At 38.1% G+C, this 268570-nt stretch overlaps 2 protein-coding genes across 4 annotated transcripts; one reads left to right on the forward strand and one right to left on the reverse strand.

Moving 5' to 3' along the window:
• The first annotated feature begins 1080 nt into the window (after positions 1-1080).
• On the forward strand, positions 1081-95958 carry NCOA3 (nuclear receptor coactivator 3). 3 transcript variants are annotated; one of them, XM_032217920.1, is made up of 23 exons: positions 1081-1194; positions 24759-24802; positions 64250-64351; positions 65684-65856; positions 66940-67040; positions 70155-70329; positions 72026-72214; positions 72739-72840; positions 76304-76441; positions 77352-77499; positions 79263-79651; positions 79931-80787; positions 81411-81549; positions 81898-82092; positions 83349-83585; positions 83969-84095; positions 85953-86124; positions 87263-87562; positions 87804-87908; positions 89127-89352; positions 90193-90367; positions 91227-91368; positions 92290-95958. In XM_032217920.1, exons 3-23 carry the CDS (start codon positions 64260-64262, stop codon positions 92299-92301), a joined length of 4194 nt encoding a protein of 1397 aa, XP_032073811.1. In that variant the 5' UTR covers positions 1081-1194; positions 24759-24802; positions 64250-64259; the 3' UTR covers positions 92302-95958. The 3 variants fall into 3 exon arrangements, with proteins under 3 accessions (XP_032073811.1, XP_032073813.1, XP_032073814.1); XM_032217922.1 differs by lacking the exon at positions 24759-24802; XM_032217923.1 differs by lacking the exons at positions 1081-1194; positions 24759-24802 and adding an exon at positions 46542-46648.
• Positions 95959-98894: 2936 nt separating this feature from the next.
• Positions 98895-207116, reverse strand: SULF2 (sulfatase 2). Its single transcript, XM_032219086.1, is given in 23 exon segments — positions 98895-99892; positions 101331-101387; positions 101669-101699; positions 102368-102491; positions 103854-103996; positions 104086-104255; positions 105626-105685; positions 109724-109818; positions 111690-111786; positions 113886-114138; positions 126983-127190; positions 139880-140009; positions 142590-142655; positions 143960-144059; positions 144062-144087; positions 151418-151593; positions 153961-154111; positions 158230-158260; positions 158263-158398; positions 161114-161265; positions 178992-179231; positions 190878-191123; positions 206760-207116. Coding segments are annotated over 23 exon segments (2739 nt in total). The 5' UTR covers positions 206776-207116; the 3' UTR covers positions 98895-99861.
• Positions 207117-268570: the final 61454 nt, after the last annotated feature.

A 268570-nucleotide genomic window follows, 5' to 3' on the forward strand; every position in this document is an offset into this window, starting at 1 on the left:
TATTTAAAGTGGACTAACTCAGGCTTTAATGACTCATTGACAAGAGAAGGCTGAGGGAGGGGCTTGCTAGGCTTTTTATAACCTGTTCAGTCCCACCTGTCTGTTTCCTGTTCCTGTGTAAGAAATGTATTCTGATTGGTTGTCAGACTCCCATGGGGCCATGCAGGGGTAACTCTCTAGGCTGTGTTTTGAATCCAGGTATGGTTGAGTTCTCAGATGCCATGTGGTGAGTTGGGTAAAGTTCCCCCTGCAGCTGAAGTGGGAGAAAGCTTTATTATGTAAAGTGGACTAGCTTGGCCTTCTTAATGGCCCATTGACAAAGTGGGGATGGGCAGGAAGCTACAGGCAGCTATTCTGCCTTTTAAAACATATGTGTCTTTTCACATCCAGAGAAATATTCTGCCTTTTCAATATTTCCTAGGATATTTCATTTTTCTGGGAGAGGGCTGGGTGATAACTTCCTACACTTCAAAAGCCCAAAGTGATGTATAAAACATTTAATGCACATCTTTCCATACTGAAAGTGTGAACAGTCCTGAGGTAGGCTAATCCATCACCTTAACCACTAGACAATGACTCAAGAGATATCTCTGTGAAAATAATGAAGCTTCGTGAATCTTTAACTGATAATTTGAATTTAGAAATTTCTAGCTTTAAAGTTGTTAATATTTAGTTCTATTAAACTTTTGGGGGTAGGGATGTAAAGGTATTTTAATTATGCTCAATTTTTACACTTTGACACCAACACACACCTCTTTTAAAAGCCTCAGGCAGCTGACATTTTCAAAATGTAAAACCAACAAATTAATTTTGGCGCATGTCCAGGAACGCAGAGGATTTGTTTGCACGCTTTCCCCAAAGCGTTATTTACAAAGATTTAGAGAAGCCAGGACGAACATTATTGGTTAGCGACTACAAACCCCAAAGGGCATTGCGGCGTGAGAGAACTCATGCGAGGCGAGGCCAGTCGCAGAGAGGCTTTTCGCAGAGGTGTCCCTTTGGTGGGGAAACTGCTGAACTACAAGTCCCAGATGACTACGCGCTTGCCGGACTGGCTCCAGCTCTTTGAGGAGGCTGGTTCCTACTTTAAATCCAGGCAGAGATCAAAATGGCGGCCGCGAGCTGAGTGTGAGGTGGGGAAAGGCAAGAGAGACGCGGAGCAGAAGGCGCGCTCGGCGGCTTTTCCCGGGGGCGGTGAGTGCATTCTCACATGCAAGGGGCGGAGAGGAAGTAGCGGTCTCCAGCGAGGAATGCCTGCTTCTTCTTAGGAAAAGAGTTTGCAAGGGGCAGCCCTAGTTCCTTACGTGTCCCCTCTTCCACAGGGGGGCGTCCTCGGGCTTGAGGGGGGGGGGATCGGGGTTTAAAGTGGGGCTTGGGGATGAGGAGAAAGTGTGTGTGTATGGGGGGTAAGCTGCCTTGTCCCCGGGAGATTGTGCCGGCGAAGGGCTCTGCACCTTCCCGGACGGCTCCGCGGGGCGTGTAAGATGCCCGCAGAAGGGGCGAAGAAAGGAAGGGTTTCCTTGCAGTCAGAAACGGCTGGAGTAGAGAATTTGGCGCTCTCCCGTCGCGGATCCGAAGACTTCGGGGTGGGTGTTTCACCGACGTCGGGAGCGGTGAGAGAGAAACCCTCCAGCCTCTCTTTGGTGCTTGTTTCTGGAGAGACGGGGCGAACGCGGGAGATGTAGGGCGGGGAGCGGGCTCCCTCGCTACCGGGGAAGTTGCAGGGCGAGGGTGACTCCGAAGGAAACTCGAGAGTCGCTTTCCAGCCTCCTCGCCTTGTTGAGTTTGGAGCGTCTCCCAAGAAAGTCCCCCGAGGACTCCGGGCGTGAGGATGCCCGGGGTCTCGGTCGGCTGGCTTGTCTTTCAGCCGTAGCGAGCAAGCGAGCATGCAAACAAGCGCTGGACTTGGAAGAGCAGGGTGGTTGGATCGGCGGCTTCCGCTTTCCTGCTTGTAAACGGGGGTAACAAACCACTGCGAAGCCAAAGGGGACGCGAGGGCGGCGGGGGGGGGGGGGGGGGCGACAGCCTCGGGGTATGGGGAGCATTTTATACCCAGATGCATTTATTTCTAACTATTTCTGGTTACTTATTATTAAAACTTTGAAGTTTTCCCTTGCTTCTGTGCAAGGTGCTGGTTGGCTGCCTTTCAAGTGTGTCTTGGCTTTGCCAAGTTTCTCAAGGGGGAAAAAACATGTTTTCATTCTGGTTTGTAGTGTGGCTAGCCAGGTTTTTATTTTTATTTTGTTAAAAGTGATTTTTTTTTAAAAAAGATAGCTTATGGTTATAATATATGAAAATGAATGAAAAATATTTAAAACGTATACATGACATAGGTATATAGCAAAAATTAATGTTATCTTACCTTAGCTTACCAGTCTTAAACTGATATTGTCAACAACAATAAAAATAGGTATGTCTGGTCTTTGGTATATGAGATACTACCTCAGGTTCACTTTCTATGATACAGATAGTCTCTCTGGCTTGGTTAGTGAAATGAAAAAGATGTTTGTAATGGATGTAGATATTGAAAAGCATATATTCACAAATATTTGATAATAGGACATGAGGAGCAGAATACTTAATTCATTTGCCTGATCTGTCATTATAAGAACATTCTACATTGTAACATTTTATATAACCCCTAATTATATCATGTTACATTGACTGTAATATTTATACACAAATTTATTTTTATAAAATATAATCTGTTAGTAAGCCAACAAGAGTGTTGACAGATCAACACCATGGTTTCTACAGAATCACTAGAAGAAAATTTCAACAGTCACTGGAAGAAGCTTTTCATATTTGCTATTTCTAGCCTGATACAATCTGCACAATATCTTATTTCATTTAAATATTGATACATTGAGCATATTGTATCAATATTGTATACATATATTGTATGTTTCTAACTTGGAACTTATCATTGTATATTAATTTACTTATCAGTTATACACAAGATAGCTAAAGAAGAAAGCTCTGATCACAATAGAATCAAAAGGAGTGCTATTCCTTTACTGTACAAAGCTTAACAATGTAGATTGTATATATTAAAATATTCAGCAAACAAAAGCCTGACTTCTTATATACTGCATATTGGAGAAATCATAAAAATACACTTGTTAAAACACTTGAGGAAAGAATATATTATATGTAAGATAAACCCCGTTACTATGTCTCAAATGATACTGGATACTAGTCTGACATTAGAGGTTGCTTCAGGTCTTGCATATAAATGAGCAATATGAGCAGTAATCGAAGATCTTATTTTTGCATTGTCTTACAGCGCTGCTTAAGTCATGCTGTTATTCTGAATACAAGAAGAGAACATTACCTTTAGTATCTGAATTATTAGTGTGTGCAGCAATTACAATTTGAAGATAGAATATTGTAATGTGTTTTTTAGTATTTGCTTAAAATTGGCAATAATCGGAATATTTCAAGTTATGGTATTATGCTTAGAATAATTTTAGTAAAGGTAAAATGGGTTGTGCAAAGAGTATATTTTAAACATTGTGACGAACCAATGTGAAAACTGTTAATTTTAGTCAGAATTACTAGCACTACTCTCCCCAAAATTATTGTAACATAGCTATTCCATTAATATGGCATAAATAAAATTATTTAGAAAAACACATACAACATAATTAATACAAATTTGCAGATATGTCTATAAACTTAGAATATTTTTTTGGGAAAAAATGGCTAATAGTTTTTACAGTGGCTCGTTTATTAATTTTTCTTTTATATACAATCAAGATGACACTCTTATGGATATTTGATAAGAAACTAGAATTTAAGTTATTGAAATATCATGGTAGGAGCAAGCAGATTGGATAAGGACAGTTCTTGACCAGGAGCTGAGTAAAAACCTCTCATTCAAGAAACTTTATGTTGGCTAATAATGTCACCACCCCTTTTAAGTCAATGCTCAGCAGGGAAACCTGCTATGCTTCAAATCCATTTTAAAGGGAATTTTCCTCTTCACAAGAAATTCAAGATCCCTCAGTAAGCTGCCATAAATTTAACAAGCAATTGGTTTCCTTTTAGATGTAAAAAAGTATTAATATAGTTGTTCTGAAAAATAAATTGAATGATTTATTGACCATAGCAACCATTGAATGCCTTGTAGAGGTTGATAATTCTGACTCCCGTTCTCATCAGTAGTGTAAGTTGGCCATTCATAGTTGTTAGCTGTGTGTTCAACACAGTTCAAATTTGAGCTACAAATATTCTCTTCCATTGATATTTGTAGCTTTATTTAATCATACTGCTTCTGAAGACCATTCAGAAGTTTCAATAGTTTTAGCATATTAGTTTCACCAATATAGCACTACTGCTGTAGGAGTTACAGTGGCTTCCAATCGGCTTCTGGATGCCAATCAAGGTAATGGTTATCACCTCTAAAACCCATAAAAAGAATGCCTTCTCTTTCTGCCTGAGGAGATCTCATTGAGGGAATTTGGTGAAGTCCCAGATATGAGGGAATGCCATCTACAGGAACTCCATGCTTAAGTGAATTATAGACCAGTCTCCAGTGAGTGATTGGGCTTCAACTACCGAGTGCTTTGAATGAGATGGATTATCTAGGTCCTTTCAAGTTAAGTTTCAGGTCTGGGTACAAGATGAAAATCAGTTCTATGTAAAAATTAAAGCTCTATTCAATCCTACTCCCACCAGTAAAATATTTGGTTTCATGTAGGCCAGTGGTGTCAAACTCGATTTTATGGAAGTCCGGATCAGGGTTGTGTTTGACCTTGGGGGGCCGGGATGAGCATAGTCAGGGTGGGTGTGGCCAGCTCGATGTCACTCATGTCAGGTCCCTGTGGTGGCCCGAGTTCTCTGCCAGTGAAAATGGGCTCCCAAGCTCCCATTTCAGCTGCAACAGCCTCTTGCAACCCCCTGCCAGTGAAAACGGAGCTCAGGAAGGCGCATGCAGGCCAGTCCTTCACTGTTTCCAGGGCAGCTCTGTGGGCCACATCTAAGCAACGCTGCAGCATAATCTGGCCCCTGGGCCTTGAGTTTGACATCCCTGATGTAGACAATAACAGATTCATCTTAAAGTAGGAAAGCCATTGAATTTGAGGGTAAGGAATTCAGGACTCTGAATTAACAACTGGCAATCTTTCTCTGTGTAGGGGCTAGAGGCTATGCAGCCATCACCATTTTGGGCTCACATGCAAAATGGCTATATGAGGAAGTGGCAAGTAATCTTCCCTCTTGTGGGCCTGGATGAATATTGTTGTTTTGGGAAACATGGACTGGATGATTTTGGGTGGACAGTTCATGGTTGTAGAGATTGCTGTCTCCTGTTTTAAGAGATGATAGAAATGCTGATACATGTAAAGAGTTCCAATTCATTTATTAGATGTTCTTAGTTTTCATTCAGTGAAGTCTTAAAGAGAGCTTTTAAGTTAAAAATAATGTTCATACTAGATTAGTATACTTAGGCAGCATTTGCATTTTTTTCTCTTATTAACTTTTCTTCATAATGTATTTATTTTTCATCACATGTATGTATGTGTGTGTATGTATATGTGTGTATATATCTATATATCTATATATCTATATATCTATATATCTATATATCTATATATATCTCTATCTATCTATCTATCTATCTATCTATCTATCTATCTATCTATCTATCTATCTATCTATCTATCTTAGATTTTTACAACCTCTGGTAAGCCCCAATTATGGGAGGAAGCTAACTGCTTCCATCATCTGTCAATCAGCTCGTCACAAGAGTCCATCACGACAGAAACCCAATATTTTTACTGTTGCCTTTGTTATCAGCACAAATAAACACACACACACACACACACACACACACACACACACACACACATTTCTATCTGACATCTTATTTTAGTTCTCCCATGTTTATGTGGATAGTGGAGAATGTATACTATATATGACCTTCAGTCTATTTTTGCAGATGTCTCTGTTAATTAATGTAGCGATGATGCAAGACTTTGGTTCAAGGAGAAAAGCAACAAAATAAATGTTTTGAGTCTTTTGGAAGCCTATTGAACCTACTTTGCTTACTGAATCTATCTTGCAATAGCAGCAGCAACCACTCCAAAATTTTCTGGAGGAATTTGCAGGATTAGCCAGGATTGGGTATTATGATGTCTAATTGACCTCGAGACACAGTTAAAACTGAAGCCACACCTCTGTGCTCCTTGCTTCTGGTTCCCAGTTTCAACTCTCTCTGGCCGAAGAAGGACGAGTTGCTTTTGGTTCCAGTGATTCCCAAACACAATCCAGAGCCATCCTGCAAATTCCTTCTCCCTGCCTTCCCCCTTTTGCCTCCATCTGCTTCCTGGAAGCCTCCCCTTGGTGTGGCTAGCTTCCGGCCACCGGTAAGAGTTTTACAAGTTGTTTGTTGGGGCTATTAGAGGCGGGACGCCATTCCGGTGACCATTTTGGGCCCCGTGTTCCAGTGCACTGCATGGGCTGAAGCAGAGGCTGCTACGGAGTCTCGATCTCATCCCTGCCATCCTGGGGGCCATCCCTTCCACAGCTGCGGCAAGGCCCTATGGGCCTGGAGTGATGCCAGGAGGCCCGGAACGGTGCAGGACGAGGATCGTGTGCTGTGTGGTGTTGCTGGCAGCCGCACGGCTTGAAAAGGGGCCGGAAAGGTCTACCGCTAAAATCATCGCACGGAGGCTGTGAGTGACTGGGGGAAGCTGTTTTTTCCTACTGGTCGGGTAGGCTGAGCCTGGAGGAGCCTCGACCTGGTACCATGACGGATGGAGAGGAGAGACCTGATTCCCCCATTGTCTCCCGGGGAGGGATCTTCCAGTGGGGCCCCGAGAAAGGCCCACAGCCTCTGCAAGGCTGTGAAAGACCATGACTGCTGGGAAGCCTCCCAAGGCCTTACAGAGGGATGTAGAAAGGAGGCACAGGGCCCTGGAAAAGCAGGTGTCCAGGGCTGAACAGAGAGCTAGGCCTAGTTCTCCCCTGAGGTCCAGATCACCTATCAGATCGAAGTCTAGGTCCCCTTCCAGGGGGGGTTCCGCATTATATGTCAGAGAATATGCAGGGGATATTTCTCCTTCCCCCGACCTCTCCATTGTAGAACAGAGCCCCTATCTGAAGGATCCTTTTCAATGAAGGGAGGGCCGGGGGGATAGTCCCATTAGGCCATCCTTGGCTCCACAGCCCGATGACTGAACAGGTTGGGGAAGAGGAGAATTCCTTCATTAGGGACATGGAACAGCTTCCTGCAAGCATTTAGAGGTTTATTTCCTCTGCAATCTCTCATGGAATTGCTATTGGTTTAAAGAAGGGGACTGCAAGCCTTGCAACTAGGGCAAATGTTACTGGGGGAGCATTGCTCCGGTCAGTCCTAGACCCTCCCCGCCGAAGTGCACCGGCCAATTTCACCTTCTCTGGCTAGCGAAGATTCCATGGCTGGGGATCAGGTCCAGAGAGAAGTAGATATGTCTGATGATGATGATCCCTCAAAACCTGAAACCCCAGCATTCTCAGGATTGTTTCCCCCGGATTTGTTCAAATCTCTGCTACATAAGGCGAGGGCCACAGCGCAACTGGGTGAGACGGAGAGCACCAATGAAGGTGCCAAGGAAGGTGGCCCGGAAAAGAAACCAGAGGGCCGGGTTTACTCAGAACCTCCTCCAACGAAGGGGGAAATCCCTGCCCCATAGCTATTCTTGGAAGTTGTTAAGAAACAGTGGGAAAAGCCAGGGACTTTTCCTAACCCTAGTAGCGGTGATAGGAGATTCTTTAACATAGAGCCTAATTTTTTGGAGGCTTTGCAGGTGCCCACAGTTGACCCTCCAGTGGTGGCCTTGGCTTCTACGTCTACGGTGGCTGATTACTTGAAATGTGGCTGATTACTTGAAAACCGATGACAAGAAGGCGGATCTGACTGTTCGCAAAACATTCCAGTCTTCTGCATGGGCAATCAAGGCAGCTGCCTTAGCGTCATTCTTTAGCCGCACGGCTATCTTTTGGCTCCAGCAAATGCAGGAACGGATTGCGCCGGAGGAGGTGTGTATCTCCTCCTCGGGAGGAGATCTCAACAAGCTGGTTGCAGTTGCACAGTTCTCTGCTGATGCCACTCTGCACGCCATGAAGTATGTCTTCCTGGTGTTAGCCTCCTCGGTGACCTCCCAACGTCTCCTGTGGCTGTGGGGGTGGCAAGCTGAGAACAAGGCAAAGTGGCATCTGGCCTCATCACCTTATGCTGGGGGCTCCCTTTTCGATGCCCCATTGGATCCAATCCTTGAGGAGGACAAGAATAAGAAGAAGGTCATGCCCATGAAGAAGTCGGAGCAGAAGTCTGCACCTTATTTCCGGAAGCAGCCCTATTGTCAGTCAGATCAGGAAGTTCAACAAAGCAGATATTTTTCAAGATCAGATAGGCAGTCGGATAGACACTACTCGAGGGATAGGCCTAGGTTCCAACCCCAGGGGAAGAGACCCTTTTGGGGAGGGAGGTGGCTGTCCCTACCGCCAGGGCAGATAGGTCAATAGTGACCCCACCCATAAGCGGCAGACTGATCTTGTTTGCCAATGCCTGGGCTGAGCTTACCACAGATGCCTGGGTTTTGAACACGTCAGATTTGGCCTGCGTCTGGAGTTCCTCTCCATTCCCCCGAACCACTTTCGGACATTTTCAGTCACCAAGAATAGGGATAAATGCTCTCTCATGAGACAAGCGATCCAACACCCTTAGATATTAGGGCGGTGGAACTGGTTCCACCGGACCAAGTAGGGTCAGGATTCTATTCTAACCTCTTTGTCGTTCCGAAAAGTTCAGGGGGATGGAAGGCGATACTAGATGTAAAACTTCTAAATTTTCACTTGGTCCTATAGGAGATTCAAGATGGCATCCCTTAAATCCATCTTGGCAGGGATCAGGCGTAATGACTTCATGGCCTACATCGATCTGATGGAGGCTTATCTCCATATCTTCATCTTCCCTGGCCACCATAAATACCTCAGGTTTTCCTATTTAGACATTATCAATATAGGGCCCTACTGTTGGGACTGACATCCGGACATCACACCTTCACTAAGGTCCTGGCTGCAGTGGCGGCTTCCCTCCAAGAGCACTCCTTCAGGATCCAATTTATCTCGAGGACATCTTGGTCCAGGCAGTGTCATTTGAGCATGCGAGGGAGGACATTTCGTTAGTAGTGTCTACGCTCCAACAGTTAGGGTTTTCAGTGAACTTGGAGAAGAGTTCCCTGGTCCCCAGCACCAGGATTCTTCACCTAGGGTGAACCATAGATTCCAGGTTGGGGAAGGTGTTCCTGTCCCACGACCATAAAGTTAGTTTGTTAGCTTTAGTTAGACAAGTTAGATGTCAGCGTTTTGTTCCTGTAGTGGTGCTTTCCAGCTTGCTGGGGAAATTCATTTCTTGCATAGACATGGTTCCTTGCGCTCGTCTGTACTTGAGGCCGCTTCAATGGCGTCTCCTGCATCAGAGGTCCAGTTCCAGCAATTCTGAGGCAAAGGTTCCAGTGCAGCTGTCGTTGAGGTGGTGGCTCTCCCTGGCATTACACAAGGACTGCAAGTTCAGGGAGCCGGAGCACCTCATCCTGACAATGGACTCCAGCTTGTACGGGTGGGGAGCTCTCTTGGAATCCCAGGGCCGTTGGACCTGGTTGGACCGCCAACACAATATCAACTGGTTGGAGCTGCAAGCGATTCACTTGGTACTTCAAGGACCATGTTCGAGACCGGAATGTCTTGGTGCTAACCGACAACAGGGCGGCGAAGGCCCACATCAACCGGCAAAGCGGCACACACTCCAGGGCTCTTTGAACCGAGGCAATGGCACAGTGTCTGGGCGGAGAGGCATCTTCGATCGCTCAGGGCGGAGCACATCACGGGAGTAAACAATCATCAAGCCAACTGGCTCAGTTGGGCCACGGTTGACCACGGAGAGAGGAGCCTTCTCTCGGAACTGTTCCAGACCATCTGCTCCATGTTCAGTCATCCAGAGGTAGACCTGTTTGCCACACCGCAGAACGCTCAGGTGGAACGGTTCTTCTCTCGGTGCCCAACTCGGGGGACGGAAGGGGTGGACACTCTTCGGCCTCTGTGTCTGTGCCTGCTCTACACGTTTCCTCCCCTTCTCCCTGAGGTAGTTCGGAAGATGATCTTAGAGAGGGTGGAGCTCATCTTAGTGGCGCCTTACTGGCCGCGCCAGGCGTGGCTTGTGGACCTCATGTGACCTCTGAGGATGGTTGACCCTAAATTCGTGACCCTTAAGGTAGTGTTCCTCGTGGTGGTCACCTCAGCCCATCGCATCTCCGAACTGGGGGCGTTGACCTCCACGTCAGATCTTTGCACATTCCACAATAATCGGGTCGTCCTGCGACTGGATCAGACTTTTCTTCCCAAGGTAAACTCCCTTTTTCACAGATTGCAGGAGGTAGTCTTGCTGGATTTTTGCCCGGCCCCATCACATGATAGGGAACGTCTTTGGCACAGGCTGGTTGTCAGACGTGCCTTACACATTTACCTGAGGCGCACAGAGAACCTCAGGAAATCTTAGGCACTTTTCGTTTCCTTTTACTCATCTTCCTTGGGGAAGAGGGTATCCTCCTCTGCTATATGGAGATGGATCAAATTGGCCATTGCACTGACCTATGAGGTTCAGCACCTACTGGTTCCCCAGGGCATCACAGCACACTCCACCAGGAGCGCGGCTACCTCAGCGGCCTTGGTACCAGCATGTGGAAACTTGCTATGGGCCAGAAAGCACTGACTGGCTCAAGGACTTATTGGCACACCTGAAGCTGCTGCAGCCCTGGAGGCTTTTGGCCTGTTTCCTAGCCAGCTGTCCAACAATGTGCAAGAACCTTTGAATGGTTCCAGGGGTTACTGACATATGTAAAACCGTCATGGCACTGACACCTTAGGCCTTCTCACCACCCAGCAATACACGGAAGTCTTCAACCAACTCCAGGGTCTATTGGCGTGCAACTTACCTTTCAATTTTTCTGCATCTTCTGAGAGAGATGCCCAGCTGATGCAAGGTGCAGCCTTCTTACAGAAGCTGCTTTGTGCCATTTTGCAAACGGACACTATTTTTACAATTTTTTAGGAGGCTTTTTAAAAAGGGGGCTTTACGTATTGTGAGAATAGTGCCCACTTGCAAAATAGTATGAGAGGTCGTCTGTGGAAAGCATTGGCTGACATATCTGCCAGAAGCTGCAGAAAAACAGAAAGGTAAGTTGCTTGATGGTAAGTCCTGAAGCTGACTGAAGACTCCCATGCATGGCTGGATAGCTAGGAGGGGAGTCCAGTCTGTTCCCTTTGCTTATAACCTTCCCTGCCATTTTTTCTCAATGACTTTTTGAGGAAGCTGGCAGACAAGATTGCAAATGACAATCACGTGATCATGGGGCCCTTGGCAACCTTGGTCAGTTGGCAAGGCAACAGTCATAAATATAATATAGAATTAAAGTCCCTGGGGAATATCAAGGATCTAAAGGTTATTGTTGGGACCATAACCATGAGGTGCTGGTGGAGATGTGACATTTTATTATGGCAGAAGTGTTTCATGGGATGTAAAGCACACTTTCTGAATCCAAACAGTTGTTAAATGACCAGTTGTATATTGAATGTCATTAACAGTTCTGGTGTGATGAAACACCTTACTCACATGGAGAATATTGCTCACAGACATCCCTACTGGCTTAGTTCCTTCACTGGTTGAGAATGGAGAATTGGGTCTACTGTTAAGGCATTGGATTGGCACAGACTGGCTCTGTTAGTAATTTTGGGTGGCATAATATCATTGTTTACTGCTATTGGAAATGGGGTGTAGAAACCATTTTGTCTTCATTAATTTATCAGAGATTTTGTAGGATCTTACATCACATTTTCACTTTTTTATGTTCATTTTTATTTGTTACCTGATTATTCAATTATCTCCTGTTATCCCTATTAGTTTTTTGTTTCGTTTTAAATGGCTATAGTTAGGCTTTGCCACTGACAGTTACAACTTCTTCCTCAAAGAAATCAATATTTTCCTATGAGGTTGCAGTTTGCTGATCAGAAGGATGTTTATGATAAGTATGTCTGATCTCCTTAGTCTAAATTTTCGCTGGTAGCCCTTAAAATTTTGTTTAAAAGGAGTAAATGAGCGAAAGAGTGGTTTTTACTAACACACATATAGTACAGCTGGGATTTCCCTTGGCTAAGGATAATCTAAACTATTTTAATGTGTTCTTAATGCAGTATGAAAACTGCAGTGTTTTAAAATATGCTGGCTAGAATTTTAACTGGAAAACGGGTTTTTTGGAAATACATTTTGTTGATATTGGCAACTGGCTGAATGATTCCAACATATATGAAAGACATTAGTCTAGAAAAGTCTAGTTTTGGACTTTTGAAGTTATGAACTAAGAATAATTAATAGCATGTGGCTTAAATGGCATCTACTGGCCTTTTTACTTGCAATGTGCCAGTAAGAATATTGCATCATGTTTCCATCAGTTTTTGAATATTGGTAACTGGAACCATGTTATTAAGCCTGCAAAAGATTAGGAAGTGACTTTATTATTAAAAGGAGAAATAAATAGAATAAACTGACCCTATCATACTTCCTAAATCCATAACACAGTATGAATTTTTTTACAGCAAGCAATTAATTATCATTTATGATTTGTATGATTGATCCCTGGCATAAGGACCATCAAGTAGCAAACTTCTTTTTAGCATTTTGCATACTAACCAGGAACTGATGCCATCAAACCCACTGAGGTGGTCTCACCTGCTATGGAAAATTCCTTAGATGAGGATCCAAGATGTGAACAGATATTAAATAATGTCTGTAATGTTAATACCTACAAGTGAAAAATGTCTTTTATCTTCACCATCAATCATACTGTGTGTCCTAAATCAAGATCACAAATTTTAAAATTGCCCCCAGCATAAGGAGTTGCACATCTAGCAACTCCTGAACATAACCTATAAATCATTAGCTAAAGAACTATAGGAAGTAATCTATCAGAAAGTTTTAAAGCAATCTCCTTCCCTGTGTCATGAGCACTTACATTTGAATAATTTAATCCAACAGGTAGCCAAAAATGATTCCTGTTATATTATTTCAGAATCCATTTAAGACCTCTATTTGGAGCCTTCAAGAGAAGACAATCTTACAGTCTTGGATAGCACATCTAGAGTGTGTTTTAATACTTTGTCTTCGGCAATCCTTGAGGGCAGATCCAAGAATATTCCAGGGTCACTGAGATTAGGTCACATGGATCAGGTACGGGTAGGCCTTGACTTACAACCATTCATTTGGTGATTGTTCAAAGTTACAGTGGCACTGTAAAAAGTGATTTATAACTAATTTTCACACTTAGGACTGTTGCAGCATCCCCATGGTCATGTGATCAAAATTCAAATGCTTGGCAACTGGCTCGTATTTTTGATGGTTGCAATGTACTGGGGCCATGTAATCACCTTTTGTAATAGCAATAGCAGTTAGACTTATATACCGCTTCATAGGGCTTTCAGCCCTCTCTAAGCGGTTTACAGAGTCAGCATATTGCCCCCAACAACAATCCGGGTCCTCATTTTACCCACCTCAGAAGGATGGAAGGCTGAGTCAACCCTGAGCCGGTGAGATTTGAACAGCCGAACTGCAGAACTGCAGTCAGCTGAAATAGCCTGCAGTGCTGCATTTAACCACTGCGCCACCTCGGCTCTTTGTAACCTTTTGATAAGCAGTCAGTGGATAGCCAGATTTACTAAACTGTGCTATTAATGGCTGCAGTGATTCACTTAACAACGGTGGCAAGAAAGGTCGAAAAATGGGGCAAAACTCGCTTAACTATTATTTTACTTAGCAATGAAAATTTTGGACACAATTATTGTCATAAATCAAGGACTATCTGTAGTATTGACTTTGTGGAGTATTTTTAAGTTGTTGCCTTTTATTCTGATTGAAGATGACAGCTATTCCAGCTATTTAAAATAATCTTAGTTGCACTGAACAATTTTTATATGGCAGACAGAAATGACAAAGTCACTTCTGTGGCAAAATTTTACTACTTAAAGTAAGAAAAACATTGTGGAAGTGACACCATCACAGGAGAGAACACTTATCTGAAAAGGTAACCACATCATGTAATTGAAGGTAGTCCAGTTTAAATACTGGGCTTAGATCAGAACAGTATTCCCTGATTTCTGGTTTACAGTGATACTTTGGTATTTGTTAATTGGTTCAGGAAGATGTGATGAGTACTAAAACTGACAAGTGCCAAACAAACCATGTGACTTACTACATGGTCCTTTATTTCAGCTGGGAGGGACTTCCTGTCTGCCCCTTTTTCTATGTCAAGTACCTTCCCAGCATGGTTGACTTACTGTTTGCCCTCTGAGACGGTCCCCCTCTTCCTTTTGCAGCAACCTCCCCGTCATGGCCAACTTCCTGTCTGTTCTCCGTGGCTTGAGTTTTTGGACTTTCGTTTCCAGAGTTTCTTGCCATTGGGAATGCAGTCTGAAGACTAGTGAAGTGAAAGTTGGGAAAGTAGTTTATCTTTGCTTTACAGTATTTGTTTTTAAGGACTTCTATCAAATTCCCCAAACCACTTGTTCCTCAATATCAAACTTTAAAGTCTTACTAATAAAGGAAACATATGTAGGTTAGGGTTGAACTGTGGAGTTCTTGGAATCCATAGTGGAATGGAAACTTGGAATCAGACTAATCAGTCATCAACAGGTGTATAGAGATAAACTATATTTAAACACCGTTTAAAAGAGACAGTTAAAAAGCTAAAAAGGAAACAAACAATCTAACAATGCTAACAATCAATACTCAGATAAACTGGGATTAGCACTAGGATAAACACCAGACAAACAAGCAGTATACAATACCCTAATCAAGGACGGATGGACACACAGACATACACACCATTCTGTGAGGAAGATGGGTAGCTTATAAAAACATGATAAAAAAATAAAACTACCAACTAAGATTATCAAACAGCAAGCAATCAAGAAACTATCACACACATAACAACTCCTCTGATAGGACAAGATTTAAAGCGAATCTCACACTCTCTTAACACTGAAGATGTTACTTAGTTGGGTAATGAAATGTTAGCAAGAAAGCAATCAAGCTCAGAGAGTACCAAGGACATTAAAATCTCTGCTATACCACCAAATGCTTATTAGTTGTATTGTTGCATCTTGATGATAATGATAGTAAGAAAAATAATGTGTACAAAAATGAAGAGAGAAAGGTGATTTGTAGTCCTCAAAAGATGGAAAGACTAAAAATGAAGGTTATGAACAAAGCCTGGTTCATGAATCATGAATTATCAGAAAATATAATACTGTATGCTTAATGCATTTTGTGATCTTTTCTTTAAGGGCATGGATTTTTGTTATAGCTATTGTAGGGACTGATTGAATTCACATTGTGATTTGCATCACTCTTTCAGTGTTTATAATTGCACTCTAATAGCATGTAGGATCATGTCAGTAATTTTTAAAAATACTTTCCTTTATTAGAATAAAGGAAGAATAATTTATTAGAATAATGAAGGAAAGCATTAACAAAAATAAAAGTTTATTTTTGCTAATGATATGCTAGAGATTTCTACAAAATGTGGATATAGAAGGGCTTCTGTACTGCACCTTTGTAAAAATAGTAGCCTATTTTTCAGTGCAGATCTATGTGTTATTACTATATGCTGTGTATCTATTGTGTTACACTGATGCCTGCAGGAAGAAAAGTATCAATTCTTACACTTTCTTTGTTGGTTGCTTGGAAGAAATTTTCATATATTGCAAATGAACAGGTAGTAGCTAATTACAGTCTTGCTAAAAATGAAATGATTGCAGTTCTGATGAAGGATTACATACTTCTCTGACATTATTCAGTATAGATATAATCTGGGTATTATCCTCTATATTTAATAGTGTAGGTTTAATTGATCCATTGAAAGCACTTCAACAACTCATCAGATATAAACAATAATCTTGTTACAATAAGACTATTGTTTATACTTGTGGCATTGTTGAAGTGCTTAGAGTGGATAATTTATGTCTGTTGAATGCACATAAGCTTTTGTATATTGCAATACACTTTATCACTATAGTGCTTAGAAAGGAGTGTTATATATATTTTGCCCCAAAGTTATTGAATTAGCCTCAGTTACTGAGTGGAGACTGTAACTTGTAGCAAGAATATTGTTTTTCAATTGACTTTAAAAGCTATAAAATCTTTCAAAATTTCCAAAGCATATTTGAGATAAAAACTTAATTGGTGCATTGTAGAATAAAATATCAGAATGAACTACACAGTTTTAGGATATTACCTAGTAAATTTTCCAACCTTTTCCATTACACTAGAAATACTTACATCATGTTTACATTGCTGATAGTCTGGTCAGCAGTTTTCACTCTGAATGGTATGTTAAACTATTCAATCTGTCATATGCAGGCAAGTAGCAGAATTTTAGTACTGAAAACAAACTTCAGCAAAGGAATTTAATATTTCTACATTTTTATTATTTAATGTAAACATGTTTATTAGTTAGTCATTGTTCAGATTGACTGATGTAAGCTTCGGAATACTATATTGTAAATATGAAACAAATTCATACTGATCCATTATTAAGCATTTAACAAACACACTTGAAGGGCTGTCACATGGAAGACGGTCTAGATTTACTCTATAGCATCTGAGGGCAAGAGAAGAAACTGTGGGTGGAAGTTTGTCAGAGGGAGATTCAACCTTGAAATAAGGAGGAATTTCCTAACAGTGAGAATGGTTAATCAATAGAACAGCTTGCCTCCTGGTGGATACTCCATCACTGGAGGTTTTCAAGAAAGGATTGGACAACCATTTTCTGGTATAAGGACTCATGCCTTGGGGAAGGGGTTAGACTTAGAATACTTCCAAGGTACTGTCCATATGATTCTATGTTCAAAGGCACTCTGGATTTTTAAATATAACCAATTTTCTTTGTTAAATTCCATTTTAACTACCGGTATATATATATTTATTAAAATTAGGAATTTGGGGTACAATAATATTTTAATTTTACATAGAGAATGGGAAAAAATAAATATTAGATTTTGCTAAAACAAATTCCTCATTTGCAGTAGAAACAATTATTTTTCTTTCTCAACCACTTTTTTAAATGGCACCTATATTCAGGCTTTAGTAATCTGTTAGGTTTTTCTTACATTTAATTATTTGATCGCTTTACCAAACCTGGTGATTTATAAGCTGTCTGTACTGTTGACATCAATAAAAGAATACAGAGATTAGTCATTTAAATATATTTCCTACTGGTATAATTGCATTTTTATAATGCTGCATATCCTTCTAACACTGTCTTGTAATTACAAAAACTATAATTTGATAAAAAAGCAGTTATCTTTTAACATGTTAAAGGCTTAATGGTTTCAATACTTTAACATGATCATAGCTTAAAGAATATCACTCTTACAAAGAATAATTCTCCATCAAGTTGAAGTTTGTAATATAAAACGTTTTTTAGTTCAAACAAAATTTCCAAATATCAATGGTGACCAAGTCAAGAAGTAAAGAGAGGTTGGGGAAAATCCAAAACCGCTTAAAGGTTTGTTTATAAATATGAAATCATGCTTTGCTATGTCTTATTATGATATTTGTTGTACACTTTACAACAAATACAAAGCTTATACAATTGTATATTCTCTATATAAAATTTACAGTGATTTAAGACTGCCCCTTCTTGTAATTTGAATTCTGATTTATATCATAATTTGTTTTTATTATAAAATTCATATAAATTGAAAAATTCAACTATTTATATTATAGATGTAAAGTCAGTTATATTGTGTTAATACTGATGCTAAACCATTGTCTTCATTTGTAGCATTCGTCATGATCTGCAAAAATTAAAATACTAGAGTCACCACTGTTTATTATGGAAAGCCCTAGCTGCTTTTTCATAAGCTATATAGAACAAGCAGATAAAAAATTAAGAAGTTGTAGTTTATATGTTAAAAATTATATAGAGAGAAACAAATTATTTTCCGGTAGAATTGCAGGAGGGGCTACTTGTGGGTATTCTCAAAGCCTGATTGGTCCAAAGACTGAGGGAAATTTCTTTAATATTCCACCATTCCCTGTTGGCTCCCAGTTTCCTCTCAGTCTTTAGTCCAAGCACTGTTTTGGCTCCTTGCAGGAAACAGTTGGATTAGCATTATTTCTGTTTAATTTGGCAAATTGGTCTTCTACTCAAAATTACAAATTTATTTCTGCTGGTCTCAGAGACTGGGCAATCCGTCTTGCAGAGAGGAGAGCCGCTTCGGCATTTTCCCTCCTACCTTCAGGCCCTGGGTGAGCGGGGGTGATAGGCTCTCTTCAGACAGCTTCTTGGGAGCAGCAGCGAAGCCAAAGCAGCGAGAGGCAGCAAGGTCATCGGTGTGTCTCCTTTGCAGCTTGTGAAATGAGCCGTGGCTTTAAAATATTGGCGCAGCTTGTATTGCAGCCACAAATCGAGGCCCACGGGCCACCCAGGTAGCAGCAGTTGGAGCTCCCGAGGACCAGAACACCATTAGGCATACTGGGGGGCTGATTCCATCTCAATGCTACAGGTCTGCATTGTGGCCATTAATCGAGGCGAGCAGGCCCTCAGGCAACAGCCGCTGGTGCTCCAGAGAGCCTCAACTCCGGTGGGCATTTTCATGTGGCCTTCTTTATCTTTCGTCGACATGTGAGTGGTCCATGGCCGCGGCCAAGGCCAATGCACTCCCCGGAGGCACAGGGCGACCCCAGTGTGGGGGAGAAGGACAGGCCCAGGACTAGGGTGGCGGCCTCCAAGCCCTCTGCCACCCAGTGCCCCTCTTGAGCCACAGTGAGGGATAAACTTAGGCAGCAACAGGCATTAGAAAAGACAATTGCCAGGGCTGAGCAGCAGGCCCAAAAGACAAGGCCCAGCTCCTCCAGCAGATCCAGGTCGCCCATCCGGCCTAGCTCTCTGCAATCCGTCTCTCCTCCCAGGGGTTTCAGTCCGTCTTCTCCCTCTGTTTCCCCTGCTAGACCATCTTGATACTGATTTATTATTATATATAACATTTTTCTCTGCATGTTTTATTTTTTTTTAAAAATTGTCCCTTTTTCTAGTAAACTGATGTAATCATCTTTCAGATTTAGTTGTGTGACAGCATAAGAAACAAAAATGTGCTTTATGTTGCCCATCTTGCATCTTATTTCCTTACAGTCTTTTCTTTTAGCTAATACACAGCTTTTTCTCCTACCCCTTTTTTCTTTTCCTCTATGGTAATTGTTTAATAATCTCATTTCCCACATATGGGACAATTATTAAATGACAAGTTAAGCATTGCTTATTTTATTGTTCAGTTATGAATGAAATAAATGCTTGTTGGGTCTGAGTATCCCAGAGAAAATTCAGTGAAAATTATTATTGTTGCAATTAATAAATATGAAAAATTTAATTGCAATATTAATATTTTAAATCTGATCCTTCTTAGTTAAGCAGTTGACATGATTTTGAATGAAATGTTTGTTTATATACTACACCCATTAGATTTCAGGGAAAAAAACCTGAACCATAAAAATGTAATACTGCTGTGCAACAGTGAAAAATTAAAATGAAAACAAATGTTCAGGAAAGAAAAAAAACACAGAGAATATTAATATGGAGGTTTCATATAATTAAAATAACTTTTATGTATATATTATTTATAGCATAAGGCCATATTTTGTTTTTCAAATTTATATCTTGTTTTATTATCTAAATCAAACAACTCTGATATATTTCTGATAAGAGATCCTAATTTCAAACTGTGTTATAAAACAAACTTGAATTAATACCTTTTTTATAAATACAATTTAGTGAACCTAGAAAACTGGCTTTTTCTTGGTTTCATTATGTGTTTCCTCCCATCTCATCAAATCTGAAAGATCCAAAATAAGAGACTCTAGAAATATATTCATAATTCCAAAAGAGGAATTCCTTGTGCTATTTGACAGAAAAGGCCCTAATTTAGTAATGACATCTGTCCCCTATTCTCACATAACATAGTAAGAAAACTTCCAAAACAAGAGGTTTTTTTTTGTTATTGTGCATAAGATAATTGAAATATAGCCCATATTTAATCATAAATATGGGCTACATTATTCAAACAATGTTGTGCAATGTACTTTTGGAATTTGGGAGTGTTAATTACATTTTGTAGAAAGAAGAAAATGCAGGGATACAAAACAATCTAACTCTGCTCCTTCTATTTGCAATGCACATTATAGTTTCAGCAATACTACAGAATAGTTATATTATATCTAGCAACATATGATGCACCAGGTTGGTATATGTTGCAAAGGATGAGCCACTTTTGTGATAATGTTGCTATGGCAACTACCTTCTGAGAGCTGCTTCAAGGTCACTCATAGCCCAGTGTGCTTGGATTTTAAGGAAAATACAAATGCATAATATGTAAGGATGTTTGCATTTTATTCCTTTTCATGTTAAATAATGTATTGTGAAGTATGTGAATAAACGTACAATTATTTACATTAGTAAGATTTAATAACATTTTTAAATATTATGTATCATAGACACAGTAGATGGGGAAAGTAATAATTCCACAACTACCAGTATTTTCTGAATATTACTTATATTACAAAAGAACAAAAAAGGAGTTCAAATATGTGTTATCTCTGAACAGTTTATTTGTTTTTATTTATTCATCAAGTTTACATGCCATCCATATCACCAAAAGTAACACTGGGATATATAGTTTTATATTTATAGTTTTTTTTTTAAAAAAAGAACTGTTAAAATGGGTTCTGTTGTAATATTACTTACCGTATATACTCGAGTATAAGCCGACCCGAATATAAGCCGAGGCACCCAATTTTACCCCAAAAAAGCTGGAAAAGTTATTGACTCGAGTATAAGCCTAGGGTGGGAAATGCAGCAGATACCGGTAAATTTCAAAAATAAAAAATCAGTGTTATTTGAAACTCAAAGTTATGTTTATTCAAGGGACCCGCTTAATTAAAGTGTTCTATAATATCAGTATGACTTATAATACTGCAAGTCTGCAATATTAAAATACTTGTATAGGGGATCCCCGGGATCCCACGAAGAGACCACTGAACCAGATTAGGGAGTGTGCCCAAACAGGAGTCAGGGAACCTGAGAAAGATTCCGAAGTGGCATCTGTGAATAGGCCCAGGTGGGAAAAAGGTGCCCAGAACATCCAAGGAGTTTGGATTATTCTTTATAGTATATCCATCCATGTCTGTCTCTGTCTCTGTCTCTCTCTGTGTATGTATGTGTGTATGCGTGTATGTGTATATATCCTCTATCTATCTATCATCTATCTATCTATTTATCTATTTATCCATCCATCCATCCATCCATCCCTCTCTATCTATCAATCACCTATCCACCATCTATCTATCTATTCTAGCTGGCTGGGCAATTTGGGGAGTTGAAGTCCAAAAGTGTTAAAGTTGCTGAGATTGAGAAATGAGGACGAAACAAAAGGGAAGAGAATGAAACCAGGTCGTAGAGAGAGATTGCAAAATGAAAGGGCAACTTCTCTTTTTATTTCCTTCCACCCCCACCACCCCCACCGTGCCTCTCTGGCAATTGGCTGCCCAGGAGGTGGGGAGGGGAAGATGTTTCACAGACAGCTGCCACCCGCCCATCTCTCTCTCTCTCTCTCTCTCTCTCTCTCTCTCTCTCTCTCTCTCTCTCTCTCCCCCCCCCCCGCCTCCCCATCTGACCTCGGCTGCTCCACGGCGGAGACCCCAGAAGGCAAGCAAAAAAAAAAAAAAGGGCTCAGGAGTGGGGGAAGAAAACAAACCCCATCACGTTCCTATCTGTGAAAGTTCCCCGCTCTCTTCCTTGGCAGCCAATTGCCAGAGAGGCAGTGTGTGTACGTGTGTGTGTGGGGGGGGGGGTTGGCAGCCCGCGGCGCACCTAGTCCGCTGTGTAACGCGCTGCCACCCGCCCAGCGCTCGCTCTCGCTCTCTCTCCGCCTCCCCATCTGATCTTGGCTGCTCCACGGCGGAGACCCCAGAAGGCAAGCAAAAAAAAAAAAAGGGCTCAGGAGTGGGGGAAGAAAACAAACCCCATCACGTTCCTATCTGTGAAAGCTCCCCGCTCCCTTCCTGGGCAGCCAATTGCCAGAGAGGCAGTGTGTGTACGTGTGTGTGTGGGGGGGGGGTGGCAGCCCGCAGCGCGCCTAGTCCGCTGTGTAACGCGCTGCCACCTGCCCAGCGCTCGCTCTCGCTCTCTCTCCCCCCCCTCCAATCTCCCGCTTCTGCTTCGACCGGCCAGCAACTTGTCCCCGTTTGCCCGGGGACTGGCCTCTGATTGGCTGGCGGGGAGAAAGCCTCGCCAGGGAAGGAGGCGAGGACTCCGCGGTGACGTCATGGGGACAGCGCCCCCAGGTAGCGGCTAACTGAACGCGCTCCGTCTCCACGGGCTACCAAGGCGGCCGGGCGGGGTGGGAGTTGGGTTTGGACCGGAGAGGCAGCTCTCGGGTTCGAGTCCCGGGGTTGATCTCAGGCTGCGCGTGTGGGTGAAGAGGCAGCAGGGATCAGAGGTTTCTTCTCGGCGGGGCTGGCGGTGGCCAGCGATGGCAGGCTAGAATCCCCTCTCCAAGGGATCCCCGTGCAAAAAATGCGGGGAGCGGCAGCGAAGCCCCGGGGCTGTTTCTGCTCCGTCCGCTGGACTGTGGGGCTTGGAAGGGTTTGTGAAGAGCGGCGGGGTTGGCGGTGGCCAGCGATGGCAGGCTAGAATCCCCTCTCCAAGGGATCCCCGTGCAGAAAATGCGGGGAGCGGCAGCGAAGCCCCGGGGCTGTTTCTGCTCTGTCCGCTGGACTGTGGGGCTTGGAAGGGTTTGTGAAGAGCGGCGGGGTTGGCGGTGGCCAGCGATGGCAGGCTAGAATCCCCTCTCCAAGGGATCCCCGTGCAGAAAATGCGGGGAGCGGCAGCGAAGCCCCGGGGCTGTTTCTGCTCCGTCCGCTGGACTGTGGGGCTTGGAAGGGTTTGTGAAGAGCGGCGGGGTTGGCGGTGGCCAGCGATGGCAGGCTAGAATCCCCTCTCCAAGGGATCCCCGTGCAGAAAATGCGGGGAGCGGCAGCGAAGCCCCGGGGCTGTTTCTGCTCCGTCCGCTGGACTGTGGGGCTTGGAAGGGAGCGGGAAGAGCGGCGGGGCTGGCGGTGGCTGGCGATGGCAGGCTGGTTCGCCTCCTCCTCCTCCAACAGGCAACAGCACTACCGGATCCAGTTGTAGACTCGAGTATAAGCCGAGGCGGCTTTTTTCAGCCCAAAAAGTGGGCTGAAAAACTCGGCTTATACTCGAGTATATACGGTAAAACATAGGCAGCTATATATCAAAATTAAGTTTGCAATACATTGTTTTAATTGTAATCAAATATAAAAAATAGCAATTAAAATATTTCAACCATTGCAGTTAATTGTCAGCCCAACTAGGTAGACTAATCCAGGAAATTCCTCAGGAAACTAGCAATAGCAATAGCACTTAAACTTACATACCACTTCACAGTCCTTTACAGTCCTCTCTGAGAGGTTTACACTGTCAGCATATTGCCCCCAACAATCTGGGTCCCCATTTTACAGACCTTGAAAGGATAGAAAGCTGAATCAACCTTGAGTCGGTCAGAATCGAACTCCTGGCAGTGAGCAGTGAGTTAGACTGTAATAGTGTATTCTAATCACCGTGCCACCATGGCACTAGAAGTATTGAAATTGGCTATAATAACAGAATTTTGCAACTCTAGTTATGCTGAATACCCTTTCCCCTCAAATTCCAATTAATTATTGAGACAACTGGCTAAGTGTCTTTTGAATAATATCTTATTTCCCTGGGTTAAGACAATGTTTTAGTCTTCTTTGTCTTGGTAACAACAGTTCTTGCATATTTCCATCAATGTCATCTTCTTTAATCTACACAAGGGAGTAAACTGGTACAGATGATTTGATGAAGCTCATTGCTCATAATTGCAGCTTTCCTCTGGATCTCATGAAATGTGAAACATCTATAATTACTCAAATGTGTAGCAACTTCAAGGTCCTCTCATGGCCTTCTGAACAAAGCACCTGTGGAGTTTCTGATAGTCTATCTCATTCTTAGAACTGCTATTTGTTGCATAATTATATGTCTTGGAGCCTCCATTGATACAGAAGCTGATATAAATGAATGGCAATGATGTTGACAGGATTTGTTTTAGAAGTCAAGGCAAACAATTCAGTATTTCAGCCATGGTTTAGAAGGCTGAGAAACTAAATCTTACAAAGCCTAGAAAAAAAATCAGTTTCTGAGAAATCAAGCCACACGTTGATGAAACATGCTGGTTCAGAAGTTGTTTGGCTTGTGTCTGTTTTCAGACAAAAGCTGTTATTATAGAAGATCTTTGCCTCTACCAGCATGCCTCCTGTGCTGACTGGAGCTGATTGCAAAAACTGTGCTAATTAGGAATAATACTCTGTTTCTGAGCAGATAATTACTCTTTAGTAGACCAATATGCTGAAGGCATTTTTCTGAGTATTTTATTTATTTATTTAGATATAAATGACATCCACTTATTTAGAAATTTCTATAGCTGCCCATCTCAAAGGTGGCTCTGGATGGTGAATAATCAACAATTAAAAATATAGTTACAAAGTAATAAAAAAATACATTTCGGGCAGATAATAGTTTGATAACTATTTCAGTTTTAATAGCTAACTAGTGTGTTGTAATTTTCTTTTCTAGGTAAAGATGGTGTGTGAATGTTACTGACAAGAATACATTTCCAAGTAAGTGTTCAGTATAATAAAGTTAGAACATATTTGATTATGGACAGAGCATTCTTTCAGAGTTGCCTGAACCTCACTCAGAGTCAGGTAAACTACGAGATGAGTGGCAAATAAATTTGATAAATAAATAAATCCCAGTTAGTGTTGTAGAAACTTAAGTGTAGGTTGTCCAGTATTTCATGGTCCTATCAGCTAATTCAAGCCATTACTATTCTACTCTTCTATTCCACCAGAAAGGTAGCATTAACAGAAGAGAAAACACTTATATTAGGTAAGGAGTCTAGAAACAGAGGCTCTAAAATGTTCTCTGACTCAAACTTTCCTTGAATCACTTTATTTTAGGACCCACTGCCACAGAAAACATCACCAATAGATCTGTCTATGGAAACATTTGTATGTGTGCTGTAGTGGTGGGTTTTTTTTAGAACCTCTTCTGTAGGTGTGGCCTGCTTTGTGGGAGTGGCTTGCCAGCCATGTGACTGGGTAGGAGTGGCTTGCCAGCCATGTGACTGGGTGGTCGTGGCCAACTTGTAAAATGTGGTGAAACTCACTTAACGCTCTTCCTTAGCAACCAAAATGTTGGCTCAGAAACTCTGGCATTTGAAGCACGCAAGTTTTAAAGCTGTCAAGTTACAAGACCTTTGCACCTCTAACCCTTTAGAAAAAAACCCCCAGGGGGGTTCAAACTTGACAGCTTTAAGACTTGTGGACGTCAACTCCCAGAATTCCTCCTCTCACTCTTCATCTTGATGATGTGGACGAGTGGGGGGAGGGAGCTGGAACTGGTTCTAAACGGCACTGTAGATTTGTGGAACTTCTTCTATAGAAGGGGTTAGAACTGGCAGGAACCCACCCCTGGTGTGCTGGAAGTATTATGTTTGTCTAGCCTTTTCTACTATTTTTCAGTCACTGGATCTGAGATTGGGAAATTATTTATACTAAATAGTCAATGAAAGTATAGGAAATAGTCACTTTTGCACAAAGATTAAAAGTTCTATTTATGTTTCCTTTTTTTCTTACTTCACATGTTTAATCTTTTTACAGTAAGAGAAGTCTTGGTTTCCTGTTACAGTTCCATGGAACTTTAGTTTAATGTTGTATTTTTGTTTCAAGCACTACTTATGATTTGTGACTTGTCAACAGTGCATGGGAGTTACAAGTCCTCCCGCCATATTCTATGCTCTTAAATTTCTGATGTGTACATCTTGCAACGTTAGAATAATTTCCTTGATTTATACCCCAATTTGGCAAGAGTGCCAAAATGTGCTTGCTGTGATCTGAAAAGAAACCCTTTAATATTGTTTCTTGGATCCATAACAATACTTTTAATATAGAAATAAGCCAAATGGTGTCTAGAAAACGCCTTTGAAATGTGCACAAACTTTTTACTATACTATTTCTTTTTATGTTGAATTTAAAGGAAATTCAGACCAGTAATTTTATAGGCTTATAATATAATCCCATGCATACATGCTCAGTGTAAATGTGATAAGAAATAGCAGTGGTTAAAATTCAGTGGAATATTTTCCTGGCCACTGGGAATATGATTTCAACCTTAGACTCTTGTCTTAAAAAATTCATTGTCATTGCTAGTATTTCTCTGATCTGGAGAAAGAACAATCTCCCTCAACAAACAAACAACACAACCATCCCCAACAACTGTGCTGGTGTATACATTCAGAAACATACTGAATATTTTATTCCTTCCATTATCCTAGCTATCAGAAAGTGTTTTATTTAATGTTGCTGAATAGGTGTTAAGAACTGCCATCATGCACACCCTTCCCCCAGTCTTAAAGTACTATACAGAGAAGCCTGGCTTGTTTGCAGCCACAGTGCTGCATATCTTTCAGGAAGTGACCTTGACTTGTATTAATCAAATTCAGAACACACAGAAAAGCTGTTTGGTAACATGCCAATTTGATATAAAACAACATTATGTTTTCATTCAAAATGGGGTACCAAGGAGGAAAAAAAACTTGAGGTACTTTTAAAAGAGCTGTAAGGATCCTAAACAAGGGTTAAATCTAAAATTAACTCATTTCTTAAAATATAAATAATAAAGAAATAATGTAACATTTATTTGATTATAAATTCAGCATATCATTTATCTAATTAGCTGATTTGTATGTTATGTACAAGGAACTCATGCCACTAAATGATCAGCCACCTAGAAGCTTCCTAGATTGTTTATTCTAAGTCAGAATTCTGAATGCATATCAGTGGCTTTAATACATATGACAATAATTTTTATATCATGTTGACAAATTCCCATAATCTGGACTCTGCAATAAATCACAAATCTCCTGACGTTTCATGGCTTGGACAACTTTTCTGCTGGACTTGATGGAAGAGTCATAACTATAACTTAGTTAGGTCAGGATCTTTATTGTAGACAATAATGAAGAATGGAAGAATGAATAATACAATAACCCATTGCTCATTGTTATCATAGTCTTGGGGTTTTAACTTGTGGCTTTTTCTTCTTCTCAACTTTAAAGAATAATGGATCTTTGATGTAATACTCACTTGGTGGCCTTGAAGTTGAGCTGGTGTTGTATGTTTGCATAACAACTGTCTTTGGGTGGGGAATTGGTGGTTCCCATCTCAATACTACAATATGTGCTCATCAATTATTTTGCTTTTGTTGCTTTTTCATTGTTACGAGTATGAAGTGAGATAACATAATTGTGAAGATGATGTAATTTTATGATAATGTGTTTATTTTTAATACTAATGCTCAAATGATATGTGATCACACTTGTTATATTGTTGTGCTATTTTGCTTATCTCTGTACAAGTCTGTTGCCTTACAAAATGTTAGAATTAACCCTTCCAAAAATAATATTGAATAATGTCTTCAAACTATTTTAGTGATCAGTCATTTAAATACCTACATTTTGTAAAACCCTGCATCAGCATAGATTTTTAAGTAAATTGAAGTCTGGGATATTCTGGTGATAAGATATAGTTATAGCTGCCCAGATTCACTGTGAGTGAGTTGGATGGCCATGTAAATTTTCTTAATAAATAATTAAATAATTTGACTTTTATTGCATATTTAATTGGAATTAATTTGCGTGAGACAATGAAATTTACAATTGAAAAAAACAATTGTGAGGAACTTTGTACCCATAGTTTAGCTACCTTGTTTTCTGAATGTGGTGATGACTTATTTCAATCAAGCCAAAAAGAGAATCCTTGCTTTATTATCAAATACTTTCTGGATAATTTCAGAATTCTTAACCTCTTGTTTGGATCACATTGCAACCTAAGAAATAATAAAAGAAAGGAATTTTGGAGCAATATCTCCAGTAGGCTTGAGCCCCCTTCAATGTGCTGGCAGCAAAACAATTTTTGTTTATGAACATATTGTTCAAATATGTTTAAAATAAGGTTTAATAGGCAGAGAATGTATTCAAAGTTTGCAGACTTGTCTCTCTTTTTTCCTCTGTTCAGTCATATTTGATTCTTGGCTACTACCTGAACAAGCCCCTGCAGTTTCCCTCTGAAATCAAAGATTCAGATTTGGTTTGCCATTACCTGCCTCCTAGGGCTGAGAGAAAGTGATGGCCCAAGGTCACCCAACTAGCTAGCATTGTCCCAAGTGAAAATATATTACTATGGACACACTTTTCGTTTTCTTTTTCTGGAACTTTTAGAGTTGATAATTTATTTTAATCCTTCAACTTTAAAAAGCAAGGGTTTAAAATGTCAAGTGCCAAAGCAAGTTTCTTAGACATAGACTGTTCTTGTATGCAAAGTGGATTGTGGTTACTAGTGGTTCCTGGCCTATTTCAACAGACTTTTCAAATAGTCTGTTAAAATGCTTGATGTGACCCATCATAGTTGAGCTATTTGTTCCTTCATATCTGAGCTTATTTTTTAAAAAAATATAAATGAATAGAGACGGGAGTGCTGAAAAAAAAACCTGTATTATTTCTATTTGCAATAATGCAGTTGAATTTCACATAAGCATTAGTCATGCTTAGAAAATAAAAGTGATCATGGCTATAGTCCAGTGCTTTAGGGTTTAGGTATTGCCCTAGATAATAACAGTAATAAAAAAAAATCACAATATCTTTGGTGGCTAGAGTGGGTGTTAGGAAATGAACTCAACAGTTTGATTATTGTCACACAAACATGTGAATATAAAAGTTCCTGCCACACACATGGGACATGCTGTTAGTATTCAAAATTATGGCCAACTAAATTTGCTGAGTTCGATAATGTGTGTATTTGGAAGATAACACTGTTTTAACTAAATCTTTTTGCCATATTCTATAAATTAGTAAACAATGTTTCAGCCACAGAATTCCTGCTCATCATTCTAAATTATATGCATTTTAAAATTATGTTTTTCCAGATTTCATTTTATCCCAAAGCTTTGTTTATTAAAGATTGGATTCATGATTTTTTTAGCAAGAAGGGTTTTTATTTTTGGGAGGGATATTATGGATTATTCTGGAGGGCATTTATGAGTAGCAATTAAACTGTATAGTTATTTGCTGTGTCTGAGTTTCTTTCAAATTAGGCTGTATTGAACAATTTTATCAAATAATAATTGACAAAGTATTGAGCACTAGTATCATGTATAAGGGAAATGTATCCAACATTTGGATAGCAGATTTATTGTTTGTAGCATACCTCCTCAAATGGGCTTATAGTGTTAGGCAATACTTAACTGACAATGACTGATTTCAAAATGCTAAATAGATACAGACTGGGTTAATATTTGGATGACGGACCACCAGGAAGTCCCAGTATTGTAGGTAAGACAGAAGGGTAAAACAATATCCCAGAAAAAGACCATAGTAGATTATTTTCATAATGTTGCCTGAGAAATTATATGGACATGTCCATAAAGTCACCTGGAATCGAGCTTTGACATAAGGAGAGATTAAGATTTTATAAAAACCTATTTATAATTTATATATTTGGAATGCATATCCAATGAGCTCTCAGGATAATCTTTCCCCATGTTGCTATTACTGTAATGATACTGCCTTCTTGCAGGCAGTTCCATGTTAGTGTGAGCTTTTGCATGAGGAAAAGCGATTACACATTGTGGCTGTGTATATGCAGAAGATTTCCTATTGCAGACATACATTGAATTTATGAACATCTGCAGATGCTATTTTTATTAGAGCAATATTGGAGACACAAGGATAGGAGTATCTGGAATATTCACATAATGAATGCTTTGAATGGGACTAAAGCAAGGGTTGCAAGGGGGAGGGAGGAACACTTTGAGAAGGGCCCAAGTATTCAATTCAGAGCTGTATATATGATGTGATGGAAAGAGGTTTTAGAGGTGCTGGATGATTAAGGGAGAAATTTTATAAAATTTAAGAGAAATTGTCTAAAATGCTTTCAAGCTAAAATGAAGAATGCATCTATAGTATTTGGCAATGAAAGCAGCTGGGGATGCAAAATTTTGATGGCATAGGTCTTGTTAAGATTTCACTATTTTGAAAGGTACTGCATTTTTTGGAGTATAAGACGCACCAAGATTTTGAAGAGGCAAATTAAAAAAAAAAAGGTTTTGAACTCTGCAGACCTCCCAAAAATGGCCCATTTTTTGTGAAAATGGGCCTGTTTTTTTGTCAAAAAGGGCATGCCTTTGGGAGGCTTGTAGAGTGCTTCTTGGGGCTGGGGAGGCAAAAATGAGAAAAAACAGCCCGTTTTTCGCTCATTTTTGCCCTCCTTAGGAACAAAAGCTAGGAGCACTCTGGAAGCCTCCTAAAGGCTATGCATGGCCATTTTTGCAAAGGGGGCTGGGTTTCAGGAGGCCAAAAATGTTGTATTCAGTATATAAGACGCACCCAGATTTTCACCCTCTTTTTTGAGGGAAAAAGGTTCATCTTATATTCTGAAAAATACGGTATGAGGAAGAAACCTTTTTGACAGGGAAGAAAAATAAAATGGGTCATTTAATTTTTGCAAAGGAATTCAATTCTTCTATTGGTATAAGATTAATCTGAAGGGGAAATGCAGAGGAATTTTTGGGTGGATAAGAATGCATTGATAAATAATTGCATTCAGTGTTTTCCTGTGTGCTGACAGCATGCTGGCTGTGGAATTTGGAAAGTTTAAGTCCACACATCTTAAAGTTTCCAACTTTGAAAAATTCTGAGCTAACAAAATGACAAGATAGGGGTTTTTACCTTTTTAAATTTCTGGAAGAGAGAAAAAATAGATTGCGGTGGGAAGAGTGAAGGAAAAACCACACTGTCCTGTTTCATCAGTAGCCTATTACTCTGTAGAAGCTTTCAGGGGAAAAGCTTTTTCTTTTAAGCAAAAGTTTACTAAACTTATTGTTGCAGTTTGGAAAAAGGAAACAACATTTATAATTGATAGGTTGTTTTTTTTAAAAAATGAATTTCACTTCAACAAGTCAGGTTCTCAGTGAGTTAATTTTTTTCTTGGTGGCCAGAGGATCTGTCTGCAGTTGCTGTTTTCTCATTGGTTGCTAAAAGGTGAAATTGAAACCACTGTGAACTTTTGAACCCATAGCAATGCTTATGGAAGGCCTTCCCTGCCCAGAGAAAGAGTGGCTTTTTGCTCCTCTTCCTGTATTATTGTTTGATAATGCAGCACTGTGTGCAAACTTTTGGAATGGGGCGAGGAAGGAGAAACACAAGCAAGTAGCCTGCATTATCCAGTAACAGCAAAGTTGGCATTTCCTCTCTGCTTAGCAAAACCAGCAGTTTAAAAATGAATGTCAGCCCAAGAATGAAATTGTTAAACAAATGGGCTGCCAGCTTATAAGGATGACTTTCCCATTCTTTGTTTGGTGACTTAAATCTCTGTGTAGAAATTATAAATGGATGGCGATTGTGGTAGTTAGAAATCCAATAATTTATAGATTTATGGGTGGGCACTTTCATCCTGCATGTTAGTAATGCTAATCTTTTTAGAGATTTTAAGGGCTTTGAAAGTCTGATTTAAAAGTCAGACTGATATGTAGCTAATAAAGATTTTTTTTTTTTGTATATTTTCTTCTACGGAAGAATTAGTCTTGAGATAACTTGTCAAAATTATTTTCTTGGTTACCGTATTTTTCGGAGTATAAGATGCACCTTTTTCCCTCTAAAAAAAGGCTGAAAATCTGGGTGCGTCTTATACACTGAATATAGCATTTTTTGCCTCCTGGAGCCCTGCCCCCTTCACCAAAATGGTCGTGCATAGCCTTATGGAGGCCTTCAGACAGCTCCTGGGGGCTGGGGAGGGCAGAAATGAGCAAAAAATGGGCCATTTTTTGTTCCCCAGCCCCCAGCAGCACTCTATAAGCCTCCATAAAGCTATGCATGCATTTTCTTTGACAAACAAGGCCAGTTTTCGTGAAAAACGGGCCATTTTTTGCTTTTCTTTGCCCCCCCCCCCTGCTAGGAGCACTCTGAAATCCCCCCCAAGGCTATTCATGCCTTTTTAAAAAAAAAAACGGGCCCGTTTTTGCGAAAAACGGGCCGTTTGGGGGAGGTTTGCAAACCTTCCCCCCCCTTTCGGAAAGCTGTTTACTTAAGAGTGATTGATGAGTTTTAGGTGCTACAGGTTGTCAGCAATTTCCTTCTCCAGCACATGGATAAATACACCTGGAAACATCTACCTACCTACCTACCTACCTTCTCTCTCTCTCTCTCTCTCTCTCTCTCTCCCTCTCTCCCTACCTACCTACTGTATTTATCTCTCTCTCTCTATTTCTCTCTCTATCCCTTTAACTACCTACCTACCTAATTACTATCCCTCCCTCCCTCCCTCCCTCTATCTACTTATATACCTATCTACCTACTCTATCTACTGTATTTTTCTCTCTATTTCTCTCTATCCCTCTACCTACCAACCTACCTACTCTCTCTCTCTCCCCCTCCCTCCCTCTATCTACTTATATACCTATCTACCTATTCTCTCTCCCTACCTTTCTACTGTATTTCTCTCTATATATTTTTCTTTCTATCCCTCCATCTACCAACCTACCTCCTCTCCCTCCCTCCCTCCCTCCCTCCCTATCTACTGTATTTTTCTATTTCTCTCTCTCTCTATTTCTCTCCCTCTATCCCTCTACCTATCTACACTCTCTCTCTATCCATACCTACCTACTGTATTACTCTCTCTCTCTCTCTCCCTTTATCTACCTACCTACCTACCTACCTACCTACCTACCTACCTACCTACCTACCTAACTACTCTCTCTCCCTACCTACCTATTGCATTTCTCTCTCTTTCTCTCCCTCTCTATCCCTCTAACTACCTACCTACTTTTTTTAAAAAAATTGCCTCTTCAAAACCTGGGTGCCTCTTATACTCCGGTGCGTCTTATACTCTGAAAAATATGGTAGTTTAAATTATAATTTTGGGGGCAGTGGATTATCTAAACTCACTAGATTGTATTTCCTATGCTATGGACTATGAATCCATAGATTTCAGAGTGTGTGTGTGTGTGTGTGTGTGTGTGTATACATACATGCACACACACGCACACACACACACACACATACATACATACACACACACATACTGATTGTATCCAGAACACACACACACACACGAACAAAGTCAGTTTGTTGCATCCTAAATATGTTTTTATCTAACTCTATCTTAATTGATAAATTCTTCTGCTTTTTCACCAGATTCTGCTGTCATGAGTCCAGGATTGTATTTATTAAGCAATAGTAAATTGGCAACTACTGGTTTTGCTTATTATTTTGGCTCATTACGTATAACATTTGTTAACATTTTTGCAACAAAAAAAATCTCTAAAGCTAGATTCAAACATATATTATTCCGGCATAAAGTTTTTTAAAAATAAATAAATCTATAGGATTATTTTACCCTTAATATTGAGAATACTGTACATAACATCACTTGATATTCTCCTGCATCGATTAACAATTCCCCTAACCATGAATGAAGATCCTTAGCTTAGTATTCTCACTATGTCTTTGGTATGCCAAAATTTCAATTAAATTTAAATTTTGTCATCCAGTTTCTTATCTTGGCCTTAATTCAAAGAAAATATAAGGTAGAAATGTAAAAGCCAAATGTGTTAATTCTAAAATTTAGACAGAACTTGTATAAAATATAGTTGAATACTAGATAACTTTGCAATAATTAAATAATTCTAAAAAACCATAATATTTTGCAATAGCTGTTATATATATATATATTTAAAAACTGTAAAATGATAAGGGTTGTAAGTACAAACTATTAGTGCAATGTTTATCTAAAATTTGGATAGTTGAAGAGGTAGATTCCCCTTAAAACCTACTAAGCACTATTGAAAGAACAATGAAGTTAAAACGACTAATAACAAATGTCCATCTTTCTCTGTTTCTGCAATTTCCCTTGAGGCAATAAAAGCAAATAGGGTTCAAATGATACTTGGTAGCTCCTGTTTGTTCAAATCAGCTATTATGTTTTTATTATTTTCCCTTATTTTCCTCGGATTGTTTTACAATAGGCACATTGTCTGTTTTTCTTTCTCATACAAGATATCTTTGGATTTATACTGTATTTATTTTAGTACAACATATCAGATTTTAAACTGATTTACCGTGCCAGAGATTAAATTAGAAATAAGAAGTCACTGTCAAATGAATATGTGATATGATCATCATTGTAGTGAAATATTTTTATTTTTTGAAATCCAGATTAAATTGGTTTCTGTCATGAGTGGTATGCAATAGTTTTAATAAATGTTAAGATGATTTAAGAATTTCAGCTCAAAGTATATTTTAAAACACTCCTAAATATGGCTCCATTTGCTTGTGCTTGTGCTCACACATGTTCTCTTCTTTCAGAGAGCAGAACCACAAAGCCACAGTTTTGAGTTTAGCAAAAATATACAGAAATATATTTTAGATAAATATTCTCACAACAGACTCTGCCAACTTTGATTAATGTTTGCTATATTCCTGAAATGAAAAACTTCACATATGAAATTATTTCTCATCCTACTCCAATCAAAAATAGCAATTTAATATTAAGTGGAATTTTAGGATTCCTAGTTTTTTGATATCCAAAGATATCATCTTATTTACAATTTTTGAAATTTAACTTTTTCATTGCTGAAAAATTGAGATCTGCCTCTTTCTAGATTCCAGTTCTGCAACAGGAATTCTATATGTTTTTTGTGTTAATCCTGCCAAAATAATTTAACAAATAGAAAACATGTTCCTCTTTATCTGGGACTGCAATTTATTTTTAATGCAAAATCTGCTATGACTTCCTGTTATTTCTAATATTTACACTCAGATTTTTGTGCTTTGAACAGTTGTTCAGTTGGAGCCTCTTTCTCCCATTTTGTCTTTTATTCTAGGATAAAACCGATAGCTGATAGTTCCACAGAAACATTTTAGGGTTTATGAACAAAAAGAATACATTTTATTTAAAAAATGTCTAAAAACACAAGGATTGTTAACAAACAAAACTACATGAAACATTATGATATCAACAAATAGAATAATAAATTTAAATAAATAATAAATACATTGCCACAAAAGATGAGCTGCAAAAAAACTTGCACTGATGTATATTGTTATCTTTAGATACAGTTTGATATAGATGTATTCCTTTTTAAATGAATCATAATGCTTATAGGAGAAGTGTAATTAGTATTTGTATAGGGACCAGCCAGATCTGGATTCAGACTTTGCTCCCAGTTTTTCAACTCAAAATCTGTCTTTATTTTGTCTTCCTGTCATATCTGTCTTTCTCTTAAAATTGTTTTACTGCACTCCAAATGATTAATTGCATGAATAAAGTTGAGTTCAAATCTATCAGAAATAAAAATATTGTTTTAAGAGCTACTATGATCTCATTTTACCTTGAAAATTCCTCTATTTGAAAAAAATCCTTTTGGTACAGGCATTAAAATGAAGGCCTTCTTCAGGCTTTATTTGGTATTAAGTATTTCAGATAGGACCAGTGCTTCTAAGCACTGTTATTTGTTGTTGCAAAGCAACTGTTGTTACTCTCTAAGAAGATTTACTACGCTGATACATTTTCTTGCTTCACAAACAGTCCCAGTATTTGGATGAGATAATTGTGTCAACCATCAAAATGGCTCCTCTCAGTGGCAGAGAAATTAGATCCTTCTTTGTGAACAAGTATTTCAAGACACTGATTAATCTTTGAGTCACATGTTTAACTCCCTAGGCCCTATTTTCAATATCACAGAAACACATAGATAATACAATAATAATACAATAATACAATTGTACTAAAATCTAAATGATTGTCCAATCTTCACCAGAGGGATTGTAATGGGAAAACAAGCACAGAGATATCTAGTCATTATTATGGTTGAATCCTGGCATCAGTGATACTCATATGATACTCACATCAGTGATACTCCAAATTTTTGAGGCTGCTGTATATGTACCAACCTAATTTACACAGTTAGAAACATCATATTCAGGTATTCTTCTGTGACTATTTGTTGCCCTGCAGCCACACTTTGAAAAATGCTGGCTTAAGATAACATTTTTGTGTAAAGGTCCCCTTTGAAAATATTTGGTTTGTTGAATGCCACTATGATTGGCCCTCCATCATAAGGAATAGTATGGATGATCTTAGTCAAAAAATCCTTTAGAGCAACTATTTGGCATTGCATTTTCATGTGCTGTTGCTGACAGATAACAGTACCTTGCTAGTACATTAAAATAGGACATTACACTGGTCAACTTATTTCAAGTCAGTGTGTTCTACATACTAAAGCTTGGCTTACCACTATAACTGCAAACAGCTACCAGTAGTCCAAAAACAGAACAATAAAAATAGAGAAACTGTTCAGCTGCAACACAGTTAAATAATATAATAATGTTCATAATCATGAACCGAATTCTGTAATTTAATTTTGTTCTGTGGGTTTAAGTGAGTAAACTGGTTTCCCGTCCATACTTAATATCTAAGCTTTCTTACTTTTGCTTCTTTTTTTCCTTTCAAAATTACAGTATTTCTCCATAGTGAGGGGGGAGGAGTATCCAGAATGGGTTGACCTTATCCTCTCGTGATTGGTTTGAGTCAGATAAGCTCTTTGGGCTCCGCCCCCTGGAGGTGAGCCTGCCCAGTTTTCTGACTCAAAACGATCGTGAGAAGTTGCTCATTCGAGAGCTCCAGGAATTTACTAGGATCTAAAGGAAAATTCATTTGGACCCGTCGAGTTTTGCCTCCCTGCTTCACTCCTCCTGCAGGATTGGGACTGCCACTAGCCCCCCTGGGGCGGCAGGCTGCCCTGGACACTGAGGACATCCGAAGACTCTCAGTGAGGAGCTTGGCCGGGCAGCAGAGGATGGGCAAAAGCCTCTAGCAGGCAGCCCTAACCAGGAGGTCGGGCAAAAGCCTCTAGCAGGCAGCCCTAACAGCTGAGGCTTGTAAGAGCTGGAGATTTGACTCACCCCAATCAAGGGAAAGGTTGCACCTCTCCAGACCTCCAGTAATTTACAAAGGATTAAAGAAAATAAACTTGGACCCAGCGAACCCTGCCTCCCTTCATCGCACACAGCCTCCTCCTGCAATGACCGGATTGCCACAAGCCCTCTGGGGCGGCACGCTGCCCTGGCCATTGAGTGAGGTGGAGTCACTCTGTGAGGACCGTTGCCGGGCAAGCAGGAGAACCGGGCACACATGCCTCCTAGAGGCAGCCCTTGATGAGAGGCTTCTCAGGAGCAGAAGCGCTCCTCCGCTCCCCTCAGCCACGAGGGTTTTTAAAAAGGAAAACCTGTGCTGGCAGCTATCACCAGTGGACAAGGTGAGAGCCGGAAAGGCTCTAAAACAGCTGCGGGAGATGAGCGGCAGCCGCATGGCAAGCCTGCAAAGGCAAAAGCCATTTCCATGTGCTCCAGCAAAGAGGAGCCTTTTGAATTTGGAGCCGGGGGCCATCTTGAAGCCACGTGGTCCAAGATGGCGGCCCCCAGCAGCTCAGGAGGCCGGCAGGACAACAACCACCACTTGAGGAGACCTTACAAAGGTGAGAGACGATCGCAGAGGCATTAGCCAAGAGCGAGGGAGGCAGCAAAGGGCCAAAAGGAGGCCTATCAAGGAGTTAAAGAGGCAGGTGGTGGATCAACCCCCCCCAAGCCTACTTCCTTGTTGAATCACAAAGGCAGCTGCCACAAGGCTTGCAGGAAGAACCACGCCCCCTACCTTTCTGGCTGCCAAGTAACAGGAGAAGGCTTCCTCCATAAGAACATTCTCCTTTAATTAGGAGACAGAGCGGGAGGGGCGAGAGGCTGACCGGCATCCGTAGCAAGCTGTGTTTGTCATGGCTAATTCTTGATTCCCCCTTAAGAAAACTCTCCTTTAATTAGGAGACAGAGCGGGAGGGGCAAGAGACTGATGGGCATCAGTAGCAAGTTGTGTTTGCCATGACTAATTCTTGATTCCCCCTTAAGAAAGCTCTCCTTTAATTAGGAGACAGAGCGGGAGGGGCAAGAGACTGATGGGCATCAGTAGCAAGTTGTGTTTGCCATGACTAATTCTTGATTCCCCCTTAAGAAAGCTCTCCTTTAATTAGGAGACAGAGCGGGAGGGGCAAGAGACTGATGGGCATCAGTAGCAAGCTGTGTTGTCGTGGTTAATTCTTGATTCCCCCTTAAGAAAACTCTCTTTTAATTAGGAGACAGAACGGGAGAGGCGAGAGGCTTACTGGCCCCAGTAGCAAAAACTGTGTTTTGTTTTGTTAATCCCAAGCCGGCAGCCCCCTGCAGCCTGGAAAAACGCAGGGGGGGGGGGAGAATATTCAGCCCAGCTGCTAAAGTGCAGCTCCCAATGGAGCCCCCAATCAGGTTACTGAAGACCTTCCAAGGGTGGGGGTGACTAGGCAAACGGCTAATGCAATACAATACAATACTAGGCAATACAATAGCAGAATGGGAAGGAACCTGCAGGCTTTCTAGCTCAATCCCCTGCCCAGGCAGGATATCCTATACCATCTCAGACAAATGGCTTCCTATGGTTGATTAGGCTGACTCTGTAAACCACCTAGAGAGGGCTGAAAGCCCTATGAAGCGGTATATAAATCTAACTGCTATTGCTATTGTCATTGCCACCCAACAGCTTCTTAAAAACTGTTGGGGCTCTCACAATGTCTGGAGGCAGGCTGTTCCACTGATTAATTGTTCTAACTGTCATGAAATTTCTCCTCAGCTCTAAGTTGCTTCTCTCCTTGTTTAGTTTCCACCCATTGCTTCTTGTTCTGCACTCAAGTGCCTTAGAGGATAGTCAGGCAGCCTCTTCTCTGTGGCAACCCCAGAGATATTGGAACACTGCTATCACGTCTCCCCTAGTCCTTCCTTCCAGTAGACTAGACCTACCCAGTTCCTGCAACCGTTCTTCATAGGCTTTAGTCTCCAGTACCCTGATCCCCTGTTGCCTTCTCTGCACTCTCCTTAAGAGTCTCCACATCTCTTCTACATCATGGGGACCAAACTGAGTGCAGAATTCCAAGTGTGGCCTCCCAAGACCTTAAAAAGTGGGATTAACACTTCATGGGAGCTTGATTCTATTCCTCTGTTTATGATGCCAAAAACTGTGTTGCTCTTCTGGCAGCTGTTGCACACTGCTGACTCACATTAAAGGGGTTGTCCACTAGGACTCCCAAGATCCCCTTCACAGTTACTACTGTGGAGCAAGGTATCCTGTACCTGTGCACTTCACCTTCATTGCCTAAAGGTAGAACCTTACTTCCTTGAATCCCATTTTCCTAGGTAGTGCCCAATGTTCAAGGGTATCAAGATCCTTCTGTAGCTTTAGCCTGTATTCTGAAGTGTTGGCTATTCCGGCCAGCCGGGGGTCATCTGCTAACCTGATGACCCCCCCCCATCAGCCGTTAACAAACAGGGAGCTAACAGTCATTCCGGCTCCTTCTTATGACCGCTTGAGATAACAGCAGTTCTTAAAGAAACAGTACTACTATCATGGCATATATTTTGCTATCCCAAATGTTAGCTTACACACCTAACACCCTCATTCAAATCACTGATGAAGATGTTGAAGAGTACTGGGCTCAACACTGAACCTTGGGAGACTCCCTGCACTCTTCCCTCCATGAAGAGGCAGTTCCACTGAGGAGTACAGGTGGGTGCACCAGTTACCAAGGCACCTGGGGTGACTAGGTCTAACCCACATTCTTCTACTTTATCTAATAGTAGGTTATGGTCTACCTTATCAGGACTTGCTGAAGTCCAAGTTAACTATATCAATGGCATTCCTATGGTCCACTAGGGTTGTCACCGTAATCTAATATGGCCAGTCTGGTATGATGTGTTTTTGACAAACCCATGTGGGCCTTGGGCTCTCGAGACGGTTTTTCTTCCTTTCTGAAGGGGGGGAATCACATCAGCAATTCTATAGTGGTTCTCCAGTACTCCAGGATCTCTGATAGATATAGTTTCAGTTGTTTGGAGAATTTGTCCGCCAGCTCCTTCAGACCCCTGGGTGTAACCCACCCGGTCCTGGGAATTGGACCTTGCCTAAGATAGACAGGCTACCATTTCTTCCCTATCTCATCTTGGGTTCCTAATCTGAATTTGGGATGCTGTTCTTGATAGGTTGGATTGTTTATCCCTTCGGGTAAAGACAGATGCCAAGCACGAGTTAATAGTTCGGCTTACCCCTGCTGCTTGTCACCTTCGGGCCACTTCTCCCAGCAAGGGACCAATCGTTTCCTTAATCTTTCTTGGTTTTATCAGGCGGGAAGATGCCCCCTTTTGTATTTTATTCTATTTCATTATTATTATTGTGGTTGTGGTTCTTGTTGTTATTATTATTAATTTACCTTTGTGGCAGGCCTTTATTGTGAGCCTTAGCTCCCCTCACTCCATCTTTACACACACTCTAGTGGCCGCCCATTAAACTCCGTCTGTGTTTACATTCTGAATATCTCTGCGCTAATCCTAGCCATAGAATCATAGCACCCTTATGGCCGGGGGGGAAAAAAAAAGAGGGTCAGACAGGCTGGTCCCCATGCCAGAACCCACCACAAACTCAGAATGGGATGCCCGACTATGAGAGATCGCAGAAGCACCTCAGATAGCCTATGAATTTAGACAACATTCGCTGAGGGCAGAACATACAGCAGGGGTGGGTTCATCAGAGCCGGCTGGCTCAACCGGACCAAGGGGCCAACTTGGAGCGGAAGCTGCAGCCAGTTGACCGCTTGGCGGTGGAGCGGAGCATCCTGAGGAAAGACCTCTTCTCCCCCAGGGTGATAAGGACTATCCAGGCCGCCCGCAGGCCCTCCACAGAGCGCATCTATGGCTCCACGTGGCGGGCCTTTGACTCTTGGTGCAACTCCCGGGGGTTCAACCCCATCCAGGCTACGGTGCCTCAGGTTCCGGACTTCCTCCAGGCGGGCCTGGATAGAGGGGTAGCTCCTAACACAATTAGGAGACAGGTCTCAGCCATCTCATCAGTTCTCCTGTGTGGCAGAAATCAGAGCCTGACACACCACCCCATGGTCAGGCAATTCCTTAAGGGGGCCTCCAACCTCAGACCACCTACGGTACACAGGTACCCTTCCTGGGATTTACACAGGGTATTGGACGCTCTAACGGGCGCCCCATTTGAGCCATTACAAACAGTTTCCCTTAAGTTCCTGACCCTGAAGGTGGCTTTCCTGGTGGCCATCACTTCCGCCAGGCGGATATCCGAACTGCAGGCGCTGTCCACCAGGGAGGATCTCTGTGTCTTCCACCAAGATAGGGTGGTGTTACGGCGGGATCCATCCTTCATTCCCAAGGTGTGCTCCTGCTTCCATCGAGCCCAGGAACTGATTTTGCCCAACTTCTGTCCAGACCCTTCTCACCCATTGGAGAGGAAGTGGCACACTCTGGACGTTAGGAGGGCTCTGAGGATTACCTCAGGAGAACCAGGCCAAACAGGAAATCCGAAGCCCTGTTTGTCTCCTTCCAACCAGGATCCCTGGGTAATAAGGTAACTTCCACCACTATCGGCAGGTGGCTGCGAACCTGCATTGCCACTGCTTACCAATCGCAGGGGTTACAGACACCAAATCATATCACAGCCCACTCCACACGGAGTGCAGCCACATCCACGGCCTGGGCCACACAAGCATCCCTGGCCGAAATCTGCAGGGCAGCCACGTGGGCTTCCCCCTCTCCCTTTGTTAGGAACTATAAGTTGGACTCCTTTGCCTCGGCAGAGGCCTCGTTCGGCCGCAGGGTGTTGCAGGCGGTTCACAGGGCAGGACCCGTGCCTCAACAGGCCTGAGTGGGGGACATATGGCCTCAGGGATCTCCCTCCCTAGGGACGTGCAGGCTTTGGTACGTCCCATTCTGGATACTCCTCCCCCCTCACTATGGAGAAAGGGCGTTGGTACTTACCTGATACGCCTCTTCTCATAGTGGGGGGAGGAGTATCCAGTCCCTCCCTGACTATGCTTGTACAACTAAGTGTTATGTTCATTGTTTATATTGTTATTTAATTATTGATGTTGAAGACAATAAAAGCAAAAAAACTGAATCAAGAGTCTGGAGCGAATGATGCAACGAGTCGGAGAGAGCTCTTTGTCATAAAACTGGGCAGGCTCACTTCCAGGGGGCGGAGCCCAAAGAGCTTATCTGACTCAAACCAATCACGAGAGGATAAGGTCAACCCATTCTGGATACTCCTCCCCCCACTATGAGAAGAGGCGTATCAGGTAAGTACCAACGCCCTTTTTCAGAGTATAAGACGCATCAAGATTTTGAAGAGGCAATTTTTAAACAAAGTTTTTGCACTCTGCAGACCTCTCAAAAATGCCCCATTTTTCATGAAAATTGGCCTGTTTTTTTCCAAAAAAAAAAAAAAGGACATGAATAGCCTTTAGGAGGCTTTTAGACTGCTCCTGGGGGGGGGGAGTGAGCAAAAAACGGTCTATTTTTCACTCATTTCTGCCCTTCCCAGCCCCCAGGAGCACTTTATAAGCCTCCTAAAGGCTATGCATGACCATTTTGGTGAAGGAGGCGGGGTTTCAGGAGGCAAAAAATGCTGTATTCAGTGTATAAGACGCACCCAGATTTTCAGCCTCTTTTTTGAGGGAAAAATGTGCATCTTATCCGCCGAAAAATACAGTACTAAGATCATCTCTCTGAAAGTTTTCAATACGGATACTTTGAATAATCCTTTCTCAGTGCCTTATACATATTTAAAAGCTTTTAATCTTTCACATTCTTCTAAGGATACTTAATTTTATGTAGTTTATTACATAAGAATAATATGCACAAGTTTGATATATTGAGGATCATTAAATTTTTATACTTTGGCCTCTTGTATTAAAAAGACTAGTGCACTTCAAACTTGGACACAGAGCACACATGTTCAACACATGTGGTAGATATCCTAAGTTTTCAAAATTTTCTTTAAAATGTGAAAATTATAAGTCCAGCCACTCTTGATAAATATCAGCTGTCCTGTAGTTCAGTCAGTCCCTATTGCTTTTCATATACCAGAAACATAGAAAAGGTGATTTGGACTTCAGCAGCTGTATGCAATGCGGCAATATCAACCTTCAGTTAAGAGTTTAGAGGTTTTATTTCAGTGTGGTAAAAGCTACTCTTCTAAGAATAAGCCGTTAGTATCTCTTCAGTAGTAAAGTGATTTCATTGAGTACAAACTATTGAGGTAATCTATTAGACTTGACCTTATTTTACTACCATGCCCCAAAAGTTGTGCTACCCTGTAAAAGGACACACTGTTCTTTAGAGTGGATTAAACAGAAATAAATAGTGGCTCAGGGGCCAAGTTTATTTTCATCATAATCATAACTCATTTTTAAAAACAAAAGAAAGCTATTTGCCGTGGCCTATACAAAGTAAATCTTACAAACAGGAGCCACATGTTGTTTGCCAGTGTTTTTTAAAAGGATCCCAGCACTTTGATTTTTTTTAAATGTACACAAATTTCTCGAACAAAATAAAAGTGAGTCTACATACCACAACATACCATTGGCAATTTTATCAGGAAAAAGTACTAAGCGACTGCTACATGGAAATCTAATGTTTGTGATATCTTAACTCTGCAGCAAGACTATGTTCCATGTATTCCAAAGCAAGCTTGCTTAAAAGATCAAATCCCATAAAGAGTGGTCAAAGATTCAGGCTTTAAAAATGTGTTGGCATTTACTTCAGCTGACGTGTTCGCTTCAGTTTGTTATTGTGGATGTTGAAAGAATGTTGGTGATGGAAAGTAATAAATATTTGTTGTCTCTGAGTAAAAATGCAGTTTGTTGAGGTTTTTTTGTCTTCACAAAGTAGAATAGAAAATATATATATTATTTAATGTTTATTATAGAATATAAATGAAGGAAATCCAAGTCTAATTTGTATACTTTTGTGGGAAGTTGCTATTAGAACTCCTGGTTCTGATAATGATATTAATGGCTGACCCACAGAACTGTCTGCCATTTGCTGAGTGGAAAGGGAATAAAGGAAGTTGCAGATTGCAAGGAAAATTGTGTTCTCTTCTTCCCATCCTGGTATGACCCCCGAAGGTCCCGCTCTGCCAGCCTGCCAACTGCTGGCACCCCCCCCCCCAGCCAACCCTGCCTTACCAGCAGGCATCTGAGCTGCTTTCACATCTGTTCACTGTCCACTGCTATTGAGACACTTAAGATTTGAGACTCTGTTCCAAAATAACCAATCAATGCTTGCCCATCAAGCCTTGCTACAAGCCAATTTGGCACAGCAGTGGGACCAGGAGCAACTTCTGACTGTCTCCTGACTTCTCCATTAACTTTGCTTTTGAGAAGATTGCAGGGAGTGTCAGAAATCAATCCTTCTCCTTAGTTGATCTGCTGAACCACCGACCATTTTCTGGGGAGAGGGAGGGAGGGGTAGACTGCAGGGAAAACTGCACTCCCACTTCTCATCCCAGCATGTCTCCAAGAGCCCCCTTCCTCCAGGTAGCGAGGAAACATATTCATTGATTCCTGGCACACATACACACCCAGCCAGCTCTACCTCACCAGCACCACTGTTAGGAGATTTCACACTTTAGCCTTGATTTCAAAGCAGCCAATTGGCATTAACCTGTTGGGGCAAATTGGATGCAGGGGGCAGAGTGAGGCAGGAAAGTGAGTGGGGATTCAGCTGTCAAGTGCATGAAAATCAGAAGTCCAGGCAGTTCAAATGAATATAGGTTTATTGTATGCTAATCCTCTCTACAAGAATCTGAACTACTAACTGCCAAAGCAAATTTGTGGTAGATAAGAATCAATGGATTCAAGGTGGGCTGGACTTTTCAGTCACTTTTCAGCACTTTTGTAACTGAATAGACAGACCATAAATTGATATTAACAGTGGCAAACAGTGGCAAAAAATCAGAAGGAATCTCTTAGCACTTTTTCCAACTGACAAATAGTGTTGAAAATCCTTGGAAATATTAGACTGAATGTGAAAAGGTTACAGGCAATTTCAGAATTTTGGAATTGTTAATTGGTAAGCTCTGTCTCAAACGTAACCTATTTCCAAACTCTCTTTTCTCTTCTGCCTCACCGCAACCCAATTTAAATCCTAATCTAGCCATTCTATGCATCTGAGGAAAAGAGTTGCAGCTCATGAAAACGTGGGTGTTTTAATAAATTTATTATATCTGGTTTTTTCCCCTGAAAATAAGACCTACCTGCATAATAAGCCCAATTGGGCTTTTGAGCGCATGCCCTAAAATAAACCCTCCCCTGAAAATTAGCCTTCCTAAAATGTTTAAATGCATGTTCAGCTGGTCCCCGCCATTTCCTGGGGGGAAAGGGGAAAGGGGGAACATGCCCCACGTGCTTTGCATGAGCCTGCCATACACGTGGAATGACCTCTGGAGGCTGCTTCCGCAAACCCTAGCTGCCATGCCCCTTCTCTTAGTGGCAGCCGCAAAAACAGCTGCAGGCCCAGCAACGCTAGGGCTGGCGAGAGTGTGCCAGAAACAGAGATATAATTTTTGGCCCTCTCTGCATCAGCTGATCCGTGGGCCATGGGCCAAGGTTAAGGGGCCTGCACCTCAAAAATAATGACTTCCCCAGAAATAAGGCCAAGCACTTATTTCGGAGGATCAAAATAAGATCCTGTCTTATTTTCAGGGAAACACGATATGTAAAAGAAACTTCCAGACACTTTCTGATTTTATGTTTACCATTTGAACCCTGCAGGATTCTTTCTCTTCTCCAATCCTTAGCTTCTCTCTCTTTTTTTTTCCTAAGAAGCTTAACAGAGCTTAAACAAAGCACTGAACTGCAACCGTTCACTATTTTTACTTTCTAAAAACTCCTGAGGTCTATATGAGACTGACTTATTCCTACAAAAAGTGATGATAGATGCTGGTGCTTTGCTTTATGGCATAAAAAAATTCCTATCATCCCTCCCTCCCTCCCTCCCTCCCTCCCGCCCGCCTCTCTTGCTTAGATAGTGAGGCTGGATAGAGAGATTTGAAGGTTTAAAAGAGGTCTATGAAGGAACATTGATTGCTTAACACCTGGGATCATTGTGTGATAAAAGGAAAAATCTGTTTTATTTGTGTTGATTTTTAAAAATATTATTGAATGAATGGTAGTAAAGGAGGTCATGGTGCCTCTAAAGCCTAAGAAGAAAGTTTATTTGGTTTTTTTGGAACAAGCTTTATAAAGTTCATTCTGCAATTATTTTTAAAGGAAAAAATAACAAAGTTCTAGAAAATAAAACTGATGTTTGTATTCATGTTCAAGTCACAGGTCATTAAAAATGAGAGAATAATAATTGTCAACTGCTTTGAGGTTCCTGATGCTGTGTTTGGATATATTTGAATTTCCCAGATCCTTGATCTGTTCACTACTATGAGATCATGGAAGAAACTCTGATCACACACACACTTTATTTGGATGTAAGTTTTACATACTTCTTGACTTGTATTCTTGCTCCTAGTAATGCATACGTGCCCTGTCATATATGTTTCTATGATGATATTTAACCTCTGAACAAACAACAGAATATGAAAACTTTATAGATTGTTTCCTTTTACTGATACATTTTTACTGAAGGTATTTTAGCTAAAATATTGGATAGACACAGTAGTTACTCAGCAAATAAAACAGTTCCAGATATAAAACGTTAAAGAAGTGGATAAAAAGCCCTTTTGGTGGGGGAACTTGAACACATTTGATTCTTCAAGTGTTTGTTAACCCTCTGATTATATAACATAATCTTAACTACTAGGCATACATTGATGATCATGTTATTTGCCTTTAATTGAGAAACGTTTGAATTGCAAGATTTATTTCAAGAGTGTCTGAATAAGGAAGTCTGGTATTGTATCTTGAAACGAGGCTAAGTTGTAATATTTTCCAAAGCTGCTTGGAGGCTTCAGTTATTTGTTTATAACTCTTAAGTTCTTATGCCGTTAATTAAAATGGTCTGTTATTGGGAAGTGGGTCTGTTATCTTTGCCTTTTGTTTATTATATTTCTGTAACTGATATACCTCCTGCCCTTTCTTTGATCAATGCAAATCGCTCACATCACAATTCAGTGTAATTTATCAGATCTTTTAAATCCCTTAACATAAGGGATAAATAAATCATTTAAATATTTTTCTACAGATATGTCACATTATTGAGAAATCAAGGCAATCAGCTTCACAATTCCTGGTGGCATGAGTTGTACTAAAGTAGAACAAATTAATGCAGATAGGGATGAGCTCTTTATATGCAAGCTTTTAAAGCAGAGGCTAGATGGCCATCCATTCAAGATGCTGAAGTACAGGCAGTCCTTGCTTAATGTCCAGTCACTTAAGGGAAGTTTGAAATTAAGAGGGAACACACACACTCCTCAAGCCCTTTATGGCCCAGTATGGAGTTGCAACTGCTGCATAGCCCCTGTGGTCACATGACCACATTTCGGGTGCTTGGCAACCAGCTCACCTTTACCTCTGAAATTAATGGATTTATTTAATGACCATGATTCTTGCTTAATGACCATTGTGTTGGTTTAATGACTACGGTGCTCACTTAAAAACCATTTGCAACGTAAGTCATAAAATTGAGTCAGATTACTTAGATGCAGTCACTTACAATGATTGGCAGTTCCAGGTTTCATTATAGTCATAGTTCTTCCCAGCTCCCCAAATGTCATTACTTGGCTGGGATACTGAAAAGTGGGGTTTTTTTTGGGTTTTTTTGGTTTAATATTTTTCACCTAAATGGTTATTACCTTATCAGAGTAATGATTTAAGAGCTGACCAGCTGCTATGATGATGCAATGCTGGGAATGAGTCAACAAGGTTTTTGGGCTGATATCACTTTAAGAGCCTGTAATAAGAAGAGGCCCTGTTGGGGCATATCTCTTTTTCTGTGTGTGCTTCTTTGCTGTAATTGCTGAGTGTGTATATATTCTTTATAGATAAAACCACTATTTAAATACAGACCTCTGTTTACTGTATTTGCTCCTGCGTTGTCCCACATAGCCACATTGTGTGCATATTCCTAAATAGATATTAAGTCTTTATTTTGTATTTGGTGCTCTTTTTCATATCCTCAAGATTATTTCCCCTTCCTTTGACAGCATCGGTGCCTCCTCTGAAAGGTCAAAAGAGATCCACGGCTGATTCTTCAAATGTTGCCCTCCCAATCATTGCTGTAATCTATTTTCTGGTTTCTTAGGCAGGAGTTCTCCTAGCTTGGTTGCAAGGATGGAACATGGGGATCAAAAAGCTTTAATGTGACTAATGAAAAATGGGAACAAATACTTTTGATTTCTTTACAGCTGTGCTATAGACTGGTCTACAATTCTGAAATGTGACAGCTTAAGAAATCAGAGTTATATAATTGAAGCTAGGCATAGGAGGAGGAAATGATGAACAAATAGATTAATGACTCATTCTTGGATTCATTCTTGGACTGAAAGCATGCTATTTTGGGTTATGTTTGAACTTGGCATAAATATAGCAGTAGCATCGGAGTGGATTTTGTAGAATTTGAGGATGTCAAAATAGTATAAAATTCAGTATCATAGTTCAGTTATAGTTTCAAACCATCTGCTGTGTTTCACCTCAGTTTTATTCTTTGTGCTCTCTAATTATATTTAATCTCACTTTAGATCTTATACTTCAGCTGATATAAATTATTGTTTCAGTCTGAGAAGGAGCCATTTTTTGTTTGCTCTTCCACTTGCACACATATTTTCAGTATATCTGTTCTGACTTGTTAAACTCTAGTCTCCGGTGTTATCTAAACTGTTTGGTTAATTGTTGCTTATAAGTGAGGATTATTAAATCAAAATGTGATGAAACTGCTTATTGAACTTGCCTTGCTCTCTAATTAGTTTTAACTTGCTAACAAAATTATGAATTGACCTTGTTGCTTGGATGTGTAGATCAGGCATAGCCAGAAAGTAGTGTCATGCTTTAATCATATATGATGAATCCTTTCTTTAGGTGTTTGAAAGTGGAAATTGTTACCAAGAAAAAAAAATAAACTGGTGTGAAAAGGAATGGTGGCAGAATCAGAGAGTTTAATGTGTAAATAACTCACATATAAAGTAGGGGATACTATTTTACTATCTGAAGTGGGCTGTAATTTATTGTCTTATATAGGTATCATATTTGTATATACAAAAGGAGACAACTGACAACATGATTAGAATACTTATGTATTCTGTATACTTGTATGAGTGCATATAAATTTCTAGCTAAAATATATACCAATCAACAGTAGCAGATAGTCAAATATCTCTTTACTTGTGCTAGATAGGATTTTTTCCCCCTGCGTGTATTTGATCAACCGGAGAGCCAGTTTGGTAAGCGATGCAGGCCCTGTTCTAGAAACCAGGAGACTGGTTTCTAGAACAGGCACAAAAACTGGTTGGATGACTTTGACACCTCCCCCTCCCTCAGCTTACCCCACCCCAAAGGGTTGTTGTTGTGGAGAAAAGAGGACACATGAGTATTAGATGTGTTACCTCCTTGAGTTTTATATATAGAGAAGATGAAATAAAAATACAACAACAACAACAACAACAACAACAACAACAACAACAACAACAACAAAGCAGATGATTCATTTTCAGTAGTGGTTTCCTACATAACATAAGAAAATGCTGTTCTAAAACACACTTTCTACTATGTTGAGCATGCCCAGAAATCAATTATGGCTCTTTGTACAATATGATACAAAACAATACAAATACTATACAGAAATTAGGGATAGAAGATTAAGGGATTTTCTAATTTATTCAAATACTGATTCTTGTAGAATTTTGCTGTGGTTTCCAGCTGCTAATTGTATGATTAATGAAACATGTCTTGACAGGATCTTTTCTTTCATCAGTTTGCATACATGTATTTCTTAATCATAATAGAAAATAACAATTTTTGACTGGTATATATATATATATATATATTTTAAAAAGAAAGAATTATAGGTTCAAAATATTAATTTCATTATTTTTATTGAAGGATACTATATATTAAGCTGTGAATTTTTTTGGGTAAAGCCATTAACATAAGGTATGGCTCAAATTACCCGTTTAACTATTATTAAATGGAACATTTTTCTGTTGCTATGTATTTCTAAGGCTGTTTATTTTATTTCAAAAGATGATATGTTAATTACTTTTGAAGAACGTAAGAGCAAATAGTAATATGTTCAACCTGAAGGTGACATTTTGGCTGCTGTAAAGCCTGCAGTAGTTTGTGCTTTTGAAATTAAATCAATCGCTGAGTGTTAAAAATGTACAAAACACAATAGGCTACTTTTCATCAGCATTCTTGGACAGCTTCATTCATTGCCTGTTTTGGCTAACCACCTCTTTTTTAGAATGTACAAATGTTTGGGTATTGTACTATTGAGCCTATGTAATTCAGATTAAATTAGTTATTTCCTGCTGGATTATGAAACAGGAATGTATATGGTTGTGAGAAAGAAACTTCAAAAATATGAGCTGCCCTCATCAAATAGAAATCAGCCGTGACAATTGGGCTAACTGATTTCCCTATTTATTTGTACCAATACTGTAACTTCAATGCTATTAATTGCTTTATTGTCTTCATTTTGAAAACTTAATCATGGTTTGCTTTTTAAAATTATGTGCATAATTTTCACCTGGGAAGAATTAAAACCACCTGTTCCTGTTTCCTTAAAGCAAGGAGATCTTGGAAGAGTTTGAGCCTCTTGAACCTGAGGAAGTGATGTCTCAACTGCTAGCTCAACCACTTGTGTATTAAATCTGTGTCCCTCCTGACTAATTAATGCTTCATAGGAGAATATGTGTGAGTGGATCTGGATAATAGTTAACTCCTCTCCTTGAGAGAGGAAGTGCTCCTGTCAGCTCTTGAAGAGGCGGTGATGCCACCACCCCCCCCCCCCGCCTCAAAGAACCATTGCTTGACCAAGCTAGCCTGGCAAATTTTCATCTCCTCTCCAATCACTCATTTTAAGGAAAGTGGTTCAGAGAATGGTTGCATGGCAGCTTCACTCTGGGTAAAGTAGATAATCTAGCCCCTCTCAGGAGAGGTTCAGACCAGAAATTGGGACTGAGATGACATTGATCATGCTCAAAGAAGACCTCTGGCAGGAGCAGGATGGAGGTAGTGCATCTGTCCTGGCTCTTCTTGACCTTTCAATGGCATTTGATACCAAAAATCATGGTATCCTTCTGGGCTGACTCTGGGAACTGGGGATGTGCGGCATTGAATTGTGCTATTCCTCCTCCTTCCTCTGGGACTGGTTCCAGTCAGTGTTGATAGAGTGTGAGAGATTTAGCCTGTAGCCCCTACTTTGTGGGGTTTCTTGAGAACTCTGTTCTCTCTCCCCTTCTATTTATCATTTATATGAGGCTGCTGGTTGAGGTGATCTGAGGTGAGATACATTAGTATGCAGATGACACCCTGCTTTATATCTGTACCTCTTCTTGTACCCAAGAAGCCTGTCTCAGTGTCTGAAGGCTGTTCGAGACTGGATGAGGCAAAATGGCCTCTGACTCAACCCTAGTAAGATAGAGTGGCTGTGGGTAAATGGACTCGCTCCCAAACAAGGTTCTTCCATGTTTAGTTCTGATGGTGTTGCACTGCCCCAAGCAGGCCCAGTGTGCAATCTGAGAGTCCTCCTCGGCTTGTGACTCCTGCTTGAAGAACAGGTGATAGCTGTGGCTAGGAGAGCTTTTGCACACCTTTGGGTGATGCACCAATTGTGCCCATACCTAGACCAGGAGGCCCTGTCACAGTAACTCTTGTAATCTCCAGGTTAGACTACTGTAACCAACTCTACATGGAACTGCCCTTAAAGACCATTCACGAACTGCAACTTGTACAGATTGCAGCTGTACATGGTGCCAGATAAACGACACACCTAACACCATTCCTGTATAATCTGCTCCTGGTTACCGGTATGTTTCTGGATGCAATTCAAGATGCTGGTGATTATGTATGAAGCCCTACATGGCTCGAGATCTGCCTTTTTTCAAGAGTTGTTACCAATTCAACTAGGTCAAGCAAATTCAAATTACTTCATTGCAAGTCATTAACCAGCAGAAACAGAAAGGAAGACAGTTTTCAATTATCCATAACATCCGAAAACAAATAATAAGGAATGATACATAGAAAAATATGCTAAAAAGGTTCATTCTTATTATTTAAAACTAACCTAAAATCTAGAATTATAAAGCCCCTGACAAATCAGAGGAAGGTATAGGACAGTAGCTGACATTAAAAAAAAAGACTGATGGGTAATGTTGATGAAGCAAAGCCATTCTCTACTCAAATAAGTTCAATTGCTCTTCATCATTCTTCATCTAATTTTGTATGCCACCATACAGAACCTGACAATTTTATATGTTATATCAGGATTAATATAAGAAAGTAAAAGTTTCTTATATTGCTAGCCAATATATCCTATTTATTAGCTAGGAATGTGGGAATTGGAGTATTTCAGGATGCAGTGTAAAACTGACAGTACAAAAGATGATGTTCAATAATTTCTACTTGTCCTGAGACACAAGGACATACTTGTAAAGGGTATGATATTTTTTTGTATCTTCTAACCAGAACTGCTGAACGTAATACATGACATCAGGCTAAGGTCAAGGCCCTTCTCGGGTTGGGAACTAGGTCCAGCAGAATGGACATGCTGCAGATTCTATCAGCCACAAAGAATGTCAGCTGGGGGGGGGGGGAACCAGAAGGTGAGATTTTTCTGCAGTGGCCCCTCCTCTATGGAATATCCTCCCTTCAGAGATCAGAGTTGTCCCAACTCTGTTAGCTATTTTGTAAGACCTTTAAAAAAACTGGCTATATTCCCCAGCCTAGGGTGCTGAATGTGTTCAAGAGCCCTGGTTTCTGGCTATATTGCTAATGGGGCAAATACCTTTCTCTTGTGTCTTTTTAATGTTGTACTGTTTTTATTGTTTAAAAATTTTTTTTTTTTTAATTTTTCATTGCAATGTATTTTCTGAATTGTAAGCCACCCAGTTATTCAATAAGATAGGCATCTTGATTGAATGAATGAATGAAATATATATGGCTACTGAGTGATCCAGTGGTGGGACATGACCAGTATGCCCCGGTACGGGTCAACCGGTGCCTGCTGGGATCACCAGGTACCGTTCTGGTACAGTGCTCCAGAGGGCCCTCCCGCCCGTCCTCCTTACCAGTATTTGAGCCGATCGGGGCGTCCGCGCATGCACACGGAGTGTACGGTGCCTGTGCGACTCTCCGCCAAGCAGCTAGAACATCACAGAGTGTCACGGGTGGTAAGTATGCATGCGCGTGTTGCACGTGTGCTGCACACGTGCATGTGGTGGATGGCCGACCCCGTTGCACCATACCGGTTGCAACAGGATTCAGAACCCACCACTGGTGTGATCCCCAAAAAAGTTGCAACTTTGATTTTTTTCAGTGAAGCATTTGACAAAGTATTCAATGGCATGCTAATCAGCAAGCTAATTAAAAGTGGGCTAGATAGCATGACAATCAATAGATGTTTAGTTCCCGTAGTGTACTTAAAAATCTTTAGGAAAGAGGAGCTGCCTGATGTTAAGCTAGGTGCTAATCTTAGTATATGATTCCTATGCAGTAAAATGGGAAGACATTTTTAAATCCCCAATTTATATGTTTTACAATAGTATGAACAAAAATAAAGGATTTATTTTGAATACACTCGTGCCCTTGTGACCTCTAGGCTGGAGTACTGCAATGTGCTTTACATGAGGCTGCCCTTGAAGAGTATTCGGCGACTTCAGCTAGTCCAGAATGCGGCCGCGCGAGCGATTGTGGGTGCACCTCGTTTCACCCACATAACACCTATCCTCCGCGAGCTGCACTGGCTACCTGTCGATCTCCGGGTACGCTTCAAGGTGCTACTTGTCACCTACAAAGCCCTTCATGGTAGTGGATCTGGGTACTTGAGAGACCGCCTACTACCAATTACCTCCACTCGACCAATTAGATCCCATAGATTAGGCCTCCTCCGAGTTCCATCTGCCGGTCAATGTCGACTGGCAACCACGCGGAGGAGAGCCTTCTCGGTGGCAGCTCCGACCCTATGGAACGATCTCCCCGTGGAGATTCGTACCCTCACCACCCTCCAGACCTTCCGCACAGCCCTCAAAACCTGGCTATCCCGTCAGGCCTGGGGTTAAAGACCGTAACCCACCCGAATTGTATGAATGTTGTGCTTTTAATGATGTACTGTCTTATGTGTTAATCTGTTTGTTTTCCCCTCCTTTCGAACTGTAAGCCGCCCTGAGTCCCCCCAGGGAAAAGGGCGGCATATAAATAAACTACTCCAATACTCCAATACTCCAAGAAATGTTAGTGCGGTGAATTTATAACTATGTACCTAATGTAGGTGATTAATTGATTGATTAATCATAAAATTTAAAAAGCACATGTTGAGGATAACCAAAGGAAAGCAGAAGAGATTAAAGAGATGATTTAAAATCTGATATGCATTGTTTTTATTGTATGGTTCGGTCAATGATAAATGAGGGGCAGCATAAGTTTATCTTGTCTAACATGACAAAATACTTTGAACTAGCAGGGTGCACCCACAAACAGAATGCTGTATTAAATGCCATGCCTTATCTTGATCCAGAGATACAATGCTGAAAGTGCTTACAAATAAATGCAGTTGTATCATTTAAACCTCCAAAACCTTCCATAAACCCTCTTACATCCAAAGCTCCTCAGAAATTCTATAGTAATGTTTATTTTTTATTACAAGCTATAAGTAGATGAATTATTTCTTATTCTCTGTAAATGTTTGTATATAAACAGCACACAAAGAATTCTTAGATTCAGAGTATGGAGATTGTTTAATTGACTGTAGGTCTGGTTCAGTATGATTGTAACTTCTTGGTCATTCAATTTGAGGTCCTTAAATTTCTTGAACATGAAAAACTTTTAAAATAAATCTTCAGCCAAATTGTAATATCGGGTTAGAATCAAGAACTGTCTTAATGTTTAGAGTATGGAGTCAGAAAGCACTCTTAAAATCAATCTCACTTATGAAAACTAAGATGACAAAGGAGATCATGAAAATAGTGCTTTAATAATGCTAGATATATCATCCACAAAAAATTCACTAAGATATATTTTTATACAACAGAAGTAGTAGAAATGCAGAACAAAACCAGATATTCTGACAAGATAAGAGCCTGGCTTTGTTTTATGACCCAGATTGTGTATGCTTAGCTGATTATATGTCCTATTTTGAACAGAAACACAACTGCTCTCAGTTACTGAAAGTGTTAGAATGATGTGTCCTGTCTTCAACATTAAAGGGATAGTTACTGCAGTAAACACTGGCAAACTGCTCTGAATATAAGAGTTCTGTACTTTGGTAACATTACCTCATTTCTTTTAACAAAAAATATTTTTTTAACTGGTAGACTAAAAGATGAATGTTCTAATATTCACTTCAAGTAATATATGAAAATATGTTGAAAGCATTAATAACTTCTAATGTTGCCATGTCTGTTATAATAAAAATGTAAAAAAGAAAAAAAAAACTATCTTTGTTGCCGATCCTGATAGTTTAACCATTTCTTTTTTGTTGACCTATTAAACAGAGCTTATTTTTATATCACGCAGCACGGGTGTCAAACTCGCTGCATCACATTGCCGTCACGTGTCGTTTCACATCGTTTTTCTTATTCTTGTGACCTGGTAGGAGTGGCTTGCCAGCCATGTTGACTGGGTAGGAGTGGCGTGTCAGTCATGTGACTGAGTGGGAGTGGCTTGGTCATCATGTGACTGGATGGGTCTGGCCAATTTTAAAAATGTGGTGAAACTCACTTAACAACGCTCTTGCTTAGCAACCAAAATGTTGACTCAGAAACTTGGGCATTTGAAACACACAAGTCTTAAAGCTGTCAAGTTACAAGACCCTTGCACCCCTAACCCTTTAGAGAAAAAAACCCCAGGGGTGTTCAAACTTGACAGCTTTAAGACTTGTGGACTTCAACTCCCAGAATTCCACCTCTCTCTCTTCATCTTGATGATGTGCAGACGGGCGGGGAGAGGGAGCTGGAACTGATTCTAAACAGCACTGTAGATTTGTGGAACCTCTTCTATAGAAGAGGTTAGAACTGGCAGGAACCCATCCCTGCCCCTCCCCTACGTCCATGATTGAACTGATCACTGCTTCAAACTTTCAGCTTTAGCCTCAGTCTCATGTCTGCCTTGTAATGGTTTGGAATGCAATTTTGAGAGAGAAGCTTGATATAAGTTGAATAAATATTTTCTCTTTCGTTCTTCAATTAAGAAATGCTACTTGATCTAATTTGCATTCCGGCCCTCACCCCAAGTGATGCTCTTTAGTAACTTCTAACTCCTCCATATCTTGACAATAGTGTTCTTTACACAACAAAAGCTAATTCTTGAGCAGCTGTATATCAAATCACCTTAACATGAAGAAGACCACCACATAACAGGAGGCAAGAGAAAAGAAAACAGCCTTATATTCACCAGAAGCAGCTCTAGTCCTTTGTAAATTTTATTTGTAGTATAATTTTGGACTGCATCTTGAATCTCCTATTTCAGTCTAGCATATCAAGAGGCTGAGTAACAAACACACCCATACCACAAATAGGCACAATAATAACATTTACCTTGTATGGCTGTCCTCTAACTATCACTATCATGTTTCAGACACTGGCCTGCTTTTTAGTGTTTAGAAACTGACAAAACTGAGAGGAAAAATGTTTTAATTATTTCTAAAATATCTACATTAGAAATACTATGAATTTCTGCTTTTGTTCCTATTGCCCAAACTCAGCAATATAAATAATCTGATATTGAGGAAAGCAGTAACTATAGTACGTCTCAGTTGAGAGGATACAGTACATATGTCATTCTTTACAGTTCATTCGTTGGCTAAGAATGCCAATGAAAAAGCAGCACTAACTTTTAAGAGTCACTATATCATTTATTTCCTCAATCAATCTTGCCATTATTATTTTTTATTTTATAAATAATTCAAGAGGATGAACATATCTGATACACCTTTCCTCCTCCTATTTTCCCCACAAGAACAACTCTGTGAGGTGGGTTGGGTCAAGAGAAAGAGAATGGCCAAATAGCCACCAGCCAGTTATATGATTGGTATTAGATTTTAAAGCCGCGGTGGCGTAATGGTTAGAATGCAGTACTGCAGGCTACTTCTGCTGATCACTGGCTGCCAGCAATTTGGCATTTCTGGTCTCATTGGCTCAAGGTTGACTCAGCCTTCCATCCTTCCGAGATTGGTAAATGGAGGAGCCAGATTGTTGGGGGCAATGTGCTGACTCTGTAAACTGCTTAGAGAGAAAGCACTGTGAAGCAGTATATAAGTCTAAGTGCTATTGCTATTAAAAGGAAAGCCACAAATGTGCAAATTATAGCTCATTATGGGAGAAACAGAGTCCAATCTGTTTTATTGCAAGCTCTGATGGAGATCCTACAAGTCTGGATCCTGCTGGTAGCAACTGTAAATGGTAGCAGCTGCAAATGATCAAGCAGAGTATAATTTGAGTAAGACTCTAACCAATATTAATTTATAGTAAGACAAAAAATCAATGAATATTTTAAAGCATAATACAAACCTCTGTATACTGGTCTGGTTTTCTAATGTTATTTTGTAATGTAACATTCACTTTTTGAGTATTCAGAATTTTTCATATTACTCCTGGATTCCATGTGTTCATTTAGCTGCTGTGATCTTCTAAAATAATTTGGGTGATACTTCTCCTAGGAATAAAATTTACCAAGATATTAGATGACTATTGGAAATGATAAGCTGGCACAGCCCTAGTAAATTTAAAATTAAGCCTCCAACAAAAGGAGAGTCAATGGGGAACACCCAGCACACATATCCTGTGCAATTTCTTCTTCTGTTTCTTGTCTACCTAAGTTTGTTAAAATCAGCTGATGTTTACATCATGGGTGTAAATATGGGAGCCATGCCAAAGCATGTGCAGGCCAGCTGGTATGGACAAAAAATTATAGTGGCAAAAGTTGTAGAATGTTTTCCTCTGAGCCATATTAGAAAATATGGAAATTTAATAAGGGAATACCAGTAAAATACTATGGCAATGATAATACAGTAGTGATGGATAAAAAATGAAGTTTAGATTAATCTCTTTAGAAGTCATAAATATTCGTCGTGTATACTAGGGAAGAAAGAATATCTTCCCTCAGCTCCATTATGTCCCCTATGACCCTATTCATATTATCCCTATTAATGCCTTAATAGGGTGTGGGGGAGTATCTATTCTCTATTTTTAACCTGTTCTTAAGGCTTTGGTGTTTTGTTTTTCATCAACATCATCATCTCTTGGTATAGAATAGAATAGAATAACAGAGTTGGAAGGGACCCTTGGAGGACTTCTAGTCCAACCTCCTGCTTAGGCAGGAAACCCTACACCAATTCAGACAAATGGTTATCCAACATCATCTTAAAAACTTCCAGTATTGGAGCATTCACAACTTCTGGAGGCAAGCTGTTCCACTGATTATTTGTTCTGTCAGGAAATTTCTCCTTAGTTCTAAGTTGCTTCTCTCCTTGATTAGTTTCCATTGCTTCTTGTCCTACCCTCAGGTGCTTTGGAGAATAGTTTGACTCCCTCTTCTTTGTGACAACCCCAGAGATGTTGAAATACTGCTATCATGTCTCCCCTAGTCCTTCTTTTCATTAAAGAAGACATACCCAGTACCTGCAACCATTCTTCATATGTTTTAGCCTCCAGTCCCCTAATCATCTTTGTTGCTCTTCTCTAAGTCTAGAGTCTCCACATCTTTTTTACATCATGGCAACCAAAACTGAATGCCAAGTGTGGCTTTACCAAGGCATCATAAAGTGGCATTAACACTGAACACATATGTGTTGCTGTGAGTGGCAAAGAAATTGCTGTAACAAAATAAAACCTGGGAAGTTAAGTCCTAATACCTCTTTGTGTAGAAACACTTCCTTGCTCTGTTCAAGCAGCACAGTTGCTATGTGGATGATTACAGTCTCATTTTTGGATCAATGTGGGCTCCACCTCCCTGCCAGCCTTTTCTAGGCAAACTGGCTTGGTCTGTTTTTAGCCCAGCTCGTCTGAGGAGGAAGGAGAGTGCTACTGGAAGTCACAGAGTATAATCTTTATGGGTTGAAGTGTTTTGAATCCCAATTCCAACAGGGTACAGTTTAGTAACCCTTCAATATTAGAATTAGTTCTAGATTTCAGTATTAGTTCTAGATTTTGATATAGACTTCTACCTGAGGGGCGGTGAATGGTGTTAGACAATTGGGAAAGTTCATAGTAGAATTGAAATTTGAATTAGGATTTTTTCTTCTTCAAAGGGACAGTTTTTCTGGGTTTCCTATTTGTAAAATAATGCATTGCACACCTGCTATGGTGATAGATTTCCTATAGTTCCATTCCATTGAGTTTTATTTATTTATTTTTGTACTAGAAGCACGTGTTTTCTGATTATTTCATTAAACTAATACATCCAATGAAGCACATTAAAAAAAAGACACTAAAAATAAACTAGTCCATATTTGAAATGCCAGTTATTATTATATTTTGAACTGTTGAGCTTTCCATTTAGGAGAAAGAGTTTGTCAGCTGTTAAACTTTACCTTTGAGAATTAACTTTCTTTTATAGCAATGTCAACTCAACCATTTTTAGATTTTTCCATCTAGCAAAATTTGATCTCGGTACTATCTGAAAATTTCATGTTATTCCAAATGTATTACCTTTAAATAATCATAGAAATTAAGAACGACTTGCCCTGGCCTCTTTTTATTCTGCATTCTAGCTGCATTCATAAGGACTGACACCAAGCTGATTTGTGTTTGGAATATCCCCAGTGAAGACTGCTGCTAGGAAAATGCATTTTTCAAAGTACCTTTTATTGAAAGATGTCATCCACATCAGTTAATAAATAATAATAATAAATTAGATTTTCTCATAGAGGTAGTCCTCAACTTACAACAGTTTGATTAGTGACTTTTCAAAGATACAATGGCACTGAAAAAAGTGACTTATGACCATCTTTCACACTTAGGATTATTGCAGCATCTGTTGCAGGTAGTTGAGGACTTCCTGTATTAAGTATTCAACGCATATCATGTATGTATTAAAAGTACTTTCTTATTCTATTACAAACTCTAAAGAATGCTTAATCAAACGTATTGTACTCCTAGCAGAGTTTGATACATATATGTAGTTCTTGGCTTAAAACCATAACTGAGCCCAAAATTTATGTTGCTAAATGGGACAGTTAAGTGAATTTTGCCCATTTTAATGCTTTCTTGGCATAGTTGTTGAGTGAATCACTCAACAATAGTAATATGGTTGTTAAGTGAATTTGGATTAATTCTTTGCTTCTCGGTTTAGGTAAAAAAATAAGAATAACCCAACAAGGTGCAGGTTACCCAAATTTTTAAAAATAAAGTTTGCACAATTCATTTTAGTATTTCATGGAAATGTGAAAGCAAAAAAAACCTTTCCCATTCCTTGTGGAAATTTGGCAGGGAGCAGCAGAAATCTTCTCTTCCCTTCCTTCAGATAAATGGCTTCTATGTGTGTGTGTGTGGGGGGGGGGGCAGGAAGGGAATTATGGATCGCAAGCCTGGTTGGGAAACTGTCATGCAATGTTGAAAATGAAGATCAGTCCGACAGCAGCCAGTAGCACTAAAGCAGTGAAAACCTATCCAAATTTCATTCCCTTGGGAATGGTCTGTATGTTAGCCAATTTGAGATACTTGCATTAAAAAAATGCTTGTCATATGATGCACTTTTTTGCCCAGTTAAAGGTCATGACAATGAGAGTTTTAGTTAATATACCCTATATCCCCTAAGATAAGACCTATCCTGAAAACAACCCCTAGCATGTTTTTATATGTGTGCTTAATATAAGCCCTACCCCCAAAATAAGACCCACTTAAGAGCCTGTGCTGCTTCCCATCTGCCCATTTTGTCTGCTTGCTTGCAGTGCTGCAGCCACAAGTCAAGGCAGGGTGATGGAGGAGGTGCCCCATGTGCCTTGCACTGGCTTACCGCAGGGCTCCCGCAGCCAGGCCATCCACCTTCCTTGCGGTGATAGCCATGTGCAACAGGAGCCCAACCACTGGCTCACTTTTGTTTGCTTGCAGCTGCAAAGGAGCAGGAGGCCGAGCGATGTGTTGGTGCCATGACTGCAGGGCGAGGCAGGTCTCTGGGCATGGGTGGTCTGGCTACAGAGGCCCTGACGTAAGCAGGGCACGTAGGGCAGCTCTGCCTCATGGTGGCAGCACTGACGTGCCACACCTGATTTCCTGCCCCGCCATGAACAAGCAGAAGAAGTGGGCATGGGGGAAAAAAAATAAGCCCCCTGAAAATAAGCCCTAGTGCTTATTTTGGAAATAAGACACGGACTTATTTTTAGGGAAACATGGGTAGATAACTCCAAACACATGCTGAGAAAAAAATGAAGGAACCACATCCTTATTTCTGTGAGCCAACTTCATTATTGTATTTTTTAATGAATACTTTTTTGCATTAATAACGCTAATTGGCATTGTAGTGACTGTCTTGTAGCACAAAGAAGTTAATGTCATTCAATATTTTCAGCACAGGATCTTCCTAGGCAAATAGATGGCATAATGACATTGCAAAACAAAAAATAATAATGGGAAATGATATAAGATGGGGACAGCACTGTTGTTAGGGTAAGACTGACAGGTTTTTTAAATTTTATTTTAAAGTATCTCTTCTCCATTACATAGTGATCTATCAAGTTTCTTGTCAGTTGTTTTTTATTTCAGCCTGTAACAATTACTATGATGAACAGGTAGAATTAGAGTTACTAACCTTTAAATGTTCCCATCCTTTAACTATAATTGAAAGAAAGAGAAAGGAGCTTAGTATAATACAGAGGAGACGGACCAATTTTCTGTTATTAACAATTGAACTATGTAATTTTCAAAGGCAATATTCGTTGTACATTTTTCTTCTGGGAAAGTTATTCTTGTCCAAGCTGAAATATGGTAGCTTTTTTATTTAGGAGCTTAATATACTGCTAATATTGTTTATTTTTATGCTATACAAATGCTATACAAAATTTAATATCATTTAAAAAAGATATTGGGGCAGTTTATTCAGCAAATTAAAATGCTTGTGGGTTTTTGATATATTTCTTTGTCCTCATATTTCCTGAGTTTTTCTCTTTCCCTTTATCTTGGGGTTGTTGTTTTTTTGTGTACTTCCTGTCTCTCCCTGGCAGTTTGTAGTGCTATAAAAATATGTGACTCTTTAGAAAAGGAGTTGTGTGAGAAACAAATACTGCCTCCTGAACTTCTGCGTCAAGATCTGAGTTTTGTTATAAAAAGTTATGCATATGAGACATTACATGCCACATAAAAAGTGTAAGCTGATGCTCTAATGCGGCTGACATGTGTTTTTTTGCATGACCAAGATACTTAATTTTGCTTGTTCTATTGAAAAGTCTTTAGTGATTTTCTGTCCTTTTAAATGGCAGTTGTCTAGTTCTTTAATGTTGGGCTGCCATCTAGTGGCATGCATTGGACTCACATTTTGTTTTTCTTTAAAAAAAAAGTATTGATGCTTGTGTGTATTAATTATTTTAAACCTAATTTTATTAGAACAACTTTATATAACATAGCAAAGAAAAATATCAGCAAGAAATGCCACCCACAATTATTGACAATTAATCTGTGGGTGTTCCATCACTGAAGGTTTTTAAAAAGAGATTGGACAACATTTATCTGAAATGGTATTGTTCCATGATGGCAAATGTATGGCACGCCTGCCACAGGTGACACACAAAGTCATTTGTGAGAGCACACGAGGCATTGCCTCCGGAGGGCAAAAAACGGCCCAATGCGCAAACCAGAAGTTCGGGAATAGACTTCCAGTTTGCCCATTGTGCTGTTTTTCGCTCTCCAGAGGCTTTAGGGAAACCTGAAGCCTCCGGAGGGCATAAAATGGCCCAACAGGCAATCTACTTTATCCACTTAAGCGTAGATTATGTAGCAGTTGAACCTACGTGAAGCTTTGGTAACATTCACTGGCAAAAATGGAAAGGGGAACAGTTGGAGGGGTATCTGGATAATGAGGATCTTATTCTGGTAACTCATGCCTTCATCACTTTGCAAGTGCATCCCTTGAAGGCTGCAGTACATACAAAATGCTCAATTACTGTGTGTGTGTTGATGTGTGTGTGTGTGTGTGTGTATGTGTGTGTGTCGCTGCCCAAACAGAGGTGGGTTGCTCCTGGTTTGGCCTGGTTCAGTTGTTTGGCCTGGGTCACAGAACCAACAGCTACCCAGGCTGGCCACACCCCTGAACCAGTTCCGTGATTGCTGCTGCCGTTGCCGGCATGTTGTTTAGTGCACACGTTCACTGTAAATTGTTCTGCGCATATGAAGCGTGTGTGAAGCGAATCAGTAGTAAAACTTGGAGCAACCCACATCTGTGCCCAAAGTACATTGCACCCGTGTTTTGAATCTGTAGGAGAGTGTGGTGCCCTTATTGAGACAGAACATGTCTGTTAGGTAACAGAGAAGATTGTTATCTTGAATTTATGGTATATGAGGAAGAGGAGCAGAAGCAGGAAGTGGAAGCAGCTGCTACGTTTTCTCCAGCTGCTTTTTAAAAAATATATTTGGCATAGATAGTTTACATGTTTGATACATTGTGAATGCTTTATTATTGATTTTCATTGTAAATCACCGTGGGTCTATATCCTTTGATGTCTGTGGTGAATTTCTTTACATTTTTTACAGTCCTTAGGAAGTCCCTAGACTTGGGGGCATCAAGTAATATTCAAGAAAACAGAAAGTTGAACATAGGAAAAAGGATTGAAAGTTGAGTTTTAAAATAACAGTGGATGAATAAACTGAAAGCCATTAAAGTACATGATCATCAGTCCTTCACAATCCTATCATTCTTGAATGTTTTTCCGAATGTTTACCTTTTTTCTTAGGCAAAATTTTTAACTTAATTACTGTATTTCTTGATGGTTTCAGCTGCTGATACATGATCAGAATGAGTGGATTAGGAGAGAACATCTTGGACAGTATGAACAGTGACTCAAGAAAACGAAAACCATGTGATATTGCTGGACCAGGGTAAAGTATTTCCAAGTTTTTAAAATAGTGTTACTATAGAACATTTACAAATAATGTATGGTAATTTCAAAATTTAAAATTGAGTTAATATTTAGAATAGAGTTCAGTTGATAGCATACCTAAAATGTTGAAATGAAGAAAAAATTTAGGAGGAAGGGGAGATTATTAAGTATATACTTAATAAGACCTGGTATTATTTCTCCCCCCCCCCCAAAAAAAAATAAGGACTAGGCTTATTTTGGGGGAAATGGGGTGTTTAGCCATGGGCTCCCCATCCCCAGCGCATAGACAAGAGGCAGCAAATGCATGAGGACCGACTGTATCCAATAACAGCTGCAGCTTGTCAGTCCCTTGGACGGCGCACTCTGGGGCTACGCAGAGCAGAAGGCAGATAACGGAAGGCAGGTGATCCCGATGCATGGAGTGGAAGGCAGGCAATCCTAATGTGCTGGGTAGGCTGCAGGCAAGCCAAGAGACAGGAAGATAAGCCTCCTGTGACCAACCGACACCCTGGCCCACCGACGCTCAACTATCCCACAGCCTGCCCAGCATGTCCAGATCGCCTGCCTCCCCCTCCCCCCCCCCGGTGTCTTCCTCTGCCTGCTGCTTACACAGGTATTCAACTCACCTGTGCTACATGGGCTGTGGCTGCTGCCACATACTGTCGGCCCATGCACGCTCACCACCTCCTATGCTGGCCATGCCCACCCCCTTCACTAGAGCTTATATTTGGGGTAGGGCTTATATTAGGCCCACACGTAAAAACAGGGTGGGGCTAGTTGTCAGGGTAGGTTGTATTTTTGGGGAAACATGATAAATCAGGTACATGTTTAATTCAATAGAGTAGGACCAGGCAGTCATTTTTGACTTGATTCTTCAAGGATAATCTGTTGGGATTATATATTAGAGAGTTGAAGCAAACTGAGAGTTGAGAAAAGCCAGTAGTAGACCTCAACTCTCCCTCTCCCTCTCCCTCTCTCCCTTCATTTGCATTCTTGTATTGATTTTTTTATTCAACCTTGAAAACCATTGGATTAATTCCTACTCCGAAATCAGTTTTCCTCAAAAACAGTGTAACATTTAGCCTCTTGACACCCAGTTGGGAAATATCAGTGTGGCCATGGGGTCAGGGGGTGGTGTCATTTCCAAAGGGTTAGATGTGACTTGCTGAATTGAAGTTATTTAATATATTTATATATTATAAATATTTATATTTATAATAAATCAAAACCACTTTTAATTTAGCAGTTTGATTAATATATTTTATAAAGGGAAATCATACGATCAGAAGCCTTAACCGATAAAACCTCTGTATCTTTCTCTCTCTTTAAGTCTTGTATGCAGTGGAGAGAAACGGCGACGTGAGCAGGAAAGTAAATATATTGAAGAACTAGCTGAACTGATATCTGCTAATTTGAGTGACATTGATCATTTCAATGTTAAACCAGATAAATGTGCAATTTTAAAGGAAACAGTTCGACAGATACGCCAGATAAAGGAACAAGGCAAGACTGATTCTTAATTTATATAAACTATCCCTTTTATATAAAAATCATGTAGACATGAGTCTGATTTTAGCGTTAAAATATGAGATACATTTTATTTTCTGCTAAATATTTGGCCACTTAAGCTAACATTAACAACATGGATACCACAAATAAAATAAGTGAAAGATTGACTAATGTTTTACTAAAAGATTCATACATTTACATTTATTACACTGTATTAGAGTCAGTAAAATAACAGATTGGTTAGATCCAAGTCATTTTATTTATTTATTTAGCATATGGCATATTATACATGGACTAGCATGTATAATAGAAGAGCCAAGTCATACTGCTATAGAATCAAGAGTTGGAAGGAACCATTTAAATCATTTCCACAATCATTTTATTGTTGTGAAGGGAGAAAATAAAGAACATAAAAGAGGTCATAGAAGAAATAGGTAGACCTATGGCTCTCTCCTCAAGCTATCATAACACAGTTCTGGATAGTTTCTTCTCATTTGAATACTTACCCAGTCTTCATTTTCAAGGGCGGTGCGGTGGCTCAGCAGTTAGGATGCTGGGCTTGTTGGCTGGAAAGCCGGCAACCCAGATTCAAGACACGAGTGCCAAAGTATGGAGTGAGATACTCTCCTTGCCTCACTCCTGCCAACCTAGAAGTTTGAAAGCATGCAAATGCGAGTAGATAAATAGGTATCACTTCGGTGGGAAGGTAACAGTGCTCTGTGACATCATGCTGGCCACATGACTGTGGAAATGTCTTCGGACAGCGCTGGCTCAATGGCTTTGAAATGGAGATGACCACTGTCTGTTGTAGTTGACAACAACTAGCAGAATAAAATCCACAAGATCTCCTTTATCTTTTACTTCATTATCAAAAAATGTCATGGTGAAGCTGAATTTATATTTTCTATGTCACCAAGGAAGCTTTCATCCTTTAATATGGAATAAAGATTAATATTGTGTATGGTTCAGTACTGTTTTTTTCAGCTGTTTAAATTCTCATTAAAATAATTTTAAGCATTTTAATAATAAATAGTAACAGTTAAATCTGTATATATCCCATGACATTTTCAATTTCAGGAAAAACAGCATCTACTGATGATGATGTTCAGAAGGCAGATGTATCTTCAACTGGACAGGGTGTTATTGATAAAGATTCACTGGGACCACTCCTCTTACAGGCAAGTAGAAAAATGTGGGTTAGACAGCATCACCACCAGATGGATTTGTAATAGGCTGACCAACCGCACTCAATGTGTAGTCCTCAATGGAACTGTATCTACATGGAGGGAAGTATGCAGTGGAGTACCCCAAGGCTCTGTTTTAGGCCCAGTACTCTTCAACATCTTCATCAATGATTTGGATGAGGGGATAAATGAGGAACTCATCAAATTTGCAGATGACACCAAGCTGGCAGGAATGGCCAATACTCCAGAAAATAGGCTTAAGATACAGAAGGATCTTGACAAACTTGAACATCGGCACTATCTAATAAAATGAAATTCAATGGTGAAAAGAGTAAGGTTCTACATTTAGGCAACAAAAACGAAATGCACAGGTACAGTATAGGTGGTACCTTGCTCAACAGTAGTAACTGTGAAAGGGATCTTGGAGTCCTAGTGGACAACCATTTAAATATGAGCCAGCAGTGTGCAGCAGCTGCCAAAAAAGGCAACACAGTTCTAGGCTGCATAAACAGAAAGATAGAATGAAGATCACGTGAAGTGTTAATGCCACTTTATAATGTCTTAGTAAGGTCAAATCAATGGAACTGCTTCCCTAAAAGGGTACTAGGAATTACAATCTAAGTGGGAACAGAATAGTATTGATTTTGCTCTTTAAAAATTATTAATATAAGCAGTGCCCAACTCAATAGCTCATTTCCAAACCTGATGATCTATAATACATTCCAAAAAGGTGGACCAAAAGTCATGCTAACTCAGAATGGATATGTATTACAGTCCAACATATCATCTCACTAGGAAAAGGGTACATTACTCATTTTCTAGGAATGGAGAAGAAATCTCATTTTTTTACAGTTTTTGAAGTGTAAAAATATTGAGAGCTGATAGGAAACAACTATGACAATGAACAAGAACATATGTTCAAATTCCCAGCTACTAAGATTGTTGGCTGAGCAGATTAAAAATAGCCAGGGAAAAATGGCCAGGGATTGATGCCTGGGAAATGAGCCCCTTGTCAGTCAACATGAATACTGATTTACCACCAGCTTATCAGGTACTTGGGGGTTGAGGACTTGGCACCACAAGGAAACAACTAGCCAGTGACTTAATAACTGATCCTCAACACCCCAATCAAGAACTAAAAAGCCACACACAACCAGGCACAAATAAATATAGCCCAAAGAATGTATTCTGATTGAAGAGACGTTCCTGAGGATGGGCTCCAGAATGAACCCAAAAGCTCAGAATACTAAACCTCTGGTCCCAGTGACTGACCCAGATTGGATGCTGCAGGTCATATTAAGCCAAAGAAATATTTATTTATTTATTTATTGCATTTTGAGCCACTCACCTCCCTTTATTTCATTTAAATGAAAAGTATAAGTTCTCAAAAAAAGAAATAGGTAAATCTAATTTATCACAAAACAATTTATTATATAGATCAGGGGTGTCAAACTGGTGGCCCATGGGCCAGACGCATCACATGCAGCTCCGGGAAAAAGCATACGTCACATGACGGCTTGACATGGCGAGTTTAACACCCGTGATATTCAGATGAATTTAACTACTGGTTGCTTAGCTACTGTTTAAATTACAAGAGACATCCCCAAGGCTACTTCTGATCTGGATTCAAAATTCTGACAGTCCCTGCGGTTTCACATGACCAAGATTTACAACTTTTTCTTTTTGCTGAAAACCGATGTTCCAGTTTCTGGCAAACGTCCCTCCCCCCCCCCCCCACCGCTCATAGCAGACAATGGTTTGCTTAGTGACCAACACATTCACTTAACTGCGGTGATTCACTGTGGAAAAAAAGTCGTAAAATCAGGTAACAACCAGCATAACTTAGGACCACAGTTCTGGGCTCAATTACATTCATAAGTCGCAAACTACCTGTATGTCTTTATTCCTTTTTTGTTTTTATAGATATCCACATACTGCTTTATATATTGCCCTTTGTTCTTTAAATTTTTCATCTTCCTCTTCATGAAGACCTCATCAACTCCATCCATCCATGACTTTCTACATCATCCGATACCTCTCAAAGCACTTGCTGTTCCTTTATGTATGCTTTACAATTTGTTCCTTATTCATTCTCTCTGTATGACCCAATCTCCTATACCACATTCATTCAAAATGCTACACAATTTTTCCTCCTATCTCATCTTCAGTTATCCATTGTCACCATTCACTGGAGTGTAACATTCGATCTTTATCATCTATGGATTCTTGCTTACATATGCACCCATGATAACTTATTGATACTTCATGGCATATCTTTTCATTCTTTTATTCATAATTAAATCTACACATTCACTTCCCTACAGATATTCTCACACAAGATGATACCATTCAACTTAGTTACCCTCTTTCCTTTTTTTCTTAGTTTCCAAGATATAAAACATATTTTTTTTCTTTAATGCATTAATTCCCTGTCCTTTTAGGTTATTTCTTTCACATTGCATAATACAGCCTTCTATAAGGTATGGATGCCACCAGATTGGCCCAGAGATACTTTGTTGTCCATTATCTCTCTGATTAATCAAGACTTGCATGTGATGTTTTCAAATAAGAGAAAGAAGATATCGACCAGGTTTTCAGATGTAATCATTTTCATGCCAGACTGCAGCGTTCCTGATAAAAGCAAGGACAATACTGGTCTATTTTGGCACATTTTGGCCAGCATCATGCAAGGATAATGAAAGTTCAGTTTTACTTTACAGATGCTCCTACTAATCTATACAAGCTAGAATCAAGAGACTATGTTATAAGCCAATATAATTTTGCCCACATCCTATCAGCTAGGAGACATATGCTGTGTATACACACAGTGCAAGTCTAGGATTATAAGTGAATGCAATAGATACTGTGTTGCTAAGTGTAGGATTATAAAATACTGATAGCAGAGAATATTTGTAGCTCTTAGTTGAACAGTGGGGTTTTTTGGGGCTTGGTTGTTGTTTTTAGCTTGGTTGTTTTCTTGTCAATGTTTCATTACCAAAATAGGTAATATCATCAGCAACACTGATGTTTATTTCAGTGCATAATAACTGTTAATATATCTGTGTGTTTAAATGCCTCAATACTAGCTTTCCATAACTTTATTTCCAGGCATTAGATGGCTTCTTATTTGTAGTAAATAGGGACGGAAACATTGTATTTGTATCTGAAAACGTCACTCAGTATTTGCAATATAAACAAGAGGACCTGGTTAATACAAGTGTTTACAGTATCTTACATGAGGAAGATCGGAAAGATTTTCTTAAAAATTTACCCAAATCTGCAGGTAAGAAAGCTTTTCATAATTACTTGGTATGTGAAATGTGCAAAATTGACCTTTTCTAAAAAAAAAAAAAATGTTTAAATTAAACTACAGTATTAACTAAAGTATTTCTTTAAATTTTAATTCACACTGTACCTTAATATGAAGAGTTTTCAGCAAAATTCGGTATTTAACCAAATTATACTTGGATCTTTGTAACTTGAAAAATATGGTTGATGTAATTTAAATTGTTATCACACACACACACACACACACACACACACACACACACTTTCTGTGGTGGGTTGCCAATTTTTTAACTTCTGGTTCAGGCGCGTGCGTGCAATATTTTGCGCATGCGCAGAAATGTCCAGGCAGGTGGGTGGAGTTTCCTGCCGCTGCTACTACCGGTTCGCCTGGTCTGGGCCAAACCGGGAGCAACCCACCTCTGATTTCCTCAGCTGATCTCAGAAGATTGCTGTGAGATTAGGGGATTCCTTCATGTAAAATGCCTTGAGCTTTTATGGAAAAACAAAGAATATATGTAGTAAGTAAACACATGCTATTCTCTGTTAATGCAGATTGAAATATTGCTGTTCAGTTTATTTAAAATATACCATTATATGGAATCTGTTAAAATACTGACTTTCATTTTTACCAAACTTTGCTGAACATAATATCAATCAAAAATTATTTTTTGTAATAGAAGTTTATTACCCCATCTTAATGTTTTAAGGAAATTTGGTTAAATCTTGATGTTAATCATAATAAAATATTAAGTGTGAAAAGATGCAAATTCAGTTGTGACCAATATTATTAGTTCTATTAGAGTTAGGTTTTCATACAGTATATTGCTCTAATTCCCAGAAATGATTCACTTGATTGCAAAGACACCTGGACTTAAATCTCTACCATAATGATCCCAGAAAAATCGTGGAGTATATCTCTTAATATGCTTGCAAATTAACATTCTGTATGATTGCCAGTACTGATAACATTTAGGGAATCCAGAATACAAATGGGAATAGTTGGAGTGAGACTACTGCTTGATTGTCTTTCCAGCTTTCATTGTTCAAGTGCAAGAAAATTAGTTTGGTCTAGTGCAGGGGTGTCAAACTTGCGTTGTTGTGTTGTCATCATACGACGTATCACGACTTTCTCATTTTCTCTAAAATGGAGCTGGGACATTGCAAGCGCATGACGCATCCGGCCTGCAGGCCGTAAGTTTGACACTCTTGGTTTAGTGGTTAAGGCACCAGGCTAGAAAGAAGGAGACCGTGAGTTCTAGTCCCACCTTAGCCATGAAAGCCAGCAGGGTGACCTTAGGCCAATCATTTTATGTCAACCCAGCTCACCACACAGGATATGTTCACAGCCTTGAGTTGTAAAAATAATAAAGATGGGATATAAATAAATAAATAAGTTCATGTTGCAAACACCAATGGTTGATATTAGAAGAATCCTCTACCTTCTTCCACCTTTAATATATTTATAGCAGATTTTGGTTTTTGCTTGCCTGATACATGATATTCCATGCATTAAATTGGTTTTTCTTTTGTGAATAATTTTTTGCAGTCCATAAATGTTACATACAATAGCATGTCCTAACCCCAACCCTCCTTAGTTCTAACTAGCCAGTGTAGCTGGATAAATACAGAATTAAAGTCATCATTCTTTTTCCAACAACTTAATGAGAAAGTCTATTACTTTTTTTTTTTAGTGAATGGAGTTTCTTGGACCAATGAAGCACCGAGACAGAAAAGTCACACATTTAATTGTCGTATGATGGTGAAACCATTAAATGAACTTCTAGAAGATATAGGAAGTAGTCAGGAATTGCATCAAAGATTTGAAACCATGCAGTGTTTTGCTTTATCACAACCGAGAGCCATGCTAGAAGAAGGGGAAGGTAATGACAAATCATCCATTTATTTAAATGTATTCCATTCATTTATACTGTGGTATATGTCACATATCTCTATATACATATATCTCATAGGGACACAGTGGCTTGGTGGCTAAGACGTTGAGCTTGTCGATCAGAAAGGTTGGCGGTTCAAATTCCTAGCGCCGTGTAACGGAGTGAGCTCCCATTACTTGTCCCAGCTTTGCCAACCTAGCAGTCAAAAGCATGTAAAAATGCAAGTAGAAAAATAGGGACCACCTTTGGTGGGAAGGTAACAGCGTTCCGGGCGCCTTTGACGTTTAGTTATGCCAGCCACATGACCACGGAGACGTCTTCAGGCAGTGCTGGCTCTTCGGCTTTGAAACGTAGATGAGCATCCCCCCTAGAGTCGGGAATGACTAGCACATATGTGTGAGGGGAACCTTTACATTTACCTTTTGTAAGTTGACTGGGAAATGGAAGCTCTTTGATAGAGTGCTGAAAGCAGTCAGATTTTTAAATATGTCATAAAATATTTTGTATTTCAGATTTGCAGTCCTGTATGATATGTGTCGCGCGTCGTATCTCTACAATAGAGAGGGTATTTTCCCCAAACACAGAGAGCTTTGTTACTAGACATGATCTGTCAGGTAAGAATTCTACTTGAAAAACCTATCAAATACATTGTTTAATGCAAACTATAGGAATAAACATGGTTTGGAAGGAGGAGCCAATGTTGCGGCGACACAGATGTCCGGTCTCGATGCTCCGAGACCCCAGCCGATACTTTGGCCTCTGGGTGGTCCAATTGGACCTAAACCGTCCTGCAGAGACGGTGAACAGGAAGAATACGTCTTGCTGATCTCAGGGACATCGCTAAGTCCCTGATGAATGCAAGAGAAGTTCTTCAAGCTAGCAACAAAAAATCCAGGCAGAGGCTGATGAAGTCGGGGCGGCTCCAAAAGGGAAGGATACGGAAAGAGAAAGTGTTTCCAGCTGGTGAGGAATTTTTACCGTTTTAAAAGAGACTGCCTATAAATAATTTAAATCGGTGAAAAGAAGAAATAAGCGGTGGAATTAAGTTTGGAATGGTTTTGGACAGTGGGTTATCTTACTTTTTAAATGCTATGTTCATGGATGGAATTTATGCAAGCTTTTTAAAATGAATGGAAATGAATGAAAGTTTTCTTCTTCTATTTTTCTTTTTATTACTTTTTGTAACCTATGGACTAAAATTCTCCTCTTTCATTACTGTGGGTGTTTTTCTAACTCATTCAAGAATCGGATATTTTTTTAACTTGAAATACAAAAAAGATACAAAAAGAAACAAAGAAAATTGCAACAATAACACTGCTACTCAGAGGCTGAAAGTTTGTGTATTGGAAACGAAACACTCTTACTTTTCTTGCTGATTGTCCTGGCTTGGTGCTCCAAGGTTTCACTGCTTGTTTATAGAGAGTGATAAGAGGAAGGACATGCAGATGTCCCTTTGAAGTATATCTTCAACCAGAGAAAAGTGAAAATAAAAATGTATTGTGAATCTATGCTAAATCTTGTAAAAACCTTCCAAGCTAGGGCAGTAGTGTTTATTAGCTGGAGATAATGGCACAAGTTCAACAGCAGAAAGAAACTTTAAGCCTGCAAAAGATATTCTTAGACATTCAGAAATTATCAAATGCATTTGAGAGGATGGAGAAGAAGTTGGAAGACTTACAGCATCTTAACAGTAAAATATGATGAAGAAGTTGGAGATGTTCATCAAGTGGAAAAAGTGGAGGTTAGAATCCTAAAAACTGAAGAGGAAAATAACCATAAAGAAATTAAATTTGCTGATATTTATGGTGATTGGTTTGTTTCTGGAAATGGAAAGAGTGGAATACTGAAAGAGGAATTAAATGGAGGGGAACTCTTCCCCAGATGGCAAGACACAGAAGAAGAAAAAACAAAAGAATTTATGGATTTAAAGAAAGAAATCTTATTAGCAACATCATTGATAACACTACTGACAATCAAAGATAAGCTGATTAAGGAAACAGAAGGAGGGCATCAAAATTACATGAGATATTTTTATAAGCAAGGAGTTGCTAAGAGGAGTCCATACAAATTTGATTTAAGGAGATGATTAGAGGACTGACACTACAAATGGCAGAAGATATGAGACTGTTTTGCTACTGGAAAGATACAGGTTGATAGATGGAAGTTATAATTTAAAACTAGTTAAACTTAATGAAATTTAGTGATGATATAGTTAAATAATTGATAATGATAACAATGTATACAATGTGTAGTGTTATGATAAGTAATAATTGGATATGAATATTGAATGGTACCCATGAAAGGAAGATTAGAAATCCTTTTGGATTATATATAAAGGTTAATAAAAAAGAACTAAGTTAGATTCAGTTAAGTCTTGATAATTAGGGGGGAAATGTTATGACACAGGATATAGTCAAACAAAGGAGGGATAATGATAATAACATGTATGTATGTATGTATGTATGTATGTATGTATGTATGTGTGCAACATAAGGAAATTGGATACAAACTGTAAACAGTGATTTGGAAAGGAGGATTAGAAAATTTTGTTACTAAATATTATGGATGTTTAACTAGAATAGGACATAAGGATTCAGTGTTATTAGAGGATTTTAGAAATAGTAAATGAAATGCCAGTATGTGGTTATGTATTAAATCTTGGTATATTTTATGATGAAGGACGTTTAAACAATTATAATCAAATGAAAATGTAAGTATGATGATGGTAACATGTATAAATATCTGAGTTAATATACTTGAATTAATATGAATTATGCCTGATGACTGTGGAACAGATGCACGAAAGCTTTTTGTAACCAACTGATACACTTTCTACAGTATGTAAAGAAGGAAGATTTTATGTGTTGTATTTGTTTTGAAAATTAAAAATAAAAAAATTATTAAAAAAGGAATAAACATGGTTTGTGTTACTAATTGTCCTTAAGCATATTATTTATTTATGAATTCATTCAATTTATATGGCTGCCCATCTGACATGCATGAGTTTGGGTGGCACACAACTTTAAATAAAAAGTGCAATTGCTAAAATAAGAAAAAATAAAAATAAAATGAGAGCTACTTTAGTGTAATGGTTGGGTCATCAGTTAGAAAACAGGAGAAGGCGCATTTTAGTCCTATCTTAGGCCAAAGCTAGTTGGGTGGTGTTGGGCTAGTCACTCTCCCTTAAGCCTAGGAAAGAGGCAATGGTAAACCATTTCTGAAATCTTGCCAAAAAACATAAAACAGCAATGAGGGTGGAGGCCATCCTAATCTTACAAAATATGATGTTCCAGAGGGCAGATGCGATGGCAAAACAGGCACTTTTTCAAGGCCCTCCTAAGCATGCACCTTTTGGCCAACAGTACTGAGAATGTGCGTCCTGCTGGATTAGATTGAAACCACCATGGTGAGATGGTCGTATAAGTAACCTCACCCAAGTCATATAAGGCTTTAAAGGTAACTACCAGCATCTTGAATTGAACCCAGAAACAAACTGGTAACCAATGCACATCCCAGAGCAATGATGTCGTATGTGCCAACTAACTGGCACCATTAACTGCTTTCACTGCTATATTCTGCCCAAGGTTGGAGTCTACAAAGAAATTATGATTTCAGAATTTTTTCCTTGTAGTGCTTCTAGTTTGCAGTATTTGCCTCTTATTTTCTGGCTGAGCTAAAATTGTTTCAAGCCTTAAACAGTTTAGGACTCATTGAAGGAACTGTCTGTCTGTTTATAGGAACTAGTTCACCTAAGGCCCATTGGGAAATTTGTTCTATATTGCTCCTAAATTATGGAATTAATTTTTGAATGAATTTTTGATTTTTTTTTTTCCAAAATTGCAACTGGTGTCCATTCTTTTAGATTAATAAAAAGTATGAATAACTTTTATTCGGTTGATATTTTCTAATATTACTTATTTGCTTATTTCCAGTATTTTATTCAATTAAGGTTCTATGCTTTTGTTTTTTAATAACATTGCAATGCATATTTTTATAAATTCTAGTAACAAAGCATTCATTTAATTAAGTATAACTATATCAAGGAAATTCCCAATAGTTTCTTTTTCTATTCGGCAGGTAAACTTGTTAACATAGATACAAATTCTTTAAGGTCTATGAGGCCAGGATTTGAAGATACAATCCGCCGTTGCATTCAGAGATTTTTATGCCAAAATGAAGGTCAGCCCTGGTCAAACAAGCGGCACTATCAAGAAGGTAAAATCTGGAACTTGAAAACTGTTGAGGGATTAATTTTAAAAATAAAGGGGAATATTTATTTTTAGGACCAATTTGAAACAAATACAGTGAATCGTTGTCTTGGAAGTTTTAATTGGAGCATCCATTTTCATATAAAAATAATGTATCAAATGATGTCCAATTATATAAAGTATGACAGAGAAATAAGCCTTTCTTTTACTCTTAATAGCAATAGCAGTTAGATTTATATACTGCTTCACAGTGCTTTACAGCCCTCTCTAAGCGGTTTACAGAGTCAGCCCCCAAACAATCTGGCTCCTCCTTTTACCAACTTCAGAAGGATGGAAGGCCAAGTCAACCTTGAGTCTGATGAGATTCGAACTGCCAAATTGCAGGCAGTTGGCAGGCAGCAGAAGTAACTGCAGTACTGCACTCTAACCACTGCGCCACCTTGGCTCTTAAGAGGATGAGACACCTAGTTTAAGATACCTTTTTAGATTTTGCTTGCTATTTTGCTGCCACTGAATTTCCTCACTGCTGTGAGGTGATACTTTGTTTTCATAAAACGGTTGCTGGAAGGTATTGAAATAGTTCCTGCTTGTTTTAATAAAATCCTGACCCCTCCAATTTGGAGTCTCTATTTCTTCAGGTAATGATTATTACAATGAAACCTGGGCAAAATAGGATTAGCTCTATTGCCTTTTGACATACATTGCCATTTCCTCCCACAATGTACAAATTCACACGCAGACGCTATGTAGATTTGTTGCTGTTGCTGTCTTTCATGTGTATGCTTTTTAGGCAAAAGTTAGTAGACACCAAACTTGATCTTTAAAATGTCTATCTTACTTTGCAAGCCACCATTTGTGTATCATGAAATATGAACAGGAAGGTGCTCTTCTAATAAAAATCTGTTTTTCCTAAACAGCTTACATGCAAGGCATTGCTGAAACTCCACTCTACCGGTTCTCTTTAGCTGATGGAACAATAGTGACAGCACAAACAAAAAGTAAATTATTCCGAAATCCAGTTACCAACGACCGTCATGGATTTATCTCTACCCACTTTCTTCAAAGGTAAAATTACAATTACATTTTAGGATTTCCAAAGGGTAAGCCTTTATTAAATGCTTATTTGAGTAAAATTTGAGATATTAACATTGGTATGACATGTTTGTATAGTCTGGTAACTATTTCAGATTTACGTAATAGTTTTCATGAAATAAGACTAGTTTTCCGTTTTGTAAGACAGAACAGGAGAACAAGTTTACCAAATAAATCGTGCTAGAGAATTCACCGTTTCTTTTTAACATATTCCCTGAATAGCAAAAAATGAGATAGTTATTTCAGAATACAGCTCATGATTACTTTCATGCAGGTGGTTTTTATTGAAAATTTCTACCTCCGACATATACTTTTGGCTGTAACCTAGTAGATAGTTCAGCAATATGAATAGGTAACCAACTAAGTTTGTTCGTATCTTGTGATTTTAAAAAGTAACAGCTGAATTTATGGGAAATAGTTTCGCTCCATGGCAAAATAAATACAGTTACTTATTATTTTCCCAAGGAATTATTATTTTTTGTTATGGTTTTGCTTAAAGATAATAAAATGGTAGTCCTATGTGTTATTTAAATGAGCATAAATGTTGGGGCTTCTGCAGTATCTGAGGCTCAGTTGAGCTAATCTCAAGAGGAAAGGAATGAAGAAGAAAAGGTGTTTACTTTTCTTCCTTAACCATTTTTTGGAAACAAAACTCCCTGAAATTACTGGCTTGGGTGATATGTCTTTTGTGGCATAGAGTATGATCAGGGTTTGGTTTTAGTGGAACTAATTAAAGTGACACAGCGTAGTTTAGAGTTTGTGTGGGGGAAAAAAGGGTGACAAAGACTCTTCCATAATAGTTTCCAAAGTATATGTTTCATGGTGCAAGAGATTGCTATAGTTTGGCAATATTTTTCTCTTATAGGTGAAGAACAATAGCAAGAAACTGCTTAGAAAACTGCCTAATCATTTCTTTCTTAGTGTTTGGAGCCTGACAGATACCACCAATGCATTTAAATAGGTTATAGGTAGTTCTTGGGTAACAAGGGCAATTGGGATTACTTAGTGATGCAGTCATACAATATTAGATCATATGTCTGCATTGCTTAGTGAGGGCAATCCTGGCTGACCCAGCTGTTATTGTAATCTGAGAACTACATGGCTCATTAGGTGAATCCTCATATGACTGTGACCAGGGAAGAGGTGGAAACCCAGAAAAGCAGATTGGCAAGTAAGACTAACAGGAGGGCATAGGCAGTGAAAGCCAATGACGCAGGCAGGTGCTAGAGAGAATGGGCAGTAGATCTTTCTCCATTAAAAACAATTAATCACATTAATGATTTATTAGTTGCAATTAGTTTTTTTTACTGAATTAATACCAGAGTATGTGTCCTTTTCTGTTATACTTGCTTAACAATTGTTTTAATTAAACAGATTAAACAATAAATAATGCTGAAAAACAATCCATTATCTTTTGCATCAAGTAGTAACTACTAACCATAACAACCTTTCCCCTGACGGCAGGGTCATTCTAATCACACCAGAATCCCTCCCCCGCCAACATTGCAATAATTATCATCATTTAATCAATTTTCATTTTTAAAAAGGACAGGAAAGCAGCTGGTCAATTTTGGGGAATTGCGCCATGATTTTTCAAACCTTTTTTTCTTTTATTAATCTTGAGATATTGATTATATTGTTTGTAGGTCTATTTTTCTTCTGTGGGTTTAATGTAACACGATTAAAAATTGGATTTGGAGCCTGATTTTATTGTATTCCTTTGTTCAACTTTTCAGAGAACAAAATGGATATCGACCAAACCCCAATACAATGGGACAGAACATAAGAGCTTCTACAACTATGAACACTAATTCATGTAGTGGTGTTATGAACATGATGCCTGGACAAAATGTACCTCTTCAAAACAGGAACTATGCCATGGGAGATCCTAACATCATGGGACAGATGAGTGGTGCTAGGTATGGAGGTCCAGGAAATATGGGATCAATGAACTCTGGGCAAGGAATGCAGCCTTTTCCTTACCAAAATAATTATGGATTAAATATCAATAGCCCACCACCACATGGCAGCCCAAGCTTGAATGCCAGTCAACCGAATATAATGATATCACCTAGGAATCGTGGGAGTCCAAAAGTGAATTCACACCAGTTTTCTCCTGTACCAGGTAAAGGTGGCTTTCTAAGTAATATTTCATTTTAATATAAAATATCCATTTATTTACTGAAGATTACTTTTTTTTAATTTTGATTAATAACCTGGTCTTTAAAGATGAAATGTATTGAAACATAAACCTTGAGTCAATTTAATCAAATTAATTACATCATTATTCTGTTGTGAGAAACATCGCATGGAAAATAGTTCCGCTTTGTTTTCATTTTTCCTGAGACATTTTCAATATTTATGAATTATTCTTTTTTTATTAAACTATGAACTATTTTTATAGGGGTACACTCTCCAATGGGACCGGTCAGCAATTCAAGCAGCAACAACTTTTCAAGCAGCTCCCTTAGTGCTCTTCAAGCCATTAGTGAGGGAGTTGGAACAACCCTGCTATCCACACTTTCTTCACCGGGTCCTAAACTGGACAGTTCTCCAAATATGAATGCTCCTCCACAAAGCAAAATGGGGAGCCAGGATTCCAAAAGCCCCCCCGGCATGTTTTGTGAACAGAATCAAGTGGAGAGCTCTATGTGCCAGTCAAACAGCAGGGACTCAAATAGTAATAAAGACAGCAAAGAGGAGAGCCTTGAAGGTGCTGATCAGAGGGGACCAGCTGAAAGCAAAGGACATAAGAAGCTTCTTCAATTGCTAACTTGTTCCTCGGAGGAGAGAGGACACCCAACTCTTTCAAATTCACCCTTGGACTCCAGCTGCAAAGAATCTCCTAACAATGCTACAAGTCCTTCATCTGGTGTTTCATCTTCTACATCGGGAGGAGTTTCTTCATCAAATATGCAAGAGAAGCATAAGATTTTACATAAGTTGCTCCGAAATGGTAATTCTCCGGCAGAAGTAGCAAAAATCACAGCTGAAGCTACTGGTAAAGATCCATTTCATGATACTAACACAGTTTCCTGTGGAGGAGAAGTGAAACAGGAACAAATGAGTCCTAAAAAGAAAGAGAATCATGCCCTGCTTAGATACTTGCTTGATAAGGATGATGGAAAAGAACCACTTTTAAAAGACATTAAACCTAAAATTGAGACACTGGATACCAAGATGGGACAGTGTTGTAGTTCGGCCATATCTACATCAAGTAATGAAAAGGAGATGAAAATAAAAACAGAACCCACAGAAGAGGTAAAGTATAAGTATTCAAGTGTTAAGCAGAATGTCCATTAAAAGAATATTTACTCTTAGTTTCATTCCACAAACTTATTTGACATCCGGTTAAAAATTCCAACAGTCCATAAACAAGTAAAACTCCAGAAGGAGTTGTCTTACATTGTTCTTAACTTAGTTATATAATAGCAATTGCCTTTTTAAAAAAAAGATTTTTACATGACTAGTTCCAGGTGAGACCAATTCTGAACAGCCATTCCTTTCTATAGTAGAAAAGCTGGAATACCTCTTTTAAGTAGATTCCACCTATGAATTAAAGACTTAGAAATAGTTAATATTTTAAAAGATTGAATATTTTAATACATATTTTAAAATTATTCCATTAGGTTAAATAAATGAAAGGATGAACTACTAAGCAATCACTTTCTTTTTTCTAAGTTATCCTTTAAATGGGTTATGTGTATGGGCTTACTGAATAGTTTTTTTATTCTTCCTAGACAAAAGTGTACTTTGTTGCCCATTTGTTTTTGTTGATTTTAAATGCAAAGTCTCAGAGGCATCTGTTTTGTGTCCATATTAGCTTATAAAAACCCGTTCTATAAATTTCAAAAACTAAATTCATTATTTGAAATGTTTTGCAGATAAGTGGCAATTTGGTGGATAATTTAGATGCCATTTTGGGTGATCTAAATAGTTCAGATTTTTGCCATAATCCTATACCTACAAATGGAGTTAGTATGGGAAATAAACTACCTCTATGCCAAGGAAATACACCAATGGGTAAGGAATTACTTGTGCTCTGATTTTATTTCACAAAACAGTTTATGTTTATAAATCAATAAAATCGATACAGTAGATCATTTTTATTGTTAGGTTTTTACCTTTTTTTTAGTATTGTATTTTCTGGACCTCTGTAGAATTGAACATGTGGCTGAAGAAGATACAGTTAATACAAAATGTACAGATAAAAAGAAATATATTAATTTAATTTCACATTAGAATATAATATTTTTCTGGAGCATTTCACTATATTTCTTTACTAATTTCTTTAATAATAATAATTGAAAACACATACAGATAATATTTTTACAGATGATGCATTTACAATTCTATTTTAATTTTTAATAGGTGTCAGAAGTCCCCAGTCTAGGCAGATTGCCCGCCCTCCTTTCAACAGAGCCATATCTTTAGATAGTCCTATATCGGTGGATTCTGTCTCATCAGTGAGAAATGCTAGTTCGTATTCATTGTTACAGAAGCAAACCATGATGGCTGAGAGACCAAGAATGATTGAAAATCAAGAAAATTTTGGAGCCAATATGGGTTTGTTTGCAATTCCCTTTTTTCCTTTTAATTAGGACCCCAAAATGTTAATAAATCATATTTGTATGATCAAAAGATGACAAACAAGTATTGTTAAACAGTAGGTTGGTCTGGTTTGCAAATTTGAAGGTTGAAATCACAAACGATTGACATGACTGGTCTATACTTTAGTGCCTAGAACAGTGATGATGAAGCTTTTTGGCACAGAGTGCCGAAACTGGAGTCCGAGTGCGCTGGAACCCGGAAGGGAAGCTGGCTGGTGTGCATGTGCACGGCGGCCAGCTGCTCTTCCGGGTTTCGTCACATGCATGTGCACTGGCCAGCTGCTTTCTTTTGCGTTCCAATGCTTCAGCATGCGCGCTCCAGTTTCAGCACTTGGTGCTGAAGACCAGCTGGCCAGCGTGCATGCACGTGCCAGAACCCGGAAGAGCAGCTGGCAACGGCGTGCCCACCCACAGAGAGAGCTCTGCGTGCCACCTCTGGCACGCATGCCATAGGTTCTCCATCATGGGCCTAGAACATTTGATGCATAGATGCAGAGTGGATAAAAAAGTGAAAAGAAAATCAGTTCTGAAAGATGGATTCCATAAGTTTGAAGCTCTCATGTTGCATTTTAAGAGCCAAGGTGGCGCAGTGGTTAAATGCAGCACTGCAGGCTACTGCTAGATCAGCAGGTCAGCGGTTCAAATCTCACAGGCTCAGGGTTGACTCAGCCTTCCATCCTTCCGAGGTGGGTAAAATGAGGACCCAGATTGTTGGGGGCAATATGCTGACTCTCTGTAAACCGCTTAGAGAGGCCTGAAAGGCCTATGAAGCGGTATATAAGTCTACTGCTATTGCTATTGCTATTGCTATTTTAAAGAATTACAACCATGAATCATAGTTATTTGAAATGCCATCCTCACTTTTAAAAGTTTGGCTTTTCTGGAGGAAATCTCTGCATATCTCACAAAATGTTTCTACACAAGAGTTTCCTGACTTTAATATGTTGTTACCAGTAGTACAGTTGGAATCCAGAGGCAGAAAAGCCATTGTGTAGTCGTTCCCAAATCTGAGTTTTCAGTAAATTGTATTTCCAGCATATACTAGGTTGGGTGGGAGGGAAATACCTTTATATGTGCAATTCTTTCAGTTTTGACCTAGAATTATAATCCGAATGTGAGGAACAGCAGAAATGCCTGTTATAATTAAGTGAAATGTATTCCATATTTTTCAGTAACAAAAGGAAAATGCTTTAAATATGTTCGTTCTTCCAGGGATGTGTAACAGAAATCTTTCAGTGAATCAGCATTCGGCAAGTGATTGGAGTCTACAAAATTCAAAACTGAACAGGATGGAGCCTACAGCTTCTGGTTCAATGGCAAGGGCTGGGTCAGACTGCAGCGCTTCTCTTGCCCGGTCTTCCATGGGAGGATCTATGCCTGGGTTGCCCATGAGGTCAAATAGTATTCCCGGCACCAGATCAATGCTCCAACAGGAAATGATCCATATGAGTGAGTGATTACAATTGTTATTTACTGAAAGTGTAGTATTTCAGACTTTGGGCACGGCCTTAAGCCCCCTTCTTTTTCTTTCCCTTTCATATTTTTCCCAGCTATTAATTGGCACGTACATATTTTTATACTTTACTATGGACTTTATTACTAATTTCTGTTTGGATAAGACTTTGAGACTTGTTATGATTTAGATCTAAATCAATTTGTGCATGAAACATGCTGTCATAATAATCAATCTTGCACTGTTCCATGTTCAAAGGAATATAGCTTCAATTATTTATTAATCACTATAGCGCTATTTTTAACATTGAAAAATTGCTGTTCAATGCTTGTTGCTTCTGCAAATGAAAAAATGTGTATTTTGTTTCCTTTTTTAATAGGGTCAAATGAGATTAATGTAGGAATGGGAGGAAATCCTTATGCACATCCAGGACCATCTAATCAGCCAAATGTATGGCCTGACAGCATAGTCTCCATGGAACAAGCAGCTCAAGGTTTGCAAGACAGGTAATGATTACTAGTTAGCTGATTATTTTATTGTTTGGTCACAGTCAAATAAGAAAAATATTTTGGTCAAACCAAAAAACATAAACTATTGCTTGTATGTTCTATTAATTTCAGATTGACTTTGACTATAACCACCTCTTCTGCATCATTGTTTGGAGTTTTAACCATCCTATGAAAGGCTGTCTATGAAGTCTAATTAATATTATTTGCTCATTGGCTGGATTGTATTCTCTTTACTATATCTTTACTGAGTATGAAAATAGTACCATTCTTTCATTGTATTTTTGGTTCTGGGTAGAAAACAGTATGATTTTCTGATGGAAAATATCCTGTTCCAGTTCATTTCAATTTGCAATACCTAAGATGCCAGTGTTTAATTGACTGATGTCTAATTGGGTGGTTAATTTCATCCTTCACCTGGCTGAGTTTTCCCATATTCATTCATTTTTAATCTTTCATGTTCCACATGCAATTCTGTCTTTGCCACTTCGGATTTTCTTTCCTGTATGTTAATACCAGTAACTAGATATCTAGAAAGCTTTTATCTAGTCTCATCATACACAAATGTAGTACTCTAAAAGATTCTCAGCTTTCCCTCTATAGTGCCGTATGAGCTGAGGGATCCATTATCTGATCCTATATGGTCAATCGTTTTATCTTATATATCCATCTAGTTTTCTTGGTAAAATGGGTTGGGGCCAGGTTATTTGAAGGACTGCGTCTCCCCAGTTACATCTACCTTGCTCATCGAAGCCAGAAAGCCAGGTATATTGTATCCTGTCAGGGTAGTAGATCTAGTAGGAACCAGAAGAAGGGCCTTCTCTGTGGTGGCTCCCTCCTTCTAAAATATCATTCTCTCCAAGATAAATTACCCCCCCCCCCCACCGTTTTCCAAAAAGCTCTGCAGATACGGTTCTTTCAGTGGGCCTAAGGTCCCCAGATTGCCATGGAGCTGATCAAGTGGCTGGTATAATTGTGCTTGCTGTCACTTCCGGAGTGGGTTAGAAGAGCTGCTTAGAAGATAGAACAGAATAGAATTTATTGGCCAAGTGTGATTGGACACACAAGGAATTTATCTTTGGTGCATATGTTCTCAGTGTACATAAAAAAACAAGATATATAAAAAATGAAAGATATAAAATATTTTTATATTGCAGAATTTTAATGTAAGCCTCCCATATATGAGATAGGAAACCAAATAAATGTTTTTAATAAATAAATAAAATACAGAAATGGTTTATCCTTGTTTTCTTTCGCTTTCATCTCCCATATCTTCCAGAAGTCCCCCCCATCTCTCATGAAACAGCATAGCAGAACTTAGGGCAACTGGCTAGCTAACAAGAATTAGAAGGATCAGATAGGAAGGAAAATGTTTGAAAGTATAGGGCAGAGAAGAATATATTATTTTCTTTTGAAGTATAACACTCACAATAAAATAAAATGGAACGAGCAAGACTACATTATGGTTCTATAAAGTCCAGCTTCTTCAAGTTCATTTGTTATCCTAAGAAACACAGAAGGGCGTTATTAGTTTTTTTAAGGGAATATGTTCAGTATGGTTGGCCTCAGAAAAGTTAACATTAAATCATAAGCACAAAAAAGAACCTGAAAGTGATTCAGTGGGACAACTGGATATGTCACTTTTGCATCCATACTTCTATGCTCATACTTATGCTTGAATCAATGAGTTGGTTTAGAGAGACCCTTTTTCAGATTCAGGGTAACAAATTCTTGTATGTGTCTTTACTCTCTTCATCTTAGATTTTTCCCAAGGACTCTTCAGAATCAATCTTAGCAGAGACGTTCTTGCTTTCAATATATAAGATCCTGCTCATTTTCAACATTTGTCTTTCCTAGGCAGTTAGTTAGAAATTCCTTGGATGACCTGTTATATAATACTCCAAATGTAGATGGACAAAGTGATGAAAGAGCTCTACTAGATCAGCTGCATGCATTGTTGAGCAATACTGATGTTACCAGCCTTGAAGAAATTGATAGAGCCTTAGGAATTCCTGATCTTGTAAACCAAGTAAGTAAATGTTCTTTTAAACTCTTTATTTTTCGGCTAGCTGAATATATTGTAAACTACGGATGCTACTGAATTAGTTCTCGTACAGTTTTTTTTGCAGTACTATTATAGATACCTTCAGGTCAGAGGTGGGTTGCTACCGGTTTGCACCAGTTCGGGTGAACCAGTAGTGGAATGTTGGCCTGGGCCGCAGAACCGGCAGCGACCCAGGCTGGCCACGCCTCCAAACCGGTTCCCAGGTTGCTGTTGCCGGCATGTTTTTTTGTCCTTTTTTAATGTTCTATGTGTGCACAGAACTCTTTACAGGCAACTTTGCATGCGCGCAGTAAAGCACGCATGAAGTGAACCAGAAGTAATGCCAGCAGCAACCCAACCCCATTACAGATTCTTCTATGAGAATTGATTTTAGATTTTATACACCTGTTACACCTCACCTTCTCCCCAAACTGAGGAGCTAAATTTCTGTTTATTGTTGCTCAGTGGGAATTTTTTTCAAAGTATACATTAAAAGGAGAAGGTTAATTAAGCTATTGATAACAAATGATACAAAATACTGCATAAGATACTATAGTGTCACAATTAAAACCTGGAGAAATCATAGTGAGAAAAACTCTCCATTTAATAATTTAAGACTAATTCTTTCATCTAAAATTATTTTGTTCCTAGTATTTGCTCCAATGTTCCATTGTTTATTGTATGTAATTGTAATTAGGTATGCACATACTTTTTCTATATTAGCAAATGTGATTCTATACCATTTTACTAATTAGTGATCTAAATTTTGAATGGAAAAGAGTCAGTTGAGCTAAGGAATGAGATTTCTAGATTATGTTAGAAGATTATAGTACCTAATAATTTTCATAGAAGTGTCAGAAGAGATGGCAAGTTATGCCATTCCTCCATTAGCCATCATCTCCAGGTATATTCTCTATCATCTATCTATCTATCTATCTATCTATCTATCTATCTATCTATCTATCTATCTATCTATCTATCTATCTATCTATCTATCTATCTCTTTCCCTCTCTCTCTCTCCCTCCCTCCCAAACACACAGAATAAAATCATTCACCATGTGTCTATTAATATATGTAATACATTATTGCAGAGAGTGAACTAAGTTCCCTATTCTTTTGAAGGGACAAGCTTTGGAATCCAAACATGAAGCATTTCATGGCCAAGATTCTGCAGTCATGATTGACCAGAAGCCTCCAATATATGGACAACCCTACCATGGTCCAGGAGCGGGAATGCCCGGTGGTTTTAGTGGCAGCATTCAGGGCCAACAGGCAGCCTTTAACTCAATGATGAATCAGATGAACCAGCAGAACAATTTTCCAATGCAAGCCATGCATCCAAGAGCAAACGTTATGAGACCGCGAACCAATGCACCAAAGCAGCTGCGTATGCAACTCCAGCAGAGGCTTCAAGGACAGCAGGTAAATATGTTCTGAAAAAGCAGGATTGTGCCAAAATACAACATTTGTTTTTTTTTTCTCCTATTGGAATGTTTAATACGCGTAGTAATGATTCAATCTTCATTGCTATACTAATCTGCTTGATAGTTTGTCTGGTGTATTCCTTGCGTATTTTGATTGCTGAACAAAATAGTTTGAGGACTACACACGTGATACATTTTTATACAGTTCTTTTACAATATATTGCTTCCTTTTTCTTAAGTTTTTGAATCAGACTCGTCAAACACTTGATATAAAAATGGAAAATACCAATCCTGGTGGTGCATCAATGATGAGACCTGTTCTACCTCCCCAGATGGGATCACAAGTGAGTCATTAAGGCCATTGTCTTGGTCAACATGTGTTAGAAATAAAACTGTACAAGGGGCTCCCAATCCTGCTTTACTTACATTTTTGTTCCTCTCCATGTAATCACATTCTCATAATCTGTATTTGGACAGTGGTACTTTTACTCTATCAGCTGTTGATGCTTTAAATAAAAAAGTTGAATGTTCTTTAGGTTGATCCTAAATCCTAGTGGTTGCATGGGCATGTTTAGTTTTTAGTTTTTTGTTTATAACAGGGGTGTCAAATTCAAGGCCTGGGGAAGTGTTCACCCTGGAACCAGTGAAGGACCAGCCCTCATTGCCTCTGCCAGTGAAAATGGAGCTCAAGACAGCTGTGTGCCTGAGCTCTGTTTTGCTGGCAAAGGTTGCAGATGGCTGTCACAGGTGAAAACGGAGTTCAGGAGTGCTTGGGCCACTACAGGAGCCAGCCTCCCCCCCCCCCCAGGTCAAACACAACCTTGATGCAGCTCTCAAATAAATCAAGTTTGACACCCCTGGTTTATAACAACACGGAAGTGGGACACTACTCCAAGATGGTTGGACTTGTCAGTCAAGGCTCCAGCCTTGGATTTTCCAGATGATCATCTGTTATTTCAGATTATTATCTCCAGAGGTTGGGCTAGCCTAATACTGCTCTCTTCTGCATGGATTGTGTGATTTTGGCTACATAAATAGAGCAAAGAGACAATGAGTTGGAAATATTGTATACTAGATCATGATATCTGTTTTCACTGTAGAATTGATGTACATCAGAAGTATCAAACTGAAGGCCCTGGGGCCAGATCTGCCCCAATGGGCACTTAGAACTGGCCTGCAGAGTCGCCCTGGAAACAGCGAAGGACTGGCCCACGGTGCCTCTGCCAGTCAAAACGGAGCTTGGGAGGTCATCACATTCCATTTTCTCTGGCAAAGGGTTTCAGGAGACCGTCGCAGCTAAAACAGAGCTTGGGAGCCTGTTTTCGCTGGCAGAGCACTCTGGCCACAGGCACCCCTGACACGAGTGAAGTTGAGCTGGCCATGCCCCCTCCCCCCCCTCCCCGGGGTCAAACACAACCCTGATGTGCCCATCAACGAAATTGAGTTTGACACTGTTGACATACATCTTCCGTCAGAGTTTTAAGTTATGAAATAAGTATTATGATGACACATTTAAGTATTTTTATGGCTTATTCCCTGTCTTCTTTTTTTGCTGTTAACAGCAAGGCTTCCTTAATGCTCAGATGATGGCACAACGCAACAGGGAGTTAATAAGCCATCATCTCAGACAGCAAAGAATGGCCATGATGATGCAGCAGCAACAGCAACAATCTCAAGCCTTCAGTCCTCCCCCAAATGTGACAGCCTCAGGAAACATTGATGGTGCTGTTACAGGCTCTCTGATGGCTCCTGTCCCACCCCAACAATTTCCGTACACTTCAAATTATGGTACTCATTTCACTGATTCCGCTTTCTTCCTCTTTCCTCTGGACATAAATTGTTGGCATAAATGAAGGACCTGTGATCTTAAGGACGAAAGCTTAATATAAATAAATATAAGCAGGAAGGTGATTGGTAATTTTCAAATGATCTAAAATAGAATTGTCAGAGAGAGGCTTAAGATTAGATGGCATTTATCGTTGTATTTAATTCACTTTGCAATTATGTTGATTGCAGGGCTCTGATTTCAGTTGCTGCTCATTTATTTCTTAATTGCTCAAAATGTTTCTATTCTGGTTCAAGAGCATACATGTATATTTTAAATGTGTTGCTTTGCTTTCCAGCAATTTTATTTTTTCAGAATGAGTTCCAATTAGTCAGACTGATCACATTGATTGATTGATTATGTACTATCAAGTCATTTTTGACTTCTAGCAATCAGATGAAGAGAAATTTTGAAAACCATTTTCTGTAAGTTCTGATAGAAGTAAAGGGCAAAACTTTCACGTTGTTGCAAATCTTTTTACTTACTAAAGGAATAATACATTGTGGATTCAATACAGCCCTGACTTAGCAATAGCACAATTAGCAAACATACATACATACCAGTAGGAGAACAATGTCTGCAGTTCAGTAGCTAGTTTTATATGGTAAAAGATTTGTTAAAAATGAGTGAAACTCAAGGCAAATATAGGAAATCCTTTCTAGGGGTCATCTTGTGAACTATATGCTGAATTATTACCAGAGATCAATGTTAATAAAGACATCATAAAGCATTCCTTTCTTAAACAAATGTTTATTGAATTAGGAAAAAAAATGATCAAACTGTTACTTTATGTTTTCTTCAAGGAATGAGCCAGCAACCTGATCCTGCCTTTAGCAGGGTATCAAGTCCTCCTAATGCCATGATGGCTCAAAGAGTCGGACCCTCGCAAACTTCAATATTGCCACATCCCCAGGCTTCCCCAATGTATCCAACTCCAGAGATGAAGGGATGGCCTTCAGGAAACATTGCCAGCAGGAGGTGAGAGAAAAATCATGGCATTTTCAGAATGACCAATGCAGGGTTTCAATAACAGGGAAAATAATGCGACGAAGCCTTTCGCTTGTCTCTTTTTCTACTTTTGCTTCAGATTTTAGCTTAACTGCAGCTTGATGTATCAACTGCCAGTAGATCCTTAAAACTGCAAATAGTTTAAAGAATTGGGAACTTTCTGAAAAACACAATCCACTCATTTCCTTGGATATACTGCATTCTGCATGGTAGAGAAGCTATATAGACCATGTGGTCTATTTAATATAACAAGTGCTATGGCAAAGGAGAGAATTGCTTGTGAGAGAAAAGTTCAGATTACAGGTCAAATTAAGAACTTCTGTGATCTTTGCTGTTCAAATAGTCAATTTGTTTCATTGTACTGATCCCACCAGTGATTAATTACTGTACAAACTGCAGAAGGCAGTTGGGTTTGATACTTTTGATTTTTGATATTTTTAATGCCAATGTATGCCCATTTTTTAAAAAAAATCTAGGTCTTAACCTGAACATGTTACTCTGTTAGATATAAATGAGATTATTCCCATTTATATTTAATAGGTAAAGTGTTGTGTTCAGATAAAGTTAAGAGTTATTGATTTTAAAGATGTAGAATTTTAATATTGCTGACCTTAGATATCTTAAGAAGTATGAGAAAAAAATAGAAACTAAAATTAATCAGAGACCTTTGCTATGCATCATGTTATACTTGCTCACCTTGAATGACGTCTATTTTGAAAGCCACTTTGCTATTGATGGTATTGCTACCATCTCCTATTATGTCTTGTGAAATTGCAATTACTGTATATTCAATAATTTTTTCTTTTTTTTGTATTCTTTTGTTCCATAGTTCTTTTCCACAGCAGCAGTTCAGCCACCCAGGGAATCCTGCAAATTACAATATGATGCATATGAACAGTAGTGGAAGCCACATGGCCCAAATGAATATCAATACTATGCCCATGTCAGGAATGGCCATGGGTCCTGATCAGGTAAGTGGCATTCAATTTCTACAGATCACCAACTGCGATCAGCTCCTTTAACTACTACTTTAAGGTAGAAATCTGTGGAGATTCTCATGGTTATCCCAAAGGTGCTTTTTGAAAAAGGCAACTGAATTTACATTGGTTTTTCCTCCTTTAAAAACATTTTGCTTCTCATCCAAGAAGCTTCTTTAGTTCAGAACTGAAGAGCTTCTTGGATAAGAAGCAAAACATTTTCAAAGGAAAAAAGCCAAGAAAGTCCTGTTGCCTCTTGGAAAAAGTACCTTTGGGACTACTTTTAAAGTAGATATTCTCAATATTTTCAGGTCCAATTCATAAATTAGATATACTTGGTGTGCTTGGTCTTTTTCTTGTATATTTCCTTTTTTTCTCACATTAGTTTTCTGCAAGATAGCAATAGCAATAGCAATAGCAATAGCAATAGCAATAGCAATAGCAGTTAGACTTATATACCGCTTCATAGGGCTTTCAGCCCTCTCTAAGCGGTTTACAGAGTCAGCATATCGCCCCCACACAATCTGGGTCCTCATTTCACACACCTCGGAAGGATGGAAGGCTGAGTCAACCTTGAGCCGGTGAGATTTGAACCGCCGAACTGCAGATAGCAGTCAGCTGAAGTGGCCTGCAGTACTGCACTCTACCCACTGCGCCACCTCGGCTCGAAGAATGTGTAATGGGAAAATAACTATCCATCACCATTCCAGGGTCATAACTCTGGGATCCTGTTCTTAGGGATGTAAGAGTTCAAATGTATTTGACATCTTTCTACCAAAATTCATTCTGTAGTGTTCAAAGCACTAATTGCCAGTTAATTTAAGTTTATATATTTAATCTCTAGAATTTCAATATTACCTTCACTATATTCTATTGTTTGTTTCTCTTATATTTTTCTATTGTCCTTTTCTGCAGAAATACTGCTGACATATCCTGCCAGGATCCCCTAAGAGGCTGATGCCATAGATGTTGATGAACTGTATTACAGAAAAGTGCACGAGTGTCATGTCAAACATGTAGCCTTATGGGGAAAGAAACCCACTCCCTTTCCATGAAGATCTCCTAAGTGACTTTATAAGTTATGAAGTTTGGATGTGATCGATAGAATCAAAAGGTCACGGTATAATGTTATAAAAGGGTCAAATATTACTTTGGCAGTCTACAATTCGAACATGGCAACAACATTTGAATAGGTGTAAAGGGCAGATAGTTTGTAGACTAAATCTGTTTATGGTAGCTATTCAAAGCCCATAACCACAGGCAGACCAAAGTGCCTGGAGAAATCTTAGTAATAATCTTGAATTACACAGCAAGAGCCTCTGACAAAATGTAGTTTTTGGCCTTGATGTAATCATGAAACAAAGCCCTCAACCGTCATGCTGCTGTTAAGGTTGCTTCCATATGTTGGAATTTGGATGTACTTATTTCAGCTCATACCCATTATAGAATCCAAATCATGCTTTCGATGCCAAAAGGTTTCATGGAGGTATGTATAATTATGACAGAGATCTCCACCCTGATGTGCAGGTGTATGCACTTTATAAAATGGTATATGAAAATGCAATATGGTTAAGAATGATTGGATGGACCTCTCCCCTTGTTAAGATCATTCTAAATTGCTGTTACATACTGTGTTTCTAATCATGGTAATAAGAAGCAATAATCACAGTTCCTGAACTTCACACAAAACTCAAAAAAGACATTGGTGTTGGAAACAAAACTCTTTGTGAATATGTTTTGTAAATATCTGAAGATGTTGTACGATAAATATATGACTTTTGTAGGTCACTAACTCATTTTTGCAGAGTTTGTGAAGCTATTTAACAAAAGATAATTTCTGTAAACTCAATTTAGTTAGTCGTCCAAATAGGATTTTTTTAATTATTATTATTTAAATGGTTTTGGAGCTGGGTAATTGTAGCCCTTGTTGTCTCTTGGTTTCTGACAATTTATTTAGAAAATTATGTACTGGCTTTTTAAGATACTTTGGGCATATTTTAGTGGTCTTAAATTTTTCTCTATACCTTAAGTGTGCACTTTGTTACTTTTTTTTAATAGAGAGCAATTTGATGACAAAAAGGCTCATTTTAGCTGTTAACAGTTTGTTGAATTTTTAATATAATCTGCTTTTTCAACAAAAGAGCCTCTGCTCCAGGTCACTTGGCTAACTTTTAAAGAAATTCAGTGTTACTCAGAACATGTTTTTGTGTGTATTGAATGTCTTCTGTCATCTGGAGGCCAAATCTCTTGTGTAACTTACCCAGAATCTTTTATGAATGGCAATTAATTATATTACACCTTATTGCAATATGGGCAACAAATAAATTTATTTTTATGCATTACCCTTCATATCATTATCTACAATTTAAGGCTAGAAATGCCATTGTTTTTCTTTCCATTTATGGCAAATAAATGAAAGTCTGTGTATTGCCTTTTTTCCAGGAAAGTAACTGTAGTGATTCAGAATGAACTATTTCAAAAGGTAGATTAAAATGTCTGAAGCAGTGTAGTGTGTAGTTTCATTATTCCTATTACATTTTCAAATTAATTTTTCCTGAATATGTAAACTGGTGATTTTCATTACAGTATTTGATTTGTATTGGAAATTTATTTTAATTTTTGCAGAAGCTTTGCAATTTTATTCTGAAAGATACAATTACTTTGCTTCCTCTACTTGGCTGCTGTTATTTTGAGCACACACTGAACTTAGTGCCTTTTTTATATAATTCACCCAGTGATTGTATTTCATTTTCTTAAAGTTGTCATTTAAATATTTGAGTTTTGATCCAGAGTTCTGTGTGTTCTGTTGCGCATATTTTCCCTGAAAATGACCAGAAGCTTCCTGACCCCTTTACTTTTTCTGAAGTATCAGTTAATCTGTAAATTAATGAATTATATTTAATGTTTAAATTGTAATAGCTTTGAGTAATTATTTAAAGCGTAATTTAGATGAAATTCCATATATCATCACATATTAAAACCTTAATAGTCAATAATTGAGGAAATATAGTGCACACATTCATATCACAACTTCTGGGCATTCAAGGTGCCTTTTGAGGCTTGTCGTGTTGTGGATCTTATTACAGTTTAAAAAAAAGCTTTTTATAAGCCATTTTAAGTGCAAAATGCAACTTCAAGGTAAAAGCTAAAAAGCAGATGTATGCAAAACTTTATGAAACCCACACTAGTTTCAGGTTTGAGGGGGAGTGGTTTGATATCATGGGAAACATTCTGAATAATATGAGAACTCTTCCTATGAAGTTGGAACAGTTGGTAAAATTTCAACTTTTATAAGGCTTGAGGATTTTGGTAACAGCTATGAGTTTAGTTGCTTTGTAAAGTTTGGTCTCTCATCTGACAACGTTTCTGTTTCCTCCTATTTCAATTCTGGTTTCATTATTATTATATTTTCAAATTAGTTCTTCCTGAATATGAATATTCCTGAGTATTACTAAAATCTGATAGTATTTGTTGTTCACTGATTCTTCTTTGATTCCAGCAGTTTCAAATCTAATTTTATTAAGAAGAAAAACAGTCATACATTTCAAAAACGTCATTTTGAATTGCTACTGTGAACAGCAGTCTTAAGTACTGTTAATTCAAAGTATCAACTTTCAGCCGCAATTGGGGCTGGAATTTTGGTCAAGTCATGATGGTCACAAGATACACCCAAGTGGATTGGACCTGATTTTATAACAATAGTTAAGCAAATCATAGTTATCAATCTGAATTGTGCGATTGCAAAGTGAATCACACAATCATAAGAACAAGTCAGAAACCAGCAGATTGCTGGAAACTGGCAAAAAAGTTGCATACTGTGGTTACATGAACAGGGGATATTGCAGTCAGTCATAAATGTGAGCTGGTTGCTAAGAAATGTAGTTATCACTAGCACTGATGGTGTTACCTAGGTAGGGTAATGAAATGTCTGCAAGAAAACGACCAAGGCCAGAGCGCACCAAGGATTCATCATTTCAACTGTGAGCTACAAATATTCCCCTTTAAAAAGCATCCTGCGGCAATTTACTTAGTAGTTGTAGTGCTGATTGTACAGCATTTGGATGATTTATTACCGCAAAAAGATTAGAAGGTACTGATGTCTTTTACAATTGTCTTTGTAATAAGCCCGTTCTCTTCCCATCCAATTTGTTTCCCAGGGTGCAGACATTTTTTTTTCCTGTTCATTCTTTGTTTGGTTAACCAATTTAGCTACTTTCTGTCTCAACTTTTTTCTTTATGCTTTTACTTTAATAAAGCCTTTTTCAGATGAAACCATTTGAATGTTGCACAAACTAACAGATAATTTAGTAGCAGACTGCCCTGTGGCAGCAATGTTGAAAGCCTTCAAATGAGAGCAATATTTGTTACCTCAGGAGAAAGGCATACAGTATTTAAAATTAATTATGGAATTAGTTTACACTTAAAATGACTCGTACAATTGATCTTTACATCACACAAAGCCTGTGGGCGCTGGCATTTTAAACAAAGGGTTTAATTTGGGATGTGGTCTTGTTTATATTGTTTTCATTTGTTTTGTTTGAATGTGGATAATAATGCAAATAAAGGTTTCTATTTGAAACTGAACTTTGGTGGCATGATTAAATCTCAAATTGTAAAAACTATATACTTTCACTTACATTTTTACTCCTGAATTAGATTCTGTCCTGGCAAAATGACTAAGGTAAGTTAAACTTCCAAAATCAGGTGACATACAGAGATGGGTATAATGCATAAAGGAAACATTTTTCATTCATAAAAAGCCTGAATATAATTAGTTGATAGTATTTGGTGGCATAATTGCCTGTTACATATTTGATACTACGTGAAAGTTTCAACATGATGCTTCCATAGAATACTTCCATACATACACTACACATAATTATTCCACAATGTGATCTGTAAAAATAAAACTGAGTCAAAATGATTTAAACTTAGATTGTAGGCCGCATGGTAAACCTCAGTGTAAATTGTGATATTTACAGTATCTTTCACATATTTCTATGTAAATAATGGATGTAAATCGAACAAATACATTCCTACAAAGGTTTTATCTAGGATAAGGTGGGAAGTAGATTAAATCTTGTACTGAAGCTTTCAACTTACTGTATTTTTCGGAATAAGACGCACCAGAGTGTAAGACATACCAAGATTTTGAAGAGGCAAATTAAAAAAAAGTTCTTGCACTCTGCAGACCTTCCAAAAATGGCCCATTTTCCGTGAAAACGGGACCTTTTTTTAAAAAAAAGGGCCTTTAGGAGGCTTAGCGAGGACTCCTGGGGAGTGGGGTGGGGAGCAAAATTGAGCAAAAAATGGCCCATTTTTTGCTCATATTTTCCCTCCCCAGCCCCCAGGAGGACTCTGAAAGCCTCCTAAAGGCTATACAAGGACATTTTGGTGAAGGGGGTGGGGTTTTGGGAGGCAAAAAAATGCTGTATTCAGTGTATAAGATGCGCACAGATTTTCAGCCTCTTGAGGGAAAAGGGTGTGTCTTATATTCTGAAAAATACGGTAGTAAGATTTGCTATGTCATCTGTCTTGAAATAGCCATCACTTGATCTAACCATCACAGTTGACTATACGCCTACCACCAAATTCTCTTTTTTGAGAAAATAAGTAGAGAAAGTGGTAGGATTGCAGCTAAAAGGGTTTCTGGGTAACGAATATCTTCTATTCTGGGTTCAGATTTGAGAATGAGATGGAAGCTGTATTTTTGAGATTTGGAGGCTATGGCATCTCACTTTTTCTTACTGGATCACATAGCAGTCTGCTATTAAATTATGATGTCCATTTGAGCTGCTTACAAGGGTTCGGGATTGGGGACAACGTGTTACAGAGATTTTGCTCCTTAAATGGGTAGTTCTAATTGTTGGTGGGAGAGAAAAGTTCAAGTCCTTCACTATTTCTATTTTGGGTTTTTAAAAGCTTGGCACATTGAGTTTCCTCAATGTGCCTTGAGTGAAAGCTCTGATATTACAAATTAGTATCTCTGGGAAAGATAATCCGTCAGGTTTGGGTGAGGCACCGGTACTATGCTAATGAGGCCCAACTCTATATCTCCACTCATGGCTTTAAAGGCGTTATAGAAATTTTGACTTTTGAGAAACTGACCAGCCCAGAAGAGGCTCAGAATGAATCCTGCTAAGAGGAGTTCTTGTTTCTGCAAAGGCCTTCTGGTACCAGGACAATTCCATGCTTAGCTATGCACAGAGTAGCTGCCCCCTGAAGGAGAGCATGTACCATATGAGGGGTCCTCCTGGAGCAACAGGTACCAGTTGAGGCAGAAGAGCCTTCTTTGTCTTCCATTAATTTGCCAGTTGTACTCTTCTCTGGATAGGATGTGCTAACTATAATTACTTGTGCCCCTGTTATCTCCCAGTTGCATTGTTACAATTCACAACATGAATTTACTCTGCAAGACAACTTGGGAACTGGAGCAGAATGCCATCCCTTGCTTTGCTCACTGGTAAAGAAAAATTATATAACTATTACCATGCTGGCTGACTTCTAGGTCTTATTTACTAGTACCTATAAAGCTCTTTATGGATGAGAGCCATGCCAACTTCATGATTCCAGATTTCTACACCATTATGTTCAGCCTGAGAAAGCATGCTAAGAGTTTTTCTCCTTGCTAGGAAATCAGGGCTAGTAGAGCGATTTTTCTCTGGAGCAGCTGGCTACTGAATGGCACCTCATGAAGAAGTGCTTCCCAGAAGCCCCGGAGAAAACAAGGGTTAGGGTTGCTTCAATACTCTTTATTATGTATTTTTTCATAGTTGTAAACCATTCTCGAATTGTGTTGAGAGGTGTATATGTGTGTGTATGTGTGTGTTACAAAAACATCCTTGCTTAATCTCTCTAAGTGGAGCTAGGAACTTTGCTAAGCAAAATGGTTGTTAAGAGGGAATTCATATGATGCATAGCACATCCGAGACTCCTAGTCCGGATCTCCCTACATGCTTTCAATGTGCAGCTTTCTTGCAATCCCTTTCTTGCCAGTCAATCTCTCTGAAATGGGGGGGGGGGGGGGGGAGACCTCTCACAGGTCAGCCACAATATATACTGACTGTAATGGTGACCATGTGATTGAGGGATGTTGCCTCAGAAGGTTGTACTGGTTATAAATAGGCCACAATTTTTTCCAGTACCACTATAACTTCAATGAATAGTTGGTAGGCAAACACTATGATTATATAAATAAAATACAAAATTTCTCTGTGGTGGAAGGCAAAATGTGTAGTAGAAAAACAATGAAGGAAATTGAAGTTTGATGTGTTCAAGTAATGGAATAAGAGAATTTTCTTTGAGACTGAATTTGTAAACAGTTCAATTTTTTAGAAGTCAGGTCTTACTGGGAAAAGTTCTTTCCCATTCTCTCCCACCCAACAAGTTGTGTTTGTAAATTTTCAGAAATGTATTTTTTCTAATATACAGGCTATATAAATTCATATTTTGGCAACAAACTAGAATTAAATTGCTTATATAGTGATCACAGAATTATCTTTTAAAAAAAGCTCCAAGTATAAAAGTAAACAAGTGCTTTTTTATAGTAATAATTTTGGTTTTTTTAACATACAATATAACCACAAAGACTTAATACAAATCCAACTTTGTTAAAATTCAAGACATACATCAACTGCTTTTCATTTTGCAGTGGTTTCTTTTTTTAAAAAAGTGATCAATTCTAAAGTTTAATTATGCAGTGAAGTGACATTTTCAGAAATGATATTGGGGCATGCCAATATTTCAGTAACAAAAATCTTCTGGATTGGATTTCTTTTGAAATGGAACACTTCCGTTATTTACAATACAATGCTGGAAAGGTGGTTTTCTCCAAGTGAGGGTTTATTTTCTGTTTCTTCTCTTAACCTCAAGGAAGATGTGAAAACTGTGAACTAAATTGCATTTTGTAGTACACAAACAAGTGACAATATTACAGTGCTGAATTGGTGCTGCTTTTCAGTAATATCCTTCTCAGATCCTAGAATCCCTTAACAGATTTTTTTTTTAACCAGTGCTTCAAAGTTTAATTTGTCCAAGCCAAAATGGGAAAAAAGTGTTATTATCTTCATTTGTCTTTCCAATGCTTTAATTTAAAGAAAATATAAAATTGTCTTCTGCAGAAATTTGATCTGTGCTTTTGCCTTTCTGGATTCTAAGGGTTGCAATTTTTCTCTGCTGTCCTCTTGGATGAAGATGATTGACTGAAATAAAATAGCTTGTGAAGCAAGTGAGGTATAATCCAAAGCAAATGCGAGTTAAACTAGTAGAATACAGGTTCTTGACAACAGTAGTCTCCAGAAGATAACTGCATCATTTTGGACTGCATAAAAATGCAAATATCCTATTTACCTTAGCATCAAAGTTCATTCAGTCTTCCAGGCTAAGATTATGATTCAGTCTGAAATCATACATACTTTATTAAGTCTGTACAAGAATTCAAGTTCCGGCCAGTTTATGTCCTCACTGAGGTCTAGCAGTTGTAGGAAATTACCCCTCCCAGCCTTCCCAAAGCTGCCCTCTGTGAAATAGAAATAAAAGACATATCATTAGTTCATTGTCATTGTAACTGATGGGACTATGAAACAAGTTTAATTTTGTCAAGGTCACACGAGGAAAAAAATGTGGACCACAGAGGGGCTACATGTGGAACCTTCTGTAAAACTAAAGATCGTCATCTCCCTTACTTGGCAACTGAATTTTTAGAAGAAATTTGACATATATATTAAGACCTGTGGTGGCGCAGTGGTTAAAATTAGGTATTGCAGGCTAACTGCCCACAACAAGGAGTTCGATCCTGAGCGATTCAAGGTTGATTCAAGCTTTTCATCCTACAGAGGTTGGTAAAATGAGGACCTAGATTGTTGGGGGCAATGTGCTGACATTGTATGTATTGTATGTATGTCAGTATATCATAGAGCAATAATTTTTGAGGGAGGTAGGAAAAGGAAGAAAGGAAGGAAAGGAAAGGAAAGAAGATCACAGTTGCATGAGGTTCTCATTTAATGATCTGGAATGATTTACTTAACTACAGTAACCAGGGTCTGCTAGAATTGCTGTTGCTAAAATGTGTGCTCAATAATATTCTGCTTTACCAATGCATAGTAAGGTAATGGAAATTCCAATGCCAATTACCATTATTAACTAGGGACTACCTGTAGCTGTAATCTGATATTTAAGATTGGACTCAAGTTTGAGCTCCAGCTTTTGCTTTAGATTAGCACAGCCAGAAGGCAGCTGATACATTTGCCTAATGTGCTCTACACAGGTAAGTTCTTGACTTATGACCATGAGTCCCAAATTTCTGTTCCTAAGCAAGGAAGCTCTTAAGTGAGTTTTGCCCAATTTTATGACCTAAAATTACTCATAACTGTTAAGCGAATCACTATGGTTAAGTGACTCATGTGATCGTTGAGCAAATCTTATCTTCCCCCATGGACTTTGCTTTTAGGGAGTCGGCTGGGAATGTTACAAATGGTGATCATATGATCCTGGAACATGCAACTGTCATAAATACATGCCATTTGTTAAGCATCTAAATTTTGATCTAGAGAGTGTGGGAAAGTAATTTTTTTCTGTGTCACTATAACTTTAAAGGTCACTAAATGAATGATTGTCAGAACTACTTCTATATAGGCAGCCTAAGGCAGCATTCCACTCTGATTAACAGGCAGAGAATTCAGGAAAAAAAAGATCCTCTTCTAAATATTGGACCTCCATGATACAGTAATTCAACTTCAAAGGTTCCATCATATTAGTATTGAACCCTAATCTCTAGACTTTTGCTAGAGACTCCAAATATTAGATGAGGTCCATCATTCTGTCAACCTTCTATCTGTGAAGATGGACTAAAAATAGGATATATGAAGTTGTAAATATGTACTATGTGCAAGAAAGAAATAAAAATAAAAGAACAAGAAACAAAAACTAATGATTTATACGAATAAACTCCAACTTACAGGGACTTGGAAGATGAAGATTTTTTCATTTCTGGCCATTTTCGACGTTGAAACTGCCTAATTTTTGAGACACAATAGAACAGAAAAATTAGTCACACACCTTATCAAAGAAAAGAAAGAAAGAAAAAAGAAAAGAAAGTAAAAAAAGGAAAAGAAATAAAATTTAAAAATCATGTTTGGTAGGCAATAAAATATTGAACATTTCTAACATTAAAGCACCAAAAGAAATCCAATATTTTGCTCTCCTTTCCAAAACCTAATTCTAACTGCCTATGAATTATTTCAGTATTTAGTGTAGATTTACTTCTGCAGGTAGGGAAACGTATTATTTGTAGTACCTGTATTGTTCATAGCTTCCATCTTTAAGACCTAAATGAAGAAAATAATACTAATTAACAAGAGGTTATGGAAGCACAGACAAAAAAAGCATATTGTAAAAGTAAAATAGGCTATCAAAAGTGTGTTTTAAAGACAGTGGCACTTTCCAAAGTTTGAGACAACAAAACCACAGCAGCTGCATATAGAATAAGGCAGCTCAATGCCGAATTAAGAATCTACACATTCAATTTACATTCCCATAATAACGTCAAAGCTGGTTCACATTTATTATGCCCCTATTGCAGTTTGATACAGAGGCAATGTGATGGAATACTGAATTTAAATAAAGTCATTGAGTTAAGCTATTCTCTTCACTTTTTATACTGCTATCCACAAAGCTACATATAGTTAATAACTAATATTTTATCACTTGAAACAAAGTTCCCAATGTCTGTATTCTTATTTATCTTACCAGTGTAAGACCTATGATAAATTCTACAATTTATTTATAGATTCATATCACACCTTTCTTAATTAGAATTAACAAAGACACTTCCCGTAACATTTATATGAAGTTTAAGTATGTGATTAAAACCTATCCCTGATTTAGATTTCCTGTTTAAACTACTTAAAGGTATATTACAAGTGACTTAAAATAGTATCATTCAAATTATTTAAGCATACTCCTCTTACCAAAGTGAAATAAAAACTGAACTTACCAAGTTCCATGTTTCGGGTCCTTGGGTTGCATTGTTTATGACCTTTGCAACTTCTCAGTTCCATGAGCTGCACATGCAGTTGGTTGAGAACATCTCTATGCAGTGTGTTTACTGCATTAATTAGCTGCACATAGACACAAATTTTAAATTATAGCAGGTTTTAATGAGCAGAGAAGAGATTGCATTGCTTTTTTTCAGTGTATTTTAATTTTTTTTAAATGAGTTGCAGGAATAATAAAGGGGAAGACTAGCATTCAGCTCCGGAAAACATGCCATCATTTTGTGCACAGGAAAAAAAAAAAGACAAATGAATTGATGTGAAAAGTTTACAGGGAATCTCCCTATCTAGCCAATCAATATGCTTTTTTCATAAAAGAGACCCATTTTAAATAAATGCAGTTCAGACCAGCCTGTTACGGAGCATATGAGTTGTAACATTCACCCACCCACCCCCAACTTCCACCTGGGATAGAAGCCTGATAGAAAACGATTAGAAGAAGTCTGCATGACAGAATGAAACAGTTCCCTATGAATGATATGGAACATCTGGTGAGGTTGCCCTATGTTCTAAAAACACCCTAGAGAAATCATGTTCGCTTCTGCTTTTTCCTGGTTAGAAGAGGTGGTGGGAGAGGGAAAGGTGGGCCCCTGTCAATATGCTGGGAAGTGGGGGTGGGGTGATCCTCCCTGAAATTGGATAAAGGCACTTGCATTTGTAATGCTCAGATGTAGATTACAATCTTAGACTTCTACTGCCATTTTCTTTTTCTGCAGAGATGAGGTTTTGGTGGAGAAAAAGGAAGTAGTGATGAAGGCAACTGTAGAACTGAACTTCATCCTCACCTCATGAGGATACTAATATTATAAGCTTTAATTTATAACATTGCCACAGGACCTTTTTATGTGTACTCAAGTTAGTAGCTCCAAAACAAGAGAGCCAACATGACAAACCTGGTCCCTAGTCAAATCACATGCTAGGGACCAGTATGGGCTCAAAGGCTAATACTGCCTTCTACTCCATTCTTTCTTACATCCTACTGCTCCTCCAACTATTACCCTTGTGAATTCTACTGCTGGACAACCTCTCCACTCAGCTTTTATAGCCAACCGTTGCCGGGCTGGCTAGGAAGAGGCCTCAAAGGGATGGCAAAAGAAGGTGTTGGCCATTTTATAGGCAGTCTGTCATCTCACAAACATCAATGAAAACTAACTACAAGTTTAACATGGAGAATAAATTGTGGGACCTGCAATCTGAAGACATCAAGAAAGCATGAGATACAGAAAGGTTGATATATATGAAAAGGTTTCCTGCAGCCAACACTGGTGGATTATATCTGATCCACTGCAAAATGTAGTATGCCAATTGATATTATTGTCATGAAAACTGGTAAATCCAGGGCAGACTCAGGTGGTTGTTTTTTTTTGTATGGGTCATGAAAAGTTGATCCTATGCAAACTTTGAACCTTTGGGTTTCTTTTTAATTACCTGGTAAGGGTCGGTGTTCAGGTCAAAGTACTCAAGGAAGCCAGTAGCAAATTCACAGAACAGAAAGTTGTGTGTCTCATTGATTGTCCTCATACACCAATATGTGTTGTTGTTTGCACTGGTACAGGCACAGAAAGGACCCACTACAAATAAAATGTTAACATTTGACAACAGTTGTAAAGTACTTCCTAAATAATTTTAAATGCTTTACATGCATGGAGATATATCTTACATGTCCACAAGGGGGCAGTCTGCCAGTGCTGGTTGTCATGTGTGAAGCATGTCAGGCCTGGCATGCTACACGTGTCATTATTCTTTATTCTTTTGAGCAGCTTCCTGAGTTTCTTCTTTCGTCTCTGTTCTCGGAGGAGCCATAGCTTATCCTTCTCCTGAAAGGTTTTCCTGAACACAAAGATCAAGAATTCATAACTCACAAATTGCCTCAGAGATAAAACCAGCTGCTTTATAGACCCAGAAGCCTGGCAGTCGAAATAGCCTATCTTGGATGAGAAGCGAAACATTTTCAAGGACAATCTGAGAAGGGAATCATCTCCCATCTCATTCAGTTTTTAAACAACCGCAAAGTTAATTTTGGGACACTAACTTCATCTTCTTTTTTTGGAGGGTATCGAGTGAGTTTTGAATTCTAGTAAGTGCCTGGACTATTCCCTGCAGTTTTCTTGGCAGGGTATTTTTGGGAAGTGATTTGTCACTGCCTGCTTCTTAGGGCTGAGAGACAGAGACTGGCCCATGGCCACCTGCTGGCTTTGTGCTTAAGGTGGGCCTAGAACTCACAATCTCCTGGTTTCTAGTCAGATGCCTTAATTGTACACCAAACTGGGCTCTTAACTTTATTTACTCCTCTTTATCAGGACTAAGTTTGTTGGTCCTTTTGGTCATCTGGCCATTATTATGCTTATATGTGTGTAAAAGAGCTTCCCAGTCAATAATCCAAAACCCATGAGGTAGAACTCTACTGAACTAATAAATGTATCGCCATGAAGAGAAATTTTCAAACAAACAGCATGCATCAACAACACTCATCCCCAGTCTGAGATAGATTATGCATTGCTACGTTAGTCTGGATATATTTCCTTAAAAATACTTCTCAAATCTTTTTTTTAAGTCTCTGTGTAATAGAGTGAGTCATATAAAGTCCAAGTCCCTGCAGAATTCTCCATGAAAACATATATGACAAGTGGCTGTTTACTCCCTGCTTGTCTTGAAGACGTCCTATATGAGGAATCCAACACTTTTGAAACATTAAGTATTTAAAATTCAGAACTGAAGAAGCTTCTTGGATGAGAAGTGAAATATCTTCAAGAAAAAACAAAGTTCAGTTGCCTTGCGAACAACTGAAGAATCTTGAGAATCTCCACAGACATTATTAAAGCTTAGCCTCCATGTTCCTCTCTATGCTATGCTCGGTAACACAATCATACAGTTTTTTTTTTTATTTCTGCATTGCAGACAGATATAAAGATAAGGCACTTTTTCTGAATGCTTAAGTGGTTCAGTTCAAAATTATATTACCTCATTCAGCACAATGCTGTCTTCTTAAAATCTGATTTTGTAGATGAAAGAAGTCAACTGGTTAGTCTGAAAGCCTCAGTATGTGTGTGGCCAAAGGAGCACGGTTCTCTATCAGGATCCCAAGTAACCTTAGCAGATTACATTCATAATTTTCTCAGACTTCTTGATTAGCAAGACAGAAATACTACTGGAACTACTTCACAAGTGTTGTCCGTTTAAGGTGACTCTGCTGCACTTACTTGAAAGGATGGAGATCGGATCCTTTGTGCCTCAGTTTGCCTTTGTGTTTTGATTGGAAGCTGAAAAACAAATTTTCCAGTTCTACAATTATCTAAAATACCATTCTTTATTTTATTTTCTGCTATATTTTTATACTTGTGCTCCTCCACTCCAAAGTTAGGAGCAGCTTATAAAACTGAGAAAATGATGATAATAATATAAAACACAGACCTATAATTGGAGACATGATCGGTTCAAAACCTTTGTTTTATTTTGCTGGAAGTTACTTGGCTTTGTTTCCATGCAATAAAGAGAAAATACACAACAAACTCTAAAAGAAAGAGAATCTCTATATTGCAGTTTAAGAGTTCCTTGGAAAGACTAGAGGTTGAAAGATGGTATCACTATGTACGCTTAATAATATCATTGGCATTAGAATGGAACATTGAAATATTGAATTACTGAAACAAATATGTATATCAATACTAGGATTATATAAGTTTGATTAATGTAATGTTTTTATTATTATTATTGTTGTTGTTTGTATCAAAAGGAATTATACCCAGAAGCCACAATTAATGTATTGATATTGATGTATATTTTTTTTAAAAAAAGAGTTCCCTGTAACTGTGTCATTGAAAGAAGAGGAAGAGGAGGAGGTAGGCAAGCAAGCTAACTAGATTCTATTTTTCTACTTTGAAGGAATACTTTTTATATAGGGATTTATTGGTTTTAAAGTAAAAAAATATGACAAGGACATTGACATGAAAGAGAAGCTGGATGATATGTTGCTTTCATGCTCTGGCTGGCAGGTTGAATCTCAACATGGTCAAATGGAAGGGCTTCACTGTCCAGATCAGAGGTGGGTTCGGCCCGGTTCGGCCGAGTGGTAGTAACTCGGCCATTCACACGCCTGAACTGGTTCTATTGTCAGCGGTGCCATTTTGATTTTTGGTTCTGTGTATGCGCAGAACAATCTCTATTGCAGAAATGTATTTTTTCCCCCTTTTGTAATGTTCTGCGCATGCACAGAACTTTTTGCTGTAAATGCACATGTGTGCGGAGCAAAACGTTTTTGCACTGAATCGGCACAGTAGCAACCCACCCCTGGTCCAGATCATGCTGTATTTCCTACTATGACCTTTATTAGAGGTAGAGCCAAGGTGGCGCAGTGGTTAAATGCAGCACTGCAGGCTACTGCTAGATCAGCAGTTCAGCGGTTCAAATCTCACCGGCTCAGGGTTGACTCAGCCTTCCATCCTTCCGAGGTGGGTAAAATGAGGACCCAGATTGTTGGGGGCAATATGCTGACTCTCTGTAAACCGCTTAGAGAGGCCTGAAAGGCCTATGAAGCGGTATATAAGTCTACTGCTATTGCTATTGCTAGAGACTGTTACAAATATCAGGGTCTCACTAAAACTTACAAGCACTGAAATGCAGTATGTGGAGTTGGAAAGAAGGCAGATACAAAGCCTGAGTGTGGGGATACAATGGTTGGAAATAATTGGACCAAACATTTATTGAAAACCAGGAGGTGGGTTTGATGCCATGCTTGCTAGATGACTTCGGAATAAATAGTAGCACTAATTGGGCCTAAAACATAGATTGATATTCTTTCTTTTCTCACTGTCAAGAGAAGCTCCTACCATGAATTGAAAGAGCAGCCCAGGATGCTAAGTGTGGTGAAAGAGGGAACATAATTCCAGAAGTCACTAAGCAAACGTCCCTGATAAGAGAAATACTTTGAGAGCAGAAGCTACGTCTCATGCTTTCCGCTTGAAAACTTATCACTATAGTTTATTTTTCTAGAGTCTCTGGCAGTGGAAGGACAAATATCACATATTTTATGCTTCTTTTGTCCAGCTTTTTCCATGCATGGAACAGGAAGCTGTGGAGCTTGGAAATTATTTTCAGATTTGGTGTGAACCTATTCACTCTTTAAAAAACTGCACCTTTTCCTGCTTATTTAGTAGTTTCACAGTGGCAGGAAAAAAAACCAAATCTGAGTATAGAAGGTTTTAAGCAGAAGAAGGCAACAGGTCCCACAAGCTTCTTCAAGGGACCACTGAGCAATACAGCCCAGCACCCAACTGAGATTTGAAGTGACTTCCCCACTTCAGAGGTGAATACTGCAGTTCCTGAGTTTAGACAATGACTGGAAAGCCGTGGCCACAAGAGCATCTTGATTGAAGGGGATTTTGGCCAACTCTGTGCTAAACATTTGCTTTCTACTTACCCTAATTAGAAACAGACAAGGGCTGCAAAATGCCAGTTTGAATTCAGCTTGACAGCAGGGAATTGGCTTTTAAAATTTCTTTCAAAGGAGTGGAGAATTTGGAATAAATTCTCATGGGTGGTGTTCTTGTATTTATTTACTTAAGCACAGGATAAGTGTTTGCATATCATGTTTTCCTAGTACTATAGTCTCTACAGCAGGCAACCAGTTAGTTCCCTGGTTTTACATCACTGAGTTACCAAAGGATGTGATCATAAGAATCCCCATTCAGAGTTTTTTCCCCAGTGGAAAATCTAAGTAACCAGGGAGGCATCAGAGTGACTGAAAGATATGTAATACATATCAGTAGTCGGTATTTCCAGCTCTTCCAACATTGAATTTCAGTTCCAAGATAATTTAAAAAGCACTAGGTATAAATCCCAGGGGCCTATTTATTCCAAAGAGGTTGAAGATCTTTAATTTCACCACCAGTATGCGGACGATACTCAGTTGTATCTGTCCGCCCGTGCCAACTCAATGAAGCGGTGGACGTGATGAGCCAGGGCCTTGAGGCTGTTAGAGACTGGATGAGGGTTAACAAGCTTGTGCTCAATCCAGATAAGACCGAGTGGCTGTTGTGCTTCCCTCCCACTAATTTACCAAGTGTTCCATCTCTCAGGCTGGGGGGTCAAATACTACGCCCCTCAGACAGGGTCCGCAACTTGGGAGTCCTCCTGGACCCACAGCTGACTTTTGAACACCATTTGTCAGCTGTGACCAGGGGGGCATTTACCCAGGTTCGCCTGGTACGCCAGTTGCGCCCCTACCTGAACCGGGAGGCTCTCACAACAGACACTCGGGCCCTTGTGACCTCTAGGCTGGAGTACTGCAATGTGCTCTACATGGGGCTGCCCTTGAAGAGTATCCGGCGACTTCAGCTAGTTCAGAATGCGGCCGCGCGAGCGATCGTGGGTGCACCTCGTTTCACCCACATAACACCTATCCTCCGCGAGCTGCACTGGCTACCTGTCGATCTCCGGGTACGCTTCAAGGTGCTACTTGTCACCTACAAAGCCCTTCATGGTAGTGGATCTGGGTACTTGAGAGACCGCCTACTGTCAATTACCTCCTCTCGACCAATCAGATCCCATAGATTAGGCCTCCTCCGAGTTCCATCAGCCGGTCAGTGTCGACTGGCAACCACGCGGAGGAGAGCCTTCTCGGTGGCAGCTCCGACCCTATGGAACGATCTCCCCGTGGAGATTCGTACCCTCTCCACCCTCCAGACCTTCCGCGCCGCCCTCAAAACTTGGCTGTCCCGACAGGCCTGGGACTAAAGACTTCAACCCACCCGAATTGTATGAATGTTGTGTTTTTAACGATGTACTGTCCTATGTGTTTAATTTGTATGTCCTCCCTTTCTTCTGAACTGTAAGCCGCCCTGAGTCCCCCCAGGGAAAAGGGCGGCATATAAATAAAACTACCTACCTACCTACCTACCTACCTACCTAATTTCTACTTTCCAAGGTTAGAAAATTTCAAACTTGGAAAGAACTCCCAAAAGAGAGTAGGCTGTTGGCCATGTCAAGGTAAGAGGAACTGGCCTGAAATGTTATTTTTGTTTTTCATAATAGTATAGCCTTTATGGTAATTGTACAAAATAAATACAATGAAATTGCTTTTTTAATAGAAGAGTGTGATGAGGCAGATATGTTTCTTGGTTTTCTTTTCTGCACTGCAGGACTGGACACGATAAGGCACTGGGATTATCAAGGCATTGGAATAACTGACTTTAATAAGAGGATGGCTGTGTTTGCTAAATAGTCTTGTGCCTTATATACCTCTGCCTAAATTCATAGCCACTTCCTGCTTATTGCAGTTTCTGAAACCAAAGAGAAAGTACCTTATCTTGTTACAATCACATTCCTCTGGTCGCTTCTTCTTTAGATGACCTCTTACCTCTCGAAGGTTTTTAATTTTGTTTTGTAGAGTTTCAATCTAATAATAAAAAATGAGAACAAAGGGATGGATGCAAAATTGATTTTATTTGGTTTCTATCATTCAACTTGTCTAGATACTAGGCATTAAATTCCTTTCTTCAAAACCTCTCTGTATCCCAATTATTCTATTTTAACATGGTTTTTTTTTAAAAGAGAGTTTATGCTAAAAACTTTAGACAGAAATAGAGATTGTTACTACAATTACCATGTGTTGCATTAGCTACACAGTTCACTGGTAGAAATTTGGAATAAGCAGCAAGGACATTTTCTAGCAAGGAACATAACATTTGACATTTGGGGGAAGAATAACTAACTGCTGTAATTATAGCAGAGGTGAAAGAAAAAAAAAATATCCACCACTTTTCTTTATTTACAAGAAAACCTTGGCAGGCAATGAGATTGAGCCAAGGCAGGGCCATTTATACTAGCACATACAAGTAAATTGATTTTTTTTTAATGCATGTGGTTTTTTCCAGACTATGACTCATTTTTTGATTTGTTATTATTTTTTAAGTTAGGGGTTATTTTAATTGATCAACAAGTAATTGAAAAGTATCATGTATCAGGAGAGTTCAATGATCTATGGCAGGGGTGTCCAAACTTGGGAACTTTAAGACTTGTGGACTTCAACTCCCAGAATTCTAGAAGTTCCCAAGTTTGGGCATCCCTGATCTATGGGAAAATTAATTTTTAAATCTGGGGGAAATGATGTGCATTTCTGTCAATCTCTTAATTGTCAAAGACAAAGACCTCTTGTAGATACTGTGTGTTTATATGTGCACTTTGAGAGCAAGAGGAAAATAGGAAAAACAGGCCAGTTATCAGTCTTTAACATACTGTTAATGCATAGTTTTATGCCCACTTGTTCTGAAGCTTCTTATCCACACGCTTTCTGTGCTGCCCTTTTAGTGCATTATGTAATTAAGGATATTAAATTAGCTTCAACAATGCCCTTTTATTTTCAGAAGGATTTGGGACTGAGCAGAGGCCTCCACGAACAGAAATACTTTTCAGGTCCTCTGGCTTCCTCTACCCCTAAAATCATACCCAGAGGATTGAGATTCTTTAGGGCAATGCAGAATGTGGCAAAAGGAAGAACTGATGATTATGGCTTCATTAAGGAAAACTGTGTTAAGAAGATGTTCACTTCTGTTTGAAGTTCTTCCAGGAATAAAAGGGAACCATTATATGCAGCCTGGTTTGGTCAGCATAATTGCCTGAATCACAGGCTGCTAAATTGATCAAAAAGCAGCTCTATTCTAAGACGTTCTCATTTCAAAATGGATCCAGACATCATCCAAAGCTGGTATCAGACTATTTAGCATTCGGCCTTGCTTTTATTAAATACGTTGTCAGGCCTGGGAGTCATCTTTTGTATTGGGCCTTCTGGCCTGCACACATTCAATGCTGTGGGAAAATGGGAGGGGGATTATACGGCGTATGGGAGATATACAGTCAAAATAACACTTCTTTCTCAGAGAGTCAAGGACATCTTGCCTGTACCTTGAGGGGTGTGACTGGGAGGCATCTCCAGTTGGGATGGTGCTTGATTGGGCTATATGACAGACATGTGGGCACTGGGGAGGGGCTTGGACTTTCTTTTGGGTGGGGAAAACCTGGAAACTTTCAGATTCAGGTTTTCCCAGATGTGCCAATATGACATCTCTAATAAGATGGAACTTTAGAGGAACTTCAAGCCTTGGAGTCCTCTTTCATTGGGGGTGTTACTTGGAACCCTGACACAAGGATTTTTTGGGGGGGAGGGGTCTGACAATACTGAGATCATGCCTGACAAAAAAGTCCACTTAAGGTTCCTTAGAATTTGGAAATGTGATTCAAATGGTGATTCACATGGCCATAAACACTAACCTCATGGTCTATATGAAGCTTATGGTCCTTCCAGGCTTGCAATGATTTATATAAGTCTGTGTCGCATTGAACAGTGTCATTCTCTAAAATATAGCATCTGTTCAAAAAGAAAAAGAGAGAGAGAGAGAGAAAGGTCATCATACTGGAGGCAATGACTAGATGTTGGAAACAGACCCATTACGTTCATGAAGATCGTGTTTTATTGAGCTAGCTCAGCTAATGTGACTCCAGGAAAGAAACAGGGGCAACTCCCCTACTGCAACTAAGAGTAAACAATCTGTGCAATGGAAACTGAAGTTTGTTGTGAGGCTGAAATGTCAGTAGTGAAAAACCAAGGGTGCTGTCTTGAATTACTTGGAGAAAAAAATTACTATAAACATTTTTTTGGAAAAGAAAAGAAAAAGTAAAAGCTTACTAATGGTTGAGGAGCCTGAGTATAAACACAAACACTGGCACATGTGTGATCTTGAGTATGGATTAGCTGCTATGATCGGTCAGAGCCCAAATTTAACAAAATATATTAGGCAACCTTGTTCTTAGGTGTAGCCATCCTACAGGTGGTCCTCTACTTATGCCCATTCGTTTAGTAACAGTTTGAACATATGATGGCATTGGAAAAAAGCGCCTCTCTCACAACCGCTCACTTACAATCGTCGCAGCATGCCTGCAATCACTGACGACAACTTGGGGCTTGGCAACCAGTCTGCATTTACAGCGGTGGCATCATCAGAGCATCACGTAAATGCCATGTGAGTTTCCCAGCCAGCTTCTAATAAGCAAAGTCAATGTGGGGAAGCCAAATTTGTTTAATGAATGAAAAAGGTTGTAAAGTTGGTTGCCTGATGACACACTGCATTACTTAGCAACAGAAGTTCCCATCACAACTGTATGGAAAACTCTAAAGCTTATATACTTTATGTTATAGTATGTTTAATTCTTAAGCGGACACAAACAGGACCTTATTTGTTGGATATTGAAGCCCTCTTACTACGGGGATTACACAATGCAGTTAAGGAAATATACACCTAGCTCATTGGGTTAAGCCTAATGTTTTGCTTGTATCATCACCAATACCATCTTAGCCATTGTCTACCCACTGCATGATGGAGGGTTCTTTCACACTGGGAGACCCTTCTGGAAATATACATGTCCAACATAATCCACAATTTCATTTACCCACATATGCCTCTTCGCCTAATCAAGGCCCTGATCATTGAAGGAGATTTTGCTTATTCATTCCCATATATTAAGGCTGAAAAGAAGCATGGACTCTTCCTCTCCAGGGCTCTTGGTGTTCTTCAACCATTTTTTTTCATTATCAGACTAGGTAATATGCATCAAAGAAGAGAATATCCTGGTTGTTTATATGTAGCCTTGATTGAGGTATGGTTTCTTCCTTGATTAGGGTATCTTTCTTACTTAACAGATTAATAGAGTTGGAAGGGACCTTGTAGGTCTTCTAGTCCAACCCCCCCCTTCCCAAGCAGGAGATCCTAAACCATTTCTGACAAATGGCAGTCCAGTCTCTTCTTGAAAGCTTCCGGTGACGAAGTTCCCACAACTTCTGAAGGCAAGTTGTTCCACCGGTTGATTATTCTCACTGTCAGAAAAGTTCTCCTTATTTTTAGGTTGAATCTCTCCTTGTTCAGTTTCCATCCAGTATCCCTTGTCTGGCCTTCAGGTGCTTTGGAAAATAGCTTGACCCCCTTCTCTCTGTGGCAGCCCCTCAAAAATTGGAACACTGCTATTCACTGGTCCTTCTTTTCACTAGACTAGCCATTACACTCAGAGAACACCAACAATCCAACAGTTCACTCTTGAGCAACTTATATTCTTTACTACTAGATTTGTAACTTGCAATTTTTCCTCCTTTCTTGTCTACAATGCAATGTACTAATGTCCCCGATAGATAGAATGACCCTGATACATAGAACTATATATGTTTGTATGTACAAATAATGTTGAATTATATATATATATATATATATATATATATGTATGTATGTATGTATGTGTGTGTGTATGTATGTGTATGTATATGTATGTATATGTATGTATATATGTATATGTATATGTATATGTGTGTATGTATGTGTATGTATATATATATGTATTACATACATACATACATACATACATATTCAAGTATATAAATAATAAAAAACAACCTACGAATTAATCTCTTCAAAGACTTACCGATGTGTCACTTTTATTAAATTTGGTGCTGTGTTCTCTAAAATACTGCCAGTGCCACTGAATTCCTCCATATCCTTAGCATCATCAACTTCTCCTCCTCCTTCTGATTCTTGACTATTTTTGGGCTTTTTTGTGACATTCCACGGTAAAACAGGTTGATAGCCATCCTCCAAATCCAAATTATACACCTTCCCATCAAGCTCAACAGACACTGAGCGAATTGAACGACTTCGAATGTAGCTTGCTTTGTATTCTACACGAGAAATGAACAACACAATTTATGTGCATTTAGCAGGTCAGATATGGATTGAGATAAAATGTATTGCTGAAAAAATTGGTTAGGTCAGAAATGGAACAATTCTTTATTTTAAAAAATAATTATTTTTTTCAGACACTGATCTAATAATATGAAAAATAATCAATTCCTACATACATAAACCAACTTTTATTACCAATGTAATATTTATTTTTATTATAACGGGGCCACATCATTTGCTTAGTTATATTTTTATATTTTTCATATGTTATGATTTAAATTTTTGACTATATACTTTGGAATATACTGTTGACATATTATTGAAAATTTATGGGAAAAATTTATTGTAGCTTACTAAGAATGACCAACCACAACCAGCTAAAACTGAATGCATGGTTGGATGAATAAATATAAAAGCCAAACTAAATGAAACTGCAAAAATGTATCTTGTTTTATATGACAGCTGAGAATAATTTTATTTTATTATGCTTGGTAGGTTTTAAGAGAAACTAAATTAACTTTGAACTAACTGGCGTAAATTACCTTCCAGCTAACTATGAGATTGTAGAGTTACAGAGCTGATACGCGCCTGCTGCAATATTTATTGCTGTAGGATTATGAGTCGGACTACAAAAGATCTTGAATGAAGATTTTATATGGCCTAAATTTACGGAAGTAATCAAACAGCTTTTAGTCTATGTTCTTATAGAACTTCTTTTTACTGAAATGGCTTATTTCTACATTCTTGCCATGTGATGGCAGCAAAAGTTCAGAAAGCTGGAAAAGAAGTGAAAATAAATGATGCTCAACATGAATGTTTCATGCAATCTAAAGAGCCACAGAAAAACTTTTATTAATGTTTTATGGTGGCTTTTGCTTTTGCTTTCCTTTGAAACTGCTTTCCCATCTAGAGAATTCTGAAACTCAGCAACTGAAGACTATTACTCCATATTTCTCATCTCTAGTTGTTCTCTATTTCAACTTTCTTTTTCCTATTAAGCCAGCAAAATCCCCGCTCTTTAAACCGCAGTTTCAAGCTTTGTTGTATTCTATTTCTCTTGCTTTCCCTGTCACAATTTTCCCATTTGAGTGAAACTCTAGATGGCCATTCCTCTTCCCTCTGGTCATGAAACCCCAGGAACTTCTCCAATTCGAAATTCTCCCCTTTCAATTCCCAGAAATTGCCAGCAGTTTTAAGGTCAATAAAAGATGGCTTATTGAAAGCCTCACTCAGACTTGGCAGCATTGGATAGGATAAGTGTATTGATTCATATAGAAATATAAATGTCCCCTATTTCTTGTTTGAGGCCCATTTCTACTAATTCATAGGAAGGAGTCACAATTTGCACTGTTTGCTCAGCATTTAGGAGTGATGGGCCTGTTGCGTTATTCACAATATTCACAGAGTACAACAGGATTATTCACTAACCTGGGCTTCTAAATCTCCACCTGAGGCTTAGCCAGTTGAATCATAGCTTTAGGGGAAAAGAAGGTTCTAATTTATGGAACATTTGACTAAAATGAGGAAACTCCCTTCCCTTTTAATACTAAGAGGAAATTCTAAGAAGTTACACCCAAAAAGAAGAAACTAAAAAGAAACTTTCTCAGCAAGAATCGGTTTCCTTTATTATGAGGTGTGTGTTTCCATTTGCTGATATCAAAAAGCACACCCCATTGTAAAACCTGAATAGAATTTAACATTTTTAAATGCTACACAATGTTCAAAGACAACCAGCCAATTATCAAAAATGAATCTGTTGTACTGCTTGCCTTTCAAATAAGAGATTTTAATACAAACAATACATGAAGTGGTGTTTTTCAATGAAATGCAAAGACGCAAATGACCTTATTTTTTTGACTGAAATTGTGGGTGCTCAAAGATTTGTGAACCTTCTGAATTTTCAATGTTTCTGCATAACTATGACCTAAAATATAGAAATAGAATAACAGAGTTGGAAGGGACCTTGGAGGTCTTCTAGTCCAACCCCCTGCCTAGGCAGGAAACCGTACATCACTTCGGACAAATGGTTATCCAGTATCTTCTTAAAAACTTCCAGTGTTGGAGCATTCACAACTTCTGGAAGCAAGTTGTTCCACTGATTAATTGTTCTGTCAGAAAATTTCTCCTCAGTTCTAAATTCCTTGATTAGTTTCCACCCATTGCTTCTTGTTCTATCCTCAGTTGCTTTGGAGAGTAGTTTGGAGAGTAGTTTGACTCCCTCTTCTTTGTGGCTACCCCTGAGATATTAGAACTCTACTATCATGTCAACCCAGTCCTTCTTTTCATTAGACATACTCAGTTCTTGCAACCGTTCTTCATGTGTTTTAGCCTCCAGTCCCCTAATCAGCTTTGTTGCTCTTCTCTGCACTCTTTCTAGAGTCTCCACATCCATTTTGCATCGTGGCGATCAAAACTGGAGGCAGTTTTCCAAGTGTGGCCTTACCAAGGCATTATCAAGTGGTATTAACACTTCACGTGATCTTGATTCTATCCCTCTGTTTATGCAGCCTAGAACTGTGTTGGCTTTTTTGGCAGCTGCTGCACACTGCTGACTCATATTTAGGACTCCAAGATCCCTCTCACAGTTATTACTATATGATCTGTTTATCACACAATTTCTAAAACTAGATAAAGAGAACCAATTAAACATATAGATCAAAACAGCTTAGCTATGGTAGTTGATCAGAGATAGAGACCTAAATAAAGATAAATGAAAAATAAATCACCTTTGGGAATTTTCCATGACCCTAAATTGATAGGTGTGCATTTCTATAAACTAAAAAAGGGCTCATTAACTCTCTCACAAATCAGTTGTTTGGCAGCAGCATAGGGAAAATATGGGATGATTCTGTATTGTGTTATAATATTGCACTGCAGCACCTGGGATAACTGCAGGAATTGTAGAGAAATGAAGTAATGTTTTCTTAGAAAACCATTAACTTTTACTTACATAAGTACGCTAGCATTCAACTTGTTATATTATCTGTTTTTAAACTCTCACCATTCACAACTGAATGCTAGTTTCTACCTGCTCAATTAGTGATTATATCTGAGTTCACTGGCAAATAATATTTTTCTCATGAAATGTAATTCATGAACAATGAAAAATGAAAGCCATGCAGAGATATATTTTATCCCAGGTTGCCGCCAGAACCTTTTCTTCTTGGAGGACAAATGGGTTGCCTCCAATGAACAAAAGGTGGAGATGGTATTTTTTGACTAGTTTTCATCAAGAAGTGAAAGCTAAGTTCTCAACATACAGACATAATATCCTAGAACAATAGCAATAGCAATAGCAGATTTTTATATACCGCTTCATAGGGCTTTCAGCCCTCTCTAAGCGGTTTACAGAGTCAGCATATTGCCCCCAACAACAATCCGGGTCCTCATTTTACCCACCTCGGAAGGATGGAAGGCTGAGTCAACCCTGAGCCGGTGAGATTTGAACCGCTGAACTGCTGATCTAGCAGTCAGCTGAAGTGGCCTGCAGTACTGCACTCTACCCACTGCGCCACCTCGGCTCAACAATTATGGTTAACCTTTTCCGGACTGAATGCCCAAAGTGTGTGCATGCACGTGCGAATGTGCGCATGCCCCAAACCCCAATAATGCAATTAGTGCATGCCTCCCACATGAGCCCCACCATCCAGGCACGTGTGTGCCCTCCTGCGTGGCAGACCCGAAGATCAGCTGGCCGACAGTCAGCGCACATTCATGCTCTGCAGAGCTGAAGAAGGGCGATGGCTCGCATGCCCAGAGAGGGTGCTGTGTGCCACCTGTGGCATGCATGCCGTAGGTTTGCCATCATGATCCTAGAATATGAAAAAGTCTTACTGCATGATGGGCAAACCAGTTCTAGCCTGGGATTGCTTTGCGGATGGAGGCTATTCTTATTCATTCTTCTCCTATCCTCTCCACTGAGAGTGGATGTATCATAAAAGTGTATGGAGATTCTCAGATGACGGATGTCACAAAGTTGCTTTTTCAAAAGGCAATTAGACTTCCTTTGTTTTTCCTCATTTAGTCATTTTTTTTTAGTCATTTTATTAAGATTTATAGGCCGCCCTTTTCCCTGAGGGGACTCAGGGCGGCTTACAATCACAGGGAAGGGGGTGCAATATCAAAAACAAACAATATGTGAACAAAAGAAAGAAAATAATAAAACACAACTTGCATTCAACAGTCAACACTCGGGCGGGTAAATTGGGAGACCTATCCCCAGGCCTGATGGGAGAGCCAGGTCTTGAGGGCTGTGCGGAAGGTCTGGATGGTGGTGAGGGTACGGATCTCGACGGGGAGGTCGTTCCACAGGGTCGGAGCTGCAACAGAAAAGGCTCTCCTCCGTGTAGTCGCCAGTCGACATTGACTGGCGGATGGGGTTCGGAGGAGGCCCAGTCTGTGCGATCTAATCGGTCGGAGGGAGGTGATCGGCAGAAGGCGGTCTCTCAAAAACGTTTCGCTTCTCATTCAAGGAGCCTCTTCAATTCCGAAGTGAGTCCACTTGCAAAAAAGCACCTTCCGATAAAGCACCGTTTGGATAGATGTATTGCAATGTTAGGGTTTCCCGTAAGGGTAAAATAGGAAATCAGAAGGCAAGCATAACTGCAAATGGCATTTTAAATCCCAATCAGGGAACTACTGGTACTAGCAGACCAATTCATTCTACTACTCCAGGGCGGGAGGGAAACACATATCTCAAGGATTTCTGAAATAGTGTTTAATTTTTGTAGGGTATATTATTAGGAACTTGAAAACTCATCCAATTTTCTCTCTGTCCCACCTCGTACTAAACAAAAATGAAGTCTGGGTTATTCTGAGTTTTTTCTCAAACTACCTTCAATCTCTGGACTGTGTAATCTCTACTCCATGCCTCCTATTAATGGCTTGCTCCTTCTTTCCTTCTTTCTTTCTTTCTTTCTTTCTCTTTCTTTCTTTCTTTCTTTCTTTCTTTCTTTCTTTCTTTCTTTCTTTCTTTCTTTCTTTCTTTCTCCAAAGTCAGCTCTAAATTCTTTTACACCTAAGCAATTTCCTGTGGATGGCCCATATTGCCATTCTTCTTTTTAACTATCAGGATCTAAATATACCTGCTCCTCTCTTTTTGTACGTTGCTACTTATATAATAGATTTTCTGGGAATAGAGCTGGCATTAATGAAGACTGCACAACAAAATGTGGAAAACCTATCTTTCAAGAATGTTTGTTAAAGCACAAGATTCAAATGAGGAGTGCCCCAGCTGCAATAGGGAGAACAGAGCTATTTCTTCCATAACAATTAAAAAAAAGGTTTTAGGTACCTAGAGGGCACAATTGCTGTGAGCTTAGGAGTCCTATACATTTCAAACAGAGGGAGGAGACTGTACGGTATCTTAAAATAAATTTAAAATTGATTTATTTGCCATCTATTTTTATTTATACAAGTAAAATAAATGTAAAATAGTAAACATTGCTTAAATATTATGTGGGATAAAGTCCCTCAACTTTTGTCTAAAAGTAGATGAAGTCTCTGAAAAACAAGCTGTAAAGACATTATCTAGAAATCTACAATTCCTGGGTTGCGTATTTTAGTGAAATATTATCTAATGCCTTCAGATAAATTCGAAAAGTGATGATGCTATTAACGCAGCCATTTTTAAAGGCCACACACAAATCTGGATCATTCTTATATATATTCCAATATTCTGTTCAGCTACATGATTGGGGTAAGTCTGAGTTTCCAGACCTGTTATTAAACCATGGTAAGGCATTCTTGTAAGAATATTTGCATGATGGGTAAAATGTGATTGTGGTTGATAAAATGTGCTGAATTTTATTTGATTCTCCTTCCATGGTATACTGAGATTACTTTCTTTTATTATTTGCATGCATTATTACTCAAAATAGCTGTAATTCATACATGCATTTTGTTCTTTCCTTTATAAAATAACTACAGTTTATAGTGTATAATGTATTTTAATGTACGTCTTAAAAGGATATACATCCTCAATGTTTCTGTTATGGCCAATTTTATGTCTGGATGTCATCCTTGTTCTCCTTTCCTTACAATATACAATAGCAGAGTTGGAAGGGACCTTGGAGGTCTTCTAGTCCAACCCCCTGCCTAGGCAGGAAACCTTATACCGTCTCAGACAAATGTCTGTCTAACATCTTCTTAAAGACTTCGTGTTGGGGCATTCACAACTTCTGGAGGCAAGCTGTTCCACTGATTAATTGTTCTAACTGTTAGGAAATTTCTCCTCAGTTCTAATTTGCTTCTCTCCTTGATTAGTTTCCATCCATAGCTTCTTGTTCTACCCTCAGGTGCCTTGGAGAATAGTTTGACTCTTTCTTCTTTGTGAGATATTGGAACACTGCTATCATGTGTCCTCTAGTCCTTCTTTTCATTAAACTAGACATACCCAGTTCCTACAACCGTTCTTCATATGTTTTAGTCTCCAGTTCCCTAATCATGTTTGTTGCTCTTCTCTGCACTCTTTCTAGAGTCTCCACATTTGTTTTACATCGTGGTGACCAAAACTGAATGCAGTATTCCAAGTATGGCCTTGCCAAGGCATTATCAAGTGGTATTAACACTTTGCGTGATCTTGATTCTATCCCTCTGTTTATGTAGCCTAGAACTGTGTTGGCTCTTTTGGCAGCTGCTGCACACTGCTAGCTTATATTTAAATGGTTGTCCACTAGGACTCCAAGATCCCTCTCACAGTTACCTCAATTGAGCAAGGTACCACCTATACTGTACCTGTGCATTTCGTTTTTCTTGCCTAAATGTAGAACCTTAAAACTGCTGCTGGGATTTTTTTAAAAGAAGAATGATGAAAAGGGCATACATAGAAATAAATATAATCTGTAGTCAGTGTAAATTCATTGTAAAGTCAATGTAACTTCATTTGTAGTTATTTTACCATTAAAGTCTACATTATTGAGCATCAGATGACATACGTGTTTAAGCTGCCACTTCACACAGGATGGAACAATAAAAAAGGGGAATTAACATCATAGATTGACCACAAGGTTTTGTTTGTTTGGTTTTGCAATATACAGAGGAAACACTCGCATATCCATGTACAATTGTAATTTTGTCTCTTTTCCAAAGAGCCTATGGGACCTTACATTGAAACAGAACTCCAAAAATGCAATAACAAAATAAATATTCATGAATATCAGCAATATATTTGATATTTCCATATAATTAGATTTTGTGGCCCTGGGAAATCTTAGTGCTTTTAGGCTTAATTATATCCAAATTCTGTGAGTATAAAATATAGTTTGCATTACAAACAGATTTATAGTATGTAGACTAGAAGATAAGAGGAGAAAAAATAATAGCAGATTTAATATTATCTGTTGCACTTTAGGTCATCTTCAGAAAATGAGGAATTTCTACCTCCAAAACAGAAAATCTAAGGTGTGAAAATTTGATGTTTTCCTTGGAACAGTGGAAGAGGAAGATAATTAAGGGCAAAACAAAATCTTTGTGCTCAGAAGACCCCAAATTCAGTCCTAGATATATCTAGATATAATGAGAATGCTACCTAACTCAAACCTCTACATTTTCTACTGATGACTCATGAACATGAGCATAGGAACAGCTTCCTATGCTCCAAAGACATTTATTCCACTTTTGTCATCTTCAAAATTCTGAATGTTTAACCTCATCTCAGTGCCTTTATAATACAGAATAGTTTGTAATCCTTACCCCCTATGGCTGACTGGTCTGCAGTTCCACTAACCATTTCTGGTGAGCCAAGCCGCTTATTGAAGTGCATAAAGCAGCTTGTTGCAACTAAAGTCAGAGACGCAGTTTGGTCTCAAACCATGACATATTTTCTGAGAATCTCTCCAGTTTCCGCATGCAGAGCAGATTAGATAATATCCACTCTTCCTCCTCTTAGTTTTATTTGCTTGCGAGAGAAATAACAATGGAAGAAAATCTCCCCTTCAGCACCAAAACATGACATTTATGTATTGGAAAATGTTCTGTCCTAGACAAAACATTAACTACTTTGAAGAAAAACATCTGGCTCATGTACAGCAAATGAACTAACCACTGTGCATTTATTAGGTGAACAGAAGATTACCTGGAAAGGCCCTCAGGTTTCTGATACTAAGAGACCTAATTAGACAGCCTAATTGGGATGCCACAGGGATTTGAAAAGTTGCTAATAAATTTTTTGTGGATTTCTTTATCTGGTTTAAATTTCATAAGTGGAGTTCAGGTATCTCCAGCATAATGCAGTAAATTCATTGTTTCTGTATCATGTTATGCTAAAATTCCGAAATGAGTTGTATTTGGGGTTATAATTTGTAAACAATTTAACTGAACCACAAGCTTAAGCATTATTTAAAGATTATCTGTTTTGCCATGCATTCTCTGTAGTTACAGTAACTGGTGATTTTACCTGAGAACCAGTAATTTTATTCACCAAAAATTAGCTTAGTAGTTACTAATCAGCTTGCAAGGCAAATATAAAGGAAGAAAATCGATTTAAACTCCCTGTTTGAAGCTTGTGCCAGGTCATTACTGAGAAAGTCTAATCTGCTAAATAATTAAAGCTCTGCACTTGTGAAGCGAGACGAAAGCAACTTTACAGACGAATAATAATTCTGAGCTGCTGTTGGGCTCTTTTAATCTATAATTAAACCATGCACACTTCAAATGCATGTCTGTGCGTTTGTGTGTGGCTTTTCAGCTGACTCAAGTTAAAGAGGGGCCTGTAGAATAGGTTATGCCACAAAGCGCCTGAGCCTTGCCAAAGAAAATCAGCAGTTTTGGGAGCCAGCTCCACTTCAATGTGAAAAGAAAACGTTATAAGGGAACAGCTTTGGGAACAGCATCTACCTGTGCTCTTGTTATGAATAAATAATGCTCCAATACCCTGAGAACTAGTCAAGTGCAGAACTCAGGGCTATTGTAGTTTCTATAAAGGAATAATGGATATTTCCACTTACTACTTTTGAGATGTACAGGTACTGTATGTATGTATGTATGTATGTATGTATGCATGCATGTATGTATGTATGTATGTATGTCTCTCTCTCTCTTTCTCTCTCTCTATCTATCAATCATCTATCTATCTATCTATCTATCTATCTATCTATCTATCTATCTATCTATCTATCATCTATCTAGTTAATTTGTCAAACATGTACAGGTGAAACTTGAAAAATTAGAATATGGGCAAAAGTTCATTTATTTCAGTAATGTAACTTAAAAGGCGAAACTAATATATGAGATAAACTCATTACATGCAAAGCAAGATAGTTCAAGCCATGATTTGTCATAATTGTGATGATTATGGCTTACAGCTCATGAAAACTCCAAATCAACAATGTCAGAAAATTAGAATACTACATGCAATCAATAAAACAAGGATTGTACATAGAACAATATCGGCCCTCTGAAAAGTATAAGCATGTGTAGGTACTCAGTACTTGGTTTTGGCCCCTTTTGCAGCAATTACTGCCTCAATGCAGCGTGGCATGGAAGCTATCAGCCTGTGGCACAGCTGAGATGTTATGGAAGACCAGGATGCTTCAATAGTGGGCTTCAGCTCTTCTGCATTGTTCGGTCTCATGTCTCTCATCTTTCTCTTGGCAATGCCCCAAAGATTCTCTATGGGGTTCAAGTCAGGTGAGTTTGCTGGCCAATCAAGCACAATAATCCCACAGTCATTGAAGGTTTTGGTGCTTTTGGCAGTGTGGGCAGGTGCCAAGTCCTGCTGGAAAATGAAGTCAGCATCCTCATAAACTCATCTGCAGAAGGAAACATGAAGTGCTCCAAAATCTCCTGGTAGACGGCTGCGTTGACCCTGGACTTAATGAAGCACAGTGGAACAACACCAGCAGATGACATGGCTCCCCAAATCAACACAGTCTGTGGAAACTTCACACTGGACTTCAAGCATACTCTGGGTCCTTGGTTTCCAAATGAGTTGCAAAAGTTGCTCTCATCAGAAAAGAGGACTTTGGACCACTGAGCAACAGACCAGGTCTGTTTTTCTTTAGCCCAAGTAAAATGCTTCTGACGTTGTTTGTTGTTCAGGAGCAGCTTGACAAGAGGAATATGACATTTGAAGCCCATGTCCAGAATCCGTTTGTGTGTGGTGGCTCTTGATGTACTGACTCCAGCCTTAGTTCACGCCTTGTGAAAGTCCCCAACACTTTTGAATGGCCTTTTCCAGACAATTCTCTCCAGGCTGCGGTCATCCCTACTGCGTGTGCACCTTTTTCTTTCACACTTTTCCCTTTCGCATAACTTTCTATTAATGTGCTTTGATACAGTACTTTGGGAAAATCCAACTTCTTTTGCAATTCCCTTTTGAGGCTTTCCTTCCTTATGGAGGGTGTCAATGATGGTTTTCTGCACAACTGTCAGGTCAGCAGTCTTTCCCATGATTGTGATTCCTACTGAACCAGACTGAGAGACCATTTAAAGGCTCAGGAACCCTTTGCAGGTGTTATGGATTAATTATCTAATTAGAATGTGACACTTTGAGCCTAGAATATTGCACCTTTTTACAATATTCTAATTTTCTGAGATTGTGGATTTGGGGTTTTCATGAGCTGTAAGCCATAACCATCACAATTATGACAAATCACGGCTTGAACTATCTTGCTTTGCATGTAATGAGTCTTATCTCATATATTAGTTTCACCTTTTAAGTTGCATTACTGAAATAAATGAACTTTTGCACGATATTCTAATATTTCGAGTTTGACCTGTACAAGATAGCAGATATAAATATAAATATGGATATAAACGAAATAAATGAATGCAAATAAATGGGGATAGTAGGACAGGGATGGTAGGCACGCTGGTGCACTTATGCACTTCCCCTAACCCTCTTAGGAATGGTGTGAGGTCTACGGTAGACAGTTTAAGGTGAAAACTATGGGGGTTAGAGAAACATATAAACAATTATTAATCCAGCATTTATCAGGGTGCTTAAATAATCACCCATTTAGTTGGTGCTTATTTAAGTACTTTGATAAATGCTGGACTAACTTGGCCAGACAAGTTACTATATATAAAAAGGGAGCAAAGCCCACACTCACTGATGATGTAACACTGATGATGTTACCTAGCTTGGTAATGAAAAGTTTGCAAGCAAACAACCAAGCTCAGAAAGCTCCAAGAACTCCATAGCTCAACCCTGACCTATAAATTTATAAATACATTTATAATATATTAGATTACAAGATACTGAGAGTGGGAAGACCAGAGGAGCTGTGGCCAACTTAAAGTCCAACAATCCATAACTGAAAATTGACTACTATACATAACTCTTAACTGTGGTTAAGCTGAGCTGTTGACACTTCGGGCTTGTTGATCAGAAGCCTGACTACTATCCCTATTTAGCTTGAAGGTAAATGTTGACTGGATATGGCTACTTGCTTAGTGAATTTAATTGTTTTATAACCCATAAATATTTATTTTTTTCTTTCTCTTTTGCATTTCCTTTCTGTTTCTATTGCAATGGATCTTTCTACTCCATTGATTTGATTTTTTTCTCACTCATTTTTGTGGTTGTGCTGGAGGGAGGAGAAAGCATATTTATGCCTGCTGTGAAAGAGAGAGTAGTTGGTTTATGCAGACAGGGGATCAATTAATTTTTAAATGGAATATGGTATTTTACTGAGAATTTATTTTAGCATTAGTTATTATTCAGTTAATTAGAATTTGTCAAATTAGAAGTCTGTGTTTAAACAAGTAAACTTCTCCCTATTTCTAAGAAGCAAGCAAAGTTGATACTCCAGTGTGCTCTCATTTATCTACTTCTAATTAGTTCTGGATTCCTTCACTAAATGTTGGAAATATCCCATGTATCTTCGTATTTGTTCTTGCATTTTTACATAAAAACTGCATCATGCTTTTATGCAGAATTTTTTTTTAGATTCTTGTGGTTAAAATATTTCACATATGTACACAATAAATAACTGAGAGTCATAATCACATGGCAACACTGAACAGATTTTATCTGATCTTGAAAAGAATCTAAACAGTGTCTGATCTGATTAACACCCAGACTGGAGACAATCAGGAAATCCTAGTGTAGGATGACAGACTGGAAGCCAAAAGCGCCTCCGGGAAGAGAGCAGACCACTTTGACATTGTTTATGTAGCCATTAGGAGGCAAATTCAGCATTAATGAGATGTTACTTTTATCTAGATCTTCAACAGACACTTTGGGTTGACTCCAATTGCGACTGTTTTCTGAAATGAGATCAGTTTAGATTCTTCTTTTAGCACCCTACAAAGTCTTCTGTTGAATTTTGAAGGTTCTCCAGAGCAGGGGTCCCCAACCCCCGGGCCGTGGCCTGTTCAGGACCGGGCTGCAGAAGTGATGGGCAAGAGCGCACACAGCTTCACTAGCACACAGAATGGGCGCACGCATGCAACTCCATTTGTGTGAGGGGCGGATGGGTGCGCCTGCTGCTAGCGCAAATGAAGCTATGTGTGCCCGCCACTTGCAGGGAACCATCCCTTCTCCCCCCTCCTGCCAGTCTGCAAAGCCGGAGAGGTTGGAGACTGCTGCTCTAGAGAGCAAGAGGAGAAAGAAAGAGCAGGGAAGATCCACTGCAAAAGTCAACATTCGAATGTGCAACATTGAAAGGTGTCCACTGCTTCAAGATTATTGATCTCTTCAAAGTTATTGCAACTCGTGAAAAAATGAATTATAATTTATTCATTACTCTCCCAAATTTTAGTTATTTTGCATTGTTGGAACATTTTTAAACTGCTTTGAGATTTTTTTTTAGTATGAACTAAATATGTAGATTTAAACAATTTAGTTATTTCGGAATTTTTCCCACCAACACGGAAACCCTCAAGAATTTCACTTACTCTTCTTAGAGAACAATTTCTTTCGGCGTCCGATGGGACTCAGCTTGTATTCATTCTCATCACAGCTGCAGTCCTCGTTATTCTTGCTGTAATACTTGGGCAGGAGATTGGAGATTCCTTTACTACTGTCTGGAGCCATAAGGCTAGCTAGGCCTTTGCATTTATGCAATTTCAACTTTCCATTGGCGTCTTCCACACACTGCCATTTCTGGAAAAGCAATTTAAAAAAAAGAAATAATGGAATAGTAAAAAACATGTGTCTTCCACATACCTTTATATTTGAAACTAGCTGATAACCTGGTGTTGCCTGGGTATTTATTTATAAGAGGAAAATGTCCGGATCAAACATAATTTCTAATGTTGGATTGTCTCCCCCATAGTAGAGGGAGCACCTTTTGGAGGAATGTGAAGCCGTTACCATGGCAACTCTGCTGCACAGTAGAAGCAATTTTAAGGCACAATAGGCTGTATCTTAACAGAACACACACCCCCTAGGGGTTTTAGGGTGTCCTACCCCCACAATAATTGTTTCCAGAGAGTAAGTCATCGTGTACCAAGTTGGATTGAAATTGCTTGAAGCGTTCCAGAGTTATGCTGGAACATACACACATAGACACACACAGGCGTTTTTATATATATATAGATTAGTTGGTATTGTCAAGAAGGTGGAAACAGGTTGGTGGGGAAGATCATGCTTGAAAGTGGACTTCCTTATATTTGTGTACCTGTGGTCCAGTTCTTGTGAGGTTTTCTGTAGCCAATCAAAAAAAGTAGAGCAGGATATGTTCCTTTTTCAAGCAGCAACTTTCTAGAAGCAATATCCAAGCAGAATAAGCACTCTTCTAGAATAGAGTGCATCTTGTTCAATTAAATAGCTTGAGATATAGAGGGTTGTGCTTTCCTATTTGGTTTCCTCTGTTGGATCTACTAATTCGAAGCAGAGAGGTATCAGGTCTGCCATCTTCAGCTTTGCGCCCCGTTGGCATCCTGCCATCAAAGGCTAGGAGGGAGAGGGCAAGGAGGACAAATGGTCAATGAACATGTATGGGGATGTGATGGGAAATAGGGAGTGTGGAATGACAGCTTGACAAAGACCAGGAAAGCACAGAATCAATTTGTGCCAACATACAAGGCCACACTTCTGAGATTGAAATATGGGCTACCCCAAACATCTCAGCATTGTCCAAACAACCTCTTCATTGGCTGAAGGTGAATTAGTCATGGGGGAAGGATTGGGATGAGGGGGAAAATTTGTACCCTTTTGTATGGGAAATTTAATTCTAGGATGACTTTACTGAAGCCAGCAACCTTTAGTAAAAGAACATTTTATCAAAATGGAGTCGAGGGTCTTTCTTTCTTAAGAGATCTGACTGGGGCAGGCCTGACATGAGGAACAGCTGGTGGGTGTTATAAAATAGGAACATTCATCCCAACGATCATGGAAGCCAGGGCAAGATTTATAGAGTCAAAAGGTACACAGGTGCTGTAAATGTCTACATGCACGAAGGCACGCGCGCGCACACACACACACACACACACACACACACACACACAGAGTCATCTAGTAACACATGTTGAAGGCAAACACAAACTGAATAGTCAGGAACTTAAAAAAAGAGTTTAAATGAAACTAAAGAACCACAACCAAACCTTGGTTTTCAAAACAGACAAGATTTTTCTTGCAGTTTGATTCAAAAACTGAAGTTTAGAAGTCTGAACAAAAGGGAAAAAAAACTATTGTACAACTTCTGCCTGGAGCAACTGATGAGGAAAGATGCCAATGATTAGAAGAAACTTGAACAAAGCATCACTAAGGTAGAACTCATCAGCAACTGCAGTTATTCTACCATGAGGCAAGAACAACGATGCCATCTAGTTATTTCATTCAACAAGTATGAGCTTGTAAAATTTTCCAGAAACAATTTATGGTTTGTAATGAAAAAGGTTAAGAAAGCAAAGATAGTTGGGGAAGGAGGGTTATAAAATTCTTACAATTGCTTGTTTCAAAAATCAAAATAACAATGGGATAATAAAACTCTGGGATGTTTTTTTCAAAATGGGTATTAAACAAAAACAAGGGAAAAGCATGTTTTTTTTAAAAAAGAAAACCTACTTAACTGTTGCTATAAGCACAATATAGTTTTAGAATGGTAGAAAATTTAAGTTCACAATAAAAATGGAAACTTTCTTTTTAGAGATTTTATAGACTTTCTAGATTGGGTCTGCATTAAATGGTGGTGGTAGCTATTCCACATCTCCTATTGAAAGATACCAGAATTTTGAGTGATCCAATAACAAAAGAGAGCTATAATCCAGAAATGGTAAATCTCTCCCCTTCCAGCAACACCACTTCACCCTAGTATACAGGCTATAGAACAGAACTGATAGAATACACAATTTTATGTTGTAATGATGATCATCAACTTGGAAATCTTTATGAAGGGATTAAACAAGTTTATGGAGAATGAAGTTATTATCATTAAGTAATAATCGCAATAGCTACATGGTGCATCTAATCACTGTAATAGCTACATAAGCTTTCTAGAGGCTGTTGGGGAATACCCTTTGGCACTGCATAATGTGGAAAAATAATAGTAGGCTAGATCAACTTTGGTCTTATCCAACCCAGCTCTTTATATTTTTCTATTGCCACCTGACATGCTCGAAATCACACCTCAATGAATAGAGTTTGTAAGGGAAAACGGATCGTCTAAACCTGTCCTTAGTATCTTACAAAAAAGATACATTGGACTTCTCTATATGCAAAGAACTCCAAATAATCTTAACAAGTCTGTTCTCCCAGGCAGGGTGGAGAATATTTTATCAATTTTACTGCCACACAATTCTCCTGAACATGGATGCACCCACTGTGTTCAGTTACATTCATTCTTTTCACCACCATCAGTTTCATTTCATTTCCTGAAGTCCTATAGAAAATTAAGATAATCTCATCATTTGAGATTCAGGAGAAGCTGCTTGGGGGCAATTTCATCTAATGCCGTAGTCACCTCTGAACTCCAGAGTGCAACCAGATATGCAGTGGGACCATTTATGTGAATGCCCCCAAGTGCCCTCAGGAAATCATCTGGATCCATTAGGCACTAGGTTTGGACTATCTTAATTGGCTCTCACCTCCGCAGAGGACAAGCAAAATGATGATCAACTTACGCACCAGTCATAGGCAGAGGACTGATGACACCCTTTCATCTTCAGATAATAGCGCTTACTGCTCCAAGGTGAACATCTATGGCTTTTGGCTTCTCAATTTCTTTTCAATTAAATAAGAGGGTGAGCTGCTACTACCCAGACCACCAATAAAATTTAAACATACAACCAGAAAAAAGGTTTTCCATTGTTTGATTGGCATCTAATTATGAAAACTAATATCATAGTGAAGAGCAAATGTGGCAGCTGTCTCAGATATAGCTTAGATTCTGTTAATTAATATGCAATATTTAAGGCAAATAAACCTGCAAAAACTGTCTCCTGTATTAGAGCCCCAGTGAATTCCTGTCATAAATAGTATGAATGACAGAACCCAGCATATTTATTTCATAGTTGTTTAGTACTGCTAAACAGGCCCAGCAACCAGAAGGTTATAATTTAAGGAAATAGTCAATTGGATCTTGACAAGGGCAGGGAGAAAGGCCGGATGGTACAGCTCATAAATATGTCAATTGGTTTGTTCCACTGATTAAATAGAATTCTACTTTCAGCTCTGTTAAATAATATTTTTAGAGCACTAAAAATACAATTAAATACACCAAAAGAAAATTTAGACCAGAGGTTTCCAACCTTGGCAACTTTAAGACTTGTGGACTTCAATTTTCAGAATTCCTCAAGTCTTAAAGTTGCCAAGGTTGGAGACCCCTGATTTAGACTACGACCCCAAAGGGCAAGGAATAATTTGGTTTGTATTAATTAGCATGCTTATGTTGCAAATGATTCAAAGAACCTCAACTTGTTAGATGCTCTTGAAACAATATGCTCAATAATGTTAAAAAACAAGTCTCAGACCTCAGTTTCATCCTTATTCCATTCCTATATCCCTCCTAGCTGTTTTAGTGCAGAGCCATCCTCAAATTTCCAAGGGTAGATTACTCTGGGAAGATATCTACGGGGATTCTCAGTCATCCAGGTCATGGATGTCCCAAAGTTGCTTTTTCAAGAGGCAATTGGACTTTCTTTGCTTTTCCTTGAAGACATTTCACTTCCCATCCAAGAAGCTTCTTCAATTCTGACTAAATGGTGGAGGATGGAAGGATTTATACTCCTTGCAGTCATCTCATTCTGAGAATCATTGAGGCCACTTGGAGGTTTGTCTGTGTCCTAAGGGTCACCTGAATAGTGGAAATGAGTATGGAACCTTCTTGAATTTTTTTGAAAGTTCTTTGAGAAGAAGTGTCATTGGGCCTTTAGATTTTTGATGTGAGCTACCCAGAGTTGTACTTTAAGATGAGTAACCATACAAAGGAATAACAATAAAGAAATCCATGCCTCCATTGGACTTAGTTCTTCCATTATGCTACTTTATTTCTTTAGACAGTTTTATAATAATGTTCATGTTGGACCTTCTCTACACTAGACACATTTGACATTGTTAACTTTTGCTGAACTTTTTCTATATCAATGGCAGTGATAAGTTGACTGAAACATGATCCAATCAGAAATAAAATAACTGTGACCTTTCTATTGTTAGATGTAGCTCAATTGTTTTACTCACTTGATGCTCAGGTATATCCTTAGAAAAATATCAGTGAAAAACCTGCATGAAGACTTTTATAAGTTTTCGTGTTTTTAATATGTGGAACACCAGAATACTCTTTCTTCTGACAACAGAATTTATCTGAAAAACAGTGCAACCTGAACTTACAGTGGAGTGGAAAATTCATCTCTTTGTTACGAGGCCATACAAAGCCTTTCTTCCAGGTAGATTGAGGCCAATCAAGATAACATTATCTAGTAAGTTCTTCTGGGCAAAACATAGAATTTAATTACAGTACTTTATTACCCTTACACAAGAGATAAAAAGAATTGGTGTGCTTTAATTGCTTGTAATCTAAATCTCAAATTTCTATAGTTTGTACATGTACATTTATTCCAATGAGTTGATTTTCATTATCTTTAGAAAATTATAACAGTTCTTGTCTACAGAAGACCCACATTTTTTCTCCAATTGGAGCATCAATAATCTAATCTATTCCAATTTGGGGAAAGGAATTTATTAAGTTTTTATTCTTGTAATATATTTCTCTAGGTTTTCGCTATGATTTCCTTTGATAATTTTTTCCTACTGATTCCAAATTCAGGTTTCTAGGTCAAGAGAAAAATTACCTCAGGATTGTAATGAAAGATTAATAAAATTTATTCTATTTTGCTCACAGTTTAAATACCTTTCTTTGTTTTGCATATAGGAGAGAAATATCAAATTGGAAATCCCATGCTTATCATCAAACATTTATTTCCAATTATTATACTGATTAAAAATCAATTCAGGGGAATTTAATTGGGAAATAATGTATGTAAATGGATTGACACATACCCTGCACTAGATTTATGACTAATTCAACCAGATTCCAAAAGAAAAAAAAATCTATTCTGACAATATAATATTGTATAATACTGTGTAAAGCTATAGACCATACAACACTGTTTACTGAACCAAAATATTCCAAAATTAAATTTAGTATAGTAAATGCAAAAGAGAAAAAAATGAAGTTGAGTAAGAAGAAATTTAGAGTGTGATGCAAGCAGTGAATGGATTAGAAATATTTATATTTGACAGGGCTGAGGGAAGAAGAAATAAACAAGTTAGATTGACAGGATTCAACTGAACATCAGTAGAATTTATTGATTGATTGATGTCATGCCTTTATCATTTTCACAAACAAATCAAGGTGGCAAATATATCTAATAGTTTTCTTCCTTCTATTTTCCCTACAACAACAAATCTGATAATACTAGTTCAAAATCAGCAAACTTGCTTGTCAGGCCTAAGATGGGATGAGAACTCCTGGTCTCCAGCCTGGGGATTTAACAAGTACTGGCTCTCAAATCTTGGAAGAGTTACAAAAAAGCTAATGCATCAACAAAGGGATTTTACCTAGTTCACATGAAATGTTAATATTGCTTTAATCAAAGATTACACTTTGATTACTGTGTTCAGTTTTGGTCACCTGGATACAAAAAGGTGTTGAGGCTCTAGAAAGAGTACAGAGAAGAGCTACAAAGGTAATTAGGGGACTGGATAATAAAACATGCAATGAATGGCTGTTGGAACTGGGTACATCTACTCTAGAAAAGAGAAAAATGAGGGGTAACATGATAGTAATCTTCCAATTAATTCAGGGAGAAGACGAGGTACAGAGAAAATGGGGTCAATCTATTTGCCAAAGCAGGACAAGAAGTAATGGTTGAAAGCTTATCAGAGATCCAACCTAGAATTGAGAAGTTTCTTGACAATGAGCACAATTAATCAATAGAATGGCTTGCCTCCAGAAGCTGCAGGTGTTAATCACTAGCAGTTTTGAGAAGAGATTGGACAACCATTTGTCTGGAACGGTGAGCAGTCACCTATAATTGAGCCCGATTTAATGACATCAAAATAACATACGTTGGTTATGATATAATAAAAAGTTTTCTAGACAATTCTATGAATGCTTTCTGAAAAGTAAGTCACTCTAACTGAACATATCCCACATATAGATGCATACCCAGAACAATAATAGCAACCACAGAAGCCAAAGATCCATTAGGTTGAAAAAGCCTGATCTATAGCATGTTTATACAATGCTCAAATGAATACAAGCATAGTAACATAGTGACATCACTATAACAACAATAACTGGAAATATTAATCACACATACTCTGCAGCCCCCATCTGCAGTGATCTTGGAGCCCAGGAAAATAAAATCTGTCGCTACCTCCATTTCTTCCCCATCTATTTGCCAGGAATTGAGAGGGCCGGATGCCATGATCTTAGTTTTCTTAATGTTGAGTTTCAAGCCAACTTTTGCACTCTCCTTCTTCACTCGCATGAAGAGGCTCTTTAGTTCCTCTTCACTTTCTACCATTAGTGTGGTATCATCTGCATATCTGAGGTTGTTGTTATTTCTCCCGGCCATCTTAATATTAGAATTTGCATATTCTAATATGAGGTATTAAATTGATATACCAAAATTAAGGGAACATTGTATCAAAATGGCACAACACCACAGCTATTTAATCTCAAGATTCATGATTATTTTTCTTCTTCTGTTTGTATGTTTGTGGTTAAATTTGTGTGTGTTGTTTATGTGCACACAAGCTACTGCTTGCATGTATTTGCTAGCTGAGAATAAATATTATGATATGACAAGCTATAACTGTCCTACAATTCTGTATAAATACTTTTATCAAAATAGATCCGCTCGGCATTTAAGATGCCACAAAACTCACTTTGGGGGTGGGGATTAAGATTAAAAACTAATCAAGGAGACAAATCTCCAAAGTGCCGTGAACATTTCATTGGAGGAAAGCAGAAAAAAATACTTCAAAATGCTTGACATAGTTTGAGTAAAACAGCCATTCTCAAGAGGAACATCCATCGTATTTTGTATTCTGGAAAATCATGCTCTCTCTTCAGATTTCTGAGAACATAATTAATGGCTTGTTACACACACACACACACACACACACACACACACACACACACAGAGTTGATGGGAAGAATGTCAATAGTTGACGGAATCCAGTTAGAACTGCCCACAAACTACAAAAAAGCTTGGAGTAAGCATCAGAGATTTCTGAAGGATAAATCAAAGCACTGGGCTTTCAGTTATTACCTTGAATCACAGTTATAGGAATTATTAGGACCAATGGGATTTACTGGAACTTCTGATCTCATACAGAAACAAACCTTTGATTTACTGAAAATAACCTTTCATGTTTAAAAGGATAAAACTATTGATAATAATCAGCCACTCATTAGTAGAAGCAGCCCTTGTTAGCTACCACAATTGGGTCATTGGCAACTTGGTCATTAAGTGAAGTGAAATTGGTTTTAAATAATGGAAAACTAATCATAGGAAGAGAAAAAAAACTTCTCTAGTTGTTATCTAGAGGTAGTCCTTGTTTAACAAACATAATTGGAACTGGCAGTGAAGTGGAAGCAGTTACTAAGTGAAACTGCAACTGTGCTTATGGTCTTACTTTAACTTTTCTTTGCAGACCAGTGAAGGTTGTAAATGCAAGGATTGGTTGTAAAGTTACTTTTTCCTCACTATCATAACTGTGAATGATCACTGAGGAGTACCCTTTTCTTGTAAGTTACAGCCATAGAAATTGCTTAAATATTTCCTAGAAAATTATACTACTTATAATGAATGACCTGTCAATTGACTTCAATTTTCATTTGAAGTTTTTAGTGGTGGTATTTAGTGATTGGGTATAAGGAAGATTCACTGCACTGACAACTATTATGAAAAATAAGAGAGGTTATGTACAATGAGATAACAAATAAGAGTAGTGGGACCAGATTGGTAATTGAAGCAGGTTTGAGAGTTGCATTCGGTTCGGCTAGATGATAACAGGCCAATAGTAAGATGTGTCTCAATTCCATGAATTTATATCATTCCTATTTGAGTTTAAGATAGAGAGACAAAATAATATTAGCTGTCACTGCAGCAGAACTTGTAAATGAAGCTTTTGTCTTCAACAATTATAAGAATACAAAGCAGAAGGAAGGAGGAATGTGGGGGTCATGAAGACGGGTTAGGCTGGATTAAGCATGCAGCCAAGAGTTATTTTCACCTGATTTCAGAATTGCTTTTGTTCCACAGGGAGTATTTTGTGTATTAGTTTTAGTATTCAAGCCCAGTTAAAAAAGTTTGCACAATGACATGACTTTGTTCTCCTGTGAGCTGCTTGGAGAATCCAAGCATGGGTTAAATTCAGCCAATTAGCCTCAAGACTGAGTTAAAAAAAGTCTTGGCCACGCCTCCCTTATCCTCCAGAAGCCAGTTTTTTTAACTCAGTCTACCCGAATCGAGATGCATTCAAGACTTCTCCAATTCAATACTTCTAAAATTGGTATTAAAGGCATCTACAACTTGGATTCCCCAACAGAGCTTATGATACAGTAGGTTTTGTTTTTCATGAAATTTGATGTATTTGTCTAATATAGTCTGGCTCTGATCATGCCCACTTTTGGGGCAGAGAAAATGCTACAAGACAATAGAAAGAATGTATCATCGACACAATGGACATGAATTTGGGTAGATTCAGGGAGAGAGTAGAGGACAGGGGGGGCTGGTGTGCTGTGGTCCATGGTGGTCGTGAAGCGTCAGACATGATTTAGTGACTGAACAACAACAAAACAGAAAGAAGGAATAAGTAGATTTAATTTTGGAGAGTGGTTTCTTCTTATTTCAGTATTTCATGATTTATGGCCCTACCTATGCTTGACTTTCATAAAGCTTTAAAGACTGAGATGTTCCCACAGGCATTTGAGCTGTGAAGTTAAGTGATGCCCATTGGCTGAATGTTTCATTACATCTTAATCTAAAATGGTATGGGGTTTTTTTAAGTGCGTAATAACATATGGTTTTGTTTATTTTAACTTTGCTGCCTAGGATTACATAGGTGAGGGAAGCAGCTACAAACATTTAGGTAAATAAATAATAAAATTACTCTTGTATACCAGACAAAATTCTCTTCTAAAAGTTTTCAACTGAACAGATGTATCTGAACAAGCAAATCTGTATAAACATTACAATGCTATATACATGTTCTGACCGAAATCTCATGAAATACTAGAATTGCCTCACACAATCTGCTGCTTCCAGATGTGTTGGCTTTAAAATTCACATGATGCTCAGCTAGCCATGTTTCCAAGAACCTACCAGACAGCACTGCTGCTAGTAAAGTGGCCTTTTTTAAAAAAAGAACATACAATAGTTATCTCATAGACATTATGCTGCAATATTTGTATGACAGGCTTTACAGCACTGAAAACAAAGATAGTTGCGAAAGAGAGTTATTAAATAGTTTTAAGTCATACAATTCATACATGAATTAAAACATCTTCTTAAAGACTTCCAGTGTTGGGGCATTCACAACTTCTGGAGGCAAGCTGTTCCACTCATTAATTGTTCTAACTGTCAGGAAATTTCTCCTCAGTTCTCAGTTGCTTTTCTCCTTGATTAGTTTCCACCCATTGCTTCTTGTTCTACCTTCAGGTGCCTTGGAGAATAGTTTGACTCCCTCTTCTTTGTAGCAACCCCTGAGATATTGGAACATTGCTATCATGTCTCCCCTAGTCCTTCTTTTCATTAAACTAGACATACCCAGTTTCTGCAGCCGTTCTTCATATGTTTTAGCCTCTAGTCCCCTAATCATCTTTGTTGCTCTTCTCTGCACTCTTTCTAGAGTCTCCACATTTTTTCTACATCATGGTGACCAAAACTGGAGACAGTTTTCCAAGTGTGGCTTTACCAAGGCATCATCAAGTGGTATTAACACTTCACGTGATCTTGATTCTATCTCTCTGTTTATGCAGCCTAGAACTGTGTTGGCTTTTTTAGCAGCTGCTGCACACTGCTGGTTCATATTTAAATGGTTATCCACTAGGACTCCAAGATCCCTCTCACAGTTACTACTATTGAGCAAGGTACCACCTATACTGTACCTGTGCATTTCGTTTTTTACAAAACTTGCAGTGTCCTGGGGAGTCCTGAGGTCATGCAATCACCATTGTGAACTTCCAGTGGGCTTCTGACAAGCAAAATCAATATGGGAAACTGGATTTGCTTAATGGCCACATAATTCACTCAACAAGGGCAGAGATGCACTTAAGAATTGTGGCAAAAAAGGTGGTAAAATCAGCTGCCTTGTTTAGCACCAGAAATTCTGGTCCCAACTGTGATTGTAAATCAAGGACTGTAATGTTCTCAAACCTGATCATATATTTACCTTTGTATCCACAGAAAGAAGAAACCCAAATAGTAATTAATATAACATATAAACACTTAAGTAGCACCTGGATGGAAGATGATTCTACAGAGCATAGGTGAGCAACTCATGAGCCGTATGCAACCTCCTGTTTGATTTAGTGTAGCAACTACTTCTACCCTGATTTACCTGTATCCTGTGAAATGCCTGTGAAGGGTTATTCCATGTTAAAAAAAAAAACAAAAAAACACGAAGATTCCAAAACTGGCTTTAGGTACAAAATGTATCCTCAGAAACTACATGATCGATGCACATATAGGAGTTATTAATAAATGTCTGAATGAATGAACAGATTGGACCTCACCCTGATTAATAAATGTTCTGTATACAAAAGATTAGAATATGATTTAGAATTCAGTCTGAGAAGACACAACATTAGATATGGAATTCAGAGTTTAGTATGAAAACAGTGTTGCATATCAACAGCTGGCATTTGGCAGATATTTTTAAGACAGCGAATAAGATAACACTATACATTGAAAGAAAAGTCACGCATTCATTAAAAAACACCTACCGACCACAGATTTGGCTCATTTTGGACAAATATACTGTAAAAACAGTTTTTGTCTACTGACACATTTTCCCCCGCCTAGACATTTATTGTCTAGACAGAGCAACAGGTGTAGGACAGTGACTCAATGAATGATGAGAATGGCCACTATTTGAAAATGTGCTCTGACTAATCAACTCGATGCCTGCAAGTTCTGTTATGTTCTTTGTTGCTCCATTTCATCCTGTGCTGCTGTGCCCAAACCAATTCACGCTGAAATGCTTCAAACCATTCTTTGGTTCCTTGACAACAAACACACAGGCGACAGCAATTTCATCATTTCTTCCTCTACTAGCAGTACAGCCAATGGAATTTATGGGTAGCTATTCACTTTCTGTAGACACTGCAGAAAGACTTTATTACCTCTTTCAAAACAAGAAAGAGAAAGGGCAAAAGGTATGTATAATGTTGTTTGGAAAGCTGCTTACTTCAAGCAGCCTGTAATAATCAGGGGATAAAGCAGGGCTAAAATAACCATTTACAAAGAGTCATCTGAAGGATTAGTCATGGTCTTTAAAATATTTCTCCAGACCTTGCTGCAGAACAGAAAACTGCAGTAAAGGGAAAAAGCTAATGAGATGTTTTTCTTTCTCCATAAAAGTACCAACATAGAGAGATGGTAGAAAAAACAATGGCATCAATCTAGAGAAAAAGAACTTTAAATGTGCTATTTTTTAAGCTAGTGGTGGGTATCCTCTTAATATTTAGTTGTGTCATAAAATGAAAAATTGAATTAGCTTTTATTTCTTTATATTACTTTTGTATTGTGTAATTTCTGAAGAAATGGTTATAACAAAGAAATGATCCAACATTTTTTGGGGGGGAGTGGGACTTCAAGTTGACTCCTGGTGACTGCCTAGGCAAAATTTTCAGGGGTAAATCTGGAGCAGAAGTGGTCCCCAGGAAAGGATGAACTTTCTCAGAATGGCTTAAGAAAGCTGGAATATTCTAGGAATGAACAGCAAAATGTTTGCACATTTTTTAGAGAAATAAGGAGAAAATTTCCTGACAGTTAGAACAATTGACCAGTGGAAGGGCTTGCTTTTAGAAGATGTGGGTGCTATGTATTTTTCACCATCTCTGTACATTTCCAAATGAAAAATTATATGAAAGATTGTTAAAGGAATTTTTTTTTTAAAAAAAAGAGGGGGATTTTTTCTTAGTGTTCACTCAAATTCCACACCCTACCCTTGGATACATTTCCTGCTACTGCAAACTAAACAGAATGAAAAATTACCCTGTTAACACTGCCAATTGCCACCTGGAAAATCAAAATAAGGGATTTCTGAGCCTTTGTTATGATACTGCAGTCTCAAGATGCAGGTCACCTGAATACTTTTAACAAATGGTTTCTCACCTGTCCAAGTTGTTCACAAGCAGTTTGATATTCAGCTCGCTGGCAGAGATCTTTCACTCTTTGGTATTTGGGCAAAAAATTTTCTTCTTGAGCATCCGTTTTTTCATTGTCTCTTTTGTGCAACAGCTTACTGGAAAAAAAAGGTGCTTTTTTGCTTAGGAAAATACAGGTGCCTTAAATAGGTTTAAAAAATATAATGAAATTGACACAAGCTAATTCACAGATTTGGATTAATGTGTGCTTTCTATATCAGTGGTTCTCAACCTGTGGACGTCGGGAGGGGGGGGGGCCGGGGGACTGCAATGTCATCACAGGTGGTCCGCAAAGGCTGGAAGAAATGTTGTGATTTAAATCTTGAGTTAAGTCTTGGAGGTCCCTGGCCACAAAAGGTCAGGGACCCCAAGGGGGATTTGGGAATTTAGAGGAAATTTGTGATGAAGAAAAGGTTGAGAACCACTGTACTCTATACAATGCATTTTTTCCGCTAGATAAAGCCATTGGACAACATTAGCGACTTGATTATTCATGTTCTTATTTCTGGAGCTCACTGCATGCTTCTTAGTGCACTATATAAAATAAAGCTGAATTCTGTGACTTGAATGGAGAATAGTCCTCTTACTTTTTGTAATATAAAACTTTAAAGAAACTATACAATTTATAATGGTTTGTCAGAAAAGTACAACACTGAAATCTACCAATCACAATCATGAATTGGATTGAATTCTGGATTCATTATTAAAATTTCTGCCTCTTTTCTATGTTTTCATGGAATCACTATTCTTGTACACACTAATCTGTATTGTGTGTTTTCATGAATGAATAGCATAGGGAACTGATACTTTTGTCAGGTATTGATATACTGTCAGGACAAATTTAATAATCAGTTGAATGCAGTGGGAATATGGTATTTAGATAAGCCGTCTGATAAAATCAGAAGGCATGGCGCTAAGAGTGAATAGGAGATAAATGAATTTGGACAGAACACAAAAATGATTTGCTAACATGAAAAACGAACATTGCTGTAGTATGGACACATAAAGGAGAAAGGATGAAAACTGAACATAAAACAAATATCTAAAGGAAGATTAATGGCTTGAAAATAAAACAATACCAAAAAACTGTTGGTTGCCTGGAACTTCTGAGATCTCGAAAAAGAAAAGTGGAAGTTGAAAGAATAAAAGGCAATCACAGATTGTTCTTGGTTACTAACCACTTGTTCAGCAATTGCTCAACTGACAATGGCGCTGAACAATGGGACTTATGACCAGTCCTTAAAGTTGGCAACTGGAAAGTGCCAGAACCACCATTGCTAAGCAGTGCAGTCATGTCTTTAGGACTGCTTAGTGAGAGAAATTCCAGCCTCAATTACTGTTGTTAACTGACTGAAGTAGTGTAAGGATAGGGTGGAAGCAAGGATAATTGCAAACATAGACAATTATGGACAAATATAATTAATGATTTGGTGTAAATTAGATCAAGCTATAAAGGCAGTTCTCAACTTACAATCATAATTAGCTCACATTTATTTTGAACTTATCAACAAAATATCTGTATAGTCCCTTGCCAATTTTGAGGAACTGATTCGTAGTTGTAGTCTTCCTAGAGCAGGGTTGTCAACTCGCAGCCCATGGTTACACATGGTGTTACACATTGGCCATGCCTACCCCGTTTTAACAAAGGGGAGGAAGTTGCAATATGTCACGTGACGATGTGTCATCGCGATTTTGACATCTCTGTCCTAGAGAATATCTAGGGAAAAGGGCGGCCTATAAATAATAAACCTTAAACCTTAACCAAGGTTATCTATATATACAGGTAGTCCTCAACTTATGGCCACAATTGAGACCAAACTTTCTGTTTGCTAAGTGAGACATTTGTTAAGTGAGCTTTACTCCATTTTACAACCTTTCTTGCCACAATTGTTAAGTGATCACTGCAGTTAAATTAACAATACAATTGTTAAGGGAATCTGGCTTGACTTTGCTTGTCAGAAGGTTATAAAAGTTGAACACATGATGCGGGGACTCTGCAATTATCATAAATATGAGCCAGTTGCCAAGCGTCTGAAGTTTGACCTCACAACTATGGGGATGCTGCAGTGGTCGTAAGTGTGAAAAATGGTCATAAGTCACTTTTTTCAGTACTTCCATACCTTTGAACCGTCACTAAATGAACTGTTGCAAGTCGAGGACTGCATGTATTTCTTTGGCTATCAGTGGCTATTGACTATAACAGATTAATGTAGCCTGAAGTTTTAGAGACAGTGTGATTCTAGGCAACAACTACTGAAGAACTAAAATACAGGAAGAATGCCTTTAGGCCTTTTTCTGGAAATCCCGCAGAAAACATCTGGATGGTGACACAGGAAGCAAATTGCTCAACTAGATAGTATGATTCAGTCTCTAGTTTTTACAATAGACTGTGGCAGGGAACTATATATCTCATTAAAAAAACTAATTATCTGAGATATTACATTGATCACATTCAACTGTATGTGTTCTTACTGTATAACAATTCCAGCAAGAACAAATCTACTAATAATTCATTTTTGTTAAAGCAACTTCCCAAAGGAAAAAGCATAATATTGCTGAAGAAATTACATAATTTAAGATAAACAACTGACTTCAATTGTAATAATTCTAGCAACTTGTGCTTTAAGCAATAAAGTCTCTAAAAAAAATAAACCAAAGGAAATTTCAAAATTACTTACCCTCGCTCCACCAAAAATGAATCTCTCCAAACCTTCATTTTCTTTTTCAAATGGAATCTGGAAAAACTGAAACATAGGTTTGAATCCTATTTAACTATGATTAGTACAAAGTTGTTGTTTTAACACTAGTTAAGATCCCAAATGTTTCATTGAAACCAATTTTAGCTATGTAAACACTCAGAAAAGTATAATGTTTATCAGCTTTTTAATCAGACAAACTAGAGCAGTTTAGCAAACTTTACAGATCCTGGTTAGAAGTACCTAATCTAGCATTATGGCAGAATTTGGATAAAAATGCTCCAAATCTTTCCCGATTGTTAAAACCAATTAAATCTTGGTGAACTATTGGAAGTTTCTATGAAATCCTGTCTGATAAACTATTTTGTAAGATTTTGACTGTTTTTTCCCTAAGATACCTTATATACTGAATCTTGTATAATCTGGCAAATGTGAAAGATTTCTATTGTTTAAAAATTATGTGTAATCGTGAAGGTTGGGAATACTACTTTGAAATCAACAGTACCTTGGTAACCACATCAGTGGTAGGTTCCTACTGGTTTGGACCGATTCGGCTGAACTGGTAGTGGTTCGGTGGCCTTGGTCGCTGGAACCAGCAGCGACCCAGGCCTGTCATGCCCCCAAACCTGTTCTCTGGGTGGTGCCCATGGCAGCACCATCTTGTTTTTGCTTTTGCGCATAACAATTTTCATTGGACTAGGCATGCGTGCGCACAGCGTGGCATATGAGAAAATCAGCAGTAGTCCCTGCCAGAACCCAACCCTGAACCACATGGCCCTCATTATTAATCTTTGGATAACTGCAACAGCTATTCAGGTTGGGATCTCAGTCTATTGAAGATTAAGACAAATTACTTCAGAACATAGTTTATTACCAATAGTGTAAGTGTGTGTGTGTGTGTGTGTGTGTGTGTGTGTGTATATAATATTAAAAACCTTATTCAGTTGACCTTGGTTATTCCACTTAGAGTGGTATTAAACTGAGAAAAAGATAAACTGCTTCCCACCCATACCCCCAGACCACATAAAAACTCTCAAAACTTTGCCCCATGCATCAGGATAAGAGAGACAAATTAAAAACAGCACAGATACTAAGAGGAAGAATTTCTTATATGTGTGTGTCTCCTTTCCCCTAACAATTTCTATGTAACACAAATATTAAAAAATATACACAAGGGAAATTTGAAATTGTAATATATGGAGATACTTTTCCCTGAAAGATTCATAGAATATTTTCCCAATGTAGAAATACGAAACAGAACCAAATGTTCCATAATGCTCTATTTAATAATAAAAACCAATGTTCTCATAACAGCAGTATATATAGTGTACTGATATGTTTTCCACCCTTACCTATTGACCAATCTTTCAGAATCCAGCAGTTTTAGTATGGATTTCCCATCCATGTCAGGTGGAATATCCAGGCCAGCAATATCTAGAATTGTAGGAGCAGATCGATGTTCAATACAATGTGAGGATTCCTGAAAAGAAATATATATACACAATCTTTACAAAACAGCTGGAACAATAATCCCAGCCTAATCTGTAGCAGATACAGTATTACACCATGTACTCTTCTGAGGATTCAAGCATTTATCAGTTTGGGGGAAAAACTAGTAATATTGGAAGTCCTCAACTTATGACTACAATTTAGCCCAAAATTTCTGTTGTTAAGTGAGTTTTGACCCGTTTTACAACCCCTCTCGCCTCATTGTCAATAAATGAATCACTGCAGTTGATAAGTTAGTAACCCAGTTGTTAAGTGAACCTTGCTTCCCCAGTGACTTTGCTTGTCAGAAGAGTGATCACATGACCTTGCACACAGCAACGGTCATAATATGAACCAATTGCTAGGCATCTGAGTTTTGACCACACGATCATCGGAATACTGCAAAGGTCATAACTGTGAAAAATGGTTGTAACTTTGAACGTTACTGAACTGAACTGTTGTTAAGTCGAGGACTACCAGTAATTTAGAATTTATATTGCATCTGAGAGCGTCATGCTTAAGTTACAATAGCTTGTAACTTGTAGAGCCATTTTATTAGCATTATTTGATAGATGAAGTCCATAAATGATACTACATAAGATGAAATCTTGTGCTATAGTATTAATTGTATACAATTCAGAAATGCTAGGTTTTGCTTCTTTCATTTTTGTAAGGAAGATATAGTTGGCTAGTTTAAACTGGTGCAAAAATATAATTGGAAGAATATTTGTAATTAACTGTGGGTGGGGTCCTTGGTACTCTCTAAGCCTGGTTGTTTTCTTGCAGACGTTTCAATACCAAACTAGGTAATATTATCAGTGTTAAAATGCAATGAGGTTTGTTCTCATTTTATATACTAGTGGCTTACCCTATAAGTGTTGGTGGGAGAGATCTTGGTAGTTGGAATGATCAACTCAGACAAACAAGCTAAGAGTAAACAACAGCCTAATCAAGGAAATATCCAAACCTCTCCCATCAACATTGATACTGTCCCTTAGACCCATGAATGCATCATGTTTTCAACACATTGAGGTTAAGATGATTATCTAGCTCTTATAGGGCAATTCAGATATAGATATAAGATATTACAGATTGGGAGGTAGACAGTTGAAAACGAGATTAAAAAGAGCACATTTTCCTAGGCCACCTAGTTGCGTTCATGGAAGAGGCAAGATTAAAAACAACAGGAATTGATTCATAGATCATTTTTAATCATTATATTACAATAGCTCCAGCTAAGATGCTTATTGAAACAATCAAGAAGTGCAATTCAAGAAACCAAGTCTTGGAAAAAAACGAGTGCAGGGATCTTGAGGACAAGAACATACTTGCCATAATTTACAGAGAGAAATTACAATTCAAAAATAGTGCCATATGGTTAGTTTTCTGCTCTTTTACAATTTCCAGCTCAGAAACACAGCAGATAGCAATATGCTAATTTGCAACAATGAATGAAATCCTTTTGTAAATTACTGGATTTGAAACAAACAAGGACAAAGAACCAAAGATAATACATTTGTTTATTTGCTTGACAAGTGCAGCTCAATTTTAATTACCAGTAATGCAGTGTAACATTTCAGGATAGAAGTAATAAACCTATGGTAATGAGGCCTCACTACAGCATAGACTGTTAAATCAGGGATGATAAGTGGGGGGCAGTCAGCAATTAATTTAGGTAGATGCAACCGGGCGATAGCAAAAATATCGCTGTAGATGTTTCTCTCTGTATGGAAATAAGAACACCATTTGAGTCTCTGACAAATCACCTTGTCGAGTGTGTACAAGTTCCCTTTTTACCATTTTCTCTAATGGGATGAACTCTTGATTTACTGGGGTCATTGTGACTGATCTGTGCAAGCGTTACAAAAAATGAATTTTGATCTAAGAAGACTCTCAAATGAAGGCTTATGAAACACTGATTGCAGGCAATCTAAATGCTACACTCTCAGGATGTCCTAAGAATCAGACTACTGTCAAGGTTAACAATACATTGCAATGGACACTTCTTTAATCAGTTCTAGAACATCACACACACGTGATATGTCTTTTATAAGACATAAAAGAGGCAATCTTTACTGTTCCTTTCTCCTCCTGTGCCTTCTGAAAAGTTGATCTCAAGAACTGGGGAATTGTTGGCAGCAGCATGAAAGCTTATGGGGAAATTGGTGAAAACAAAATTCCTGTCCCTTCCTCCCAGTCAAGGTTGTGTTGGGACCTTTAAATCCCTTAATGCTGGGGTTTTCAAAGTGTTGTTTGGGGCATTTAAGCAAACTCGGTGGGAGTTATACGTTTCCTGGGGTATTTAGGCTGAAATTTGATTACCTAGGGTGACAGATAAGCTTTATTTCTTGCCCTACCATAGACCCAAAATCAGTGATTTTGTTTGCAGGGTAATATCTGGTTATTGTGGGTGGGAATGGGGTTTCTTGGTGTCATTAAGGCTGAGAACTTGCATTAACTTATGAACTTTAAAATCTTTGTATGAATCAGAACTATCTTGACATAGGGTCTTCTTAATTTGAATTAGTCAAGAGGACTTGGAATTCAGTGTACAAGATTTCTCACATTGATAAGAAAGAGCTCTAGGGAAGCTAGAAAACTAAACCAACTGTTTAAAATAAGGTTGTGTTGCTCTACACCTGCCTTCCTTAAGCTGGTGCTGTTTAGACACTTTGATCTATAACTCTCATCAGATTTGATTATGGAGAGAATTGTGGCCAAAAAAAATTTGGAGTTCCTGGCCTGAAGAAGGCAGATCTCACAGAATGCTCAGTCAGAAGCCCTTGTCTTAACAGACTAGGTTCGTGATGGTGACCTGTGGCACGCGGACCCATTTGTTAGGGCACGCCAGCATTGCCCTGTCAGTTGCCCTGGCCAGCTGACTTCAGCCTTCTTTTTTGCCCATTTTTCACCCTCCGGAGGCATCCCTGAAGGCTTCCTGAGGCGAAAAACGGCACTACGGGCAAAGCAGTGCCTGAACTTCTGGGTTGCCCATAGGGCCGTTTTTCAAGCCTCCGGAGGGCCCTCTGGGGGGGGGACTGTTTTCAACCCTCCTCAGGCTCCTAAAAGCCTCTGGAACCCGGGGAGGGTGAAAAAGCACGTCAAAAGCGGGGGAGGAGGGCATTGGTTGGGTGCGCATGCACGCATGGGAGGGGTCATGCGCATAGCATTATGGGTTGTGGCACGCCCACACACAATCCCCCTGCGCTCCCTCCGCTTTTAGCACACAATTAAAAAGGTTAGTCATCACTGGACTAGGTCAAGCTCAACAAATTATTCTAATCAAATGCTTATACTTTCTCTTTCCCTCCATTGAACAATTATTGCTTATCAATGTGGCTGATACTGTTTCAATCCCTGGATAAGGTTCCTTATTACACATAACATGCATAGCATGAGATATTGGCTATGAGGAGAGTATCAGTGATCTTAGAGCAGGGGTGTCAAAATTGCATCCCGCAGGCTGGATGTATCATGCACTAGCCACACCCACCCCTGGTTTAGTGAAGGGGGGGAAAGTTGTGATATGTCACGTGACAACAACATGTCATCATGAGCTTGATATCCCTGTCTTAGAGGTATGTTGGACTTCGTCTTCTGTGTCTAGATCAAACTTTAAACTTCCAGAATGAAGCCACCTTCTTGGCTTGTCACTGGCCAAAATAAGTTATTATCGGTACATGTTTCTGTTAGTAGTCGACATACAAGCAGATGAGCTAGGTTCTGCGTCTCTTCACATTCACACAGTGTATTGTTATGCTCTAAGAGCCTCCACTTGAGCATACATTTTTGGTTTTACATTTAGGCCCTCCAACTTTCAACCTATTCAGGTCAAATCCTTCAGCCTTTAATGTTATTCCTTACTCAGTGGTCTCCTTGCTCCATCTTTTAATTTAATTTTGTTCTTGTGTACACTCAAGAATGTTTATTCTTGCCATAAAGCCATTCCTAGATATGAGTTGGCAGGCTTGGGACATATGTCCATTCAGAGGGTGACGAGGATCAATCTTTTGCTTAGATCTCTCAGCATCTGCTGCTACTTAACTTAAATTGGACTTAACTTTCATGATGTTCAATATGAAGTGTCATCGGATCAGAGTTTGAAAAAATTAGCAACATCCTATTATGCTTTAGGTAATCTTAAATTGTGTTATAGGCATACTCTTATTGTTTTGTTCTTCATCTTTTTTTTTACCTTGATAAAATTCTTTTCAACTGAAAAAAATCTATGAACAGTTAAGTGTAGATATTTTATAGATAGAACTGTTGCCATTTTGCAATATTTTTCTTTCTTTATAGTAAAAAGAGGGAAAGTACAAGTACTACTTGTGTTAATTCATGCATACTGGTATATATTCATATTCATACACACATACATGCACACAGACAATTTTAGGGTAGGATAATTACTACATTGCAGAAATTAAGCACTAAAATAATTTGTAGATTCACATCCTATAACTGATGTGAAATTCTCTTCTCTCTGTCTCACTTGTAATCGGAACATAAAAGAAATATGGCATAATTCTGCTACCTTTACATAATCACGTTCTGATTATTCCTGTCTAGTAGAACAGTTAACTTCTTACAGTATTTTATTTAGAAATCTGTCTTTCACCCTAAGGATAAAAAGAGTTGGATAAAAATTTAACACTCATTTCATCACAGAAATACCAGGCTTTCTTCACAGTTTTCAGAAACATAGTCTTTTATTTTTCACTTAGAATTTGGATGTATAAAGAAAGATTTTTTATTTATCCTAGATGTGTAATCAAACTAATTAAATAATTTACAAAGTAGGTTTTCAGAACACAACTAACTTTGGCTTAGAAAAGTATTCTAAATTTTGTGAAGCCAAACAATGAGCTTTATAGCAGCATCTGTTTCAGGTCATGTTAATTTATGATTATTGTATTTTTACTCTTACAGAGAAAACTTGGTAAATTTCCTACCTCAAGAAACAAAATTTTTGGATTGGAATTTCTAAACTTCATTTCAAATTTAAAACATCTCTTTTAAAGCACGAAAACTTTTGATTTGAAGCTTGAATGGACATTCAAGCATCTTAGACTCTTGCAAGATGTTTGAGACAGTTCATATGCACCCAAAACAGCATTTTATCATGCAAAGTGGGGTGTTTCAAATTCAGTATGGTTTGATTTGAAATGTACACTGCCTTATTTTATTGTCTTAGGGCAGGGGTGTCAAACTCACGTCGTCATGGTGGCGTCATGTGACATATCAGAACTTTTTTCTCCTTTGCTAAACAAGGTGTGGGTGTGGCCAGTGTGTGATTTGGCCCGCGGCCTGGGAGTTTGACTGCCCAGTCTTAGGGCATCATTTGAATACATATTATTTATTAATAAGCAGTCAAAGTGGCTTAAATAATTCTTAAACAATTAAACAAAATGTTTTTTAAACCATTTGCTACCTATAGGAGTGGGGGGCAAATGCTCCTTCTTAGGGAGAATACTGTACACACGAGAAGGCCTCTCCTTGTGCCAGGTAACTGAGCTTTAGGAAGCAAAGACATCTTCAAAAGGGCCTCTCCTGATGATCTAAGTAATCAGGTCCAGTTAATAATGGAAATGGCTCCTTAGACCAATGTTTCTCAACTGCCACTTTCAGATGAATGAACTTCAACTCCTACAATTTCCCAGCCAGCATGCATGCTTGAAAGGTTAAATTGGGTTTGGTCAGCAGGCTTATCTTTCAGTATAGGCATTATGTGATTCTTCTACTTTACATTGGTTATAAATGTAAAATGTAAAAACTGCCAGTTGCACTTTCCAGTAATTAAGATGGATTGTAACCAAGCCATGGATAGCTACTGCAAAGTAAATTTGCAAAACATTCCTTGTCATAGCCATAATTTGCAAATCCTGGGGGTCAAAGAGAACTCCCAAATTATAGATCTGCTTTTTGTGGGAGAGTAAAACTTCAGTTAAAACAGGCTTCGCTTAAACCTTAACCTTCCCTGAACATCTGGCTTAACTACACATTTTAAGTGGAAATATGAGAAATATTAACTGGAAACATGAGAAAAAAGTGAAATGCCGTGCTTGGGAAAAAAGTGAAATCTGAAGAATAGATCTGACACTGAACACATGCAAAGTGAATGGACGAAAAACTAGGTCATTTATCCTTATGTGGATGGAGAAGAAATTGGTCTGGAAGGCTGCTATGCTTTGCACATTCAGACATTCTCCTTTAATAGAGCATAGTATACTGCAGTGTAAAGATTTTTAAATCGGGGAAAAATATATCATCCACAATTATGTTATTCCTTCCACATGCTACTTGCTTATTAGGAACAGACCTATAACAGAATTTGGGAAACTGGCAATAGGAAAGTCAACTGAAGAACATTCAGTACAGTGCTTCAACTCCTTTTCCTGAATACCATCCTTGGAAAAATAACCTTTCTTTGATGAAAAGGTAGCCCAGGGGAACCGGAATGGCAGCTTCAAGACTGTATAGTACAGTGATGGCTAACCTTTTTTCCCATTGCATGCCAAAACTGGGGGTTGTGCACGTCCGTGCCTATACCCATCATTCTATGTACCTGTTCTCCACGAATGTGCGCGTGACCACCCTCCCGCACGACCCCTGCTTTTGGCATGCAATGGCATGGTGGACCCATTTTTCACCCCCCCAAGCTCCAGACCCTTTCTAGGAGCCTGGGGAGGGCAGAAAATGGTCTTCCCACCCACTCAGAGACCTCTGGAGGCCGGAAATGCCCATTTCCCAAATTCTGGTGGGCCCAGAAGGCCCGAAAACAGCTGGCCAGCGTGCCCATGCACACCGGAGCTGAACTCACGTGCCCACTGATATGATTCGTGTGCCGTAGGTTCACCATCATGGATATAGTAGATAGAACAGAAGTAATGGTCACAACTGGATGAAATTTAGAGGGGATACTTAACAAAGAGGTCACCTATGATAGGATAATTGAATAAGGAAATATATTATCTTTCATCTTATTAAAGGCAGATGTTTTGAATATTGCTTGAATGCCAGCAAAATATTAGTTTTATGCAGACATATCCTATATCCAAGAAGAAGTAAAGTAGGAAGCAATGTTGGCACATGTACAAATTCTTCCTTATATTTAGGTGCTTGACTGCTTTATAGATCTTTGGATATTCAATATGAAGATCTTTACCAGGATCCCTCGCTTCTTTACAGAGTTTCCTGATGGCTGAAGCCTTAAACACATTGAACCAAAACAGAAATCTTTGTAGGTGCCTACCCTGATTACACACACTCAGTACATTGCTCAATGCAGAATTAACCTGGAGCCACCATGCCCATTAACTTACAAGGATCCAGCCTCCACATTTGGACCACGTATGTAGAAAGGAACTCTGATGTCAAATTCATATGGCATGGATTTTCCTTTCACCAGTCCAAATTGCCCAATATGATAGCCATGATCTGCTGTGTATATTACATAGGTATTTTCCAGTTCACCTGTTTCAACTAATGTATTATAAATCTGAAAAATAAAATAAATACATTAATGAATAAAATAAATACATTCATAGAGGCACTATGTATTAGACTGAAAAAAAAACCCAATAATCCCATTGTATTATGTTATATGTAAATAACACTGAATATATAATATTATTCCATTGGTATTAAAAGTATTTGATTCTTAAAAATTCTTTATTCTCTAGAACTGGTCAGAATCTCCTGAATACCACCTTTGAATTTACACTTCCTGCCCTACAAATGTATATTTATTTTTAATACTTCAAACAGGTGCAACAAATTAAAAAGAACATGCACTAAACCGGAAACAGCATAAAATTATAATTATAGGAGCTAACATTAAGCAATTTCTTCATGAAATACACAGACCAAGGATTACTCTTCTGTTTGACCAAAGTATGTTCTTAAATCCTTTAAAAATACTTGGGGGGGGGAGGCAAGTTTAACTGTTCTGTGTCCTATTACTTCAAATTGAAAAAAAATAGAAGGGATTTGGGGTCATGGTACTGAACATGAAATCTCTTTTATACTATACCTAATTTTACTCAAAAGATAATTAAAATAGGAACAAAACTGTATGATTCCCATAACCATCACAGTACTTAGCAGTCCGTCCCCCCCCAGTCTTATATCTTTCCGAGCTTTTAGTCCTTAGCTCCTATAATAGGGCTGAGATCCAAAATGGATTACTGGCTTTCTTAGTTCATAATGTTTTGGTTATTTAAATCAGGGGTCTCCAACCTTGGCAGCTTTAAGACTTGAGGACTTCAACTCCCAGAATTCCTCAGCCAGAAGGATGGCTGATGGCTGATGACTTCTGGGAGTTGAAGTCCATAAGTCTTAAATTTGCCAAGGTTGGAGATCCCTGATTTAAAAGGTCAGTTATCCTCAACTGAGATGGACTATACACATATTCAATTGTTTTGATTTATTATATCAATAACTACATTTTTTGGGATTATGCATTCTGAATTCTGCTTTGGTTAACTTATCTTTGGTGAAACATTTTCCTTCAAACTGTGTTTCTGGTTTTATGAAAGGCTGTTCCTTTAGCTGACAAGGAATGCTAACCATAGCATTTTATGATGACCCAGATACCTTCATTTTTTAATACAGAAAAGCAGGTCAGAGCATAACTATTTTTGGAGTCCATCTGTAAGAAAGCAGGAGGTTAAGTCTGACTGACTGATAGGATGTTAAAATGTATCGCTCTTATTTATAAATTTGTATTTTACATCAGCAAATTTACTAGGGATTATTTTAAGACCGAATAGCCACTATGATAAATTGCAAGACTATTATTTCCTCAAATGTATATAGTAACATTGGCAAAAAGATTATAACATCCCAGAACAGATCACAACAGACCCTAACCCCCAATCCAATGGTTAAATTCATTTTTTTTTTACTACCAGTTCTGTGGGTGTGGCTTGGTGGATGTGGCAGGGAAGGATACTGCAAAATCTCCATTCCCCCCACTCCAGGGGAAGGATACTGCAAAATCTCTCTATTCCCACCCGACTCTGGGGCCAGCCAGAGGTGGCATTTTCCGGTTCTCCGAACAACTCAAAATTTCCGCTACCGGTTCTCCAGAATCTATCAGAACCTGCTGGAATTCACACTGATGTAATCCTAATCTTACTGTCATGGAATACCTGTGTTATGATTAATCTTAAACAAATTACAAGAATAGGCAGCAGTAAATTATTTTTCCTCCATGTATGCCTGGCAGCTTTATAAACTTGAGAAGAAGACCATCAAGTTTCTTCCTTTCTAGAGCAAGGAAGTTAAGAACATTCACTCCTTTCCTCCTTCAATGGCTCCTTCTGGAACTATTTTAGGAAACTAGAAGAAATAGCATTCCTTTCTCCTGTTCAAAAGTCTCTCCTCATTGGATATCTTCCCCTGTTTCTGTATGACTAGGAATATAATTGTGGAAAACAGTCTAGGTTCCAGATTTAATTATTGGGGATATTTCAGATGTTTGCTGAATAACTGCTACTCAATACAAAGTATCAAAACACCTTTTATTTCCTGCCATTTCATCTCAAGGGCCTGAAATACTGACCAAGAGCTATTAAAGTTCAGAGCACTAATGCAGTCTATTTTTCTTATTCCATTTTTTACGTGTGTCTCTGACTACAATTATAATAGATCCTAGGAAATATTTGCTATTGTAACTATTTTATAATTTACTACCTTTGTTCTTCCTAAAGCAATGCAACATTATAAACCAAAAGAAGAAACTTGAATTTTCTATAGTTGTGAAAACCTTGGTTTAGTTTCTCAAAGCTTGACTTACTACTTGAATGATCCAGGAAGATAGGACCTACATCTAAGACTTGAGGAATGAGCTTGTAAATCTTACCGCCTCCATGGAATCATCCACAGACATGAGTGTCTGAAGTCGCTTCTGCTGTAGCATATTGGTGAATTCCATGTGAATAGGCTTCATGGGACCTGTATATCTCATTATCCAGTGTTTGTCTGGGTTTGGAGCATAATTATAACTGGGTGTGCTAGAGAGACAAAAATAATTAACAGCCAGTAAAATAAACATAATATGCCGCCGACCTTAATATGCTAATATTTTACAGAACGCATTGTGACTTGCAAAAGGCTTGCAAAAGCACCATGTCAATATTCAATGTAGAATGGAGATTGAATTTGCCATCAGTTGAAATTTTTAAACTCCAGATATTCATTCCTAAGGAAGCTCCTCGTTTCTATTTGTTTATCATCTAGAGTCACTCTGTGAGGGAGATGGGAGGTAATTAAATATGATATATAAATAAGATAAAATAAATAAAAATACCCTTGGGCTATTGGGCAGAGAGGGGGAAACAATCTTTCTCTTGAATTTTCTATTACCCTCAGGGGTAATTTGTGAGGGCAAGCAGAGAAAACATCCTTCCTCTTTTTCTTTTAACCTCTCCTCTCCCTCGTCTTGATATTCCTTTTAGTGATGTCTATAAGAACTTACAATTTTATTTATTTATTGTACAAATTTAGAAGGCTGCCCACCTCCACGCAGGTGATTCCTTGTTATTATGACAAATGGTTTAGTCAAAATAATGAAAGCAATGTTGCCAGACAAGCTCTGTTCCTTTCCAGTGTGCATGTAGTATTGCAGTTTACAAAAAAGGAGTGGAATTTGAATAGTAGCAATACAATACTGCTGACATTAGTTCTTTTTTTCTGTTATTTTTCTCTAAGGAGCAACAGTTATTGTCAGCCTTAGGAGGAAGACCAGATCAGAAGACTTTCCCTAGGAAAGAACACTAGAATTCTACATTATTGAAATAGGCTATAGTAACATATTTCCACACTGCCTATGTTGTCCCTTCTGATACTCTAGGACAGGGATGTCAAACTCAATTTCATTGAGGGCCGCATCAGGATTGTGTTTGACCTCGGAGGCTGTGTGTGTGTGTGTGGCTCATTTTCGGCCTCCCCAGCCTCTAGAAGCACTCTGCCAGCCAAAAACAGGCCGCATGGAGGCCCCGTTTTCAGTCTCCCCTATCTCCAGCAGCACTCTGTCGGCCAGAAACGGGCCCCCGTGGCCCGTTTTAGCCGGCAGAGGCACCAAGGACCAGTCCTTTGATATTTCCAGGCCAGCCCTGTGGGCCAGATTTCAGCATCCCATGGGCCTTGAGTTTGATATCTCTCCTCTAGGAAGTCAGGAAAAAAACTATTCTGGAAGGCTAGTTTCTATAGTTATGGACAGATATGTTTTGTTTTGTTTTCAACCAGGTCTGAAATGGATTATCCACATTTTGAAAGGTTTTGAAATGAGTCCAACACCCAGGCCCACATGCACCTGCAGGATGACTACCTATGTTACAGAGGGGTCAATCAGAAAGCCTGATTTTTAAAATATAATTCTGGTCACTTTGAAGAAGAAAAAGTAGGATCCAACCAATATTTGGACTACTGAAACTTTATCTACACAGGGCTACGCTTGAAAAGTATCTACAAGCTTGGTAGTGGTAGGACTGAGGCTACACACAGCAATTCTGGGCACCCACAGAATGGTGCATGTGACACCTTTGCTGTGTGACCTGTATTGGGTGCCAGCATTCTTCTGGCTCCAATTTACAAACCCTTTTTACAATATTTGGTAGTTGAATATTTAGCAGAATTTCAATATGACTGCATAAATAGTTACCAGGAAAACAAGCTATATTAAATTCTTATTTCAAAATGAGCCAGACCTGAATGAGTTTTTGTAAACCATGTTTTAATCCTTCAAACTGTGTAATTTCCACTACCTCCAGCTTGCACAAGTACCATGTAATGATTTTCTCTAAATGCGCACCAAAATTTGCATCCTACCCAATGACAGAGGCAAGAAAGAAGAAGACAGGTGCATCTGGAAGAGCAAGCTTGTATGCCTGGCACAGTGGAATATTAGAGACTATCCTGGCTAAGCATCAAGGACTTCAAGACTAAACATAAATATTTTAAGTAGTCCTGGTGAACTCCTAGGACTTTGTGCAGGCATGCCTGAAAAATATCAGTAGAGGAATAAATGCCGGGCCTTCCAATTTTGTAAACCAAGATTTCTGGAAAGAAGCAGTCAAGACTTGTAATGGCTATGACTCCAGGTGCTATTTTTATGTACGTATCTTGAGAGCTTGTGCTTTACTGATATATCAGGATTACATGCAAATATCCTATTTGCATTTATTGTTTGAATAGAGGTGATAGGCAAAACGTTTAGAACAGGTTAAAATCAGACTCTGGTTTTCCAGCATCCTGAATGGGCTTAGAAATTTGTTTAATGGTGGTTTCAGCAACGGAATCCTTTGATATAGGTTTTCTGATTCAAATAGTTTTCAGAGAAAAGAAAGGGAGGTTTCTTTTTTTTCCAGGGAGAAAAGGTTGCTTATTATTCTCTTACAGGGCTAATGTTCCCTCTGATTTCAGAATGTTATTGTGGCAGGATAACGACAGAGCTGTTTGAAAATGCTGATGGTTATGGAAACTGTTGCTATGTAATGCCCTGAATGAATCTAAACACTTGATAAATTCCTTTTCCTATATTCTTTGTGATTTCCTGGCTCATCTGAAGCCTCCTGCTGCTTAATCCATCCAAAGTCTACAATCTTCTTTGATTACTACAAATGTAACCCTCTTATGCTTAAAAGATTTGTCCATGTTATTTCCAAATACACAACTTATAACGACTTTGGAATTTGAACAAAAATAACCACTTCAAATCCATTCAGAAATTTGAAGTGGTAAGATTGGGAAGAAATCCTTTGCTCTACAAATCCTGTACAAATTCTCTATATTTGACCTTGGAGAAGCAGCCAAACTCCACAGTTTACATCTGCAGCTCTGCGGGTCTTATAAAAACTATTCAACTATGGTGGAAAATATTTTTAGAGACGTCAAGAAATTATCTGGGTAATCTAAATAAACTTCATGCAGAAATTGAAATGGTTCATTTTTATATTAAAGTTATGACTAAATATTCCAATGCAGACTCTGGTTATTTTCAGCAAAATAGTTAACATTCAATATGCTTTAAGAAATCTTCTCAATATGCACTCACACATTTCCTCCCATCCAATTTTTCAATGAATTCTTTATAGGAATTTTCAGTGGTGGGTTTCAACTTTTTTTGGAACCTACTCTGTGGGTGTGGCCTCCTTGTGGGAGTGGCTTGCTGGCCATGTGACCTGATGGGAGTGGCTTGCCAGCCATTTGTTTTCTCTTTCCTTTGTCTCTCTGTTCCTTTTTTCTTTTTTTCTTTCATCTCTTTCTCACTCTTTTTCTTTCATTTTTATTTATTTATTTATTCCTTCCTTTCTTTCTCTTTCTCTCTCTCTCTGCGTCAGTCTGTCTGTCTGTTTCTCTCTCTGTGTGTGGGGGCAGTGGGGGGTTTCAAAAAAATTTGGAACCTCTTCTGTAGGTGTGGCCTGCTTTCCAGGTCCACTGGTGGAACCTCTTCTAACTGGTTCGTAGATTTGATGAACCGGTTCTATTGATAGGTGCGAACTGGTAGGAAACCCACCTCTGGGGAATTTTGAATATGTAGCTATTTATTAAAACATTATTGTCTTCCAAATAATACCCACACTTACATATTGTACCCCAACACCTCACCTACAAAATAAAAAACAACATAAGCAATTAGCAGGGGAAAATTTCTGGGGCTGTGTTCACCCAACACACCTAACCAGTTGAAGATGGATTTGCACATTTTAAACTTCATTTGGGTAACTTTGATTTGATGGTTTGTAGGTTAATGTATTTTCAAACCAAGTCTGTCTGTCATCAATAGGCCATACTTCTAGATAACCATGTTTAAGATTACAGTTTAATCTCTATCCTATGCAATCTTCTACTGTTAACTTATATATCTATTTTTCTCAATATTTTCAGTCCTTGACAATATTTCTGCCACACCAAAACTACACATTATACTCAAACAGCAAATAGTTGCAGAGTTTTGAAAGTTGGAAAATATACTGAGCATCTGTTTTTGCCTTTAGGATAATGTAGTGACAAGATACAAATAACCACTAATTGTTTCCCAGAAAATGTATTTAATTATAATAAATATAGATTATAATTACTTTATTCTGGAGTTGCATAAAATTGATGGGTATTATTTATGTTTACTTACATGTGTTGGGAAGCATTGGGGAAGAGATGTGATAGTGAGGCGCTGAATCTTCTGGACCATGTGGAGCTGCGTGACTAAGAACCATCAAAACTGGCCGATGGGGATACATCTTCTTTGATATTCGGAAAAAGCTAATACTGTCATTGGTGATCAAGTCAGTCAGATAGTCCTGAAAGGATGAAATGAAGAGAAGAAACACAGTAGTGGTTAGAATGTAGTATTGCAGTCTAATTCTGCCTACAGTCTGGAGTTCGATCCTGACAGGCTTGAGGTTGACTAAGCTTTCCATCCTTCTGAGGTTGGTAAAATGATGATCCAGATTGTTGGGGACAATATGATGACGCTATATAAACCATTTCGAAAGTGCTGTAAAGCACTATGGAGTGGTATATAAGTCTAAATACTACTTAAGAGAAGCAAAATCAAAATATAAATTATCATTTAAGAATGAAGAGACAATCAAGTTATTTTCAGTGCTTGTAAAGTACATATATGCTACTACTCTATTTCAAATGTATTTTTTAAGTACAGTGTTTTGAGAAGATCTACTACGTTGCTTGAAAACCATCCTGTTGTTCCACCAGGTTCATGGTTATTTCTGTTTTTTCTCACTTGCGTGCTAGGGGTCAAACTAAGAAAATGGATTATTATGCCATATTTGGGAGGGACTGTGGAAAACACAATATTTTGGAGAAAGCTGTAAAAGAAGGTATAGTCATGGTATTTTCAGCTTTGACACAGCTGTTATGACAGCAAGGAAACAGACAAATGTCTTGTCACCTTAAAATTACAGAGAACATGTTACACTCATAAGACTTACCAAAACAGGAGGGCATATGCTGGGAAACTCACTGCTTTAGTAAAAAATATAAATATGAGCGCTGGATATAAAACTGTATTGTAAAATTATAGGTGTGCTTAAATTTGCAGCAAAACACTGTACTTCAAAGATTATGTAAACATAAAACTTGATTCCTGTTTAGATGTTATTATGACTAGGTCAAACGTATGAGAGGGCTCTTGGAATCTAAGTGGACAATCACTTAAATATGGGCCAACAGTGTGTGGCAGCAGCCAAAAAACCCCAATGCAATTCTAGGCTGCATTAGCAGAATCAAGATTATGTGAAATATTAATACTGCTTTACAAAGACTTAGTACAGCCATACTTGGAATACTGCATCCAGTTTTGGTCACCACAACATAAAAAGATATTGAGATTGTGGAAAGAGTACAGAAAAGAGCTATAAAGATTAGAGGGCTAGAGGCTAAAACATGAAGAACAACTGCAGGAATTGGATAAATCTAGTCCAGTGAAAAGAAGTTTAAAATTTAATGTTGTACTGTAAAAATATAAAAATTGAGAGGGATCACAGTTCAATGTTGAAATCCATTTTTAAATTTAAGACGCTGCAAAATCATATTGTGGTACCTCATGCTGTTTGGAAAAGACACCTTCCTGAAATTTTGGACCAGCTGTCATGGAGCAACACTGATTAGCTTCTGTGGAATTGTGGACCACAATTCTAATAATTCTCTCTCTAATCTAATACATCTACATAGCACCAGGCAGAGAAGATTTATTAATAACATTTATTTACTGATCCACAATATAAAACTATCTGGAAAGCATTATAACACTATTGGGATGCAAAATAATACAATCTGAATTGTATAACAATAAAGTAAATCAAACATAGGCTCTTAAAACAAAAAGCATACATTTGCAGCCATACATTTTTTAAAAAAATGAGTCTGAGGTTATATGTAATGCATAAAGAGCCTTGGAACTGAAAGACCTCACGAATACTGCCAAGCAAATCAGTCAAAGGAGGCTGTTCCATATCCAAAAATGTTCTTCTATCTGGTAATAACCTACCTTGGTTCATTTGATTGGCTCTAAATAATGAAGCAGAGATTCTGAAGATTTTAAAGATCAAAAACAAACATAGAAGAAAAGGTAACCTCATTTCAAACCATTTAGGTTTTTAAATATTAAAATTGGCGTTTTAAATTGAGCTCAGTAATACATTAGGAAACAGGAGAGTTGCATTAGGAGATGGATTTTTAAATAGGTAGGCAGATTCTTATTTTCTTTTGAAACTAGAGATAGTTTTAAAAATAGTTTGTGATGCACCCAAGAGAGTTGCTATTAAAAGAAAAAAGGTCTCTACGTGACAGAGAAAAAGTTTTTTTAAAGCACACCTTTATTAATTTAACGTTCTTGGTTAAACTTAGATTCGGTCACTCTATTAAATCTGAATATGCATACAAGAACATACCCATTCCTGTTTTGCTACTCTTAAGGAATAATAAAAGAACGCAATGCTATATGAATGTTACATTCCAAATAGCTTTACTTTTAATAGACCATTGTAATTAAAGATTATATCACACATGTACTCTTGATCTCATTTTCATAGCCCTGTACCTAAATATTGAATTTAGGGATTAATGACAGATTAGAATTGACCAACAGCGGCATCTCACAACCATGGAAGCAATGATTTTGCAATAAAATAATTACAGGCGTACAGCAGTACAGAATATAACCCTGTATGTTAATTAAAGTAGGGAACACCAGCCAAAACAGTATGAGTCAAGCTACAATCAAATCTATTTCTCAGCTGGTAAGCATATTGGAATGTTTACCATCTCAGGAATTGCCTGCTGTCACTAAATAAATTTTAAATCATATATCCCTCCAGAAGGAAAATGATAATGCACAGCCTAAAGAGCGGGTTTATGGATTACAGTTTATATTACCAGCAGTGGCTCTCAGATATAAAACAAATACTTTAATTAGACTAAATCCATAACGTATCTGGGCTAATCTCACAGTTAGGGTCAAAGGAGGAAAATTAAAATAAATCAATAGGACCTACCCTAGCGTAGTCAGATCCGTGCTTTTCCTTCACTCCATTTCTACAGAGCGTGTAGTTGTAAAAACGAGAGTTCTTAAGTAATCCAACCCATTCTTTCCAGCCAGGAGGCACATAGGAACCATTATATTCATTTAGATACTTCCCAAAGAAAGCTGGAAGCAGAGAATGACAAAGAGAGGTAAAGAGACAGCAATACACAAACATGTCTCAGATATCATCTGCAAGGTTTTTTTGCAACAGATTTCATACAACCCAGAAATATGAAAAAGGTATGTGTTAATATGCATTTTCTATAGGGGTAAACAGAATATAAAATACACATTGCTCTTTGCAATGCTCTTGCAAACTATGGTAAAGACCATAGTTTGCCCCCCGCCCGAATGTTGAATGAATGTTGTTTGATCTTAACTACATACTGTATTTTTATGTTATTGTACGTCTTCCCCTCCCATAAGTTGTTAGCCGCCCTGAGTCCCCTCAGGGAAAAGGGCGGCCTATAAATAAACGCAACTAAACTAAACTAAACTAAACTTGCCACAATAATACTGTATATAATAATGTTTGCAACAGTCACTAATCTATTGTTGAGGGCGAAGTTATATTAGGTTGCACTCAGTATGATAAAGGCTGAAAGTCTTTGTTTCTTTTCCCTCTCCCTCCTTCCCTCCCCCTCTCTCCCCCCTTCTCTTTTGCACTTTTTAAACTTCTTTTTCAGTTTCCTTTTATTATTAGTTTATATTTGTTTTTGCTATGTCTATTAAAACTTCAATGCAAATTATTATTTAAAAGTCACTAATATATTATTAATAACTTTAAATGCTTGAACCTGCCAATTTTTGACAGTGGTTTAGTTGGCTATCATTTATAAAATATAAAAATAAATAGTACAAAAAATACTACAGAAAGTATGAAATATTTAAACAACCTTTTGATAGAGGACTTTTGATTTTTTTTTAAAAACGAGAAAGAAAGAGCAGAATGGTTTTACTGATTTCAGAAAGCTGGCCTCTTTGTAAATGACTTCCAGATTTTAGATACAATCATTGAAAGTGTGCTCTTCCTGATCCTAATAAGAAAGATCTCACTGGTTCTTGGGATTTACAAGAGAGTGGTGTGGTGTGACTGTAAGAAGGTGGAGTCATATACTGTGGCTTTTACATGCACTCACTTTGTCTAATGAAAGGGCAGTCGTGATTTTGGGTCATCTTGCATAGATTGGTATAAAGATTTTACATAGTTGACTTCTAGTTCATTCAGAATCAGAGATATACTAATACATTCCAGTTCCATCAATTTAACCATTAATGTCAGACTTCCTTTAATTAGGTCATCTCCACAGTCTCTGCCAAACAACAACAACAAAATTAAACAACTGCGATTAAAGCAGAGACACACAAAACTGAACTCAAGAAAGGGCTGTGGAACCTGAGATTGCTTTCTGAGCAACATTTCATTTTTAGAGAGCAAAATGCAATCTACGATAATGTGTGAGTAAGTGAACAATGAAGGGTTCCACCACAAAACCGCGGAGGACAAAATCGCGCTCGACGAAAGCGCGCATTTGACGTCATCACAGCGCGACGAAAACATCGCGCTGTGATCGAAAAATGTAAAAATAAAGTGAAAACCTTACCCTAACCCCCCCAAACCTAACCCTAAACCTAACCCTTACCTTTATGTGAATCGGCTTGCTTTAATTTTAATTTTATTTCAATTTTTAATTTTTTTCGTCGCGCTGTGATAACGTCACATGCGCGCTTTCGTCGAGCGCAATTTTGTCCTCCGCGGTTTTGACGGGTCACGCAATGAAGCACTTCTCCTGGTCTGTAGTTTAGGTGATAATGGATTAAGATTCTGATTCTTATCCAGACAAGCTGATACACAAACATCTAAAGGTTTTTGTGCCTTGTGTGTAATGGCATATAGGAATGACCTTGGGAGTTGGTGGTGGGAAGAAGAGATGCTGCCAAAGAACAATCAGATAAGACAGGGCATAGTCCACAACTGCATAATGGGCAAGGAAAGAAACACAGGACCCTCCCTAACTTCTCAGGATGTAAAAGAGACAGTGGGAAATGTCTGCAGAGATTTTCAGTCAATCCAGGTCATAGTTATCTCAAAGGGACTTTTTAAAAAGGCAACTGCATTGTTTTTTCCTTGCAGAAGAAGACAAAGTTTTGCTTCTCATCCAAGAAGTTTCATCACTTCTGGCAGTATAGTGGAGGCTATGGAGGGATTAGTTCTGATAGAATGGGGATTGGGGGTTGGAAGGATAATATTTCTTCCCAGTCATCTGGTCTTAGCACTTTCCCTGAGAGCTCTTGAGAAGATAAAACCCCAAGTAGCCTCCATCACTTCCAATCCAACCCCCCTCCCTTTCTGTCAGAACTAATCCCTCCATCACTCCCACCATATTGCCAGAATCGATGAAGCTTCATGGATGAGAAGCAAAATGTCTTCTTCTTACTCAAAGAATAAACAGTCCAGTTGCCTTTTGAAAAAGCACCTTTGAGACAGATGGTGGGAGATTTGTACTATCAGATTTCCAAGGCTGATGTCAACCGTCCCAGTACCCCAGACAGGAAACATGACCAGATGAGGTAATTCCGCTTTACTGTAAAATTACATTAACAGAATCCTGAAAGTTTGTTTGAAGACATTTATTTTGCTCTAGAGACTTTGTTTTCTTTTATTTTCTTTTTACTCCCTGACTTAAACAAAATCTCTAGTTCACAAGGTCTACTAATTAGTACAAGATAAGAATCTTCACTCTGCAGACTAACTTCATTTTCACGGGCAGGGATGTTTCTTCTTTTCTCAACTATTTTCTTTTGTTACCAGAATAATTGTTTCTCTTAAGATATTTTATGACTTGATACATATTTGACGAGTCCAAAGTCTAGCTTTATATGCCATGACATAGATCTCTCTCACTGTCTTCTGTGTGAGTTGCTGGGACCAATAGGTGGTAGTCACACAAGGTATTTGTGCAAAACTAGGTTTGAGAGCTTAGGATGTGTAAATTGAGAATATTTTCAATTCTACTTTTAAATGCAATTGTTGTTCCTAAGGATTTTGTGTCTGTTGTGCTTTCTTTTTCAGGCAGTTTGCCAAATGCAAAATATGCATTGTGCATGAACAGCATATATTTTTGTTAACACTCTTGAGCTTTTCGATTGCCAAATACAAGCAATGTGCAGTATGCAAAAGTCTCCCTTATGTTATCCACTGGATATTGTTGAAATATCTATTATGAATTTACTTATGTTTGCTTATTGCCATGGGATCTAAGAGACAACCATCATATGTGCCAGAATTAAGATTTTTTCCCCAAAGAAATGTTCATTTGGATTTTTACAAAATAGGATCCTATCCTATGCCATTCCATCTTATCCTATCCTACTCATCCCATTCATTTATACTATTATAATTTATAGCAAAAAAAGAAAAACAATAGGTATGTGATAGTTATTCAGTTTTTAAATATTCATGGGTATCTATTAAGAGGCAAATAACAAAATATGCTTTGCAGCTTTGCGATGCAAACACATCTCTTGTGAAATTGCGATGTTGCAATTAATTGCAAAAGGCCAATCTTGTGTCATGATAGCCCATCAGTTTTGTCATGTTGGCATTATTATTGCTAACTACAGATGCCTATATCTACACAGAACACATCAAAAAATAAAGCTTTTGGTATATAATTCAGTATCACATTAATATCTTTACACATTATTAGGTAAAGGTAAAGCTTCCCCTCGCACATATGTGCTAGCCATTCCTGACTCTAGGGGCAGTGCTCATCTACGTTTCAAAGCTGAAGAGCCAGTGCTGTCCAAGGACGTCTTCATGATCATGTGGCTGGCATGACTAAATGCAGAAGGCGCACATAACGCTGTTATTTTCCCACCAAGGTGGTCCCTATTTTTTTACTTGCATTTTTTACATGCTTTCGAACTGCTAGGTTGGCAGAAGCTGGGACAAGTAAGAGGAACCCACTCTGTTACACGGAGTTACATATTATTACTCTTCCCAAAATCTTATTAACATTACAGCATGTGTTAGAATAAAATGGGATGAATATAAAACATGTTCAAATCGTATTTCACTATTTCCTCACATATAGTGTGACTCCAGCATAACAAAAACTGGTATCCAATTCTTCCTAAACTGCTGATGTGCTCTCAGAGCTGTTAGTCTTACTATTGCATCCGGTTACTAGACTCTATTCCGTGATGTAAATGTATACTTAACTAACACAGGTAATTCTTGACATGACCAGTTGTTTCGCAACTATTGAAAGTTGTAACAGACGTCAAAAAAAGGTACTTGTGCCCTTTATTTCAACTTCTGGTAGCTCATGTGATCACATTTGGATGATTGGCATCCAATCTGCACTACAGCTATTTTCAGCATCCCATGGCCATGTGACTGTGATTTATGATTTTTGGAAACCAGTGTTCACTTCTGGTTTCAGAAAAAACAAACAAACCACCCATTGCATAAAATGGCTTCACTTAACAACTGTGGCATTCGCTTAATGACTGCTCCAAAAATATTGTAAAATCATGTCAGTCACATGATGACCTGCTTAATGACTGGCACTGTTTTAAACCATAATTCCAGGCTTAGTTACAGTTGTAATAAAAATACCTTTGTCTTGTTTGGTTTAGCATTCAGAAAACATGATTTGTAAATAAATAGACAAAGAAAATAGTATGGACTCTTCATAATCTAATTAAGAAAAATCTCCCATCCATTAAAAGTTTGACTTTTCTAACCACAAACATGCTATTCTCCCAGAAGTTGTTTTCCGATTCAACTGTGACATTTGAAAATAGAGTCTTTCTTGAGAAAGTTTTGAAAGAAAGAAAAATCTGTTCTGTTAAAAATGCTGGTTGACATTTCTGTTTGAGAAATATACAGTAACCTTCAAGATTTGTAAAAAAATAATGTGCGTGAATTATAAGATGACCAACTAGATTCCTTCAAGAAATTCTCTATCATAAACATGGTGGGAGAGAAAAAGACTTTTACTGTTGCTCCTATTAGCTGATATTTAGAAATGTTGCTTGCAACTCCATCAATGGTAAATTACCATCAATATTAGTAGGCCCTGATAGTATTGGGCCCTGATGACAGGCCCAAGGAATCAGAATGACATTGTGAGCTGATCAGAGTTGCTTCTTTATTGTTGCCTACCCATTTATAGGAATCTCACCAAATTGATTACACTCTTTTGGGAAAAGCCAAATAAAGACTTCAGGAATTCTAGGGGCGGGGTAGCGGGCATCTATATACAAAGCGCGTGCGCGCGTGCGCGCACACACACACACACACAAGTTCTAGGCACAGCTAGGCAATCAATCAATCTCCCACTCTACACGGAGAACTACTATGAAGATAATACAAGAGGAGAGAGATACACAAGGAGAGGGAGATACCCTCACATGGCCTCTCTTATATAGACAGCTTCTTAAAGTAGCAATAACCTGGCCTTTTAAAGCAGCAATACCTCTGCTGACTCATCCTCATTTCATCATCTTAAGTTACAGCCTTACAATGGCTGGTCAGCTTTAACTCATCATTACCCTGACATGGCCTCTGTTGCTTCCTTCCCTGTAAGACTCCAAGCTTTCCAGTCTTTTCACCCCTCTCCACTTTTCTAGCTAGAGATTACATTTCATCCTCCATTAATTTGTTCCTCCTTTTGAAATAGTCAGAAGCAGTGAATCCCAAGGTTTGATTATGTTTAGTGTATAAAAATATTTCCTGACTTTGGTCCCAAAGTCCCCTCACAGTTAGCTTTAATAAATTCTAACATTTTGAGAGAGAGGAAGAGGCTGCCCCCTCCATATTTTTATACAACATCTACTCTTATATACAATACCTCTGCAATGTCTCCAATTATTTGCTTTAGTTCCAAGGTAAAAATTCAGACATCTCTCATGAGGGGAATTGCTGTAGCTACTCCAAATTATTTCTGTTTCCATTTTATATATCTTTTCCAATTCTAAAATACCCATTTTCCAGATATGGTAGCCATATATACGTAGGTTGTGTGTGTGTTTGTGTGGGTGTATTTGATTGGTTATCCTTTCAAAACCAAAGAAATATTGGGAAGGCCTAGAACGCTGTCTGTCAATCTGTCCATGGACAGGAAATCCCTAAATACAGAACAGAACAGGATCAACTTTAGTGTAATGGGAGAAATAAGATATATTCAATCATGGAAAAATATTTTCTAAAAAAAAATATTGAATATGCTCTGCTTCCAGTCTGCCTTGGGCTTTCCAATGTACATGGAGGTGCTCACGAGTACTTGTTCATGCAAATAGAAATGCACACAAAAAGAGGGCATCACTTTATTAAATAGAAGAAACTACAGATATCTTCTGTGGTCAATCCTGGTAAACAGTTTGGCAAGAATTCCATAAGCCATGATCTGCATGCTTTTCCTAACATGGTTTTATTTTACAGCAGCTGTGACCTGTGCCTTTTCATCTACCATGCCCCAAGATCCTTGATCAATCGCCTTTGGCACACATCCTATTAATGTATATGTGACCATTGAGCATTTTCACCAATATAGCTTGTCTCACCATTGCTCATATTGAACTTTATTTGGTAATCTAACTCCTACGAGATAAGACTTCTCAGCTTTCTGCAATCCCATTTTTATTTTGCTGTCTTTTATTTTCCAACACTTTGGCATCAACAAACCTAACTACTTTAAATGAGTTTGCTTTATGAAAGCTCCACTTAAGAGGTGGATGAGCTGTGAGAAGAAGTCCCAAAACATCTGGTGTCATCAAAGCCTATACAGTATTAAAGCTACGTCTCTGCTGGTTATTGCTGTATAAGGAGCTGAACAAATTAAGAATTAATGCTTGTATTTTCTTTTTTTCTTTTATCTCTGTCCATTTTACCCTTTGTATAGTTTTTTTTCAGACTGTAACTAGTTTCCATTGCTTGGTAAGATGCCCTACGTACTCTCTGTTAGAATTTGTAGCATTTATTAGCTTTGTTAAGTAATCTTTTGAAACCTGAACCTGAATGAACTGCCAAACCTTGCAGTCAATTTTATTGAGTTCAGGGACTGGTCACAGATTCAACTTCAGCCTGTTTACAACAGGGCGAGGTGAAAGCAAGGGTGTCTTCAGGGTAGCTAAAACAGGATGGCAGCTGGGATTGCACAATCAACATTATCTCAACGTATATGATGCACATAAAAAGGGATGGCGTTTTGATCACATGATCACACCTCTCTTGACATTTTTGATTCCTTCCTCAGGTCAAAGTCTTGTTTTGCCACAAAAAGGCCTAAACTAACAGTTCCAACAATATTTAAAGAAAGAAAATCCATCTGAAATTGTTTCTTTTTTAAGTTTAAGTTTAAACAAGCTTTAAATTTATCATGGAGACTTTTGTCTCAAAATTTATTTTTCCAAACTTTTTTTTACTTTACAGCTACTACAGCACAATTGCAATGCTAGGCGTTGCTGTTTTCCTTGGTGGTAAATTGTTATTTTGATTGTTAGCTTCATGTTTTGTAAATATATTTTTCATCACTGTTTAGTTGTATTGCTCACATGGACATTCCTAAGTCTGTTGCAACCTGTTTCTGAAATGCGATTTTTTTTTTTAAAAAAAGTGTAAATTAGGTTGATTCACATACAGACTTGGTAAAATCCAAGGTGGTGAGGGCACAATTATATAGTTTATGTATTGTTTGTGACCTTTTATTCTGAAAGATAAAATTTCCCTGCAGTGATGGTAGTTTAAGATCAAAAGGGGTATGCGATTTTTCTTTATGGCATTTTTCTGTTGAATATCTTTCTTAAACTGTTTCTATCACCTAAAGGTTGGGAAAGCAAGTTTTAGTGCTTGTTTCCAAAGGATCAATTTGAAGAAAGGACTTCTCTATAGAAAAAATGTGAAAAGGAGGGGGAAAACTCTATCCCCCCCCCCATGGCTGCATTTTATAAATATTCCCAAAAAGACTAATAAGTGCTTAAACCTATCTGTCCTGTACAGTTTGGTTCCTAATATTGAAATAAGAGCAGAACTGGGAATGTATTACTTATAGCAGATGGGGAATTTCGAAGCACATTTTTAGATGCTGATATTCTTTTTAGGGTATATATATTATTCTTTTTTATAGGCTCAAGTTCAATAATCTGATAAGTTTTTTCATACTGATGTGGTATTTATAGGATTGAAATTTATCATGGACTGTAGAAATCCTTTGATAAATTGTCCACCTAAGTTCTTGTTTTGAAGACTTCAAGTTGATTTTTTTTCAAAGCAAATCTCAAACTAGGTATTATTTCTTGGCTGAAATGACAAATCAATACGAAGGAACATTATTTTTTAAATGCAGGTGCTGGCATCCCCTCAGAACAGTACATTAGCAAGGGAGAAGAAAAGGAAGAGCCTTTTAGACCAAGACAATTTAAAAATACATCAAACAGAGGTATATTTTGTTAAAAATAAAGAGAGGGAAAACACAGGGGAACATTAAATGTTTGTATCGATTCTTCAACTACATTTTATAGCTATGGATACATTTTGGCTGGGAAGAAAGAAACCTGTCCAATAGTCTCAGTGTGACTATTTATATGGTATTTCTATAGCATATCCATATACATGATGCTAGGCAGAGCAAGAGTAGAATTACTTCTTTGAAGTTCTTCAATAATCTCCTTTTTTCTAGGTCCATATGGGGAGGGGAGGATGATACAAGAATGTGAATGTAAATAAACACATATATCGTGAATAATGTCAGGGAATGTTTGTAAAACATCATATAAACCTTTGCTGAAACTAAGGTAAAAAAATTAAGATAGTCTCACAGTGTAATGAACAAGGACACACATTCTACTTTGCAGCTACTAAGATTGTTGGACAAGCAGGCACAAAAACAGCCAGGAAAGTGACTGAAGCCTGGGAAACAGTCACCTCATCAGTCAACAGGAGTACTGATTTACTACCAGCTTATCAAGTACTTAGAAGGTGAGGGCTGGGCAGCACAAGCAAATGACAGTTTATCAACACACCCCAATCAACATCTAAAAAGCCACATATAACAGTCACCATATAAATACCATACACAGAACAGCACACAGTCTGCTAGAGAGAAGTTCCCTGAAGATGGGCTCCAGCACGAGTCCAAAAGCTGGGAAGACAAACTTCTGGTCCCGGTCACCAACCCAGATTGGAACCTGCAGAATTATCCTGGGACACATATTTGTAAGGTTAAAAAAGCTTGAATCTTGTCCATAGTTACCTAGATGATATTTCACCTGGGAGTTCTATGCACAGCATGGGGAGCATGACACAAAATATAATTGTTTCAATAATATAACAGGGCTGGCAAGGTGGTAATGAGAACAGGAATAAAGTCCTGAAGATATACAGTACTGTGCAAAAGTTTTAGGCAGGTGTGAAAAAGTGCTGTAAACAAAGAATGCTTTCAAAAATGGAAGTGTTAAACATTTATGTTCATAAATGAACAAAATGCAGTGAATGAACAAAAGAGAAATTTAAATCAAATCAATATTTGGTGTGACCACTCTTTGCCTTCAAAACAGCAGCAATTCTTCTAGGTACACTTGCACACAGTTTTTGAAGGAACTTGGCTGGTAGGTTGTTCCAAACATCTTGGAGAACTAACCACAGATCTTCTGTGGATGTAGGCTTTCTCACAACCTTCTGTCTCTTCATGTAATCCCAGACACACTCGGTGATGTTGAGATCAGGGCTCTGTGGGGGCCATGCCATCACTTCCAGTACTTCTTGTTCTTCTTTACGCTGAAGATAGTTCTTACTGACTTTGGCTGTATGTTTGGGGTCGTTGTCCTGCTGCAGAATAAATTTGGGGCCAATCATATGCCTCCCTGATGGTATTGCATGATGGATAAGTATCTGCCTGTATTTCTCAGCATTGAGAACACCATTAATCCTGACCAAATCTCCAACTCCATTTGCAGAAATGCAGCCCCAAACATTCAAGGAACCCCCACCATTCTTCACTGTTGCCTGCAGACACTCATTATTGTACCGCTCTCTAGTCCTTCGACGAACAAACTACCTTCTGCTACAGCCAAATATTTCAAATTTTGACTCATCAGTCCAGAGCACCTGCTGCCATTTTTCTGCACTCCAGTTCCTATGTTTTCGTGCATACTTTAGTCGTTTGGCCTTGTTTCCACGTTGGAGGTATGGCTTTTTGGCTGCAACTCTTCCATGAAGACCACTTCTGGCCAGATTTCTCCGGACAGTAGATGGGTGTACCTGGATCCCACTGGTTTCTGCCAGTTCTGAGCTGATGGCACTGCTGGACATCTTCCGATTTCAAAGGGTAATAAGCTTGACATGTCTTCCTTGGCCGACCACTGCGTCTACGATCCTCAACGTTGCCCATTTCTTTATGCTTCTTCAAAAGAGCTTGAACAGCACATCTTGAAACCCCAGTCTGCTTTGAAATCTTTGTCTGGGAGATACCTTGTTGATGCAGCATAACTACCTTGTGTCTTGTTGCTGTGCTCAATTTTGCCATGACATGAAACTGTCTTTCACAACCTCACCTTGGTAGCAGAGTTTTTGGCTGTTCCTCACCCAGTTTTACGCCTCCTACACAGCTGTTTCTGTTTCAGTTCATGACTGGGTTTCAACCTACTTGTGACATTGATGATCATTAGCACCTTTTTGGTATAATTGGTTGATCATACACCAGACTATAATCCTACAAAATCCCTGACTTTGTGCAAGTGTACCTATGAGAATGGATGCTGGTTTGAAGGCAAAAGGTAGTAACACCAAATATTGATTTGATTTAGATTTTTTTTCGTTCGCTCACTTTGCATTTTGAACATTGACAAAAACAAACAATCATTATTTATATTTCTGAAAGCATTCTTTGCTTACAGCATTTTTTCACACCTGCCTAAAACTTTTACACAGTACTATGCAAATGTTCACCTAGTCATAAAGTTCACTGAATGACCTTTGGGCCAATGATCATCTCTCAATCAGATTTCTTATGCATCTTTAAACATATCTCTGATGTTTCAGAAACTGCACCTTTATAAAACCACTAGGGTATTATTCAATGTCATCCTAGCAGTATCTTCTACAGAATAACTCATCCTTTTCTTAATTTAGCATAGAACACTGGCCTTTTCTTTGCAATAATATATTCAATATAAACTGAGAAGTCTCAGTGGGAAGCAATCTGGTTTTAGTGGTTAGGAGTCAACAGACAGAACTGTGATTCAGAGAGCAATGTTCCTATGCTTGGCTGTGACATATTCTGCAACCTCGCATAACACAGTTCTGCTTTTTGTACTTTTCATCTGTTTGGCTTTGAGCAATATTCCTCCATATGCAATCATCTATAAAAGATTGCAATACAATTTTACTATTACTATTTTTGTCAGGCACAATTAACAAGTGCACTTCAAAATATTGGTACGGTGGAGAGTTGTTTTAATGTAGGCATAATATATTAGTCACTTTGTATAGTCATTTCACACACACACATACACAGACACACACTTGATGTGAGCAATTTTTCAGTTATGAATTGTCAGTTTTGATTTTTAGTGTTTGGAATCCATAGAAAAGTCATGATAATGTTGACTCTTTGCTGATACAAGTTAGAGCAAGCAAATCATTTACCACTATATGCAGAATATGGGTTTGAATACAGCTTTGCAATAACTGATTGCTTGGCCTTTTGTTCTCATCTATTACAGCAATGTCTAGATTTTTTTTCTTGCTCATTAGTTCATTAGCTTCATGGAGATCCGAATAACCCTAGTCAACAGAATTATGTAACTGATGAGATGTAATAAGTATCACAATTTTGCATTGTTTTGTTAAGTTGTAAAGCTGAGTGACAGTGACTCCAGGATCTTACACATGCCAATCCCAACCACCAGGTAATGAATGCCATTTATCTGACTTTTTCTATCTCAATAGTCAGTTCTGTTTGGTTGAAATATCTGGCAATGCAAAATAAAGGAAAATATTTTTCAATAAAATGAAGGGATCCTTTTTTGAAGCTATTACAAACTTTTTAAAATAGTAGCTCTACCGTCAATATTATTTCCTGTTCAATATAAACTAAATTATAGTATATGTTTAGTTCTCTCAAACTGTGCTATGTAAAATACAGTTTCTTCTTCGCCAATTATGTTCACAATTATAAAATAAAAATTAAAAAATTATATCATGTTGATTAATCAAAAATAAATCTGCAATGAATGTTCTCATAATAGCTTGTCAGCTTAAACTGAAAGATTCAAAATTATGAATTAAATCCCTCCTATCCAAGATTGTCTTTTTGATGTTGCTTCTGCCACTGGTTTACTTTCTCTTTTACTCACTCTTGGTTCATTCTGATTTGGCTTGAAATGAAATTGGTAAGAAGAAATTCCCAAAAGTAATGTTTTCCCTTGATTCTTGTCTGAGAATGAAGACATATAGAAGATTAAACGCGCATGTAGGTCAACAAAGGGGGGAAAGGAAGACATCAGTCCTTTATAAAAAAAGTGATCTTTACAAGAAAGTGAACATAAATAGTGCACCCATCAGCCTACAAATGGAGCTGTAAACTTAAAGAGAGGGTGAGGGGCAAAGGTTCATTTTTCCACCAATCAAAATGAATACAAAAAAAGCATTTCTTAGAGGAATTTGAGAAATCAAGCACCACTCCCTCATGTTTGTCTTCTATAACCACATTCATCATTTTAAATGTTCCCTCTTGGAAGGAAGTGGCACCCACTTATGAAAAAGCTAAAGAGGGAACATTTGTTTTGTAATTGTTTATACAAGAATCTTTCCTTGGTTTCTGATACCAAAAAACCACCACTGTAAGAATCCTTTGTTTGTGCCTCAATTATTTTTTTATATGCTTTTGATTCAAGAGTATGACTTGGCCATTCTTTTTTGTCGAGGTGATTCAGCCACTGAGTGGGAGAACTTCCTCAGATTAATCCTTCAACTAACATGACATGTTTACATATAATGTCTTTCTGCCTAACTTCCCATTGGGTGTAATATAAGTAAAGATAGGAAACTCCCGTTACGAATAGAGGTGTTAGGCCTACAAGGCCTACCTCTGTCTCTTGTGGAATAGATGTATATACAATGCAGACTTAATATCTTGTTACCTCAACACTGATATTTCCACACAAGTCATCATGAAAAAACATGCTCTGTGGAAAATGTATATGGATTCCTACATTCAGTAAGGGAAATATGTTTAGACCAGCTATTCTATGGAAAACTATTAGCTGGTATTTGCCCAGCAGAACATTTTCAAGATTTGTCCTGATTAATCATAGCCAATACAGAGTGAGTGGCAAATTTTGTTTTATATTTAGATTTACTTGTCATTGTACGTATATACACAGTATACACGTACAACGAAATTCACATAATAACCAGAGACCAGGCCCAACACACATGACAATCCCCCCCATACACCCCACCCTCCAAAAATTCCCCACCCCAAAAAAGAGGTGGACATTTTCTCTTTGTATATAATAATAGAATACAAAGGTAAACACGGGAGCTATGACTCAAAGTATACATATTATAGCATTTGCTAGAACTATGACTTGAAGTGCGCACATTACTTGCTATAAACACCTTAAATGATCTGCATCTTCTCCTGGGGCTTGTGCAGTTGCACTTTCCAACTGACATACACCTTGGGAAAAGTTCAAGGTGTTCCTGACAGACACTATCCCTGTACCCACATATATGAAGGTTCATATTTTATATTTCGAATCTGGCTCTTCATACACATAGTGCAGAGTTTGTCTCATAAACATATAGACAATACTGGATTATGAAATGTTGTTAGTATGACATATTCATTTATTCTGCATAGAATATGACTGCTTACTTACAGAATACAGTTTCTAATATTGGTGGTTATTAGCAATAGCACTTAGACTTACATACTGCTTTACAGCCCTCTCTAAGTGATCAGCATATTGCCCCCAACAATTTGGGTCCTCATGTTACTGCCCTTGAAAGGATGGAAGGCTAAGTCAAACTTGAGCATGGTGAAATTTGAACTGCCAAATTGCAGGCAGCTAGCAGGCAGCAGAAGTAGCCTGCAATACTGCACTCTAACCATTGTGCCACCGTGGCTCCTATTAGCAGTATAAAATCTAGGATTCTGCAGTAATCCAGATACAAATGGAAACACTGTTGCACAACAGTGGAAAAACAGAGATATGTAAATGAATAAATTTTACAATGTGCAGGAATAAATAAACTGACAATTAAAATCAAGAAGGCTTTGAATACTTTTTTACGTGGGATTGGTTTTAGTAATTGCCAACTAATGGAAACAGAAATTAGAAATCCAAAAGTATGAAAGAAAACACCAAATATGTAAGGAAAGGTCCCTAAAATGTATAAGGAAATATTACTAGATCATTATTAATGCGTAGATAACAGCGGGACGTTACACACCCACCAGTGGTGGGTTTCAAAATTTTTTGGAACCTCTTCTGTAGGTATGTCCTGCTTTCCAGGTTCACTGGTAAAACCTCTTCTAACTGGTTTGGTAGATTTGACGAACCGGTTCTACCGAATAGGTGCGAACTGGTAGGAACCCACCTCTGGTTACAGTTGAAGGGGATCCATCTGTTCCATTCTGTAGAGATTCTCAGTCATCCAGGTCATGGTTGTCCCAAAAGTGCTTTTTCATGAGGCAACTGGACTTTCTCTCCCCCCCTTTTTTTTGAAGATCTTTTGCTCATCCATGATATTCAGATGAGATGAGAAGCGAAATGTCTTAAAAAAAAAAACCAAAAAAACAAACCCAAGAAAGTCCAGTTGCCTCCTGAAAAAGCACCTTTGGGACAACCATGACCTAGATGACTGAAAATCTCTACAGACCTTTAACTATACAATTTGGGATGAACACCCTTTCAATAGTGTGAGGAAAAAATTGCAGGCTACGGGAACCAGGAGCACTACACAGGTGACCCTGAGAACAAAGATAAACCTCCAAGTGCTTCACCCTCTAAAAGGATGCAAATTACAAGTTGTCTGCAAGGAATATAAATCCTTCCATTCCCCACTATCCTGTCAGAGCTGAAGAAGGTTCTTGGATGAGAAGAGAATCCTCTTAAGAGAAAAAAGAAGAGACAAGGCAGTCTAGTTGCCACCTGAAAAAACACCTTTTGGACATCTGTTCCATCGTTAAATAACTCTTACTATTCTCCAAATATTTGCAATGTTTAATTTAACTGTCTTTCCTTTTGCTCTGAATTCACTGGTTTAATATTTTATTTGAAGGTAAATTTCTATAGTTTTAATAGTAAAAAACCACCAATCATCAGAAACTCTGCTGAATTTGCAGCCCTTAAATTCCCAGAAAAAAATGAACTAAATTGGGATTTCTTAATAGAGTATATGGTCTGCAAAAATCCAGGTAAAAACTAGATGGCAGCAAAGTGACACACACACACACACAATCAAAATCTCAATTTTTGACACTCAGTAGCTAAGACACTGAGCTTGTTGATCAAAATGGAGTGAGCTCCCGTTACTTGTCCCAGCTTCTGCCAACCTAGCAGTTCGAAAGCATGTAAAAACGCAAGTAGAAAAATAGGAACCACCTTTGGTGGGAAGGTAACAGCTTTCCATGCCCCTTTGGTGTTTAGTAATGCTGGTCACATGACCATGGAAACGTCTTCGGACAGCACTGGCTCTTCGGCTTTGAAACGCAGATGAGCATCGCCCCCTAGAGTTGGAAAGAACTAGCACATATGTGCGAGGGGAATCTTTACCTTTAATAGATATTCAGGTTTTTTGCATCCTGGATATGTTGATCCTAGGATTGTAAATGATAGGAAAAGGGCCACCTATTTTAGCATCTCTCAACTGGCTTTTTCCTCTGCCTAACAGCATTCAAGAGAACTAAATGCTTATGAATGCTTTTAATAAGTATAGCAATGCTAGTCTCTCTGCCGGCTCATTTCTTGGCAGCTTACTATAGGCCTGCATTCTACTTTAACGATATAATATGTGGCTATCTTCTTATTACTTCTTAAAGATAAAATATGCCTGTTTGTAGCCTAAATTCTCAGACTTTCTCTTCGGCCACCACCTTCTGTATGTCTTTGTCTCTTAGGGTTTAAATAGATGTAAAAAAACACCTTTCAAATCAATGCATGGATAGTTGTGATGTTTATTTCAGAAGAAGTGGCCGAGGAGAAGTAAAATTATCATTATTCTGGCTACCTATGATCACAAGCTGGATTGGGGTCCTGAGCACTATCTTTAAGGAAAAGCTAAACAAAACAAGACAAAAAGGCCAATGAGATGTTGTACAGTTAATGTTAAAGTGATTTAACATTAAGAGCCAAGCAAGATGCAACTGGGCATCTTTGCAAATCAGAAATAAATATCCAATCAGCATACTGTAGGTAGCAAGAGAAGAGAAGCCTGTTTGCCCTTTTAACTTTCTTTTCTGGATCAACTCTTTCTCCTCTCCCCACCACCCTCCAGTAAAAAGGCTGAATTATCAAATCTCTGATGATGTATGCAGCAGGAACAGTAGCAATAGGTCAGCAATACAGAAGTCAAAGTACATGACTAATATAAAATTTGTCAATGATAAAAGTGGAGTAAGTGGTACATTGCAGTCAATAAATAGACCATAACAAAAAAGGAACAAAAGCCTGGCAGGGTGGATATGGATAGCTATCTTGGCTTTAAAAAAAAAATCAAGCTCTATTTGGAGAGCAATCAAATTGCTGTAGGAAATAGGCTTAAAAGATTGGGAACCCTGAGTTGCAGGACCAAAAGTTCAACACTGATGATTGCAGGCCTGCTGCTGAAAGAACAAGGGCAAAGAGCTAAAAGAAACACGAAATATATGACTGTTCAAAGTCTAACCGTTGCTCACCTTTAAATCAAATCTCAGTTAAATATATTGGATGAAACTCTTGGATAGCTGTGACTAGGCCTCCTTTTTTTCCCCATTGAATACTATATTCTACCTGTCCCAAAACCTGTTTGGTTTCCATGACAGATTTCAAATCCCACCCTTTTCTACACTTACAGAAAATGAGATGTAATACCCTGGGAATTTGCCCTTCCCAGTCACACATATAAAATTAATGGAAGTTGCGCAACTGCATTACTAGATCCTTGCATAATTTTCATTCATTTGAACAGAAAAACTTCCTGGTGGTTTGAGTAGATCTGTCTTCCAGTCAAAACCTTTAATTGTGCCCAACACCCGCTTCCTTTTATTTCACATTAAGGACATCTTCCATTATCTTTTCTTAACCGTATCGTGATTTACTTCCTCTTCCAAATTTCTCCTACAATGAAAACCTTTTGAGGTGAATTGGATTGGGAAAGAGTGAACTGTTCACAGTCACCTTACGTTTGGTGATTAAGGGTAGACATGAACCTTGGTCCCTCTTACTCTAGACCAGTGGTTCCCAACCTTTTTTTGGCCATGCCCCATCTAAGCATCTTTAAAATCCTGATGCCCTCCCTGTGACATATAATTCTTACTTTACTCAAAAAGTAAACTCTACTCACAAGGAGGAAGCTTAAAAGCCATTAACTTGGTTTAAACAAGGTTCAAATTTCCCCTATTAAAAATCAAATTGCCCCCCTGTGGGTTCCCATGTGGGTATCACTGCTGTAGATCAAAATGTTAGGCTTGATGCAAGTTCTAGAAGCTGAAATATAAAACATTGGTACGGCAACAATTTGGGAGTGGTATTTGTTTAACATATGTGAAATTATATGTGCATTATATGGCAAGTATAATACATACATTTTCAACCTTAGCACTAAAACATGGGTCTTTTTGCAGTGATCTTACCTGTCCTATACCCTGTGTTATTGAGGTATACTGCAAATGTACGAATTTCATGCTGGGCTTGCCAGGATGGAGATGAGCAGTTTTCATTGTTAGTGTAGGTGTTGTGATTGTGGACATATTTCCCTGTAAGAATAGAAGAGCGGGATGGACAGCACATGGGTGTCGTCACAAATGCATTGATGAAGTGTGCACCTCCCTGTTCCATAATCCGCCTTGTTTTATTCATCACTTGCATTGAACCTGAGGAAAGAAAAACAGTATCATGTAGAAAAAGACAAGTTTTATCAGTTTCATCCTAAGTATCAAGCTGAAGGAGCCAATCATGATAAAGGCATTTAAGCAAGGGAAAATTGGTGACACATCTGTTATTTATCCCTGCAAAAGTATGAATTTAGTAAAAGCTTTGATGTTTTAAACTCTTTGAAGATTTAACAAACAAACCCAAACAATCCGATATTAATATTCAAGCTAACATAATGTTACAGAAATAGCACAATAGCCATATCAGATTGTTCCAAATTGTCAGCAAGTTAAGCTTTAAACTTTGAAATCTAAAGAAGCATATCAGACACAAAGAAAAAAAATCCAAAAGAAACAAAACAAAACAATTGAGCAGGACAATCTCAACAGATAGGGCTATTCTGTTTCCTGAAATGTGACTTGATACCGTGTTTCCCCGAAAATACGACAGGGTCTTATTTTCTTTTTACTTACAAAATATGACCTTGGGCTTATTATAGGGGAGGGCTTATTATTTTGGAGTTATCGGGCAGCTGCTCCCTTACAAACTGGCTCCTGAAGACCCGGGCACAGCCTCAGGGGCAAAGCAGCCATGAGGTGACCAAGCTCACGGGCAACCACCCGGCAAACCCCCTCTCCAGCCAGGCAGAGTGCCATTCACTGACCTAGGGGGTATCCCTAGGGCACCAAGCCATGTGGTGCTTTGCCTGCTCCCCAGCTCCCGCGACTTGGCACATTAGGGATACCCCCTAGGTCAGTGCATGGAGCTCTGCCTGGGTGGAAAAGGGGGTTGCATGAACCCCTGTTCCACCCCCAGCAGGCATGCCTTCTAGCCTCAACATGTCCGGGCCCAGCTCTCCCTGCAGCAGCCGCCGCTGCGCTCCGAGCATAACATCTTCTCCGATTCCAAACTCCCAAACTCGGCTGCCGAGTCTTCCAGCAGCGGCCGCTCTAGGAGCGCGCTCTATGGTTGTAGGCTGGCTGCTGGAAGACTCTCTGTCCGGAAGACTCTCTTACAAAATATACTGCAAAATGAAAGTTATAAGCTTTGGAATTTCCAAAGGATATCTCAGCAGCCCAGACATTGAAAACAGACAATAGGTATAAACCAATATATCCTGGATATAACATGTGTCCCACCTGCTCTACACAAGAATTGCCAAACTGGAAATTGGAAGAGGGGCTCTTAGTTATAATGATAGGACCCAGAAAAGTTCATGTGAAGAATTTGCAATGGAGGAAAGAAATTACTCAGAAATTACTTTCCTGCTCCTCTTATTAGATACTAAAGTTATTAACTTACTTATTATGCCTTCTTGAGAAAAAAAGAACTTATGATCAAATTAATCATACAATAGAAAGTAATTTCTGAAATGAAAATACTGTATATTAAGTCCATGTTATTCTTTTATTGATTAGTTGTGCTTAGATACTGCCAGATTCAATACAATTTTTTGCCAGTGGTTTATAGCAGTGGTCCCCAACCCCCGGTCCGCGGACCGGTGCCGGGCCGTGGAGTACCTGGCACCAGGCCGCGCAGCGGCCGGGGGCCATGATCGCTCTTTTAAATCCGCTCCTCTTAAATGCATTTCTCTCCCCCCCCTTTGGTCCCACCCTCGGCTCTCTCTCCCTCCCTCCCTCGCCGTCTCCTCCCTTCTCTCTCCCCCCCCACCCGCACCGATCCATCGCCAGGGAAAGAGAGAGTGAGAGAGTGAGAGAGGAGAGAGAGAGGGAGAGAGGGAGGGAGTCAAGAAAACTGTTCCGGCCGCCGCTGAAATGACTCAGTAACTTTTGCGCTTGGATCTGCTTTTTCAAACCTCCCCCAATCATCATCGCCTTCCTTCCCGCCCTGCCGTGCTTGGTCTGGCTCTTTTCTTTTTTTGCTCTCTCCTCGGCTTTTCCTGCTTTCTCCCTGCAATTTTGTCACCCAGATGCATGCTGTGGTTCGTGAGTGCGGCTCGGTTTTATGTGTCCGCTTCTCTCCCTTTCTCTCCACACACCCCCCACCTCCATTTAATTATTTTTTTTTAAAGAAAGAAAACCGTAGTTCTGCCAATTGCAAAAAAAAAAAAAGTGTGTGTGCGTGCATATCTGCCGGCGGGTGTGTGTTTGTGTGGTGTGTGTGTGTGTGTATGCGCGCGCAGAGAGAGACTGGTTGGAAAGGAAGGACAGGACTGGCGGTGTGTGTTTCTGCAGCCCCTCCGGTGGAGGCTGCACTAGCCGTCAGATCTGGTGTTTTTTTTTCCCCCTCTCCTTTTTCCGGCAGGTCGTTTTAATCCTTGCTAATTACTTTCTGTTCTTCGCTTGCCAGCTTCCTTCCCACCCTCCTTCCTCCTCCTCCCCCCCCCCGGCCGGGTGCGCCTCCCCGCTTTTACTCCCAAACAGTTATATATTTATATATATATTTATTTTCTCTCTCTCCACGGCATTCGCGCGCGTGCGCTCTGTTCTTTGCCCGCCGAATGTGGTGGGGAGGGGGAGGGCGGGCAGAAAGATTGGTCCGGGTTGAGGGTTCAGGATGGTCTTTGAGGAACATAAGTCTGTCCGGGTGGGGGAGGCATATTAAAGCACTTTATATTTATGTAATTGTATTTTATTTTGTAAGGCATGTTTAAATACAATAAAATAAAAGTTGTTTAATCAAAACAATCTGATATATAAACAATCAATGTGTCGTCGCGAACAACGCCCCCCCCACCCCTGCGCGCGCTCAGCGGGCCACGGTAAAATTATCAAAGGCTGACTGGTCCGCGGCGATAAAAAGGTTGGGGACCACTGGTTTATAGCATAAAAACATAGTAAAAGTGTCCATGTACTTATGTTTCCTGTTATCCCATCCTCTCTTTTAAAAATGCAGAAGACATTTTAGGTGAACTTTTATAATTAATTAAACTATTAAAAGGTAGATCTCATAATCTTATCAGCTTGCATCCTTCCTCTTTAAATAACCCAGGTTTCATCAATCTTTTGTCATTCTGTTATAAATGTTATTAAAACATAAAATGTTTTAAAGGCATTTTTATTGAAATAATAGTACATGTTATAGCTTCCCTTGGGGATATTAACTTCTTTTAATAAAACCACTGTAATGAAAAGATCCTATAGATCAACAGTCTTTAGTACAGAAACCCATAATCTCTTTCTAGTTTGAGAGCTAATCCAGAGGGGCAGATTAGTGAAAGGTAAACATTCCCTTTTGTTACACTATTAAATAGACTGGCTTTAAATATTTTAAAACAATGGCAAACTCATCCAACAAAAACTTCCTTCCTTTATCCTGTCTCCCAAGACAAGTGATGCAAGAGGAAATAAAATCTCCCAAACAGTTGATTCATTCCTTTTCTGGAACGTCATTACTTATCTGTTTAATTGGGCACACTAAACTAAGCAAAATATTTGTCTCTGAAGGAGAAAAACTATTCCAGACAGTCTAACGGTTATGTTGCAATATTTAGTAGCAATGTTGTATTTAAACCACATTTATGTTTGTATGTCATGCAAAATGGGCATCATATAAGATTAATGGCATTTCATTGACCCAGACATTCTAAATACGCTAGGATCTTCCAAAATATTTATTCAGGTATTTGGAATAAATCAGTGGTATTGTGGGACTTTGTACAAGATTAAAAGCTGCTTCAGGCCTCTGTAATCACATCAAATTGGGTTGTGTTTGAGATCTGAGCAAATTTTCACTTGATTGTAACTTATTTGGTTTCTTAACCTCAAATAACCTGCCTTATCACTCCTTGTGCCCCCCCCCCAACCTCCTGGTCTTTCAAGAGGAAGGATTGCTTGATCCCTTTCAGCTTCCCATCATAGGTATCTCTAAATTTCTTTGTGTATAACCACAACAAATACACACAACATATGGATGAGTAGGCATGTGCATCCAATTAATTTTATTTTCCTTTTGCAGAGTTGAGAGCTAGGCAAGAGGTTTTTTTTTTTTTCTTATTTCAGAAAATTTTTGGAAACTTGGGGTGGAGAAGGAGTTCAATTCTTTTTGTTTTCATTATTTTGAGGTTGGCCCAAATGGAAATTTCAAGGTTGTCTTCAAAATGTTTTTAAAACATTGGAATGCACTGGAATGGAAACAGTGCCAGTAGGCAAGGGCTGGCATAGTATAAGTAATTTGGAGATCTGGCTTTTTGTTCTGTAAAGTGGAAGAACAAAAAAATTTCTATAAAGAGGTTTTATATACATGTTTTATATACATGAAAAGTTTCTACATCAATTTGTTTTCAAACACACATATTTCTGAAACTTGTTTATGTGTACATATATATTGTAACCCAATCCCACAATGCAAATTCTGCATAAATAGAAAACATGGTACATATGTCTGTTATACAAAGCTGCATAACTTATTATTTCATTGCAGATCTCAAAGAAAGATAAGCAATAGCAATAGCAATAGCAGTAGACTTATATACCGCTTCATAGGGCTTTCAGCCCTCTCTAAGCGGTTTACAGAGAGTCAGCCTATTGCCCCCAACAATCTGGGTCCTCATTTTACCCACCTCGGAAGGATGGAAGGCTGAGTCAACCCTGAGCCGGTGAGATTTGAACCGCTGAACTGCTGATCTAGCAGTAGCCTGCAGTGCTGCATTTAACCACTGCGCCACCTTGGCTCAATAAGAGTTATATAGTGAAATCTCTATCTACTACTTAATTCTGTAAACTCCTATAAAGCCCTGTCTGACTATTTTAGGATCTTAGGAGGCATTTGCCATATATTCTTGCAGTCTTAATTAATAGCAAGAAACTTGGCTTAGAAGGAAAGTGTTCCTTCAAAAGATGAACACTCAAACAGAAATAAAGAAACTTGGTTTGGTTTAGTTGTAATCCAATTGTTATAGTTTGTAGTAACTACAAATTACATTTAAAAAAAACTTTCACTATGAAAGATATATTTTTCAACTTAGCAATTAATTGTAGAAACACTGTATTTTTCTAGACAAACATAATAGGAACTTATCAAATTTCTGAACCAGCAGTCTGAAAATGTCTGGATTTGGTTTGGGAGACAGAAAATTAGTATGAGGTCACTAAGAGGCTCAAATAGCCGCCAGGATATAAAATTCTCAGATTTTCTCAGTCCCACTTTTCACTGTAATATGAGCATATTTAATTAATTTCTAGCTTATGGAAAGCATTTCATACACTACAAAAAAAAAGAAAAAAAGAAAAGAAAACCCTTTGTGCAGCAGAGATTTAATGGATATGTGACACGCTCCAACCTATAATACTAATTACTGACCTCCATAGAGCTACATTTTTCACCAAGTTGCATTTTATTAGCAGAAATCATACCATTAACGCCAACTCTTGAAGACTTTGAATTGAATGGATGAATTCTGGAGAACAGAAACTAACAGATGACTTTAAAATTTTATAAATATTCAGTGCTTTTTAATGTATGCATGTATGCAAAATACATTATATATATTTTAAATACATACATAAAAACATATTTGTGTTTAGACACAGTTGTTATATGTATGTACTGTATATACTCGAGTATAAGCCTAGTTTTTCAGCCCACTTTTTGGGCTGAAAAAAGCCGCCTCGGCTTATACTCGAGTCAGTTAAAAATTTGCCCGAAATGGAGGAGAAAAAGGGGCAGGGCCATGCCGCTGGGTGACACTCGTGAATGGCCCAGTGCCCCTGAGTTTCCCCTCCCTCTGTGTCAGTTTGCCGCGCAGCGTGCACCGCACCATCCCCCCTCCTCACGTTCTAATGTAATGCAGGGCTGTCTTACGATTCCCCTTCCTCCCCCTCCTGCCGCTCTGCAACGATGTCCCACCTCCTCCTTGTTATGGCAAGCAGCCACATAGCAATGTCCCACCTCCTCTGGTACAGTGATCCAATGATAGGAATCACTGTGCCGTGTGTCATAGGAGGCGGGACATCGCTCCCGCGGCTGCACGGGACATCATCATCACAGCGGGACATCAGCATCATGAGGTGAGTGAAGTATTTCATTGAATACACCGCTAGTTTACTGTTTTTCTTTGAAATAAATATTCAAAAACATTATTGGTATCTATTTTTATTTTTGAAATTTACCGGTAGCTGCTGCATTTCCCACCCTAGGCTTATACTCGAGTCAATAACTTTTCCAGTTTTTTGTGGTAAAATTAGGTGCCTCGGCTTATATTCGGGTCGGCCTATACTCGAGTATATACGGTATGTACATATATATGTATGTATGTATGTATGTATGCATGTATGTAGGGCATGTATTTATATAGATGTTTCGTGTCCAATTAAATCTCTATTAGCACAGTTCTGCAGAGTATAGTTGTTTTATATATGATGTACCCAAACACCAATGCAAAACTATGATAATGGAGATTTAATTTGTCATGAAACATCAACATGTAGCTGATAGAGAAACTTGTATAAGTTTAATGCCTAACACAAGTTAGACATATAGCTTGTGATATCATGCAGCTCTTCAAAATCTTTTCAACCTTTGAAGATTTTTTCAATCATACCAATCCTAAACAAATTTCTATAGCATTTTTTGAGGGTTTTTTTAACTGCAAATGTAAAGTAAATCCTATACTTTTTAAAAAATAAGCTGATATTAAAATCTTTAAAAAGACCTTATTTTTTTAAAAAATAAAACATCAAAATCTAAAAAATCTTGACGTGTGTGATGTATACAGTAGTAGCAAAAATCAGGGGTTAATATGTATCTAAATTTAAGGCCTGCTATGGTTTTTAAGAACAGCAAAGTCACTGGTTTCAACTGGAGAAGTGGCGCTCCCCCCCACAATTTGAAACAAATCTACCTTTAAAGTTTGGAATATGAATAAGGATTAAAAAGAATATTATATATTTAGACAAAAAGCTTATATATCAATCTTTAGCTATTTTAAATACTTGTGCTTATTGTTCTTCATTGCCACGGATAAGCAGGGTAACAGTATATTACCTTACAAGATGGCAGAACCAGATTAAAAGTTGTACTCTTAAACATATTTATTTTAGTGGTGCTTTAAAACATGGGGTGTGCCTCCAACATATTGTATTGTAGCATTCAAAGCCTTTCCAAGATTGTATGGAATTGAACATTTCTATATTTTGGCAGGAGTTCCAAAGGCTCTGAGTATCAATCTAAATTTTACACTCCTCCCCCCCAAAAATCATACAGTACGTACTAGCTGTGGTCCAACACTTACCACAACATTTTGCACTGGATCTGGGTCCTATACAACAAGGGTCTCCAACCTTTCTAACTTGGCGGACCGATGGAAGAGGTGGGGGAGAGGATATGATTTTACATGTGTGCGCACTCGCCCACACTTCAGTGGCCCGGTTCTAAATGGGCTGATACACACACACACATACACACATTGGAAAAGTGTGTATATATATGTGTGTGTGTGTGTGTGTGTGTGTACAAACATGCATGCATACATACATACATACATACGTATGTTCGTTGCATTTGTGCTGATAAATAAATAAAGGGATGCAACACAAATGTAAGGCAACATAAAAAAATGGCTTTCTGCCTGGATGGCTCCTAGGGTGAAGTGAAAGACAGAAAAAGGGAAGCAGTATGCTCCCTCACATATTTGGGCATACCAGGGGTTGTGACACCGTGTGTGTGTGTGTGTGTATGTGTGTGTGAATGGATATATTCTTATCCATTTTTAATGTAAGATACTGGAATATTGCAAATAAGTGTTACAGTGTCTTGCAAAGGCTTGCAAAGACTTGTGATGATATGCCATCTCATAAAGCCCAGTCCAATCATTTAAGTGTATAGTTATTATGTTTAAGTGATAGTGAATTATCTATTACTGAGATTTGGGTTTATGATTTGGAGTTACTACTCATTTAAACATATTTTTTTCTGTTAGTAATAAAGTCTCTGGTGCCCAGCAGAATGTTCAACAGAATGACAGAATGACACTGACTTTGAAAATGTTATATTGGAGGGAGAGGTAACTATTCAAAGCTTTCTGGGCTTAATATTGTACCTCTTTTCTCTCATGCTCCCAAAAGCTAGATAATTTGCTTTGCTGAATGCCATGTTAAGATTTACTGGTAGTTAAATTGTACATACATAAAACTATATGATTGATACATATTTGCCATCTACATATCTTGGCTTGGGTGAACATATCTTGTTAAAAATGTATTTGGTTATTTACATGGAGACTGTTTGCCTTTAGCGTAAAAGCCAAGATATCACCTCCTATCCTTAACCTCTTTAAACTTGTAGAGCAGTACAAAAATATTCCAGATTCTTCATCTTTTTTCAGATATAATTAAAGAAAAACATGTATCACAGAGGGATTAGGGAATGAAATAGAACATGTAGTCCTTTATTTCATTCAAAGTTATAATGGCACTGGAAAATGTGACTTATGACCATTTTTCAGTTATGACCCTTGCAGCATCCCTATGATCATGTGATCAAAGTTCAGATGCTTGGCAACTGGTTCGTACTTATGACTATTGCTATGCCCCATGATCATGTGATCTCCTTTTGCAAACTTCTGACAATCAAAGTCAATGGGGACACCAGATTTACTTAACAGATTACTAGCTTTATCAACTGTAGTGATTCACTTAACTGTGGCAAGAAAGGTCATAAAATGGGGAAAAACCCACTTAGCAACAGAAATGTTGAGCTCAATTGTGCTCATAAGTGGAGGACTATCTGTAGTTAAAAACATTGAATACAAGTTGTGCACCATTATTGTTGAAAAGTAGGTATTCTTTGTATCATTATTTGCTGTTTAACTTGATTTTATTTAAATATTTAACTGTAAGATACTAATTGTAGTTAACTGATCTACTGATATAGTATTTATTGATACTTATTGATACTGATAACTTCATAGGAATCAGTGAATTACAATGTTATACCTGCAACCTTGAAGAATGTATCCTCAGAAGTAAGTTACACTAAGTTCAATAATTTCTCAGCATTACTCAATATATTGTTCAAAAGCCTCAGGTTCCAACTAAAACAATAGACTACTTATTCTGCCTTTCCGTGTAATAGTTCTCAGATCAATATTCTTCTCAATTCCACCCCTGCAGCAAACTCCCAAAATGAACACTTTCAGAACTGTTAGTTTACTTCTATTTGAAGAGATCCAAGCTGCAGTAGGGCCTTGTAGCCATCAAAATGTATATATATATCCAGAGAGACAAATGGAATGAGACATAATAGCTTAAAGCCAATTTAAGTACCATTCTTATTCTGAAGCACTATATGATCTCACAGATGGCTTCGTCAAATGCATTTCGTCCAGCAGATCTTAATTTGTTTGGACACATGAGCCATTGTGCTTGAAATCAGCAGAAGTACAACAGATTATTAGCGAAAGGAACTCTACTGCTCAGAGAACTTTGCCAATTGCATCAGAGACAAGCAGGCAAGCATAAAACAGATCATGATAAATTTTTAAGGACCACCCTCTGAATTTTAGTCACAAGAGACTGTGAGATAATGTGCAAAGCTTTTTGGAATATGCATTATTAAAACAGGTCTGTCTAGCTCTGAGACACATAAATTTCTCACCCAAAAATGTTTCATGAAACTAAAATTTTCCTTCCTTGATGCAGTAGATATATGCTATGATTTAAGAATTCAAAAGGAAATGCAAATAATTTTTATGATGTTAAATCATGTTAAAAAAGGAACATCAGCAAAATTAACAAGCTACCCATTAATAACTATGACTCATCTTATAGTATTAATGTAAGTATTTTGAATTTCTATTGCATAAAAATAAGGAGTTTTATTGTAATGCTCCTTAGGACAGATCGCAATGATTAATACCATGTTTTTTTTTATATGAGGCTATTACAATATCAGAAAAATAACCATTTCTAAGGTATTCACCTTTCAAAGTCCAGAACTGTTAGTTTTAAAATGTCGTATAGTACAAACATTTTGAGTAACTTGTACAGCATCTCTTTTACTCTTTACAGAATTAAACATGAATGCAATGAATTTCAAAGGATACTCATTTCGAAATTGGAGATATATTAATATTGGAATTATTTGGGGGTTGGTTTCTGGGTTCTGTAGAGGCTTTCAGAAGCTACATGCAATTCTGGGGTCAAGATTTGGCACCTCAAAATTAGAAATATGACAGAAATCTAACAAAAATACTCTGATATTATCATAACCAATTTCCCATACTTAAACAACTTTGCAAAGATTAGTATAATAATTTTTACAAATTGTTACTGTAAGAACAACATAATTATTTAAACTTGTTCCTCAACAATTAAATCTTCAATTAGTGAAATGATCCATCTTCATCAGAAACAAGATGGCATCCTGACATTAATTCTTCTAGACAAGTAAAATATTAGGTTCACAAAAGAATAATGACTTTTTCAGTAACAAAACTAACCAAGTCTTCTTCCAACTTTAATTATATGACTTATGTATTTTCTTGTCTTACTGCTATTTCCATGTTATCCTTTGAATATTTATTTGTGGATATGGGTGTGTAAGTCTGAGTGGCAACAAACACAGGCCTGTTCAGTATACTTATGAAGTGCAATGAAGGCAAAACTAGAACATGTGCCAGCTTGACCTAATACTGCAAAGCTCTAATTCCTTTCTCAAAGTCTGCCTCATTTCCTAGAAATCTGGAATCAAACATACAAGAGCTTATTTTATTATTAAAATCTAGAATGCCTTATCAATACCAAATGTTTAAACAAATGATTTGAACAAATAATTTTGCTTTATAAAAATGTAGAATTATATACACCATAGATTGCACCTTTAAATCTGCTAGATGTTAGGAAAGATAGAGAAACGCAGTGTATAATCAGAAATTAATTTGTGTAACATAGAACGTATTTCATTTAGAAACATTTAGACAGCAAATTGTTTTCTCCTTGCCAAAGCAATGATTTCTATAACAGATTGTTTTAGTTTACACATGAATTTTGACCTGGATGAATGATGCTTCAAAGATCAAGGCTACATCTTGCCCTTCTAAAGGTCTGCAGAAGGTCATCCAGAAATGGTATGATGCACTGGAAGAAATTGGTCTGTAACGGGGAGGACTCTTTATCCATGTTCTGAGAGGGGCAAAAGAGGAAAGTGTAGGAAGCTTTGAAGAGACAAATCATTCTATTACCATCCCTGCAAACCACTCAGAATGCTTCAAAAATTAAAATATAGAATGTGGTTGTTTTGCTTCCAGATTTTAATGATATAATCTGGCAATACTGGGTGGCTTCAAATGGAGCACTCTGGGACTCTTACACTTCAACTCCCATTGTTGGCAGGGAAATTCTGGATTCCATACATCTTAACCAGTGGCGGGATTCACCTTCCCTATTGGTTTGAAATGTGAGTGCGTTTCTTCATGTGCAAAAGGTCATGCGTTACGTTAGGGCAGGTGGGCGGAGTCTCCCACAGCCACTGTTACTGGTTCGCCTGAGAAACAAGGCTGAATACCACCTCTGATTTTAACATTTGCCAAGGTTGAGAAATTTAATATAGACCACAGAATATGGCTGGCCCATCTCTGCTCTAGACAAATTTATGTACCATCAGAAACTAGCTAAAGTAAATTCTAGGACCAGTGAAAAGTATGCCATATTTATCAATTACTACCATATAATCCCTTTAATTCTTACCAAGTTCTACATCCTGGTCATCAGTAAGAACAAGAATGATATTTGGGCGGATATTCCGCCGGTCCCTTTGAAATCTTCCTTTCAGACGCTGATTCAACAGGAAGGCTGAACTGTCACCCAGCAAGGATAAGAGAGTCATTATGAATAATCCCATGGCAATATTACGGTGTGCCATATTGTTCTTATTTTGCATGCTCTTTGAGCAAAGTTGAGGGAGTATTTTCTGGTTCTTCCTCAAATGCTGATCTAAGAGGGAGCAAAAAAAAATTAAAATGTAAAAAGTATGCAATAAAAATATAGACATATTTTACAAACCATTAATTTTAAATACAACCATTTTTTTAAAAAAAAAATCTCCTTTAAATGAGAAAACTTGACTATGCAGCCCTTCCAATTCAATTCCAAAACAGCACTTTGAGTGCAGCAGGATATACAAATAGGATATACAAATAGCACTTATCTATAAAAAGCTGCAATTTTTGTCTTCCTTAATTACCCTATGGCCCCTAGAAAAAAATGTGGCTACTTTAAACGGGTGCAAAACAGTTGCTACATTTGCAATACTGCATATTTTGAGGCATCTTTCTGAAGTATTTCACAAGGATTATGAAAGCACATTATATGGCAATCATAGCAACGTGCATGCCTACAAAATCTGAATGAACATATACAAAATAGCCATCAACAACCTTCATTTACAATATATCTGCACTAAATCACTTCAGCTTCAACTTATTATTTACAACAGTTAGAGTAGGTAGGTAGCTAGATAGGCAGGCAGGCAGGCAGGCAAACAGACAGACTTTGTTAACTCTATTAGCAATAGCAATAGCAATAGCACTTAGACTTATATACTGCTTCACAGTGCTTTATAGCTCTGTCTAAGCAGTTTACAGGGTTAGTATAGCCCCCAACAATCTGGGTCCTCATTGTACCAACCTCGGAAGGATGGAAGGCTAGGTCAACCTTGAGCCTGGTGAGATTCGATCTGCCGAACTGCTGGCAGCCTGTGATCAGCAGAAGTAGCCTGCAGTATTGCACTCTAATCACTGTGCCACCGTGGCTCTTTAACTGCCTGGAGAAGTCCCTGCCATTTTCTTAACAAGATTTTCAGAAGTGGTTTGCCCTTCCATTTTTTTTTCCTGGGCTAAAAAAGAAGGACTGGCCCAAGATCAACAAAGCGACTTTGTGCTTAAAGCAAGACAAGGACCCAAGATCTCTTGTTTCTGGTTTAGTTCCTTAATAACTACACCAAACTGGCTCTCTTTTCATAACTTAACCTTAACTACAAAACAAAATGAAATGAAAACCCATAAATAGAATTGGCATTGGTATTAAGATCAGAAAAGGACATTCCCGAATAGATTTTTTTAACATTTATAGTCATTAAATAGAGAAACAATCTGTTGAGTGGGGTTTATAGATATAAGTAAAGAAGTGTTAAGTTCATCTTTCTGTTTTCTTCCTCAACAACACTTTTTATTATACTAAGGCAATATACAGAAACTAACCATAGGATTAACATTTTAGGGCAAGGTAGCAATAAACTTACATTAATTCTATAAAGGTAATGGAAATGCTAACTTTCCTCAAAAATTTAATTGCAGTAATTCTCTCAAAGCAATGGGGAAAAAAGCATGCTTACTGACACCACAATTAAATTTCTTTCCATGTGTCTGACAAATGCAGGATTAATTTAGAAGAGTGCTATAATTAATTCTGAACTTTCTAAACTTTTTGGCTCTGTGGGTAGATATTCGGTGTTATGTCAACAAGAGTGGGTCATTATTTAAAGTCAGTGAGTTTGTTTTAAAAAATAAAAAGAAACAAGCAGGTTGCTGAACTTGTTTTAAAAAGGGAAAACAGAGAACCCGTTCTTTAAACAAATCATAAGCTGCCATACTTTTTTATTTACTTGACATATCGTATTTTTCAGAGTATAAAATACTCTGGACTATAAAATACTCTGGACTATAAAATACTCTGGACTATAAAACGCACCTACTTTTTGGGAGGACAAGAAAACAAGAAAAAGTATGTCTTTGCCTCCCAGCATCCATTTGGTATTCATCTGGCCCATTTGCCACCCCCTCAACCTGTTTGCCACCACCCATTTGCCGCTGCCACGGCCTGTTTGGCCTGGCCCATTTGCCACCATCCGTTTTCCATGAACTGTTCACCGCTGGCATGGCCCATTCAGCAGCACTGATCCCCGTCACTTGAAACAGGTTGAAAATGCGACGTGCAGAGGCAAAAAAACAGGATGTGGAGGACACAAATGTGATGTGTGGAGACTGAAAATAGCCAGCAGGTGGGGGCTGGCAAGTGGGCAGGGCTTTGACAACATTTGATGCGTAAGATGCACTACAATTTTCACCCACTTTGGGGGGGGAGTGCATCTTATACTCTGAAAAGTAGAGTAATTTTATTTACTTGACATAAATCAACAGTTGACATCTTTTCTTGTCCAGAATTTAGTAAAACTGTCATGTTGATCAAACTTCTGTGCTACCAATTTTATTTGACGCATTACATCTTATAATCATTAAAGTATCCACAGTATATGTAACACTACAAACAATTAAACATTTACAATAAATATAAAGCTTTAAAATGTCCACACTTAACTATTTACCCTTTTAAAATGATACACCAAAACATCCATTCCAGCACTTTACTGTCACAAAACAATAATCCTATTATAACCCCATGATTGTTATTCCATATCCTACAGATCATGATGACAAGAGAGCAACAGTATTAAAGCTTTGAAGGACTTCTGGAATAATTCAGCTTTTAATGCTATCTGGAAGGATGTCACAGTCGTTTATAATCTAATATCCAAAGAAGGCTGTTACAATTTGGTGTTGCAAATGAAAAGCGCTCGCTTTCTCTCTCCCAGCCACCCACCACTCTCTCTCTCACACACACACACTTTTCTTTTCTCATAAAAGTGTGTATTTTTCCCAGTAGTTTATTTCACAGTAAATATATCTATACATTGGTGCCAAACTTTACTTTGATTGGATAAACCTTAACTTAAAAAGTTCTTAAGCTGTGGCAAACTAATGGCCTGAAAGAAAAGGATCAAGAGTTGGCTACAAATAAAGTCAGAAAAAATTGGAGAAACGGCACATGTATTAGCTGAGCGTTGGTATAAGAAAAATACTCCTCCAATGCATTTACTGGAGTCGTCAAACTGGAAGATGCCATTGTGGCTAGCTGCATAATATGTGCAAGAATCCAAATTAAACTTTGATAGACAGCTGTCCACCTCTCCTTGAGAATATCTTTTTAAAAACCCACCACATTTTTCAGTAATTAGTTTCATTCTTAAACTGTTTTTATCTTATGAAATTACTGCTAGGATTTCACCAACTCTTATTCCTATAACTTAACATTTATTATTGTATATTCTAGGCCCCTTGTGACAGAGCCGAGGTTGAAACTGTGGAGCACGTCCTTCTATTTTGCTCCATGTATAACGCAGACAGATCTAAGTTACTGTCTCTTCTTGAAATCGTCCCTTCTAGACCTAATGGCTGTAATTTGTTTGTATATTGCCTTGGAGATATCTCCTCATACATCACCTCTCAGGTTCAAATTTTTCTTAAGAGCTGTAACCATTAGAGGAGAACGATGTAACTTCCCTTAGTTAAGCTTTTGGTGACTGATTAGTATGATGCTATTATCAATTCTCTTATATCTCTTTTGTAGTACTCATGTTTTGGTCTGTGACCATAAATAAATAGTTAGGCTTATATACCGCTTCATAGGGCTTTCAGCCCTCTCTAAGCGGTTTACAAAGTCAGCATATTTCCCCCAACAACAATCTGGGTCCTCATTTTACCCACCTCGGAAGGATGGAAGGCTGAGTCAACCTTGAGCCTGGTGGGATTTGAACAGCCAAACTGCTGAACTGCAGTCAGCTGAAGTAGCCTGCAGTGCTGCATTTAACCACTGCGCCACCTCGGTGTGTGTGTGTGTGTCTGTGTGTGTGTGTGTGTATGTATGTATGTATGTATGTATGTGTGTATATGTGTGTGTATGTATGTGTATGTGTATATGTATATGTATGTATATTCTAGGATGATTAAAAAAAATGATATCTGTTTCCCTGAAAATAAGATTCCCACGAAAATATTGCAACACAACAGCAGCAGCCATGAGGTGACCACGCTTGCTACCTCCTGCACCTAATAAGACCTCCACGAAATTAAGGACAAGTGCTTATTTCAGGGATCAAAAGAAAATAAGACCCCGTCTTATTTTTAGAAAATATATCAGAAAATATATTTTCTGATATATTAAGGCAACCCTCCAAGAATCTGTCTTTTCTTTCACCAATACTTAAGTTTGTAGTCCCAGATCTTCTCTGAATCTGATTTTGAACAGACTCTTTTAAAAGCGTAAGGCTTAAAAATGGACATAATCCTCAAGATGCCACCTGACTACTAAAAAAATAAAGGATTAGAAACTATACTTCTGTTGATAAATCTAAAAACACTGTTCAACTGTTGCTAAAGCATTTTTTTTCAATCTGTTCAGATCCTAGTTGTCAAGTAATCCACCTCAAATTTAACTAAGTGCTAATTAGAATGTCATTAGATAATTTGGCATATGCTTTGCAGAAATCACAGTAATTTATGCTTACTGAAATGCTGACCTAATTAAGGAGGTTTGCTGGAATTGTATTTGCTGGTCTTTAAGATGACAATAACAATTTGTTCTTCACTTATCTGATACTTTTGTTCTCTAGGATTTCACAAAGTCAACACAGTATATCAGCAAAATCCTTCAGTACTCTGGGATGAAATTCATTCAGAATTCAACTCATTCAGACAGATATTCCCTGACCATGAATCTTAAATTTAATCTTGCCCTTCACAATGGCCTAATTAAATTTATATCCCCCAGTTGGGAAAGACAAAGCAAAATAGGATTTGAGGAGTTCTATCTTCTCTTGTTATTGTTAAGTGTTAATATTTGCAATTTTAATTATGTACTTGCTGTACTGATTCTTTTTTCTTTGAATATATCTGAAGAAGCCCTATTTTTTTTATCTTAAAATCAGCTCAGTTCATTCTGACCTTTAGCTGCTCAAATCTCTTTTTTGTAATTAAGAACAGTCTTCTGATAACTTTCCACCTCCTTTTGTTTGTTTGCTTCCCCGATGCTTACGTTTTTTCAAAGATTTTTGTGCAGCTATAGTTTTTGTATCATTTCTTTATTTTTCCTCTTTGCAATTCTGCTTTCGGGATCTTTTTCAGGAATTGCCACACAGCTTTAGCTCTATTTTTCGTATTTAGTTACTTCTGTCATGGAAACATTTCTATGGTTTTATGTATTTAAAAAAGAACACTTAACACTCCAAAATGTATGTTTCATTATATTTATCTTTAGTTTTCCTTAACTTTAAATAATCCAGGATTATTGGGCTCTTGGGCAGTTGCCCGAAATCAAAGTAATTGTTTTCTAAATGCCAATCTCACAGAGTCCGCTTTGGTAAAAATTATTGCAGCAGATGGAAATCTTTGTATATTATAGAAGAGGCTTTCTGGTTTTATTTCGAACATCTGTAAATCAGTGCTGATAACAGGGATATTTGCAGCTGGTTGTATATGTAACAAATGTGAGAACTATAGGAAATCCTCAATTTACAACCATTCATTTAGTGACCAAGGTTACAACAGCACTGAAAAAGTGACTTATGACTGTTTCATGCTTATCACACATTGTAGCATCCCCAAAGTCATGTGAACAAAATTTGAATGCTTGGCAACTGATTTATGATGGTTGCAGTTTCCCAGGGTCATATTATCACTTTCTGTGACCTGAAAGCAAAGTCAATGGGGGAAGCCAGATTCACTTAAAAACATTTTCCTAACCTAAAACGGCAGTGATCCATTTAACAACTGTGGCAAGAAAGGTCATAACATGAGGCAAAACTCAATTAACAACTGTCTCGCTTAGCTACAGAAGTTTGGGGTCAACTGGGGTCGTAAATCAAGGACTACCTGTAACTCTTAATAGTTCCTGCCTGATAGCTTTCTTTGAATCGTTTGCTGGTAACTGGACTGAAGATGTTATTTCATTGACTTGCTTATTATAAAGAAATGGGATGAAGAATTGTCTATCTGTTACCTAAGAGGAGGTATTGAGATTAGAGAATCGTTTATACCTGTGGTGAGTTGTTTGAGGATTTCTTTCCTGAATACATTTATCTTTTTTCAATTTTTTTCTCCTAATCTGTATTATCTTTCATTGTTTTATTCAAAGCTTTAAATAAACATAATTGAAAAAACATACACTGATAATCAACTGCTCTTGATCCAGAGTTGATAGTTATGCAAACACACAGCTTCAAAGCTAACGTGTCCCTTATAAAGAGTCTGTTAATTTGTAGAAAGGACAGGGGGAAAAAAGTTACTGATTTGACCTAGCATAAGAGCCACAAAAAATACACTTTTACTTTGGTAGTCAATCATTTATTTATTTGGATTCATTTACTAAGCTATCCCCATAAGATTTTTCTCAAGTCCTAACCCAGAGGTGGTTGCTCCCGGTTCAGCCCAGATTGGGCGAACCGGTAGTGGCAGTGGCAGGAGGCCCCGCCCAGCCACCCAGACACTTCTGCGCATGCACGCAAGCAAACCAATAGTAAAAAAATGGCAACTCTCCACTGTCCTAACCAAGGAGATTGGTTTAACAGTGTAAAGCTAAGGGCCAAGATTTACTGCTGAGTCTTTGTTGTTGTGGAAGTCTAAGGCTTTTGGCAGCCCACTTCAATAAAAAGCAATTTTTTCCTTGAGTTTCTTTTGACATGAATTACCGAAAAAGAATAAGATAAAGTTACAGAAAATGGAATGCTTTTACATCAATTTATCTCTCAGCTAGTAAATGTGGGATTCCCCGCACTAATGGCATTTGTGTGAACTGGTGAGGAGGCTGTTCCATTAACTACTAAGAGAAGAATGTCCAAGTGGCTAGCATGTGAATCACTCTTAGGCTCTAAGCATCCCTACCACACTGGCACTTTTCACCAATGTCCCTGTTATGTCTACTTGATCAACTGTGTTCCACATTGGATAGTCTCAAATCAAGGTTTTCTGATCTTGTGCTTTTCCTTTTCTTTTAAAGGAGAAAACTGTTCTCTGTGTTTGCAAAGGCAATAAACTAGTTTACACCTCACACTGATAGGGTTCATATACTGTACTAAACCAGATTGATAAAATACATACAACTGGATATACACATGTTATATCCAAAGTAATAAATAATATTGGCTGATCCATTTAGTATACTAAGAGAATAGCTAGGTTTCCATAACTTCCTGAATCCCCAAACTCTCTAACTTTTGACTTGTTTAACATGTTATGTGAATCTATATTATACAGAAGTTCCTTAGTAGGTAAATCAGCTTGATAGGCATTTCATAGGAAGTTTTCTAATCTGACCAATTGTCCATTCCAAAAGCAGCAGTTATAAAGCAGTTGTATAATCTTCAGGCATCCTATGAAGAATTAAATAAATGTTCAGACTGAATTGCTTTCTTTGTTTTTGTATAGGTTGAATACAAGTCTCTTTCCCTTAAATTTAAAACCATTGCTTCTTGTCCTTTCCTGAGGATATAAAATAAGTTGTTCTTTGAGTAACCGTTTAAATATTTACATCCAGTCTGTTACCTACTCTTATACTGATAGCTGTCTTCTGCATTATTTTTCTTTCAAAATTGAATAGCAAGTAGTATTTATCAGATCCATATGTTACTTGCTATTGATTCCAGGGCTATGACATGCATAAAATGAATTAGATTTTTTAAAGGGTTCTTAAATTTTTACTACAATTATTTGTTTACAATACACTCTTGCACTTACCACATCCAGATTGACCGCAGATGATAGCAGTAGTTACCATTCCTATGATGCCAATGAAAATGTTTTAGAAAGTGGGCTGAGCAAAGCTAGCATGAATGTGAATTGAACAAACTGAACACAAGGTGAAACTATCACGTGACCATTTTAGTTCTTGCCAAGCTTAGAACTGATTTATTCTCATCACATTCTCTCAATGGCATTTAGTTGCATGGCTAAGCACTTGGTATTTTGATTGGACATGGTGCAGCATTTGCTAACTTTGGTAACAATTTGGGGGGAAAAACTGGACTTTTGAATTCTATATCATCCTATTCATACTGAATCTGAGGCTATCATCCAATGCCATTTTTATGAATTATTGGAAGGTGTTAAATACATTTTTCAGCAAATATGAAAGCCTATAGGGAACCTGTCTCTTTGATACTTATACACATTTTCAGAACACATGTACACATTTTTTTAAAAAAATCCTTTTTTGCTAAGTTATTACGTGACAAACACCTTCTGATTGCAGGCTTTCAGACAGCTATAAAGAGTACTTATGAAGAGTAGCTATTTTGATAATGAGATAGTTGTAATGTGTGAAAATAGTTTAAACATCTATGTAGGAGGGTAAGTTGTAAAGTAATTATTTTGGCAAAGAATGTTTAAAAGCAAACATGCTGCTTTATGCTCAGAAAAAATAACCATAATTTTATAGCTATATAAATATATAAGAAACTGTAAACAAAACCATTTGAATATTTTTTTGTATTCAACAGGACTTGAACAAGAAATTCTACTGTATCAAAAGTATGAGCTCTGTCTCAATAAGACTACAATATAATATAAAATGCAAAGAAATGGAAGATGAATGAAAAAGACTAAGTTGGTCTAAGGAAAATGATCTTAAAAGTGAGATGATACAATGGAATATAATTTCATTTTTTGTTCTGAAAACATAATGAGTATGAACCTACTGCCCATTCAAGGGCAGTAGGGAAACATGAGCAAACTATAAAGATTAAGAACTTAAAACTTTAGCCAGTAACAAATACTGTTCAACTAGCTAATATTAAACTGATAAACATATCTGTATTCCTAATTAAAATACTCATTCAGCTAGTAAACCTTCAAGAAAAAGGGATAATTAACATATTTTCTGCAATAATATTGCTTGTTAATAGGAAATTTTATCACATCTGTCTGATGCATGAATTTATTTTATTAAATTTACATCTTCCCTACTGAATATGGAAATGTGATGTTCCAATGAACATCTAACTATATACAGTACTTAAGTACCTTCACAGAAATGATGTAAATTGTCTAAAACATCCCTGAGTCTTGTGAAAGTCTGGCAACCTGATTATTAATTCCAGATCTCTCCCAGATGATTAAAGTTGCGCCCTTGAGATGGAGTTAAAGATCTACATCAGAGGACTCAACTTTTGGATATCAAGGACCAATTCTGTGGATAAATATTTTTCCAAGACCAGATGGGCTGCCTGCCATCCCGCAGAGATGGGACTTCGCTTGTTTGCACAGACTTGTTGCTGGCATGCCATAGACCGGTGCTGGTCCATGGAACAGAAGCTGGAGATCCTTACTCTTTGTGACCTTAGAGGAAATCTATTATCTTGTCCCATTTCAGCTGGTGTTCAGGATGGAGATAGCATTAGTTGTTCTTGCCGATGACACAGCTATGGTGGAATGATACATCCGTTTTGGTGCTCCTTGGTTTCTCAGAGGCTTTCAACAGCATCCACCATGAATATGACTGATGTGTATAAAATTCTGCATGACATGCCAAAAGTAGACAGAGATACAGTTTTCTTTTTTCAAAACACTGGAATGTACTGCATATTTTCATCCAAGCAATATATATAAAGAATGAAGGTAAAGGTGTTAAACATCAAACTATGAAAAGTTGACTTTGCAATAATTTTATTCAACAAAATATTCCATTTCCTTCTGTGGAAAAAAGTAAGGACATCCTTGGCTCTGTCATCTGGTATTGCCTGCCCCCTTTGCAAGAAACAACCTGAAATTAGGCTGGAAGGAATTTTTCCTTACTTCTCCCTGCAGAATTTCTTCAGCTATGAAACGTTTGAGGGGTTTCTGCCATGTATTCAGATCACCTCAAAGCATCTCAATAGGATTTAACTCTGGACTTTGATTTGGACATTCCAGCACCTTCCATTTAGTTTTTTCATCCATTCTTTGGTGGATTTATGGGAATACTTGGGGTCTTTGTAATGTTGCAATGTCCACTTTTGGTTGAGTTTCAATTTTCTGACATGGTCTCATGTTATCTTCAGCATCTTCTGGTATAATGAAAAATTCATGGAACATTCATCATCATAGCAATTCATGATGATGAGTTGCTCAGGCCCTGATGCAGCAATGCAGCCCCAAACTATAACATTTCTACCACAGTGTTTTACAGTTGGTATCAGGTTCTTTCAATGAAATGCTGTGCTTGGTTCTGGTACTGTGGTCAAATAATTCTACCTTTGTCTCATCCGTCCATAGCACATTTTCCTCCAAAGTCCTAGCTTTGTCTAGGATGTTCGTGGGCCAACTTTAGTCTTTTCCTCTTGTTTTTTTTTTCTGTATAGTAAATGATTCCTTCTGGCATACCTCCCACGTAGATCTAATTTGTTCAATTTCTTTCGAGTGGAAGGGTCATGCTCTTCCAAATGAGCAACACATACCAGGATTGCTTCTATTTAAGAAGTGCAGTGAGCTCAGATCTCTCCATTGGGAACAACAACCATTTACTCAGCCTCAATATGCCTTGACTCTGGACTTGAAACCTTATGACTTTGACCAGTATTGGCCTGGAATCCATCTACAATGTTTGGACTGTTGGACTTTGCTCAACCACTGCTGTTTTGGATTTGAAACTGTTTCAAGCCAAGCTTGTTGAACTTTTGGGGATTTAGTTCCCCCAACTAAATAAATGTGTGCATCTATATTTTTGCATTCACATTCTCTTTGCTGCTTGTTTGTTTGCTCCATAAACTTCTTGGTGAAGTTTGCAACCATCTCTCTGAGTGTTTGTGGAGAAAGGACATTTTGCCTAGGTAACAGTCTATGGTTCTCCCCATCAATGCCATCTTCCTTATTCTCTCCACTGTCATAGTTAAGTGCTACAATTTGGTAGCAACATTTAGATGTCTCCGATGATCACATCCAAGATTAGAAACTATATGTAACCTTGAGAACTTGAACATTTAGCTACTAAATGATTGTGTCAAGAAAACCTATACTCACCATCATAGTATGATGGAGGTTAGGAGGTTAGTTGTTAACAAATTAACAAAAAGGTAATAGATATCTGGCTTGAAAATCATACATTGAAATTACTGATCCTCAACATTGCTTCATCACACTCAGTGCAAAAATTGAATGAGGTGCCTCCAAGTTCACGTCTGGGCTCTGCCCTTCTCAAGAAGTTTATATATAACTTAGATGAATGGAAGAAATGTTTTTTCTGGTGAAACCAGTCTATCAGGGCAACCTGGTCTACCCAAATATGAGACGTAGCATACTGCCTCCACTTTTGTCTTATAAAATATAAATTATAAAATATAAATTCAACGAATGGAAGAAATGTTTATTAAATTTGCAGATGAGATAAAACTGAGTGATATAACTATTAGCTTATAAAGCAAAAATGAAAACACTCTTAAGAGACTAGAGAGATGGCTAGAAATAACTTTCGCTGTAAAATAGAAGTCAATGAACCAATATATAATGGGGAACATCTGCCTGGAGAATACTACTCATGATTAATTAATAGTAATTAATTGCAAACTGAATCAGCAGCAGATGCAATTTGAGGCAGGAATAGAAATAACATTCCCAAATCAAGGAGAACAACTGTTCAACTGAACTGCATATTAGTCAGACCCTATCTTGAGATCAGCTTTGAGTATCATACTTTTAAAAAGGTTTCAGACAAAGATAATAGTTTAGAGAATGGCAAGAAGGATGATTGTGGAATATGAACCTAAGTGGAATTATGTTCATGGACAAATAACTGGAAAAGCACAACTTTAAAAAGGAAGAAACACAAGAGAAATCATAGCTACCTGTTTTTTCAACTACCTGTAAGGATGCTGCATGATAGGGCAGATATAGAATAATGGATTTAAGTTACAGAATAAAAGAATCTTGTTAACAGTAAGAGCAATTTATTAGCGGAACCATTCTCCCCTTTACTGGACTTCCCTGGGCTCCCCTTTACTGAACATTTTAAAGCAGAAGATAAGCAACCATAAATGGTACATGTTTGAATTTGGATTTTTACAAAGAGCAATGGATTGGGTGTTAGGATTTCAATAGCCCCTTTCAAGTCCAGAATTTTATGATCACAAATTCTAAGCATCCCATATTGTGTATATTTTTCTGATCCTTTGCAAAATATATCTGGGCAGTTATTACGGGGAGCAACTTCATAGCTGGAAAGATAACATTTTTCTTGCATTTAAAAGTCTCTGGTAAACTATACTTGTGAAATTATAGCATGCTTGTATTTTTTGTAACTATGCTTTTTTCCTATTAGCTCTAATAACAGTTGCATAATGCTGCAACGACTTGAGATGGGAAAATACTTCCTAACAACATTGAGAGACAGACATTAGAAATTGGAAAGGGAAAATTGAAAGTAATTATTGTCTTGAGTCCAGTAACCAGAATCTCTTAGTGAGGCAAGAGCTCCATAAATTGGGAAATGACCATTTTACAAGCAAGATAAAGGTTCAGTACTACAAAGGGAAATATCCAGATTTCTTCCAAACTGACATAAGTCAACCTACTCTATAAACCAATTGATTTTGTACAAATTTGGAACAGTTTCTGAACTGCTGCAACATGTAGACATTTCCTAAGAGCCTTTATTTTAGGAGGTTTATGTTCATCTCTTGGGAGAGTAGAAGATGTGACATAGTCTTGTAATTTAAGACTAATACTGATCATTTGGCAAAGTGAACTGGATAGCAGGAATAAAGCCTAGACAGGTAAGTTGAATGCATGAGTAAAATAAATAATTATTTGGGCCTCTGTCAAAAACTGAATTATAGCAAAATAAAGACTAGGCTGAAGGATCTACTGAAATAGATTTTTTCAGAGCCACAACGTAAAAAAGGAATATAATAGAACATTATGGAACACTCATCCATTAATCAGAAGAGTTATATAAATACAAATTCAAACATTAAGAAATATCATATCCATCAAATACCATGTGGATGCTTAGTGGGTTAGAAAAGAACATAAAACTTAAGTTCTCTCTTGACTTCCCCTTTTATTTTAAAAATCAATTGCAAAAAGTATAATAATACAGAAAGCTAAAAAATAGCAAAGCAAAGCACAGAATCTGCAATTCTGTGAACTTAACTGAAAGCAAGTGTGTAATTCTAGAGGGCTGATTTCAAGTAAATGTATTTATAATTGGAATGAAAGAGAAATGTAATTAAATCTGTAGCTGAAATACAGAAATAAAATGGCAAGTAAGACTGACGGCAATAGTAAATTTGCAAATACATAGTACTAGCAGTAGCTTGCACCTGCCAGTGATACAATATAATTGATAAATTATGCCAATGAGTTTTTAAGTGGATGAAATTGCATAATGTCTTATATTTCCTATCATTAAAAAAATCCTCATGATTTCACTCCTTAGGAATTACCCAATAAAACAGGCATGATGATAATTATATCATCAATCCTGCCTTTTATTTGAGATGTGTGTGTGTGTATATATATATATATAATAAATACACACACACACACACACACACATATATTTGTGCACAAGTATTTCTCTTTACATTCTGTTCATTTTCATGTTCTGGTATAGACTGTTTTGAATTTGAGATTATCAGAGTATACTAAAACTCCTAAAATTGTAATTTTAGGGGGTACTAGATTGTCACTAAGGTCAACATTTTCTACCAAGACTACTTTCTTTCTATTTCACTAATGTAAAATGTCATTATCTGTTTCATACAATATTCCAGTTGGAACAAAACATGTATTATTACACACACATACACAGTTGATAGGCAGAAGGGTGTTTTTTTCCCCTTCTAGAAAAGTCTAATGCTAAAGCATGAAAAGGAATAAAAACTGAAATCATGACTATGACAGCTAGAAGTTCCTCTAATAGAGCTAATTTACATAGTTGAGCTATTTGGAAAATTATACCTTTTGTTCACATGTCTAACTTTTCATCCAAAAATAAGAAACCATTCCAGGCACTTTTTAAAACAAAATATTATGTAACAAGTGGTTTAAAATGATTTCTCCCTCTGAAGCCTACAAACAATGGCAACTACAGTCAGACTTCCTACAATTTTTCCTGTACACAAAAACATACATTTTCCTTATAAATATTCTCCTACATAGACCATTTAGCATTTCCTCAAACATGTTCTCTACTTACATTGAATTAAAGTAACAGATAAGGAAAACTGAAATCTTACATATCTATATCTTGAAGTAACTGCTTTTGGTGAGATAGGTGACTATAGAAATTTGATAAATACATAACAAACTTTTCACTAAAACAAATGGGAGATGCTTCCAAGTACCTGTATGGAATGATTGCAATTGACTCTACAGGTAAACTACATTATTATAGAGCAGGAAAAGCTAGTCCTTCTAGACAGCTTCACCTTTATTCTGATTCTTAGTCCAAAGACTTCAGAAGTAACAAATAAGAATTTGTTTCAATAAAGCTTTCAGAAGTTACACCAAGTAATTTTCCTGCTATGAATAAGCACCCAAATCTAACAAAATTAAAGCTTCCAAGATACAAAAATTCAGGACGCCCAACAGCTGTGCCTATAGGATCAATGTATCTTAAGGGACTAGATAGTCCTAGGTTGACAGGACTATCTAGTCCCTTAAAATGGGATGTTATTTCAAACATAAATATCAAACTTTTAAAAACACATCTGGATAATTCTTACTGCATCTTAAGGGTGCATCCTAAGTATTTTTGTTCAGCCTAAAAAAAACCACAATCTTCCACAGCTAGTCTAACAAAAGGCTACACAGTATTCTTATATATAAAGAGACGTCTATTCAGTTTCTTTCACTTCTTAGGAAAAGGGGGGAGGGGTTTACTCACCAAAGCTGAAGTTGTAAGATTGGAGGGTTTTTTTTGGGGGGGGGGGAGAGAACGGACTGTTCCTATGATGCCAATGAATTAACGGTCTTTAGGGACAGTGAACACAATTGCATGTTAGTTGTTTCATTTTCTAGGACTATCCATTCCCTAAGAACGGTCCTAGGTCAAAGAAATGTTCTTTGCAAAAGAAAACGCCCGAAACCACTCGCTCTGAGGCTAGCCGAGCGCCTACATGGAGACTCAATACTTGTCTTTGGGGGGGGGGGGGGAGGGATACTTCTTGAGTAGCTGTCGGAGGACCTACATCTGTGAAATGAGCCTACTAGCACCGAGACGCCAATCCATACACATTATAGCGAAGCATATTCAATCCGCGTTTTTCATTACCTCTCACCAAGCGGCCAGTCCTCAAGTTAAAAAAAAAAGCATACATACGCGTGTCCATCGGACAAAGTGCTGCCAGAAGTAGAAAAGCAGAAAGGCAAAGGAAGCAGCTGGGTTGTTCTGGGAGGGGGCGCACATGGCCAGCCTGCGGAGGGCAGCGCCGAGGCATCGCTCCCCGTCGTCTTCACCCACCCAGCTTCGGTGTCTTATCTCCTTCTCCCCCCCCCAAAAAAAAAAAAACCACCTGCGAAGTTGGACATCGAAATTCTCGGGCGAGCCGCCTCTCTCGACCAAACGGAAACCTCCCCCTCCCCGCCCGGGTGGGTCACATCGTCCCACGCGCGGGGTCAGGGAGACCGGGCCCGCCAAGCCTTCGGGGAGAAGAGTCAGGCAGGAGCCTTCGCAGAGCCCCACCCGAGGCTCCTGGATGGAGTTCGGCGTTTCTCCCGTCCGGGTCCAGCTGTTCCCTACTCACCCACCCGCCGTCCTCCCACTCACCTGGGAACGACTCCATGGCCCTCCGCCCTGTCCTTCAGCAGCGGTTCGCCTTTCGCGCCGCTGCCGTGGCTGCAGCCGCCGCCGAGCCCGGGAGGACGCCCCGAGATCGCATCCCCCCTCTCCTCTCCTGCTACTTTCGCCTTGCCGCTCTTGCTTGCCCCAGTCCTTCAGCGCCCGTCCGTTCTCCGCTCTCGGCTTTGGTCTCCCCACCACCACCACTAAACCCTCCTGGGGCTCTGCCGGTTGTCTCGCGCGGCGCGGTTGAAACGCCAAATGCCAGCCAGGCTCATCCGTGCCCGGGCGAGGAGCGAAGCGCTTCTCCTATTGCTCCCGCCGGTGCGGATCCAAGCACGGGAGAAGGCGATTATGTCCCGATCAAAGGCAGCGGCCAGATCCCATTTCAAAACAGAGCGGGAGGGAGGAGCGGGGAGAGTGTGGGACGGCTTTTTTTTTTTTTAGTTAATTTATTTCTAGGAGGATCCTCCTCTCCAATCTTGACGCAATCCCCAGGCGGCTCAGAGGGGGTGGAAACCTGTTCCATCGCCAGCGGCATTTGTCAAAAAGGCCGAGGAAATCTGTCGCGATCAGCCCCTTTTCCCCTTACCTCAGGCATGGCTGGGCGGGTAAACTTCACCTCGCGTACAAAAGCAAAAACACTCCGGCCCTCAAACTTTAGCCCTATGAAGACATTTCTTTCTACCCCGTTTCTTCCTTCTCCTCCCCACAACGCACCCATTTCTCCAATTGCCAGAACAGTCCAAGTTTTTCTTTCCATGGTATCTCTGTCTATGAACCCCAAAACTAACCAGCCTCACTGAGCCAAGTGGATTGTGTAAACTGAGGCGCTGTGCTTAGTTTATGATGTGGTGTGTTTTACAAGCTGAGGAAGGGAATTCAGTCCATTATGGTTAACTAAGGAGTACATCTCTCACAAGAAAAAATAAATAAATATAAATATATAAAGAGAAAGAGCACCTGAATCCAAGGCAAGAGATGAGGGACCTACTTTTTGCCCCCTGAAAAAAAAATCTCTACACCGATTGGTCATCTTCAAGTCTCTCCTGTGGAAAGCACCCTGACAAAGACAACTTTAAACAAATATATTGGGTATTTCAGATTGGTGGCTGCAGTAGTTACAGAAGAAAATCTATGTTTAAGGAGAGTTGCTGAGAAAAAAAATCAGTTTCTTTAGGAAACTGAAAATAATATGTAATAGCAACACACAAATGCAAGATTGTGCCTGATTTTGACAGGAACTTCTGGATCTTTATAAAATAAATATATAGCAAACATCAGGTTGTATCTAGAAGATAAAACATAGGACATGAAGCTGAAAATCTAAATGGCATATCTAAATGGTATTTTTTTCCAAATAGTCAGCAAATATGTCAGGGGCAGGATCCAGCCAATACTTTTTTATTACACTAAGAAAGGTATATGATCAAATCAAATATTTTCCATCACAGAGTGTAAAAATGGCTGCATTATTATGCATCTGGCTAACATCTGGCTAACAATCAACCAGATGTTCAGACTGGATTTGGCATTTTTATCCACCTGTCGAGTCCTTCCCAAGGACCTGGGATAGGAAATGTTGTTTGTTGATGTTATATTGTGATATTGTTGCAGAATGTAGGCTGTTCCAAATAAAGCTGACTCTTGCAATTGACCAATGGTGATTTTGGCAATACCTATGATGTTCGAGTGGTGCTTCAGTTGTTTTGAGGTTGCACCCAAGGAGCCTATTACTACTGATACTATCTTTACTTTTTTGCCACAGTTGTTCTGTTATTCTGTTATTATTGTTATTATGTTATATTAGTGCTATTCTGGTAGTATTGAAAAACATGTGACTACAATCTGGGTGTTTAAATGCCCAGCTCACTATTACAGTATTGCAGGAAGCTGTGGTCATGTGATAACCATTTGCAACTTTGACGGCCGCCTTCCCAAAAGCAAAGTCAGTGGGGAAGCTGGCAGGTAAGGTCACAAGTTACTTTAGTAAATGACTCATGCTGGCCCTCTCTCCAGCCTCCCCTGATTTGCACACAGCCTGAGCTGGCCCTCCCATAAGTCCTGCGTCAACTGTGCCAGCCCTTCCCAGCATTCCCCTGTGAGTATGCCTATGCTCCTTACCTCAGACTCCTGCCTCTTCATGCATAATCGCTCACACCGCACTACATATCTTGAGGTTACATCAGGGGTGAAATTCAGCAGGTTCTTACAGGTTTTGGAGAACCGGTAGTGGGAATTTTGAGTATTTCGGAGAACCGGCAAACACCACCTCTGGCTGCCCCCAGAATGAGGTGACAATGAAGATTTAGCAGTATCCTTCCCCTGCCACACCCACCAAGCCACACCCACAGAACCGGTAGTAAAAGAAAAATGAATTTTACCACTGGGTTACATCAACTGGGACTAGCCAGGATTGCCAGCACTAAGCAATGTGGTCATTTACGATCACTTCACTTAGCAATGGCAATTCCAGTCCCAATTGCTGTCTTAAGCTAAGAATTACTTGCATTTAATTGGAATGTCCATGTTAGATGGTAGGCGTTACTTGCAATGGTTAGATAATACTGATACAATTCTCCTACGAATTATTTTAAAGGTAATGTATTATTTCAGGAACTGCTTTTTGTATAACCTTTATTTCATCAATACTTTTTAATAAAGCAATTATATTCTTATTATCCTATTTCTCCTCCCTCCCACTCTTGCAACCCTTATTGAATAGTTCATGGATAAATGGAACCCTTTTTAATTAATACCTCATAAAGTTCTCATTTCAGTTGTGAATATATAGAAAGGAGAAATGAAGTCAGTGAATTGAAGTGAGTGTTCCATATGCTGTTGGAGCAGGACAAAATGGAGCAATAAAGTTTTAAATTGGATACATTCTGGATGACATAGGATTTTATAATCAAATTACTTGTAGAAGAAGCTTTTTAAAAAAATAATGGGATAGTGAAATACTTTTTTTAATGTTTAAAAGAATACTCCAACAAATAGGTTTTAAATCATGGAAAACTGATAATCTGAAGATAGAAAAAAACTATGTGATACTTTATCTAGAGATAGTCCTTATTTAGTGACCACAATTGGGATTGGCAACTTGGTTAAGTGAAGCTCCAGATGCTGTGGGTGCTATATCACAGGAGGTTTTTAAGAAGAGAGTCCAGAGTGACACAGGTCTTCTGTTCGAGCAGAAGATTGGATTAGAAGACCTCCAGATCTCTTCCCACTCTGTTACTCTAAGTTCTAAGTGATCACTAAGTGAAATGGAGACTGTGCTTATGATCTTGTATCAGCTTTCCTTTGCTTTACAGATCTGTGAAGATCATAAATACAAGGAAAGTTGCTTTTCATCGGTGCCATCGCTCTGAACAGTCACTAAACAAAGACTATCTATTATACAAGTACCTTCAAAATATATTTCAAAGAGAAGGAAAAGATGTGCTGAAAGGTGTGTAGAAGTGCTCAAGCTTTTCAGTAGGATTCTATTTTTTAATTGTTTACTCCTCCCAAATAGAATTCAACCCAAAGTTCTCACTTAAGACACAAATGAGCAAGCTCAGATTATCACATTATACAAAGACCCAGCTTTCTGGAGAAGGTTCTAATGGTTGAAAAGATGGAACAAAAAGAAGACAAGGACTACGAGCAACGAGGTAGATGAGTTTAATGAGTTTAAATCTATGAAGCTGCTAAGAGTCAACAACAATTTGATGGAACATAACCAACCAACCAACGTCATTAAAATTTTGTCACAAGGGAACTTCCATTTTACACAATGTTTACATTATATGAGCACTTACATAAAAATTCCAGTCAAGGTTGATGGAAATTATAAAAGTGCATAGAAAGAATAACATATTCCCTGGTTGGTAACAAGTTTGCAAAGTAAATAGGCTGGTTGGCATTGGGTCAAAAAAGCAATGAAGTTAGTTTGTTTCTCTAGTGAATTGGAAATGGGTTTAGAGGAAAAAAATATGAAATATATAGAAAGAAAACATAAGTTAATATGTCTTGTTGCTTCTGAGTATCTAAATTCATATGCAAAGTATGCACTCCTAGTGATTGCTAGAAATTGTTAACAATTTACATTCCAGCCATAAAAAAGCCCAGCTTTAGCTATTAAGTCAGGTATTAAACTACAACTCCTATTTTCCTCCAGCCAATATGGTCATAGCTTATAATATTTGTCAGGACCTCTCCTCCTTTTTCAGAATCCAAGTTATTTTTCTCTTTAAACCAGATTTAATTGGTAAATACTTCAAACACAATATGCCTCCTATGAAAGAAATGCCTTCTACAAATTGGATGTGTGACCATCCGACTATATTTAACCTTTCTTATAACTTTTTTGTACCCTTTCTACTAATTTTGCAAATACAAGAAATTGTTGACCTATGACTACAACGGGGACCATAATTTACATTGCTAAGCAAGATGTTATTAAGTGAGTCACACTCAATTTTATGACCTTTTTTTGCCATGGTTGCTAAACAAATTACCACAGCTGTTAAGTGAACCATCTGGATGTTAAGCGAATCTGGTTTTCTTCACTGCCTTTATTTGTTAGAGCCAATTGAGAAGGTTACAAATAGCAGATCAAATGATCCTGGGATTCTGCATCATCATAAACATATGCCCAAATTTGGATCATGTGACCGTGGAGATGCTGATTGCAGCTGCAAGTATGAAGACTGGTTGTAAGAAGTGATGCAATTCAGCCGGTTCTACCCAGTTCGGGCGAACTGGTAACAGGGCGGTGGGAGGCTTTGCCAACCCATCCGGACATCATCATGTCCCATTTTTGATGCTCTGCACATACACAGAAAGTCTTGTGCATGTGTGTAGGTGGCACAGGCAAGCGAAGCGAGCATGCACGCTCACATTTGCGAACCGGTAGCGAAGGTAAGTTGATTTCACCCCTGGTTGTAAGTCACCTTTTTAGTGCTACTGTAACTTCAAACGGTTGTTAAACAAATGGTTGTAAATCAAGGATGACCTGTAACCTATTTCTCTTTCAATCTATTTGCAATCTATTTCTCTTTTGAGCCTCACCCTTGCTTTGTTTCAGTGCTGAGCATTTCAGATCCAATTCCAGATTTTAACAAAACAAAAGTACTTATTAATTTCAAACTGTAAAATGGGTAGGCATGTGTGACAGCATAAACAGACTGAGATATGAATGCTGTGGTCAAAATATTACAAAATGTAATGTCATTATATTCTAAATAAAAAAACTCAGTCTGTAATTTGGGAGGTAGTAGCCCTGGTAAAAGAAAGACAGAATATCTCCATTAAATTCACATTATCACCTTAATAAGATTAGACCTACATGTTGTGCTACTGCTGAAGTTCTCATTTTACACTGCAGGTGGTGAAGGAGTTTAGATAGACTAAAATTTAGACTAAACACTAGAAAATGAGCAAAATCACAATATAGATTAATATAGTGTTGTTGGTTTGACTTCCGAGCTTGGCAATTTGGTTGCAAACATTTCATCTCCATTTGAGGAGACATCTTCAGATTATGCTTGTCTGGGCACTGGCCTTTAAATACTTTCCTAAGTCCTGGTCTGACTTAAAACCAAGGACTACTCAACAACTACAGCCAGCCAATCACATAACCTGAAATCAGATTAGGACTCAGAAAAGTATTTAAAGGCCAATGCTCCCCAAGACAAGCACAATCCAAAGTGCACTGAAGATGTTGCCTCGGATGGGGATGAAACATTTGCAACCAAATCGCCAAGCTCGGAGCTAAAACCAACAATCTAACTACCAACCCGAGATACTAATATTCAAAGACATTTCAGATTAATATACTACATAATATATACACACAATAAAATAAAAACTATAAAGTGACATTTGTTAATCTATTAGATTTAAACTCAACATTTTCACCATCAAAAACAAAATATTACCTATAATTAAACATGCCATGCACACATACTTATGCATTTGTCATAAATGGAAAGATGAGACAATAGGATAAAATGTAGAACAAAATATTTTCTTAACTGCATGTACATGAAGTAATAGCATTTAACCATTTGCTAATACCGTAGGTGCAATCCTATTCATTTGTACTTATCTATAGAATATACCAGTTTCAACATTTCTTTACAGAGTTGCATAAAACACTTGACAGACTGAATCACTGGGCCCAATCCAACAATATGCAGTTCAATGATGAAAAATGTAAGGTCCTACACTTGGGTAGGAAAAGCTATATGTGTAGATATAGAATAGGTGGTACCTGGTTCAACAGTAGTAACTGTAAGAGGAATCTAGGTGTCTACTAGACTATCCCTTAAATATGAGCTAGCAATGTAGTCCTAGGATGCATCAACAGAAGGATAGTGTCAAGACAATAGGAATGATAATATCGCTGGTGAGACCACACTGCATCTAGTTCTGGACACCACAATACAGAAAAGATGTTGAAGCCTGAAAAGTGTGCAAAGGAGAACAAAAATGATGATAAAGGGTCTGGATGCTAAATTGTATGACAAACGGTTGAGAATCTATGTATGTCTAGCTTATCAAAGAGAAGAATCAGGAGGACATGATAGCTACCTTCCACTACTTGAGGGGCTGTCACAAAGAAGATGGGATTGATTTATTCTCTAGGGCACTAGAGAGCCGAACAAGAAATTATGAAAGCTTGTCAAAGAGAGACAACCTACAAATAAGGAGAAATTTTCTGGCAGTAAGAGCAGTTAATCAATAGCTTGCCTTCTGGAGTTGTGTGTGATCCATCACTGGAAGTTTTCAAAAATAGACTGGACAACCATTTGACTAGGATGGTATAAGACTCCTGACTCCTGCAAGGGGTTGGACTAGAAGATCGCTGAGGTCATTTCCAGAAGGAGGAGAAGCCTGATTTTATACCTTTGTTGATAATAATTTAATGTAATGTGTATGTTTTCTTTAAGCACACATGATAGACTTGCAGTAATTAAATACTAAAGATGATGAATTTAGATTATAGCAAAACTGGATATCAAATCTGTGCTCCTACCATGTCCAGCCAGCTCCTCCTGCCAATATGAACATATAAATACATCATTACTGCAATAAAATGAAAGTACACAAACTGAATTAAGAAACACAATTAAATATGAAAATAATCCATATGGCTTAGAAGGAACAAATGAAAATCAATAGAAAAATGCAAAAATGGACAAAGAAGAATGTATCCAAAGAAGGAATTTCTAAGATAGTTCTTATTTCTTTACTTTTATATTTATCTGAAGATATCTTTACACATACTGCACCTTAAATAAAAAAAATTATAATTCCAACAACAAAGCAGATTAAAAATGGACTCAGTGTATCTTTACTTGGAAGTACCACTGAATTAAAATGGGATATTTTTTGCCAAATAATTTGCCAATATGATGAGAGAGAGAGAATCTTTTTTTTGGAAGTCTATGCAGTTTGTGGGATGGGAGGGCAGGAAGGACTTTAAATCATGTGTCCATCCATTAATCAGTTGGTTCTTGGACAGCAGACTGAGTATTCGTAAAGGTTATCTCATCTTAACACTCCATGATATATTACATCGTCTCTCTATACAGTAGTTCTTTCTAAGTGGCATCTATACACATAAATTAACCTTTTCATTTTTCATATAAATATGCTGGTTATATATTTGCTTTTTGAATGAGAGGATCATGTTGTCTGCAAAGGATCAAAACTTTCATTCTAACTTTTCAAACAGCATTTCATAAACAGCCTTGAGTGAAAATGAACACGAACATTAGGAAATTAATTTTCGTTGCTTGTTAGTCATAAAAGTGTAGCTTTGCAGCAGAAATGCTGATGCCACTGGAAGGCCACATCCTGCTGTCAGCAACTCCTATCTCATCCTACATCCCAATCCCTTGTCATATAGGTTAAGATTTCAAGGTATCACACTGCCCCCTAATGCAGGTTGAATGCTAGTTTTTGGGTTCCCTCATTAGTCTACTGGTGCAGGGGTCACCAACCTTTTGGACCTCAGGGACCACTAAATTCATAATTTTAAATCCCACGGATTACTAATATGATTTTTTAAAAAAAAAAGATAAATAGAATTTAGTGCAATGTAAAAAATGCAAATAATTTTTCTGTGGACCACCAACATTTTCTCACGGACCCCCCATGGTCCATGGACTACCCGTTGGTGATTGCTGCATTGGAGAGTGCTAGTGGCACTTATGGCGTTTTGAGGAGCTGAGAGAGAAGATGGACACCATCTATTTGAAGATTATTAGAAAAATTTGGAGAGTGGGAATTGCTGCTGCACTGAAAATGTCCTAATACTGTACAACTAATTTTAAAGCTTCTAAAACAAATTCCAAGCTTTGTCTTACATTTTATTTATCTTCAAATATAGATAATATAGTGTCAAAAATATAGATAAAATGATATGGAGATTACACCATAGATCATCTGGCTCTTTTATAGTAATCTATGAAAACAGCTGATAAAACAATGGCAGTACTAATAAAGAGAAAAATAAACAAAAAATCATTTAAAAATTCATTTCTCCCTGTGTATTCCTCACCATGCCTTTTAACACATTTTTAAAAAAAGCTAAAAATGGTTGTTTTTTTTAAAAAAAAACAACTAATTCCAAGGATGAATTTTAGAAAAAACAGGTAGTTTCTGCATTTCTTCCCAGTAGTATCTAGCAATAATAGGGCTGACTCTTCTTCCCAAAGACTGTATTGGCAGTATTTAGCAAGCAATATTAAATTTCATGCAGATATAAGTTTCTCTTGGAGATTTCTGTTGAACAAGTTCTATTAGAAAGCACCAATACAGGCTTCACGTCTTAAACTAATCAAGAATAATTTGCTCTTAATAAACTGCCACGTTCACTGAAGAGATGTTTGTTTCTTCCTCAGAATTTATTGTTTGGTCTGGGCCAACATTAAGAAAGGACATTGTCCTCATCCAAAGCTTGTTACTTGAAAATTGCAGGCCAAAAGTCTTAAGAATAATTTGTTGAGGAATTACATTGAGGAATTTCAAGCATTCAAATGAGGAACTGTAGCCTGACCTATTTGTTCTACTGAATCCTCTCAGCTGAGCAAAATTCACTGAAATATATGTTTTCTGTGAAGCATTCAACAGGCTATGCATTTTTTTAACCAGATCAGCTAGAAACTACACTATATTGCCGAAAGTATTTGCTCACAACTGAGTCTGATTATGTGGGTGGGTGAGCAAATACTTTTGGCAATGTAGTGTATTTAGCTTGTCATCTCCCTTGGTTTGCTATGTATTTATTTTGTGCAGAGATATTTTGGACAGGATAGAATATAAAACAGAGCAGGTATACATATTAAACTAAGAGAAGATGGAAGAAACATGGAAGGAAGATTGATGCTATAGCCTTAGATTAAGATGTTATGACTATTAAAAGAAGTAAAATAATTCATTTGCAATGTTTTGTTTAGTCACTAGATGGCACAAGACAACATTTTCTGTAGGACCGACAGAATCAGATAAGAAGCATGGAGATTAGTTTATTTTAGTATATATAATATTGAATATATATGCTTATATTCATGTGGATATGTATGTAAACATATATATAAGCACACACACACACACATACATAAGCACACACACACACACACACACACGTTTTTGTAGATTTTCACGGATACAGGTATGCAGGCTTTGTTGTATTCGGGTCTTTTCCCGTGTAAGATTGAGAGTATCTTGGCGACGTTTCGACGAGGTCCCACTCGTCATCCTCAGGCTGGTGTCTTCGGCCTCATGCCTATGCAAGCAAAGCGTGATCAGAGCTACCGCCTCTCTATAAATACTGGTGGGTGGGTGTGGAGTGCTGGCTCTGTTGCTGCAAGCAGATTTGTTGGCTGTGTTGTAACATCTTCATTAGTTGATGGAGTTGATGTTTGCAGATTAGTCAGCTGTTTTGTAACATCCTTTGTGGCTGAGGTACTGGCTGTGTGCCTATTGTTCTTTTGTGTTGTAATGACCTGGGTAATGGGCTGCGTGATGACCTCCTGAGCTCTATTGTAGTGATATCCTGAGTCCTCTGCTGCAACTTCTTGCGGGTTGGCTGCACTGTGACATCCTGAGCCTTTGTGTTGTATCCTCCTGAGTTCTGTGATGTAATGTCCTGAGCAGATGGCTGAGGTGTAACATCATGGGCTTTGGTTTGGCTCTGAATTTGCGGTCTGGCCATGTGTTCATGGCGTGTGTCAGTTTGCTTTGTGTGGGGGTTGGAGTGGGGTGCAGCAGTTGGTGATGCCGCCATGGTTTGGCTTCTGGATGGTGGTTGCATTTGGTTTATTGGGTTTGACTCTGGTGAGGGTGATTGGTGGTTGTGTCCTGTGTTGTTCTTGGTCCGGTGTCAGTTTTCGTGGCTGGGACTCGTTTGTTGACTAGGGCTAGTTTCCAGATGTCTGGTAGGCAGTAGGTATCGTCACGTTTATTCATGTTGTGGGGGTGTTTCTCTATTTCGATGGCTTCCATAATTATTCTCTTGTTGAAGTGTTCAGTTTTGGAGATTAATTTGGTTCTTTCAAAATCAATTTCATGTCCTGTAGCTTTAAAGTGCTAGAAGAGGGAGGAAGTTTTTTCTTCTTTTCTGACTGCGTTCTTGTGTTCTGCGATGCATGCATTTATTCTCCTATTAGTTTGTCCAATGTATGTTGCTGGGCAGATTTTGCATGGTATTTCCTAGAGTCCTTGGTTTTCTAGCTGGATCTTGTCTTTGGGGTTTCTTAAGATGTTGGCTATTTTTTGCTCAGTGCCGAAGGCTGTCTTGATATTGTGCTTGTGGAGAATTTCTATGATTTTATCCGTGGTGCCTTTGATATAAGGGAGGAGGGCGATGCCATTGTCCTGTTCTGTGTCTCGGTTCTTGAGGGGGTATCTCCTTTTGGATTAGGTTGGTAATTGTGTTTCTTTGGAATCCGTTGGCAATTAATGTTTGTGAGAATGTATAATTCAGTTTTCAGGTGGTCTTTGTCGGCTAGGCATTTGGTTCTAGGCATTAGTTTTCTGAAACACAATTCAATTGTGTTTCAGAAAACAAATGTGGTAAGCTCTTGCTCAGATTAAATTATTTTTTTCTTTTGTTTGCTACAATTCCACTGAGAAAATTAAAGCATGTCACACAAGTAGCACCTAAGATGCATTTATTATTTTCTGACAACCTCTTATTTTCCAGCATAGGTTTTCCACAATATTTACATTTACTCCATTTTTCATACATTTCCCAGAGATGTGTTTTTCCAGTCCACATATGCATCTCTTTTTCAGTTTTCTCCAGTGAATCATCCCCCCCACCAATCCCCTAGTCTGGTATTGTCTAGACATATTGGCCTATAACTCCCCAAATTTCTAGTTTAGGGAACTGTCGGTTGAGAAAGACTGATATACAGTTTTATATAACACAAATATGTTAGCCTTCAAGATGTTATACTGGCTACTCTTATGAAACCTAAATTTTGTCAAAACAAGGAGGTTTGGTGCTTATTGCTTACAAAAGAAAGACCAGGACTCTATATGGAAGTCCCTTCCTAATTTTCCCCTCTAGGCTATTATGGGCATTCAGATAAGGAAAGGAAGTGCAATAAATAAAAAGTCCCACCAGGGATGGTGCCTTAAAGAAGAGACCTGACAGTTCTCCTTTGTAATGTTTATGGCATGCTCCAGCATAAAAACAATTTGCCAAATATATGCAGCATTTGTAAGCTTCTAGTAGTCCTTGAAGAAAAAGTCAAAGAATTAAAGCAGTAAGTGGCCACGCTTTAACTTCTAAAAAAAAAATGATTTATCAGAGCAAACAAAACAAGCCCTGCAACCAAGAGAGAAATTAGCTTTCCATGAGGAACCGAATCAAACAAAGAAACAAGTACAGTGCATAACAATGGCAACTAGAAACAAGAAATGTAGAATATATTCTACAGTGCTGGGATTCAGAAACATGGGAGGTCCTTTCAGAAGAAACAGTCCCTAAGGAAGAAAAAGGGATTGTATTAAATAGAGGAGAGGAGAGTCTTTGAGCAGAGAAATCGCAGCTACACTCTGCAAGGCAAGAAAAATAAGATAGTTGTGACTACGAGAGGAAGCAAAACAAACAAGCATTAGCTGAATCCAATGGCCCAGGAAGTATGCCATCTGTCAGGAGTACAGATTAAACATGTTTCAGAACAACAAGTATATCAACTTCACTGATGATTATCCCTTTTTGCTCAAACACTTGTTGACTATAGGTAGCCTTTTCTGTGGCGTTTCATTTAGCCTTCAATCCATGGGAATGGATTGAAAGAAAAAACCCTCAGAAATGCTGGCAGCAACAGAGAGTTGGTTTCTTGGACTGTGTTCTGAGGCATTGGGATATTGAAACACTAGTTAAATGTATTGTAGTTAAAAAAAAAACCTGCACTGTGGATCATATGTGCATTGTGGGACTGAAGTGCTACCTTAGGGAGAATGATTAAACCACTGAATAAAAATTAGAAAATTGATTGCCCTTCGTTGTCTGTATAAGCTTGAATTCTTAGTGAAAGATAACTCCAATAGAAGAGAATGGTATGTAGCCCAGGGTTGAACTATGGAGTTCCTGGTACTCTCTGAGTTTGGCTGATTTGATTGTAGACATTTTAGTAGCCAACATCATCAGTGCAAGTGAGGATGGGGTTTGCTGCTTATTTACATGCAGTAGCTTGCCCTGACAATTGGGTAGGGATCAGTGGTGGGTTACGACCGGTACGCCCTGGTATGGGCATATGGGTGCCTGCCGGGAGCACCAGGTACCGTTCCGGTACGGTGCTCCGGAGGGCCCACCCACTCACCCTCCTTGCTGGTATTTGAGGTTTTCAGGGCTTCTGTGCACGGAGTGTATGATGCCTGCGTGACGCCCTGCCGAGCAGCTGGAGCGTCACGGAGGCATCGCGGAGCATTGCGGGTGGTAGGTATGCATGCACGCACTACACGTGTGTACACGTGTGCTGTGAACGTTAATGTGGTGGACGCCCAATCCCGTTGCACCGTACCAGTTGCAACGGGAACCGGAACCCACCACTGGTAGGGATGCAAACTATTTCCTTGGTAATACCTTGATTAAAGTATTGTTTTCTACTTTATTCTGAACAATAAAATGCATCCAAAATGGACATATCTGAAGGAACAGAGATGGTGCTCTAGCCACTGAACAACTTCTAATATGCTGAAGCCTGCAGAATGGTTCTCCAGGGCACTCACTCCCGGTGTGTGCTCTTCTGCTCACATTGGAAGCTGAGGCTTTGCAGGAGGAAAGATGGGCTAAGAGTGAGCAGAGGGCATGTGGGTAGGTTCTGTCAATGCTGGGCTTGTCTCCATCCGTTGCTAAAGCCTGCAGATTTTTAGAAGCACTTCCAACAGAGCTGCAGAGTGCTCACTGCACCTCCAGGGAGCCTGCATCCTTCCACTTTCTCCACTTCTGCTGCTACCCCAAACAGCACTTCCTACACATCCTCCACCTTTGCCTGGGGCACTGCTGCTGGCTCTCCTGCCTTGCCTGGCAATGTAGAATGGCACGTCTCATCCATCCCACACTTTCCTACCCAGGCGAGCCTAGCAAATTCCCTTTGGCACATGAGGCTCTGTTGCGCTGCCATGCTCGTCACACACATCCCAGGGATGTATTCTTTCTCAGTGCCTGGTTGCCAATAGGGGGAAGATGGCATAGGTTAACTGGGGGAAGTAGCAGAAGGACGCAGAGGTACGTGGTGGAGTGCAGGACATCCAAAAGAGCAGAGCAGGAAGAAGAGAGGTGAGAATGGAAATGCCTCTGTAGTCTTATGCCCGGACAGGCTGCCAATCACCTACATTTTATGTACATAGCCATGAGGATGTTGCACGGATGTTAACTTTGGGGACATGTTGAAAGTTCCCTCATTCAATGCCCAAATAACTTTGAATGGTCATTGAATGAGTGGTCTTAAATCAAGAACCACATGTGCTCTAACATAGGTCAGAATGGACTGAAATTTATTAAAGATGCTAAGGACAACAACAACAACAACAAAATCTTATTCATATACATACAGCATATAAGAAAAAGGAAAAATTCAGATACCCAACGAGGACGGCAAAATATTTATGCACTGTAAAGAATGTAGAAGCTGCAACTGGTCCAGAATGTAGTAGCATAAGCAATTATGGGCATGCCTTGGCACACCTATTTTATACCTTTGCTTCATGATTTCCCAAAAGGCTGATTCAGTTTTCTCCAAAAACCAAGAAACTGTGTAGAATAGGATGAGGGACAAGCTTGAATTTTTTTTTAAAAAAGTCACAGGGAATACTTACTATTTTAAATAAATTTAAATCTTAAGGGTCAAATGAATTTAATTTGAGGGCAATGAAAGGAATTGATGATAATCTGGCCTAACCTTTATGCTTTGTGTGAGAAATCGTGAAGAATAGATAAAGTACAAAGGGACTGATGAAAGGCAAATGTTAGCCTCATCTTCAAATTGAGGGAAAAGGAAGGTCCTATTTAAGTACAGGTCAATCACTCTACCACTATCAGTTGATCTCTAAGTACACAAAAAACTACAAGGTGATTTTTAGAAGTGATCATTGATACCTGTTCCTGCTAAACCTGACATGTGATAAATCAGCCATGCTGGAAAGCAAATCTGTTCTTCAAATATAAAGTAATCCAATTCAAATTCATTCTCAGATTGTTCTAACCAGGTAACAAAAACACAGAAGGGCAAAGCATTATGAAGGCAAATGGGGGTCACAGATTCTGGATAACAAAATGTCAAGATAGCAAAATAAAAAATAATCTATCTGGCTCTTCAATTCCCCCAGATTCTCACAGCCTCCACACAAGCATAACTGATACTATTTATCAGTGATTTCAAGAGTTTGATTCTTATAGAGCAGTACTGGCGAACCTTTTAGGCATAGAATGCCCAAAGAGGAAGGTGCATGCGCACCAGAGCATAACGAACAACTGGCATCAAAAACCCGACGACCAGCTGGCTGAGCTGAAGCGACGGCGTGCATGCCCACGGAGAGGCCTCTGTGTGCCATCTTTGGCACGTATGCCATAGATTTGCCATCACAACTATAGAGCCTCAGCAGGTCCTCAGTGTTTTCCTGTGTATTGGAGAACTTTTCCATTTTCCTTCTTACAATCAGCAGCAGAGCAGCTTTTTTCACGTATACATGAAAGAGGTTGCACACAGAGTCCATGAGGAAACTATGATCCTATTTTAACATTTCTCCAGTTACACCGCCCGCTTCACCATTTTGAACATTCTTACAGAATTTATGGTTTACTTGTCATCACTTTCTTTCTCAGACACTCATTTATAACATTTGCTTCCCTACCACCCTTCAGCTTAATATTCCCATTATCATCATAAAATACTCCTTCCAGCACTCCCTCATTAAAATTTCATCCCAAACTATTTCATCCTTTTTTTTTTTTTAACTCCATTCACTCTTGGGAGGAACCTTGTTTAGCACTTTTCATCCGTTTCCAAAACAATTTTTTATTTCCATCAAAACTGCTCTGTAATTTCTCTCCCTGTTTAAATTGCTTCTTGCTCTGCTTGACAATGTCCTCTGCAATTATCCTTTTTTCACTCTTTCACTCGTTATATCTTTTTTCATTTCACCTGTTTCATTTCTTCATTCCACCAAACATCCTCTTTTCACATTCTCTGCACTTCTGTGGCACCGTGGAATATAATTCTTTTCACTCTGTTCCAAGCAGCTTCCATATCTTCTTTCCTTTACCAATTTTCAGTCATTCTGTTGGGGGAGTAATCTATCTTCGCCTGTGTTTTCATTTAGGACAAGTTCTTTTTCTTCCTTCAGTCATTCTACTTTTATTCTCTTTGATTTCTATTTTCCACTACCATTTTTCATCCAAGTGTCATATTAACACTGCCAAATAATAGTCTGTCCCATATTCAGAATATCTCATTGCTTTTGTAACCTTCACTACTGCTCTTAATCTTCCATTATAAACAGCCATATTAATCATACTTTTTCATAATTCATTTCCCATATATATAAATGTACTTAAACCCCTTATTTTCCTAACCAGATGCTCATCTGTCACTGTTCTCGTTCATTTTTGGCTCTCAAAATGCCCCTCCTATACTTTCACGTATAGCATTAGTATAGTGCAGTATATCTATTTGATATACACTGATAGCTATAATGTAAGGCCTAATTTTCCCCACAAAAGCAATCCTGTGAGATAGCATGGGATGATAGAGGCTGACTGGTCAAAGGTTATTCAGTGAACTTTAGTGGATATGGTTGATGTGAATCTGAGTCTCCCATTCTAGTTCATCTTAACCACACCTTTAAGTAAACTAGAGGTGGTATAGAGAGGCTACTGATCTTAGTAATATTTCTACCACATTCAACATTGTCTGTTAATGGTAAGGACATTATCACAAATACAGGCCAAACTCAGTTTTATCCCTAATATGCTCTTTTATAAGTTGTGTGAATGGAAAGGTAGCCAAGAAATTACCTTGCCAAGAGATTACCTTGCCAGCTAATATTCTGCTGTCTGAATACTACCAGCTTGGAGCTGAATGTGGCATATTGATACATATCTAAGTTATAGTTTCTGGGTGCACACATGCTTTTCACCCAGTTTTGGCTTGCAGTGGCTGTCTGAACAAGTCCCTGACGTTTCTCTGGCAAAATTTCAAAATGGTTTGCCACTGCCTCCTACCTACAGCTGAGAGGGAATAATTAGTCCAAGGTCATCAAACTGGCTTCATACCTAATGCAGGACTAGAACTCATGGCCTCTCAGTTTCTATAGCAATAGCAATAGCAATTAGACTTATATACTGCTTCATAGGGCTTTCAGCCCTCTCTAAGCGGTTTACAGAGTCAGCATATTGCCCCCACAGTCTGGGTCTTCATTTTACCCACCTCGGAAGGATGGAAGGCTGAGTCAACCTTGAGCTGGTGAGATTAGAACCACTAAACTGCAGATAATAGTCAGCTGAAGTGGCCTGCAGTACTGCACCCTAACCACTGCGCCACCTTCTACCCTGATGCCTTAACCACTAAACCAAATTGGCTGTCTATACTGTTTCTAAATCTTGGGGACTAATAGGTCATTTTATGCTGTACTAATTGGACTTTACTTTGAATTCAATTCTTGGTGCAGATCAAGAATTGTTCAGGAGACTGGAAATTCGGGCCTTTGAAAAGATAGTAAAGAATTCTAACCCTAACTCACCCTAACTTTTTACAACTAGAGTTTCAAATAGATGGTGGGTCCTGAAAGAGAGGACAGACAACTTCTACCATAGCTTCTTGCATGGGGCCTACTTAGCCCGTTCTAAGTTTTTAATTACAAAACAAACTCCTTCATGTTCATTTTAATCCTTATCTTGTTAATCCTCCTAAGGGGAAAAGTCAGGAAAACAACAGCATTTAAAATCATAAGTATGAATAGACTAATGCTAAATAAATATTATGTTACTATGTATTTTTATCCAAACTGTATCCACAATAATGATAATTAGATAATTAATCCTAGCTCCACCACTTGCCTTAGTAATTTGGTCAATCTGTTGTATACATAATATATTGTAGTTACTCAGAGCAATCAAAAGCCCTTCCCAGGATTTTTGTGGCAACATAATTAAATATAGCTTTAGTCTAGTGTAAATAACTTAAGTAACTAAGTAACTCTTGCTTGTGAGTTGCCCTGACTTTGGTACAAGATGGGCATATATATAAACATTTTAAATAAAATAAATAAACAAATCAGTTATTTGACATTCTTCAATCTGCTGCCCCAATAGAATTCCATTAATATTGTATACTTTCTCTATCCTAATTCCTACAGCATTGTCTTAAGTCTACGAATATTTATCCATGTAGTATAACTATACTACTATTATCCTTCTCATCTTTTCTACTACCTTCTCTTATTGGTATCATTATTATGTATTATTACTCTGTTGTTTTGTATGTACACTGAGAGTTTATGCACAAGACACAAATTCCTTGTGTCTAATCACACTTGGTCAAATAAACTATACTATTCTGTTCTGTTCTACTCTATTCTATCCAATACTTATTTTCACACCCTGGTGAACAGCATGTTTTTTTGTTAACAGAAACCATATTTTTAAGACAATGGGCACACATATGATAGAGTTTATGACTGGTACATACTGTTAAAAAGAAATGGGTGCTGAAAACTTAGTGTGATTAACTTATTTCTAGCTTATTCCTGAGATTTGCAATCCTAAAACATCTGGAGGGCATCAAGCTGGAAAAGACGATTACAGTATTAAATCTGACAGTGGAGATAATAGAGAAAAGGAAAAAAAATGAATACAAGGCAAACAAGGCAAGGACAAATATTTACTTTAACTATTTGAGTTTAAGATGCTTAAGGTACTATATTGTACCCAACTGGAAAACCTATTCTGCAAAAAGTTTATTAATATTTAGAGACTCTTTTTTGCTTTTAATCTCAAATATTGTACTTGTTAGTCATTTTTACATTTATTTTACTCTCCACTTGAAAAGTACTCAAAAAGCTACTTAAATCTGGCTGTTTTTTATTACTTTATATAACCAATTCATTTCTTTCTCATTAATTTTTATTAAGTATCCTGTACAATGATACCGATACTTCTGCCAAAGCTGTTCTAATAAACTTCCAGAAAAGGTCAGTTCTGTCTACATTAGTCCCAAGATTATTTTTCATTCATTTGGGGATGGACAACAAGGGTTCAACCAGCTTTAGACTGCTGCATTCTTGAAGTATTTCATTCATTTTGCTTTTAATTACAAAATACTTATATTATTAAACATATATTCTACATTGGCAGTATTTCTATTTATTTATTTGTATCCAAGAGCTCAAGGCTGCTTACATGGCAATCTCCTTCCACTTTATTTTCCCAACAGCAACTTGTTGAGGTAGGCTTGGCCTCACAAGATAGGTTTGAAGTGAAATAGACTTGACCTCACACATACAGTGACAGACCCAAATCAACAGTGAATTTTCATGGCTAAGTGAAGATGTGAGTGTGAATGCAAATCTTGCCCCAACATCTTAGCTACTAGACTACACTAGTATTAAGCATTTATTTTTTTACCAATCTAGTCCATGCTGATTTCTCACTTGACCCCTCCCTCCAATTGGAATGGTTGCTTTCCAACATCGAGAAAGTTGTTTTACTTCAGGACCACTGTACAAAAAAACTTCACAATCTTTCTACCTCTTTCCTATGCATTTCTTCTTTATACACTTCTCATCATAAATTACTGGAAGGGGAAGGGAATGTTCTTAATAGACTTAAAAGTTACTTTGGGAACAAAAATACATATTTATATATTCCTATAAATTCATTTCCATATTCTCTAATGCTCTCCTTAATAAACCATTAAACAACAAATAACAAACAATAAAATGATATGAATTAGCTTAATAAGTTAATTAGAACAACTGTAATGATAAATCTATGTCTGATTCCCTGAAGTAGCCATTGCAAAAATCTACTAAAAACCAGAAAACTAGAATTGTCTCCTGCTTCTCAAATATTTAGCAGGAAATAAAAGTTTTAATAGCAGAAGTGGGTAGCAGAAGTACTTTTTCAGCATTGGGAGGTCGATATCATCATAGCTTTTGTGTGTATTAACTGTGCAGTGAATTTAGATTAATTCTTACTCCAAAGTAGAAATTAAATGCTACCAAGTGGAAGGGATTTAAATCTGCACAACTAAACATACTCAAATACTTACTTTAGTCCTTTGCAATGAATGTATCATGACTTCTTCTGTAAGGGGGAATTTTACATGAGGTCTGAATACAGGATCTCTATAAATGTCAGATTAAAGAAAGAAAGAAAGAAATCGTCGCATTAACTCCCTCTTTATATGGTAGAGAATTAGTATCATAAGGATCTACAACATCTTTTTCAAAATCACCTAGTGAATTCAGGACTAAGTTAGGATTTGAATTCAGGATTTTCTAAATCCCATTCTTAATACCCCTGTTAAATCAGCCTTCAGATTAAAGCACAAGCCAAATTGGATTTTTTGTTATATTCCTCAAGAAAACACTTTTAAAATTTCCATTCTCGGTTTGTTCACAAACCTTCTCAGAAATTAAATACAATCAAACTGTACATTATTACCAAAGTAAAATTACGTTTGTTATCTAGTATTTAGTGGTAAATAAAACATAGTACCATGCCATGAAGATTTGGATAAGAAAGGGATGATGAGATGTTCTTTAGAATAGATAGAAAAGAAGGACACAGGTCATAGTTTCTATGGCTCCTAGAAAGTAGAATTCAGAATAATGCTCCCTACCAACAGCATTTATGTTTCTTTTCTTTACAACTCTTTCATGTTTGACAGCAATTGGAGAAAATTATTTTGTAATGTGACTTCACTAGTATTGGATGGGTAGGGGGCTTTCAAAATAATTATTTTTTTAGATTCAAACGCTTACAATATTACCCATTTGGCTAATTTTGATTTTACTTGGTTTTATTAATGTGAACTGCACTATAGACTCCCAACTGAATCCTTTTCATTATTCAACATGGCCATAGAATTATTTCTCTCCTCATTTGACAGGATAGAGTAACTCTTTCTTATGCTTCTCCAGTCTTTTATTTAACATTTAAAAAAAGAATTCATGAGACTGAGCAACTATATTAAGTAAAAACAGATTAAGACTGCTTGTAACTTTTAACGTTATTGCACATTTAAGTTTTCCATTTGTATAGTCACTCTAGTTCAATGAACACAAGACAAAAGGTTAGAGAGGATGCTATCTACAAGCATTATGGTTCAAAGGATAATGCAGAAATGAAGGAAAAGAGCAGTATTTATGGGAGTGTTAACGCTCTGAATTCCTATCTCTGATCAATTTGCACTTTCAAAATGAGCCAAAATGGCAAAACCCTAAGAGGACTTATTCCAAGGAAAACACAATCTTAAGTAACCGGATATCTCTGCAGTTTGTGCTGACTGAGACATGAATTGATGGGTGTAACAGTATACCTACCTAATCCAATGAAAATCCAATTAAAAGATTTCAGAATGGAAAAAAAAACATGATGACAATCTCTGATATGCTTCACCTACTGATCCAGAAAATGATTACCTTCTCTTCCCTTCCCCCTTCTTGCCACATATTTGTACACAAGCTGTACAGGGAGCCAAAGGTATAAAAAGAAATACAAGAAACCATAATAAGCTAAATCTGTATTTCGCTTCCATCTCTTTAATCTTCTACTGTATTAATAGATAATGATCCCTAACATTTTGTGGATGCTGGATACTGTTGGAATTTGGAGTATACGTGATATTATTACAAAATGGCTGATAGTGAAGAATTGGGCCAATCACAGAATGGCTATCAAAGAGGACAAAATCAGCCATAAAACACAAATTTAGCAACTGTTATCTGCCTTCTCTTCTAGCTCTTCTCATTGTACAATTTTATAATCTGTTCTCTAGCCAGAAAGTGTAACAGAGATTGATGGATTTATGTTAGAAGAAGGCAGATTGCAATTGAAAATTAGAAGAAAATCCCCAAATATTAGAGTAATTCAACAGTGGAACCAAGTACCTCTAAAGCTGGTAAAGTATCTATATAGATGCCATGGACAATTATATACCCATGCTTAGAATGTGTAGCTTAATCTCCTGTTAATTTGATTTTCAGAGGAAATAATGAAGCTTGAATGTGAAAATTAAACTCACTCTTAAATGCATTATTTCATAAAGTGCACAAAAATGGCACAATTTTATTAGCTGTATGATGATGAAATATTGTACCATACTATACTGTAGGTTTGTTAATAAACTGTTAACAAGGTACTAAGCAAAGAATGGGTCTATATCAAAAAATAATTCGCTAGGATACACTGATATACATTCTTTGCCTCTATTAGACCCATGGTTCTCAACCTGAGGCTCCATGATGTCATCACAGGGGATTCATGAAGGTTTGAGGAAATGTTATTATTTAAGTCTTGGGGATCTGTGGCCATGGTCCGTGGCCACAAAAGGTATTTAAATGGGAAGAGACGTTTGTATTAGACTTTAATCATACATATTATGCCAAGTGACCCTAATCTTCTTGGCTTGGTAGGTATATTGGAAATTTTGACAAAGTATTCTAGGGACTCATGTAAAATGGATGCAAAGAAGGTTTGCTCTTTCAAACAATACCATTGAGGGGAAAATCAATCACCAAAGGCTGATTTTGTAGACTGCTTATTTATAATCCTTCTGCATACCTAACTCTGAACTCTTCCTACTACTTCTGTTTATTCCTTCCTTACTTCTAGGCAAGTGGCCATATTGTAATAGGTTGCAAACACTCATAGAGTTCATTTGGAGCCTGGAAGCATTCTTGGAAATAAATAGGATGCTGGACGTTTGTCACTTTGCTTTATAGCATGCCAGCTTTCCATTTATTTATTAATTAAAACCATAATAATTAAAAGTTAGCTGTGTGGGGAGCCTACAAAGGCCTATGCTGATTTCTGTAGGGGCTCAGGTCCTATTTTGGGAAACCCTACATTAAGGAATAGCAGTTTATGATTATTGATATGCATGTTATTACAAAGCAGCAGGTTTTACATTCGGAATGTTATCCCTGTGCATGTATGAATGTGTGTATTGTATCACTAAATGTGCAGCTTATGCAAAGAGAGAATTTTATAAATGTAACTATACATGTACCTGCTTGACTTCTTTCATGACTAATGCCAAGTACATTAAAAGCAAAATGCCTTTAAGAGTAATTTAATGCAAGGTTCTTATTGGAGGACTGTTAACTCATCTAAGATAGTGATGTCGGTTTAGCATTAGCCCTATTTTGCAGCCAACCACCAGATTAAAATGATATAGCAATGATATTTTGGAACTGCAGCACTTATTACATTTATAACAAATTGTTAATCCTCCAGACAGTCTGGAACTAGAAGTCTAGGGTTACTAGCATTCAAATACTGGATGATTCAACAAAATTCTTCACATCTCAATGTAGAATCACAAAATCTCCCTTTGGATTCTGGGATGGATAGGTAGAAACTACAAATTAACTTCTACATTTAAATGAATGATGTGCCAACATTATTCAAGTGTTTTACCATCCAGAAACCACTTCAAAGGAAAAGATCAAAAGAAGGAAAACTAGATAAAAAGATAAATTGGTAACTTTGGAATGCTATGAAGACTTACACTCCCTATACCATAATCTGTAATAGATACCAGGGTTCTGTCATAAATTCTCCTTCTGTAGTAGATAACTATATCCTTTGGCAGGCTGTAGTTTACAAAATGAACAAAAGGCTCATTTTGGTTAATACTACGCCCACAAATGAAAACGGATGGCAGTAAAATTCTGCTATCAAGTTAGAAATGTGCTAAAATATGAAGTAAAAATCTACACTTCACTAATTTACTGTGACTCCTGAAGTCTTTCAAAATGTCAGTGTAATCAAGAATTAATTTTATTTTTATAATTAAACCATCTCTCTGTAGACCAGTGTTTCTCAACCTTGGCAACTTGAAGATGTCCGGACTTCAACTCCCAGAATTCCCCAGCCAGCATTCGCTGGCTGGGGAATTCTGGAAGTTGAAGTCCAGACATCTTCAAGTTGCTAAGGTTGAGAAACACTGCTGTAGACCAATACTGGAGTTTCTCTACCACAATTCGATAACTTAAAGAGAGATTCCCTCACATCCAAAACTTTAAGCAGCTTTCCTAAAATTGCTACTGCATCTCATGTAAAGGGAATATGCGAGCAAAATTTCCATGTCACCGATTCTGCAGTTTTGGGGGGAATTTGCCCAGTTACGTTTCCTCTTTCATATTCCTTGTATCTATGATTTAATTCTCCCCTGTAGTGAATCTGTATGCTTATGAGAATGTTTCAGACATAAATATTAAAACCATTTCAGCACTTCTATGAAGTGTGAAAGTTTTTAATGCAGGATGAAATGGAAAAATATTTTTAAAAATGAATTTATATGTTTGATGCATAGGGAAAATTTACATTAAAGAGAACACATACATATCTTCAAACACATAAACAGTGAAAACCATATGAGCTTTTGCAGCAAAAGAAGATATAAACTGAATGAAGGAAAAAATGAACGAATAAATATCTGAAATAAGGCTGAAGTAGGGGATTCTATCTTATCCTTAAGTTGCTTGAGACATCCTTTCAATTTCTCATTGGTGATATTTTTGAGCTCACTTTATTATTGTAGCTGACAAGCCTTCTAAAAATTACTTGGTTATCCACACTTCCCAGTGGGAAGTTTCTTTTTTATGTCTTCCACTAAGATTTACTAAAAGAGTGGGAGGCTGCAAATTGCTGGACAAGTGATTGTACAATGAAAGTCACAATAATTACATACACATAAACCTTGGGTACTTTTTACCCAAGGTAGGAGAATATATTATTCCACCTATAATCTTTTCACTAAAATTCTTCTTTGAAATACATTTGAAGACCAAAAGTTCTTCCATGAAATTGGATTAGAAGGGCAGAAAAAAGATGGGAGATTTTTCCATACATTATTAATCAGAATCCAAGATAATAACATGGCAAATTGGTTTGTTATGATTCAAACTCTTACACGGACTTGGAAACTGCATTGTCCAGGAATGTTGGGACTACAGTTCTAAAAACCCCAATAACATTTCCTCTTCCCCCAGAAGTGGAAACAAAGGCAGCACATAAATTTCATTTATAAAAAATAGAGCAAATTACAAACCATGATTTGTGATTTTTTCTTTTACAATAAATCTAGTGAAGACCTAGGTTTAGATTAAAAAATGGTAAACTGACTTTAATTAAAAATGGGTAAAAGCATTCCAGCTTCCTTTCTGACACATGCTAGTAGATGTGGTTGAAACTACTATACCTTTTTTAGGCTTGCTGTGGCTTGATATGAATCACAATAAGCCACAGTTTATTATAGCTACAGCACTTCTATATTAGATTAACTGAGCTCAGGGAATTGCTTGGGGACAAAAAGTACATGTTGCCGTGGAAGAAATGTCACCTTGAGCTTTGGAGGATAGGACACATGTAAATAACAACTTCCTTTTTTACCACTACCTATATTTGCAACAGGGAGCTGGGTAATAGAACTGACACAAACTAAAATCAAGCACTGTGCAAATTATAGGATTAGATCAGCTCACTGAAAAAACCTTATCAGATATATAGTAGCTTGATAGAAATACATCTTTTTAAAATTTATTTTTAAGTAATATGCTAGGAGGCATGATTCTTAATTCTTGCTCTGCCCTGAATCCATTCTGGATGTTTTAATTTGTTAATATAATAAATCAAACAATCTGAAATCAAATAGAAATGTAGTGATGTGGAATACTTTAGGAAACATAGCGGGGTTTTTTGAACCAAGATGTTCACTTAAAATGTTTAGCAGCTCAAAATTAATTTATTAATTTCATTCATTAATATCCTGCCTTTATAATAAGGAAATATTCAGGTCAACTAAGGCAAGAAATATAAAGTATCTAAACAGAGCAGACTTTGTTGCATTCTCTCCTGTAGTGAAGTAGTCATTCTGCTAACAGGGATAATGCTGGCAGAAAGATTTTCATTCTCTACTTCGTCTCTCCTTCTGCTAAGATTATTTAAAACACAGAAACACACAGTTGGAGATCAGTCTTCTGGACAGGGTGTTGTGCTCTGAATTAATTCCACAAACTCGCTAAAGTGGCTAATTAAACCCTATGGTATCTTCCAGTATAAACTTATGATCTATTTAATTCCCAAGTGGAAGATCCCAGTTGAGATAAATTAAGGTGAATTAAGAGAGTGAGTTTCCTGGGGTTTCTTAAACTGAAGTTACAGTGGAGAAACACCGCCTATAAGGTTTTAGCAAGGCGGCTGTGGCAGACTTAATTACACTAAATAAGAATTGCATTTTCACTACAAATGCTTTCTATTCATGCATATGAAATATCCCTAATTTTCTTTTTCTGAATATCATGAATACTGACTTCTGGAGCATTACCTTTATTTACCATTCCTCAGACACAGGAACTTTACTGTTCCTCCCCCTGAACAAAGTTACAATATCACACAAAATGCTGTTTAAATTTCCCCTACGTGCCTCTGCAGTTGTGCTCATGAAACCTTGGATTATGTTTAGAGATGTAATAAAAGTTAAGATAAGAATAACTAGGCTCAGTAGTTTTTACAACCTGAAATGTATTGCTGCTTTAAAATGGTCTCATGGGTCACTCCACTACATCTGTGCTTGCAAGACATTGGTTACTTCTGTAATTTAACCGCTGAAATATTTGGCACTTTCCCCTAGATATTATCATAAAGTGTGCGGATTATGACTTGGGCAGCTATTTCTAGGAGCATAACATTAGCTACATAGGAAACCGATGGTGAGTAGATACGATGAAGCATTATGTTGTTTTACTGTAATAGTGGAGATAGCAGCAATCATTTTGCTGGGTTTTTGCTGTAAAAACAAATAGTAAATGGCTTAGATAACTATCTAAAAGTTTGGAGATGGAGAAAGGTTCACAAATAAAATACCGTATTTTTCGGAGTATAAGACACTCTCCCCCTGCTAAAAGTGGATGGAAATGCCTGTGCGTCTTATATAGCGAATGTTGCTGAAGCCCACTCACCCGCCGGCCCCCACCCTTCAGCCAGTTTCGGCCTCTGTGCATAGTGTTTTCAGCCTCCACACGCTCCATTTTAGACCCATTCCAGGCTGCAGGGATCGCCACAGCACATTCTCACTGATTTCCGCTTCCGCACATCACATTTTTGGCTTCCGAACATCGCATTTTCTGCCATCGCATGTCCTGTTTTTAGCCTCTGCGTGTCATGTTTTCGGCAGGTTCCACCACTGATCCCCGCCACCTGGAACTGGCTGAAAGCGCAACGCGTGGGTTTGCAGAGGCAGAAAATGTGACATGCAGAGGTGGTGATCTGTGGCGATGGGCTGTGGCGAGCCCCGTAGTCTGGAACGAGTCTAAAACGAGTATGTGGAGGTTGGAAACTCTACATGCAGAGGGCAAAAATGTGACGGGTGAAGGCTGCGATGGGCTGTGGCGGTCCCCTCAGCCTGAAACAGCTTACCGTATATACTCGAGTATAAGCCGAGTTTTTCAGCCCACTTTTTGGGCTGAAAAAAGCCGCCTCGGCTTATACTCGAGTCTACAACTGGATCCGGCAGTGCTGTTGCCTGTTGGAGGAGGAGGAGGCGAACCAGCCTGCCATCGCCAGCCACCGCTAGCCCTGCCGCTCTTCCCACCCCCTTCCAAGCCCCACAGTCCAGCGGATGGAGCAGCGAAGCCCCGGGGCTTCGCTGCTGCTCCCCGCATTTTCTCCACGGGGATCCCTTGGAGAGGGGATTCCAGCCTGCCATCGCCAGCCACCGCCACTGTTCCCTCTAAGGTGCGCGCGTGCGCGGCCGCGCACATGGAAAGAAATCCCCGCGCAGAAGTTTCTAACTGCCGCGCAGAGATTTCTACCAAAGCAAACGTGGGAAGTCCTTTGCAGGCGGCTGGAACTGGCCTCCCGCAAAGGACCTCCCCAGAGGAATCTCATGTCCTGCAGCCCAAACTTTCTCCTCCCAGCAACTTGGCCTGTTGGATACAGTTGTGGCGGGGGAAGAATGGGCTGGGTGGGCTGGCTGGCTGGGGAGGAGGGAGCCCTTTAAAGCCCTGCTGCCGCGTCTTCCCAGCAAGACTTCCTTTCGGCTCGCGGTTTCCCTTGCCTGCCTTAACCAAAGCTTGGCGCCCCGCCTCTGCTTTTGCTCTCCCTCCCTCAGCTGTGCAGCAGCAGCAGCTCTCAGCCTAGGGCGTCACGCAGGCTGTGGAAGGAGGGGGAGGAGGAGGGAACCAAAGAGAGGATTTTAGGGGCCTGCGCCCCACAGCCAGGACCGTCCTTGCGCCTCAAGCCGCGTTTCTTCGTGCAAAGCCCTTCGGGCGTCAGGCGGAGCTCTCGGGTTGCCCAAACCAGTTCCTTCCAGGTTCAAAACTACGGAGGGAGGAACTGGATTGGGCAACTCGCGCTCACACACACACACATACACACATACACACAGAGAGAGATTCGGCTGCGTCCGGCTCATTTGCAAAAAGCCCAGAAAAGGAAGTCGGTCGGGGGCAGAGGAGGGGGGGAGACCCGTCGGAGAAACCGACAGTCCCGAGGCCGAAGGAGGGGGGTTCTTCCCCAGACAGGGCTCCCCAGGAGAGGGCGAGGCACCCCTCCCCCATCTCCCTACTGTCAATGTCGCACAGGAGGGCTGTTTCTATCTCGGTGCTTTCATGGAGAGTCAGCGAGAGATCCAAGCCATCCAGCGAAGGCAGACTGCTGTTTAGTAAGAATGTTTTAAATATTGCATTTCAGCTTATTTGTCATGGATTGGTGATCAACCTACTTGCAAATACAAATTCTTTTTCATATGGCGTGCTGGTGCTCTGCAGATTTTATTTGATTTTAGAAAAAGAAAATAAAGGCTTCTTGGTCCACCTGGACCGGAAAGTCAAAATCCAGAAAATTAACCTTGTTTAGGAAAGTTTTGCACTGATGGAAAAATAGTGTTTTCCAGTGAAAGTTTTTTCCCTACTTTTCCTTGTTTGCTTTTTTGGCCTCTATTCCTTCTCTACTCTCCTCTTTTCTTTCTTCCTTTTTTCTTCCTTTTTTCTTTCCTTCCTTCCTTCCTTCCTTCCTTCCTTCCTTCTTTCTTCCTTTCCTCTTTCTCTCTCTTTCTTTTTTCTGCCTCTTTTTCTTATCCTCCCACCCTCCTCTCCCCTTTCTTTTTCTCTTTCTCCTCTTTCCTTTTTTGTCTCTCCCTCTGTCTCTGTTTCTCTCTCCCTCTCCCTTCTTTCCTTCCTCCCTCCCTTCCTCTCCCCTCTTTGTTTGCTTCTTTAAGTGCTCCAATTGCTAATCTACATCAGTTGGTAATTTATTCATAACTTGCTAAATCACTGCAGACTATTGGATAGTAAGGGGGAAAGTATAGTCCTCAACTTACAACAGTTCACTTAATGACTAAAGCTACATCAGCACTGAAAAAAGTGAATTACAGCTGTTCTTCACACATGATCATTGCAGCATCCCCATGGTCATAGGATCAAAATTTGGATCTTTGGCAACTGCCTCATATTTATGACGGTTGCAGTGTCCTGGGGTCACCTTTTGCAACCATCTGCCAAGGAAAGTCAGTAGGAAAGTCAGACTGACTTAACAACCAGGTTACTGATTCAACCGCAGTGATTCACTTAACTGTAGCAAGAAAGGTTGTAAAATGGGGCAAAACTCACTTAACAAATGTCTCATTTAGCAATAGAAACTTTGTGCTCAATTATGGTTGTAGATTGAGGATTACCTGTATAGGGAGATTTTTTTACTTAATGGATATTTACATGGTAGAATTGAGTTTCAAATAACACTAATTTCGTTGTCTTGGGTGACATCTATGAAAAAAATCCAGGTGCTCAGGTATGAAAATGTGCTGCTCAAACACTATACTTTTCCGCTCACACTGAAAAAAAAATTAGAGGGAACATTGGCCACCGCTAGCCCTGCCGCTCTTCCCACCCCCTTCCAAGCCCACTGGGGCTTGGAAGGGGGTGGGAAGAGCGGCAGGGCTAGCGGTGGCTGGCGATGGCAGGCTGGAATCCCCTCTCCAAGGGATCCCCGTGCAGAAAATGCGGGGAGCAGTAGCGAAGCCCCGGGGCTTCGCTGCTCCATCCGCTGGACTGTGGGGCTTGGAAGGGGGTGGGAAGAGCGGCGGGGCTGGCAGTGGCCGGCGATGGCAGGCTGGTTCGCCTCCTCCTCCTCCAACAGCACTGCCGGATATCCGCCCAACGCTGCGGGGGCGCCAGCGGGAGCTTTGGCGGCTTCACCTCAGCCGCAGCGCTGGGCAGCAAATGTGCTGGTGCTGTTGGAGGAGGAGGAGGCGGCGGCAGCAATAGCACCTGAGGACAGGACAAGAAGCAATGGAAACTTGTCAGAAGGAGACTCAAGCTGGAAATAACGAGAAATCTGACAGTAAGAACAATTAAAATCCTAGGAAAATGTCCTTTCATGAAAAATTACTTTTTCAGTTAACTCTGCCTGACATTAGTTGGGTGAACAGAAATATTAGTTGGCCAATTCTAAAAGGGAGCACCAGAAAGAACTTAAAATATTTTTTAAGAGAGCTGGGTTTTTCATTTATATTATATGTATGAACAGAATTAACACAAATTGCAGATACCAATCAAACATAAAGAAAAAAAGGATGAAATAATGCTCATTTTAAAAAACTCAGTGAAAATAAAAACAATATACCAAGAAGGTGGCATACTGGTTGTGATTTGATCTCTTCGGGGGATCCCGGGGATCCCCTATACAAGTATTTTAATATTGCAGACTTGCAGTATTATAAGTCATACTGATATTATAGAACACTTTAATTAAGCGGGTCCCTTGAATAAACATAACTTTGAGTTTCAAATAACACTGATTTTTTATTTTTGAAATTTACCGTAGCTGCTGCATTTCCCACCCTAGGCTTATACTCGAGTCAATAACTTTTCCAGCTTTTGGGGGTAAAATTAGGTGCCTCGGCTTATATTCGGGTCGGCTTATACTCGAGTATATACGGTATTGGCAGTATTTCGGAAGGCTGATCCAACCGCCAATCAGCTGCTGGTGCTGAATCAGGCTGTGATAACATGCTGAAGCTGACCAGGCTGTTTGCTGTTTGTTGCAAGGACACTAGTCAGATGAAGAACAATGGATGCTGATAGGCAGAGGAAGGTTTTTTTCCCTTTTTTTCCTCCCCAAAAACGAATGTGTGTCTTAGTGTCTTATAGTGTGAAAAATAGGGTAGTAAAAAGATCGTTGTTTGTGATCCACTGGATGCCAAAGATCAACTGAATCTTCTGCAAAGTAGTGATGCTGATTCCACCTGTTAATTTAAATAAGAATGTTGCTGTACTCAATGTCTTCTGAGCCAGAGGTTGTATTTAAAAAAAGTAGTGAATAAGGCGAGAATGAAAGCTAATTCTGATTTAATTTCTCTTTATATTTGATTAAAATTAAATTTAGCTAGTAGTTTCTAAATTACCTCTGCTTACAATTAAGATTTAGTAAAATGTTTAAAGATATTTGAGGGCCACATCCCAGTTTTCAGAAAAGTTTTAAAGTTTCAGGTAGAACACTATTGCTACATATTCTAGTCAATTTATTTATTTACTGGGTTTATAGATCACTCCAATCATTAATTCTAAGAAATGTATAAATCTGTACCTGTGCAAATGTAAAAATCATATTAAACACACTAATGTAACAAATAAAACCCAAAACATATCAAAACATACCAACATATCAACATAAATAAAGATACAGCACATTACTTAATATGCTAAAAGACAAAATCCAGTGATAAGGAATAAACTATTACAATATAATCTCTAAAGTCTGTAGAAATAGCCCCGTCTTAATGACTTTTCAGAAAACCCCTATGATAGGAACCATTCAGACTTCTGAGTAGATGCTGTTTCATTGAAAATAAGTAATGGAGCTCTGGGCATAATTCCTACTGGAAGTAGTGAGTCCCACAAATAGTTAAGTCCTGAATGGCTTTAACCAACAGTATTTTTAGCCAGTGCAGTTAAAAGGCTGATATGGGCAAACTGAGATGCACCCATAATTACTCAAGTTACAACTATTGTAAAACAGTGAAACAAACAAAGAAACAAAAAGCTCATTTGCAGAATGCTATTGATAGTCCATCATTTTATTGATTCATTCATCTATTTGTATCCCGCCTTTATTATTTTTACAAATAATTCAAGGTGGCAAACATATTCAATACATCTCCTTCCTCCAAGTTTCCCAGAACAATCACTATGTGAAGTGAGTTGGGCTGAGAGACAGTGACTGGCCCAAGGTCACCCATCTGGCTTTCAATGGCTCAAGTGGGATTTTATCTCATGGCCTCCTGCTTTCTAGCCTGGTACCAGATTCATTCAGAATAAAACTAGTAATGCCTCCAGAGTGCATATCTTTGCTCTCTTTTGTGTTACCTCATGCTGGCCATGGGTGTCAAACTCGTAGCCCATGGGTTGGATGCCTCACACACTGGCCATATCCGGTTTAGCCAAGGGGGAGGGGAACTCATGATACATCACATGATGACGCTGTAGCTGTAACAACACGAGTTTGACATCCCTGCCTTATGCCTTCTCTGCTTCTATTGTCAAATGGAAAATGTATGTATCCTAAGGATGAATATCTGTTATTCTCCTACCCGCACATCCAACAAGGACTGCTCTTCTTGCATGTAGTGCAAAGTGCTGCCTCCTTAACGACTTAATAAATCTATTGTAAAGCATCTTTAAAAGCTTGCCTAACACCTTTGATATCTGCAGCCTTATTAATGTTTCTTTTTATCGCCTTCAGCTTAATTGTACACATGGGAATGTTCTTATCAAGAGATTAAAGGTCAAGTATGTAGTTAACATCTATTCAGGAAAAGCTGGATGAGGTTTGTTCGAAGATGTTATTTGGGGTTGAAACATTTCCAAGGATCTGTTTAATCAATGCATTTAAAGCAATTTCTCAGAATTTTATGGGATTACAAGCAGCATCCCCAGTAATGAGTTTAAAGTATATTTACTGTAAATGAGAACTAGAAGGACCAAAGAGAAAAGAGAAAGTATATTTGCTAAGTGCTGGATGATACTGCTTGAATCTGTGAAATATTATCTTCATCAAATAATCTGAAGTCTAATAAAATGTGATAATTTTGTGCGATTTTACTACTTTAAGCATTAATTCATACGTCTGTAAAAATACACACACACACACACATGCACACACACACACACACACACACACACAACACACTTAGAACTCTTCCGTGTTAAAGTACAGATATTGCTTGAGTTAAGACCACACATTTAACAACTATTTGAAATTACTACGGTGTGGAAACAGATGATTTATAAATTCCTTCCACTAACGACCATTGTAATGTCTCCATGGTCATGTGATCACAATTTGGTGGGTTGGCAGCATCCCGGGATATCATTTTCAACCTTTCCAGATGGCTTCCATAAAACAAGGTCAATACAGAAAGCCAGTTTAATTTAACAATTATGGTGATTCACTTAATCACCGTGACAAAAAAGGTTATAAAATTGGTCAATTCTGGTCCCAATTTTGGTTATAAGTTGAGGACTATATATACTATTTATCAGTTCTTGAATTGGTATAAAAATATGCCTCCCCATCACTGATTCCTATTCCACAGTAATAAGACTGTAGTAGTCAATAAGCAGTACATCACCTGTTGCAAGTCAAATGAAAAAAAAAATGGTTTTCTAATAGGGAGTGGGGGCCATATTGAATGAGTTTTATACTTAGAATGTTCACCTGTCAAGCTGCCTAACAGGTCTCAGGCACTGAGGCAAACATGGGATGAAATGAGAAAGCTGAAATATAGCCCCTCTTCAACACCTATGCCCCCTTAGATAAACTATTTTTAAACATTTACCCTGCTGGGTGATGATCAGCTTCAGATGCAGAAGATGGGTGCAAGATGAAGGTAGAAGTAATGATAATGAGCAACCTCTAATGCTATAAATAGAATGACTCTGTTCCCAGTGGATGGTCTTGTTCAATGGATAACAGCAATAATAAATCATCCACATAGAAAGCTAAGTATTTTTTTTCTAAAGTAAAACAAGGTCCTAAAAGATGAAGCTTGTAAGTGTGTGTGTTATATAGAAATATTAATATGTGTATGTATATGTTTATGTTTATATAGGAAAGTTTCCATTAAACTCAGTAGAGCATATTACCCAGCGAAGATTCAGCCAATAGTTTCAGTCTTTTTAACAATTAAATTCCCTGATCCTTCAGTTGCAATCCTTAATGCTAATGTTCAAGGATGCAAATATTGAATGCCAGTGTTTATTTTGTGAGTATAAATTAACTGCACATTGGTTTTTACCAGTAATTATTTTAGATAATCATAATATCAATAATATGTGTTCATGGTTATCACAAAGAAATATTATTTCACTTGCCGAAAATCATAATTTGTATTCAAAACTGCTAATGTCAATCCAAAATAGCTTCTAGATATCTGATAAGGAAGGACATCTTGTGATGAGTTTCACAAGGCACCTCAATAAATAAGTAATTCTATTTGTAACAAAGCTAGCAAAAGGATTTGAGTACCACATTTTAATCAAATCAATTTTTAAAATCAGACAAGTCTATGCTATATTGAGGGTCTTTTCTGCATCCAAAGAATTTATCATTTCTGAATGGGTAGACAAACAAATAAGTTAATAATATAATAAAATGTTTGTTGACCTTTTATAAAATCAGATTATGTGGGATGGATAATCATGGGCAGTATAATTTGTAATCTACATGACAGAGTTGTTTCAATTTTTTTAGTATGTAAATTTAGTAATATTGAACAAGGAAACCAGATAGTGGCTTGCAGTCAGCAGAATCTTTATTAGTTTTCAAAATCTAATATAAGTCTCAACAAGGGTCACTACAAATTTCACTAAGATAAACTTCCGGTAGTACTAGACTACAATTTATTTTATACCCTTAATTTGGGTAGCAATCAAGACCAGGAGCTTCTTCTGCTTTCATAATTTTAATAGTGTCTATTATTTTTTGAAGAGTCAAAGGTGCAGTTAGAATGACATTCAATAATCATAGGATATTTTATATTTATCATATAAAAATAATTTCTTCCTAATTTATGGCTGATTTAATGAATTATATCATGAAGGATATCAATAAAAATAACTTATTAAAATAAAATAAACACATATTTTACGCCCAGCATCTTCGAGAGTAGAAATAATGCTTTCTATTAACTATTTCAATCAAGATGTAGTAGATTTACCAGATCTTTTCCCTAACAGTGACACCTTGATACTTAACTGCTTTGAAACTCATTGAATTTTGTACTAAATACATTTTGACATGAAATTTTATCCCTGTACTCATTGTTTGTTTGGTACTCAATGCCCAAGCTAGAACTTGTTGGTGTCAGCTGCCTTGTTAACCCACTACATTATTCTTTATGGGAAAAATTTGTTTGGTTCTCATTTCTGGTAGTCATTGCAGCTCTTGGAACCAATTAAGGATGAGTACTGAGATACAACTATACTTCTAAAACCTTAATTTTATTTGACCCAATGATATTCTGTATCAGGTCTATAGAAGGAAAATATAAATATAATTTTTATTTATGGAGAAGCAATGTGGTGTAGCATTAAATTGTTGGACCAGGAGTGAGAAATCACACATTCTTACTACCCACTGAGTGACTTTGGGATAGCTGCTGTCTCTCAGGTCAATCTACCTGACCCAGTGGTGGTCGTGGGAAAAAATAGATGATAATTTAATCCGTTTCTCTTAGCTGTCTGATTACTTTACTAAAAAAATGACTGCACCGGTACCACCTGTGGAGGCAGATGTGGAAAAATTATATTAGCTACTTTGCTTTCTATTCAAGAAATGCCACTTGCCTTGATAAACACAGAATATACTTCTAGACTCTGATGCCATAAATCTCACAACACTGGAAGAAGGTTTTTGAATGAAGCAAATGTAAAACCCTACACGATAAGCAGTTTCAGTTTCAAGTTTGCACTCCAATTACAATGAAATAATCTGTAATGGTTTGTAATAATGACCTTGAAAAACTGATGGAAGAGCTGCAGTCTGAGTACACCAAAGGAATATGGATGTGGCAAGCATCCCAGAAATGACCCTCCCTAGTTTCTTACACTATAAAAGTGAGGGGCGAGAAATATACTTTCAGATTTGCAAGATATTGTTAATGAAACATTTTACAATACAGTTAGAACTAATACATCTGGGTGTGCTTGTCTGGACTACCTCACAAGGCTGACATCAAGTGATTTTTCTCATAGCCCCAAATCAAGAGATGAACTCCACAGAAGGCAAAATTACTTATATATGTAGTACTAGCTGGACGAAATTATGTAATCAGGCTTGATAAACCGACAGAGCTAGAAAATTAATTAGTTACTATCGGCTTCTCCTCTCCCCTTCTCTCCTCAGGCTTGCGCCCAGAAGCATCTCCTCTCCCCTTCTCTCCCTCAGGCTTGCTTACAGAGGCCTCTCCTTTCCCCCTTCTTTCCCTCAGGCTGGCCCCACAGAAATCTCTCCTATTCCCCTTCTCTCCCTCAGGCTTGCCCCACAGAAGCCTCTCCTTATCCCCTTCTCTTCCTCAGTCTGGCCCCACAGAGGTATCTTCTATCTTATCCCCTTCTCTCCCTCAGTCTAACTCCTTAGTATGAGAGCGTTCTTCAGGTGGGAAGGTGGAATAGAATGTCTAACTCCTTAGCATCAGAGCATGTTAATCTCTCTATATAAATACTGTTTAAGAAATACTAATGATCTTATGGTCATTTCAAAAAATCCTTTCTTAGCAAGCACCTAGAACCCAAGTGGAACATATGTGCCAAATTTCAAGTTTGTAGGCTTTACAGTTTTGGAGATTTCATGATGAGTGAGTGGTATTTGGTGGTATATATAGAGATAAAATAGTAATAAGAATTTTGCAAACCTGTCTGTACTTTACTCCTCTCCCCGCCGCCCCCCCTAACTCCACTGGTTATATCCATGTGAATTAGGGAAGTGCCTGAATTGCTTGCTTATGCATTCTTCTTCTTTTGAACTTAAATCCAAGTTTTCTTCTTGTCACTTTGGTAACTAATTTGGTCTATTTCTGTCCAAGTTATCTTCCTTGTTTTCTGCAGTAGGCAAATGTATTCTCAGGAAAGTTTTTCAACACCACATTTCTTCTTCCTTCAGTTTTTCTAATGTTTCAGTTTTCACAGATGGGAAAACCATGTTCTTGACAATATATACTTTTGTTGTCAATGCGATTTTTCTTTGAACAAAAATATTTTGCTTAGATCCCTCACAGCCTATCTCCTAGTTAGCAGATGTTGCTTATTTCATGGCTTTACTCATCACTGCTGTAAATTTTCAAGTTTATGAAGATAAAGTTTAATCTAATCCTCTGCAATGTGCCAAAAACATTTAACATGTCCATTAAAAACATCCAAGTTTAGACTGTCCTATTTGTATAGATTTTAGCAGTAGGGCATTTCCCCATATATTTAAATAAAATCTGGGTAGCTGCAACTTATGCCCATTATTATTGGTTTGGGGTAACAACTATCAAGTGGGGGAAAGTGTATAAGTGGCTGAAGAGGATGTGCAAGTGATTAAGGATGTGTAGTCCAAGCACAGCAAGGCTCAGTAGAGATGGGTGCTGGGTGCATGGATGGGCAAGACTTACCTGAGCAATTTGTGACTTTGCCTGCTGGCTTCCTCTCAACTTTACTTACTGAAAGTTGGCAGGAAGGCCACAAACTGCAACCGTGGGATGCTGCAACTATTCTAAGTGTGAGTTGGCATGGCTAGTACTTCAAGGACCAATTACAACCACCATTCGTTCAGTGCTATTGTAACTTTGAATGGTCACTGAACGAATAGTTTGTTAACCGATGACTACCTGTAAAATGCATCCAATTAGTTGGAATACCTATGTATAAGGGATGCGGTGGCTCAGTGGCTAAGACGCAGAGCTTGTTGATCAGAAGGTTGGCAGTTCAGCAGTTCAAATACCTAGTGCCGCGTAACAGAGTGAGCTCCCGTTACTTGTCCCAGCTTCTGCCAACCTCGCAGTTCAAAAGCATGTAAAAAATGCAAGTAGAAAAATAGGAACCACCTTCGGTGGGAAGGTAACACCGTTCTGTGCGCCTTCGGCATTTAGTCATGCCAGCCACATGACCACGGAGACGTCTTCAGACAGCGCTGGCTCTTCGGCTTTGAAATGGAGATGAGCACCGCCTCCTAGAGTCAGGAACGACTAGCACATATGTGCGAGGGGAATCTTTACCATTATATGTATTTCAGACATCAGAACTATGTTCAGATTTGCAGAAATATTCCATAGCTTCAAAAGCTTCTGATTTTGTAAGAATTCCAAAAATATGAGAGAAACCCTACAAGGCAAAACTACTTCTATACACACAGTTTTTCTGCTTCCACACAACATTCTTATTGACAATCCCTTTTTCTGCTAACAAATTATCCCCCATGAAATGCTTTTTATCCAGGAGGCATATTACCCCTCCCCAGCTCTCTCTCTCTCTTCCTCTCCCCCCCCCTTCTCTCTCTCACACACACACTTATGTTCTGCTACTGAACAGAGAATCTGGATACAATCAACCACAAGGTCATGTGCAACTGTTTTAGTTTTTCCTTCTTAACTGATTCATTATGGAAAGAAAAATGAAATGGCTGCAACAAAATTGGATTCTCAGATAGGATTACTGATGTCTGGACTCTTCATAAAATTATGTGACTAAGGTAAGAAAATTAGATAACAAAAGCAGTGCAATGTAGCGGCTTTGAACTTAGTAGACCGGGAAGATTGATGTTCAAATCCTACTTAAGCTTGCCTTAAGCTTTCCAAAGAAAAGAAGAATATAAATGCAGAAACAGCAACAACAGAACCACTATCATCACCCATGGCATCTAGATACATGTTAAAATTGGCAGACGGAGAGTTGCTATGCAAGCCCCACCTCTTTAGGATGTTCTGTGACATTCAAATTCACCGCCGTGTCTGCCATGCTCCCAAATTGGACTCCCCTGCCAAGACAGGATAACACAAAAACATTGAAGCATCCTTTCTCTAACAATGCAATTCACCTGCAAACTCTAACACATCCTTACTGTGCTGTAGTTACCTCAGTAGTAGAGAAGGGATTCTTCTATCTCCTTTTTTTATTTTTTCAGTTCTTCCTTCCTTCTCTTCCATTCATTAACTAAAAAGATTAATTTCACTACTAAAGCTTTTTTTGTTTGTTTGTTTCTGCTGCCAACTAACCCAAATTACTGCTGCACTAACTGAATGGAGAGGGGCAAACACAAATAGGAAATCTAAATAAGTAATAGAGAGAAAAACAAAGTAGATGGCACCACTAAAAAAATAATTTGTGGGACAACTTGCTCAAATTGAAGTGCCCTATCATATAGTACAATATAGTATCTATATAAGCAAAACAATTAAAAAGTTAGCTTTTCTAAACTTAAACTACTATTTTATATTCTACTAATTTGTGATTAGAGTTGAATTAGTAAAATATAAAATAATACTTTAAGTTTAGAAAAGCTAACTTTTTAATTGTTTTGCTTATACAGATATTTTGGTTGCCATGGAAATGTGCATTTTCAGAATTTAAAATTACTGCTTGCAACCATTCCTTCTTTTTATGAAACAGCTCTTTCTATAACACAAAACAATTTTTGTCAATTATTCAAACACCAGCCACTTTCCCTAATTCATAATCATTATTTCCCTGAATCTTTTCCTATTGTTTCCACAAGTAGAAAAAAAGTGTGTGTCTGTGTGTGTGTGTGTGTGTGTGTGTGTATGTATATATGTATATATATGTATGTGTGTGTGTGTGTATGTGTATATATATATATATGTATGTGTATATATATATATATATATATATATATATATATATATATATATATATATATACACACACACACACACACACACACACACACACATACATACACATACACATACACATATACATACACACACATACAATTATGGGAGGAAGCTAACTGCTTCCATTCTCTGTCCATCGGCTGGTCACAAGAGACCATCCAGACAGAAAGCCCAATATTTTACTGTTGCCTTTGTTACATTTGTGTAGTATTTATTTATTTATCAGCACAAATACTACACACACACACACACACACACACACACACACACACATATATGAAATACCTATCTTTAGGAAGAATATAAAGCAAGACAAAACATTTTAGCACAAAGCAGATTGCATGTTCTATGGCTATAATTAGTATTTTATTTTTAAGTCCTGAAATATCATCATAAGTTATTAATCTGTTTATCTGAACTAGGCTATTTCATGCAACCACTGAAGAGCCATAAAGGTGGGGAAAGAAACCAGACTATCATCAGTATGATGATTGTTACTATGATTGCTATTATTCATGTTGCAACTTTTATGTAAACACTACTAATAGTTCTAATCTTAGTATAATGCACTTTAGTAGACTCCACTGAACAGTCTGATAACTAAAATCAGCATCTCTTTCTGTGTAATAGATAAGAGGAGAGGTTGGAATCTACATTTAAAAATGACTTGCTTCTTTAAGTTATAAGCCACATAAAGCAGATTTTTTTTCCTGCATTCACATGTTGGGTATAAAACATACCAAGACTTCAAAACAGGAATCCAACACCAATCTGTTTATGTCAGTGTAGTAACCTCATACCAATCCCTCTGTTCCCAAATCTTATTTTTCTCTACCTCTGCTGCTAATATCCAAGGGCATTATACTCCATCATTTTACCCAGACGATTCATACCAAGACCTTTACTTCCGTTTCTTTAGTTACAATTGATGTTTCAGTATGACAGTTATGATGGACTCCCCAAAAGCTACTTACGAAGTTCCGATGTGTGCAGCACCCATGGTCATGTGACTGCATTTTTGACACTTGGCCATTGGTCCATATTTATGGCCATTTGCGATGTCCCACAATCACATGGCCTCAATTTATATTTTTTGCTGCAAACCAGCATGTATTTAGGTTAATGACTGCCACAGAAAAGATCATAAAATTGAGTGTGATTGCATAGTGATCTACTTTACAACTGTCACAACTTATGATCAAAATTGCAGGCTCAAATACAGTCAAAAGTCAGGGATTACTTGTAAAAATAAAGACACCTTTGACAGCTGATGTTTATCTGGACAATCACATACTTTTCTTAACAATACAGAAGTGGCTTGCTTTTGCCTTTTTTCAAGTTATCTTTTCTATTTTCCTGGTCTAGACCACATTCCTGGAATTGCTCATATCCATGTCTTTACAAGATCCAATTCCTTTGGGGTTAACCAAGATCAGTTAAGTACTGTCATCTGTGCTGTTGACCAACAGCCAATACAGGTAGTCCTTGACTTACAACAGTTCATTTAATACTGTTCAAAGTTACAATGGCACTGAAAAAAGTGACCTATGAATGTTTTTCACACAACCACTGCAGCATCTTCATGGTGAGATGATCAACTTCAGATGCTTGGCAACTGACTCATATTTATGACAGTTGCAGTGTCCCGGGGTCATGGGATCATCTTTTTGTGACGACATGCAAAATCAATAGGGAAGCCATATTCACTTAACAACTGTGTCACCAACTTAATAACTGCAGTGGTTCACTTAACAACTGGGTGAAGAAAGGTCATCAAATGGAGCAAAACTCACTTAACAACTGACTCACTTAGCAATAGACATTTTAGCCACAATTGTGGTCATAAGTCAAGGACTACCTGTATTTTTCTGGGTGCAGAATGGTTCAACTGACATGACCGAGTTCCATTTACTTCCATAAGTACCAGTAGGATACAACTGATGCAACTCCTACTCAAGTCTCAGTCCAATTAATCTTTTTTTTCAAAGGATCAGTTATTCGTTTCACAAGTTATAATCTTATGTCTATAAAATTAAACGTGTCAGACGATGAAATGGATACCAGTCTGTAGACACTTAATAATATAATCAACCTTTTAGTATTTAATAGATTACAAGATTCCTTGGTGTGATTGCTGCAAAAGACTAACAAAGCAACCTACCTGGAATATTAAGCAACTCATTTATTTTAAAGCATTACAACACATGTGGCAAATATCAGGGCTCATTGGAGGGAGGAGAAGGGTAGGCTTTAGAAAGTTATCTGACATTTGCACTGCGCCAGTTTTTTGTAAACAAATGCCACCCCATTCTGCACTGTCAGAATGAAATATAGCATCTACAGGCCCATTTTGAATTTCAAAAGAAATATGTTGTAGCAAGCTTAATAAATGTTAAAAAGTTTGTGCACGTGTGTGAGTGGTCTGATGCCGTATAAAACTTATGCTGCCCAAAAGCAAACCAAGTCAGCTATAGTAGACACAATGGAATCATCCAGGAATGCAAATGACCAATATTAGCATAAAAAGTATAACCATAAAGGATGTGTGGAAAACAGTAACTTATAATAGCTGCTAAACTCTATTACTTATTTAACTACCGTAATGAAAAGAACCATTTGAATTATGAATAGCACCAAATGAGTTTTCACTTTGAAATATTTTCAAAGCTTCGTATTCATTCTAGCTTATCCATATATAAATGCTTGCCACTGATTTTAGAGAGACCGCGATCTGTTTTATATTTACCTCATTGATAGATAAGAGGTAGATTACCATGGCTTTACAGGGTTTTCTTTTTTTAAAAAAAAGCAACCTTGGAAAACTCATATGGAGATCAATCACATGCACATGCTTTCAAGTATGCTGTATTTCACGTGTAGTGTATTGATTTGTAAAACGAAAATACTCCCCAAATCTTGATTAGAAATGGGGAAGGTTTTATATGATACAGTTCAATACTTCTTGTTCCCTCTTTTGGTGACTGAATTTAGAACTGAGTTAAGCAAGAGAATAATTGATCCAAGAGTTATAGGTTACACTACAATATTTTCCAGGTTTGTAGGACAAATATCAAGAAACACAGTAATTAGGTGGGTCACAGAAATCTAGAGATTTAAAGTCATTTGGAATTTTTAGGCACTGGAATTGTCTGGTGAATCAAATTATCTACAGGCAGTTCTTGTTTAGTTCTTGGTTAATTATAACCAGCAACTGAAGTGGTCACTAAGTGAAACTGAGACGCTGATGATGATCTTACTCAACTCTCCTTTGCTTTATAGACCTTCAAGGGTTGTAAATATGAACCGAGGCCACCAAGTTACTTTTTCATCACCATTATAGCTGCAAATGGTTGCTATCTGAGGCAGTTCCTAAATGAGGATTGTCTGTATTTATACCAATTTCCCTCCTGTGCTTATCATAGGAAGCACATGCCAAAGGTTGAATTTTTATACAACACTGTCAAGCCAAAGATAGCTTACAGCTATCCTAATTGAACTGACTCAAGCATGGCCTGTCCATCAAAACATGTGCTTTCCTATGAAGTATCAGAGAGCTTTAATGATTTATTTATTTCATGACATCTGGTAGTTTAGCAGGACAGTCAAATGCCATGCTTTAAAATGATTTTGTCTTTAATTATTTAAGCCTTTAGAAGTTTTTTTTAAGTGATATACAGTATGAATTAAAAGGGTGAAATCCTCAATGGATCAGAATTCCAGCTAATCATTATTATTACCATAATTCCTTCAAGAAAAATGTGAAAAGGAGCCAAGATTATATTGCATTTATCAACACTTACAGCTACCTAAGCATCTATCTTTTCTTTCTAAATAAAGTAGTACATCTCTGAATATTTTTTGTCGTAATCAGTGTTCAGGCTATATATGTATCATGATCATAGTTAGAATTAAGGAGCAGACTACCGACATGCTAATTGATCTCATTACATACAGAGGTGGTGCCTGGTTGAACACAAGCCTCCATCATGCTGTTTACATAAGGACTATATCCCAGAGGTGGGTTTCTCCTAGTTCAGCCTGGATCAGCCGAACCGGGAGTGGTGGCAGCAGGAGGCTCCGCCCAGCTGCCTGGATGCACGAGCGCATGCACGAGCGAACCGGTAGCACTGGGATTTGAAACCCACTTCTGCTATACTCCCACCCCCCACAATCCATGCCAAAGTTAAAATTCAAAATTCATAGGTTTACTATAACATCTAATGAGGGATTCTTAAGAATTGCCACAGTATTTTGTAATAAAGAGGTTGCAGGTCTTTTGTACATTTACATAATATAGAAGTCTTTCTTGATGTGTTGCTTCAAGATCCTGATGCTTCCCCTAGTACAGTGATGGTTTGGCACCATGTTTCCAAACAGGAACATGCATGCATGTGCATGTGAGCGCTGGCCAGCTGGTCTTCGCAAGCACCGGAGCACCAGAAACCTGAAGATAAGCTGGTTGGTATATGCATGCCTGTTTTTTAGCCAGTTTTTTTGGCTATTTTCCAACAGTTTTTGGTCTGGAAAACAGTCTGTTTTTTTTGGCATTTTTCAGCCATTTTCTGGCACTCCAGCACCTGCGAAAACCAGCCGAGTAACCAGAAGAGCAGCTGGTGATTGTGTGTGTGCCTATGCCCCCAGAGAGGGCTCTGTGTGGAACCTCTGGCACATGTGCCATAGGTTCGCCATCACGGCTCTAGTACTGTGATAGAGAAAAGAGAAGAAGTTGGCGTGAGAGTTAATTGGGCACTCCCCCCCCCTTTTATCACACAGCAGATATTTTTAAGGAAAGAGAAGAAAGGAAAAAGAAATATCAGCTGTAAAAGGTAATTCCTGGTAGCTGGGATTATTTGAGGAAGCAGCTTCACAAGTGGTTCAGTAAATGATGCATAACAAGAATATGAAAAAAACAGTTTGGCATGTTCTCAAAATTCTTGTACATTCTGGCTCCAGGGAGAAGGGAAGCACTTACTTCTTAATGCTTTTTAAAAATACACGCTGTAGTTATGCTATATTACCACCTGACTAACCAGTTTTCTTTAGCTCAAGTGTTAATGCTTCTCAATGGGCTATTCAAATGTGCATAACTTAAATAAATACATGCAAATAAATAATGGACTTTTTTCTAGACTCTGGAAGAAGCATCCACTTTTATCATCTTATAAATGAAGATGAGAGCTCTAAGTAGTTTCAGCTGTTAAGAAAATAAAGAATGGTAAGATTAAAAAAAATTAAGAGCAATTTTTTGTGACAAAGCATTTTGTTATAAAATATGCATGTGAAATTTTCCTTTTTTAATTACGAGGTATGTAAAAAATTAAATAGACATGGTCTTAATGCATTTTAAAGAAAAAAGAAAATGTCGGAACAGCATGGAAACTAGCTAGTAACAACAGATGGCTCGTAGACAACATCGAGCCAGAAGATTTTAGCTAAAAGGCATGCATTTCCATAGCAGAGTATGTGACAGCATCAATATTATTGTTCTTTAGTATTGTGTCACAATGCATTTATAGGAACATTACTGAAAGAAACTAATTTGTTCTTTTTTTTTCCAGCAGTACTACTTGTCAATGAAGCAACTACATTACAGGGATTTAATATGATGATAGGATTCAGCCCTTTTGAATTCAGTTTAAAAACAACTGAAATATAGTCAGATGGCTGTGCTTATTTTCAGACCAATTGGGCATAAGGATGCTATGAACATAGGGATACTTACATATTTCCAAGGCTATAGAAGTCTCAGAGCCATCAGCCAATCAGGTTTTGCCCTTTCAACATAGAAAATTGTCAACCAATGAATGTACACTTGCTGAGGATTACTGAGTACCTCATCCCACAATTTTAATCCCTGGTCCAAAGATATATCGGCCTTTTAAAAAAGAGCAACACCACAGTAAATGCTCCTCATGGTCAATACCATTGAGAAGTTAAAGACAACTTCCATTGAGAAGTCTCAACAAAGGTTATCCCTCAAAGCAACTGTGTCATTTTCATCTGAGGCCCAGGTCTAAACTGAAAGGGATCCAGATAATCCATTAGGGCACTTTGGAACTGAAATTAAACAATCTTCTTAAAAACCTTCCCAAAAAAGTAAGATATAACATAAAATAGTAAAGTTTCATTATAGGTAGACCCCAAAAGGATTATTGATAAGATATACTGCCACTTCATCAAAGAATTCTGGTATAACTCTCCTCTTTCAAAAAGATCATTGACCATTTTTCTGGATCCCCCACGTCAGCCAGGAAGGACACGGATCTAAGTCATTAATAATGGACGTCACATTAGATAGCACCTTACCCATTTTATGGGAGTTCACAAGTTGAAATAAGTCCATGCCACAGTACAAAACAGTAACCACTTCAAATCTGACCTGTGAAGAGGTAAGACTCCAATCAATTTGACTTTATCAACAATGATGTATCATAGCATTCTGTTGGCATCTTTCTGTTCATTCCTCCCACAAATGAATGGGTTATCTTAAACAAGAATGCTGGAAGATAACTCCCTCATAAATGGAGAAATACTGAAAGTTTGCTGTCTTTATTGACAGGCTCAAACATATTCCTTCTCTTACCTAATAATTAGTCAAGTTTACTTTTCACCTTCATCCACCAGTATTCCAGGTCTTAGTTTTGTTGTTTCATCTTAGTAGCCTAAGAAGCACGTCAAGAGTGGCCAAGGTTACACAGGAGCAAACTTGTAAAGTGCTCTGATCATCTCCTCACTTGCCAAATTGTTCAACACAGCTGCTGTCCTGGGACAATTATCTTAATCAGTCCACTCATCCTGCAGAGGACTTGGGTGGTGGAAAAAAAATCATATGGACCAGAAAATGACCTGATTATGGCAAAGCACCCAGAACAATGTCTTTAATTAACAGATTACATAACAACTGCTCTGAAACAAAGACAATACCTATCACAGGTCCATCTGTGTAGGTTCAAGATTACTTGTGACTGGTCCAGGAATTCCTAAGCTGTTCCAGACCACAAATCCAGGACAGGAAGACTGAAATTCCCTAGTACCAACAGTGGAGGGAAAGAGACATTCCTATCACCAGCCCAGCAAGAAAGCCTAAGAATATAGAAAAGGCTTCTAAGTATTGATATTCACATGTCCATAGAGCCAATTTCACCCACCGGCATTAATAGCTCATTAGCACTACAGCACAGCAATCGCAGCCAAGATGACTCTCAAGATCATTGCCACTTCCCTTCCCTGACATCAACATTGCAGCCATTATAGGATCTAAAATCCAGAAAGCCAAAAAGATCTTCTTGATAACGATTTTTTGGAAAATTCCTATCATTCATCTTCCTTCCTTCCTTCCTTCCTTCCTTCCTTCCTTCCTTCCTTCCTTCCTTCCTTCCTTCTTGCCTGCCTGCCTGCCTGCCTGCCTGCCTTCTTTCCTTCCCTGCCTCCCTCCCTTCTTCTCTCCTATACTTCTTAATGGAAATTTACCAATTTCCATATTGTTGACATTTATAAATGGAATTATTTCAGAGTGCTTTTGATATGAAGTATTGCCATTAATTTCATTATTTTTCTGTAATTATTTATAAGTTAATGATTTATAAGTCATTAATTTTTATCTGTGCATTATCAGTATTTTATAACATTGTTTTGATTTTTATTTATGATTTTTATCTATAATTTTTGTTTAGTATACTGTGGGAATTTTATTATACTGTTTAGAGATGTAATGTATTATAAGCCACCAAGAGCTTCCTTGATCATGACAGGCATACAATGAATGATGAATGAGTGAATGAATGAACAAACTATTTTTATTACTTAAGCTCAGAAGAAATTGAGTCCTTCGTTGTGCTTTCTGTCTCTACATATATGCACACATGCTTGCGCGCGCGTGCACACACACACAGAATTACAACATAGTTTCATGTCTTTATTTCTTGACACTGTCCTTTAAATGGCAACCTCCCCCCTTTTAATTAATTCTGTTTTTAAGATTCCTTCATAAGTGATCAGCCAAAGAATTAAATATGTAGTACCAATAAGCAGAATTTCTATCATTAAGTTAATTTTTCATTTATCAAATGTTAAGCTAATATTTAATTATAGTCTTTGCTTTATGTACCTTCAGTAGAACAAAAAAATATAGTCTTGTCTTCCAACAGGTGTGATATGTATTCCTTATTCTAAACATCTATTCACATAAATTTACTCAGTGTTGCAACTAGGTAATTTTAGATATTGGACATAATTATTCTGTAGAGATGGGAGCTATGGAGAGCCATGTGGTACTGCTTTAGTTGTGAAAAAACTGCTAATTTAAATGTACCTCTCCCTCTCACTAGTCTTCCATACTATTATACTATTAATAAACATAATATTACATTACATTAATGTATGTATGTCAGTTCATGGATTGTTTGTATCCCACTTTTTAGAAATCAAACTTTTGTCGTAAGACACAAGCACTTAGAACAGCAGTAAATTTAACTGAAGATGGCTGTTATTTATGAAAAATAATGTTAGTATATGAACATCTTCTTTTCACAGGAAATTAATACCTTTTCAATAGATAATGACAACTATCAAGGAGAAGGTGGTAAGATTTCTTTCAATGCTTTTGAAAGTTACTATAGTGGATGCCTTTTTTAGTCCTTGGAAGATTGATGATTCCATTATTTGTAGGACTCAGCAATAAATCTCAGAGTTTAGGCTAAAGTGAGCACTTTCCCCTACTTTGCGTCTTCCATTACACCGTTATTCATCATGTTTAATCATTCATTTACCTCTGACTGCTACTGCGCTCAGGGAGGACCAGCAGATTATTGATTTTTGACTTTTACCCTTTAGAAGCTGGGAAAACCGGCTTTATGACTGCCTAATCAAAAGTGACATGCTATGGGTGAAATGAGGGGATGAGAAAAGAATGTTGCCACCCTTGAAAAAATGAAAGCTAAAGAACAGAGTTTATTATGATGGAATAGAATTAAGAGCCTACAGAGATGATTATGGAAAACTACAAATTAAAATAGATACCATCCATGAGACATGAAAAGATTTGCCCAGTTGAAAAATATTTCTTGGAATAAGGAAAACTATACTGTAAATTTATATCTTCAGCTAAAAGAAAAATAAAGAGTCCAAAACTGGAAACATCTAATAATTAAGTTCAACTGAATAAATGCACCTTCTCAAAACTCAAGGAACAAAACTCAATAAAAACCTATTGGAAAGAAATCCAGAACACATACAAGGAATAATTTCTTAACAAAATCTGTGAATCCTGAAATATTTGAACCTACAAAATTGTGGTACTGATTACTAACTTGCATTATTTTAAAAGATATAGAATCCATTTTTGAGGGCAAGCCATAATACTTCAAAGATTTGTGGAATAAGCATGATTCAAAATATCAGTTACAGAGGAACAAAGCTATGTGTGCGTGTATACAGGCACACATATACATACACACACACACTCACTCCTCAACTTCCAGTACTTCTGTTGTTAAGTTCTGTTGCTCTATTTTACGACCTTTCTTGGCACAGTTGTTAAGTGAATCATTGCAGTTGATAAATTAGCAATCCGGTAGTTAAAAGTGAACCTGGCTTCTCCATTCATTTTGCTTGTCAAAAGGTTGCAAAAGGTGACCACATGACCTTGGGATGCAAGGTTATAAGTATGAACCAGTTGCCAAGCATCTGAATTTTGATCGCATGATCATAGGGATGCTACAGATGTTGTAACTGTGAAAAATGGTCGCATCACTTTTTTCAGTGCCATTATAACTTTGAACAGTCACTAAATGAACTGTTGTAAATCGAGGAATATACTTATATACATAGACACATACACATAAAGATATTTCTGTTTCTGAGCACATCAGAGGCATTCGACTGGCCACTGTGAGAAGTACTATGCTGGATTATAAAGGGATGATCGGCAGGACTATTCTTAGTCATCTCTGAAGATTACTTTTCTAGACAACCAAAAGCCAGTGAGCATTTATTCATTTTCAACGTAGTCATTGGGAATATAGTTATATATTTATATTTATTTCCTGGGAATAAAATGAGTGGTGATGCAGCTGTATGATGTTCCAGTAATATATTATGAATGTAATTAGGCTGCACAGGAGCAGTTTATGTGCATAACATCGCCATATGAAACACTGGCTGGGAGTTGAAATCTAACACAGGAGAAAGATAATAGCCTAGAAAATACAGTCCAATATTGTTTTTGAGTCAATATTTGTTCTATACTCTCTAAATCATGGGTGTCAAACTCGCCGTGTCATGTTACTGTCACATTTCATGATGTCTTCCCCATTCGCAGAGCTGGGGTGGGTGTAGCCTGAGGCCGCCAGTGTGACTTCCCTGCTCTAAATGCTCAACAGCTGACAGTAGATGTTATAGAAAGCTATTTTTCATTTGTGATTTTTGATTGCGATTTTTCCCCTCCTGAAAATCTGAGAATCCTGAATATAAACTCCATTTTCAGAAAAAAAGACAGGTGGCCATATAAATGTACCCAATAGATAAATGAATATATTCTAGCTAATAATACATATATGCACTAGTGCAATTCCTATAGTTATATTGTAAAATTATTTAGACAAGCTTTAATTTTACAGAGAAAAACTTCACCTGATCTTCTATAGATCTTTTAAGTTTAAAGTACACTGTAAAAAAAGCTGTAGTAGAAAAATTACACTAGATAGAGCAAAATGAAAAAAAGGATTGAGGTAATAAGCCTTCACTGATGCTGTTAACAATCAGGTGCACAGAACCCAAAGTAATCACCTGTCAAATGGTTGTTTATGCCAGAACTAGTCTAAAGGAGGAAATTCATGTTATTTGCCCTGGCCTACCCTGATGTCTCCTTCTAGAGATTAAAGCCAGACATTTTGGCAGAATCCGCCTGCAAATTATATAGCAGAAGAAAATATTTTTGACACGATTCCCATATTCAAGAGCAAAGTAAGTAGAAGAAGGTATGTCAGCCTCTGTGAGAGTGAAAATTTGGCTCTATAATAAAAAGATAAAAGTGCTTAGGAAATAATGCTGTTCAGAAGATTTTTTTAGGTTACTGAGCAACAAGATAATAAACACACAACATGTCAATTCATATTTATAGAGTAAGAATTTCTGCTAATTTATTACAAATCTGCAACAATAATATGACTTAGATGTGATACAGCCAGCTGATGGAAATGGCAAAATCCCCAGGGCAGATGCGCAATGCCATTTCAGGCTGAAATTGAAAAGCACCTTTTTAAAAACACTTTTCTTAATCTTACAAACATCAAAGACTCCAAAGTCTGCTTACAGCACTTTAGAAAAATGAAATTCACAAATAGAAATATTACAAATAGAACACAAACTGAATTAAAACTCCAAACTGAAAACAACAACAATTTAAAACCCAGCAAATAACACGCCAACAAAGCAAAAACCAAAACACAAAAGCTTTAATGATTCAGTTTAAAGGCAGCTCTTGACCATGTCTTACTTTTTACAAGAAACCAGAAACAGAGTTACTATTAAAAATGACTCTGTTTTGTACCTACTATTCTGATGGCCCTTGTTTTGGGGCAGCAAGAGGCGTCCTGAAGTCTAAACCTTGTTTGCATGTATTAGTTCACGAAACCTGATTTTAAACAGTTTAGAATAGGGACATCCAACCTTAGCAACTTTAAGACTTGTGGACTTACTTCCATGTTGGCTGGGAAATTCTGGGAAGTGAACTCCACAAATATTAAAGTTGTTAAGATTGGACACGCCTGGTTCAGAACATTAAATATCAGAATTGAAAATGTACTAAAAACTATGCCTGAATTTTCATAGGTTCAATTATCCAGCAAATAATGAGGAGCCCTTATCCATTGTTTACCCATCCCTATTCTAACATTGACTTTGGACACATGTTCAGAATTTCCACATCAGTCTTAGAAGTAACATATTAAGTCACCAATACTGATAGTTAATAGAATAGGGGAGATGTATTAATGTCCACCAATAGGAATAAAAGCTCTTCCTTGAAGGTTTATTTCACAAGAAAGGCAATAATGCTGTGCTTCCAAATTCCATCCAGTAGTGAAGAATACAAGTTAGAAAAATAGAATGTTCTTGCACAGTAAAAATCTGTGCTCCTAATGGGGATATGTAGCTAATAAATAAGAACTAAGGGCAAGGCTAGTTAATAAAGCCTATAGTTTCTTCACATGAGTGGTCAAGACATAAGTTGATTAAAAATTTATTAAAATTTATTGTTAAATGCAAAAGAGACTATTCTTCAAAGAGTAAATTAGTGTTATATATTCATATGCAATTCATATTCATTATATATTAATTAATTAAAAATTAATATGTATATATATATTTAAAAAGGGACAATAGAACATTGTCATATGACAGTAACCAAAGTTGCATTTTGAACATACCTCCAACATATGGAGATTGTACTGGCTGGAACTCCACACGGTCCAATTCTGAGTCTTCTACTCGTCACTATTTTTTAATAATAACTTGTAGAGGTAGAGAGAATGCGGACCAAAATTTGGTGGGATATCTGATTACCTAAAATACAGATGTGAAATTAAAAATGATCTTGATTAAATAAATCAGTTGGGTGAAAGTGACAGAATTATACTTAAGAGAAACAAAGACAAAATTTAAAAAATCAAGGAGACAATCAACCTAGAGCTAAGGATAAATTTCCTGACAATTAAAACAATTAATCAGTGGAATGACTTGCTTCCAGAAGATGTGGGAGCTCAGTACTCCAACACTGGAAGTTTTTAAGAAGAGATTGGGCAACCATTTGTCTGAAATGGTGCAGGATTTCCTGCTTGAGCAGGGAGTTGAACTAGAAGACCTCCAAGGTACCTTCAAACTTTATTTTGTTATTCTTCATTTAGGAAACAAAAATCAAACACTCAGTTATATTGGGAATACCTAACTTTAGTCTTTGTGAAAAAGAATATGGATAATTGTTGATTGCAACCTAAGTATGAAATCAGTAATGTGAAGTGGCTGCAAACTACAATTAAAATATAAGACTGACATTAAGAGAAGTGTGATTTACAGATTTCTAGTAATACAAATTTTGTTTTACCTATTTTAGTCAGACTGTACTTCAAATGCTTTGTCATATTCTGTGTTCTGTATTTTAAGAAGATTTTGGAAACTGGAGTAGTGGCAGTACCAATTAGTAAATGGGGGAGGAGAGATCAAGCACCTCCCTGCTCCTGAATGGGATCCCAAAGCATGCCAAAAGAACAGGGAAGTATCAACAAGTTGATGATATCAAGACACAGCTATTTGCCCAGGCTGAACAGAAGAAACTATGGATGTTGCACCTGATACCAATTGTTAGAACTAAGACCACACCAAAGTGCGGTCAAGCTGAATCCCACAAGATGAAGTAGCTGTTTAGACTAGACTAGACTAGGACTAGAATTGAGTTGAATTCTTTATTGACCAAGTGTGATTGGACACACAAGGAATTTGTCTTTGGTGCATATGCTCTTAGTGTACATAAAAAGACAAGATACATCCATCAAGAATCATAAGGTACAACACTTAATGACAGTCATAGGGTATAAATAAGCAATCAGGAAACAATCAATATCAATATAAATTGTAAGGATACAAGCAACAAAGTTACAATCCAGCAGTCATAAATGGGAGGAGATGGGTGACAGGAATGATGATAGTAATAGTAATAGTAAAACAGCCTTAGTGAATAGTTTGACAATGGTGAGGGAATTATTTGTTTAGCAGAGTGTTGGCGTTGGGGAAAAACTGTTCTTGTGTCTAGTTGTCTTTGTATGCAGTGCCAGAAACCACCATGCTCCATGTTAACTCTAACTAGATCAGGCAAGGTTTCATGTCCTCTGAAGGAGTACTTGCATGAGCTGAGGTTTCTTCTGCATTTTCAACTTCTACTTGGCAGCAGGTGGAGGTCATGACCAGGGCAGCCTTTGTTTAGCTGCAGCTGGATGTGCCAGATAAGGTAGGATTCCTTGGCTGAAGTCACTCATGCTTTTATCAATTCACCTTTGAAATACTGTCATGTGCTATGGTTGCAGCTGTCTCTGTAGACTATTTAAATACTGCAATTGGTCCCAAAATTGGCAGCCTGCCTACTGATAAATGAGAGAAACTACAACAAATTATCATCTCTGTTGTATATTCCACATTAGTTGTCAATAGATTTTGGATACAATTCAAAAGGCCAGGAATGGGAGATTTATGTTCAACAAGAGGTTTTCCCAAGAGGGGGAAAGAAAAAATATAGGGTCTGAAACTGAAAGGAAAGTTGTTTTTCAGATAATCATTATGTAACGAACTCAGTCTCTTCTTTTCCAGTGTACCATTCATTCGTGCATTCATTCATTCATTTCTACACTGCTCATACCACCTAAGTTTCTTTGAATGGTTTACAATGAAAAAGGCTGTGAGAAAAGGGTCAGCAAGGCTCTGCCTTGTATACCAAAATATTAGATCTAAACTGAAAATAGTTCGCTTGCTAGAATTTTTATACAGTTATTCATTTCAGCTTAATAAATCTTGATAAAGAGAACTCTATTAGAGTTTTGAAAATAATCACTTTTGGTTACTTTTAAATACTTGCTACTATCTGTTTGGAACATTTTGATTTGGATTACTGCACTGTGCTAAAAGGACCCTTACCTTTTAGATTCAATGATTCTAAGCTAACTCACCAATATATTCCTAAATACATGCAAAGGTGTCCAACTGATTCACAACAATAATTTTGGACTTAAGAGTTACAGTTAAAAAGAATTAACTGAAGATACCACCATTTTGAACGTTTTGTGAAATTATATTTGAACTTCACAAATTTAGAAATGTCCATTTTTAAATAAATTTTATTACAAATTTTAAAGAGAACATTAAAACACAAACTAATACAGAATAAAGAAAACAAAGAAAAAGGGAAATGTAAGGAGAAAGACAAAACAAATGCTGAAAGAAAAGGTAAATAGAAAGAAGCTTTTGATTTCCTTTGCAGCAAATATTATGTTTACAAAATTATCTCTTATTCTTATTTTGTAATCTTATGATTATAAAAACCTTCATTTTTTTCCTATTACATAATTTTCAAGATTTCAAGGATATCCTAATCAGAAAACAGACTCAACAAGAAGTTTTATTGAGATAGTAACAGAATCTTGCAAATTTGAGTCTGTTTTTCCTCCTCCTCCTTCTTATACCCCAGCTAGTCTCCCCCCAATCTCCTTTTCCAGGGCTCAAGAACCCCCCCCCTTGTGTAATGTCTTGAAATATTTCCTTCAAGGCCATCTCTTGACCAAAAAATAATATTAATAATCTGATACTAATTAAAGTATACCCTCTATTTTAACAAAACACGAAGTGTTGTCTTAAAAATTATAGTGGTATACTATATACCACTATAATGTAGTAGTATATAATATACTGCTGTATAGCAGCAGTATTTTATATGCACTTTTATCTTAGTGCAATTGTTCTTAGAATTTCTCCTGCTTCATTAGGTGATCCTTTGTTTTGTTTTGCATAGAATTTGCCTGGTTTTCACAGCAAAACTGTCAAAGCAGGAAGCAACAAATGGTTTTGTTTTTTCACCCAGTGTGTTGCAGAGCCTGAAGCAAGTTAGGCTAAGAGAAATCAAAAGTCATTAAGCTTGCTTCCAAATCTAACTTACTTGCAAGTTTGGATTCTTAATAATTTTATTAAGCATGATCATAATAATCTTTGTCACAATATTTTTATGATTCTGATTTAATCTCACTCTTATGTTTTTATAATTTTGAATTGTAGTTTTTTTGTGATGTTTCTAATACAATAAGCTCTGAATCCCCAAGACTCAAATTCTGCTATGAACATATTACACAGATATATTTACATAACTGTTCACACATGTATCACTCTGCTAGGAATGTCATACTTTTACATTTAGATAGAGCCTAACAGCCACCGTCCTACCAGGAATGTCAAATTTACCAATTTCAATGTGGTCAGTGGAAAAACTGCACTTACCTAGAAGGGTAGTACTGCAGATGTCACAAATTTAAATCTGGAAATGTAAAAACTGTTTAGTACATGACATATGAGTAGGTGTGAGTGAACCAACTTAATCAGTGGTAGCAGACTATAAGGTAAAGGTAAAGATTGCTCTCACACATATGTGCTAGTAGTTCCCGACTGTAGGGGGCAGTGCTCATCTCCGTTTCAAAGCTGAAGAGCCAGTGCTGTCTGAAGATGTGATCATCTGGCCGGCATGACTAAATGCTGAAGGCTCATGGAACGCTGTCACCTTCCCACCAAAGGTGGTCCCTATTTTTCTACTTGCATTTTTAAATGCTTTTGAACTGCTAGGTTGGCAGAAGCTGGGACAAGTAACGGGAGGTCACTCCGATACGTGGCGCTAGGGATTCGAACCGCTGAACTGCCGACCTTTCTGATTGACAAGCTCAGTATCTCTCAAACACATACTTTGATTTTGTTAATATGAAAATTTTAAATTATGATTTAGTAGTTGGCTAAACTTTTAATGGATTGAATGATTATTCAATTTCAACTTAATATTTTGATCCTAGTTAATCTGGATTGAATGATTATTCAATCCAGATTAATTAGGATAAAAATATTAAGTTGTAATAAAAATGGGAAAAATAACATTTTTTTACCCAAACCCTATATCAGGCAAACAAAATTAATAATTTGGTAGCAGATTCAAAATGGAGAAAAATGTACTCTTTGACACAACAGATCCATTATTTTCAGCTGCAACATTTGAGGATCAATATAACGTCAAACATTTTTTTAGTTAATGGGCAAAAAGACAATTATACTTTAAATCATCTCATTCTTAATCAATTATATTTTCTGAATGTACAATTGAGCTGATTCATTAGCTTCCTGTGTAATTAGTCATGTTTTAAAAAGTCTTTGAAGTTTTAAATCTACAGTTAATTTTTATTTGCAGTTGAAAAGTTGTATTAAGATAGATAATGGTTAATTTGCAGGTAATTTAGAATAATGAGCCATAATGTCTTGTTTTAATAAATCAATGGGTTAGAACCTAAAAAAAATGTTAAATTAGTATTCTGTTATCTTAAAATGAAATTATTTTTTAGGTACGCTGGATACCCCAGAAGATGTAGATTTTCAGCCTCTGTATATTGAGGTATAATACATCAAAAGGCACTTTGTCTTAGAAGTTTTGGACCTATTCCATGGTGATAACATTTTGGTTTAACATTCATAGGATTGTAAATAGGGTCTCGAAAAAGAAATCAAGGTCAAAAAAGTGAATACTATTGAGAACAGAGGTGGCCTATGGGTTCATGGGATTTGATGAGAGTGGGTTCCTATCGGTTCGGCCCGGTTCGACCAAACCAGTAAGTGGTATGGTGGCCTGGGTCATTGGAACCAGCAGTGACCCAGGCCTGCCATGCCCCTGAATTAGTTCTCCATCTTGTTTTTGAATTCTGCACATGCGCAGAACAATTTTAATTGAAATGTGCATGCATGTGCAGCGTGCATCCAGCATACGTGAACACACAAAATGCACACACGAGCAAACCAGCAATAAAGCTGGCCGGAACCCACCCCTGAGTCTAAGGCATCTAAGAATTATTTGTGTGTGTGTATATATACTGTATATGTGTGTGTGTTTGTGTCTACACGCACACACATATATACACTCATGCTCCTAATTATATTTGTGGTACTCTACTTCTAGCCCTACTTCTTCCTAATTTTAGAATGAAGAAAGGCCTTACACAGATGGGAGCATTTCTTTTCTCTCTCTGTCAGTCAGGCTAGCAGCTGCATTTTTGCTCTTTCATCTTTCACCACTCTGACCCATTGATCGCCATATGTGTTGGTTAAATTGGCCCTAAAATGCCCCAGCTGTTATTTCAGGAGGCCAACAGCTCCCCTTCATAGACTTTGGACTATTCTGGAATTAATAACCCTGCAGCTGTATAAAGAGATCTAATCCGACATGGGATCACTAGCCAGCATTTATTTACTTTCTAATCAACCTCATATTTGCTTTTTGTATTATTTTATATTGTTCTACTTGACTATTTCTTCTGGTTTTTTTTTAAAATAAAGTTTTTAAAGCAATATTTTTTAAAATAAAAAAGGATTCCAATTTATCATTGGAAAATATGCACAAGGAACTACCTTTTCTGTTATAGCTACAGTATAAGGAACTTTGGAATTTCTTTGCTACTGTTCAAGAGAACAGAATGTATATCCATACATTTCTCTGCTAATTCATCTTACATAAATTGTGCTTAACCTTAACAAAGTTTAGAGAAGAAAAATTAATACAAAGCTATAGTTTATAAAATTGGCTTGTTTGACTAGTTTATGTTACAAGTAACTAAGTTACACATAATAATAAATAAAAGCTATGATTAATGATATGAAATGATTTTTCCCACATCCACATAGCTATACTTAAAGGGAAAACAGGATACAACAGAGGGAAAACTGGGAAGGATCTTTGCTACTAGAGCTGAATTCTTGACATCTCTAAACAACAAAAACCAGGAAAGTTGGAAAATCTGTAGGTAGAAGAGATACTGATTCGCAGAAACTGAATTAGCTACGTATTTTGTAATCAACAGGAAGAATTTCTCATTTTAAAGTTAAGCTATGACTCAAGTTTTATAGGTCATCAAATGTTAGGCATGTTGAAATATTCAGTTCCAAGTGCTTTCTTCACATGTGCATTTTAATACTTAAAATATAATCAAATAATGTCAGATTCAGACTTTTGATCCAAATCAGTTTGGTCATATGGACTGAACTGGATAAAAATAATTGATTTTCTGAATCGATTTGTGGTTTTAAATTGGACACCGTTTGCATACTCTTAACATCTGTATCTATTCTTGATTATCAGTTTTCCATTTTACAGTAGATTTTTTTTTGTTTGGAGATGATATTTTCTTAATATTATCTATTATGCATGTCCTCAGGGGAGCCAAGGGACAATGAGGCAAATTATATCATTGGACAAATAATACAAATAATGCTTGCTATTGGTATCATGGGACAACTGTTGAAAGTACGTACATAATTTGTGCAACTGACATAATCCTGGCTCCTTCTGGATGCCAATATTTTCTGTTCTTTCATAGCATTTTTCCTAATGAAATGAAAACTAAATACTGTTTATAGTATACATTTTGCTATCAAACAATTTATCTACCCCATATTGTATCTCTGAGCTTGTGCCGTACACAAGTTCCTGAAAATAGAATAAAATGTCTAGAGAGTTGAGATTTATTGCTGTGCTGCAGTGAAGTCTGGCAATAACCCAGGCTGAACCTCGAAGAAGATCAAAAATTTCACATAGGTTATAGGGATCTCTATTCAGATAGAGCTGAATTACAAGTGCTAGGTAGATTGGTCTTTTTGTCTTATTGTTCTGCGTTTTATTTATTCTTTCTGGGGATCAAGCCTGGTAGAATATTGCACCACAGGCAAAAGTGGCAATATATCAAATGCCAGAAGACTGCAGAAAATCTTCATAATTCCAACTCTCTGAATTCACCTTTTATGCATCATATTCTCAAACAGATTCTTATCAAAATATAACTGACAGATAACATTCTTTTTCTTTGTTTTACTTTCCACTGGTAGGCTGAAAAACCAGGAAGCTAGAAGGATATTTCCTTAACAATAAACATATTGATGCAGATTTATTTTGTTTGCGGTTTTCCCTAATACAATTCTAAGCATGTTTTGCTACCATGTGTTACAGAAAAATCAAAGGATTCTTTATATAAGATTGTGAATTGCAACTACTTCATTTAACTTTAGAACAGCTACATAAATTAGAGACCATTTAAATCGCAATCATGGAGTATGTTTCATAATAATTTAATAATAATTCAGTCCAGGATGTTTAATAATTCAGTACAGAAGATTAACTATCAATATTGAAATATAGACATAAATAAACTGTTCCTAAGGTCTTAGCTTGAGCCAGAAATAAATTATCTCGCTTTGTAAATCTTGAATAAAAACATTCATAGGATACTTCAGAAAGTGAGGATGTGTGAATAAGACCAGCTGTTCCTTGTTCTGCATTGCAACTGAATAATAGGATACGATTAAATAGTTATGGTTTGGGACACAATTAAAATATGCAATGATAATAAGAATTCTGGACACAGACAGTATGCCTGATTTCAGCTATGGAATAGCTACACATAAATACTAATGGATTTCTGAATTCACAGAGCTCTTCTGATCTGCAAAATACATTGAATTAGGTTATTTATGGAAGGGAGGATAGTCTACAAAAGAACTCTTGAAGTTTGGTATGCACAGAGATTTAGAACAGAAAACAACTACTTCTACTTGCCAAAAGCCAACATGGGTTTGTCAAAAACAGATCATGCCAGACTAATCTTATTGCATTCTTTGATAATGTGACAAAATTAGTGGACCAGAGGAATGCCGTTGATATAGTTTACTTGGACTTCAGTAAGGCATTTGATAAGGTAGACCATAACCTAATACTAGATAAAGTAGAAGAATGTGGGTTAGACAGAATCACCACCAGATGGATTTGTAACTGGCTGACCAACCGCACTCAACGTGTAGTCCTCAATGGAATTGCATCTTCATGGAGGGAAGTATGCAGTGGAGTACCCCAAGGCTCTGTTTTGGGCCCAGTACTCTTCAACATCTTCATCAATGATTTGGATAAGGGAATAAATGGGGAACTCATCAAATTTGCAGATGACACCAAGCTGGCAGGAATAGCCAACACTCCAGAAGATAGGTTAAAGATACAGAAGGATCTTGACAAACGTGAACTTGGGCACTATCTAATAAAATGAATTTCAATGGTGAAAAGAGTAAGATTCTACATTTAGGCAACAAAAACAAAATGCATAGATATAGTATAGGTGATACCTTGCTCAACAGTAGTAACTGTGAAAGGGATCTTGGAGTCCTAGTGGACAACCATTTAAATATGAGCCAGCAGTGTGCAGCAGCTGACAAAAAAGCCAACACAGTTCTAGGCTGCATAAACAGAGGGATAGAATCAAGATCACATGAAGTGTTAATACCACTTTATAATGCCTTGGTAAGGCAACACTTGGAATACTGCATTCAGTTTTGGTCACCACGACGTAGAAAAGATGTGGAGACTCTAGAAAGAGTGCATAGAAGAGCAACAAAGATGATTAGGGGACTGAAGACTAAAACGTATGAAGAACAGTTGCAGGAACTGGGTATGTCTAGTTTAAGAGAAAGAAGGACTAGGGGAGACATAATAGCAGTGTTCCAATATCTCAGGGATTGCCACAAAGAAGAGGGAGTCAAACTATTTTCCAAGGCACCTGAGAGTAGAACAAGAAGCAATGGGTGGAAACTAATCAAGGAGAGAAGCAACTTAGATCTGAGGAGAAATTTTCTGACAGTTAGAACACTGAATCAGTGGAACAGCTTGCCTCCAGAAGTTGTGAATGCCCCAAAACTGGAAGTCTTTAAGAAGATTTTGGGTAGCAATTTATCTGAAATGGTATAGGGTTTCCTGCCTAGGTAGGGGGTTGGACTAGAAGACCTCCAAGGTCCCTTCCAACTCTGCTATTGTATTGTATTGTATTATTTTAGAACAACTACTTTCTACTTCTACTTTATAATTCTGAACTGGGATAAGTTCTCTGTCTATTTTTCCAGGTGAAGGAAGGATTGCCGTTACTCATGATTCTTGTTTTGTGTTATGCTTCAAAAGAAAAATTTCAAAAGTTTCAAAAGCAAGACTCACAAAACTCTTATGCCAAGTTGACTGCCACACTACCTTCTCAATAATATCCATAAAGTTTCAGGTCCCAGAAGTCTCCTGCGCCCACGTTTGCAAGACACATACCCTGTTTCCCAGAAAATAAGATCTCCCTGGATAATAAGCCCAATTGGGCTTTTGAGCGCATGTGCTAAAATAAGTCCTCCCCGAAAATAAGTCCTCCTTGAAAATAGTGCAACATAGCAACTTCCATGAGGTGACCGCCTTCTGCACCTCAAAAATAATAAGACCTCCCCTAAAATAAGGACAAGCACTTATTTTGGGGGTCAAAAGAAAGTAAGACCCTATCTTATTTTGGGGGAAACACGGTAATATACTGCATTAATTTCTACTAG

Source organism: Thamnophis elegans, chromosome 5, assembly GCF_009769535.1.
Source record: "Thamnophis elegans isolate rThaEle1 chromosome 5, rThaEle1.pri, whole genome shotgun sequence".
NCBI lineage: Eukaryota > Metazoa > Chordata > Lepidosauria > Squamata > Colubridae > Thamnophis > Thamnophis elegans.

Coding starts and splice junctions, on each gene's coding strand:
- NCOA3 (XM_032217920.1), top strand. CDS start 64,260: ATGATCAGAATGAGTGGATTAGGAGAGAACATCTTGGACAGTATGAAC. Junction 80,788..81,410: donor AAACAGAACCCACAGAAGAG/GTAAAGTATAAG, acceptor AATGTTTTGCAG/ATAAGTGGCAATTTGGTGGA. Junction 87,563..87,803: donor AGAGGCTTCAAGGACAGCAG/GTAAATATGTTC, acceptor CTTTTTCTTAAG/TTTTTGAATCAGACTCGTCA.